We start from the raw sequence: 288,358 nt of genomic DNA, 5'->3' as shown, positions 1-288,358 counted from the left end.
TGCTGAGAACAGACACAAAATGCAAAAATACTCGCAAAACTAAACACATAAAATCTGCAAAACACAGCGCCAGTAGGGTGTTTGCTTGTTCCTGTGAAAATAAATCCCTTTTGTTCGCAACACTTTTCTATAGGACAGCAGGCAGCCCACTTATGTGCAGCAGTTTTAATTTACCCAGAGTGTTGTAAGGCAGAGAGAAAGACAGATTAGAGGAGACACAAAAGGAGTTCTACCTATAGGTAACCACTGCACTCTCATTTCTAGAGATTACAGCCACGGGATAAATTGAGGCTTGGAAAGGTACAGCGGCCATTACTGTACCATCACACTGTGCTTTAAAACAAGAGTGATTCAAGATTGTGGGACAGAAATACATCAGGGGCACCGGGCACAGGCACCCGACACTATCAAGAAACACAGTTTCTCATTACAAAGCCTTAGTAAAAGACCAGATGGGAGGCTAAAAGTGTAATCCTTGGTTAATACTAAACAAAGGCGGGCTGTCTAGGGGACATTTTCACAGCTGAGTGAAAGCTTAGATGTTAATATAATGCTAATTCATTACAAGACCTCATTACAGAATTATTAGTTGTTAAGTTTGGGATATGAAGCAAAAAGACACAAACACAGTCAACGAGAAAAGATCCGTTGACTTGAGGTCGCTTCAGCCCAGCTAACAGCAGCATGTGCCAAACTAAACATGTTCTATTTTACATTCTTATTTAGTTATTACATATAATCAATTGTGAATAAAATATTTACAATATTTAAAGGACTGCTTCAAATTAAGTATTATATTCTTGTATTTTTAAGGAAAAACAGCCAAGAAGTATTATTTTTCGTTGTAAAGTATTTGTTGATTTAGTCGTAGTCCATGTTAGTTTTAATCATACAAATCATCTTCCTTTTCGTTTTTATGGCAGTTCATAGTCGACTCAATCTCTTGACATTTCAATCTTGTTTTAGCCGATGAGCATTTACGTCAAAGTTTGGGAAAATGCTTCTAAATTTCTTCCAATCTGTAAATATGCAACGACATCAATGAATCTGATGCAAACTTAATCCTGCTACATGGGGCAATAAGAAAGTAACCACAAAAAGAAAACCTCCCCATTAAAAAACAACCACGTACAACAGGCCTGCAATAAATCCGTCCACTGTAATGTACGGTTTAATCAAGTCGGTGCCAGGAAGGTGTTGACGTTATTCTCTAATTTCGTGAGACCTAAGTGGAAGTGTTGTAGTGGACTGTGTTACACTTTAAATCTTTGTGACAGGTTGTAAACGACCATTTAAAATATGTTTGTAAGGTAAATATTTTGAACCTCCTTAGCTAGACAGCTACAATACCTTGAATTAGTCCAAAAAAGTCAACTACGTTACATTTAAATAACCCATTTATGTCACTGACACATTCAAAATCATAAAGTAACCTTATTTAAGAACTTAACATCAGTGTACCTCACTTCCTGTTGGTGTGGCTTAAAGTGTCTCTCCAGGTTAGTGGTTTTCCTCCCAGTGATTTTGGAGTCGTGGGGCTTCTCCCTCGACGATACCACACACTCACTTTTTCTCTCGGCTGCTTTATATTTGAATTGGGTCCAGATGTCAACCCGTTTTGTTGCCGTCATGTTCTTTCTCCTTCACTGTACGTTCCTTCGGTCTCATACAGCCCTAGATTTTAAGTGCATGGGTTCCAATTTAGCACTGTTGTCAGTGTGTTCATTGTTGAGCTGCTGGCGTGCAGCATAATCAGGAAGAGCATTCGATGGTGCAAGAATAGAAATGAGCAGCGCAGCCATTAAAAAAAGTACATCTTGATAATGTCAGTGTGGGAAAAAAATGCTTAATTTAATTTCATAAAACAAGAACTCCTTATTTTCTAACTACTCATAACTGTGTTTTTCGTCAACAATACTGGACGTTGATATATACAGCTACTGTCTAATGACTTCAGTGCTGTTATGTCTGTATTTGTTGTATTAACCCAGTGGTGAACACCTTTGCAATGTTACACTCTCATTAAAGGCTGAGTCCCCCTATAGGACTGATCATAGCATCGCCCCTGGCAAGATGACCTCAGAGTAAAACTATAACAAGTTACTGTATAGTTATTTTAGTGACACGCCACTGCAGTGTCTCAATTACACTGGAACGTGCTCACATGTCAATATGTAGGTTTATTCAATATGTAGGTCTATTCACTATATAGGTGGTTCACAGTTCATACTTAATGGGTTGACATGTGCGAAGACATCCCCCGTGTGTGTGTGTGGTGTCTTTACTGTAGCTTTTAAATTGACCTTGTCAAATAGAATAATGTCACATCGCGTTCTGGGATCAATACTTCAGAGGATCAGCGCTCGCACTGCATGAAACCGCACTGTTCTACCAAGTGACCTGAAAAACCCACAAAGGTATTAGAGCTTTATATCAAGTGGCTTATTTTCACCGTCTTCATTCCTGGAGGTGTAACCGACAGACCAACCAACAGTGACATTTAATGGACATGAGATGAAAAGCACAATAGGATAATTAGGAATGTAGTTAATTAATTAATAGCATAGTTAATTCAATATAGAGTTAATTATAATTGCAGCTCTACCTGTAGAGTACTCTTGTTCGTCTTTAATTTTGTTACAAAACTGCGAGAAATCTATGAAGAAACGAAAAACACCTTACACATTGTAAGGTAGACATCTTCTTCTCTGTTTCTGTCTCAGTTGTATTTAGTAAAAGTGAGTAGCTCCTGCTCAGCTCCATACTGTAGACCTGAGGGGGACAAACATTATCTGCTGTACTAAACAGATGCTCAGAGGACATGGATTCTTAATTCACTCCCAGCTGTGAATCAGCAGAGCAGAGGATCAGAACTGCTGGGATGAAATAAAAAAAAACTGGCTTTAGGAATCCTAAATTGGCGATCAAAATAATTAGTCTAACAGTCTTAACAAAATTCATGTCTCTTTGTATTGCAGCCCACTGTGTGACAAGCCCTAACGGCGCCGGTGGGCTGACAATAAAAGGCACGTGTTCATGGTTGGGCTGAACAGGTTACAGTGCCTGTGTTCCCCGGGAGTTTGCAAAGAGCTTTACAGTTATTGACTCTCGTTCACCCATTCATTCATTCATTCATGACCAATGGCGTTTGCCTGCGTCTGTGAGAAACTTCGGGTTTGCCCAACGACACTTGTGTTGGCATGTGACTACTTGCTGTGTCACCTGGGCTGACAAACAAAATGCAAAAAATTACAGTTCACATCGATAATGAATAGACTCACACACACTTGTGTTCGACAAGCCGGTTAGAGAACAGACCCATAGGTGGCTTCACAGATAGCATTCTGATTAGGGCCACTTCAGGCAATGATATGGCCCTTCTGCCCTTCTTGTTGCCTGAACAAAATGGACGTGAGCCTAAAGTGAACCACTTGAAACAGAGCAAATGTTTATCCCAAACAAACTTATTAGGCAAATATGCAGTGCTCCATAGGCAAGGTGTAATCAGGATGTGGACATATAGTGACCCATGTAGTAAATGGTGAATATGGCCCAAATAAGCGGTACTGCTATGGCTTACGTTACGTGTGGTCCATATCCAGCAACCAGGAGCTGACTCCCCAAGTGCCATCATTCCACTTGTTACATGGACACTTTGTGTAAAATAAACAATGTGAGAAGAGTTTCTATGGTCACATTCTGTTATTCCAATGGTTGGAGACTTTGTTTTTCATTCAATTTTGCAGTTGTGCACCGTTGCTGTAATTGCAAAAAAAATTGAAAACAACAACTGTGAAAATTCAGAACGAGTCTGAGCAGACATATTAATTCTTAAGTGGCGATCGCTTATGTACAGAAAAAAAAACAATTCATCAAAAGCCTGTATAGATGGAAACACGTTTTTTGCGCAGTTGCTGGGGGTTAAAACATCACTTGTTGAGCTTTAAAGAAATCGTGAGCTGCTCCTTAATGATTAATCATGAGGCCACATTGTCTTGAAAAAGGCAAATGAAAGTTATCTTTGCTATTGTATGTTTACCTGCTGTTGAATTATTACAAATCCCAGCATGGTTTCCCACTTAGTGTGGGTGGTGGTGCATACTGAGAAGTTAATAGAACTTCCTTATTCCACCCCAGGGAATGCACACCTTCTGATTGCCCTTCCAGTAACGTTGTGAACGCATAAAACAGCTCTTTTTGAAACCTGAAATGAGAGGCAGAGAAAGGGACGTGATACAATGTGATGCTTTCAATGCTCATTCTTAGAGGAAGCCAAGCACAGCTGTGAAAAAGAAAGGTGAATATAGGATGTAAACCCGATTGACCAAAGGATCTCATGGCTCGAATATCCAGAAAATGATGTTATGGAGGCTCCTAAAGCATTGATAAGAGAATTTTATTGAAAAAAACTGTATGTTAACATTGAGATATGATTACTCAAAGCAAAGTCTGTAAAAATACATGTTGTGTATTTGTTGTTTTCTTTGCAAAAACTGTGCTTCTACATATTAAAGCAGATGTTACTCAACAAACATGGCTATCATCTATCCCACAGTTAAAGTCTTTCATGTAACAGATGAATACTGTTGTTGGGTTGACCGTTTTTAAGTGCTAGATTTTAACAAATCAGGCACGTTTGGAAGACTGCTTTATGTGAGTGTGCAATTTGCTGCAGATCCAAATAAAAATCTGGATCTAGTGAATTAAATGTGGTTTTATAAGGGAATTATTGGGCCTTGGAGGTATCTACTCTCCGAGTGCCCTTCAAGTTTGTCATGTGTTGTGTTTCACCTTAAAAAACCTCCTCCTACGTACTCCTGTGTTTTTCATCAGCCTTCAAAATGTACCAAGAAGTTTTGCAGTGATCTGAAAAGCTCTTGAATTGAGGGGATATTTAATCTTGAGGCTGTATATTTTACAGTATATCATCTTCATCATTGATCATTGAAGAAGAGAGACCACAAAGATCCGACTCGATTGAGAATTGTGAGGCCGTTTGAGTAGAATTGGTGATTGACCACAAATCGTCCTGGTAATATGCTTCTTTGATGATTTCCGTCCATCAATCAATCAATCCATCTTCCTCCTCTCACACGGGTGCCAGTGCCAAGTCAGCAGGGATGCAAAGCAAAACCATCACAGTGATGAGAGCACAGCACTTCCACTAACTGGACTTTCAGTGTCACCTAGTGCTTTCATTTTATCGTTATTTGTCCATTTGCCCTTGAATCCAGTCGATCTAATCTGTCAAGAATGGTCCCTTTCCTGATTTGTTGTTTTCCTTTTCCAAAGTAACTAATGTATTGGAAATAAAACCCTCTCTTTTATTACAAAAGTCATTTTAATTGGTAATCTGTATCACAATTGTTCTCATTTCAAAATACAGCAAAAATAACTGAGGGCAATCTTGATTACAGTTTAAATTGTTAACTAAAAATGTTACAAAGGAAGGAAGATGAAATGTAACATTCAGTGAAAGCAGAACAGATGTTAACTTTTACCTCAGTAAAAAGGCAAAGGGAGTTAAATTGACTTCTCTTGTCAATTTCACACAACCAATTTAATAAAAAATAAATAAAAAAAAACACTTGATACATTCCCAAAGAAAATATTTTATGTTACTGCCGCTACGCTGTATAAACCCAGTGTGGAGGAAGATTAATTAAGTTGGTAAGGAAAAACTGTCTAGAAGTTTCAAACTACCTTTTGTTAAATCTTGGAATTTAAAGCACCATAATAACCACTTACTCTTCAGTGATCAGTTTTAGCTTTTTATGTTTACATGCATCTCTTTGCCCTGGTTTAGTCTGACGTGAGTTGAAATATAATTCGATTACCAGTCTAAAAACTGTACTGTCAATGCTGCCATATGTACAGGACATTGCTGAGATTATTTACTTTTTTGTTTTATTGGGCTTAGAAAACGTTTATATCTAGAGACACAGCTTCGGCCTCTTGTCTTGGAATCATTCTCATTAATTATGTATCTGCTTTCCTCTTTATTATTCCATTCATTTGAAATAAACCATCCCCACTCTGCCTGGTTTGATTCAGCTAATCAATTGTGCTTAAATCGTTCACTCCACTCTTACCCACATGAGAGGAAAACCCGTACCTGGCTCTGTAGGGTTCTTGCGATATCATGTTTTCAATAAACATCACAATAAATTATTTTATTTATGGCACATTGATCATTTATTCCTGCACCTTGACGTTTTAAATTCACTATGTTTGATTTAGAGGAACATGTTTACAGACTGTGCAATTACAACACTACACAGACTATATAAAACAAAACAGGCCCGACCAGCAGTGGGAAATTAAGAGGAGGTCCCGTCCAGATAAGACGTGCACGCCGGTGAGTGACCATTGAGAGGGATGGGGGGGCCAACCTGTGAATCCACTCACTCTTCATTTACTTGAGGAAACTTCAGTTGACCTCTCTTTGACCTTTGGGGTTTTCAATTACTCTCGAGCTCATATCCGCCCACGCACTCACCTGGTAATGTCCATGAGATGACCTTGAAACCTCGGGGAGAATGAGTTTTTCTGTACGGCTCTCGGATGAGTCAGCTCCCTGTATGACCATAAAATTGTAATCACTGTTAATGTATTCTTGAAAAGTAAATTATTTCATCGACAAAATATAATAAAGCGAATGTGGCCACCCCTGTATGTAACTTTTTGCGCGCCTCCCTTTTTTTTCTCCCTCCCGACACAGTCTATTATAAAGAATCTAACGTCGGCTGCACTGCTCGAACCGAAGTCACTTGGGGAAACATTAATATCAAAGAGCTTTCCGTTTGCCGTCACAGGACGAGACAGAAGCAGCCGCCGTGGAGAGCCACAAATTAGGGTCTTCTTTTCAATAAATGCTTCCATATCAATATGATCCGTGTCGCCTCAAACAGTGTTCACATTTCGCGGCTCAGACTCGCACATCTCATCCTCAAGTTGACAGCAGCTAATCTCAGAGCTTTGTTTTTCGGTGTGATCCACTGCTTATTTGGGGCGGCTGCGTATTGAATCTATCAACCTTTAAAAGTTAACAAGTTGTCTGGGGAAATGCCATTTGTACCAGTTCAATAGGAAATGTCAGACTCTGATAAAATGGGGGGGAAGTCTCATACACATGTCAGTCGTAGTTGGGGATGTGCACAGAAGTAAGAGAGAGAGGGAGTCGGAAGGCTTTGTGCCTGTTCCGCCACAGATGTTTAGACGTGCGGCTCTGCTTCATTTTCTGGGCTTTCGACAGCAAAAAAGTGAAGAAGGAAAAGAACTATTTGACAAAAGTTAAAAATGACTATCTTGTAGCTCCTAATATATCATCCAAATACTAATTCAAAGCTTTCCTGTTCCTGACTGCACCGACTGACTTCGCCCCAAACATTCTGACTTATTTTGATGCTGCCTTCAACGCTCGGTCTTGTCACTGAATGAATCAAGGCCCAAGATCCCATTCATCATCTGTCGGGGGAGTGACCAGCAAAAACAGCAGCGTCCACCGGACAATGCAGCAACACACACTCGACACACACTCATGCGATGGAGCGGAGTTATGAAGCCCTTATATTTTGCAGTTATGGATCCCATCATTAGTGCACATTATAGAATATTAAGTAAATATGTAAGTACTGTTTGAGGTACTTACAACATTGTAACTGTGCATTTTTGCAGTGTTCAAAGTGAACATTGGTAAAGTAGTGCAACCGTGCAGTGATGCCCTTTGACGAAGGGCGTTTCCAAATGACAAGCTAGCACGAGGTCCTGGTGCTCAGTTTCCCCTGAGTGTGTGATTGTGAGTGTGTGTGTGTGTGTGCGAAAGACATGATACAAGATGTTAGAAAATCCCTCACAGCGTAGTATTTTTTACAGGTCATTGCTTATTACAGTATTGATTTACAATGAAGATACAACAGATACCTAAAGATGGCCATATTTCCTTTTCTGTTTTAGGCTACATATTTACTTTCAGTTGCAAGTTGGGCAATCACTTTGAATCATGTTTGTATACATACAGATTATTGAGCATGTGACATTAAATGTAATTTAGAATTCTATATCTTCATTTTCAACAACTTTTAACATTATTGTTTCAGGTATTTGCAGTCGAATGAAAGTGGTATTCACACAATACTGTTATAACTCAGACTAAACTCAGTCGTCACAGTAATAGTGATTTTTAGTCTGGCAAAATGGGTAAAGAACCAAATAGTCCTGGACCTTTTTATTTTTCACAGCTGTATGTTAGAGGGAAAAACAAGAAAAAAAAAACAAGATGAAAATAAAACCCTGTGAATTAACACTTCCATTGAGCCCTTTGTTTTCATGTTGTTGCCTCGCAACTAATCCTCTTAAAACTGAAAAAGCAGCAGAAAAGGCAGCTTTTACTTTCTCTGTTTTCCCACAGCAAAGAATAAATAAGTGAAATACATTAAAAAAAATAATAATGTTTTTAAAGTTCACAAATATAGTATTTGACAGATAGAACTTCTAGAAGACTAGCTACTATAATGAGTATGCTAATTGGCTGATCTGCTGCAAGATAAGATAAGTTAAAATGAGATAACATAAGATGAGATAATGGAGAAATTTGCAATATCGCAGCCCCAAGAGTCAAAAATAGGCATCAGCAATAAGTATTCAAGTGTAAGAAATAATATATATATATATATCAATATATATACAGTGTAAAAACAAGACACGAATATTCAGCATGAGAATATGTACAGTGAATGGATTGCACATGCACCATTGTATTTGCACAGCTCGGTGGGAAACACAAACTACGCAAATGTTCAACTAAACAAAAGACTTGAAGTGAATAATGCAGACATGAAAAAACAATCATTTGTAATCTGTAATTTTAAGAATGTCATTGGATTTTAATCTCGACCTGTTCAATATGTAATTAAATACAGTTGCTCATATTTTGTTATTGAAATACGCGACTGTCACATGTCTGCCATCATCTTAAATACAGTAGATAATGGTTGGCCAATTCTATGGACAGTAGCTTTCCACAACCCACATGCTCTCTCTCACACAACCACACACACACATTGCAACTTTCCTCCTATTTCCTTTCCTCACACTCCTCATCTTCTCCTTGACCTTGATCCAGGCCCTCTGTGGGTCACCCGGCACACGGGTCACGATGACAGAATCCCTCAAGAGGAGATGTGTTACCATTCTGCGGTCGAATCGCTGCCGTCCAATGGGATCTGGTTTGGAAGTTGATACACAGCTGGGAATATTCAGGATCTCTGGGCCGATGTCCCCAAGTCTCTCCTTCACATATCAGACCTTTGAGTTCCTCAGTTCTCAAGTGTTTTTATTTTTTATTTCACTGTATTGCTCCACCAACATTTTTTATGCCTTACTGTAAGAAATAAATAGTGAATAATAAAAATCTACTGAAAGCTCAATTTTGCTCTTCACCAGTATCCCCTTAATGGAAACTCTGAATTAAAAAAATCACTTTTTTGCAGCTGCTATTCAAGGTTGCAGATAAGCTGTAAAACTTAAAGAGAATATTTGAATTTTCTTAATATTACTTATAAAGGCAGAATCCCTTAGAATATAATACGTCCATAAACCAAGAAAAACGCCGAACACAAATGAAGAATGTCAGTCTTTATCCTCTGCAGGATAGACATGTTCATTTACATAAGTTCATAAGAGGCTTATTCTGTGAGGGTCTGAAAACTTTATTCAATACATTAATTACGTCCCTGTTGTTCTATTTTTCCATTCGGATGTGTCTATCTTGATCATATTCTTTTTTTTTGCTAAAGTTGTGCCACAGCTTTATGATGGCAGCTTCCTGTTTATTTATTCGCTGGGGTAAATATTTTCTTAAGCTAAGACAAACAGCTAATATAAATCACTGTTGGTGCTCCATCTGCCTCTGACATCTGATATCTGCCTCTGACAGTCGGTCACAGCGACTAAGATTCCACTCCGCACATGTCACCGTGAGACACAGCTTTTAAAAAATATTATAAGCCTCATTGGTGTTTATCTCCGATATGAAAGCTCTGCGTTTCCAGAAACGTGAGATCCTTTGTTCGATCGCCAATTCTTAAGTTAAGCACTGGTGTTTTTCCACACACACTGACAGGCCTGCTTCATAAATACATGGCACATTAGTGACTGGCACAGAGAAAGCTGAAGATGGCCGCTCAAACTGTTATTTGGACCAGAAAATTATGTGTTTAAGATTGTGTGCTGTTGGCTCGTTGTGTTAAAAGCACCACTGTAAAAGCAACAGTATCTCCTGCATAAAGAAACGGCGGCTTGGCCAAGTCTCATTAATCACTTACAGCTTAACTTAATAGTGTAACCGTATTTGGTAACCGAGATGAATGTTTAAATGACACTTTTTTTGTCTTTTAAATTTTTTATGAACGCATTATATCTAGTGTTTAACAGCAAAGTACCATTTGATTGAATTTTATCATAAAGAACTATATTTGAATCAGAGGGAGACAGCGGTGCCTTGGAAAATAAATTATCCTTAATTGACGAATTACATTGCCTCAATTAGTCAGCTGTGGAATTTGTCTTTATAATGTGTTTCTTTCTACATATAAATGTTCTCTCCTCTGCTATTTCCAGCGCTACTTCAGCTCCGTCTTCGGGTATGAATATTTTAATATTCATGTGCTAATAGGAAGCATTACAACTCAAATGAATCAGAACAGGTCAAGCGCATTCAGATTAAAGAGGATTAGACTCTGTGCTGCCCAAAAAAAAACCAAGTCAGAGTGCTTTGTACTTGTCAGGTCTGTATATTTAGGTTATTCCCATTCGTCAGTTTGCGATGTTTCATGCCATAAAAATGCTAAATAAAAAATGATTATTGGATGTTCTCTGCTCCTTACTTATTTTATCTTCTTTGTACTGCGCTTTAAGGTCAGGACATTGTTGTGTGTGCAATAAATTTGTGTCTCAGGGCTACACCGCGGGTATCAAGTCTGGGCTGGGTTCAAACAAATACAATTTGAAGTGATGTTTGGGTTCGATCATGTTTTCTACTTGATTTGTGCGCCTGTAATAAGGGATAAGAATGGACGTGGGTTATCATGCTCAGGCTAATTTTCTCTCTGGTTAAGATGGGAACGGACAGGAAATTGCAGCCACTCTGCTCCGACCTCAGTCTGAACTTGCTATTTGCAAATAGCCTCATTCATTTATGACAAATTTATTTTAACAACAGCATGACCGAATTATACCAAAGTCAGAACCTTTGCATTGAGAACTAAAAACCATTCGAGTTCCTTTTTCATAACTGCTCCCACTCTGTCTCATAAACGTACTGGAATAAATAGCAACTGCAAAAAAAAATAGAACCACTTCATTTGAATCAAACGGTATCACAGCTCTTTAATTCAAACACAAATGATCAGTGAGAGATTTGTGTTTAACTTAACGATGATGAGACTACGTTAACTTTCAAGCAGCAACTGTTTCCTTTGCAAACACGCCGCTGAAACATACTTCTGTCTGCGTTCTGTTTTCATTATTTCACCAGCCTCTCACGTCTTTTATCTGCAGATAAAGCCGAGTCCTAATTAATAGATTAAACAGGAAACGTCTGATCCCTCCACATCAGTGATAACTCTGAGTTCAGGTGTACTACAAGGAGTGTAGGTCTGCGCAGGGTCTCTGCACAGGCTTCAAACTTGGCGGGCGTATTTCTAAAAGACCCACGGAAGTGCAGCTTCTACTGTGAAGTTTATTTGATGAGCTGTGTCAAGAAAATCAAAGGCCAGAAAGAAAGACAGAAAGATATTCTTCAATTCATCGTTAAATTATGGAGCCATTGTAGTTCTGAGGAGAGGTGATGAAGTTGTGACCACCATCACTGTGCCTGTCACTCATGGAAAACACCCCCCAGACCTAGCCTGCTCAAAGCCTTAATATCCTCTTAATAGTACTGTTGAAAACTGCCACCCTGGCATACAATAAAAGTGGCTTTTGAGACTTTCTCTTAAAATGATGTATTGACTCTGCAGGTTCAAGCGATACGTCCTGTATATTTACACATAGTCTTTACACACAGTGTTAAAATCATTTATAAAAAATATATATATTTCCAACTGACTGACAAGTCCTGGCATTAAACATGCAGCACATGTCAAATTCTAGTCATAAAAAACATCAATCCATCATTTAAACCGATTATACGAGGGAAGCTGGAGCCAATTTCAGCCGACATTGGTGCGAGAGGCAGCGTGCACCCTGGACGGTTCCTCCCAGGTGCCAGCATGTAGAGACCATTCACACTCCCAGTCACACTCCCAGTCACATGTCGTCACTTTACAGGCTTCAATAAGCTCAACCCCAAAAGTCTCTGAACTATGGGTCCACGGAGAAACCCCACATATGTTTCCAAGGCAGTTGTGAGAGAACATGCAAAATCCACACAGACAGACCTCAGCCACCATGAGGCCCAGTTTGAAAATTGTAAAGCTATCTACCTGCAGCAAGGAGGTTATGTTTCCCCCCATTAGTTTGTTGGTTTGATTATTGTTTGATGACTACAGAATGGATTTCCACAAAACTTGGAGGAAGGATTGGACAAGCACCAAGAAAGAACAAGCCCATTCCTTTTGGCAGGGATATGGACACAGAGTCAGATCCAGGGGTTTTTCTTCAACATTTGGCTGTGTTTAACATTTCAGCATCTATCGTCATGTAAAGACTTATATTTGATGGACTAAAAAACTACGAGTGTGTGTAATTTGGTGAGGCTAGATGTATTTCAATGGGCCTTGATAGAAGATGTGTGCTCTACCGAGTGCTAGTTTAAGTCTGTTATATTCTTGATCAGACTGTAAAGAAGAAAAGCCCTTTATGTATTTGATGGTTTTGTGTTTCCGTTTGCTTTTCTTAATTTCACTTCAGAAAACTAACACATCCAGCGAGTTCCAGCAGGTAGCAGCGATTTCCCTGATCTTGCAAGAGCACTGGAGCTCATAGAACAGCTGCTCATTATGCAAGCAAGAAATCCATGTACACATTTCTGTTATTACCGGTCCCTGCTTCGTGCATTATATTTACAGATGCATATGATTGTAATGAGAAACAGTGTTCAATATCTGAATGAATATTCAATTTAGCAGCTTGCATCCTTTAGAGTGGGAGCAGTGGGTTTTAGTGATGGTTTTGCTCCTCAGATGGAGCTACAGTTGATCTCCATCCCCAACCCATATCTACATGAATTTATACATGCCAATTATGTGTGGGATTTGTTGTTGGTCTGTTTTTTCCATCTGATGATAAATTCTAAGTATCCAGGCTTTGATTAAGTCTCTTTGGGACAGTATAGGACTCTGTGATTCAGGGTTATCACCTTCAGAAACTAAGAGCGCACTGTAAAGCACTACATATGAAATCTTTGTGTTTACAATGTAGCTGTACAGCCGTGGCCCATAAATATAGGTCAGGGATGATGATCAGAAAATACATAGTTGGATAACAATATCCACAACATAAAAGTTATGCAAATGTACTTCAGCAAGTAATGAATAAAACAACATTTTCTAGGCTTAGAGCTCAGAATAAATAAATAATAATAAAAATAAATGCGAGCTGATGAGCTAGTACTGTTTTAACTATATGTTAACGCTCTTGCAGACGATAGGTTGGCGAGAATGAGTCTCAGTTACTTTAACTATTATTCTAATCAACTAGAGACGTTTGAATTATGTTTCCTGTGTTTTTGAAGGTAAAAATTCTTTGGGAAGTACAACTGATGAGATGAGTCAACAAACTCATGTCTGGATGCTAAATGTAGAGTTAGACAAGTCAAGATTAGCTTAGCATAAAACAGGGTGGCAAGTTTTCAATATGATCTGAGCTGCTTATATTACATAAAGACATAGCAGTGTTTTTTTAACCTTCTCATATAACGTGAGACAAGAAAGCAAGTAAGTGTATTTCATTGAAATTTTTCTCTTTGAATAAAGCTTTGTGCTTATTCAATGTTGAAAAATACCAAATCATCTGCATCTCCTATCCTAACCATGAAAATAAAATACAGAACGTCCTGTATTTGCCCTTGGATATACAAATACCATTATGCATAAGTGAAAGTTGTAGTATTGCTCTACTCTGATGCATGCCATGTGTTTAGCACTATACTGCAAATGTGGAGAATATCCTCTTTCCCTGTGGTGACCACTGCCAGCATCACTGTTTCCCATCTCTCACATGAATGCAGCCTTTAAATGCAATTATATTGAAGCAAATTAGCTGTGACCATGTTCAGGGCCAATGTGAACAGTCAATATCCACAAAAAGCCATCTGCATTAGTCACAATAGATTTAAATCTAGAGATGTAGAAATTAAGTTAAGAATAGCACTTGGAAAAAAATCAGCCATTGTTCAAATTGTGGGTATTTCATGAATAAAGCACACAGATCAACCCATTAAATCTCAAAGCTCATTTGTACAAAAAGTCTTTATTCATTTGACAAGCTATTGTTGTTACTGCATATGATGATGAGGTTTAATTTACATTTAAATGGTTATTCTTCCATTCGTTTCAGCAGGCATTTTTTAGAAATGCACACATTTCTTAAAGGAACTAATTGCAGAGAACATTTTGACTTGATTATATAATTGTTAACAACAATGCACAATTAAGGTGTGAACGTAGCTGACGAGAAAATAGCTGATGCAGCTTTTCGTGACTGTGCCGGAGTGTGAGATGCATCGTGTTTTCTCTTCAGAGTTAATAGAATGATCAAGACTGAAGCTAGACAGCTGGTAACCAGAAATTTTCCCAAGCGCACGATTCACACAACCCACGTGTACTGGCTCCAGCAGGGGAGCACGGGCCCTGCGTGGTTTGAATTACAAATACTGTATGTTGTACTTGAAAGAAGAAAGGGTCATCTGTAGAACCGTCCCAAGTAATGCACAGGAATTTAGTAATTTGCAGGGGCACAGAGGGGGCATCAGAAAAGGTGTGAAGTGGTTAATCTCGTCCTAGTTCCAGTGCGTATAAACACATTCCTGCATTGAAACGCTCTCACTTCACAACAGGCTTTAGATCCTATTCACTCTGAAGGTGTGTGTTCCTGTAAAGCTGATTTTCGTGAAGAGTTACAGGTAAAAACTCAAGCCAAAGTGGTAATGATGCCTCTTGACTGGATGGATTGTATTCTTAGCTGAGTGGCAGATCATGGGGAGGGTTTGTTGCAGATCTGTTGCTTTTTGCTCTGAATAAAAAAGGTGTGTTTTTTTATTTCCTGTGCCAAGGCCAAGGCCGGTGTTTATTTGTAGTTTTATGTGACTAGAATTTTCGATTCATATAAATTTGGAAATCTTTAGGCTGAAATAACCTGTAGCCTACAAAGACAGAAACTTCTGTACAAAACTTTCCTCTTACAATGTGATATTTCGGTCAAGATAAAAACCTCAGTCAGGAGTTCTTCAGGTGTTAAACCTCAACAGGAAGAATCGTCCGTTTGGTGAGAAAGTTCCTCGTCCCTCCGGCTGCTGAAACATCTTTCATCTGAAAAGCATCAAAATACACAAGACGCATTATCATAAAATCATTAACATGATGAAGTACATTCTGTAGGCCGTGCGTGGGCTGTCGATATGATGTTGCATTAACAAAGGCTACCGTGAATTTTAAAGTGAATTTACAGCGTTGTTCGAACATGTTTGTAGCTGTTTGCGAAAGAAACGGCCCTCTCGTATCTAAAGGTCGCCACGTGGGATATTGACACCAGGGTTAGGAAAGCGTGAGCGAGGGTAAGGTAGACCAACCAAACCGTCTTCTCACATGTGAGCGCAGACTCTCTCTCCGCCGCATGCGAAAGAGGGGGAGCGCTGCAGCGGAGGTTCCAAGACGGTACAACTGCCCACAGCAAGTAGCGGCATCAACTCTCCCTTCAGAACTTGAAAGGCCTGCTGGTCCTCTCTCATGTCTCCTGTCATCACAGTAGACCACAGTGGCGGGGGGTCCCCTCTATGTCCATGTCATTAGCTCAGCCCTCAGCACGACGCTTTTCTACTCTCAACGCTCGTCTTTTCCTTTTTCTCCAACCAGCGGTACATAGAGAGAGAGGGGAGGGGAGTTGAAAGATAGTGCTCCCATGTCTTTATTATTTTTTTATTCAACTTTGAAAGGCCATAAATTATGTCAAAGTTTAGTTAAGCCACAATGAGGGATCCGTATTTGAAAGAGATCATAACTTTTATTGCACAATCATTAAGCCGATGATTGAAACTGTTCACTTTCAACCTTCTTCTCCATCGTATGGAATGAATGCTCCTGTCTGACTGAGAGCAGACTGTGTGTGAGACAGGTCCCTCCGTGGCATCGCTGAATAATGCAGTTCATTTTAATGATTTGCAGAATTATTGGTGCAACATTAACTTTTCGTAAAACTTATTAACTTATTTTCATGAGTAACTTTTTGTTGGAAAATCAATGTGAAGTTGTACTTTTTCCTCAAAATAAATCTGTGCTGAAAAAGAATGAATTTGACTGAAGGCATTGTCCAGCAACAGAAAACTTTTGTTTCCTTTTAAAATCGTCCACATCCTCTGGCTTATTTGTTTTTTAATTCATTTGACTATGAAACACTTTTTATGTCGACCTTTGGAAATCACATTGTGTTATATTACCACCAACTTGTATAATGATGATTTCCCCAAACCACAAGGCAACCATTGGTTTCACCTTACAGTATAAAAGTTATCTAGTAGAGAGTCGATCTTGGCAGAAACACTGATGATTTATTGTGGTTAAATTCCTATTAATCACATGTAAACACTAAAAATACAGATATGTCTTCTTGTCAAGAAGTCACCCGTCTGTGCAGCTTTTTATTTTGACCCATGGCTGCATTTTATTGGACGGACGGTCGACAAAACAGGATTTTCAAGCAGGAAGCTGATGGTCATTTTCCCAGTAAAACCATTGTCTATTGGTGTTTCTACAAATATTTGTTTTGTTCCTTTTATACTCACAGATTAGAGACTATGCGAGCAGACCCATTTTGCAGGAAATTAAACTCATACTTCCAACTTTACCACTAATGACTTTGTCCTAAATATATATTGAAAAAAAGAATACAATTGATAAATATGATTTACGAACGCTAATGACCTACACTAAAATTAAATTTTTAATTAAACCTGCACTCAAAATAGAGTGCAGTCTAGATTCAGCATTAAGTGTAATGACTTAAATATTTAACCAAGTATGACTACTTGGGAATCATGCCAGAGAAATGTCAGGGGATAATTTAAAGGAAGCTTTGGTTTGAGATGCATGTCGACAGAAATGTCACTAATCAGGCAACAGATCTTCACGGGTGTCAGAATTCATGCTCACTGTGATCCCTTTATGTTTGAGGTGGTTGCATTTCGATGTTTTATTAACCACCGACAATATCTAGTGTGTCAATGATTTAAGGCAAAGTGAAATAAGTATATGTTTGTTTTTATGCATCTCTAGATTTTCCCCACTTTCTCTAGTCAATGCTTTTACAAGACAATCATGGAGAAGCTCAAAAAGTTCAGAATAATTACATAATGTGGTATTTCACATGGATTTGTCTCAGCTGAGTGAAGACTCCATGTTCCTTCTCTCCCCATTAGCATAATCTCCCGGGATCCATCTGACCCCGCGCTGCGCCCTCTCGTCTGCAGAGCGGTTCAGAGAAACCACTGTGTGCTTTGATGGTTCTGATTATTGAGCATGTCAATTGGTATTTTTCCCACTCTGACGTGCGGTAGATGGTGCTGAAAATAAATTCGCTTTTTCTAAACCTGACAATAATGGAGAGATTCACACGAGCCCCATAATCTATCACCCCCCACCCTCCTCCCTCCTGCTCCCTCCCTCCCTCCCTGTGATTCTGAAACAAAAATGTCAGAATTTCGATATTATTTGACCTCATCTACATATGGCGCACCTTGATACTAGACACACGATGTCTTCCAAGCATTTAAATTTCGTAAGTGTACTGGGTGGCACCAGACCTCTGCAAGCTGTTTTGTCTTTCCCACCATATGGCATCTTGACAGTGTTTTCCTCATTAATTAGTCTTTAACACATATGCCAATTCCAAATGACTGTAAAGTCAGAGCTGAACTGAGGAGCCTTGTTGCAACAGAAATAAGTTGCCGTATATTAAAGATTATTTTTTTTGAATTACTTCATTTGCACGGCACTACACAAATATATAGATTTTATTTTAAGATGTAATTTTTTTAGTTTGCATTTAAATCCACATTGTATGGGCAGTAACTCTGAATCCCAGGGAACCGGTGAAGGCTGTTCGTGGACATGAGCCAGCATCTTCAAAGATTTCTGCTGCTGGTGCCAAAGATCCTTTAAGGAAGATGGTCTCTCCTTGGCAGACCGAACAACTCGAGAGTTTCAGCAGAAAAACAGTGGATATTGAGATATCCCTAAGTGAGACATTAGACCTCAAACAGTTCTCCCTCAACAGGAGGTCTTGCTCACTGTGTGAATGGGGGATTGAGGGTTAGTCATTTCCTCACCTACACAGGCAGCGGGATTTACTGAATACGGTCCCTAATAATAGCCACAGATATGTGTTAGCGCGCATCTCACAGGCAATCATGTTACAGTCTTTTGTGTGCAGTAAAAAGCATTTACTGGGAACAGAAGACTGTTGTTCCCTAACTTCCGTCTTCCAGGCTTCATAAGTAGCCTGGAACCTGGGAGGAAATCACTTGCTCACTGATGTTATTTAACCCATGAGCATCAACACGTGTGAATGAACACAACCACTGGAGGAGTGTGTTGATGAGCACTACCGGATGTAGACTGTGAATTCTCTTCAACATTTGGAATTTCAAATGACTCAAGACATAATAACACTACAACATAATCATTGTTATCAAGCAAAGTCTAAAATAGGTACGTTCTCTTGGAAATTATCTGGTGTCTGTGCATCCTTTCAGTTCCTGGCAGCATTCGGTTTGTAATATACAGACGCACACACTTTAAAAGACTTTGAAAAAAGGTTAATGTCACAAATGGGAGTTAAAAATTCATAGCAAAATTATATCTTTTTTTTTCACAAACCAGTGCTAAGATTAGCTCTTGTCTCAATTCCTCTGAACCACATTGTGCAGCTTTGTCTCATTGTTCTCTGTGTTGCACTCGCGTGTAGAAAATTGTCTGAGCACTCACACGCTCAGCATCAAATTGCTGAAATGGAGATCTCTCGCCCTGTCAAAAGCAGTCATTTACACTACAGCCCTTAGAGTAAAAATTAAAATAATGGTCATGTGAGGGAAAACCATGGGCTTTCCATACTCACGACGCCCTCACAGGATATCCAGTGGCGACTGATTGGTTGTTCAGGGTGTCACGGTGTGGTTTTCTTAGCCTCAGTAAGTGGAAAGTTGCTGCATGCTGACTGACCTGGATACGGCAGCTTTCAATACAGATATTTCACTCTTGACACTGGAAAAACACCACGCATCCGCAAAGAAAACTGATTATTAACCCCGAGAAGAAATCACTGAAGCTCATCAGTTTGTTTTTTAGCAGTGCTGTGCTAAAGGAATACACAGAAATTGGGATATTGCTCTTTTTCAGATTAATTAAATTAGGTTAATTAATGAAAAATAAACTTTTAATGATTTAAAATGAATGTTCATGCCACTTTAATGCTGAATTTAGCCGCAAAAATGTATTTGAAATATTATGTTTACACCGAACAACTGATATATCCGGTCTGAATACAAACTTGTTTTAATTTAGTTTAGTTTGTTCACCAGAAAAGACTAATTAAAATGGCTATAAAGTTTTAAAAACAAGAAAATGTCATCATGCCGTGCAGTGTTGATGCAGATCAAAACCATCAGGTGTTTAAAAAGAAAATCATTAACATGCCTTGTGGCTGTTGGATATGTAACCCACGCATGAAGCTAATTTTAACTATGGCACAAATCAATAATCAACAAACTCATTTCAAATAAATAAATAAAAATAAAGTATTATGAGTATTTTAAAGATGTGTGAGTGTTCATGTGAGTTTATTTGACAGCCTCAATTCTATTTCATATGCCTCATCATTCTGTATTTTTTAATGCTCCATTAAAAATTAAATCCTTCAAAGACCTTATGAAGTGATTTATCCAGATATACATTAAACACATTTAGTTATAAATACAGTGGCCGTCATTAGACGCTGCAGCTGCAGTTAAACACAATATTTTAAATGAATCAGTTATAAAGGAGGTTCAATGATTTGAGCCCTGGGATATTTTTAACCTGTCAATGGCTCTCGTCGTTTTTTAGAATTTATTATTTGACTTTTGATCAACTCACTTCAGAGGATGTGGATTTTTTTCTTTTGTTGGTCTGCTGAGAGCCAATAGCTCATAGCACAACACACATTTTAGAAGTCGCAGTCCAACATAAAGTCAATTTCTTACGCGCAAGAACTCATCTTCACCTGAAACTCACCTGAATTTAAAATGTGTTGCATAAATTGCTGAAATCTATCTTGAAAGAGCAGTTGAAAGTAGTGACTCCTTGGTGATAATAGGTGTGATAGAACAGCGTAGTGGCTCACTGAAAAACACTATAATGGGCATTTATAGACTAAAAAGATTCTACAGAGAAGTTATGATATAATTGGGGGAATAAGTATGGTGTGGCTTTCCTATCTACACCTGGACTGCTATAAAGCTTCCTTATTGTCGGCCACTGATCAGAAACATTAGAAAAGGCGCATAGTGAACACATGCAACGGATTTGTACTTCACTAGATTAGTTTTTGCTTTTTAAGACAACACAGTCTCAACAAAGGAATGATGTAACCTTAACATTAATCAATGCTGATGGTATAAAATATACTCAAGGTCTTTATTCAAACATGTATTTGATCAAGCACATTATTACCTCGGGCAGAAGAGGAGGTAAGAAAGCGCACAATTCAACCAGTGGACCACCAAGTTATTTTTTTCTTTTCTTTCTTTGACCATAACACACTCAGGCAGTGAAGCCTGGAAGGGTCCTGCAGGCTTAGAGAAGAGAAAACAGTCTGACGAAAAAAGGAAAAGAAAAATCACAGCAGAAACACATCTGCTCCTGCCATCAGTTCGGCTTTACACATGCTCTATGTGCAACAACACTTGTGTTGCCGTGCAGTAATCAAAATCGCACTTCCAAGAGGGACAGGTGTAGGGCTTGCAAAGGGAGGGAGACATGAGAGTCAAACCCAAAAGGAGTCTGAGCAGAACATTTTTTTGTTGACCATCAAATAGAAAACGAAAATAAGTGATTAAATAAATTACGTTTTGAGAAATGATGCTCGTGAATGCTCATCCATCTTGCATCATCTTTTTACTCTGAAACCTTCAAAACAGCCTTGTATAAAACAGGGAGTATGCATCCACACATAAGACTAATATTTAATGGTGTCTTGCCTTGAAACTCACAATGTTTACAAATGTATTCTGCAGCTAAGTTGTGTGGATTTTCTCTACAGAAATTATAGCTACTGATACACAGCAGGTTGAACTTGAATGACTTATTTCAGCTGTTTATCCTGGTTGCAGGTTTTCATAAAAACCCTTTAATCCATTAAGAAATAATGGAATCATCTTTCAGAAGGATTAGATAACACGGAGCCGACACGGTGTGAGTAAGACCTTTAGCTCCGAGGTCAATGAGACCTCTTCCATTCGGAGAAAAGATAATAATTTTGCATCCTGAGTCGAGCTTCTTCGAACTTTTAGTAAACAGGTGGGCAGCTCTTTGTGCAGCAGCGGCTGTGCAGCCACCGGGTTGTGTGGACTGAATCGGTCTCCATTACTGCAGCTCACTTTTTTTACAGTTTCAGAAAGAAAGATACGACCTGCAGTGACAAACAGCCCATTCCAAACAGCCATGTTCAGAACAGGCCCTGCATTGGTAATTTTAAATCACCGTCTCTCATGCACGGTCAGTGACTGCATCAAAAGCAAACGACTCTCGAGGCAAAGCTTTCAATCCGATAGGTCACCATGTTAAAAAAAGAAAAACGAGAGTGATATAGTGTTACGACACGGGGCGCAATATGGACGAGGCCTTACATATACTTGAGTGTAACCTTTAGGATGTGGCCATCCTGAATCTGTAATTTGTCCCCCAGCACTTCTGGCAAGGTTGCATCCATGTGGTCAGGTGTGCCGGGGCTTGACCGGTCGATGTTGAGCTTCCTTGCACACTAAGGAGTCTGGCACTCAGGTTAGTTGTACCGGCTGCGGCCAGATGGTTCCTATCCACTGGGGACGGAGGACACAGACACGCTGGTCAGAGTTTAACTTTGGAGGTTGCATATTCTAGCATTATTTAATGCCTGATTACATGCATCATTTATCACAATTATGTCTTGATAAAAGTTTGATGCAAAAACACAGCAGAGGCATGCTGAATATTCAAACTTTGCCCTCTCCTGTCTAATCAACCCAGAAGAGGGGAGCGAGGGAGGGGAGAAAAAAAGACAGAGAGGAGGAATAAATAACACTTTGATGAAATCATAACATTCTCCGTTTCAAAAAGTAGAGCTTATTTAGTCATACACGGAAAATGAGACAAGTCGTGAGGTTAAGAGAACAAAGATTTAAAGACGACGAATATTCTCAATGAACCTGGGAGACGAGGCTTCTGCTTCAAATACGTTGTTATTGTTTATTTTGCTCGGCTGCTGAAAAAAGCAGAGGTTGAGGTCTACATCAGAAAAGAAAAAAACTACAACAAATTATATTTTGTTGTAACGTTACAATGTTTTTCATGAGTTAAAGGAAGAAAAAATGCTTTCTCATCAACGAAAAAATAGAATCTCTCTCCAGACGTCAGGCTCGGATTTACATAGAAAAAGCTTTAAGAGATGTGTTTTATCATTCCTGTGCCCCCCCGTGCCTCGAGTGGACAGTTCTGACAGAGTGACGGTAAACACGAGGACTGAGAGAAGATGACATGTGACAAAGGTCTCCGCTTTGCATGGAAACAGGAAATGCAGCTATTTTAATGGTATGTCTCTGACGCCGCTGGTTCACCAGGAATCACGGGGAGAAGGTTCCGGACTGACAGTGAATTAAAGATGTTGACGTAGAAGTGACAAGTTGGGAGGAGTGCCTCATAGAAGGTCGACGTTCAGGGTCAGGGTCGCAAAGCATTTGGAGCCTCATTTCAGCGAGAGATCTGCATTTTATTTATCACTTTTAGGAATGTGTCACGTTAAGGATTAGTTACTAACTCTTCAGATTTTCATGGAAATTACAAATAGTTGTTAAAGAGCATCCGCAGATAAGGTATGACATATTAAAAGCAGGTTGAAAAGGTCTAAAGAGAACAATTATTTATCTTTTCTTCATTCCATGTCTCTGTGACAGCTGGGGAAGGCAGGGCACAGCAGCCAAATGTGCTCTGGGAAGACAACATTAATTAAAGACATGAAAATAAATACAGCTTTTGGAGGTATTTATACCACTGTTTGTGGGAATGTGAAGAGATTCAACAATTTTGGAGTTCGGTGTTACAATATATCTCTCAAATTACCTCTTCTCCAGTACCTCTGAATCCTAAGCTATGTATATTAAGCATCTACCCAGACAATTGTTCTCTGTCTCATAGAGAAAGAAAAATGGTTGACCTTTGTCTTCTACAGGCCAGGCGCTCAATCGCTCTGTCGTGGAAGAATGTTTGTTGCCCCTCTCTAGGCCACTGGTTAAAAAACATAACGTCGAGCTTGGCTCTTGAGAAGTTAAAATATGTAGTTAGAAAGAAAGCTTCTCTGTTATTCTACTGTATCTGGGAGATGTTTTTGGACTTTGTTAAGAATGGTGACATTGAAGAGGCATTGGAAATGTGAAGTGACTAATCTGGTGTGAGGAATGTGTGCTGTTCCATGTTTGTGACTGTATTTAATTTAAAAAATTGAATTGATGTTTTAATCATAACTTAGCCATTTTTGTGATGTTTGTACTATGTACTGAAATGTTATACTGCCATATGTTCAGGTTGGGGAAGGTTCATGTATGTATGTAAATTGATGTTAATGTATAAAACTGTATAAAACCAATAAATATATGTTTAAAAAATAAAAATACAGCTTTTGGTGGAAGAAAAAGGGGGAAGAACCTGAAAGTAACGTAAAAAAAAATAATTCCTGACCATTTACAACTTTACAAAAAGTGGACATTTAATTTAGTGCTAATGGCCAGTCTTTACTGCATTCATCTGGGGAGACATTTACACCTGATCTTTATTCTGTAATTGTCCTGGGATTTAAATCATCTGTACTGACGCCAACTCCATCTCCTCCCTCCCGCCCCCGTCGGTTCCTAATTACCCCATTTGAAATCAGTCCCATGATTCCTCAGAACCTACTTCGTGAGAAACGCCATTTGCTCGTCTCCTTCTCATCGCTGGACTCGCACTGCCTCTCTCCAAACGGCCCATGTGTTCTCGTGCCTCATTAATTGAAACTCCATTTCAGAATCACAATATTTAGTTCCCGCTTTAATTCCCGCGCTCGTCTGTGGCTCCACGTCGCTCAGATCCTGGAGCTGATCTGCATTTACCAAGGCTCCTTTACATAGAGTGATTGCTAAGCTGACAGTTGAATTAGCCTATAGCATTAGGGTCTATGTAAATGTTATGCAGATCCCAATGCAAATTGCAGGGAGCAGGCGGTGAGAGCTGCCTCGTCCCTTTACATGTAACGTAATGTAAATATCGCTTCGAGTTTCAGAGAGCGAAGCCTGAGACGTCATTGCTTATGCTCACTGCACCTTGACCTTTCACCTCTTTAACCAAACCGCGAACAATAAATCTTGCAAAGGTGAGCACCCTTACTCAGAGGTAAATGAAAATCCTGATGATTTATATAATCACCAATTTAAACACCTTCAGATTAAATATGCTCCCAGGGTTTACTTCCCTTCTTATAACATCCAGTGTGAGATGCGACACAATGCAACCCAAAGATGTCAGACTGTAAGAAAACCGGATCCGGCTCCGAACGCACCGGGGGGACTGATGTGTTTGAGGATGCGTCCACGTTTTTTGATTGGATTATGTAAAATAAAAATTGAATTCTAAATCCATTTGACTGAGACTCCGTGAAGGCTGTCCAGGGACGGAGACATCATTATGAATATTAATTGTTAATAATTATCCTTCTCCTCAGGGTAACTCGTATTTCAGCAGAGTGGAAGTTGATTTACAGAGGAGGAGCAGGAAAAAAAAGAAGAGAATGATGGAGCCGGAGAGACAGAGGGAGGGTGCGGGAAAATGAGCGAGAGCATCGTAACTGACGCCCACAGATTTTCTTTAACTCGTCATGAAAACTCTCAGTTGTATACATTTGCTTAGTGACTCGAGGCTTTAACACAAAATCCAGATTAGCGTCAGACCATCTGCTTTTGAATATTCTGTTTCCACTCAGAGGATTTGATCCGATGCCAGCGCTGTAAAGAGAAGTGTCACGAGTTTTCTGAACAGTTCGTAGAACGCCGTTGTCTGTCGGAGCCGCACAGACACTTCACCTCCTCGTACCATTCACTTCACTTCTTCCAAGGTTCACGATCAAATCAGCTTTGAGACAGTCGTATATATTTAGGTTTTGAAATGAAAAAAATTACATTGAGATTAAACAGTGAATGTAACATAAATCTCCACAACATGAAACTTCTCAAATGTCTGTAAGTTTCTCACCTCTGACCTGTAAGAGTTAAATAGACCTTTTTGTGTCTGTCTATTAGTTTTGCAAGAATTACTCTGCAGATTATCGCGGAACTCAGAGGAAGGACGTGGTATATGGGTCAGGGTAGAAACCGTTATAATTTGGTCTGGATCAGGGTGAAGAAACAGGATTATTTTGGTTGTTGTGACATTGTGAAATAGAGCGTTTTTCAACATTGATTTCTCAGAGATTAATCAATGGAACTTGTCAGAAAATACATATTAAGGTGACAGATATTGTGATTTGCCTTGATGAAAGTATACCAAGATTCCCCTTCAAATGGCATTTTATTTTTGATGAATGTAATAATGACGAAAAAAAATCTGTAAAATATAGTGTCGTATTAAAAATTTAATAAAAAACAAGTCAAATCTTTTCTATTGACTGTTTCATAGAGAACATTTCCCGGCAGCCTCCTCAGCCACTGAGATGCAGATGAAGAGTATCATGTAGGAATGAATCACATGAGAAGAACATACAAGAAATTACCTGCAGGCATTTATCAGCACTGAATTGCTGCTCTTCTCTCACAAATCGATCTTCCAGCAGACGCAGGTTCTTTTGCACCGCGGCAAATGCCAGTTAGTGGTATGTGATTGAGCTCGCTTTCACTGAATACAACTCAAATTCCACAACAAGAGTATTTTTGATACACACAAAGGTTTTGCAACAATGCATTTCCAGGTATTTCTACTTCTCACAAAAGATAAACAAGTCTTCAAACCTAAACGGCTGTAAAAGGCTGTTGGTTCCTGCTCTCTTACCAAACCATTGTTGCAATGCATTTGGAAAGGTCGTGGTTTGGTTATGTTCAGGCACCAAAACTACTCGGTTAGGTTTGGGTAACAATTGTAGTTTATATGTAAAGTTTGAGGTCAAAGACTAAGAAACACCATATATTATGTGTGAGTCAATGTATTGTTGAACCTTCGATGAACCTCTTCCTAATGTTGATTCGTCACCAACTTCCTCCTTTGCAAACACCGAGAATAACTTCGGCCACTAGACGCCTACTGGCAGTGAATTTTAACTCTGGGTCATAACAATCTGCTGCACAGAATAACTATGGGGTTGGTTTCTCCTTCTCTTTTAGCTACATGTAAAAAGGTAAAATTTTATGTCTGTCGGTGCTGCGGTAACTTGTGGTCAAGTAAGTTGCTGACCTCAACTGTTTTCCTCCTCTAACTTCTACGAACTGATCAGGGCAATCATTTGATCGGCTGTGCACACGACTGCAGACTCGGTGCTGCAGCTCAGTGAAAGAGTGCTCAAGCCGAGAGAGTCTGTTAAAGGTCAGAGTAAAATGAAACCACAGTTTGACTAATTCAAATTCAGGACACAATCATAGACACTCCAGTCACTCACAGATGGATTTTTTTTTTTTTTACATTCGTGCACAAATATTGTTTATTCTCCAGTTGAACTTCAGAGTTTTGTTAGTTATTCCTTATAATGAATAAACAGGAATAATAAGTATTTTCTAAAATCAGTAGGAGAAAAACTCACCGCAAATTTGCATATGTATGAAAAATAGAAATAAAAACATTGCAGGATAAACAATTAAACTAAAAAAAAATTCCACATTGAGGGGAATTTACCGTCAGTGTAAGAGTGCATTTTAACCTTATGCACAATATTAATTATTCATAAAAGCTTTAGGAACCCTATTACAAACTGTCATGTCAGCCAGGAAAAGCATAATGTGAATATACACCTCTTGGTCAAAATGTCCCCAGACATTAACAGAACAGGACGGTATTAGGGTCTGGCAAACTGTGGTGTGTCATGCATATTGTGTAGCTTGCTCTCCTGCCACTGTCGGTTACTCCACACAGAAACCAGCAGACAGCCGCTCACCGGTAATGCTCTTTTATTAAACACATAAAGAGAAGGGAAACAACTCGTCCCAGTGCTGTCTCGGCTCGGCTTCCCTGGCACACCGGTTCAGATACTCTCCACGGCACAGAACACGGGGGGATGGCGGCGCAGCGTGTCCGTCTGTCGGGGGGCCGCTCCCCCCGGTCCGCCACGGCACCGCGGTAAAGAGAGAGGGGGTGATTAGTTAACCGGTGACAGCTGTGTGCCATCAACGCAGCGGGACGCCGGTCTCCTGAGCCACCTCCTGCACCTCTGGGCTGCAGCTGGATGCCATCACACACCCCCCACCCCACCCCCACATGGTCTCACTTTATTACAGGGCAAAGAATAAGTGTATGGATGGAGTCCAGGTTCGTTAAAGTGTTTGACTCCTACGCCAGGGTGAGTGTTTTCTTTAAAGCACAATCACAACACATGAATTTAGGTTGCCTCCAAAAACTTAAATCCATAAGGACAGAAGAAATCAGTGACAACAATCTATGATAAAGAAAAACCATGCAACCTTAAAGGGATAGTTCCCCCCAAAATGGAAATTCACTGACCACTATGCTGATGGAGGATGGGGAGTGTGCACAAACACGTTTGGAGTTCGAGGGGTTAACAGCATTGCAGCCAAATCCAATACAATTGAAGTAAATGTGGATCACTTCTACAAAAGTATAAAAGACAACAGAAAAAAAAACATTAAATGCCTCCATACGGCTCCTAGAGGAGGATAACAGCTATTCCTTTAATGTAGCAGCTTTAAAATACGTGTGATGTGTTCTTGCTCAAGTTGATGAGCAGGTCAAAAAAAATCAAAGTTTCATAATGGATGCAGCATCCAAGCGTTAAAACTGAAGCAAAAACAAACAAAGCACAAAGAAGTGCAGATTCAGAACAGAGTGTTCACAGATAAAGAACCAACGAACCAACAGTTGCTCACGGAGGAGTCCATGTGGAACATCTCAAATATTCACACCTACAGAAGACCTGCATGAAATGGGCCACTGGTAATTTCACCGTATTCCACACAGCCCCTTTTGCAATGCCTTCCAGAGATTTCAGTCACCACCACAGACGATGAGAAGCTCTCCCCAAGAGCAAATTATTAGACCACAACCTCCATGGTGGTGTTTGAAGTGGCTGAATGGATGGAAGCGACTATTCCTGATCAAAGAGGATGTTCCTGAGACCGGCTCCCGATGCTCCCTCGTCCCCGTCCTCTGCTCCCGGAGCAATTTGTTTGTTTGTTTTTCCTTTTTATAGTTTTGAGCTGATTCTCTGAATCCAGAGTGGCAGGAGAGCCAAGGCTTAAGTTTATGAATAATTCATATTATTACCAACTTACTAATTTCATTATATCTGGGGCCTTCCAAAACACTCGTGGGGGGTGAAAATCCGGTTCTGCCTCCCATATGGTTTACCAAACAGCCAGATGAGCCGGCAGCGAGTTATAGGTGAGGAAAAATGCAGGTTTCATTCAGAGAGCCGTCCCCAGATATTAAGTGTTTTTAGAAAAAAATGGTTTTCCAAAGTGCATTTTAATTCAAATAGAGCAAACACATATAAACTAGTTAGAGACCGTGGGTTCCTCACAGCAACTGCAACCGCAATTAAAATAAATCTCTGAATATATCATGTCTTTAATTGGCTTTCTGTCTTTCACAAGGACCGAGCCGAAGAAAATAACACGAAGAAGCAAACATAAGAACAAAAAAAAACTTCCCCTGCCGCCCGTGTGTCGTTTTGCTGTCGGATAACAATCCCACAGTTCAGAGCTTCATCACCTTACTCACAACCGGTTTCGTGCTTAATTTTCCGAATCTATGTCAAACGAGTGGGGCACGGAAAAAAAGGAAAAACCTTGAGAAAATTACAGACTACAATAATTAGGACATGTTTTATCATTTGGAGGATATCTCACCACCCATGCATCTCACCTCCGCTGTGCTCCAGTTCTGACCTTGAACTAAAAACAGCTTTGAACGAAAACTCTCCCCAGAAATACAAGTTTAAAATCAATATACATATATAAACTTCTAACCTCTTTACCTAATTATCTAGTTTTGCTTAACGCTTTCTTTATCACCTTGAGCTATAAATCTAATCTATAATGAGTGCTCTGCTTTGTTAAATGTTTTTAATTACAAATGTTGTGCATATGAGTTCAAACAAGAGTTTCATTGACACTCTTTGTAGAAGTTTGTTCTTGTTTTCTGTCTTTGATCTTGTAAGGACAAGCCAGGCTACTCTGAAATGTCAACATCTGTCATGTCGCTGATTCTAGAAACGCACATTTCTCCCACATGACACAGAAAAAGGTGCTTTGGCTCGCATGTTGAAATCCTTTTAAACTGTCAGCGCATGGACCATTTATTCAATTATTCATTATAAACCATTTATAGTTTTATTTAGACGTACATTTGTTATAAGGTCAAAATAAAAAGCAAACATCCACAAATAGTGATAAGCTCGACAAATTTATACTCCTGCTGTAGAATATTCTGTCATTATAAAACAAACTGCAAATTTCACATCTATAGCAGTGACACGAGAAGCTCCTTCTCTGTCATGTTACCAAGCTTTACATTTGATTCAGCTGGACGGCTTTTTGCAACTCAAGGCCGGCGCATGCTTCTGCGTTTTCACGGGAACGGAGACGCAGGAGCCCTTCCGGGCCCCTCACGGCCCTTCCTTACGTGCGTCGGCCAATTTTTCTAACTAGACGGCAAAGCCCTGCAAGCGTCACCCGGCCGCGAGGGCTGTGATTGGTCTGCTGACTACATCATTTCCGGAGTCGCATTTCCGGTTCATGCCCGGAAACCACGGAAGATTTAGAAGAATGAAAATGGACCAGATAGAAGAGCACTTGGCAGAAGAGATCCGACGCTATGTCCACTAGTATAACCCGTCACTAACCGGCGGATTTTTCCGCCAGAAAAAGGCTCTGCGGAGCCTCCGTGGCGATGTAAATAAATGGCGGGGAATTGCATGGCAACACGCGCAACGGTTGGAGAACCATGAATGACAACGAGTCCTGCGTTACAGCTGCGTGCCTGCGGGCCCCTGACGACGCAGAAGCATGCGCCGGCCTTCACTCTGCTCTGATCAACCTGATAGAAGTAACATTTTTATTTATTACTGCATATATGTTTGTTAGTTGGCCGGATAACGAAAAAACTACAGAACCGATTTCCATGAAAGCAAAGGGGCATGACCCTAAGAGGAGCCCATTCAGTTTCACAGCAGATCGAGATAGAGTGCACTTCGAGTGTTTTCACTGCAACACTGCTGAGTGCCATTCTAGTTGTACCTTTATCAGTGTTGTCACAGCGAACCATGGCTTTTTATATGGTTTGATCATCTCTTACTAACAGGTCCTGTCCCTCACGTCTGATGGCATCTTGTCTAGAATCGTTGAAAGATTTATAGTAGTACTTTCTCGTGCCCTCACATTCCCTCCTTTCACTATCTCGGGTTTATTTAGCCTCATTTAGGTTCTTGTATTTATTTGTGGCTTATTGTTGTTGATTTTCTTTATTCAATTGGACAATATTTAACCTGCTTTATATATTATTCACTGACATGTTAGCTTTTCATTTTGGGAATATCTATCTACCCAAGATAAACTCAAGCCTCTGCAATTTAACGATATAACTTTGTAAGGTTTGTACTATTTTCTTTAGCTCACATTAAGGAACACTGCTGATCACCAATCACCATCCCTTCACGTTTCTCAAAATTTGAGATGCACTTAAGAATGAATACATTCGTCCAAAAAAGATAATGGTTAAATATAGAGAAGGACTCAGTGAAACACAGCCTTCTGCTGAAAACAGGTTGAAATCTTGAAATGTTCAACAGAGCAAAGGTCAGTTAATCAAGCAGAAGGTACCGGGAGTTTTGGAAGTGGAAAAAAAAAGAAAGCCTTTACATGTTACACGGTTTGCTGAACACAAAATATGCCTAAAATAAAGTGAAATGTAGACTGATGGCAAAGTATTTTCACAAGGCACAAGCTAGCAATTAGTGTCTATTAAGAGCTGGTGGTGTGGAATTGGTCAAACCATCTATTACTGTAGGGGTGGAGACTGTACACAGACTCTTGGATGTCTCGGGGATATAATCTCTCAGTGACACACATTATCTCCCTCTTTATTTTTGGCATAATTACCCATTTAGGGAACTCTGTTAAATGAATGTACCACAGTGTTCGGCCGGGTTTTTATTTCTACCATTTGAAACGCTGAAGAAAACCTGCCAAGGTTGAAACCAGCTATTTTTCCTTAAACTGTCACGAACAAGCCTTCCAACTAATCACAAGGCTTTTTAATCAAAAGTCTATGCATGAGCGCTTGGATTTTTTTTTCTGTTTTTCACACATTTGAATAATTCAAACATTGCCTTTACAACATCACAAACTTCTGCATAGACATCGAGGGATTTAATGCAGAGCCGACACTCTGTACGTCAGCCGATATATCACAAAATTAACATTGTCAAAGAAAGGAATGCAGATGCTGTGTTCTGACAGGGATTTACCCTTGGGTAGTGAGGCTAATAAAAGTGTCTGAACCCACAACTTGTTAACATTCCGAGGAGTAGTGTAAACAGCAGCTTAAATGGTATTTTAAAATGCTAATTGTGGGGATCTATCCAGCAATGAGCTGATACGTTGCTTGATGTTTTACCAGTGTAAATAGCGCCTAAGGCTAGACATTTTGTACATTTTTCATTAGTACTTGTGGTGGAAGGATATAAAAGACTGAATTTAATTATTTCATATTCAATGCCTCTAGTTGCCACACGGTAGTGTAATAAATCAATAGCATTTCCATGAATACTAATTGTGGTTGGACGGATAGTTGTTACGGCCAGTAGGTGGGAATTTGATCAGGTCGGCATAACCAGTGAGCCGAGGCCTCTGCTGCCGCGGCCCCAAGAAGCAGACTGCTTCCTCTTTGAAGTTTAAAGGGGAAAATCAATTCAGCACATCTGGGAGTAAATGCACTTGTTTGGAGCTTAATTTCCAAGGGCTGACGCTTAGGACCAAGTTATTTATGAAAACAGGTGGGCCTCTTCTCTCTTCTCACTTTGAGGATATGTATTTCATGGTTGGTCATTGCATGAATTCCCCGGCTTCTTCCCGAATCTTTAAACAAATAATCAAATCTGTGTCTGTTTGTCTTTTCTTCAGGCCAGATTCTCTGCTGCAAAAATCAAACTCGCAATAAAAATATCTTTCGAGCGAACAGACTAAGCTTCTTAACGCTACACAATGAGCTTGTTGAATTTGTTGCTACTTTAACCCTTTGATTATAAATATAAAGTACTCTGAGGTTCACTGGTTTATCTCTATCCGAAGTGGCCATTAGCACGCTACTTTCTGTTTAAATTGCAGACTGCAACCGACCTAGTTCCCCTTTCTTCACCATACTCCTGTAAATCTGTAGCAAAATCTCCGTTGGCCCCCTTTTTTGTATCAGGTGATTTTGATGTACCCATGATGATCGATATTAAATTGAATTTGTGTCAATAGCCCCCCCTCCTTCTCACTGGGCTGTTAAAGTTACCAGTCAGTTGAGCAAACTGCTTTGGGCTGGTTCTAAAATAATTCATGGATGAAAGTATATACATTTCTCTCCAAGCAATTTTGAAATTGCTTTGAATTGTCTTAGTTTTCGACAGCCTCACTCGTCTGGTTTTTTGAATGCTTGTTTTAGCCTTGATACGGTTTGTGATCAAAGCAAGACGTCCACTGCTCTGCCGTCCTCCAGGCACAGATTGAATTCTGATTTTAAACTTTAGTATTAAAATATTAAACAGCTCAAACCTTTTATTTTATATTTCAGAATATGTCTTTCTTGAAAAGAAGGTCCTTTAAAATACAAGCATCAGCTGCATATATGCACATGTAGTTGTTTGTGCATGTGACTTTTGATAAATCTGGATATGTAAAATCGAATTACACTCAACGCTTGAGATGAATTTAAACTTGATATGATTTTTTATTCAATCAAAGGACACCTTGTAGAAATGTTGAACAAGCACAATGTTAAATTGTCCTAATGTAATATTTTATCCATTTGCAAGAGATGACCAATTATTTAAAATGAAGATATGATTTCACCTCACTTTGAATGTTTACATTTTAAATCACTAGAGGTGTATCACCTCATTTAATTTACCTCAGCGCTTAGTATTGCACTTTCAGGTTTCTTTAAAACGTCAAGAAAAAACTTTATTAGGCCATAATTACTTCCATGCCTCCAGACTTGCTTCTGTGACATGAGACCATCGACACTCTTCTTACACAACCTCAAAAGAATTGATAATGGAGCACTGTTCTTTGACCAGAAAAAGGCAAATGAAACAGCAAGCTGAGAAGAGAGAAATAAAAAAAGTAACTTGATTAGGGAGGAAAGGAATCAGTAAGACGGGAGGAAGTCTAAGCTCTTTAACTTGTACTTCTTTGCATATAAATGAGAGATTAGGCAGAAACTATATCTTACTGCCTGTTAGAATACATATGCCTAATTATAATATATTCATAAAGTGAGAGTGTAATTTCCACAAAGGAGATTACAAACGAAGCACAAGGTCAGGAAAAGCCCTTTCTGTTCTCCGCATACCATTAGGATGATGATGCTGATGCTGCACGGAAAATGACTCATGCTCATTGGTTCTCCTCAGAGATTATATTTTTTGAGACTAAGTATAATGATTAGATAAAAGGAAGAGGAGTAGGCACTACTGAGTTATACCTTAATAATGTTAGTGAGAAGAAGGGACGTTGTTTGGGCAGCGACTGATGAGCAACCTTAATTTATCTGAATCGTGATGATGTCACAGCTTTGGAAAACAGACAGGATAGTCTAATTTTTGATTCTGGCAATCCTGTAAGTCTCAATCCCACATAAAATGTTAAAATCCAAAAATATAGATATACATGTTCCTTATTAAGTGTTGGAAAGTTCCACCTTGTCCTGTACGTGTGTTTGTGTGTGTGTGTGTTTATGAAACCAGGAGATTTACAGGCTAAAGCGCTTGCTTGGAAATGTGGGTTGTCATCCACCTTTGAGTTTTGGGAGACTTTGAACGGGTCACTTAACGGCCACCAATAAAAACACTGTCACCTATAGACCATCCGTCAATAAAATAGCTTCCCTGCAATTCCTCCGTCGCCCTTAAATTTGAAGGTTGTTTGTTAGAAGTAGATTCCTCTTAATACCTCGAGCTGGAGTAATCTTCTCTAAAATGCATTTTGCACTTCCAAAGCATCTGTGAATAACGCGTCCAGGCTGCACCACAAATACAGTTTTCTAAGTGTAAATGTGTAGAAAAGTGTGGGAAGCTTTGGACGGATATTATATGCGTTGGTGGTAAAATTAATTCAATCATTGTTTTAACCTTGGAGCATTATTAAGGTAATTCTACACACAAATCAATAATTTGATGCACAAGGGTCAATGAGATGTATAGAAGAAATGAGATCTTGTTATCTGTTTTTAATTCAGTTCGTTTATAATTCATGTCTTTAACCATGAACTTAGAATTAATATCGTCCCTCACAGGTTTCCACCCCTACATCCACGCACACGTAGGTGGTTGTGGGCATGTGTGAGTGAGAAGGTGTGTGATGGATGGAAATGTGGGCTATAATAACACATCCTGATGGAATCACGGCAAATATTTGAGAAAACTTATAGACCTTAATTCTTCTCCTTATCTTTTTAGGTTGTAATTGCATGTTCTGAATATGATTAACATTCAAACCAGCTTTTCCTGCCTCTATATTCAACAAAAGTTGATCTTAGAGACTTAATGTTGTAGGATTCATTCAAAATCATCATAAAGAAACATAAACACAGTGTGATGTGTAGAGATTTGCGGGTAAATGTCTGCAAAGAAGTAAATATCTTCTCGAGGAAAACAACTCTGAAGTCAAGTATCCGGGATAAACGGTGCCAAATGAAGAAATTCAGTTAATTTCTCCCTCTTATCTGTGGTTCTGTTTCACAAGCAATTTTAATGAGCTGTGAATCAATGTGTCAGAGAAAGCACATCACTCTCTGCCATCTAAAAAAGGGAAGACACATCTTCTCATTCATTTGGCCTGTTAAGACATTAATGGATGTTTTCTTCACCTTTCTCTCCAGTTATATTTCATTATAGTTTAACCGTAAGTAGCACACAAAATACAGGATTAGATTTGTAACGAACAGACACACTTAGACCGTATACACATCAGTGCAACGACACATGCACATACGGGCTGAGCGTGTTAATAAATGAACATTTTACAGTAATCAGGCTTCCACATGTGCTGCATCTTAATTTATCAATCTTCTCCAAATCAAATGTCACAGAGGAAGTCACTGAAAATTCCTTGTCCAATTATTAGCATGTGAATGGCTAAAAGCTCTTATTTCTGGTAATGCTCAACCACAGTCTTTTCATTAGAATTTTAATGGGAACGGCTTATCTCCGTCCTGTCTTTCAGGTGTTCAAAAGACCTTGCGTTAAGTAAAATAATCCCGAAAGCCGGCACAATTACAGCTAATTCCATTTTAATTCCGTCAAAAGGTGACGTGACAGGGAGCATTCCAAATGTCGGCAGGTGGTAAAAAGGAAATTTTTGTTTCAATTATGAGGAGTGAGCCTGAGCTCAAAAGCTTATAAAAGGCTATCTGTGTAAAATCAGAGTAGAGAAATTAAATCTCAATTAGCTCTTTATAGAAATAACTTGTAGTTACATTGAGGAATCTTTTTCATTACCATTTAAGGCACACAGCATATTTTTATTTCCAGACTGTCTTCATTCCACTAACATTACTATTATCTATCTCACTATTCACCTTTGACGTAATCTTGATCCATTTCCCTTTTATGAACCTGTGGCAAATTATAAAAAATCATACTTTGATCATATTATGCTGGAGCTGCTATATGGACAAATTAAATGCAATAAATTAAAAAAACGTGAGTGCAACCAAGGTTAGACGGTGAGACTATAATCTAATATCATGCACTTTGTGCCTGTTACATCAAATGCAATGCAAAAATCACCATTTCCTTTTTACTTCCATACCTCTTTATGATAACAACATGGAGAAATAGTTATATATAGAAAAGTATTCATAGTGCCCGATGACAGTGTTAGATAGATAATATGACACTTTATTTGAACTACTTTATCAAGATGTTAATTGTTATGACTCGGGTATACTAAGAATACTTATGGGTATCATTTATAATTTGTAAACTAAGGTAATTTGTGGTAATAGGTATGTAATTATGCAAAAAAAAATAATCAAATGCTCAATATATATTTGGTTTGGGTTCAACAATAACAATAGTACTAGTAAATTAATTAAAATGACAAGTTTATGGAGCACCTTTAAAAATACATTCATTAAGTATTTTATAGTGGAAACAAGTGTAAAACAAGACAATAGTTATACCAAGCAGGATTGTAAAACTTTATTTACCTGAGAGTAAAAGGAAAACGCACAGTCCTAAAATAGAAACATTATTAGACACCCAGACTATGCGAGAGATCGTAAATGCTGCTAGTGCCGAGGCCAGGTGGTGAAATTATAATTATTTCTGATTCGGAGTCATTCGACTGCAGAAAATTATTGGACATCTGCTACTTCATTTCATTTCAGGACATAATAGATGGCACATCAGTAGGTGCAGGCTTCATCTGAACATACAGTGCATAACATGTGCATAGCAATGGAAATCAATAATGTATCTATGCTTGACTAGCTCCAGGGGTAGCATGTGTATAGTAAATAAAGGTGCTCCTAAAATAGACCCTTGTGGGACCCCACAAAATCAGGGAGGCCACTCGAGCACAACTGAGAGGGCCTCATCAGATGGATATGAAATGAACCGACTCAGAGCCACATCACTGAAGCCAACCCGGTTTCTCAGATGGCTGATTTAGACACTGTGGTGTTCTGTGTCAAAGGCTGAGCTGAGGTCAAGGAGAACTAAAAGGGAGTGCGGCCCTGCATCAGTGGCAGGCAATAAGTCATTGGTGGCCTTGATCAGAGCAGTCTCGTTGCTGTACAGTGAGATTGATTTATGGGGAAAGCTCAGAAATGCATCTAAAATTACTTAAAGGAGACCTATTATGCCCATTTTACCACAAGTTGATATGGTTCCTTGGGGTCTTAATGATATGTCTGTAACATTTTTTGGTCAAAATACCACAAGGATCATTTAAAACAGCAGCCTTTTTAGCCTGTCTAAAACAGCCCTCTTCAGATTGACCTGTTTTGAGTCCCCCCGCCCCCCCCTCCTCGCCCCGCCCCCCTCTCACCACCCCGCCCCCCCCTGTCAATCACACACACACACATCCACTTTCTAGTCTTAAATCTCTCCTTAGCATATTTAAGGTTGTTAAAATAATTTTAAGTCACTATCCTACACATACATTTCTGTATTTTTTTGTTGTGTTTCTTCATTGAAGCTTCAATTTTAAAACTACAACACCTTCTGATAAGGATGTACATTTATTTAAATACATGCATTAGATATGTGTGTATACAGTATTTAATATATGTGTATATTTATTCATACAGGGCATATATACACAGACACACGCACACACACAGAAGCTACGAGTCGAGTTAGCCTCCAAGTGCATTGTTTTTTATGTAAACGTGCTGCATGCCCGGGACGCCACAAACATACACACACACAAGCTAGACTCCGAGAGCATCGTCCTCCACTCCGGACCCTGGGATCTCTCCCCCCACCTCCTAGTCTGATGCTTCCCGGGTGGGGGGCCACATGCAATACTGCTGTAAATACGTTCACAAGCAACCATTCCAGAAAGTGCTGGAGCTCTAAACGCAAACTAGCAGCTAGCTACCGTTAGCTCCCTGCTGATACACGTAAAGCAGGGGTGCCCAATACGTCGATCGCGATCGACCAAGGCAGTGTGGGTCGATCGCACAACTGGACGAGAGGCAGTCACGTGGACGCTCCGGCGCACGTACCCACTTTTTTTTTTTTGCCGCCGCCGCCCCTGCCACGCCCCCCACCCTGGACGATGTTGCGAACGTCAACCGGGGCGGACTGCTCGTCACGCCGGGTTCAAACCGGACGCGGAAGCGCCGCGCAGCGCTAATCCCTAGAGCTGCATAGAGTGGATGACGGCGAAAGAGCGATTTGTTTACTGCTCCGCCGTTAAAGAGATGCGGACGTCAAAACATTAGCTATAATATTAGATCCGCCTCGCATTCTCTCCTCCCGGTCGCGCGCCTGTTATGCCTCCGCGCCGCACCGGTGAGAGAATCACTGCGCTACACAGGGGCGGCCCTAGCACATTTGGTGCTATATGCAAGAGCCCCCCCCTCAACAAAATAAAGTTGAAAAACGGAATTGCAACTTTCAGACGGTATTTTGCCCTGTAAGACTGCATTTCATTTCAAATAAACACAACAACGATCACAACGACATGGTGCAACCATTCGTTTTAGACAGCGTCTCTCCTCAGGAGAAGGAAAACATTACGTAACGTTTCAGCTTGACCTCAGATAATATGAACGTGTTTACCGTTCAAATTCATTATTTGTCATTAAGTTGCGTTTAGTTCAACTTTCTCATAAAAATGAACGCGTTCTTTTTAACTCGTTCATGGACAACACTGCCTGAAACTCAATAGCCGACTGGCCTACCTGCCTCGGCCGCCTGCAGGTGACTCTTCAGCTGTGCTGGATTGCTGTTCACTGCAAAGTGAACCCGAATGAGCTCTACTCAACAAGAAGTTTGTAGACTAGTGCTCTAAAGGTGGACCAAAGTTTAACCAAAAGTTTAAATATACAGTGGGACAGCGGCATTTAAACTTTTTATTTTAGCTGTCATGTGGTTCATGTCTTGACATGTCCTCCCAAAAGTTCTTAAATGTTGTGTTGACATGTTAAATGTTTAATGTTTGACATGTTTAATGTCATTGCACTTAAATTTGTAAAGATCTCCTTTAATTAAAAATAACAGTTTTTGGATTGGATTTATGAGCCGTTGTCCTTTTTTGCACTGCATAGGAGCGGCCCCGGCAAGTGCAATTTCAATTGCACTTGTTTTAATAAATAAATACAGATTTTAAAAGCATACATGATCTCTGTAAATATATCATTACTCTGTGATCAAAAGGACTTGAAAGGACTCGAAACTCAAACTGCAGGACTTGGACTTGACTTGAGACTTGTCAGTCTTGACTTTGGACTTGACTCGGGACTTGCCTGTCTTGACTTGGGACTTGACCTGGGACTTGAGGGCAAAGACTTGAGACTTACTTGGGACTTGCCAGAAAATGACTTGGTCCCACCTCTGGAGGATCATACAGCTCACTGTACTTCTCCACTTAAATTATTAATTTAATGTCATCCATCTTCAAGAACTTCTCCACTGTTTGCTATGTCGGGTGTGGAGGGTAAATTACGTTTTCTCCACTCAAACCTATGTGGAGAATACGTAGCCCCCCCCTCTCTCTCTCTCTTTTTATCTATATGACTGCTTGTGTGCAGAGGGGGACATTTAATAATCTGATTGGTAAAATTAAATCTCCAGGACAACAGAAGGGGAATACAAACTATGGGATGCATATTTAATCATTTATATCATATAAAATATAAAATATGTTATCTATATCGTTAAAAATCATTTTTCAGTGTGTTTCCTGGCGCGAAAAAAGAGGGGGTACGTGCGCGGGGGGGGGGGTGTAGATCTTGTTGAGCTGGTCATTTCGAGAGTAGCTCACAAGCCTATAAAGTAAGGGAACCCCTGACGTAAAGCATCTAAGTGGCCACAGCGGCAGAGACACGGTCCCCAACACCTGGACGTCCCCGGAGGTGCACGGAGGTGCCGGGGCTAACGCTAGAGGCAAGCTAACGTTAGCTCCCGACAAACAGCTGTTTCTATTTATTCATGCTGCTTCTACCGGGGCAAAACACACACACAGAAGCCAGCGTGAGCTGCTGCTGCTACCCGTAAACACACACTGACACCAACAAGTCACAGCCAGCTGAGGTAGCAGAGGCACATAGTCCACAGCATCAACACAGCTCCGAAGCTCCGCAGCTCCTACCTGGAAAAAACACCAACAGCTCGCGGTGTCTCCCGGCTCCGGGTTCGCGCTGCCGGCTTGCGGCTCCCGGGCTCCGGTGGTGGCTGCCGGGCTCCGGTGGTGGCGCCGGGCTCCGGGCTACGCGATGGCTCAGGGCTACGGTGGTGCGAGGCAGCTAGTGGAGGCAGCTAGTGCAAGCCGGAGCGCGGAGCGGAGGTCCGGTCGGAGCTCCGGCCGGCGGAGCTCCCCGGCGTAAACAAACACATCCACCAGAAGCGAGCAGCTGACATGGAGCCAGCAGCCCCTCAGCGAGCCCGAGCTGAGGAGGGAGCTGTGGCACGTAAATCACCCCGACCGCAGGCTCCGTTTCCTCCGCCTCTCACCCAGCTGATCGTGCGATCGCGGCTTCTGCCCCGGCAGCCTCCTCCGTGATCACGGAGCAGGAGCCGCAGAGCAGGAGCCCCGGCTCCGCGTTCACGGAGCCGGGGCTCCGCGATCACGGAGCATCAGCCGGAGCCCGAGCTGAGGAGGGAGCTGTGGCAGGTAACTCACCCCAACCGCAGGCTCTGTTTCCTCCGCCTCTCACCCAGCTCCCTGGCTGGTTAGCTCTGTCTTCCGAAGCTGGAGTCACATGAACAGCTTTGTGAGGATTTGTGCAGCCCAGCACTGAGCATCTCAGTGGTCGAATTCGTTTCATGCTGCTAGTTTGCTTATCCAAGTGTTTCCAAGGCTCGCAAGAATGCAATGGCGGCTGGCCGGACAACATGGACCGTCAATAAAGTGGGTGGTTCTTAAATCTATGGTGGTTCCATCTATTGGTGGGATAGATCTATGGGGGAGTGGGTTTTGGGCGAGTGTGACGTACATCAGACCAATAATCCCATTGGACGCACTCTCGCACATAGTTTCTGACATAGAGGAAACACAACAAATCGCGGGAGTTGTTTTTTTCCAGAGTTTTTGGGACGGTAGACATGCCAGATACCCAAAATAACGTGTAGAAGCACTACAAAAGTGGCATTTTCATAATAGGTGCCCTTTAAGATAGAGTTGTCCTGAGGGTGTTTCTTCAAAGGGATGTTTAAAAGGTAGCTTGTTTAAGATTGTAGAGAAAAAAAATACAGTTGACTGAAGGAATTTAGTGACGGCTAAAATATTTGAATCAACAGTCTAAATTACTTGTTTTGAAAATTGTGGCTTCAGTTTCATCAAGAGCTTGTTCCCCTTTGCAGTAGATTTTGGTGTCAAGAGAAGGGATGACGGTCCAAAAGGAAACTGCAATACCAAGCACTTAACAAGACTTTGTATCAAGAGGTCATCTGAGTAAAATTTATAATTTAAATTATAGAATAGAGTAATTTACCAGTATTATTGTTAATTTGTTTTGTTTTTATTTGCTTTTATTCTGTTTGTGTTGTTCCTCGTATGAAAGAGTCTGAACCAATAAAGTCTGATTGATTGATTTAACATGCTTGAGGCTTTTAATCATTGCAAAAAAACTAAAAAATGGATTAAATAGGTTTTTTGAGGTTTCAACATCACTAGACAAACTGACATACAACAAAAGTAGGTTAGCCTGGAATCAATTGGGTCTGGATCAATACGAGGAACCACAGAGAAGGCAGTAACAGGTAAGAAACAAACTGGTCGACAACCTGTTCCGACACACTGTGTTTAAAGACAGCTGGTGTTGACAAGAATCCTTCTGAGATTGCCTTGGTGGACAGGCATGAGTCCAGTGCCGGCGCCTGGGTTTCTCCTATCTTGTGTACAGATTTACTACCGAGTACAGAGGTTAATCAACAATCCCTCTCTTCCCTCTCTCTTTCATCTCAGCCCTCTGTTCACAGCTCAGGCCTCATCTGGAGGGAATATTGGCAGTGTTTGTTCCCTGATTGGCTTTGGGGGAGCGATCCATACAGATGTGTCTGTTGTGCCCGTGTGGATCAGATTTCTGGAAGGGCCAAGACAGTCTGAAGCCATCAGATCTCTCTTTAAATGGCCTTTGGATCCAGGGAATGGCTTCCTGGTAGTAGAGCGCTCATTGATCCTCACCTTGGTATTGACTCCTGATGGAAAAAGTCAGGGTTCTTATCAACAGTTTCATGAACTCTCCAGTTTTAATATTTGACTTTGTCCAGATGGAGCAGGAAGGGGAACAAATGACATCCTGCATTCTGAGCCTGTCAAAATGAATCAGAAAATGAGCACGGCTGCACAGTTATATCTGTTCTTATCAAAAAGTGCTCATGCTTTAAATGCCCAATTTGCTGAATAACCTTTAGCTTTTCAGAGCTGTGTGTGTAGCAGCAGAAAATATCTTCCCTGTAACAGTTTACTGTGGAACCAGTAGAACATTATCATGCAAATTAGAGCAGTAAAACAATTAAGTCGACAGATTGTTTGACAAAGAATTTTTCTTTTAATTCCCAGACAGTTATAATGAACCTAAAGCAAAGTTACCCTTTAACCTCGGTCTGGTCTGTGTAATGGCCGGGTTTTTTTGATGTTTGTGACCCAAGGTTCCTGACAGTGTTTAATGAGCACAATCATTCAGGGAAGCCGTATAATTGGGATCGTGACCAGCGCAATTAATAAATATTTTAAAGAACTGATTGATGACTTCACTGGCCGTCTGCTTAAAGAGGCCAGTGTCACAGTGGGATCCATATACTGTACTTGGTGTTAAAAGATGAACTGGCAACAGGCCATAAAAACCTTGGCTGAGGGGAGTAAACAAAGCATTGCAGTAGTCCAGGCGTGACAATACAACCACTCTAATAGTTTTCTCTGGGTCTTGAAATGACAGGGCAGGCTTCATTCTGACAATGTTTTTCTACTGAAAAAAAATATGACTGATCCAGCATTCAGCCGATTGTTTTCCAAGCGAGTCCTTGTAGTAGGTAGACTACAGCTATATTTGATTTTTAACTGGAAACCAAAAATCCATCTAGAAGTGTTACTGTCTATAATTAAAGTAAAACCCCCGGATTGATCAATTGTTTTGTTTTTTTGTATTTGTCATGAAAACATTCTTACCTGCCAGCTTTACATTTATCAAAATGTGGCAGGAGAGAGCACAGCCCTTCATTACTGCTTAGCAGTACAAAGTCCACAGGCCTGAGGAGTTATTTCAGCTTTACAACAGGAGCAACAGAGAAAGGAGTGTGAAGCTGTTAAAAAGGCCCAAGACAAAGGTCAGAGATGCAGGATGTGGGTTTACAAACCTTTGGATGGGGGATGTACATGTGTATTCATGCTTTTTCCTACAATCCACACTGGTTTCTTGGTTTCTCCGCCTCCCAACCTCTTGTTTTTGCCCCTGTCTGTTGATTGGTTTGCTTGAATTCCGCAAAAACTAGCCCATACAACAAATTTTCACAAAAGTCCGTGTGAGGATTGGACATGGGCGCCCAAGCAAGAAAGTTTGCAATTGTGGTTCAGCTTGATTGAGTTTAACAAGATTGTTGGGCCTTGTCGGTGGGGGAGTATGAGATCTACTGATTGCTATTCTAGTTGGTTTTAATTATTTGAACCTAAACCCCCTTTCTTTTCCTTAAGCCATCCAATTCACCTATGTGGCAACAACGTATCCAATGTTAACTCTACCAGTAAAAAACAGCTTTGTTACTTAGAACAGTTACTTTTCAATAGAGTCAACATACTGAAATAAAATTGTGAGAAGAGCGAACACCACACCTGCTTCAAATCTGTATTTCAGCTTTGTCATTGGGAGCATGACATGTTCACATAATGACATTAGCATTCAGCTGGAAGCAGCGCGGCCTCAGCGCAGCCCCACAGAGCTGCCGGCTTGGCTTTAGATGCTTAATCTTGTTCACGTTATTTTCTGATACCGACAGATTCAAGCTTTCCTGCGCAGGCCATCGGCATTCACTCGGCTTTTCGCACCTAAAGTATTTCACTGTGACCTCTGGGAATGTAATAACTCATACAAATCAGATTTGTGGTTTAAATACATAGTAAGGTGAGCTGGTAAAAGTACAGTGTCTCCAGACAGACTTCCGAATCTGATTTTCTCATCATCTCCTCCGCTGGTCGTAATGTTTCATTCGGTCAGCCAGCTCTTGCTCGGGGTGTATAATAATATATTGTTCTGCTGTTTATTTAAATGAAGACCATTAGGTTGAGAGTTTAGGACGAGATGCATTGCCCAGGCCTCAGCTTTATCTCTGACTTTGACTTGGAGGCTTTCTTTGTGTGGACTCAGACGTCTGTTAAGATTTCGCTCGCAGCTCTGTAGAGGAGAAGGAAATGTTCCCGTTTCTCAAGAACGTTATAGCAACTCTCATTTTCCATTTGAAAATGATTTCCACGTAACTGCACATTCATCTGGTGTTAAAGGCTGGAACGACCCATTCCAGTGTTTCATGACTTTATGAGACTTTTGAATATACTCATTTGGTTCAGCCAGAGAGGGGACACAGAACTGGAGGATCTATCACACCTGTACATGTTTTACCAAAAAACGATTAATACGTGTTTCATGTGTTCAAAGTTTGTTAACACGCCCTCAATCTTGTAGATGACTACAACTCAAAATCGAAATCTGCTTGACCTGTTCTCAAGCCTATAGATTTTATACATGTGGATGTAGATTAGGTCTGTACAACAAAACAATATCAATAATTAGCACTATATAATTGTCACCAATAGCAATACACATCAATATAATACTTGTTATCTTTTATAACACCTTACTGATCTAAATCAGATTTTTAAAATGTGTTGGTGTTCATCAAGTTACATAAAATAAATAATAACGTGACTTTCACATAATTATCAATATCTACTATCTTGATATATTTTTTCACCATACTGTCCAATCTTTGTTTAGATGTGGAAATAAAGTTTAAATGAATTCTGAGAAAGCATGTTGTTAGATTGCTGTCCAAAGTAATGCATTTCAAAGTATAACATTATAAAGCTAGATAAATCCTCAACTTTGGCTAGAAACCTAACTCAGGTATATCATCGAGCTATTTCAATTTTTATAGTTTGCGCCACAATCTTTTACAAATATTTTGAAACTGCCTTGCATCATTTACCTCCCCTTCAAATTTCTTTGGAACAGTCCTTTACAGATACCTACTGTATGAGTTAAAGCTAGAACCATCTGGTCAAGGGAGACTGCTTGGGTTGCATAGTTTCAGGCTGAAACGCTCTTACCTTCTTTGACTGCGATCTACAGAGAAGCACCGTCCTTTCAAGGCTCCAGTATAACCAGCGTTAGATCTTGGCTTCCCACAGAGCTCCTCTTCCAGGGAGCCAAACTGGAATCCCTCCTGTCTGAAGATATTTAGCGCTCACAAGGCCACAGGGTCCGCTCGGCTGGTCGGGATCCAGACTGAATTCTCACACTTTCATTAGATTAAATGAAACTAAGCGAACTGGTGGAGCATACTAACATTAATTTGTGCTCTTATTATCTTCAAATGTTGCCGTCGAAATATGCAGATGATGCCGTTTCTGCCGACAGTATCTTTGTGGAGTCTCGCCTCTTCCTCCATCTGAAGTGCTTGCCTTCTCTGACTGATTCCCCGCTGAACATTCGCTCTGTCCCACTTTGTGCACGGCCGGCGCTTCCCTGTCAGAGAAATATTCTCAAAGCCGTAGAAAAAGGAAATGTGATTGAGAACCTTTTTTCTTGGTAGTGGCGTGACACTAATTTACTGCCCCCCCCCCCAACACTTCCAAGGCAATTAGCTTTGAAGCTTCTTAGAACTATTTTAGCCCAAAGTCGATAGCTACCATGGCAAATAAAAAAAATGAAGCAGGTCTATTGGGCGACAGCTGATAAATATATCAAATGAGGTTATAGTGAGAAAGAGAAACCTAAACGAATAAAGAACATTTAATTACTGGGCCAGTTATGCCGGGTGCCTGGCCCTTCATCAGTGGCCAGTGGGCAGCAGGCAAATCTCTTTCTGATTGCCTGCGAGTTGACGAGCACAACGCTGCGATTATATCCAAACATCTGTGGAGAACGACACAGACAAGCTCTTCGCAGATAAAATCATGTTATGATTGACATTTCACTGCATATGGGAATGACCTTAGCAGATATTTGTTTACCAGAATTAATAATAAAGTGCATAAACTAAAGGCCATCCAAACACTTTTGGTCAATTAGCTCATTATTATGAGCGATGGGATCTCACATTAACACATCAATCAGGATTTGACTGCGGGACACGTGCCAATCAGATCTCGCCGCAACACTACGACTGTTAAAGAATAATACGTTTAGGAGTGTTGAACTCTTTGTAGATAATATGAGAAAGATATTTCATAGGTGAGGCCAGAGATTCAGGCCATGTGTCTGAAATCAGGCAGTTTACTAAGTGGGCCAATTTATTTATGGTCTACGATTGTATTTGAGTTGTTAGGACACACATGCTTTCTGCTCACAAGGCAAGGAAAGACATTATTAAGATTAGGTCACAAAACTCTCCACCTGTTTCTGACACAAAAGGGTGATGAATTATACTGTGTCTGAAATCTCAATTTGGAGCGAGATGTACACTAAGTGTATATTATGTTGGGAAGAGTGGGCTATGGAGCAATTTTAGACACTAGGGCTTCAATGTGGACTATGTTGGTTGAACTACATTTTCAAGTAAGTTATTTTCTACAGTAGGCTACAATTTAAGAGTTGTATCGAAACGTCCCTCTAGGATAACTTGAGCCTCAGAGCCTCCCCTCAGTCAGCTCGCCTGCTGTGGCTCCACCAGATATCTTTACCTCAGCTGTCTTCTAGACTAGTTCAGAAGAGCAGCAGCAGCAGCAGCGGTTCACCTTCAAGCTGATCCCTGAGCTCTTCACCTTCCATTTCAAATCGTATTTCAGCATTTAACCACAGATCAAGACCATAAAATGCATTCTGAAAGAGTAAATTGAGAGATTTCTTTTCAATGGCTCTACTCTCCGCTTTTCCAAAGAAAACCCCTTCCAGACATTTAACCATCACAACTGCATCAATGAGATTTGTACTTTTATTGAACTGCCCTGTTTTTGACACCGAAAATATTTATTTTATATATTTTATTTTTAATATATCTTTCTTTGTAGGTTTTAGAAGTAACGGCCAGAATAAAATATTCAGGAAGACACACGCTCATGGGTGTTTTTGCAATTCCTTGGTGTACGTATAATACCCTGCAAGTCCTAATTTTAAAGGCAAAACATATTATGAACTGTACTATTGTAGTAGTATTGTATTAAAATGGTACCATGTGCCCAAAATATATCAATGGCACTTTAAATGGCATTTTAGGACAATTATTTAATGCTGACAAAGACAAAAACTTCTGAGACCATCTTGAACACAAATTAAGCGTACACATAATTAAAACATTTATTGCAGTAGCTGTATACCTGTAGAGTAACAAGGATTAACTGTTTCAGTATTTGTGATGTCAAACACCCTCACAACTGACAAACATACTGCGATAAGCAAATCACTCCATCCCACTTAACTTCTTTATATTGTGACATAAATATGAAAAGTGCTCCACAAACTGAATGTCTCCTTAATGCACAAATCAACTATATTCCAACAGAAAAAATCAAATGACACAAAAAATGATCAAGTTAGTTTTAGAAGCTATATCTTTTAGCATGCTTTTTCCATTGTGTGATTTGCCTTCCATGCTGTGGAATAAAAACAAACCTTTTCAGACAGTGGAATGGCTGATGATTTTTCACGGTTGATCAGTTTTCTGCACATGCCTCTCTGCTTTGCCTCAGTGCCGCCGACTTGGTTTTGTACTTTTTAATATCTGTGTGATTACGTCTTTTTAAATTTTTGGCAAACATTCGATGCATAAGGCATTTCATTACACGACTGGAAATTCTCTGAAGCCGACATGTCCTCGTCGTTTAAATATGAGCAATTCAGTGTTTGAAGGAACCTCATGAAGGCACGTTGATTAAAGTGTTATCTTATCCAGGGTTTTCTTATGTATGGAAAATAAGTGTCAGTGTGGAAATAATATATACATATGTCCATTAATTGAGGGATTGCACTCAGTTAAATCACAATTTGAATAAAATCTATACATTAATAAGATCAACATTAGATAAAACATTTAGCCATTTACAAATATATTGCTATTTAATTGTACTGAACACTTTCAAAATCAGTTTATAGAGGAGAGCTTTCAGAGTTTTCATTTTTTATAATGCACATATTGAGCACTGACATCCTTCTTACAAAATCGTATATTTAAAAAAAGGTCTGCCTGTGGTTTTGCAGTACTTAAAGAAAATAGTTATGAAGTATGGGAAACACTCAGTATAATACGGTATGGAAATTTGTTTCAAAATCAACCATAAGGTTTCTAAAAAATTATGTAAATGTTTTTCTCGATACATAATGCCACATTATAAATCTTCCCCAGTTGAAGTCTGAAATCCTGATGACGAGCCTTTGCGGCGACAACAGCCAAGTACTGTCCTATTCACTGTGGTTATTACAGATACATGATAGTGGTTAATAAGTCCTATTTACAAACACACAGACAATGACAGAATAAACAAGTGTCCACTAACAGTGTCATTGGAACGATACTTTCTGAAATGTAATTCCATTTTCTTTGATTGTGTCGATTAATATAGTCCTGAACAACTCAATAACAACCACACCACAAATATTTGTATATATTGGTCAGCCATGGTAGTTTTTTTTTTTTTTTGTGATTTGTTTTCTTATTCTCCATTTGTCGCGTGTCCTCTCCTCCGCTTGTCCACACCACACGTCAAGTGGACGAAAAAATGTTACTGCACGTCGTTGAAGAAAATCCATGGGAGTTCATCAAAAAAAAACAAAAGAGGTTCGAGAGCCATAGTCAAGTTGAATTGTAGAGTACACAGCATAAGCGCTAGAGTTCCGTGGCCTACATAGTACATGTGGCTATCACACTGCAGAAGCATCAACTTAAGTGGGAAGAGATGAAGCAAAGAAAGGAAAGAATAAAACCGGAGAGGTGCTCAGGTGAGTCGCCTCGTCTCTGTGTCCAGATGGTGAGGCGTCTCACAGCAAAGAAGCAAAGTCCGTCTTATAGCTGCTGGTCTTTGGGGCTGTCCGGGCAGGAGGCCGGCTGGCAGGACTTCAGACTCACCAGTGGAATATCAGCCATACCACTGCTGTTGAAGTGTCCCTCTCCGCTCCCAAACTGCTTCCTGTCACCAAAATGATCTGACCGCGCGCTCTCGTTTTTCCAGGCTCTGGTCAGAGTGTGTCCATTGAGAAGTTTGTCCTTGGGACCCCACTCCCTCTGAGACCCAAAGCTGGCCACGGGCGATTTGGGCTTCTGGTACGTTCCCAATGTCGGGGGCATCCAGCAGTTGTCTGAATGTCCCAGGACCAGGCACTCCTGCGTGCACATCTCTGTAGCTTCCACCAGGCCACGAGGTCCCAGGGGGCCGTCTAAAAAAGAAGAGAGAGAGAAAAAGAAAGACAGGCCAATGTTAGTCGTCGATCTTGAGAAGGATGACAGAATTGTCCGTCTGAACCGGAAACATACAAAGAGATTCGGAGCGGCTATTGCACAATTGGGTGTGGGTTCAAGTGAAAACCTGGATTTAATGGCTTTAAATGTGATTTCTTCAGGGCCTGTTGGGCCTCGGAGGAGGTACATTCTCTACTGAGTACTTTTCTAGTCTTTAATGTATATATTATTGTGAATACCACATTGTTTTATACAGTAAATACTGTTTGCGCTTCTTTTCAACTCTTTGGTGCAATTATTTCATAGTGTACCTGTAACCACCCGGTATGGCCTGGCCCTTGTATTGTAACTCTCTCACATTCAACCTTCACCACGCTCCTATGTGACTGCCTGTCATCCTGCTTAGCATGTTCTCCCTCACCCTCTGGTCTGGAGCCTTGAGTTTGCACCTCATCTTATATTGAATACCATTGTCCACAGCGGTTTTCTATTTTAAATTGCTTGGGCACGGTCGGAACTACTCTTTCAATTTGCAAGTACCTTATACATACTTAGCTGGTTCAACAACTCTGATCATTTCAATTCCGAACATCCGACTGAGTTGTCAACCTTCATCTCTCACTGCAGAATATGCCGTCAGACATTTTAGTGTAGCCAGCGGAATTTTCATGGACGTGATGTTGAAGCTTCTTTCGATGATTTCCAGGTAAAGCCCTGGAACTAAACTAGAATAGGCTTTATCTAGTTTTGTATTGCAATGTAGTAGAATATAGATTTTGTGGCCTTACTATCCCACACTTCACAATCGCTATTAGATGTGATTAAACTGCGATTTCTGAATATTTGAATGCATCTACATTCAGCGCGTCTTTTCTATTTATCTTCAATTCAACGGAGTCAATGAGAATAAGAATTATGTTGTTGATCTGCTTTTGAAATTGCCATGAAGGAAAAAGGATGGTGCCCAATGCCAAAGAAAAGAGAGGAAGGATTAAGAAGGCAGAGACGTGTCTGGCCAATGTCCCAATGTCTCTATCACTCTATCAGGTAAATGATGAACAAATTCAGTCAACCTCCAGCTCTGATCCAGGTGCATTAAGACCTGGACAAGGAAAGGCTCCAGTGGAATAAAGAGAAGCCCTGACTCTGAGCCCCTCGGGATTGCCAAGTAGTCTCAGGATGACGAGGAAGAGGAGAGAGCAAAACGTAGGAATGAACTACGTAAGACTGACGACTCTCCAGGTACAGAGAGAAAAACAAAGACAGGATTTAAATGGAGACAATCCCTCAGCTCCGACTAAGAACAAGAGCGACTCAGCTCTGACCTCTGAAAGTGATATCAACCCTAACCCCACTAAACCCTGGGTTCTCTTTCCTCTATCTCTTTTGTCTCTCTCCTTACCTTCATTCCAACACCCAATCTCCTCACCTCACTCTCCACTCCCCCTCCCCTCCCATCCCTCAAGCCTTCATTTAGACTAGAACTCAACATAAAGTGATACTGGTGAATCTTCCCTATAATCTAGTTGCTCTACAGTCCTACAATTTTATGCCGTCTAAATAACAACTAACACTTTGAAAAGCGAAGGTTGAAGCTTTCTCAGGAGCCGCTCATTGGAAAGACTTAAGACGAAACTGCACAGATTCTCAGAAAAACACACCTTGAGTTTTAAGTTAACAAAGTACAAATAGAGCCGTCCCAAATAAGACAATATAAACATTGACACTTGATAGTATTCGCCTAGTAATTAGGATATATATCGCTATACTGTTATATATTATATTATTATTGTTATATACTTTATTTCTGACACATACTTGATCAAAGTCAATACAAATTTGAGTCTTGGTACAAACCACACAAGCTCCTTCTTTCTTGAGTCTGGATTGATGTCATACTCAAACAAATTATTGGAACCCCCTTTCCAACATGTTAAGGGTCAATTTGTGCTACAACAAATTGTCTGCAGGACTTTCTTCTCTAGCTACTGCTATGATGACTGTGCATCATTATTCAGCCCCTCAAAAAATCACACTCCTCAGTGTTACAGTCAGCATTTGTTTAAACCTCATTTGATAGAGCAACCTGAATAATGCATGAAATGTAACGCTGCTCTGCCATTTGAAGATATCTTGTCCTTTGAGTCAGTTTCCCCTTCCCTTTTCAAAGGAGCAGGCACTTCTGTCTGTTTGTATATCAAAATTCAAAAGGTAATGGATTCATCTGTTTTTGTCCTGAGAGAGAAAATGTTAACTATTAATTGTAATTAATCTTAATTTGTCCCTTTGCTTCACAAGCAGCTAATTGCCTTGTAGGTAGGTTGTACAAATTTTCACAGAAAGAAGTTTTTTCTCCTTGTTAATTTGAACTTTTTGACTCAGCTGGAGAAGAACAGATGTGAGAAAACATGCTCGTATCGAGTTATTGTGTTAAACGTAATACAATTGAGTGGTTACAGGTTCAATCTCAAGTATTATTTTTTATTTTATCATGGTGCTATTTAGAAAAATGTCTTAATGGCTACTTAACCTCCACTTAAATCATTTCTGACACTGGATAAATACTTGCTGCAAGGGGAAGGCTGATCAGTGCCAACATTGAGAACAATAAATCGTTTTGGTTTGCCAGGAGTTATGGTTGACTCCCAAAGGTTCAACCTGCTCCCTCATGTCAAACTATGAATAATGAAGATTTGAAGCTCAATTGAAAAATGTTGATGTTATTTCTTCGTTGGGATTTGTGTGTGAATACCAATCCACTACTCATCTATATGCAGTGGCACAATCGCAAGATTATAAATATGTGTCAATCGTTAACACCTTTTCCTATAAAACATCAGTCTCCTCAAATGCAGTTTCAACAAATTAAAACCTATATAATAATCCAACTATTGCATAAACTGCAGGGCTTCTGTATTTGATTGAAATGTTCTTCATCTTATATCCATATAAAATATTTAGGCCACAATGTTCACACAACTCAACATGTAGGACATTCTATCCTTATGTAATTTCAGTCTTCTCCCATGTTAATGGGTTATCGAACAATGTATATTATGATTTGACGCTACACAGATATAATTGAATTGAATGCAATTTAGAAACCAAATAAATACATTGTGTTTTTGGCTTACAAAGCATTAACACAAATAAAAGTGTTTTCACATTGAGAGTATTGGAGAAAATAAAGATGACAAGAATACTGTGTTAGCTCGTTTTCTGTGTTTTTTTAATGACTAGGATTCAGTCATTGATATGTAAGAGAATATGAACTGATTAAATTCTGGTTTAATAAGACCGTGCCTCATGTTCTTCTAAGCCCTGCTGCCCGCGCCTTTGTTCCTGGCTTTGAAAACACATTCTGATGTAAGACGCGGAGAGAACCAGGGCCTGAAGTGAGAGTCAGTCACTCTGCTGCGCGAATGTGGAGTCCATCACAATAACAGGCATCCATAATTGGCATATGAGGAGTCTAACCAAGACACACATTATCATAGTTGCATGAAGAACAACAGAGATGGTACCCGGGAGACAGGCAAGATGAATTCCTTAAATGAGATTGTAGACGAATGAGGAGACATCTGGGGAGCTGTTAGGGGAGCGAGATGGAAGAAAGAGGAAATGACTGCATACATGTGCATGGTGTGCAGAGCGGAGCAGATGAACTATTAACACATCGCGATGTGCATGTGACTTACTCTTCTGTGTAAACGATGATTGGAAAGGCGAACTAATGGTGACGATACTATTGATAATTCATCATTTTGGAGAGGTTGAAAAATAAGATAAAAAAAGGCTGAATGTTACAGAGACAGAGACGAAAGTGTAACATAACATATCATTTCATAACAGTAGGAGGAGCAAATTAAATCTCTTAAATTTTTGGCCTAACCTGTCTCATGATGTTCACCTTTCTGCACTGCCCCATGGCTAGAGAAGTATTAGCTATATTCCTTTGAAGTGACATCAAACTTGCCAATTGTGCAGTGAAGAGGATAAATATGTTCTCGTCTTCTCTATTCTTCACAATGTTTCACCATCAACTTTCAATGACACACTCCAGGGACGATGCAGAATCCGGTATTTTCCTGTTTGCTGTCTCAAACTTCAGTGCAGATTTTGCAGAGACAACCCTCAGCTTGATTAACAGAGAGTAAATGTATGTTGATATGGAAACTGCGAAGCAGATTGGAAATAAAAGACTTCTGTATAATGTTATGTGTTGCTTTGTTAAGGTGACTGGATCTGCCCCTTTAACCACATGTACATTTTTTGGGGGGGCCTTCCCAGACCAAGGCTCCATCCTTCCACCATATTTGTTGTGTAGTTTCTGTGTAATCCTCTTAACAAAAAAACCAACAAGCAGTAAAAAGGTAGAAACCACGCCTCTTTGGCAGGGTAATGAATGGAAACGGACAATGTCAGATCCTTTATGCGACAGAAATCTGACTGTTGTGAGATGTAAGGCGACGTATCGCTCCCGCTTCAGTATCATTCTAACTGATCTCTATTTTTAGATTTTAATGGTTAAGGACTGCTCGGCTCATTTCTACTGTTACCACACCACTGGTGTATCTGTATGGATATTAGCAGTTTGTGTATTGATTATAGAATAATTATAAGACTGTGATGTCTGTATTTAATATTTGAACAAAAGCAGAGCCAGTCATTAATCAAGGACACTTTGTAGTCTACTATTCCCCCGGTGAAATAAATATGACCATTTGCATGGAGATTGGTCCAATCAGTGGCCCCAGTGGGCAGCGGTGGATCATTTGTATCAGTCATTTTCCCTGTTAATCTCTGCATACCTGCTGTTTGAAGCAGTGAAGAGACAAAGACTGATTCAGGGAACAGGCCATACCTTTATAGCGTTACGTATGAAATACTGGCCAGTGATTCTTATATTAGATATAGAATAAGTCCACATATATGTGTTCAAGTGGAACATAAACAAACTTTTCTCTTAATGTAATGAGGAAGTGTTGCTAATTTACATATTTCACAAATTGCAAATCTGTTGGTGCAAAGCGCATCAGTAAAATGGCCAAGGTATGCAGTATATGTATATATATATATGTGTGTGTGTGTGTGTGTGTGTTGGTATAATACTGGTTCTTATGATCTTATATGTTGTAAATATTGTATATATCAGATATCTGGGTTTGCAGTACACCCTTACTGCAACTACTTGTAACTACTGCATTACTTCACTTTTTTTGGTTTTGTTTAGACACTTGATGAAGGACAGGGAAAAGATTGTGAAGTGATTTAATACAGCCAGAAGTTTGTTTAAAAAATCTCTCCCTGACCTTAACTGGAGCCCTTTGTTACCTAGACCCCACCAAGGTCAGAACAGAGGATGTGAAGGTTGCTCTCTGGATTGACAGCTGTGCACGTTGGTTGCCCCAAGCCGACAACACAATGCAAATGCAGGAATGTAGTTGAGTAGTGAAAATGGATAAATAAATAGTTTGAGGGTTCCACTTTCTGCCACCTCAACTGAGAGCAGTACAAATACAAACTCGAGCAAATCACTTGCATATCTCCTCTCTTTTGCCAAGTGAGAATAAAAAAAAGCACAATTCTGTTGTTGCCTTTATAATAATGCTTCTCCCACTCCGGGAGTCCAACTTCACACACAAAAAAACCAACTCTGCTTTGAAAGTAAAGCTCAGCAGACCAAGCGTATTCCAAAGTAAACCAAAACACAACACAATAATGGTGCTGTCTCTCTGTGTGTGTCTTTACTGGCTCCCTGTTGCATATAGATGAAGCCCTACCATTAAAGAGTGCAGGGATATGTTTGGTCTGTTTAATTGGAAGGAGGCTGCAAGAGGTAGAACCTTCTTCCTCAGCCCTCTTATCTGACATTGTTGAAGACTTACAGAGTCAGTATCTGCCTATGAAGCACAGTCAGTAACCAACCTAAACACCAGCCTCCACGAAGCTCCATTCTCACACTTCTCCTGTTATCTCTAAGCTCCACCTGCTCCTTCACGTCTCGTCCAATCACGACCTGACACGCTCACCTGTAGCCAATGACTTGCATTCAGGTGTCATTTCAGCAGCGTGGTGTTTACTGATCCACCTCCAGCTCCTAAAACCTCCTCAGCTGTGGATGCCCGGCCGTCCAATCAAACCCTCTTATCTGAAGCCTCCTCCCTCGTCCACCTCATCTCCACCAGGGTCCGGGCCCCAGTTGAAAGCACCTGATACATAGAACACTTCCCATGGAGATCTATTTCTTTCATAGTCTGTTCCCCCTGCTTACAAAACAATCAATCAATCAATCAATCAATCACTTTATTGATTGGTGTTATTTATATAGCACCTTTCAAAACAAATCAATTCCAGTTCAAAAAGCTTCACAAGCGATTGACAAAATGGGAAAAAAAGGATTAATAAGTTCAGAAACCATTCATGCATTGTAAAAGATTACAATTAATAACTGTAGTTTTTGTTAATAAAGCAAGACAAAACGAATGATTTATGAAGAAAGATATCATAAATATATATTTACATTAGAATTTACTTCAAACATTCGTATTTCTATTTCGGCTCATGCAAATAACGTCATCATGGATCTTTTATCGCCCAGAAATCCACGTGACTTTGAAAAGCCCAGGAGCTGTCAGCTAACATACTGCTCCTCCCGCTGACACCTTGAAGAGCCGTGGACAGATGATAAGCACCAGCGCACCACGACACTACATGTGTAGATAAGAGGCCACTGGGCATGTGCTGCATTGAGCTGGAAAAACAGTTATTAAAAAAAGTTAGAAATCTGAAATAGATCCTGTTGGGCCCAGTGAAATAAAGAAACGTTACTCTTATACAACATCTCTCATCCTGATTATGTTTTTAAAGTAATTAAATTAATAATAATAATTTTACTAACCAGGCAAATATAGACTTTCACAATATGAGCCCAGTAAGTAGCTCTATCGTATATGAATTTAAAGTATCACAACGTGTGATGAAAACATAAGGTTACACTTTAATTGAAATCTTCCGGACGCGATGATAGACAGATGGATAATTTTAGTACTGACAAAAAGAACATTATTTCAGTTCAATTAAAATTCTATTCAAGTTGAGGCTCTGAATCTTTGTATTAATGTTCACCACCAAAATTGTATTTGTCAGAACCTGCATGCAAGACATGTAACACACACCATGTTCCCTTTCTTCACACAAAATGGCCTCCTCGTCGTTAAGTGCTGCTTTGTCTGAGCATAGCCCGTTGCCCATGGTTACTATGGTCAAGAAGGCAAGTTTCTTCCTGCACATGCACACGCACACATACACACACACTCACTCCGACACACCAAACACATACAAGCAAATAGCCGGTGGCTGATGTTTGGTGCAGCGCCCCTCAGTGCTTTAAATAACATTGAGGCACAGGTGTTGAGAAATGCCAGGGATTCAGAGCTGTGTCAGATGCTGCTGACTTTTGCTTACAGCACTGTGCAAATGTTGCAGATGTCCACGAAGACGGATAACTTAGAGACAAAGAAACCATTAGATTGCCTCCTGATACAAAGTCATTAGGATGAGCCAGGAGCTGTTTGAGTCTGCAGAATCGGATGAGTAAATATAAGCCATGAGCAACAATTGTTGTTTATCGACGGACGCTTTGACCGAACTCCGTTCACATTCCTCTCTTTAAATCGTCCTACTCAGCATGAGCAGATCGCAGAGGTCACAGAGGAGGAGAGAATCATCCTCTCTTTTTTCGGGGGCCAGAGGTTGTTTGCAACTATGAGGGAGTTTTCTTGTTCGAGTCGTCGGGCTATTACAAATTAGATAACGATTGGCTAATTAATTGGATGCACACTATCAGCGCTGACGTGCCAGCCCCTCGCCAACAACCTACAGCCCTCCGAATGGCAAGGGGGAGCGGCTGGAGAGGAAGTGAGAGTGATTGAGTGCGGGGGATTTAGTGTCCATGGGGCTTGTTTATTTATCCATGCTGTTAAGCATGCCCAGATGTTATTTGGGGATGAATTAGGCTTTGTTTTGGTCCGACATGGAGGCTCAAAGTACTGCGCCGCTGTCTCCAGCTGCTGCGCGAAAACCCACAAGATACATCTGGCAGATTAATCCTCTGTGCTGTAGGTTTTCGTTGTGACCCTTTCATCCTCCACTACAAAACTCACACATGAGCAATCCATCACCACTAATGCAATGATATTCTGTATTTTAAACAGCCTGTGTTCGTAAGGATCCGCCTGACACCGAGAGAGAATACATTGCACACAGCTCTGGGAAATGTGCTTGCCGTGAGGTGGTTGGTGTCCAACAAGCCACAGAATTACAGCTCCACGCAGCTTTGCAGCAAATTTGAAAACAGGTCCTACACTAAAGGCTATCTGGGGTTGGAGGGATATGATAGTGAGAGGAGCAGAACAGAGCAACACGCTGGATGCATCCTCGAGAGAATACTAGTCTGGCTGATGGATCCTTTCTAGTGCTCCCTTTGAGGCCAGGCAGCAGCTTCTCATGAGAGGGTGATGGGGGAGATGAAGGGCAGGAGGGAGACAAAATAGAAAAGGAAGACAAAGCTCCAGAATGGAAGTGAAGGGTGGTCGGAGGGATGGATAAAAAGGGAGCAAGCAAGATTGGAGAAGAGAAAAGTAAAGTCAACGTGAGGAAGAGTAGGAAAAAACAAAGGCAATAAAGCCTGCAAAAAAAAGAACAACATTTACATAACTTCACAATCTCTGATAGATATTACTGTTTTAAATCTCACTCTGAACTATTCTCAGATCAATTTGTAATTCAAATATCGGACCCAAGGTACTTTTGTGTCAGCTGCAGCTTCTGCTTACAGACTGTTATGCGAGGAAACAGCTGTGCCATTGATGTTGATGTTACTCCTGGTGGAAATATGTAATTGCCAATGAATTTTAATCAATTTCTTTAACGCGCGTACTATTTCTTCTATAGACAGATATGCACATCCACAACCTTTCAAATGCCAAGTCTTGTAAATATACTAATTTTATTAGTTTAATTTCACTCATTTTTTTTATTACCTTCTCCCAAACCCAAATTATACAAGACATATGTCCTCTACTCTCTTTCCTTTCACCTACGATGCTCTCTTCACTCACTCAGTGTTTCTTTCTAAACTCCACTGCTCCACTCTAGAGGTTAGCTTCATCTACTTTAAGTGGAATATTCTATCAAAGTTGTTAAATCTCGGTAAACAACCATAACAAATTAAATTGTTGCAGGAGTCAATATACGTCTTTCTAACCTTATTTCAAATTCAACTCATCCTATACGGCCTTAGTATGATTAGTCATTTACATGTTTACTGTTGATGTTAGGTCAAATGGGCTTGATAGTAACTCTTCTTATACTAACTTTAATAACCATGCATGAAAATGTGGTATGAATCATATTCTTTGATTTCTTCAGTGCTTTCAAAACGATCTGTGCTTTGGAAAGATAAAAGAATGTCCTGAATCAGACGCTGTGGACAGACAAGGGAATCTGCAGAGGACAGCGTCACTGGCAGAGTAACAGCACCAGGGAGCCAACAAATAGTCTGACCTTTCCTGCTCATCACCTACTGTACTTAATTTCCTGCTCTACGTCACAAAGCTCCATCTCCAGTGGGCACCTCGAGTGATATGACGTCTGCTCCTCCACTCCAGCGGTGATGAGTGGAGGGGACTGATAGAGAACCGATCAGCTCAACAGCTGGAGGACAAAGAGCTTTTAACACGAGAGGCACCAGGAAGGGTTTCCAGCACTAATCATACGTAATTTACTTTCCCATATGGAGCCAAAAATAACTTTCATTGTAGTTTATTTCCTTTATTTTTCTACATTTTACATTTGCATTAAGGTTCCCCCACCTTAAAAAAACATGTTTACAGTCTGTACGAAAAACGTTCAGTTAATTTCAAAGACCCAACATGGCATATAGAAATCAGAATTCATTACTAACTAGCAACCGTTACTGAAGCTCAAAGAACATGAGGGAAACTAGAGGGAAGCTTGAATGTGTGATCACGTCTTGTGATGGGAGACATATGCAAATAAATGCATGCATGAATATAAATTGTTTCAATGTGCAAATGTTTATTATTCTTTTTTTCAATTTCCCAGAATGTTCAAGGATATATCCTCAATCATATCTTTACTGTGATGGTCTCAAAGCTGTTTTGGAAAGAAAGGTTGGAGAGATTTTGGACGGACTAAATACTGAATTGAAAATGCAGTTTAATCAACAGCAGCATTTCAGAAGAGTGCTGCTCCTGACTGGCTGCTGTGCATTACGAGATAGTGAAGTGTTGTACCTCTGCTTCAACAGGAGATTTGGAGAGCTGGACCACCTACAGCAAACAAAGACAGGATCCAAAATGGATCTGCTTTTACTTTGCCCGTACCAATCCATGAGGAATGCTTGGATGAGCCCCAGTCCCAATTAAGGGTATCAGCGACTGACAAGCCTTCTTTTCGTTTCTTTTCCAAAAGAGGAACAAGCAACTCACAGTGTCAGTAAACACACTGCAAATGTAGTGATACTGCAGTCCTGTGTGTGCTTGGATTTTCATATGCGCTGATAACATGGGGGAACAGGGCAAAGAAGGGCAGATTGGACTTTTTCTCGAGGGGCTCTTGTGTTTCAGTGCAAGCAACATATTCTATCAATTAGTGAAGTCCACAATATGTGTGCTTTGAGGTGGTGTAGTAGGAAGACACCTGTGAAAAACTGCTGTCTGGGCTGGAGGCACCAGTACAAGGGGGTGATAAGGCCGAAAAGAAACTCACCCTTAGGAAACACCTTCCATCCCCTCTATGGGAAGACGAAGCATCTAAACTGGTGTTTCTAGCCATCAGGCAGTGCAATGCCTTGTGACCAAGCAGCCCAGCAACCTGCTGTACTGCACTGCAGAGACTAAACAAGCCGCCATGGACCGCTCGCTACATTTGCATGCACCACAGTCCAAAAGCTTTTTTTTGGGCCTTTTGCTGTAATGTTTTCTTCCAGACGTGATTCTGCTCATTCCTGCTGCTTCTCTACAAGCGTCCGCGCACACTGTATTACAATTTCACAGCAGCTGTGTCGCTCGGTTAACATTCGGATAATACAGTGGTGCTGTGAACAGAAAATAATGTGGAATGCATTTTTGCACACTGCTGTTCTTCTGATAGCATTGTCCTGGAGCAAGAACAGGAACAGCTAGGAATATGCATTCATGCCCTGAAGAGGTCTGTGCTAACACTGCATCAAACTGCTCCTGCTCTTCTATAGACCGATATGTCAGTGTGGCATTGTATGTAAGAACCTGCAGAAACATTTCAGTTTTAAATATAAACGATGGTTAAGGTTGTTTTGACAGCTCTGTCTATGCTGATCCATCCATCCACCCATCCATCCATCCGTCCAGTTAACCATCCATACATGACGCAAATACATTTTCCGATGACTTTGGCTTTAACTGGTACCATAGCTTGTGTAGGAAGAAATAAAACCAGTGCAGGGCCTTGCTGTTGGAAGCAGATACCAAATAATGTGTGACCATTTCCATGATAGTGGAATATGTGTGAAAGTCCAAATCCACGACATTAACAGATAAATGAAACTACCACTGCTGCAGATTTTATGTCTGGAAACCTACTTTGGCTCATTCCTATTGAGAAATGCATAATTCTCATACTATAACTTATTCAACCTGATGTCTGGAGTTAGATCAGTGGTATACATCTTTGCTTAAATATGATTTTGACAAAATACCAAGGATATAATCATTAAATTAATTAAATGGGTAACAAAAAGTGCATTTTCTTTCTGTTCTTGAATCAGATTTGTCTTTTATGTTCCCCGAATGGCAAAGGAAAGATAGCCACTCAGATTTTCACAACACATTTTAAATTGTTGCTTTACACAGCTCAGTGCAAGTGCTCGGTCCCCATGACAACAATAGCCATGTAAAATGATTTCTTCTCCCTCTCTCTAATCTTCCAGTGCATTAGACTTAGCCACTGACCTTGTAATCTAATTTCTGTTCTTATTCAGTGAGTACGCCTGCTCATCTCGACAGTGGATCGAATACATTTCTGGTCAAAGATCCTTAGTGTAACTGAAACTAACAATGAGACAGATATGTGATAACTGATTCACGCCTCACACTCGCCCCCATTTTTCCCATTTGTAATAATAATGGTATTGTTGGTAGATTATTGTTTTTTTTTCCCCTCATACTCTAAATGGACAAGTGAAGAGTCGGACAGGAGCAAATGTTGATTGGGTGTAATTAATCCTCTTGGGAAGATGAATACATATTTATGCCAAATTTCAAGGCTTGGCCAAAGACAGGCCATGTCCATTTTGTGGTTGAACCCCCCCCCCCAGGCACAAATAAATGAATTATCCACAAACCCTTACCCAGATCACCCACTGCGTTAAACAGCACGTAGATAGGAGAGCATAATCTTTTAATCATTGTGAGCTTGCTGTGGCTGTGATGGTGTGTAAGTAATTTAACAGATACAGATAATGATCACGTCGGCCTCATGAGTCCTGAACAGTGCACCATGACCGAAATTCACTTTACCCCGAGACACCGGGACGCCAAGTGTCTGAATGGGAGAGAAATAACGACAGTGATGCTCACTGGTTTGGTCCAATTGTTTCACGGTGTGTGCTGCATTACACTGCGTCTTCGTGTTTTCATTTGTGATGGGAGCTCTTTGTGGTGTACACCGAGTATTGATTTTAATCTGGAAGGAATGAGAAGATAAGAAATTGCCAGTGGTGCTTTGCTATCAATGTGTCAAGATGAGCATTTACTACATTTTTATTACTGTAAGAAAAAGAATCATTTCAAATGTACGATGTGGTTTGTGTGTTCACCGAAACACTTGTGGGGTCGTCAGTCACCTAGCAGCTGGGAGACGTTGGCCAACGCAATAATTGCTAAAGTTTTCATCAAATTGATCCAACTCTTTATCAAAACTTTCCGTTTTCAGCGTGAAGGTCGTTTAATCGGAGGCCGCTGTGTCCCGCGTGAAAGGATACACAGGGCGAAATAAGAAAGGGAGAAGAATGCTGTGTGGAAGACAATATCAGGTTGAAAGAAGTAACACAGTCGTCATATACAGGCTGTTATTCTACAAGTGAGGGTATTGGCAACTGAAACATTCATTTTAGAGTTTGGGTCACAAAGGGCAGCGTGGTTCAGAAAAGACATCCGCAACCGCAATACTGAAGGTCATTGTCAAATAGTAAATATTACAAATATCAGCACTGGCAACCACTGTCGAGATTTGATATAATTACAAGTCTCCGATGTCCCCGTAAAGCACTTTGCACGCCCACCGACCTCTGAAACCTTCACAGCTTTACCTTGCCCTGTGGTATATGATCGCCCTGCGTTCTGCAATGGTGTGGAATGTTGCCAGTAAAAGTGCCAGTGAAGAAAGAAAAAGAAAAACATGAAATTGCCCGTGCGAGTGAGCTGCATACAAACACGTCGGAGACAGGGTCAACCCTTGTGGTTTACCACGGTGAATGCACTGGGGCATTATTATAGATTCTGTTCCTTTTTAATGGATCCATTCAGAGATTGCATGAAAAAAACACTAATGTTCTGTCATAATATAAAAGGATACATTGTATATTTTGCCATTTAAGCAAACCTTAAAATATTAACTTACACCTTAACTAATAGGCACATACCTCAATATGCAAACTGTATATTTCTTTTTAAGTATTATCACTGAGGATAATAATAGTGGGGACAGGGTGACCAGACCTTTTTCTATCAGGGCGTTCACTCTCTGGATGGATTTCCCTCAGGAGATCTGTCTGCTGAGCTCTTTATCTTCTTATAAATGTTTCTCAAAGACACAATTTGTATCGCTGTGCTTTCTCAGGACTTGGGATCTGAATTATTTCTCTTAGTTTTTATTCTTTGCTCATCTGAAACATTATTATCATCTCCAAACTGCTTTATATTATTTTGCGTTCAATTCTTTATTTTTAACTTTTAAAGCACCTGGTATTATACTATACTATTATTTTACTATTGATTTTTGTTGCTTTTGTTGTAGTTATAGTATTAATTTCACTTTGCTTCCCTCTAAAGTTGTATTTATCTTTTGCTTATTTTAAGCGATGTGCCATTCTGACGTCACACACTTCTCCTGGAGTCACTCGACACAACTCGACAAAGAACTAGAGTCACAACGAGCACCCGGAAGGAGTAAATGGCCTGCAGCCAAAAGCAACAACAGCGTAAGAGATACAGCGCCAGATTTTCATGAAATTATTTTGCAGCACTTTGCAGGCATGTGCTCCTCCAGTAAAGCCCACACACGTAGTCATAAGCATAATGCATTAGCATAAAGAGGAAGGGGACACAGCAGGTACAGTAACTGCTTACGAGCAGAGGTACAGCAAAAGGGTAATGGGGGAAAAAAAATGAAAGAGCGAGAGGTGAGACAGTGGAAAAACAGACAGACCGCTCCTACAGCGAAGTGAGCGAAGCCAGTTCTCTGTGTTGATCATTACCTCGAGCCTGAAGGTGTTTGATAATAAAACAGAATCTTGTTCTTCCCCCGAGAGCTCTGTAATTGCAATGTTGAGGTACATCTCCTTTCTGTTAATAACTGTAATTTTAGAGCACGCTCTGCCCACATATACATTTATTCATAATTACCTGAGGGGAAAGGACAGAGCCGTAGTTTCTATTAAAAGTGCACTGAATTAAATGGATGTAAGGTATGCTTGAAGAATAAGGTCAGCAATGTATTGATTTGATGTAAAAATACTAAAACTAACAGAGCGGGGCTTATTCATTTTCCTTTGTTTTCTCTCTCCATGTTTCAAGGTCATATATATGATTAATTGATAGTTCATACATACATATTTACATGATTGTTAGAACAAGTCATCTCTGATTCAAACGGGCAGCAGGATATTTTCAAGCGTCTCATCAACAGTTTACAGTTCCTTTTTTTTGTCTCTTGCAGCTACATCATGTTGTTTGCAACTTTGTCTGAGCGTTAAATCAGCACATGTGTCAAAATTGACACGTTCACAGGCAATAAATTCACAGTGATGGAAAAAGTTAGCACCTTTGCTAACACTTGGATCTATCCGCCTCAGCTCCAGTGGTGTGATGATGTTAACAAAAGAATCCCAATTAAAAATTCACGATCCCGGAGATGATCGGGAAACAGAAACAGTGTCTTACAGAAGATTTACATTTGAGACATGTAAAAAAGGTTGAATCCCTGTTAAATAAATGACAGTTTAATTTAAAACCTTTCTCTCAAAGTTTAGATGAACCCCCCTCTAATGCATTGTCAGCATCAAGTGCGAGAATGCTGAACATCCACTTGACTAATATGCATTTAAAGAGGGACGTGCGATAGAGAAAATGTCTTCATCACATCACTGGAAAAACGTGTCAACATATATTTAACCTTATGAGCATCTACTGGCTTTTTAAAAAAAAACAGCAAAGCAAAAGCACAAAGGAAATAAAAACCTGATAACGATAACATGATGCATGAGTGATAGCCATATGCATAAATCTGCTTTGTGAGCTGGTGGGTGCACAGGGAGGAAGTGGAGGTCAGGGCCTGGCAGATACCCCTGTCGGGTGCAGGTGGCGAGTATCCTCTGTCAGCCAAGTAATTAAGTGTCCATCACATCCTAGCAGGAGGGCTGTGCAACCCAGAAGTCTGTTCCAATCTCCATCTGTGTGCAGGACTGGAGCTGCAATATGGTCCCACATATGACCAGTGTGATCGCTCTGAAAATGTGTTGGTAAATACACGTGGAAAATATAATAAACTCAGTTGGCCGACTAATTTAAGCAAGCTGATTAGCCTGTAGTGGTAGCTTAAAAAGCAGCACAATCTTCAGTAGGTTTTCTTGTATAATTGTTTTATAATAAAAATGTGTTTGTACACTGCATATAACCCAATGTGGCAATGCTAACTTTCGAATTGACCTCATCATAACGTCATTTAAACCCAATGCTGATGAATTATTATGATTTTCTGACTTGTCTATGACATCATTTCTTAGATGATATCGTATGATTGGTCACAATATTTTGACAAATATAAGCTTTAGATTGTTGACTATTTGTGGAGATATCCCGTTTTTTGGGAACCATAACTTTGTTGAAATTAACCTTTGAATTTTAACCAATCATCTCAAAAAGTTAATCATCTGAAGATAACCTGGCAACTAGTAATGTTGGTAACTTTGGTGAAAATCGGTCCATGCATTCTTGAGGTATGTTGTACATACACACACATACAGATGAAAACAATACCTTACTCATTACACAGTTGTGAGATATGTTATTTATTTGTTTTCTTTTCAGTTATTCTGTAAGACAAAAGTCACTTAATGTCTATACCTTTTACTTTGAAAACACTGCACCATTCTGACAAACTCATTTCACAGAGGACCATTTGAATCTGATCAGGTTTTAGCCTTGAGTCAGAAACTCTCAAGTTCCCAAGCTAAAATTGTCTTAAAAAAGTGACTTGGTGATGACAGACTGATTTATTCCTTTGCAACTGAAATCTAAAAAGTGAAGTGTAACTCAGGGTTCAATGTCAAAATGTGGCTCTTTGTACATTGCAGGTACAGATAGTGTAGTTGAAAGTTTAACTGTAACTACAGAGGTAAACAATTATATTAAAGTTATATTGGTAAAAGGGTGATTGAAACCGTAAAATGTGCCGTCTTGCATAAAAAGTAAATCTCAATCTTGGCTTCAACGGCTTTTATCACAATTATTCTTAAACAGGTGAAAAAGGTGATAAAGTCAAATGACATCGAGCCGCGGTGTTGTACAACAGTTCCCTGACTGGATCGGTGTTGCTTACTCACTATAAATGTCGGAACATGTGTGAAACTAATTTGTTGTTTTTGAAGATGGCAGCAATTAATCTCTCAAATGACCCGGCTAGATTAAACGAGAAGAAAGAGAGGATGCTAGGAAAATAAATGCCAGCATTAGGGAAGAAATTACAAGATGACCTTAGCGAACAATGATTTATGGATTCCCTCGTCAAGCAATTACAGCAGGTGATACCTTTGAAATTTCAAACCATGGAAATTAAATTTGCTCCTTTGCAAACTGTGCACTTGTCAAGGGCATTTAAACTGTTGCCCACAGTGTACATTGGGAGGCTCCCGTGCAATCATCCCTCTTCCCTTGGCAAATCACTCAGCTTTCAGGGTGATGGAGAAAACAGCCAGCAGCAGCTGCGGACAAAATCAGGTCTAAGGGATGGCTCATTCGGGAAGTGGTGAAATTAAAATAGTGGAAACCCTTTAATGTTTTGCGGGTGGTAACTACGCCAACATTCGATTCATTATCTGATCAACTGACAACGATATACTTCCGTAAACAGAACAAGCCCAAAATAGCTGATTGTATTTGTTTGGTGGGGATTGACAAAAATCCATCCAGATAAATTAAAGTAAAATGAAGAATCCGTTCCTCACTCAATTTTGTCTTTCAGTTCTCAGTAGTTAATGTTTCATGCAGCTTTTTCCACATTATATGTTTTCATCTGTTACGCATGAAAACAGGAGATTTGATCATTTCTTCTGGTAACAAACACTTGACTTGGTCGACATACCCAAATGTCTGTGAGTGTCTTCATTGGTCTTTTCTACTTTTTTGTCTGGTTTTTTTTTTGATCGAACCTTGGTCCCTTCCTACAAATGAATCATCAGTTCTGCATTCGACAGCGACGCCCTTCTCTGCGTCTACCGGGACAAGAAGATGAAGCAGTGGTTTGTTTCCCAGACGGAGGCCGTGATGGACAGAAGCGGCCTCCAGACATGCACCGCAGCCCTGAACTTTGGTAGACATCACTTGTGAGAGCCTTGTGTGTGTGTGTGTGTGAACATTTGGATCGGTTGAACCGGACATTAAACACACACCTCACACCGCTGCATCGCTCGCACAGAGTCTGTGTAATGTTCGATTGAGCCGATGTGCAAACAGACAAAGGGCTGAAGGCGGCTGACACTAGACAGAAAAGCAAATATGAGGCCTTGGATATGTTAAATAGCGTAGTGTGGTTCTATTTCCCTCATCGTCTCTACCCATCCAGACAGATAATTTGTCGTAGTCTTATTTAGTTGAGCACAATAGTTCAATTCATCACAATACGACCTTCGCTAAAATTTAAATGGGTGAAGTTTATACTCCCTTGAAAAACAGAACCTTATTTTCTCCATTCTCTCATTAAAGTTGTAAGGGCTGTCGCACAATAACAGCTGAATTCTTTGTGTTGTGTACTTGCTTCCCTTCCATTTCACCGGATTCGATAAAAGAAGACAGATCGTAACAACCTTGCTATTTTTTGTATCGCCCCTCGTTTGGGAGAAACAAATCAATAAGGCTAATCTGGAGGATTATGTTCCCTCATTGGCTCTATGAGGGGCGTGATGATAAGACAATATCTTTTATTATGTTTCCTTGTGTAAATTCTAAGCTCGGAGGTGCTCATAAATTCCTACACCTGCGCGGCCTTGCGTCTCTCCCTCGTCACTGTTGCTTTACCCGCTCGCTCCAGCGTACAACTACAGAATGTGGAGCGTGAGGATGGAAGCACACTTGTACCTCGCTCAGGTGCTTTCGGAGCACATGTCACATCCCACCATATGTCACTGAAACATGAAATTACAAGGCGGATTATAAAGAGCTTTCATCACTAATGAAGACCTCCCTATTATGCTGAGGGGATCTGGTAAAATTGGTAAAACAGGAGCTCAGAGCTTCAGACATTTCTTTGTTTCAACCAAACCGGTGCAGTTTGTGTACAAAGCCGGTCCTTTGCCTCCTCGAATCCAAGACAGCTGGCGGCAGGAAGTGGAGAGCGATAAAATTGCATTTCAGCCGGAGAAATGCATTTAGTTTCAGCTTACTTGGTTTGGTACCTAACACAAACGGAACACAATATGGAGGCAGATGTTTGCACCATCAGGTGGGTTAATTATAACGAGTGTGCTGCATATTGTGTAAATACCCCACATCATACTTCAGGCCAACTTCTCTAACATTTAATGATTACTTGGAATGACTTCAGGAATGAGGTTAGAGAGATGGGGCTGAGGAGCTGTGTATAAACTGATTTTTTGTTTATGTCTTGATATTGACTTTGCTTTCCACTAACAATATTAATGCATTTATTTATTGATTTTGGTTGTATTATTTTAAATTAAAAGTATCCAAAAATGGATAAAAAATGTTTTTGCATCCTCAACATTAAATTACCATTCAGACCTTTCTCATTCAAGGAATATTGACAAACTCTGTTTAAAAATTGAATATCATCTAGTTTTAAGCTTTTTATTCGATAATTTAAAAGTAAATTAGTAAAACATTGTAGTACGTTTGAATTTTGCATTTTATTCTGTACTATTCTTTGAATTTAGCATCTGTGTTGTCGTAGAACAGATTTGTCTTAAAGAGCACTATTTCAAACTGTGTAAAAAAGATATGTTGGCGTCTTGTTATTTTGGTAAAATTAATGACGGCCTTCTGCAGTTGAGGTAGCGAGGGACAGCTAGTAAATTGTAAAATGGCACAATCGAAGCCCGTGGCTCCTCCAGCCCTCCTCGGTCCTCGGACATTTGATGAGTAGCTTTGTCTGTCCCCCCTCAATGTCAAAAAATCAGCAGGCACTCTGACTCTCTGATGGGGTCAAAGACCTCTGCCGCTGAGAGAGGGTGACCATGTTGAGTCGAGGACACGCTCTGTCATCACGCGCGCACGCCCAGACACTCATTTCCTGAGACGCAGCAGAAAACAGCAGGAGCCGGTGACAAGCCCGTTAAACAATAAAATAAATGAAATGTACACAAGATAGTAATATTAAGCTAGCAGCCAGACGTGTGGTGTCATCGCTGTGAATGTCTGCGGTTGTTATTTTTATCCTACATTTGAATCCTGTGACACATTAAATAATGCAAAGCTGAATTCACTGACAAAGGAGTGGATATGAAAGCAAAAGACATGTATGGGGCACGAGCAGAGAGACGGTGCCAGCGGCCTCATCATTTCATTTCCTTTAGCACATCTATAAATGGCATGCATTTTAATCCTTTTAATTATGGATCCTCACTACAATTACCTCAAATTAAATTACTTTGCAAACCTCAGAAGGATACACAGCTAACTGAGAAGAAGAGGATCATTCTGCCAGGGATTTAACCTCGGTTTCTCTGTGACACATTGAGCTATCACCCCCACCTCCTAAATCCAACTCCATATGGAACTGAAATATTGAGAATGCCTAAAAGCCCATACTGTACCATGCTAGAACCCAATCAGCCTTCAAACTCCTCCAAATCCCCTCTTTCCCAGTTCTACTCTATTCATGGGGCTACAGAGATTACAGCGAAGAACCCTGCCTGGCAGGCATGCCACACTTAAATAATCTCTGGGTGAAATCCCAGTGTTAATGTGAGGTTTCTGGATCATGGCCCTGCAGTGTGCCGCGGCGCTCTGTGGCATGCTGGTCGCAGATGACGGGAAGGCACCAGGAGGCAGAGGATGTGCAGACAGAGAGGGGTAGCAGATTAGGATGAAAGGAAGGAGAGGAGGAGGCAGAGGAATGGGATAGGAGGCGACGGGTGGAAATGGAGAATGGGAGGAAAGGAAAGAAAGAGAATACAACCGTGTGGCATGCGGCAATAAAGCAGATTAAATGAAGGAGAGGCAGCGGAGACGGAGGGAGGAGGGAGGATGAGAGCGATGGCACAGCGGAGGAGAGATAGTCCCCCGAGTGGGGCACAAGGAGCTCGCCAAGGTCTAAATGACATTACTCTGCATGTTATATACCTACTTCATGGCCTTGGGTGGGTGTCCCATGTGCCAAGAGATGCATAAAATCCTGACTGCTATTCTTACCCTTCACTGCAGCTGACCCACAAACACTCTCAGCTCGCACTCGGAGCGTGGCGTCGGACCAAGAACGCTCGATGCGTAAAATGAATTAATTACTTGATGTTTCAATTGCAGCGAAATAATTGCTTTAGTCCACAGGATAACCAAGAAAGTGAGAAGATGGCATATGTCAGGGAAGGAGACGGCATAATGACACAGGATTAGCTCGGGGGTCTTAAAGACTTCATCTACCACGGATACACATAAAAAAGAAGTGTGGGGGGGGGGGGGAGAGAGAGAGAGAGTGAACGACAGGGGAAGGTGATAGGGTCTTTAACAGCGGTGCACTTGGGTGGCGCACAGGGACTTGTCTCTGATACACACCTTGCAAAAAATGTCAGTGGCTCTGATTTCTGCACATTAATACAACAATCAGTGAAAGCACACACACACAGACACACAAACAGACACACACAAACCCTTAAGCCCTGCGCTCTGCCTCCACCAACCACTCTCCGTTCTCGGCGGTAACCTTGTCATTACTTCATCACCCGGCCTTGATTCTTCTTCTCTCCTGCCTCTTAAGTGGAGTGAACTTTTTTACTCATCAAGAGTAAAAACTTGTCATGTTCAAAAGCCTGTTTTACCATCGTGAATGACACATGCCTGATATCCTCCTCCTCAACCTGCCTAAAGTTGCTCTCAAAACCTGAAAGCATAAAGGAAATGAAAACATCGACCTTCTTCTTAAACACAGTACCGTACGCAGTGTCGCAGCGACACACGAGCGTTTCAATGCCAAATATTTCCAGGGCATTATCGCTGTGACCTTTGCTCTGCTTGATGGTGCTTGAAAAACCGGCGATCCAGGAGTAAAAAAACTGTTTAAAGTATAATTAAAATGTATTTCTTTTACTTCCGCCAGCCCCTTTCACAGCAGCGCAGGAATAATTTCAGTCTTAAAAGCTTTTTTTTTTTAATCGTATTCACTACGGGTCAGAGGTAGAACAATACGAGTCAGGAGAGAAAAAGTGTCATGGGCAGAATGTCCTGACCGGCTGAGAGCAGGAGTAATTAAGAGTAAATACTTTAACATGAGGTTGTGTCAAGGCCCCTCACAGTTCTAATTGTGCTTATTTAAAGACTTGACCTCTCGGTCCCAGGAAAATTCATTAGAAGGTGAAACGGCCGGAATATCCCACCACGAGTGTGTCAGGGAGTTTGTAAAGAACAGGAGGTTTTGTGTGTTTGTGGTGGGGGGGGCAAGCCGGGTGAGGGGGAACAATCTGTACCGGTTAATTAGCAGCAGACGCACCAGGGCATCAGGAGACTCCCGTCTAAATCCTCCTCCTTCATCTCGTGCCACCGCAACAAGGCCCAGCCAGATTAACCTGAGCGTATCATCACCTCAGCCGAGGGGGGGCGGGGCACACAACAGGGCGGCAGAGGGATACACATTCGAAGCAGGATTATTAGTCTTTTAAACAATGGCGGGGAAGCTTGATGTCCCGCTGTACGCTCCCAGGAGCCGGGCGACATGAGGAGACAGACATGACGTGAATTTGACACAAGTGCAAAGAAGCTTCAGACGTGTTGAGGTGGTTATGTTTTCACCCCTGTCCCGTTTGTTTGGTTTCCAAGAAGAATGATGCAAAAAAGGATGGATTGAATGGATGGAAAAGGCGGCAGCTGATGACGGATCCTAACTGGCGGCAGTGGACAATGACTGTGGACTATAGTGGATCCCATCCTGATGCTGGATCGTGATCTTGCTGGCTGCTGACCAGAGACTATGATTGCAGCAGGACTTCTTGACATATAGTATTGAAGTTATCCTTCAAAAATGTTTACCCTCATCAATGCTGCTAAAAACTTTAATCCTGATGATGTTCTCCTACACTTGACATCTATTGCACTTGTGTCCGTCCTGGGAGAGGGATCCCTCACATGTGACTCTCTGAGGTTTCTACGTATTTTTACCTGTTAAAAGGGTTTTTAGTAGTTTTTCCTGACTCTTGCTGAGGGTTAAGGACAGAGGATGTCACACCATGTTAAAGCCCTATGAGACAAATTGTGATTTGTGAATATGGGCTATACAAATAAAATTTGATTGATTGATTGATTGATTTGCATGAAACCTGGTGGAAGAATTTTGGTATGAATCTAGATTGGGGGGGGGGGGGGATCCAGGAATGGTTTTCTCGCACATTGTGAAATGCAATTTTTTTTGACATTTCCCAGGGAATGATTCATGGATCTTGCTGAAACAAACCAGGCACGTTTAGCGAACAGATTTCTAAGGTGTGTGTGCTCTGCCGAGTGCAGCTCCGGTTTTTACGTAACGCAGTCGACTGAAGGAAAATGTTAAACTATCTCCAACTCTTAAACTCAGTGACGGAAATGTTAAGCAGGATTAAGCAGTGACATCAGATCAAGCCCATCTTGTGTCTGTGCGGATCACGTGAGGAGGGTTTTAAAGACGCCAGCGCAGCATCATTTTGAGTTGGTGCCCAGCTAAATAAAGTCATTTCGCCCAATTATTTTTTCCTGTTTCAACTCGAGTGTGTGATGACCTTTAAAGCTTAGTGGGTCTTCTCCCGAGCCACATGACTCACACTCTCACAGCGGAAGCCGTGTAGTTGCTGTTATGAGCCTGAACGGTTGAGTTTTTGGAAACTTACGTTCTCACACAAGGATTTTGACTAATTACTGTATCAGGCACAGCAGCCATTTTACTGGCCTTTGAATGTTGAAAGTAGCCTTTGTCTGACATTGTTCAAACATTTCTGAGGACGTAAAAGATGTCACAACTTCTAAGACACATGTAGGAGCCCAAAATGCTGTTTTTTCTATCCTTCTTCCTCTTTTTTCTCCTTCACTCTATTTTGACCTACGGCTCTTTCTACTCGTCTCTATATAAATGGCAACGCGTTCAAACCCTGCTGCGATTTCAGCCCTTTAACTCAGCTCCAAGACATTGGACATGGTTTGTTTCCACCATGCAGTAACCTGCTTTCATAGTGCTTTTTCAATTTTCCAAGTCGTACCGTTGTTGTGAGAAAGCGTCTTGAATATATTTCCTCTCAGAATGGGGACACTTAACCATTTTTGGGGGATAAACCTGAAGGCGTGATGTGGCAATGAAAACAGAACAACAGAAACACATTATATAGCTTATTCCCATGATGCACCACATTCATTTTACTCCTTTAAAATCCTTGACACTTTAGACAATGGCAAAAGGACAGAGCAATTTTTTTTTTTTTTTAAAGAAATCTTATTTTCTAAAGATATATTGAGCATACACTGTCTTTGACTTGTGTTTAACTTTCATGACACATTCATTGGATCCTTTGACATGTTTAAACTGTGCGATACATTTAATTAGCTTCTTCCTTCATTTTGGCAGCTTGACAGATCATCTCAATGTGATAATTATCATTCCCTCCAATTAAAACAGGCTGTTTGCCATATTAGCCACAGGGGAGGAATTGTATCTCAGCTATTTTCTTTTCTTTCACTGGCGGCACCGACACGAAAGAGTTCTTGTGACTTCCCGTCTCTCGGCAGGAACATTTGTGAGCTTAGAACTCACTTGTCATTTCTACCTCTTTCTTCATCTTTTGGCCTGAACCTGCATGAAAGAAGACTTCTTAGATAATGTAATATGGTTCTTCTTATTGCCTCTAATGCTCCAACCCTGGAGGTAACCACAGCTTGAAATTTGTCATACATCTTACACTAAACGCATGATCAAAAGTCACTTCCTTTCATGATATTTCTAGCCCTCCTCTCCACTTCCTTTGCTCAGAGTACTTCTCTTGAAAGGCATAAATCATGCTGTGAAACGACTCCTCTTCTTTTCTTTTTTTTTCAAGAAAAGATAAAGACCATCTTATTACCTTCCCATTAAGAACATAACATTCGGTAAAATGGACTCCTATTTAAGACACTCCTTCGAGCTCTGAGCCAGATTCAATGAATCTCCGCCGCAGTTTAATCAACTCTGGCCCTGCTGTTTCCACATCGCCGTTTCATGATTAGGAAGGAGAATAAAAATTCATAGTATTTGACTATTCAGAGTCCTAATTTAAAGGAGAGCAGAAGTCCCCAAAGGGTAATCTTACATATATCTACATTCACACTATGAAATATCAATATAATTTCCATTCTAGGGCAAGTGGAAGTGACACAGGTATCACATTTAAAATAGCTCTCTCTCACACACGCGCACGGGACACACACACACACACACACACACACACACACACACACACACACACTCATAGGGTATAGGGGGGGGGGTTTGAAGACAGTGAATAATTTACAAGCCACTGCAAAAAAAAAAAAAAGCTGCATCAATTTAATACCATCCAGACCCAGTTTGTGTAAACTAATAAACTGATTTGTGAATCATACTCGAGACAAAAAGCACAAATTCCTCATGCGCACAATTTGATTGGGCCGAGCGGAGACGTTGACACTAGAGGTTATTTGGACCTAAACGTCTGCCGTGTTCATCCCATCAGCCCTTATCATGAAGACCGTGAACAACAGAGCTTTTGGCAGAAAAGGTTATGAAAGTTGAAGACGTTGTGCAAATGGCAAAAGTGCTCCAGCGCAAACAGCTGCATCAGCGGTTCTCGCCCAGACAGCTCCCGTACCCAAGGGAAAGGTCACAGCGGCCCATTTTTAAGGGCCTCCGCTCCGAGTGAGTCATATCAGTGCCCATCATCACTGATCATGTGACACCCCCGGCACTAACTGGCAGTTGTCAACATTAGTGAATGCCTGTCATCAATCCCCAGCCTGTCCCTTCTCTGTCCCCTTAGCCCGGATCAACAAAGTGTCCTCGTGTGATGTCTGGGCCGCTGACGCTGAAACGGCTTCAATTAGAAACGCTGGGATCTCAGTAGAGTCTTAAAAGCGCAGTCGCATTAACGAATTAAAGGTGATAAAGAATTCATGTGAAGTGCCGGTGCCGCGTGTTTTGACCTTAAAAGCTACTTACAATTAATACCGTCATCTCCAAACTGATTTGTGGATAAAAATTCACTTCTGCTCCCGTCGTCCCGCAACACACAGACACGTGATGAATACAATATGCAACCTTTGTTTTATAGAACCAGATTTGTCGTGGATTTACGACACAATATGTGGCCCGCTCTGCACCATACCGCGCTACTTCTTCCATTTTATAGTTTCTGTTGTTGTTTTTTTTAAAGTGTAGCAATCTTAAAGCAAACATCTGCCACATTTATGCACCACGAGTCGGGATGCTATCCAAGGCCCATATGGCCCCCCTGATAGGGTACGTTTACTCTTTGTCTCTTCTGTAAACCCATCTGCTGCTGTTGTTGTTACATCATGTCTTTTCACACAGCGTACAACTTCAGAGTTCATTTCACCACGGAGCAGCCATTTTGTTCTGGTAAAGAATCCGTGCGTTGGATAATAAGAAAGGGATATTTAAGGCAAATGCAGCTGGAAAACAGAAATTCTATCGGAATAAAAATGATCTCTGCATTTGCATATTTGAAACTGATTACTTGAAGTGCTTTTTTATTTCAAATTACCAAACTTTCTATTTTCCAAAGTCTAAAAAATCGGAACCATGCATCATTTCGGATGCGTTACACACATCATTCACTGCAGCAGTCAACAAACGAGAGAGCTCATGTGCTTCCATTCATTATGTGACATTTGCATAAACGCTGTGACACTACATTACTTCCAAATTAGTTTCAAAATTAAAATATGCAAATTAGTAACCACATCATGTCTGACGCCATCGCAACCCAGCGACGGTCATTAGTGACTGTATCAGGGTTGTGAGCGTGTGTGTCACTGTTAATGTTGAGGATATTCTGCTCTTAAACCCCAAAATGGTAAATGTGAGGAGACAGATCTGCCATTCAGGACACATGTTGTAAAGAGTTTGTCATTTGCTCATTTGCTAATAACTGTTTTCAGATCAACGCTGCAAATATCCGTCTGAATGGTGAAACCTTGCACACGATTTTAATCACACATGATCGTCCCAGAGTGCAAATTCGACTCTCAATCATTAGTTTTTTATAAATCAAATTTTGTATATTATTTTCACATGTTTTTGTCTCCATCAATGAGTTGAAACTCCCCACTTCGCCTGCACCAGGGTCACTTGAAATGTAGTAAAGAAATTATTTAAAGTTTCATCTGATTAATAATTAATTAAATAGAAATAGAAAATAAAAGGTATATGTATATATATATGCAAATATGGAACCATTCAAAAATGTGATATTATACCACAAGGTTGAATTTCTATTCATATCTGTGGTAAATATATTGTATATGGTGTAAATCAGGGAGGGAGAGTGTCAAAGTGGATCCGTCTGGCAACATTTCGACAGCCTTCCTCCACCATCAGCATGAATAAAATACAAAGGTTTAAAATGCAATTGTCAACCAACAGCAGCACTTTAGAGGCACGGAACCGAGGCAAACTAACCTTGTTTTTCCTCTTCTTTTCCCTTCTGTTGCACCGCTCGCAGACATATCATTAACTGAAACTGTTGGATGCTGTGTGCTCTCGGTTCACTCGCTCTCAGTGCTGTGCGTCATGAGACGCTCCAGTGTTTTAACAGAGCTCAATCGAAGGTTTCTGACAGCTGCAGGACCCCAGAGCAAATAAACAAAGGATCGGAAATGGATCAGGGTTTATGGAGCCAATACAGCCCCTGAAAAATATAAAGTAATACCGATAGGTGGGAAAGGCTTTTTTTGTATAATTCTTTGTCTCAGTACATTTGGTCTGGGTCAGGTGTCTCATCTCTTCACATACATTTAGCTACAATGAGCCAGAATATTTAAGACAGCCTGATTTTCTGTCCCTCATCACTGTGTATGTGACCAAAGCTCAACAAGACCCTGCCCACTGTTTGGACATATTAACAGTAACTCTGAAATCCAGCTTTTATTGATCGTGGCGGATGTGGAAAACCTTACTTTCGAATACGTAGAGCAACACTGATGGTAATGACCAGGTTGGCCTTGATGTCCAGCTCCTGGTCTCTGTGTTTCCCCCCCACAAGTGCCCACATTATGTTTATTTCAATTTTAGTTATGAATATTTCATTTTTAATGTGGTGTTGCATTAATTGCTTTTGTAATGGAGTCACTGTGAAGCAGTTTGAGCCCGGCGTGTTCTTGTTGCCCTCAGCTGTGATTAGGAACTAAATAAATTATTTTTTTGGGCTGCGTGGGCGTGTGCCAGCGAGTGAGTGACACAGGAAGTTGATCTGAGTAAACACTGAGTGTTTGGCTGTTGTTCAGTGGTTTAACTCCTGTTCTACCAAATCTGCATCTGCTGTATCTGTGAACTATTTAGTTGTAAAGTAGAAATTGTACCTGAACTGAGGTTTCAATTGCGTTTCCTCAAACTTTAAACCTGTATGATCACAGCTGCATGTTTTGTTCTGTTGTCTAATTAAATATCTGTACGACTTCAAATGTACTGTGGAGGACTGAGTTAAAAAAGATTTTTTGCCTGGGGGTCAAACCAATTAATTTCAAAGAGATACATTCTCTACTTACTTTGAATTGATCCTAATCAAATTCAATTTGATCGAACTTCGACCTGCGACATCCTGAGCCACATCAATGTCCTGCTAATTGAAGCGAGGTCCAGGTTTGACTCTCGCCAGGCCAGTGCTGAACCGATCCTCTCAGGAAACCAGTTGCACTCATCCGCTCTCCCTCTCCACTTTGCCTTCCAGTGATTGTTTGCTTTGATTACACAAGGTGTCGTTTCCTGTTGCTAGTCTGTGTTTCTCTTAAAGCCCTTTTCGTTGTTCTTTGCAGGTTTTCAGGTTCAAAACTATTGAAATAATTATTCCAGCACAGTCTGACTCTCAGTTTTCAAATATACAAAAACTTCTGGTTGCATGTGATTACTGTTATTTTGTCAGATTCAGATAAAACACTTATTTTGAAATATAAAGCCTAGGGCACAGTGTATATTTGGAGAAACTGAGTGCAAATAAAGTCCTGAATCAAATCAGTATTACTTATTGTCACAAAGACGAGAGTCCAGACCTTTCAAATTAACTGTGGACTGGTCTCTTTATCAAACATATTGCACTGCTTCTTTTTTAGTAGCTAAATTGCTTCTCGTTCTCAATTGTGTTCTCAATTGCTTCGTGTTTGTCACCTCTGCTGTGGAGGTGATGTTTTCATTGGCGATTGTTTTTCCTGTTTTTTAGTTTGTTCGCAGGATTATGCAAAAAAACTATTGAACACCAATTCCATTCAATTTGGTGGAGGGGTGGAGAGTGACCCGAGGAAAAAAACATCGAATTTTGGAGCTGATCCGGATAAACAGGCGGTATAGGATTGTTTTGTGCTCTTTCTTTAACATGGTGAGATATGGAATTAGCCTTGGCAGAGGTATCCACTCTCTGAAGGATCCTTCTACTCTGAACAATGGTATCTTTACAATTTCTACATTACAGCTACAGAGTGACCTCTCTATAATCCTCTTCAGCTCAGACTTGCCTGTAGCTGATATCTACCTCTGTACAATGTGGATACGTCTGATAAACTACACTGTGAGAACTAGTTTGTCTTCATGTTTAATGCATATATTTACACATTTGAACATACAAATCTATTTTATATATACATCATATAAGGCTATAATAACATGACATTTCAAGCAGGAAATGTGGATATTTACTGGAGGTTTGAAGGAAAAGCTGTTCACCATCGGATGTGTAAATTTCCGATATTCTATTTGTTTCAAATTGTTTCTATTTCTATCACACAATATCTTTATTTGTTTTACCTTCTACTCAAAATGTTTCAACGCGAAATCCATTTCATCTGAAGATGGAAACAGATGCAGAGAATCACAGTATGAGTTGAATTGTGTCCTCGACAGGAAACGATGAGTGAGGTATCTTAGAAGTGTCATTGTGTACATATCCATAAAGCAGTTTTTTTTCTGTCAAAGTTGCTCATTGAAATTAAATTATTACAGTGAGGTGCAGAAAACAGGTCGGTTAAATGTGCTTTTTTCTCTTCTCTGTATTTAGCATGCATGACTTTTACCAGTTATTCACTTGAGAGAAACCTGAAGCGCAAAAAACCCCTTGTCCGTAAAAACCATGAAATTTGCATCTCATCACTTTGAGCTTTGTAGCAGTGGGAGAACAAACCCAGTGCAAACAAATATCATTATGCAGCTAAGCACGCATTCAGCACAGCCCTCATCGGGATCCCAAGTCAGGCGCCATGGCTGCTCACTGTTATCCCCTTACTGTTACTTTCCCTGACATACTCCAGTTTTGAAAATCCATACAAATAAGTGCAAACAATGAAAAAGGTTGCGCATTACCCGATGAAAAAGAAGACAAAATACACATGCACAGCTAAAAAATCTAGCTATACAAATAACATTTCTGGGCGATTCAGCAGTGCATTAGCGAGCGCTTGAGGACTCTGCAACATACCAACCAGCAACACTGTCACTTCATCTCTTCTGGATTTGTTCCCTTCCTCCCAGCAGGTTAACTGTCCCCAGACAATGAGCCTCAGCTCTGCTTCAGGGTCTACAGAGAAGGGACAGCAGACCGACAGACAGCCCTCGTATCCAGGCAGCGCCGATAAGCCTGGCAAGTGTGTCCTGTTTGGCATTTAAAACACCTCCGCTCACTCCTATGTTGCGGGAGAAGTGACGGACCTGACAGGCTCGGCCTCATGGGAGCCAGTGGGCCTCTTTTCAATCTCCCTGGGTCAGCGCAGGGGTGAGACGCCAGCGAGGAGCTCCTGGCTAAAAACACTAATTATCATGGCTGCCTTGCATTTAGTAGCACTGTGTTCAGCACTAGGTAGCATGCACCTCCCGGTCACGCTGTCAGATACCTCACAGGACCGGCTCTAATTGTGGAGAGTGTAAAGCTATGGGTGTTTAGGTCCAGGCTGCCAACGGCAACGCTCTGCATCACTGACTTATCTAAATAAATGAGTAAACAAACAAGTGCTCCACGCCCCTCCCCCGGCTTACGGCGCCAGTTGATATTGTTTGCATGGGTTGTCATTAATGGTCGTCTGAGTAATTTATGTTGATCTTTTTGATTGGTAGATCAGGGAACGCTGGTGTCACAGATTGTGCACACACACACACACACACACACACACACACACACACACACACACACACACACAAACACACACACAGATCAGCACACCACTGCTGGGCTCTCACTAACACACACAGTAATGCCTCTGCCCAAACTCATGATAATTTTATAAATGCCTGAAGGCAGAGTTTGAGGCAGTGGACAAATATAAATATTAATTAACACACTGGGGACCAAAGTAATGCACGAAAACTTCTCTGCCTATTGGCTGCTGCCGTATTAAAGGGAAGCATGGTCCGATTTTTAATGCGGTTTGGAATATGCATTAGAAACTTCAAACATTAACTTCTTAAGTGAACATCTTCTTACTGATATTGAGGGTTTAAGTTGGAAATTAATGAACTTGCTGCGGAGTGCACCAAACTAAACATTAGACGGGCGTCTCTGAGAGAGCACTGGGTTTTCTCGCACCGTGCCATATGGTTGGAGTTATTGACAACTTCATAAAAAAAGTGCTTATCTGGTCTGTTTAACTTTATTATCTGAACGCGGATCCTCGTCCGGCTCCAATCGCTCCTGATCGATGCAAACCGGATCGAGCGCTTGTTCAGAGAGCATCGGCTCAAATGTTAAGGACATTATGTAAACTAATCACCGTACACGGCTCCTCTGGCTAAAGGCCCCCCCGGCGCCGAGCCTGCGAGCATCGATAATGTGCCACGGTGTGACAGGTTTGCTCCGCACTCCCACTCTGTCTCGCCTCATCGTAAAAAAGTAGGAGAGTGGGCAGTGTGTGACAGGTGGTGGTGAGAGAGAGGTGGGCTGAGTCTTGACATTGCCCATTTCCTTCTTCGCTGACAGCACTCGCCAACTGAACAACTGTCACTTCCTCAGTGCCATTGCTCACAAAGGTGTCAGGGACGGGGGGGGGAAGTCTTAATACTGCATGTCGCTCGGGAGGTATAGTGTTACATTTTGCAGTTTCCCGCAGCCTGTGATGTGGAGATTGAGATGGAATAATCCAAACTGTGATTTTGCAGATAACTTTCACACATTAAAGTGGACACGTTCTGGTTGACACCACACCGTAATTGTCAACTTTTTATTTCGAGGGACCTTTCAAAGCCTCGCTGTCTATCTGCGTCTCACTTTTCCTATCTCACACACACTGGCACACACACACACGCGCGCGCTAATTTGAATTTACTATATGCAGCAACAAAATACTGTAAGCCCCAACTTAACGACTCAGAGGGATCAAGCTTCGATCCCATATTACAACGTGATGTACTGTTGTCAGTGGAGGGGCTAAGACACTCATTACAGGAGTTTCTGCAGCGATTGAGTCGACTCTGAACAGGTGTAGCAGCGAACATGTTCAGCTTAGCTCCTCCGTGGGAGAATTAGGAAGTCAGACGCACGCGAGGAGCTCTCTGATCTCCGGTAAGGGAAGAGGAAAAAACAGGTGGGTCTGAATTTTTATGCCAGCTGTCTATGTTGCCCCTCTCCATACTTCCACAGTTTGCTGCCGGGTGAGAAGATGGTTGATGGTTTTTTTCTTTGGATACAGTTCATGATGAGGGTTACAGGTCGGCACAGGGCGCTCCGGGTGCAAAGCGTGTGGTCAACACACAAACTCAAAACTGACTGAAAGGTCTGTTATCACAATTATTAATATTTATTTAATTGATGTCATTATTTTAGTTATAATAGTTATAATAATTATTTTTAATAATAATGATGTATTGTGGAGGAGGATGTTTTAAGAAGGTGAGGCCACAATTCTTGACATTGACAGTAAAGGAGAAAATAAGTGAAAACTTGAAGTGGGTTTAAATGAAACACTTTTAATATCAAATATAAATTGCCCACGCTGATTAGTTTACTTCACTGTTTAGTTGCTTGTTTCTGTCTTACGGAAAATGCATTAATGAACAAGAGGGGGAACAGATAACAGATAAATAAATGTGTTCTTTCTTACTGCTCTCATTGCAAACTTATTTCATGGGTAGTTGGAAGCAGGTGATATTATTTTTATGTGGATGACATTAGAATATGTATTAGTAACTAATTCACATCCTGCAAGAAATAATGTTAAACTATGTTAAGTCTACCTAGTTAAAACAAAAAGCATGTAAACTTTGTTAAAAGTACATATAAAATCTTGTTCCTAAAAAAAGATTCCAATGCATTGAACTCATCTTAAACTGTTCAGCATTTTTTACATTTAAAATGGATCTAAAATTTGTTCCACCACTGATTCTCTTTCGAATAACCAAGTGAGAGTTTTTTGGAGTAAAAAAAAGTTTGCACTCCAAAGGATGGTTTTCTTCAAATCATGTCATAACTGCATTAAACTCTCTATCTGGGTAATACTGTCTACCGTGCAAAATGGCAGCTTGTAATGGAGGACAGATTAAATGGAATCACGCTCACCTCGTGGCAAATTCCACACCAGTAAGCAACAAATGGCTTGCCAAGCTCTGGGTGACATTTCTGAGAATTAGCTCATGATGTTAGAGTTCAGGCAGCACCCAGCGGGAGGGACGGAGGCTGAGCATCAAAACGCCCTCCTCCTCACACACATACACACATGCACACACAACGGGTTATTTATTTATATTGCAGCTACGTCTACTACTTTGGTCACAACAAACACAGACCTATAAAGACTGAAATTGAATGAATCCAATTATTCAAACAGAAAAAGCGCAGCAATATAAAATTTAAAGCCTTTTTTGTAAAATGAAAGCAGGTTTTAGGAGGGACAGCAAACTTTAATATAACAAAAAATATATAGAAGCTGGTACAAGTCGATGAGGCTGTCGGTCTCTGCCCCAGATGAAAAAATGGACAGATGTGAATGTCCAGATCTTGCTTTGAAAGATGTGTACACGCTGATTTAATTTCAGTGAGAAATTGATCCCCTATGTGTGTGTACATGTCTTTCAAGGAAATGAATCGCAATTGTGACTTTGCATCTGTTTATTTCTGCTTTTTTAATTTTCATTTCTTGCCCCTTCAGGCAAGATCTGAATTGACTGGAATCTAATTCACCTCATTTTCTGATTTGATATTTTTTAGCTTTTAAGCTCAAGAGTGGGAAATGCGAGGAGAGAGAAAAAAACACATTATGCAAAGCCAAAAGTTACAGGTGCGGCACAAAAATCAAGTGGAAAACATCGAACGGCTGCTCGTGGAGACGTAGTAAGACGCATGGGGCGCAGTGAGAGGTTGCATGAAGCAGGGAAGAGGGCAGGTAAGTGAGAGAGAGCGGTGAGAAGTGACAGGAGAAAATGAAAGGAAGAAGAAATGTGTGGATGGAACAGAGACGATGACCTATGGAAGAATGCTGCAGCTCACCTACAGAATACTCCAGGTCGGAGCGTTGGCGTAGCGGCGCTGACGCCGGCTGAGTCAGAGCTCTGTCAATCTACCGCCGGACCTCGGGAATTGAGTAATGACGAATGACGTATAGATGTTCAGCTTGTGAACAAGCGATTTCTCCTCCACGCGTCTAATGTGCCAGAGTTCTTTGCAACTGTCTCTGTGTTTATAATTAAAAGTTGTCATTTGAAAGTCCATAGTAAAAAATGCCCTTGATCCTGTCAAGGTATTTTTGTTCTGTGATATTAATAACCTAAGTTCTGTTATTCTATTCACTCAAGATCAAACCCGTGAGAGTATCTGCATTATGTGTGTGGCGCATTTATTCAATTACAAAACAACACTTTCCAATCCTCAAGTTATAATCGTCCAATAAATGAATTGACGATGTTACATAAAGCAGAGCAGAGGGATAAGTTTGATTTCAAAGGTTTTATTAAAGTCTGTTTGCATTCATCTAATGTATTATTCCTCCAAATATCAACTTCATGTCTCCGTGACATTTCTGTTCTAATCAGCCACAACATTAGAACCACTATCTGGATTATATGGGGAAATAACCTTATCTCTAATCTGATGACATTTCATTAATTTGACATAAAAGTGAAAGGTTTGAACTCTCAATTTGAAATATTTTTTCTGCATTTTGATAACTCTGAAACAGAAGAAAATGTGATTATAATTGTTAATTGCAAATAAGGGAATGTGCTTTGATTTGCAACAATATAACTGTGATTAAGTGATGAACAAGAATAACTCAGTAGAATGATACCTCCGCCGTGGCCCCACATTTTCTTTATGAGACCACATTTTAATTTGATAAAGCGTCACCAAATTCCAAACGCTCAAAAATATTAGATCATTAGTTTGATTATTTTTAATCAAGAGCCATGACTTTTTATCTGAATATTCTGTGAAAATGAAATGGGTTCCTCCCTGACCAATATCACACCCTCCCACCAAGTTTCATGGAGATCATTTGTTGCTTACAAACAAATTAACAAACCAACAAACCCACAGGGGTGAAAACATAACCTCCTCAGTGGAGATGAATACATTTTATACTGGTCACAATATTAAAACTAATACAATTTTAGCTGATTGGTTTATATTATTTGAACTTATTTTTCATCAGTAATGTCATTTAAAATATTTATTGTAGTGACTTCAGTCAGCCACACTATTAAACCTGATGACTGGTTCTCATGTTTTCATTTAATGACTAGCTTCTGTGCATTCCTTTCTTTTTTGAAAATGTAATGTTTACACATTCACTAGTCAAGGTCACAGATAGAAAGTTCACACAACAACACGTTATCATATTTTGGTGCAGTGACGCAAAAGCCTGTCGAAGCAAATTTCCAATCTCTCTCCTCCACTGGATTTGCCTTCAGTGCAGGTAAAGGTGAATAATTAATCCACGATCCTCGGCAGGTACAGAACAGATACAGTGAAATCAGACCTTCTCTCACACCACTAACAACCCCCATCAAGCTGTCAGCCAGAGGGAAAGTGTGTCCTTATATTCACACTGTACCTCCGTCCTCGCCGAGAAGCAACGAATGTTTTTCACATTTTCTCTTCTCAAACTTGCTTTTATTTTTTTTTCCCTCTGTGACCTTTTCCCTTCTATCCGTTGCAGGATCAGTATGCATTCAACTCGCGGAGTGATTACATCTCACCCTGTCAACTAACCTTGACTTCACCTGTCACCGCTCCGTCTATTTTCAATGTGATATTTTCTTTCTCGCCTCTTATTAGTTGCTCCCATATGAAATCTCTGCCGATGGCCTGTCTTTCTGTTTTGCTTCGTCACGGACCCACACATTCACTCACACAACGCAATTGGTGTTAATTCATTCTTTTATATCAGAAATATATAATATACATGTTTGTTTAACATGAAATCAGGTTATTATAACAAATATATTTATAATCTCAATAGATTTTCCAGTTAGTCCTTTGTTGTATTTATGATAAAATGCCTGCAGATCATTTTGGTTTTAAATATTTTTTAGCCTCATTCAGATTCATACATTTAATTTGAGTCATTAATTAAAAAGGTTTTGATTCTCCAATGTTGTAAAAAACACGTCACTATCCTCAAACTGCTCCATCGCTGCAGCTCCTCTTATCAGCCTCTGTCTGAAACGCTTTGTTTTAGCTCCTGTCGCTCTGTGTTGTGATTGGTCAAACACTCCAAGTGGATGTAGGAAATGTCAGCCACTGCTTTCCCTTTAAGGGGCTTCGGTAAGGGGGGGGGGCACGCTCAACTACAGCAAATGTGGGGTGTTGTGACATTCCACTCGCAGAGTTTCAGGTGCTTCAGGAGCTTTACTGTGGAGGAGGAGAGATTCCTTTGTGGACCCTGGGCATTTTAATTTTTCATTCACACAAAATAATAATAATAAGAATTGTATTATTATCCTTCTTACACTAGGGGAAAGAAAAAGTGAAAAAGCTTCGTATATTCAACTCCTATTTTCCTGCAGCTTCAATACGTTAAAACAACATCCTGGAGTTGCAGTTTGTCTCTTAATATTAACTCTTTAATTTACAACAGTTTTTCGTAAGAACGTCAGACAATCACTTCCTCTGTGGTTGGAACATGAACAAAATCCGTCCCGGCAGCACCGTCCACCGAACGAGAACGGCAAACATGTCGTCCTCTGCGATGACGTCCCTGTCAGCCTGTCACCAACGAACGTGTCACCTTTGTTGACCCTTAATTGTTGATCTCCCTTCAGCGATTCAGTGTCATTTTAAATACTTGAATGCCGCAGTGAGATGCATCATCCCACCAAGCCGTGTCAACATCAGATCCAGCGTCTGACACATGGATGAGCAGACAAATAACGTGGGGCCTCTTGTGTCCTCTCCTTGTGTGAGCGAGTCAAAGTGTGGAGAGGCTCATCGGCAGCAGGGAGCCTGCAGTCTATTTATTGAGCCTTCATATATACCGTAGTGTGTAATTATGGTTTTGTGAGTCATGAGCATGTTTACGAGGATCTATATGTATCCGACTGACGTGTCTATACAGTGGAAATCAAGTGCTTAGTGGAAATTCTGTAAACATGTTATTGTCCCATTATGTTCCTGATTGAGCTTCACGTTAGTTTCACATTTGATCGAAAGAGGTTTTAGTATTTATAGGATAAACAACTTTATCATCTGTCTTGAATCATAAAAGAAATTCGATAAAAAAGGTTTGAACAGATGTCTGACAATGTGAGTTAATTAAGAATTTCAAATAAAATGTTTCAATTATAAATTACAACCTATATTTACTATAAGAAATCAGATTATAAATGGATTGGTTTCTGTCTTCATCTTTTCAGATCTCGGTTTTTTGACAGAGACCTTCCAAACATCTGCTGGATTTCTCAGTGTCACACTCTGACTTCTAAATTGGTAAATTTCTGCAATTAACCAGAAGGCATCAGCTTGGTTCTTGGTGGATTTTTTGCATGAGCTAAACACCATATGCTTCTCACAGAAATTCACTGTACACACACCCACACACACACTCTCCCCTTACACACACTCATACGCGTTAAGATTCCATCCCATTTCGAGACGAGGTCTGAGAGGATTCATCACGGTGACAGCACCACTTCAACACATTTCTCTGTTTGGCAGAAGTCTCTTTCTCGGCGCTCGTTTCTCCTTGGTGTCCTCTGGTGTATTGCTCAAAGCCCACAGCCGGGGATTAGTCCCGATCACAGCGCTCACGACCCCCAGATCAGTTCACCGGGGTTAAGGTGCAGCTTTCTCTGAAGATACCGTTTTTCTTTGTGAGGAGAACTGTCATGGTGACACGTTGAAGGAGCCCAGTGGAACTTAAATACCATGATTACCCTTTTAAGTTGCTGCCTGAGTATAAATACTTCCTCGCTTGCAGACTCCGTGTCCGGTTCTCCGTCTCTCTCTGACAGACCTGCAGGTTTGAATTGATGCTAGACGTTTGGACGGAATACGCCTTTTACAAAACACTCTGAGATGCAGCATTCCAACTAGCAGCTAATAATGATGAGAGAAAAACAGATTAATAAGAGATCAGTTTAATGCTGAGACCCGGATGAAAAAGGTTTATTCCGACCTCATGCCTGCGCATTAGATACAGAGCAGGAGTCAAGACAGGGGTGGCCAAGCTTGACATCAAGTGGAGGCAGGGAGAGACAGCTGGCTCGGCTCTTAAAATACATTTGCTGACACCTCTAAAGCTTTTCTAATTAGCACATCGAATCTTGTTGGTTTTAATCTGCACTCAAACAGAACTGTAAAGATTTGTTGAGGTTTTAACAGGAGTCAGTGAAGTAAAATGTGCATAACATTGTCTATGGAGTTGTGTCTTTTTGTTGCGTTGCCCCAAACAAAACGTACCATGTTTATCTATGTATTTATTTTTGAAAGGAACAATGAATAAACCAAGCATGATGAACGCTTCTCCATCAGAGTACAGAGGTATCCACCAATGATTCACAACATGAGAACCGTGTTCTAGTTTTAAAGTTGTTCTGTGTATCTGTGATTATTCAAAGCATTGAGCCAGTGGAAAAACACCTGAAACAACAAAATAAGGGTTCACATCACATTACTGATGGTTCAGGAGGAGCACAGGCTGCGGCTCAGGGTCGACCACTAACAATTGGGTTGGTGGTTTGATCCCCGACACTGCCGGTCAGCATTCCTTAGTGTCCATGGGCAAGATAGTGAGCCCCAAATTTCCCCTGACAGCTGCGTCGACACTGTAAGAATGAAGTGTGATGGAAAATGTGCTTGGTATAGAATATGTGTAAATTGGTGAACGTGACTATAGACCAATCAGATACAACACTAACTTTGGAAAAGGTCGTTGAACATATTTCTATACTTAATTTATGTTAATGCTTAATCACAATATCACAGGTTCCCTCGTTTGGAATTTCAATTCTTTAATCTTTTCAATTATCTATCTATGATCGTTAAAACTGTTACATTTGATCTCAAACTAACACATTTAATTAAAATACATATGACACATGATATCAGACTCGGTACACGAGATAATAGCGAATGCAAAATGAACGATATGAAGGTAAAAAAAAGAAACTTATACGCTGGAATCTCTCAAATGTATCATGACATGCCCTTTGCAGACCTGCAGCAATGTTCCACAGAGAGACTTACCAGAAAGAGCTCTGCAGGTATAAAGCCCCACAAACACTGGGTTACCTTGTTTTAAAGGTCCAGTGGATAAGATTAGGGGACTATTGGCAGAAGTTGAATATAAAATAATCCTAGTGATGTGTTTACGAGTGTGTTTCATCTAAATTGTAAGAATTGTTGTTTTTCTGACCCCTAGAATGAGTCTTTTATATTTACATCGGGAGCGGATCCTCACCACTTCAATAGACTTACCTTTCTGTTTCTTAATTTCTCTTGTTCACAATTAATTATAAAAAACATGCATGTAATATGTAGGATTTCACATTTTCTGCCATTTCCGTAACCACATATTATTCTTTTTTTAAATACCACCTCGGTATCCTGCCTCTCGGCCAATGCATGCTGTGATAATTACAAGCCAGGCTCCTGTGATCCTTAACAGGAATCAGCAGGTATCGAAAATGAATAAAAACTTCTCATTTACCACCCATTACTTTTTCCCCATCCACTATGCTTGGGAAAAAATGGTAGTGCAGTCGTTGATTGTGGTTTGAAAAAAATGCAAGAAAAAGTCAAAGCACTATCTCATGCCCTCTGACAACATTGGCTTTTTAAATAAATAACCAAGTCTACATAATAAAAGACAACTGGAATTGGAAATTCCAGGAGATTTGTTCCTTCTTGTTGCTACACTCCTCACATGCTGTCATTACAATGAATAAATAACTACCCTCAGTTGTATAAGTTGGAGACACGAGACCACGAGTAAAGAAATAAGAGTTAATGTTTCACACAAAGTGGGTGGGTTATGGCTGTAGGTCTCTGTAATTACCCACTTTCCTTATAGCACAAAGAGTTCACGTTGCCATATAATCCAGCAGTCCTCAGATTCCTCCCTATTGTGACTAATCATCATCAAAGAAGATGCTCTTCATCAGCCCGCCCGTCTGTTCACCCTGGCTGTTGGCAGCGACTGCCACGATAATGACTAAGGCTACTCCGAGGCGATGTTTACTAGCTGACAGCAGCACCCTGCTCTCTCTGTGTGCTCCAGCAAGCGTTTCCATTTAGCTCACTTCTGAAGCTCCTGCCTAATTTCTCTTTGGAGACAGAAATCCTCTAAACCCCATTGTATCCTGGGGCAACATATTTACTGAGGGCTGGCTTTCCAGTACCTGAGAGAGATTAACACTTCCCCCTGATTTATGAATCCATGCCACCCACCCACAGGCTTGGTCAGGGGCCCCAGCCACTCTACCCTGCTACTTCCTCTTCACACAATGGGATTTAGGTATCAGACGGCACACACAAACACAGACGTCTACTTCCTTGTATAGCAGGACTGAGTTTAAGGGGAGTTTAAACTGCAAATATGCATAAATCATCCCTTTATGCAAAGAGAACACAGAGGTGGCAGGGAGGATGATGTCTGTCTCCTACAATAAAACCTCTGTGATCAAAGGTTCTGCTTTCTCCTGGATGGAATAGGATATGATGATGTTGATATGATCAACATTGTTTCCCATCTTTGATATAGAGTTAAAGCATATGCATCCAGGTAGACTCCAGGTCTTTCACTGCACGATGGGGCTCAAGTCAAAGGATCTGTGACATCCATCCACTGTTTTGGCATCCAACCATCTCACTGGCATCATTGGCTGTCTGTGTCTGAGGTGGTCGGATGACTGCCAGGCTGAGTGACAGCCTGGTATTTGTTTACCCTGAATAGTCAATTGCCGGGCATCTGTACTACAGGAGCAACAAAGCTGCTGGCACCGAGTTTCACTGGACGTGTCTGTTACTCGTACTCAGTCGAGATGACGCTTTCAAATTGTCCTAATTTTTGCGATACATGATTCATTAGAGATATCATCTCATATGATTCCTTTGGATGAATATGCAACAGCAGTTGTAGAGCTGGAAATGTCTTTGGAACATATGTTTAAACGGTTGGGATCAGGACACATGCATGGGAGCCGAAGGGGATCTAAATGTGTTTCACCAGTGACAACATACAGTAGAGAAAATAGTTCTATGCATCTTTATTTCTACCTTTTCTTATATTTAATTACCATAGATTAAACGTCCCATTATATTCCCTGAACAGCTATACAGAAGTAGAAGTACATGTAAGATGTAGATGCTTAATTGACTACCCGCCCCCCAATTAGCTGCTTAACAATGGCAGGTTTCACTGCTTGTTATTGTTGCTGGCGTACTCTTCATTTACTCTCTCATCGTCTGTAATTAGTGCAAAGAAAAAAATCTTTTCTTTCCAGTTTGCAAAACACATTTCTCTGCATGTTGGTTTTAAGATCTCAATGTTTGCAAAGGGTTTTCACCGCCACGCGTATTGTTTAAATGTCACACAGTTATATATAAATGTTGTAAGGTCACAGGGTGGATTTAAATCCTGTTCTTTTCTTCCTCCGTGTCTGTTAAAACAACATGTACTACAGTAAATATACATTTTAACTTAGAGATGTACATATGTTGCTGTAAGCTGATGTTTAGTCACCACTCACAAACCCTAAATTGCTATTCAGAGTCCTATCTCCTATCCGCTTCTCATTACGTCCCACTTTAAAGAGGCCCTTGGTTGCTACAGGCATCAAGACTAGTCCTCACAACTTTCTTGCACTGGGATCACATCCTGGCCACAACCTCCTGCGTGGATAACTGGTACACGCTCGTGGCTGTGACACTCAGCCGCTCTCCTCAGGCCCTGCAGCTCCTGCAAAGGGCTGCGTTCTGCTTCTCGTCCAACCAAAGTCAAAAGTGTCTCAAGTCACTGCCTACATTCCAGCCACTGGCCACAGAATACAGGAAGTTTGTTACTGAATTCAAAATTCAAGGGATTGGGCCCGAGAGTGAATGCATGTACCTCCAGAGAATAATCCCAGCCCACTCACCGGCCTGTGCTGAGCGCTCTCTATTCTCTCCTCTATCGTGGCAAAGTAGCCAAAACTCCAAACTGTTTACTGCTCTTTCACCCGGTTGCTTCGAGAACATTTGTCCAACGGCAGTAAAAAACAGAATCCACTGCCTATTTTACCCGACCACTCTTTAGGTGAAATAAAGTTTACGTTAAAAGACTACCAGTACACCGCTGAATTCACTACAGCCACTCACTTTACAAATTATGGAGCGGAGTGGTGTGATTGGAACACACTATGCAGACAGCAGACAAGTGGGGTGAATAGTTTCAATAGGCTTTTGAATCGCTTCTATTCAAAAGCTTGTTGCCGTTGGAGTCCATTGGAAAGTGGATTGAACCTGACCATCTCACCACCAGCACACATCCACATATTCTGATGATGGAAAACTCTCTGGGTTGGTGGTGCAGTATTGATTCGAAGGTGCCTTGTGGAGTTATGTTCTAAACTTACTAAAGTTATGTTTACAAGTGTTATTCAGCTGTTGACCAAAACACTGTGTGTTTTCCATAGAGGTCCAACAGCTTTATTGAATTCCTGCCTTCCCCTCTTCTTTTTTTTAAAAACATTTCAAAAAGCCAGATTTTAAACTACCATCAAGTCTTGTTCTTTGGGCGGTGGAACAGAGTGGCTGGGACATTTTATCATGTCACTCGCATGCAGGTGTGCACATGTGACAGTGTGCACGTGCACATGCATGAGATAAACAAAACAGAAAAACAGCTCCTTACATGGTCAAAAACTTTCACATCTCCATAGACCATCAACCACTAATGACATCAAGGTCACAATCGACGAAATGAATCAGGAGAACAGAGGATTGCAAATCATGAGACTTAAACCAGAACACAATAAGAAACAAAAAGAACTACAATGGTAATCAGTCAAGTGCATTCCTCAAGCCCAAGGCCCAACAGTCCCCTTAAATTCAATCAAGCTGCACCAAATTGAACACACCCACACAGATATCAGTCTCCTTAATATGTCCGATTTTTTCAATCAAGATCCATGAATTTTTACCAGGGACATTAGTAAAACATAATGGATCCTGCAATAAAATTGAATTGGTTCTCTCTTGGTCCATGAAGTTTTGTGGGGATTTGTTCAGTAGTTTTTTTGCCTGCCCCTGCCTACCAGCCGGCCAACGGATGGGGGCAGAAGGGTCGAAGCAATTAAACGAAAACCTTCATCACAACTTAGAATCTGCAACCTCTCTCCTTTCCAGTCGTTCTGATGCAAACTGACTGTGAATCAGAGACGTGTTTGTCAGAGCTGCTCAGACAACAGAGAAACCTTGATCGGCTCGGCCGCTCTCCTGCCGTTCGCTGGAGAGCTCTCAATGAATGAACCGAAAACAACATACAATATACAGCACAATGTGGGGGCAAAGACTTGCAGCCAAATATTTCCCGACAATTCATTCTTTAGTTTGATACATACTGAGTCTGCACTTGTTTGTTTTAGCTCCAGTGAATCAATCCTCCCGCTGTGAGTGTTACAACTTCCCTTTCTAAGCTATTTGCTTTCCAATGCCCATTCATAGTTTCTGTGCATTAACAAGCTATTTTCACACTGCCAAAGATGCATCTGAACGTTTGAAGCTTACTGTATATTTAACATCTGTGTCGTTAAAGAAAAAATAAATAAAAATAACATACTTTCCCTGGGAACAAGTCGTGTACATCTGCCACAGCTTGTTCCCTGACAACTTGACTCACTACTAATTAAGGATAAAACTCTGGTGTGTCCTTCGCTTTCAGCTTGTGAAACCGCAAAATCTGCTGAAAGCGGCAAAGTAAAGTTGCACAGTACACTGATGCAAAATAAAAACAACTCGTGTTTTGTGCAGCTCGGGTAATCCAATATTTCCCATGACAGCAAGCCTGGTGGCACAAAGGTAGAGATGCAGTGAAGAAGCTGCCAATCTGTTCTGCCACGGAGAGACAATTGGGACACTTGGGAAATAAATAACCGGAAATTTGGCTTTAACTATTTAAAAAAACACAGTCAACCATGCCTGCAGCATATTCTCCCAATATTGGGATGAAAAACTGCCAAGCTAACAAGATGATTAAATATGGACTTATGGTTAAGAACAGTACAGACATGTGGTGGAAATTAACACCAATGCAATTGTGATATTTCACTTTTTTTCGGAGTAATTTTCTAATTTGAGAGTATTTTTTGGTGTGTGGATATTTGTCAGAGTTGGAGGCTCGGGAAAGATGTTTTGTGTCAGACAAAGCTTTGCAGAGTACATGCACCTCAACAGGGGACTTATCCATCTTCTCCTGTCCATCAATGATTAATGGCTAAAGTGGTTCCATTTTCATGGTAGAGAACATAACAATCTTGCATTCGAGCATTTTTTCCCCCCCTCTCCACCAAGGCCCTTAACAGCCGCCTCTCTCTCTCCCAGTCACACTGTGCTATTTCAACGAGCACCTCATCCACTCACCCTTTCTCCCCTCTGCCTCCTCCTCTGTTCCTGTCACTTGGTTGTGTTCCTCTGCATGCATAGTGCAACCAACCGTTTTGGTGAACTGTGCTCCTGTTAACATCCCTCATCTTTAAATAGTTCTCCACAGATACGTTTCAACAGGCACTCGAATACCTGCCCACACTCGGAAACAAAGAAACAACCTTGAATTTTCGCGGGAGAAATTATTAATAAATGCAAACGGCCTCACAATTTAGTTTACTAAGTGGCGAGCCAAGTGTTAAAGTATTCACATCTGCAGACTGGCCACAGTGAAAGATGTTGCTTATTGTTCGGGACCATGAACACAGGCTGGAGTCAGTGTCAGTCCCTTTCTAAGCCCTCTGCCCTGAAAGTCGTCTCAGCTGCAGTTTCCCACAATTCCCATTAGCTAATGTGAACGAGCAGTATGTCATTTGAACATGTGACCCATGACTGGAGAGGACGGTCATTATACAGGCGGCTGGATGAGGTTGTTTGGGAGAGGACGGGCACGCTGACATGGCAAGATGATGCACAATGCACCAAGAGAATCAGGGACACAGGCAGACAACACAACAAAAATATGTTTTTCCACTGCACAACTTGAACTTTTGAAAAAAAAAAAAAACAGAAAACAGCAACAACAAGAGATGCACTGTGTCTGTATTCTGAAATACTGGACAAAAAGACAAATAATCCATGTTCTTTATGAACATCAACAGAATGAAGAGTAGAGGTGCAGTGTGCTGACTCACCTCTGATTCACCTCTAATGTGATTTAATAATGAATGAGTAGGAGGATTATTTGCCCCAGTGGGTAAAACAACCAGTCCGTGCAACAGTTGCTGACGTTGGTTCCTCAGCTTCCAAGGACTTATTATGGGAGATATTAAATGTTGTAAACTATTAATTTTTAATGCATTCTGACTAAGGTGTTTAACCACACCACACTACAAGACTTAGTTAGCACATGGAGGACAATAGCCATAACACCAAGTAATAGTAGCATTTCCAACAACTCATCTAACCTTAATAATAATAATAATAATAATAATAATAATAATAATCATAAATAATAATAATCATATAACAACATAGGAACACTTAACAGCAAAAAACAAAAAGTAGTTAATAAGGAAAATATAGAATAAAATGTGGATAAATGGAAAACATACTCCATTATTGAAGGTTACATTTAAGTAATAACTAAGCAGGGTATCACTTCATTTGGATATAAAGTTTTTCCCAAGTGCTCTGAACGGAGCACATTTTAAAAACGGTTTTTAAAAACCATTATGAATATTTCCAATGATTGATGGTGTCATTGTCATGTTTGTATCAATACCTCAGAGCTGCTCTCAGTGTCATTTTACATTTAAGTGACTCTTGTCTGCCACATGCAGAGTTGCATTGAGTGACATGTCGTCCCCCCCGGGGTTTCTCTGGAAATAGGCCTTTTATGACATTTGTCTCTTCTTTTAAACGTCTGATAGTCTGTCTAAATCCACTTACATGAGATTGAAAACAGAGTTATTTATTTTTTACAATACCTCGAGCTTCCTTTAGGAAAACAAAATATGTTCGCCAAGATACAATAGGCCACTTAAATCAAAACTATTTCCTCCCGGCTCCATCCTCATTTCCTACTTGAGACCATTTGCTGGGATTTAAGCAACCAACTCTGATCTTTTTGTTGTCAACCATAAATCAACGTTTCTTTAATTTCTGGTTCGATGTCAAATGTAGCTTCATTGGTTCAATATCACTTTGCCTGGGTATTTTTTATTGTAAAAAAAAAAGAGAGCTCTCCTCCTCTTCATTCATATCATCAGTGATGGTGATAATTGTCCCATCACGGCTCATGACATGTAATAATTTGTCGTTAGAACCATGTGCATGGGTTATGTTTGAAGTATATTAATTATTTATATGTTGTTTTCATGATGCCACCACCACTTTGCTCAAAAGCCAATTTAATTATAGGACATTGATGTTCAGTGTGGCCGGAGTAAAAACAACACCTGGACTCAACCCTATGATTGAAATAAAAAGAACTAGCTCTGAAAGTGTTTCTACTTATCAAAGAACTGACGTAAGTTTAAAGACCGACTCACAGAGCAGAAGACGCTTTTATGTTTAAAAAAGCAACTCTAAAACTCAACTTTCATGCTTTAAAATTCAGTATCCTGATGTCTATATCTCAGTATACATATACATATACATTTCCCCTCTATATGTTGCTGGCGGAAAAAACTGTAAATACAAATATTTTATGTGAAAATGAATACACACCACTTTGCCAAAAGGCACCAGGGGATTTATTACTTCGTTTGACATTAAGTAGTGAACATCATCAGCAATTTCCTTTAGCATTTCCTGCATAGAACTGCTACTTTTCAATTGGTATTGATTAGTTTGTATTATTCAAATTTAATTTATTCTAGTCATTATGAAGCCGCCACCAACACTTATCCGGTCAAACTGACCCAGTGTTCAAATCTATAGTGTTCATACTGTATAAAGTAGAAAGAAAATGGTATAATGTAGATAATCTGATTGCATATTTGAGAATGTGCCTTTAAAATACAGAGGACTGAAAATCCTAAATCAATTTTTTAAGATTATTTTTAAATAATTGTAGGTGTGAATTTGCTCTGAGGTCTGCTTCTGTGCAAAACATATTCATATATGCAGGTTTCTTCAAATGGAAACTCAGGAATCACATGTGGTTCACTCAGAGACTAATTTAGAGTTCAAAATCATCCCAAAAAACATTGTAATGTGAAAACACTCAGAACTGAGTCACATGTAAATGTTGCCCCCCCCAGCACCGCGAAGTAACCGCTGCACTTAAATCGTTGGCCGTCCTCCCGTCTCACAGGACGACTCAGATTGAATTTAAGATTCTGTTGTTTTCAAGACTGATTCTTTAAATTTCTCTTTGCTTTGATTCGATTTGACCCGAAGAACCAAGGAGTCATTCGAAATCGGACTCTTGGTTGTTTTAAAGTTTGGATTTGAACTTTAAACTCGTCAACAAGACAAACAACTTTTCTCATTAAATCAGCTCCAAACGCTCCAAAGACTCATTTAAATTTCATCTCACACTCTATCTCTATCAGCTTTGTCTACGTTTGTTTGTGCATGTATTTGAATATGTGTGATTGTGCAAGTGATCTTTTTGTCGTACTGCTCTGAGCTTCTTGTCTGCAATGTTTTTAAATCATTTATACAGCACTTTAGTCAATAATGGTTGTTTTAAATGTTTTATAAATATCCCCCTATCTCGCTGCACTCTCTTCTCTGTTTATTCCGGGCACTCTCCCGTCATGTATTATTCCTGCTTCTCAGTAGTTTAGGGACTCTCATCGATGTACAACCAAACCAAAAACATTTGTTTATTTTTCAGAAATGTAACTGGATTGACAGAATTATGTTTCCTCCCAAGTTTGTGTTTGTTTTGTGATTCAGTGACTTACGTGTTTATGTGTTTTTTCAGTTCTTTTTATTTCAGACTGCAGTATAATTGCAGCAGGACATGCAGCGGTCCGAGAAAATATTCGGACTATTACTTCTCTATGTTGTTTATTTGATTTGTCCTTTAATAGAGTGACTTAAAGATAGAAAGTGTAATTTCAAGTCACTCAGTAAGCAGTAAAAGCATAAAAGTGAGATGAAGGATGAATATTAGAGACGCTCGTGAGCTCTGTGGCATTAAAAGTATCTCACGGCTAAATTGATTATTTGAAACATTATTATACTGAGTGTTTCAAAAAACACTTTAAGTAGAGACACATTGTAAGAGACCAACAATTGCATTTCAAGTCTAAATATCTATTTTATTTTCCTTCCTTCCTTTACTGAGACAGTTTTTATCTTGTCTATTAGTCCTGCGCCTTCTCCCCCCGATGGCAGATGGTGAGAGGCACAGCAGAGAACCTGGTGATTCAAACCTAGTGGTGTATTACAATCTTCTTGCTGCCTTGAAAGTGTTAGTTCTGTGCACCTGCTCCATAAAAGTCAGTTCACTCTATTGTGTGAAGGCAAATACACACACACGCACTTTTATATCTTATAAGTTTTATTTCAATGAAGCCATTAAATCAGCCAGACTAAATTAAGATTACTGTGTGATATTTTTGTCAGCTCTAAAATATAGTAGCTAAGTATCTGCAGGTTGTTTTGTACCCACCTGGATACTTCGGTGCTGAAATGTTCTTTTTGCAGAATGAACTGGCAAAAACAAAACTGAGTTGTCTCCCACTCAGGAGAGAAAGGATATTCTACATTTGTTTTTTTTGTTTTTCTGTAACAGGTTTAGAAAAATGAGGTACAGGCAACAGAAAATGTTTTTGAATGAAGAGAGCACCAGTGGAACTGTTGTTTTTCAAGTGTTGCATTATGAGTTACGCCACAATACTGTTAGGTTAATGAGTGTTTTCACATCTGTCTGTTGTGAGACTTCCAGATGAGGTTAATCAGCCTCATACAAGTGTTCAGTTTTTTTTACTCCATTTTAACCTGCAGGTGTTTTTTCCAACGGCTGTTGCAACGTTGCTGCCGCCCCCGAGGAAATAAATTCAAAGTGAAGCCGAGCTCTTAGCGTCTCCCGACTTCTTCACTGCAGAATTGAAACAGAGACAAATCGGGCAAACAGCCGAGAATTACATCTGTCACAGATGATGAGCTCAAAGAGACTGAAGTTTGAACCGTGTTAACTGTCGGGGAAAATAATTATGTGCGAGAAATGAGAAGTGAGACGGGAATTGACTGGCAGACAGAGACTCAGTCTGCTGACCAGTGGCCACTGAGAGACTAAGGGGTCCGCAGACATCCGGCTAAACAGACACTTCGGTTTGACAATTGCAGTTTAAACCACTTCAGTTATATTTTCTGAGGTGCACTGGGCAACCACTTGTAAAGAGGCACAGGGATGCTTCAGGACACAGTGGTCACTTCATCAGAGCATATTTGTTCTTCTTGTTTAAGTCTGTTAAAGTAATTGGAGATGATGTGCACTGTCAAGCCACAGTCACACTCACACACACACACACACACACACACACACACACACACACACACACACACACACACACACACAACACATCCACTATTGTAATTCAATAACCAGACTCTGCGAAGCTCTGGGCCTATGTGCACATCAAATATGTCTTCCTAATTAATCATTCTACAGTTTCTCCCGAAGCGTAAATGAAAAGCCTTTTTGGAGACGGATGCATTGAAAAGGGTACAGTTGCATTTCAAAAAACACAGATCAGTCAAATCTTTGTTGTCTGCTAATAACTCCCTGAGGACTGTCCCTGTCCAAATCCAAAAGACGGTCGCCCGGGCAACGGCTGCATTCTTCTTCATCATTTATAAAAGGGTGTGGCCTGGAGCTCAGCATTTTTAATTGCAACTCAGGTGGAAACGTGGCTGTGATGAGCCGCCGGACGTTTTAATATATATTGTTTGGCACAAAGTTTAAAAAACAGGACATGAAAGTTGTGAATGTGTTTGGCTGTGGACACCTGTAAAGTTTGATGAGTGACGCACAGGGAAGAGAACAACTTACCAAAATCTGCTCCGTGTACCGAAGTTGCTCTATTTGGTTTGAATATTCTTCAAACTGGCAAAGTGTTATTTATCAATTTCCCTTGTTCTCTCTCTGGGGCACCATCATCCATCACTCATCGCCGATGCAATAATTGTATCCAACACTTTATAATGATACAACTCTAATGGAGAGAAAGTGTAAGCTCTTGGAAAATAGTATTTCCATCTGGCTGTGATGCCACTTCTCGTAATGATCTGAACTCTATTTGCTGTTGTTTTGTTTTTCTCACCCTCTTATTATTTGTTGTCATCGACGGGGAATCACTTTTGCAGCCAATTGAAGCCCGACGGTGGTTTGATGACAGAATGGCTTAATTTGTGCTTAAGGGGCGACTGTGAGCACCAGCTAAATTCATCAAAGTAGACTTCAGCAAGTTAACTCAGCGAAACTTACTTCCACCCACCAACGTGTGAAATGCCAAAGGCTGGAGGCTGTCACCGCCGACTGTAAATTAGGCCGCTCCCCCCCCCCTCCTCCATGATGTGCTCATGCTGATGATTTCAAGTGCGCTAATTGTATCAACTGTGTCATTTGTTTCATCCCTGCTTTATGGTATTTGGAGAGTTTCATACAGCAAATTACTTTAAATCAATTCATTTCGCGTCTTTTCGGCACCGCAGACATTAAACACAGAGCAGCTCTTAATGATCCCTGCACCTGCACTTGCCTTTAAGTGCTGTGTTGGGAATTGTGTGTTAAAATTTAAGAGCTTTTGTAAAAATGCAGTTAGAAAACACTCTTAACCTTTAAAATCAATCATCACTCGGGGAAGGTCTACCCTTTTCTTAGCAACCTCGCTTTTTTGCATGCGACTTCTTCACATGTACTGTTAAGTTTTCTCACTGACTTTAAATCAACAGAACCTGCCGAGGCTGTGATTATCATCCGTCCACCGGCTTCTTCACTTTAATGTTCAGCTGCCTTTATTTCATCTTTTGTTTGCATAGGTCTCCTTGTCTTTGTCGCGGTGAAGCTTTACGAAGATATCCAAGTCACAAAGAAATATGAAACACCTCTTTATGCTCAATCCCGTGCTCTTTAAAAAAAGACACACTCTCACAACTCCCACACCGTCTGCGTTTCCCTGGCTCTGATGAAAGCCACAACCCCCGCATTAGTCGAACCACTTTTCTGTCAGACAATTAGTAAGTTCACTTTTTATAGACCAAAAGGAAAGGAGGACGAAATCCAAAGGTCAGGCCAGACAACTGGACCTAATGACAGCTCGCAGACGCGCCACCTTGTCTCTGCCAGGCTGGTGATACTGAAATAATTATTCCTCTGTGCTCAGGATATCTGTTAAATTAACTAAGTGGTTGAACTGTGAAGAATCTAACTGATCTCACAGTGTCTAGCAGGTCAACATGGAGAAAAATTAAAACATTTACACGTTTGAGCATTTCCAACTGGGTTTTAAGAGATTCAGGGATTAGAAAGTCCAAATATTTTCTTTTCGTAACCACTATTCCTTGTGATGTTCCTTGAGATGCAAGAAGGAGGTGGTAAAGGAGAACCACTGTGGAGAGAAATAAAACAGCTGTTCTGTTCTTTTCATATTCATGTGGGTGTGTCCAGGTGCAAATACGAGGTTGTGTTGCTTTAAATGTTGCGGCCGCAATGAATTGTGGTACGGCATTTCCTCTTTTCCTTTCATAAAGGATTGTGTAATGTTTCCTCAAAAGGAGATAAGTTAGGAAGCATTGAATCTCCTGTCCTTATCCTTCAGAGAATTCTAACAGCTCTTATTACGGCGGCGTCTGAAACCACGTCACTCAGTTTTGCAAGATTCCTGAAACAAAATGGACTATTTGATTTGGTTTTGAGTTGGAACTTGCCTTGTGTGAGTCGTGCTTTGTTTTTTCTAACAGTTCATCAGGATTTCAAGAAGACACGAGGGGTTAAGATTATGGAAAAGCTGTGGATACGACATGTTCCTGCATCAAACAAACTGTGCTGTAATAGTCGGTCTTGTGTAGGATGTTACCACCCAACCAACAGAAGGGCCCCTGGTAAAGGTTAATGCTGTTCTCATTATCATCATCCTCCTGTTAATATAGTGCTTTATTGTACAGTATTTAAATAGAGGTTGTTGTGAAACAAAATCTAATGCTTATTTTTTATGGAGAATTCACAGGTCTCTAAATACCAATTACATAATTTGCCATATTTTCAGGGGGACTACATGCTGGTTTCTGTTATTTAAAGTCAACTTTAACTTGTTTCAAATCACAATGCTGATCGCAAACATGTATAAATAGATAAATAAAATCAATACCCTGCACAAACGTGAGGAACACAAACCTATAGACCAATAATTAGCTCAGCATTGGTTGTTTAAGTCCTTTCGAACAGTCTTGATGTTTAAGAAAATAGTGAGCCCCCCCACACTCCTCGTGATAAATGTCACACTGAATAACTGAATTAACAACTTAAAATACATCAAACCATGTTGGATATCATCCAGACACAGTTTTCCTTTGTCACCAGAGTCTACGCCACATACAGCTCCTCAGAGAAGAGGTTTTTTTAAGTCTGACGGAGACTCACTAGAAACTAGTTAACCTGGAACCACAGAGTTCACATATTTGAGAGTAACACCAGCAGGTAACACATCCCTCATACACGGGACATAAAATCATTATCGTGCCAAGCAGCAGGTCAGTGATCAAAGACCACCGCTGTCTCTGTTAATCGTGTGCGTTCAGAAACGGCACCGCGGACACCAAAGCAAAATGACGCTGCTTGAGAATTAAAAACGATGCCGTGTGGTGGACGCTTAAGAAAACCCCACGAGGGATTGCGCTGTTTCTTGGATTTAATTCCGATTGTACACGACTTGATGCAGCCTCAGACGACAAAACAAGACTCAAGTCATCATTCCCTCTCTCTCTATGAAACACGCAAAGTTCACAAATTCATGTTTGTTTTAATTGGCGCAGTGTCACGGATATGTGTTTATGATATTTCACTAAAATCTTATGCAGCTTGAATCTGTTTACAGGGACAAGACTCATCGTGTCTCAAATCAAACCGTGACAATTTCTTACGTCAGTATTGCAGATTATATACATTTCACCATGTTATCATATATTTATTCGTGTATGATTGTATTGGCTCATACACTTTGATGAATTTTGTTTCATCAACTTTCAAGTTTCAGGCACCAAACCTTGATTGTAGAAAGATCACGGTCTGATCTGATTAAATATGATTATTTAAAAAGTTGCTGTTTACTTGAGGAGCGGGACAAACCTCAAATGCATCAATTACACTCCTTGAACTTCTTTTTTTCCTGCAATATACCACTGCCTTTGCTTATTTATTCACTTGCTAAGAATCAATTTGAAAATAGATTTTTCCTGCAATCCTGCGGTATCACAAATGCACACGCTTAGCCCATTTGCGGCTTTTCATTTGGGAAGACAGTTAGTCAGCGGGCCTACACGGCGCTCGCTCAGTGCATCTGCCAACCGCGGGCACATCCGCTAAGTTAGAGTCAGTATGAAACCATATGCACGCAGCGTTTACTCACAGCACTTGTATTTACGTGGCGCTGGCTGATCAGCCCTCAGTAGAGAAGCTGGCACCGACCTTGGGGCGACGCGCTTGATCTTACCGCACGCCTCACCTCTTAATGATAAAATGAGAAAACTGGGTCGGAGATGTGCGTTCCCACCAGAAATAGTGGGAAGTTAACATCTTCAGCTGAGCACCAAGACTTCCAACTGGGAAATCAACTCTAAATAAATCAAATGAGTTTCACAAATAGGTGAGGAGCCTATGGGAGGCCCAGGTTTGCTCCTGGGAGGAATGAACAAGTCTGGATGATTAACTGAGAAATGAATGACCCGCTCGTGTATCCACTAGAAACCTACTTGAGCAATCAAACGAGCCTAAATTAAATGGTATTTGGTATGTTGAGTTCTTTATAGAGACTGATGTTGTTTTTCATGACTATTTATTATCTCTTTTCAAGGAGTTTTAGTTATTCCCTCCAGCAATATGTGAAACATTGTCTTTTCCTTGAACCTGCGCTTCGAGACAAAGCATGTTCTGATTTTGCTGTCTCGCACGCCATCATTAGAAAACTGAAGGAGTCGCATTGTGTTCGAAAGAAAACGCACCAATGTGACACTCACAATATCCACTAAATTGGATCTAAATAAACATTTGGCAGCTGTTTAAAAATGTCAGCAATGACAATTGAACCCCACACGGTTTGCAAAAGAAGAGAGTAGAGGGAGAGGAAATAGTCATGAGACGTAATGCGACTCACCGGAGTTGGGGTCGGAGTTGCCGTCGGCTTCGGTCCTCTTGTCGGGGGAGGCCTGCTCGTAGAAGTCGTCCTGCGCCTGCACCAGAGGGAGAGGTTGTGTGAGGAGGGAGCCACTGCCTACAGGCTCGTGGTCCCCCAGACCGCTGTCACTGCAGCTCTCCTGAGAGCCATCCGGCAGGTGAAACGTGACGCGCCGCTGCGACTAGAACCAAGAGCACAAAACAGAGCCTCCGATGTTAGTGCTCTGCTCTGCCCCCTTAAAACCCTTTAGTTCCTATTTCACACCGAGCTCGTGCACGCAACCGAGAACCGATCAGCACTGCAGTGTGAGATGGACAGACTTAAGAGTTTGTGTCTGAAATGTATTAAACATCAAATTACAAAGTAAGGAGGGTATTGATGAATAGAGGGGTTCGTTTTTTGAGTTTTCACAAGACGGGAGAGGATTGTTCGGGTCTATTTTGAGTTGGGCCGCATTATAGTTGGGGAAGGGGAGTCAACACATGGTAAACACAAGTCACGTTTCACTGCACAATGACAACCAACAACAGCATGCAAATTACAACACCATGCACTGTAGCAAAGATCCAGCAAGGTGAAGGGTGTGAGCCTCTCATAAACACATAGTGTAATTAATGTCAAGCATAATTAATGTCAACCAGGAAATGTCCTTATATCTTCGACATCATATCCTCATGTTTGTTAGAACTGCTGCAGAGACGTTTGCAGGCCATTCTCTTTCGAAATACTGTCTTGATGTAATGTCATGTGTGATGTACTGTGTTTGTGGACAATGTTAATGTGTAACTCAATTCTGATGTGCCTGGATCCTGATGGCTTGGACCCAAGACATCCATGGACAGTTAACCCCACTAGCCTAAGACTTGTACCCGTGGCACCAAATTTCATGTTAAAAGTGATTGGATGTGATGTACTGTATGACTGCATTTGATAAAAGGAAATAAAAAGAAGTTAAAAAAAAAAAGAACTGCTGCAGCACGATTGTTGAGTTTGTGCTGTCAGATTGTTTGGGGTGTTGGCAAAGTCAAAGTGGCCTGCAGAGTTAACAGAAGTCCCCCCCGGGGTGTCCTTCCACCAACATCCTGCACTCTCACTCAGGAGTGGAATTTCTAAACCCGCCGGTGATCCTGGGACATGTCTTATAGCCCTTCTGTTGGGAGCTATACACGTGAACACTCTCACACACACGCGCACACACACACACACACACACACACACACACACACACACACACACACACACACACACACGCCGTCCTTAAAGCCATCCTGATTGAATTTCCAATTGTTAATTCCGAGTGTCTTTTCCCCTCGCTCTAATGACATTTTCCTCCGGCTTTTTCATAAGTCCAGAAACGAGCCTGCAGCTAACCTTTCGTGAGCACAGAGAGGTCCCTGCCACATCCTTGGTGATGACAGACAGAGACGGGTTTTACAGTAATTATTGGCAAAAGCAAAGGTCAGCCATTCTGCAGTCTAATGCAAATGACCTCATTATATATTTTAGAACGGCTCATGCAACATTCAATTAAACAAAAAGGGCGAATAATAAATGGAGAGGGAATCAGCTGATTTGGGAGCCGAGGTGCAAACAGATTCAGATTTTAAAAAGCATAGTGTTTATTTCCTTAAGAGAGAGAGAGAGAGAGAGAGAGATGGATGGATGGATAGAGCAGAATCCTGTAAATGTAAAGGTCTTGTCAAGCAGCGGGATTTTGGATAAATGTCACCGTTATTAATTATAAAGAGCAAATAATCAGATAGGGCTTTCCAACTGAATATAGAGGGGGAGAGGGGGGCGTCCAAAAAGTGTCCGCTTCTTTGTTTGCTTGCTTTTCTGACAGCGATGCTTATTATCGCAGCACTATCACTGTCACACCAGGTGAGGCGTACTGAGTGCATGTGCTTTAAAAAACCCTTTATCGGGGAAACGAACCCAATGAGACAGAAGGCTGTTGATGCGAGCCTTAAAGATTTGACACAAGCCATAAAGCGCTGACATGTTTGGTGCGTGTGCACTTAATTATCTGTGGCTTTGCGTGTTTTCTTTCCTGCTGATGCCAAAAGGAGTTGGCCTGAGGCAAGGCAGCCGTGTATTTGTTGGCCGCGCTCGAGGCGTCGAGGTAGTAATACTGATGCTGGCAGCTTTTCTTTCACCACCTTTAGTCGAGAGGACGACTCCTTATCTTACACTTACTTAGCACTATACGTCGTATATGTTGGATCGATTAGAAAAGCCAGAGAATTGACTTTATTCAGATAAAGCTGTTACATATATGGGTTCTAAAAAAATGGTTTTAACCCATTAAACTGGGAGTAGTTTTCAATTTGTAAACAACTTCTCCAAAAAAGGTGTAATGTCACTGCATCAGTATAATATAAACACATTAATGTGAGCACTGCTGATTAAATATAAAGGGAAACGAGTGGCCACTATGTAGATAGAAGAAGCAACTGCTGCTGCAGATCCCAGCGTAAACAGTAAATATATTATACAATGAGACAGAAAAAACTGGAATAAATGTGATATTACCAAAACCCTCTAATTATACACATGACAACTGTGAACAGTAATTAGAAATAATATCGACTTTGTCTATTTAGCTTTGATTTGTACACACAGATGAAATCGTACTCTTTGTCCTTGAAGAGGTTTTATTCTGTGGTATATTTGGACGTAGCAGAAGATACTTAAGGTAAGAATTGGTCAACATGAGTAAATTATTTACTGCACACAAATATCCTGTAATGATATTCATTTATAATCAAATAGAACAGATCCAGTTGTATATTGGATGCACTGTGCATGTCTGCGGGTGCTGTCATTTGCACATGTGTTTATTTGTGGGTTTAAGGGTGTTTGGGAGATATTTGTGTTTCTCCGTTGCTGACAGTCACTCGTAGTAATATTAGCATAAGACCGGCTTAAACTATCCCTGCTGCCAGTTTACAAGATATTACGGCTTATCGCGCCTGCTAACCCTTATTATCCGCTTGTTTTTATAATTTGCCTGACCAAACACACTCACTTTAACAAACACAAAGCAAATAGCAGCACTTTGGGGTTTAAACTCCAGAAAGCCTGCAAATCATCAGGGCGAGGGGAGAGGAAATGCCAACTACTGAAGCCTCACGCACAACTACATGAGAGTCGTGTTCCTGCAAAGTGGGGAAGGGAAGAGTTGTTGGCCTACAACAGATAAAACCTTCAGCTGTGATCAATGTGTTCCTCGGGAGCAAAATGGGTGAACATGTAGAAATACACATTAAAGCGGTTAGTGGCTCTATAAAATGTTGATGCACCATAAGTCCGGGCAACAAGAAATATAGTACCTATGTCAGATGTTTATCTAAAGTGTGATTATTTTATTTTTGACCAAGAAACAACAGATTTTTTTAAGCAAAGTCTGCAGACAACAATAATTGAATCAGTTAGTCATGCATATAACTAGATACGGTGTGTGTGTCTGTTTGTGTGTTGACTGTGCAATCACTGTGTATTTTGAAATGTTTCAGCGCTGTACTGCAACAACTCCCCTAATCACAATCAGCAGAATCACTGCTCAGTAAAGACTCAGACTGATACGAGTCAGATTTTATGCGACAGAAAGCAAAAAGGTGTCGGGCTCACGACTCGGAGCTCAGGCTTCCTCACCGCTTCACCCTCGTTCTCCTCCTGTGACCATATGGAGCACAGTGTGCGAGTCGAAAACAACTTCTGCGTTGCGTTGTGTTCCAAATGAACACAATACAACAATTAATGAGTGGAAGCACACACTGAGCAGACGCATGCACACACACACACAAAATAATGCAACCTTCTCACCCCCGCAAATAATCTTATCTATCAGCAGTCTGACACCTGCGGTGAGAGAACACTTCCCACGAGTCCTTTCTCACAATCAGACCACTGAGGGAGATCAGTCAACCATGGAAAACAAAACTCACAAAAATATCTCTGTCTCTCTCTCTTTCTCTCTCTGCCGTGCTCTCTCGCTCTGTCTCCTTCCCGTGGAGACCAAAGGTGCTGTGCCATCTGCTGGCCACCTCGGTTAAATACATCAATAACAAAAAAGGCCAGGAATGGGATTGTCTTCTTTGTTTCACCGGTCTTGCCGATTGATTTTTTTTCTTTTTTTCGGTATTTGAAGTCTCACACCTTTTTCTGCACTGCGGTTGTTGTATTTCAACTCTTGCTGAAACGACAAATGTTTGTTTTGGAGACAGTGTGTTTGAGTGTCACGCACTATTCCCCGCAGTTTCCAATCCACAGCCCCCGACACGCTGCAACATTCCATAGAACATCAAATCAAGTGAGACATTAGCGGCTGATCGACAGTGCCTCCTGTCGACGCAACATTCGGATTTCCTTTGGGCTCATCCATAAAATTCATCACAATATCAGTCAGCCAGGGTTCTATTTTGATGACATAAACACAGTCAAAAAACAAAACAAGCCTTTTCTTTCCCCCAAACTGCTTAAAAAAGATGAAAGATGTGGAGATATAAAGAGTTCCCAAAGTTGTTTCTGTAAGCAACACACAAATAAAAAGTGACAAATAAATCACAATCTCCCCCCGTCTTTGATTCTGACTCTAATATTGACGTAGACTGCTCCTGCTGCCTCTCCAGAGTCTAAGTCTGCTGCCTTCTGCTTTTCATCATTAAATCATAGCGCGGCAGTTCTGAGAGACATCTGCATTCTGCCACATCCACAATGAAGCTCGATCAGTCACTCCCTCGCTGTTCGGCTCACTACAAATACACACGCACGCACACACACACAAAGACAAACACAAAGATTCATAAATCTAAGTCACATCTGACCCATTTCACAAATTGCAAGCTTGGAGAAGTGGACACAGAGTGCGTGTGTGTGTCTGTGTGTGTGCACTATGTCTAACACTACTGTGCTTTGTGTTAGTCATTTGTCGAGCATTTGCTTAGCATGTGATTATCAGCACAGTCCATCATTTTGACTCTTTCTGGGGTAAATGATCTCCACCAGATTTATGGATGCAATATACATACACGGCACACTTGTTTATTTATTTATTCATTTCTTTTGGTCATGAAAAACACAAATCCATGTGTATTGTCGTACGCTGTGTTCCTCACCAGATACACACGTTTTCACCTGTCATCTCTCATAGATGACAGGTAATTTGACAAGTTTCCTCTTGCTGATGCCAAAGTCTAATTTGTTTTGCGATATGAATGGGTCCAAACTTCACAATCACTTTAGATGGGTTTCAGTCTCTACGTCTAAAACCAAACAAAAATATATTGCCTAGAAAAGATCCTATTCACAAACGAGTCGCAAACTATTTCTGACCATTAGAGGGCAGCAAGACGCTTCAAACTACTGCTATATTATTCTAACAAAGAGGGATAATAATAAAACTTTTCTTTTTAAACATCCATCCAACATGCTGAGATCTTAATTTAATGTTGCATTGATTGTTTCCTTTATGGCCATTCCTGAAAAACACCAGCGATAAACTGGGAAAGATCTAAATCTTACGGGATTACAACTAAAACATAACAATATTGCCAGGCATTGTGTATTAGAAACAAGGTTTCTGAGCTTATGAAGGTCACTGACCCTTTTACTAGACAACAAAACCCCGTCAAATCCACCATATGTTGGATTTAACCCTGAAAACTGGGATGAAAAGGTCTGAAAGCAACTGATACACAGCACTGATTATTTCCATGTTCATTTTTATTTTCTTTCCAACTAAGAACGGAATAAGGTAAGATGCTTTAATCGCAGAGTGTACACCTTGCACTGTTATAGCATAAGCTACTTTAGTGCAAAAATAATACATTCACTACTTTACGGGCCAAAAAGCTTATGAAACAAACCTTCTAGGATTATCTCTGTCAACTCCAGAAAGGCTCTCAGAGTATCTGAAGTTAAAGCTTAAACTGCAGCTAACGGGTGCGGCGGTGGTTGAGCTAACCAAGTCTGACACTGCAGGCTGCCTACAGCTGAAAACATGAAATGACTACATCAGCTGAGCATGCATGTTTAACTTCTATATATACACTAGTTACATCTTGCTTGGCTACAGATGGGTAAACCTTCCCAGCTCCCTTGATGCATCAGTGGCAGGTATATACTTGCGTCGTCAGTGGCGGACATATACATTTGACATTTCAGCATATATATATATATATATATATATATATATATATATATATATAAAAAAAAAAAAAATCACTAAATTAAACAGAATTTACCTGAACAGACCTCTCAGGAGGATGAAATTCCATGTATAATTAATGTCATGTACCAGCCCCTGGGGCTAGATCCGGACATCTTAGGCTCATCTACTCTCTTTCCCTCCTCCACCCTGCTGTGACCTCTTACCTTTCCTGATGGCAGTTTCCCTCCACATCCCCCTCCTGTCCCTCTTTATCCCAACTTTAGTATGCTGTTAAATAACCCTTCTCGGCTGAGTGAGGGCTGTGAGGCGGCAGCGGTTCAGCCAGCTTCCCTCTGTGTCTTAAGCAGAACCAGAGAAACCTGTGCAACTGCCGCACGGCATTAGCCACAAAGTTAACACTACTGACTCACTCATCGCCTCTACCCTCCGCCAACATCCCCGGCCATAAAATGAGAGACACAGCAATTCTTCTCTGTGTGTGTCTCCTGCATCAGGATGAAGGATTTGACACTCAGAGACAGTTAACTACAGAGCAGTGCGGGCTAGGCCCTGAGCACTGAATGGGGGAGCTTGATGTGTTTATGAGTTACAGTCCATGTGATCTGGGTGATGCACACTGGAGTCACTGTTCTGTCGCACTATGAAGGGTGTCAGCCTTTTTTTTGTGTTTCACTCGCCCCAAATGCTTCTGAATCTCACCTTTTTTGTGCAACCGCGCTTAAAACTAAATTAGAGATGTTAAAATGCATTCACAAAATAAATTAAATGCATTTATGTGTGTTCTGGTTTACAAACAAAAGCATAATCACAGAGCGGTGAGATTCATAGCAGCCCTACAACCCTATTAGCTGTCATGAAATCCTATTTGTGATTCCATTACACCAAATAGGTACAGAGGCACACATTTGTTTAGTTGAATCTCTGTTTATCCCGTTGAAATAATGGTTATTTACACAGCCATGATTATCCAGCTTTGAGAGATCAAATGTAAATCGTTGCAGCAGGGAGGTCTGGTTGACTTTGGCAACTGGTGTTCTGGATTTCTAAAATCGTTTTTTTGGCATTTGCACAACAACGTGAGGATTTATAGGATGATTTATAAGATGTTGGTGTTTGGTTCCAGAAACAGCCAGCAGACAGAGATATCTGGATAATTTAACTTTTCTTAATTTAGTTCACTGCTGTAGGTTATCTCAGTATAATATAACTTTATGTACATACTCAGAATGTTATGTTTATTTACTGACTCAAATGTCCATAAAACTACACATCACTACATAGTTTATGTGTAGAATTTGCACTACATATGTTTGTCAATGCCAACTTTCAGCCAAACTTTGGGGCCATGATCTAAAAAAAGTCTTATTGCACTTTGTTATCTCTACACTTCTCCCAGGGAATAAATTGGATTCTATTTATTCTTCTGTTAATAATAATTAGGAATCATGACGGTGTTACTTTAATGAATTTTGTCGAGAAAATGTGCAACTAATCCACACCTGCATTGTCACAATCTCTCATTTAAAAGCTAAATCCAACTCAGTGGAAAATAAGTGAAGTGTGAAAACCTAATGATATGAAAACAACTGATTGGTCTGATACTGCCGCTTCAGGAGAATTGAGATGCATAAGAGCTGCTGTTTAAAAACGATAAAACAATACAAAGGAAACAGCACATTTCTCAGTTATGATCTGAGTTTAACTGAAAAGAATTGTGGACACTAATGAAAGCTTTGTGAGGCAAACATTTATTTGTCTCTACTTGACAAGGCTTGTAACCCCTCCCACAAGTAGCAGATGCTCATGCCATTTTGTAATTGGAAGAAAGAAATAATGGAAGTGACTTCTGATGCCTAAACATCATGGGGAGATGTTGACGGGGCTACCAGTCATTTCCAATTCCCCTCACATATACTGTACCATTTTCGGACCAATATTGCACTTAGTGGATTTCTGTCCTTTGTAACTGACGTGGTGGAAGTGAATCATAGTCAGCACACTGAGACGGGAAAGACACTGCATAAACCGCCAAAGAGGAAGAAAAAAGAGTTCAAGGAATTTCTACCAAACAGCATATGGCCACTGGCCAATTCTGGAGCATCATTAGGCTGCTGGATTTTCAGAAAAATCAATTGTTGCCCTCTGTGCGAGTCTTTCTACAGGTCCTCTCTGTGCGCCTGTCCATGAGCCTATGCTACATTTGTGTTCCAGGACTGGGGTGCTGCTCCCACCAGTAACTGACTGTCCTATTAACTCTGTATATCTGATCAATTCTCATCGATCCGACCCGAGCGTCCCATTGGTTTTTACTAGCAGTGCTTGAAGAAATTTACCTGGCTCAGGCATAGAGAGAAGGCAGAACATGTTATCGTTGCCGTAAGCATTGTGCCCCGCTGCTGCCCACTTTGAAACTACAGGCTATAACTAGCAGGTGCTATTTTTTACTCTAGCTGTACTCGAAGTTAAAAACAAGTAAAGAAAAAATTGCTTTTATGAAAAAGTAATAACCCCCTGCCGTTGCTGCACATGTGGACGAGGACCACAGAGCTCTAAATGGCTGCCTCAAAATCATATTTGATTTGCCTCAAGCGAAAGTGGCCAAACCCGACCAGCTGTGAGCCCATCATTTGCTCGTGCAAGCGATTGGGCTGTACTTAATGGTTTAAATGTAAATTCCACAGCCATTTAATTACATAATTGTAAATTGAACATCTCCACGTGATAACTGTAAAGTAGGCCAACATAATTACTTCTCTGCCCCTTGCTAGGCGCCACACCAAATATACAAGCAGCCATCATTGATGAAATGTTGGAGATGATCGACCATATTTTGGACGACGAGCCCGTGGCAGCGTTGTCAGAATCACCAGCGTGGGTATTATTGGTTTGATGAGACCACTGACAGCTCGGTTGCCAAGCACATCAAATATGCTTTAATGTGATGACATCAAACCAGTTGAAGGCTACACATGCATGTGTCTGCCTCATTTTTAGCAGGAGGTGGCTCACTGACAGCTGATGTGGTTTTAGCGCTGGGCATTTAAACTAGAAATATTGTCTATGCACGCTGAAATGCAAACTGTCTAAAGGAGAAGCCAACAAAATCCCCAAAAAAAATTTGTTTTATATGTTTTCACGTGTTGTATAGGTCCACACTGTAGATTTTAGGCTACTATTCAATATTAGGGCAGAGTTTAAAGTAAAGTTTTAAAGGATCAGTTTGTAGAATTTAGTGACATCTAGTGGCGAAGTTGCATGTTACAGCTGAATACCTCTCACCCCACCCTCGCCTTCCAAACATGAAGGAGAACCTGTGGTAGAATTCAGTTGTCCAAAGGGCTTTAATTTGTCCAGTCTAGGCTACTGTTAAAAAAATGGTGGCCTCCATAGAGCGGACCCGCTCCTGATGTAAAGACTAAATATAACCATTCCAGGGTAAAGAAAACAACAATTCATACAATTTAGATGCACACTAGTGAAAACATCACTAGGATTATTTTATAATCAATTTCTGCCAATAGATCTAAATTGTACACACTGAAACTTTAAAACCCTTCGATGACTAGAAAATAACAGTGTTTAATGAATCATATATAATCAAGATTGATGTTGGTAAGGATCTTTAATAAAAAAACTATGCAACTAGTAGATAAACATGTTCAATGTAATAGTTGTCGAACAATATGAAGCAGCATCCTTCACATGTAAAGACGGTCCACTAGAAGAGTTCATGCTCAGATACACAAGCAAAGCTCGACCATCAAATGTTGATGGATGACGGATATGTACAACAAGTGGCTTCCACACATTTTCTACTTGAAATGCAGGTGAAAAAATGTCCTCCCCAAAACATGCATATATTACCATAGACTGAAATGAATGTGTACATCACTGCATGCATAAGTATTTTCCCAGGACTCAATGTGCATATATAATAGTCGTAGAAGTAAACTACATGGAACCTCACCCTTTCCAACCAGTGCATCGATTAGTGTGAATATTCAATCCTCATTGTGGCACACAACCTTGGATTTGTAAATCGTCAGGTTAACACACCTGTTTTTGCCATTTCACCCATCAGGAAATTAGAAACTGACTTTTTCTGAGAGGACAGTCACAGTGAGGGGAATACAATTAAGCCCAAGCCTTAATAATTAATTTTATGGTCAATGATCTCACCAACAATTATTTCTGTTGCAACAAATCATCTGGAAAATAAGAAACTCCCAGACCCTTTTTCCATTTGTTTTGTTGCCAAGCAGCCAGAAATTTCCCTCCAACAGTTTCTAGGGAAAGCAGGGTGGCGGTGGCGGCTGGTGGATAGTGTGCTGCACTGCATAATTTGTTTTTGTTTGTTTGTGATCACCTGCCTGTTTGAATTTTGGGGGAATGTGAAAGAGACGAGAACACTTTGTGTCTTTCGGAAAACCATTCAGCCAACATGCAGACCGAAGCAACATTCAATGTGCATGTACAGCAGCCAAGACTGCTGAAAAATTGAAATAATAGCTCTTATTTTTTATAGTTATTGTGAACAGGCAGCAGGATGAAGAGTACATTTGCACATGATCAACAGAGGGAGGAAAAGAAACAAGAGAATGAGAGAGAGAGATTAAAAAGGAATGAATATTAATGAAACAAATTATGTTTTCCGCTTTGCAGGGGTCCATACATTATCCGTTTTGTCAGATACATAAAGAAGAATGCAGATCTTGATGGCTACATTACGATCTTTAGGTTTAAAACACTGAATGCAAATCCTAACCAGTGGAGTCCAAAGTGTATGAAAATCCTTTCAATGGTTTTCTGTGCAAACGATGCTGAAATAGCTGAGCCTTGATATGTGGAAGGTTGAAGCTGAATTTCATTCACTATGGCTGAGGTTGCATCATAAGAAGTTAATGAGAAGGCATTAATATCTTATAATGTTCTTAAAAGTATGACAATGATATAGTCGATAGTATGGCAACTAGACGTAGGAAAAACTAAAAGAAACGCAGTGAAAAGAGCGAAATAAATATTTATTAATTTTTGTATTTATTTATTTGTATGTTTTTGCCACCACTTTGGTTTATTATTGGACGCAGCACATTTAAGAGCAGATAAATTGGTCTTCCACCTGAACATTAACCTGGATTCACCTTTTGACTTGTTCCTCGTAACAACAGATTTATTAAAACGCTGTACACTCTTTTGTTTTTTTTATCAATTTTTCTCAGATCTGACCTCACCTGTTGGCAGAGCAAACAAACAAGGAAGACAGACGACGGAAACATGAACAAAAACAAACAACTCCAATGAAATATTAACGGCAATGCAGCAGCCAATGTGTGACCTGATTTAAATATAAACTGTATTTGAAAACATTGTGACAGAGACATGATGGTGTGAAGATCCTTTTTTTTGGTACCTTTGTATAATGTGTTCTTAAAAAAAAGAAAGGTGATGAATATCCAAATGGATAAAGGAAGAGCAGCATAGGCAGCACTGACAGTAAAGTATGTTTCTCTTATCTGAACAACAGTGGATAGAATACGCACTAGTTATGACTGTCGGTGGTCCATTCATATCAGAGAAAGCATTACTAGTACAAAGACTCAAAGCTTGTGCATTATCTCCTGTAATACATGTGCTTCAGTGCATTTCAAGTATTTTGTACCAGTCCCTTTTTCAACACTTTCTTTAGTAAGGAATTTATAAAACTAAAATTCCCAGCTGATGCCCGAGAGCATTGACCTGTGTCTCCGTCTTCCAGCGCTCCATGGTGCCACTGCCGCCTTGTGAAGACTCATCTCCCCGGAGAACACCTGCTCTCCTAACGCCCTAACACGCCTAACTAGCTCTTACTGTGCACTTTACAAATAGTGCACTTCTTTCCTGAGCGCCTACACTATGTGTTATTGATCAGATTTAGCTTAGTACTTCCTTAAAGGTCTTTCTTCTGTCCTGATGCTTTTGTGTTGTCGCCTTTTGGATAAAAGCATCGGCCAAATGAGTAAATGTAAATATCTAAAAGGTTTTAAAAGACTAATCCAGATCATCAGTTTCCTAACGGATGCTGGTTGATTTCCGTGTCATGCAAAGTGAGATGAGACCACAGGTTCCTCCGGCTTGTCCCCGGAGGAACCCATTACTACCTGAATGCACCCATGTCACTTCAACTGACTGTCCTCAATAAGCAGCAACTCCATTACACCGATCCACTTAGATGACTGAAAATAGCAAAATACTGAAACGACGCCGGTCCTATTCTTAAACATTTCTATCCCGTTCCTTCCATCTCTGCAGCTGGTGAGGCTTCCTTGTTAGAATTCACTGGGTCGATCACTTAACTGTGCAGAAGCTTCCTGGTATGACAGTTGGCTTTAACTTTACAAGCACTTTCCATGCTGCGAGGTTTTCCACTGAACAACTGTAAGGTTTTGCTGTAGATCTCCTGTGGAGAACCACTGTCTCTTCTGTCAGTTCAGCTGAAGCCTCCCCACCATTCCTGGCCTAGTTGCACAGGAGGGTCCCCTTCAATAATGTAGAGCGAGAGCAACGTTATATCCCAATAAAATATCGACCTGCTCCAACACTCAAAAGAAGCTTCAACAAAACAGGTCTATAACTCGAGTGTCTCAGTGACATCACTGGTGTCACCTTCTTTGCCCTCAACAACTTCCCTGATTATTGGTGTTATCCAGTACCGCTGGCGCCTTCCTGCACAGGCTTGCCCGGTTTCAAAACCCTCACGTGGCCCCAGGTTGGTTTGAGTACAAATCCAATGTGCTATTCTGGACCTAAACTGGAGGAATTAGCTCTATTGCATGCCTTCAACATCTCTCACAGTGTAAAATACACAGCAAACTATCGAAACAGTAAAACTAAGGACCACCTATAGAGTGACAATTTAACTCTCACTCATGTCCATAAATGCATCGCCTCAGAGCATGCTGGGAAGCTCAGCCCACCCACCTATTCCCCGACACTACCCACCGACTCTGTTCTTCCTGTTCACGTTTCATCTTTTCCTTTTGTTCTCTTATTTGGTCGTTTTTTCTGGCTCTCTCGCCGTGTTTTGTGACCCACTCAGCCACAGCTTCTGATTCTCAATATTTACACCAATAGCCCGAGGCCAGATCCTCTGATTTCCCACAGCGGGAGAGAGGCTTGTGTGTGTGACGGCCATGTCTTTAATACCGGTGGTCAGGTTGAGCAGGTAGACTCGTGTACTCGACTGTAATACCACTAAGCAATTCATGTCACATGTCACACAGAGGCGTGTTTCCATTTCCAATTGTTGGAGTTTAAGGCGGGGCGCTTGCTTGATAATGTCTTTGATGGGTGAAGTAGATCTGATAGGTACATAGCAGGGTAATGTGGAGGCGAGCCAGCAGGGACAAATGAGGAATTACAGTAATACTCAGTGTCAGTGGAGCTTTGTAAATGAGGATGACGGATCATCTGTGCAAAGCAATGCTCAATCTCTGCAGCCATCAACTTAACAGCCAACAAGGCACTTTGCCCAGTGGTCCTCATCTAAGCTGAACAGGCCAAAGATTACTCGTGTGTCTCCATGAAAGATTATTAAAAAATAATAATAAATTAATACACAATGCATGCACTAAACAGCTTTCTATTTATAGCTGAACACCTACAAGGGATTTTGTATAACCTCTGACCATTTGTATGATGATGAGGTTTATAAAGTATTATATGTTCAGCATTCACACTGCATCATATTGCCATGCAACTCTGTGGAAAAGGACTGCACAGCTACTAGCTTTAGCCATATAACTGCTCTGACATATTATATCATCCTTAATAATACACTGTAGCACTACAGTGACAGTAATGTATTAAGTTGTTAGCAGTCAACACAATAATGGTTATTGTTTCCTAGCTCTAAATAAAGTTTAGAGATAAAAACCAATAAAATCACATTCATAATCAAAGCCATGTCAATCAAGTATTAGTTTTTCAAAACACACAATTTCCCATTTTAATTAAAACATTACACCATCACAGCGACGTATGGGACAAACCAGGCGTAGTCTCTGAAGACAGGTGTGAATGTGCAACACAGCGTGAAGCAGGGCAAAATTCCCTCGACACACAGGCAGACACGAGAGGCTTCTTCACTTCTGGTTTATTCAGAGGTTTCTCTTTAAATCCAAATGTAAGACATAAAAAAAACACTTAGAAGTGTACTGCTAATTGTGGAATTCAAAATGATATTATTTGAGAAATCTGGAAACTGCTACTATATCTAAATTGTGGACTTTCCCAGGGCCAAAATCTTAACATAGAAGTGTCTCCCATTGCAAGTAAAAAAAGCTGACGGAGTCAATTTATGCAGCTAGATTTTGTAAGGTATATAATGGAATTTAGTTCAGGAATAATAGCATCTCTAAGGAACGGCAGCTCCCAGCACTTATTCCCTCAGTTAAAATCAGTAATGGAATTGCTAGCATGGCAGAAAATACCTTTTTTCTGTGTGACAATTTGAACAGATGTCAATAGTCATACATTTACCTGTCTCACAACGTTAAGGGACCCATTTAAACTGCGTCCCTGCAATGCTTAGAAATTCTAAAGCCACAGTATGTCAGAAGAACCATTACTGGTTTAGGCTGCAGGCTTGTCACACAAACCCAAATATTACTCAGTAGAATTTTGAGTTCGGCACAGAGATATATGTCTTACAAGCTGCGGATATACACTCAAAATAATGTTTGCTTTTGAAGAATTTCCTGGAGCAATAACTTATTACACATCTAGCAATGAAATCCCCAGAGAGAGCAAAACAAGGACGTCTTCGCGTTACATAAACTGTACGACAAGCTCAGCTGTTTTTTGTAAAGCTGGGTACCTCCATTCCCTATCCATATAAAAGAAAACTAAATGGCACAGTCTGTGCACTACTGGTATATAAGTGTTTGCAAATTTGCATGTGCTCACTGGGGACCAACCTGCCAAATAATATTTCAACTGGGACACAGCACCGCCACTGTCATATAAAAAAAAGCTATGTTTATTGGTTTTCCTCTCACCATCCCTTGTTACCAATTTATGACAGAACAGCAATGGGAGAAAGACAATATTGGTGTGAGAAAAAATGGGGATGGCATAGCGGACGAAGTAAAAATAAACAAACAAAAAAACATCCAAGGCTGAAAGTCAGAAGATTAGTTTAAAGAGACTGCAATATTCAAAGAGCCGGTTCCAGTGGCTCATTGGCAATGTGTAAACAAACTTAATGTATCACCATGAATCTCATAACCCGTCTTGGCCCCGGAGCCTTTTCTCAGCCTCCCGCACAAGTTCAGTGGCTTATCACATAAATGATTATTGACTGCATTGCCAGTCATCAATACCATCAGAGCAGTTTTACATATGGTAAGCCGAGGGAACCTCATCAAAGTAAGCCAGCAGAGGCAGGAGGCTGGGAGGCTTCACAGACGAGTTCCACAAGGGGAATAAAAGGTCTGGAGCGGTATTTTCAGCAGAACTGGGGCCCTAAAATTTAAGGGTTGCTCTGGACTACTGTAAATGTTAATTATTTGACGCAGGGTATTCTGGGGAAAGGTTGAGGATTCAACTCATCACGGATCCCTGGATATGTCTGTGAAGGCACTCTAAGGTAATAGAAAGGGCACGGCGTCCCAGTTTTAACATTGAATTACAACAAAACAAAAAGCTCACGTAACCTTGCTATGTGACGGTGCAACGTATTGGAATATAAACCGGCGCCTCAGGTCTCGCAGTCGAGCCAAAACAACTTAATGGATTAATTGGGAACCAACAGAGATAATTAGGCCTTTGGGGTTGTATGATTCCACCCCTCGTCGGCTGTTGCCTCAGAACTGAGATGTACTGCGTTCCTGCTGTGTAATCGAGATAATTAGCAAGATTGTTGTGTCACTGTCCAAAGATTAGCACAAGGGAAAGGCCAAACAACCAACCTAGATGTGGTTCCAGCCTAGAGAGGCTTCGATAGGTTTATTCACTAGCAAAGACTCTCCCTCGGCCTTATTTGAGTCCTTTGAGCAGTGAAGGTGAAAGATTTTATTGTTTCATCTCATAACGAGCATCCGTTTCTTCAATCATACGACAAAAGGACGCCGCAGTTAGAGGAATTGGTCCAACCTTCATCTTGGCAGCCATTACCCGCCGTCCACACAATCACACTGCAGTGCAACAATTTCTTTATCTCATATAAGGAGGACGTACACCACTACCATATATTTGTTTCCCCTGGGGAGAAATTACTATGGATAGCTAGCTGTTAGCTGAGACTAACTGAGCCAGGACTTCAGTTGTTTACTGTGCTTCTATTATTGGATGCCAAGGTGTCCTTCTGTGAGGCTGACAGGCACTGAGTAGTAGTCCAAATTGATTGGTCTGCTCTTGCCCACCAAAAGGACCTGAACTCAATTTGCTTGTGATGGCTTCAATTTCCTGGCTGGACAAAATCCCCCCCCCCCCCCCCCCTCTCCCCCCTTGCTCTCGCTCCCTCTCTGCATCCCCTCCTCGCTCAAGAGCTGTCATTTAATTCCATTACTCAACAGGGGAGGTTCATGCCCTGTCACATTTGTCTGTCTTTCACCTCACGCTCTGTTCATGTGAACCTTACCGAGAGCGAGAGGGTAAAAGGAAAAAAAGAAAAAAAGTCTTGTCTTAAGACACTGGTTGTTTCAGCGTTTACTGAAATAATCTAATTTGCCGTTCGGTTTTTGCCTGGCAACGCCTCGTGTGCTATGTTTTATTTCACAGGGGTGGGGAGCCTGATCTTCATCTGCCCTCTAGATGAGAGAGATGCAAGTGAATACATTTTGAAGATAAGCTACGTATTTTTAGGGTGCCAAAAGATGAAAGCGAAAGAGAAACTACAGAAACTGAACACACACACACGCTGCTGCGATTGCTGTGGGTTACATTTGCATATGGGAAACAGATATGTTGGACAGATATGTTACAGATTTTATCCGGGTTTGTCATCCCCGTGTCATTATTCATGTCAATATTCGGCTGGTTGCTCAAAAGAAGGTCATCAAAGCGCCGGCTAATTTGCGGCTTGCTTTACAAAGCTTGTTTCCTTGCACGACATTTCTCAGGAGCAAAGACCCAATTTGCTTTTCCCACCATACTGTAGCCACGTCTTGTAAACTCATTTCAGATGCACACAATGCCTGCACGGTCAACGGCTGATTAGAAAGAAAACAGGATCTAACGCCGGAGTCGAGCACAGAGGTCTTTGAAGTGATTACCTTACATGTTTTGGCCCCTGCTTTTGTTGCCTTAAGATAAACACGTGGAGCCACTCAGCATATGCCAGCTTACGTCAAGATGAAAGATTTTGCAAGGCATTATCAGAAACCCGCAGTTTGTACAGAGGGTATTAGCTAGCCTCGGAGATTTGCTACAACTGCAAAGATCTTGCTCTGATTTCAGACACGGTGGGTGGGTTGGATGGGTGGGGGGGGTCAGCCTCTTAGCACTTTTAGATGATCTGGATGACAGGCAGGAGATTAAGGCCTGGCAAAAAAAAGGTGACTTCCTAAAGATAGTTAATCACATCCTGTACTGTATAGCAAGACCATCCACGTTGCCACACTTTATTAAGCTCCTCTAATCTCCCCTTCCTTTCACCCTGTGGTAAATGGAAAATTCGTATGATCATAAAGTTGCGCACAAACACAACAGGATATGTTCTATCGGGAATCAAACAAAAGTAGGGGAACATGCATCATCCTCTTTACCACGACCCCTCTATCGTTCTATCCTGCTTTTACTCCTCTTTGTCTCCGGGGACATGCTCTCTCTCTCTTCTGGGTGTATTTACCAGAAGGTCTTACAAGCTTTTACCTCCAGGAAACAAGCAGCTGATCTGGCTCATACTTTACAATGATTCATCTTGCTCAGTATCAACCACGAGGCATAAATGCAATACAACCAAATTAAGACCGCTCAGCCAGACAAACAAGCTGGGGAATTTCAAACCTATGCCTTTTTTTTCTTTTTTTCATTTAGCTTTGCGAGCCGCTGCAATTTATTGCTATATTAAGACTGATTTCTTGGAGCTGTTTTTTTTTTTTAATGTTGTAGTTGTTCTTTTCCCTCCTTTATTATTTTTTTGTATTATCATTTCAAAGGCAGCGAAGTATAAAACTGTGGGGATTCAGTGCAAATAAGTACATTGACTGCATACTACAGTGAGATGACAATGTTCTCTTGTACAATGCTGCAGCTTTTGAACCTAAGCACAGAGAATTTTGGATAATCAAAACAAAATTACATTGAATGACAACTGATAATATACAGGAAGTACAAGAGTCACATCAATGAAAGGCCTCCACAGTTATCATCATAATCCTCCTCTGAACACGATGACTGATCCATATTGAACTAGTGTTGTATTCATCCTTTGAGCTGCTTGATCAGTTAAAACAAAGATGACTTTCTGCAGAGACTGTGTTTGGTCTGCACAGACACGCCATGCCCTGCCATCGCTGGAGGTGTCCGTTCTGGCGGCTCTCTTCAAGTGAATCAAAAACCCCCAGAGGGACGGAGCCAGAAACGTAGCCATTGTGTACTGGGGAGAGGGAGAAGGCCCTGTGTGAGTGCAATGAAGGGAGAGAGCAAGCTGGACACTGACGGGTCTACTTAGCTCCAGGGAAATTACACAGATACAGGCTAAGAAATTGCAGTGAAACACTTTTAGATTCTTCTACTCTCCGCTTCTCTGTATCCATCTGTTCCAGATGGCGAAATTATCATTTCCATTATCTTATCGATCCAATCATCAGCCGAAGAGAAAGATACAGCAGGATTTTCTCTCCTGCAACTCAGAGCTTATGCAGCAGATAAGGGTGATTTTTGTTTTCATTAATAATGGCTCATTATTACCATTTTATGAAACAATTAGTAAATCCAAGCTTCCAATTGTGCTGCGGTTCAAGAAGATTAAAATAGACGAACAGTACCTGAATAGTGCAGAGCAGACTGCAGAGAGAATTACTCATAATAGCATGGAAAACTGATTCTATCAATAAAATGAGACTCAGTTTCTATTCAAATGTGCACAAAGATTATCTTAACATGTGTGTCCAGTATTTGACTGCGTTGTGCGTTTGCCAGCGTCACTTAGCATTACAGTTGTACATGGTTTGGAATCACTTGTGCTCTGTGCGGTCAAAATCTGTCTTCAATCTGATCACGAATAACACCTTTAAATGGAAGGTTTAAACATATTCACTGATTTGAGTTATGCAAAATGTATTCTCAATATAACAATTACTTACTTTAGAAGAAAGGTGCGACTGATAATGTGTTAAATGTTAAAATTACGAACTATCACCTTTATAAGTTAGTATTAACACCTCAAAGTATTTCTCTACGTATAGATGTCTTTTGAATAACCATTCATATGAAAGCAGGGAGGAATGGTGTTATGGAAGGGAGCTTCAGATTGTGGAACAACCACTTATTGATTAGCTGTACAGGTTGATAATGCTCACACATTACTCTATATGCCACTATATGTTATATATATATATATATATATAATGTATATTATATCTGTATAGGAGAATAGTGCTAACAGATCCACAGATACCACAGATACTACAACAGTAGATTGCAGAGTCTACGCTTAGCGACTTTCATATCTAAAATCTTCTGCATAAGACATCAGCTGCTGCATGATTTCTCCTTTCACCGGCTTCCAGGAAACTTCCATACCAACGATTATAATAAGATGCACAAAGCTAAGGTTGATATATGGCAGTAGACTAATGAAATAGCGATAAACATCTGTTTCTTGTAGAAACAGTGGCCTACTTGTCCATCCCCAACCTTGCTGCACTATACACAATATTTCCTTAATATCATTATAACCATGGACACCAGAGTTTGCTCCTTTTCAAAGGACAATAAACTCCTGTATAATAGTTGTAAAATATCTCCCCCGACGTCATGGTCTCCTTTGGATTTCTCAGGCATCAGTTTCAAAATGCTTTAAGTTAAGTATACATTTTTTTTAAATCCTGTTGGCCCATTTTGTAAAACCATTTTCAGAATTTCAGCACAACTGGGCTATAGGAGTCAAAAGGTCTTAAGAACAGCCATCATGCATCCCAGCAAACTAGCTTTAATTTTTTTCTAAATTTGCGGGGATTAATCATTTATTGTATAAAGGCTGGTCCTAGCCAACACAAAGCTAACAATGACTGGCAGATCTTTTAGCACACTCAGTGTTCCAGCAGGCACCCTGGAAACCAGGTACTCTGGTACAAGCTCCTGTAAGCACAAAAAAAGGAGAGGAATCCTTGTTCAGATGAATTCAGATCACTTTCTCCTGAGACAGAATAGGAAAGTGTGAAGCTCCATCTCCTCTCACCAGCACCGAGCCGGTTTCTTGCTCCTGTCTCTATTTGAGAGGGTAGTGATGTGTATAATACTTCTCACCCTGGCAGGTTCACTGCTAGATGGTAACGACAGAGGTAAAGGAAAACCGCCTGATAGCGGTTGGTGACTAGTTCGCATCAGAAAAATGGCGCGACCTTGACAAGCAATGGGCAAAATATTCAGTAATCTGTGTGAAGGTCAGAGAGTGGAAGGAAAGAACCGAGCCGTCTACACCATTATGTCCATTCAATGAGCCAAGGTAAAGACTTTCCATATATATATATATATATATATATATATATATATATATATATATATATTCAGGTGAATGGGAAAGTCGTCTCAGACTTTTGGACGGTATATATATGCCATGTATTGATTTCCTGTCAAGGAGCTGTTGTGATGCAGCCAGTAAAATTACATTCTAAAACAAGATAGATTGTAGTGTGCACACAGCTGTGCCAAGCAGATAAATCAATTAAAGTGACCTGTTCTGACAAGTAGCCGCGTCCTCAGACAGGCTTAATATGAGAACACACAACCATGAGACTCGTGTCTATCTCACTCCATCTCACCACGGGGCCCTTCTCTCCTCAAACTGATTAAAAGACCGGTTGACAACGGTTCAAGAGGACAAGCCTACATTTCATTTCGCTTGGGCAAAAGGATAATAATAACTTTTTAGTCTTAAGCAGATGAGGGTTTTAATTAATTACGATTTTAATCAAAAGGCAGTTGGATTCCTGACCTGCGACTCATTTTTAATAAGGTTTAACAACTGAATAAAGAGGAATGATCCCATTGAGGGTTTCTTTTCAACCGTTGTCTCAAATCAAATGTTACAGTAAGATCTTCTCTAAATCACATAACTGCGTCCATCCATCCGTCCTCCTATGCAACAGCCTTGGATCTAAAAGCTTCATTCTCATCCCAATTCATTCTCTGATTGTCAGTGTTATCAGTGTCACTGCCTCAATGCTGGCCCTGGTAGGATTGACATCCCACCTCCAAGGTTGCTTCACTACGAGACTCTGTACATTGTTACAGACACACGGAGAACAGTATAGCAGGATCAGGCTCTCCTATTTGTTGGTTGTTACAGTGTTACGTCATGTTAAAGCCATACAGAGTAGCGTTTAGGGATAATCAGTAATGACTAGGACTGTGAATGGATAAAATAATGATCATAGTAGAAACATACTGTGCAGTGAAAGCCTAAAGCACCTTAGAGACACTGGGATATTTTCAATCCAATGACATATAGATGCTGAAAAATCTCAAACCCGTCGCCAAGAAAATACTTTCACTTCCAAATAAGCTGTCTTCCCAATTATGTCGGGGTGGCAACATAACTGCTGGCTATTGTGTTATGAGGCAGTTTTCTTTTAAATGATTGAATGGATGAATACATAAATAGATAAACGAAGGATGACATTAAAATCACCCAGAGGGCGTTTGGGTGGATGGTGGGCGCCAAAGTGTCACAACAGAGGCCACGGTTCACATCCACTGTCCTGTCAGGGGTTTGGGCAACAAGGGCACTTTGTTTAAGTAAGTAAATAATATTGCAGCTTTTGTTCAGTGTGAAATAAACCTTTTGTGTATAAAGTTCACTTTTTCAGCATTTAGGTGGATCCTAATCTTTTCATATCTTTTACTTTTCCTGTAGTGAGTACGAGTAATATCATACTGTTATTTCAGAGGTTGTGGTGGAAAACAGGTCATGGCACCTTTGGTTCAGAGTAACTAAAGAAGCCCATTGGATGAGATGAAACGTCTTCAGGAAACACAAACACCATAAGATAAAAATATAGCATTTTCTCATGCAATTTGGTTAAATATTGAGGGTTGTGGAATATATAATGATATAGAATATAGAACAATAGTTTGATTTGGGCCTCATTGTCTTCTTTCACTGATTGTATCTAAACAATGTGCACAGAACCAGGGGCACTTGTAATATGAAAGTCAAAATGTATGATATCACCAAAATGAAACTAGTCGAGTCCTCACTTTCCAGAAGTTTTTAGAAATTCCACTTGTCCTTTTGCAGAGGGCCCATGTGTCACAAGGCAATTCAGATATTAAAACCAACAATAAAAGATTCAGGATTGACCTCCATCCAAATCTTTTTTGCAGCTGAGGACAAAGTCGTTCCTTTGCAGCGTGGAGGACATTTAGCTCTGAGGATTTCCAGCCCTGACTCATCAGTGGCTTTCATCTTAAGGGTCACTTTCTAAGTATCAATCATCTCCGAGCTCCGGCATCCAATAAAAAAGTCCTGCTAGTCATAAGACCTATAGTGCTAAAACATCAGAGAGACTTCAAGTCTTCAAGGTATGGTTGTCTCAAATTGTATTAGCACTAAAAATATGAATGGATCTGCAGTGCACCTTAACATGGCAGGAGCAGAATGAACACTCACCCAGGGTGACCACAATTCATGGCAAAATTGGTACGGAGACTTAATGCGCATGCAGAGAGGCTTCTGTCTTTAATAATGTCAAGTACACTCTCTTTTATCAAACCACAGAGCGAGTAAAATAGTGAGGCTGTTAAAATGACATTTGTCTCAAGTACATTTAAAAAATATGAAAATTATAATCATTTGTCTTGGAAAATAACACTGTAATTTAGTCCAAATAGTACGTCTGTGAACAATGATCTCTCAAACATTAGTTTGATGGGCTGTTTCCTGACTCAATATCCAGTAGAATACACACTTAGAGAATAAAGCAAACTAATATGTTTTTCAAGGAAAAGAATAAAGAGGAAGAGGAGGGGAGAGAGAGAGAGAGAGAGAGAGAGAGAGAGAGAGAGAGAGAGAGAGAGAGAGAGAGAGAGAGAGAGAGAGAGAGAGAGAGAGAGAGAGGATGAGTACAATCCTGCTGAGTGGCTGGATAACATGATGACCCTTTACTGCAGCTATACTGTCAGCTGATGAAGTTCAGCATGCAGAGAGAAAGAGAGAGAGAGAGAGTGAGACGCAACACACTCCCGCTATCACTCTAACAATATCTGTCTCTGTCCATCTCTGTCTGTCTCAATTCAGTTCGGTGCAGTTCTGCTTCACATGACAGGGAGAGGATCCTAGGCAGATTGATCCAGACCAATAATGGAACAAGACAATCATCAGTGATTAATACTAAATTAATAATTAAACATAGTAGTATATAAATCAGTTCAATGGATTCAGCATAATTTAAGTCAAGAGTGGGGGAGGGTTAAATCTGCATGTGTATATGGTGCCATTGTTTTAGTGACTAACAACAGACCAGTTCACCTGCTGACTAGAAGCTAGTCGTAATGGAACATAGGTTCAAACCTCACAGTGCGACAGGCACAAAACATATTTATAGAAATTCACAGGTATAGTTTTTTCAGATATCAAAATGATTGTGCAGTACATAAAAATCATCTAATATGACACCTAGTCAGCCGCAGGGATTTGTTCAAAATGAAAGATCAAAATAACCAGTGGTGAATCGATTCTGAGCGGCTTTACCTTTTGATGGCAACAAACTAGCTCACTATGTCGTGGCTGAGGAACACACTGACAGTCGCAGGAGCTCAGGTGCTGCGACAATTGACAATTTTCGAAGGACACAACTCGACCCCCATAACCGGAGAAGAAGGACGCTGTAATCCAGTTGATGTTCGAGACTGTCTGTCGAGAGACGTATGTTTACAGGCAGGGTCGGTTGGACTTGGAAAATAATTGTGGGTAGCGGTCAATGGGTTGCAAAATTAGTTTTTGGAGGATTGCAATTGAAATATATTCACTGGCAACATTTATGTACCAAACAAGGTGAAGTGCCAACCTTATACCTCACAGTAGAATCTTGCAGACATCCAAAGCTCAAGACTTTCATAGATGTGGCTCTGTGATTACAAGGGGACAATATGAACGGGTTGTAGTGACCTTCAGAGAATCTGTCTGGTCGACAACTCCTCTGTTTTTGGGTCAACCTCACTGCTCCCATCAAAAGGCTAAACTCCAAAAGCCCACTGTACACGATCTGCTCAGGGCCAGAGAGCGGACGGACACAGTTAGTAAAAAGCTGGTGAGCATAGTGGAGCATGCATCAGTCGGAGAAGCGGATATTTCCCTCCGGAGTTGGCAGAGTCCAGAAAGGGAGTGAATATATGAATATTGAAACTACTGAGTATTCATGAGACAGAACATCAACATGGTGATGGGCATCGTGTCTGGTGTGATCTCATCGCCTGATGGTCTCTTGCTGTTATCCATCCTGCTGTCCTTGCTAAAAGCAGGCAAGATAAATACATAAAAAGGAAGTAATTTTATTCCACAAGTAAAGTTGCTGTAGGAGAAAACATCCAGGCTTTTCTCCGTATTCTCCACAAACCGAGGAGTCATGTCGGCTTTGATGTGCATCTATAGAGGGTTCCTCTCATGTCTCGTAATTCCATTGTTAATTCCGTTTTTACTTTTTTTCAGAAGTTATACTTTTCGGGAAAATATACCTGCGACTAGACAGTTTTCCTTCCTTTTTATAGCTGCTTCGCTCCTCGCTCTCATGTTTCCGTTTGCTCTTTGATCAACAAGCGGAATCTCAATCTCAGCAGAGAATAAATGTCACCAGGAAACTCCACACACTCCTTTTCACTTCATCAGGGCTGGATGAGAATGAAAAGGGAAAATAAAATAAATTCGCACTGTGTTGACTTATATCGGCTTCTTACGTTAAGAAATATATAAATCCCCAGCGCTGTTTAGCGCAGGAGCACAGAACCTGTACCTCCTCTAAGATCAGAGCATTTTTTGGACGCTTCATTTCGACATTTTTCACCTCGCAGAGAGACATCCATCTGTTAGTGAGGGAAACGCTTTGGATACAGACTACCACTGCAATGAGTGGCACCGCAGAGAGATTTCCATCCATCTGTGGGAGATATGAAGGGGTAACCCACATGATGGGCATTTGGCAGGCTGTTAACCTCAGACGCGTCTCGAGAGATCTGTGCGCCCCCCCCTCCTCCATCCCTGCAGCTGTGAAACATTGGTTTCAGTTCATGTTACTGCCTTTGCTCTGACCTCCAGCAACCTTTAGGTCTAACCCTGTGTTTCTGTCTCCATCTCCCTCTGTCTGTCTCTCTATCTGTCTCTGCTCTCGTCCTCTCTGTCCACACACACACACACACACACACACACACACACACACACACACACACACACACACACACACACACACACACACACACACACACACACACACACACACACACACACACACACACTCACACACACAACCATACGCCAACTCCCGAGCACTTACCCTCATGATCCGGTAATGCGAGTCTAGCACTTGTACTCCAATTATTCTCCTGTACTTGGTCTTGAAAGGGTTCTTGCCTCTCTCTTAGCTAAAGAATGTCGTGGCCCTTGTGATTTCTGCAGGACTCTCAGAGGCCGTCCCCTTGTTCATCTCCTCAATCTCATCCGTTTTCCAATGCGCATTTTAACGCTATTTGACCTGAAATTGATTCGACACAAATAGTTCAGCATAGAGTGTGAGTATGCGAGTCCTAACCAGAGTTAAAGACTCTAATGGACAGCCAACGAGCACCATGTATTTCAGTGTAATGTCTCTATTTGAGGTCTGGAATCTTCTAATCCCACTTGTTGTTATTTTTAACCATTATTATCAGTGAGTGTTCTGTTAAATAGATGTAAGTACTGCTCCTGTGGTGTTATCCTAGTGTTTGTAAGCTAGTTAGTTACTGCAGCCGACATTTAGGCTAAAAACATGGTGTAAATGACGCCGTTTCGAGTTGAATTTAAATTTGTCGGGGCTTATGGACACTTGGATGACACCACAGGAGCAGTATGTAGACATTTTATGTTTTTTTGGGTGAACTGTCCCTTTAATGCTTTTCATCTGTGCTGCTGAGGCAAACCCCCCCACTCACTACCTGTCCTATGAAACAAAGACTCACTCACCCGTACAGATACAATCACAGGCCTGTTTCACAGCCCCAGCTCTCTGTCACTGGTCAGCCTCCACACGATCTTACTGCAGTTTCCCCAGGAGGAGTGACACTTTCATGCCATCTATAATAAGCAGATTTTCTCTGACCTAAAATAGAGTTAATCCTCATCGGAGGGCACAGCGGAGCAAATATCCGACCGACGAGTCCCTCTGTATCTTTAATGTCGGGACTGAATATGGCTTGTGTTGATGTTGTCGGCATTAGCACTGCGGTTGTTTTGTTATGTAACTCCTTTTAGAAAGCTTGCAGAAAAGTGCCACGTTCTGATATCATGAATAAACTAAAGCTTTCAGCCACATGCAGCCGAACATTAGGCTGTCAAGAGAAACTGAGAGCATCAGTGCTAAGTTACAGCGGTGTAGAGATATCTGCACATAGATAATCTGCTCCATCTCCCTTGCACATTGGAGGAATAATCTCCGTCTTTCATGGTACACAGTCATCAAGGGCTTAAAAGCGATGGCATAATGGTGGAGACCGGCAGTGGCATCAAGGCCTTGCATGATGACAGTAAAGCTCTCAGGGCTGTGCAGCCTTAATGGCATCTATACAGTCACAGGGTGACCATATGCTCGGACATTTGGTCAAAATACATTCACGGACGTGCATACCAGCAACTGTTGAAAGGCCAAGTGACACATGGTCCGGCTCCAATGTGTCGACCCGTCTGTCTGTTGGTCCGTTTGGATTCACTCCCAACCGGACAGGCTGCTAATGATATGATATTATAGATGCAACTCATCATTATACTCTACATGAGATGTTTCATTCAAAGCTCAACCTGCTCAACCTTTACTGGCACGGCGCTGCATCGACTGCAGAGATGCAATGGCTGGACACACAGTGCTCTACCAGCCTCATCAGATTGCTTTTCTTTTCTCTGTCTGTCTGCCTCCCCACTTTCTCTCGTGCCCTCTGAAATGCAGTGGTCACCATTAGTGGGCTGACCTCCATTGTTCTGCAAAAAGCAGGAAGACGATCCAGAGGATGTAAAAGGGGAATCTGTCAGGATCTGACAGAGATGTGGGCTTTTCACTGGTCACTTAAGCTGAGGAATAATCGCGTTACCCAGCGGAGACATCTTACTGTACCACTAGAAAGCATGGAATAGCAGAGATAGTCACTCAAGTGAAAAATCAAAAAGCCATTTTCTCTTCTGCTGTACAACATCTTCCCAGAGATGACTGATAAGATTTCCCAGTTTGCTCTGCAGGCACACAAAGAACAAATGTAATGTGGGGCACATCCAGTTGCTTTCTGTCTTGTTTGTGACACAAGATAAAACATGTCAAGTCCTTTGAGGTTTAAACTAAACTCATGTTAAAAGTACCAACATTTTTAAATTTTAAACCTAATGTGCTCACCAGGCTTTATGAATATGGTTGAGTTAGGCATGCAGCTGTGAGATGAGGAGATGACGCTCACTCTGACGCCGACGTTCACCAACACATTCACACCTGTAGCACACGGCTGTTTCCCTTCATGCCAATTAAAGGCGGCTTTTTGTGGAAGGAGCAATTACGCAAAGCTGAGAGAGAGTGGGTTAGCTGGTGAGACAGATGCAGAGACAGAGATTTAACACCGGGGCTTAATTTCCATGGCCTTTTTTTATTCCTCAAAGGGAACACAGTCGCTGCACTCAGCAAACTCCTACCCCCACCCCCCCCCACCCCTCCCATTTCCTCAGATGCTCCGCTCTGCTTTTAAAGAAACACAGCAAAAAAAGCCTCCTACCTGCTCCCCTGCACCACAAGGGGGAAACATTGTCCATCAACCCTCCAAACGGAAGCATTCCTCTTTTTTTCTTCCCCCCCCCTCCAGTAATTTGTGTGATTGTATGTTTGTCTTTCAACCCCTGCACCCCCGCCGTCCCCCCCTACTCTCCCTTTCTTTCTCTGTCTCTCAGTAACAATCAATATGTTCCATTCCCTGTCAATCTGAAAACTTAAAACTCACTTACATCAGAGACCCACATCCATCATACATCTCAAGGTCACGGACGGACACGGGGATGAGGGGCCCAGATAAATGTGTGCGTGTGTGTTTTCCTGTGCGTGTGTGCGTGTGCAGAGAGAGAGAGAGAGAGAGAGCGAGAGAGAGAGAGAGAGAGAGAGAGGGGGGGGGGGGGACTGAGGATGGACTGTGTGTGTGTGTGCAGAGAGAGCGAGAGAGAGAGAGAGAGAGAGAGGGGGGGACTGAGGATGGACTGTGTGTGTGTGTGCAGAGAGAGCGAGAGAGAGAGAGAGAGAGAGCGGGACTGAGGATGGACTGTGTGTGTGTGTGTGTGTGTGTTAGAGAGAGAGTGAGAGAGAGAGAGAGACACAGAAACAGCGACAGAGACAGTGTGTGTGTGTGGGGGGGGGGGGCGACTAATGGAGGAGTAGCACATAGCTCAGCACCAGCCTAAGAGCCTCTGTAAGCCAGACTGAGTCGTGGTCTGAAATTAGCTGATTTTTCACTGTGAGCACTGCACATTATCTGGGTGGTGGGGGGGGGGGGGAAGAGGAGCGGAGGAGCACGGAGCGAGCGAGGGGGGGGGGGGGGTGGGGGTCGTCGCTTAACTTAACAAGATTAATATGTTTGCCTCATCTCTCTCTGGGTTTTATTTCCTTCTCCTTGCAGGGCCCTTGTCAAATCTCTTTGGACAGGCTCTCACACACGAGGCTGGAAGGAGACCTGAAGGACACGAGCTGCAGTGTCGAGAAAGAGGAGAAGAGGCTCCATTTTGCGACTTTTGTGATTAACACGGGTGTAAATGAACGTCAAAGCATGACGGACCCTCTTCCCGTCGCCTTCCATTAACTTCTCCACATTCTCCACTGGGCTTGGAAAGTCTAATTCCGACAGAAAGTAAAAACAGCCTTTTTGTGAGAAATGGACAGTCGGCTGCTTATTCCAGGCTTTTGTGGGACATCAGTTGGATGTGTGTGTGTGTTTCTGGTGTGTGTGTGTGTGTGTGTGTGTGTTTATGTGTGTGTGTGTCTACCTGCACAGATGTTTGGTGGTTAGCCAGATTAGCGAGGAATAATGAAATCAAATCTCGGGGGCCCGAAAAGAAAAAAATGAAACATGCACATTTAGACCATATATCCATAATGATTACGCCGGGAATAAGCGTGTATGCAGACAGAGTATCTCTCTGAGGAGATTAAAGAATAGGTATGATGAGATTAAGGAGAGGGATTGAAGCGATTAAGACTGACTACTTTAAAATGATTATGAAAGGCTTAGAAGGGTCGGTCGCATGCGGCATATTAGAGAGACACAGACAGAGGCAGGACACAGAGCAATCTGGAGTTTTTGATCCACGGAAAAACAACAAAGACGAGCCGGCTGCGCTTCCTACAGTCTTGTGTCAATAGCGTTTTTCAGCAGCGTTGAATTGATATCACTGCGAAGAAAGCAGCAACAGAGGAGGGAAAACAAAAAAGACTAAAAAACAAGGCGTACACACTCCCACATGACCTAGGAGAAACAATGACAATCAAATGGCCTGCAGCAGACTCTCCCCTCCCTCGCTCTCCCTCGCTCTCCCTCACTGTCTCCCTGTGTCTCTCGCCCGCTCTCTCTCCGTTTCTGTGTACTTTGATGTACAAAATAGCCCCAATCCATAAACAGCACCATTACTTTCACTGCCTACCTACAGAGCGCCTTCTCCTTCTTCTCTTTCTTCTCCCATCCTCCCATCCTCTCTCACACAAACACACACAAACACAGACAGACAAACGCATGCTCTCACACACATACACACACAGAGACACACAATTCCCATTTTCTGCAAGGCTACTTTGGGGTATTTTTTTGGGCCGGGGGGGCTTTTTTTCCGTGGTCACGGGTAATATCGAAGGGAGCTGAAAATTGCGGGTCGTCCATAGCATCGATGCTCGCAATCACATACCCCAGGTTGAGAAATTACGTATGACTGACAGTGACATGGAGCAATTTTTCACACCTCCTCCATTGTATCAGCCTTCCTCCTCTTTATTGTTCCACAGCGCTGTCAAACCTTTCATGCCTCAGTAAAGAATAGTGGCGATATGAATTTCTGGCCACACTGACACGATACATACAAAACGAAAAACCATACATTCCCTTACCCATAGGACAATGTCTCCTATTTGTATAAGTCTGTAAAAGGGTGTGGGTCCTTTTTTTCTTGACTCAGCAGACAGATGTAAAATAGTCTTTTTACTGATGCAAGGGAAGCAGTGATGCAAAAATCCAAGAAGCCAAACAAAATACAAAAGGTCAGGCTGAGGTAAGATAGAAAAAATTCGAACAAAACAAACAGGCAAGGTCAAAAACACGTTCGGGACCAAAACAGGGAGGGAGAGACCAGAGCGCTGTGGAAGCTCAGGCACTGAAACACTCCGTCTGAGAGCAGGTGGAAACAGACCAGTGTTTATCTACTGATCAGCCATAACTTTGAAACCTGTAGCTATGTTCAATGCTGCGGGAGATTGAAGGCAAAGGAGAGAGGGAGGGGACAGATAACAGGTGAGCAGGTGAGGAGGTGAGGAGGAGGAGCAGGTCATGAGATGCTCCATGAGGATGTGTCAGCAACGTATACATGCAAACTGCAGGATCCTAAATGCAGTTAATATGATGCTTTGATAATTAATGAATAATAGTTTCAGTCCCTTTAATGAGAAGAATCTGGAAGGGCATTTTCTACAGGTTGGGTATTTACAGTTCATGTCCTACTTTCTTCAAGCTTTGAATGTGTCTCTGGATAGATACAGATGCTAAATTAAGTGGAGATTGTTAATTTCAATATAGCATATACAATAGATATAAAATTTACGTATGAGGCAAATTAGCGACATTAGGCATGATGGGGCATACACGTAATTTAATAAATTTTCCAGTCTCTGGTATGTAGATTATTATATTGATGCTGCTTTTGCTTGAAATTGAGTAACAACATATGTTTCTGTACAATCATTGCCGTTCCATCACCACAGTATTTCAAATACAGCCTAATACCTCAAAATAACTTTGCTGCACAGTACCAAGGGGCTAGTATGTATTTTCCACTCCGACCACTAGGCATAGTGCTTCCAATACCTTCATGGTATGTGTTGTATTTGCACCATTAGGCATTAGTGGGGTAAAAGGTCGGAATGGGGTTTGAGGCAAATTCGCGACATTCGTCAACAAGGGGTTAAATGAAAAGATTCTACTCTATATTGTGTCTGTAGAGTTTTTGGGAGGAAATAAGTGTGACTGTGGCTTCCTAGTTAACTGGGCATCTTTTATTGCTTTGCTACTTTAGGGGCTTTAAGCCGATGACGTTTCCTGGTCAATCAAGGGAAACAGGGAATGAAGCCCCACACTTGTATCTCTTTCTTCTTTTCCTCCTTCTCCTTTTCACAACTTTGCAAATGGGTGGTTATTATGTACCAGTTACTTTGTGTGAAGTAAACAGTTAAACTTCACAAAGTGGCACTGTGAATGTTTTGGATGTGGATGAAGACGAGAGGAGTCTGCAGAGCGACAAGCTAGGGCTTCATTCATTGGAAACTTGCACACACAAAGTGGGCCGAATGAATGAAAGGATGGAACGGCCAAACGAAAAATCGAAACCATGACAACAGCGAACAAGAGAGGGGGGAAAAAAGAAAAAACATAAATCCTTTTGCGACATTTAAAAACTTTATATTACTTAAAGAGCTTTGATTATTGTACTTCCCGAAAAAAAGCAACATCAATTAAATTCAACAAGAGTTTAGAAACAGGAACAGAGTTAGACTCTCGAGTTCAGGATCTAAAAATGTGTCTCTTTGAAATGCTTTATAGTAAGAAGCCTTCCTGGCAACAAGCTGTTTTCCTCAGCGCACACAAAGGGGCATCAAACTGAAAAATTCAGGTCAGGCAGTCAGGCAGTCAGGTAGGTAGGAAGCCATCTGACATTTCATCAGTGGTGACTGTCAATGAATAGAGCTTTTTGTGTTGAGTTGAGTGGCTTGTTTGGTGAGATCTGTGTTATATTCGGTCGTAACTGTTGCTCAAGCTTCCTGTGTGCCGCTGCTGATACGCACATGCTCTAGTGTTAGCTCTCTCAGCAGTGGGACATTTATAGAATGAAACGTACACTGAGCTCATGCAAAGGCCACGTGCTGGTGTGGTTATGTTTTGTGGTGCAAACACACGTTACCAATTATATTTTTGGTATTTGTTAAATGTTAAATCTAAAGAACACGTCCCAATTATTCAGATAATAATCGTATTAGTTATCCGGTGGCCTCTACAGTGAAATCCTCTGTGTTATTTACATCATTGTGGCCTTTTCGTCAATAGCTGCTATTCTATTCTTTGTATTAATATAGCTCTTTTCTACTCGAGATGACCACTCAAAGCACTTTACAGTACAGTTTGCCAGTCACCCATTCACACACACATTCCTACAGTGCATCTATTTTTTTGTTTTATGAAGGGCACTTCAGGGTTCAGCATCTTGCACAAGGACACTTGGACGGGGATCAAACTGCCGACCCTCCGGTTGGAGGACGAACGCTGTACCGCTCAGCCACAGCCGCCCCCTCATGCACAGAATGTATACATGCAGCAGACAGCTTTTGTCCTGAGCACTTAACCATGGCAACATGCTGACGGTGATTCTTCAGCAAGTGCATTGTTAAAATAAATAGACATCGATTAAACCTGAAAGAAGACACGACCATGAGCAGCTTTAATGAACTACCTCCCCCAAAACAAAAATCTTAATTCCTAATTCCTATAAATCCTTAGATATTAAAGTGAAATTAAACCGGTTGAATTTTAGAATCATCATCCCAAACATCGACATCCACTGAAGATGGTAAAACCCGACAACAGTTTGCACTTCGGCATCTCAGCGCTTGCAGGCGTCACCTGCCGGTTTCATTAAGCTGAACGGCCTTCATGTCACATATCTAAGGACGTCGGTGCTGGCTTGGCAAAATGATATGTATGAGTAATGGGATGCCGTTCAAACATCCGGACACTCCGGGAAGGTGAGGGGCTGCTGCCAAGCTGCAGTCCCTGTTGACCTCTCCTTCATGTGCACTCAGCAAATTTGCCAATGACACCCAGTGAGCCGCTCTCACCGGCAGTGACACATGTCCGCCATTTTGGTTCTCCTGTAATTCTGGCACGTGGCTGTCCACTATATGAATATCGACCTCAATGCAAGGAATGAACACCTGCACAGATCCCATCAACAGTTTGCCAGAAATTCAGTTGTATCAATGAATGAAGAAAACAAGCATGCTACCCCACTACACCCACATGCCAACTCCTTTAGCTTTTTTCCCCTCTCTCTTTTCTCATGACCCAAATTTGGATCTTAGGCAGCTTGTCGACACAAAAAGGTCCTCGTAGCTCGCTGCTGATTCAAGGTTTCAGCCGAGGGAATCTGAGGCAGCGGGGCTGAGAGCAAAGAGCTGGCCATTTCGCAGTTTGCTCTCATCTGCCAATTTCTTCCCGGGGCTTTCAGAGTCAATCAAAGAGCACCAGAATGCTCACACCAGTCTTTTAATTATTCATGGTAATTCTATGCCACTACACACTCTCTCTGCAGCCCCTGTCGCCTCCCCCAAGCGAGGTGTGCTCTGATGTGTTTATGTGTACAGAATATATAAAAAAAAAAAAATCCTCCAGCCATTACAAAACAGACTCTCTGCTCTGCCCTGTGCTACGCTGGCAGCTTTTTCAGGGTCGCCTGGCTTCCACTTCTGTGGGAAGCTCAGCTTAGAAATATTTGGACCAATGAAACCCATTTTTTTTCCTCTGCCCTTTTAATCTTTTCACCAGACATATTGCACACTTACATCTGGATTTTCCAAGTTCAAGTTTTTGTAATATTATTATTATTATTTATTATTATTATTATATTGGCTTTCCTTTGAATATCAAGCATTCCAGTACGATCTCATACATCTTGTAGTCTGACCTCTTGATACCATCTGTGTTTATTGTGCCCATTCAAACGCCTCAGAATCCTGATAACAGTCCTGCCTAGAAGGCCAGCCTGGTGTAAAAAGGCCTGTCTATCATCATGTCTGCAGGGGGATTGGACTTTTTTGATAAGCGCCAGCCCTGCAGAAATTGCTTTCATTTCCTTCTATGAGCTAATTAGCCAGAGAGGGGGCAACTTTGCCATTCTTGGCTGTCCATCAACCTGCCAACAACCATTGACATCACAAGGTAGATGTCAAGTTCAGCCTTTTGTGTCTGAGACAAGCCTATTACCAGGAAGTGTGAGCGGGAGGTTTTAAGTGGGTAGAAGGCAGCAGCTTGATCTTATCAAAATCTCTTTGTGGAAATAAGCTAAATTGCAAGAGAATTTCACTCAAACTCCCATAATGGCTTATTATATAAAAACTGGAAAAAAAAAGAGAGGAAAACGAGGTATATATTTGAAGATAAGTTGGGGAAAATAAGATGCTGAATGCAAGATGCAGCTCAAGTGTGCAGCACAGAACATTTACTCTTAATGCCTCTTCACAACCTTCATTTCCAGATCCTCAGAAAGGTGCTGATGGTGTTTGGGCCGTTGAGGGAAGGGTGATCTCTCCAGAGCAGAGAGGCTGTTAAATTTTGTTGGTTGGTGGTTGGAAAGAAAAAAAAGGCACACCTCCTCTCTCCGACTTGTCTTCACAAGTCTTGTCAAAGAAAAAAGAAGTAGAAATGAAAAAAATGGGGGAAATGTTTCATGTCTCCTGTCTTTTCCTGCCAAACGCAAAAAAAGGAGGGCAACAGAAAGCTCCGATAGATACAGTGACATACTAAGGGAGGATGTGGCAAGGATAAAAGCATGTCATTTTGTAAGGGATGATCATGAAACCCCCTCCCCCCTCCCTTCTTTTCCCCTCGTTCTTTTTTCTCTTGGAACAGACTTTGTCAGAATTTGACGGATATATTGTTTCTGCTTTGCCCGATCACTCAAACAGGAAGGGGACTTTGAAAACAGGGTATTTACAAGGCAGTCAAATGTGTCCTTTAGATACGAGTGAAGAGGAGAAGAGGAACGACATCGAAAGTTCTGCAGTCAGCTCCGATCAAGAGTTTACTGTTGTTTCAGCTCCCGAAAACGAATCCCTAATTAACTTTCAGAAGTTCACACCACTTGTCTTGATGATGCTCCAACAAGCCAGCAGCCATATATTGATATATTAATACTTCTTTTCAATCATACCAGATCTGCTCTGGGCCCATTTCGTATACATCTGAGGCTTTAAGATGGTTTTCATCAGAGTTCTTGTTATGTCATGTTTGGAGATTGGTAGAAGACTAACAGATAACAGAGCAGGGACTCTATTCTCTAAAGAGATCACATTTGCCATAACAGCTCTCATTCATCGCCGCGGCCCCTTCATCTTCAAAGTGTGGCAACAGATGCTCGTTCACTGCAGTGGTTCACATGTGAACGGTTTGTTCCTCTTTGTTTGGGCCTAATTCTTTTGTCATATTTCCATCTTCTAATGCATTTATTTTTGTCACTGCTAACAGCAGCATGAACGGTTTTATCTCAAAACTATATATATTTTTCAGTGGAATTGCAATAAAGGGGAAGTTCTTTAAAGGTAGAATCCAGCGGTTGGAACGGTATTCATCTTTATTTCTGTAACTGAGAGTTGTGATTTACGAATGAAAATATGAGAGGGGCATAAGACAAAGTGTTCAGTTGTTCAGCTCAGCAATAGCAAGAGGAAAGGAAACAATATTCATAGTGTCCTTTATCTGCTCCATAAAAACCTTAATGCCTATTTGTAAACATCCCATTTGCTGTGTAATCCCGGTCAGCCTACAGGGAAGGAATTCCAATTCCAAGTCCTCTAAATAATGGCGGAAGACACACTTGGCCTCAAGCATAATGTTTATCACTGGCAACATCAAGAGACCAGCATCCCATAATACCACTCTGCATTCACAGCATGTATCCTCCATCAGCACTGCAGTGGTGATAAATGGCTAACACTGGAGCGGTGCTCACCTCTGAGAACCCTGGCCTTACCCTTGTGAGTGTCCTGCAAAGCTTTCTGTCTGATTATACGCTGCCGTGTTGGTTCACACCGGTTCCACGAGACTCACAGCAAATGGGCCTGGAAATGTTTTTCTACCCAGCCATCCTGTGATCTAACGCTGTTTTTGCTATCGACGAAAGTGATCTGGCAGCGGGAAAGAAGTGCGTTTTATGTGGTGATTAAACAAAGGTTGGGGTTTTTCGTTGAGGGTGAGATCTTGGATGAGAATCTGTGTGAAGCTGTAGAATTTGGTGTTGGGAAACTGTACAAAAGCTGCAACTAACAGGTTAAGGCTGTAGGCAAAAATCATCAGAATAGAGCGGGTAGCTGCAGCAACACTTGGTTAACAGGAACCACCGAGTGTTCAGACTGCTAACTGCATTGGCTGAGGTGAGAGTCGATTCGGCTGCCGAGGGACGAGGACACCTTGTGCGACACCTGTAACCACGGGGACTATAACTAAAGTGCAGTGAAGATAACTGGGCAAAATGTCTACGGTTTTATATGAAGTAGCCTAAAACTAACAAAAATCCAATTGGCAACGATGGAAACATATTTTGGTCAATAAACAAAAATCATTACCAGTTGCGCCAATTAATTGTGGATGGATGCAGGTGGGGTTTCCCTGGACCGGCTCCCAGAACGCACATGAGACTAAAGCCTTCGGGGAGAGCGGGTGAGAAATGTGGGAAGACGGTGGGCACGGCCGCAGCTCAGCGGGCGAGTCTGCAGGAGGAGATCAGCCATGCATAACACAACACAGCAGCATGTGGATGCATCTCATGGAGTATCTGGGCAGCCGAGACCATCGCTATTACACCTCCTTCATTTTCAAGTCTCTCCCTCCTGTCCTCCTTTGACACATTTCGTCTTTATACTTTCCTCCCCGACGACTGAATATTGATTCTTGGTTGAGTGGTTAACAGCCGGAACGACAGAAAGCGCTGCCTCTCTTCCCCAAAAATATGCTCTCAACTAATCACAATGGCCGCGCACACAGGCTGTATTAACTTTCAAATGCTGTAGCATGGGGCATGATTCTATCAAATGCTTCCACTGAAGTGCCAGTTCCCGAAAATGCTCAATTTGTCTTGCATTTAGTGAGAACCATGTAGGCGGAGTGGAGAATAAACACTGAGAAGCTTCAAGTAATCCCTGAATGGATATTTTATATTGAAAATAACAACAAAGTGTGTCTGGTGTGTTTGGGGGTCATACTGAGCCTTTAGAGGATAACAACAGAGGGAGCACAGGCAGCAAGGGAAATAAAGTGAATTTCTGTGATGTCTGTAGGATCCCTGATTTCCGCTGCTCAGTGAAAAAAAAAAGAAAAAGTACTGCTCAGCTGCCAAGTATTGGCTTCAAAATTTTGACTCGCTGTGATGTAGCTGTCATCCTTTCAAAGGATGTGGATAGCAAGGGGAATGGGTGCATGTACCATGTCTTTCACTGAGCTTTTTTCTGAAGTCCACAGAAGGATGCAGGACTTCTATTTCAATCTGCATGGAGAGAATGCTGAGCTGGGTGTTAATTCAACATGTCACTCCCGAGGCTTTTCTTTTGAATAGTTTGACCGCTGACGGTAGATATTCACTCGCAGATGGAACCTCTGAAGGAGACGAAACAGACTAATATAATTGGGAAAGAAAAAAGAAAAACCCATCGTGTGTCTGGAGTTCAAAACATTGATTTAGCGGCTGGTGTCAATGCAGGTCACACAGACCAAAACAAAGCCTTGACACTGGGCCACGTCTTTGATGGAAATCCGCCATCTTATGAAATTACAATATATACTAATATTCAGTCAGTATCGGAGGTGTTTGAAATTTCCAATTGCCAGTCCCCTTCTTTCTTCCGTATGCCAATGGAAGTCACCAACTTTCATTCGCCTGAGGACAGCACAACAATTTTCTGAAAACATCTATAGAGTGAGAGCAACTCAGGGACTGTTCAGATCTTTGAATCACCCTGAATGAACCTACTTTACAAACAGCCTCTAATGCTTTAAGGCTTGAAACAGCACGGTGTATGTTCTGTAAGAAAAATGGTTCCTCGCAGTCTTAATCGAACCCTCGGAGTCGGGTCATCCCTGGACCTGTGTTTTCAGCTGCACCCGTCAATGTCGAAGAATCTTCAAGAATCCGGAACGAGCAGAAATTGCACCATCAGTAACCGAGCGCGTGCTGACAACCTGTCCGCCTGAAAGCCTTTTTATTGCCCCACTTTTTGCCTCCGGGCAGAACATCACCCAGATCCAGCCCACTCTGAACAGGCTGAGGGACGGGTGTACTTCCGGGGGCCTCCAGACGGATACATTATCTATTTAGTATTGAAAACACACACACAAAAAAGAGAAGGATGATACTTCCCAAAGCTGCAGTCACTCCACTTTGACAGTCTATGTTGCACATCTGTGCGCCTTCGGCAGGAGAAATCACAGTGCTCTGCCATGACGTGCTTTTATAGTCGTTTTTTCCCTGAGTTTTTATAGAATCTGCTTTTACTCTGCACTGGTATTTTTCCTATTTTTAAACGTCAGTTGTAATTTCCGTTCATCTTTCTTCTTGGCTTTATTCACTAACCCGGAGAGTCTCCTCGTGGAATGTATTGTTGTAAACTCCTGCAAATTGAAGAACTCCTTGGAGTATATGTTTTTCATGGCCTATTATTAATCTCAGTAAATTGAAAAAAATAGAGCGATTAACCATTTTAATGACTTTGAATCCAGGTTTTCTTTGTGTCTGAGATGATTGGAGCCACAGCCCCTTCCCATCATTTAACAGGGACTCAGAGGGTTTAACGCTCATTAAGACGTACTGTTATCCACCGCTAAACACCAACAGTGTATTTCATTTTTATATTATGGCTGTAGCTGTTGTTTACTGTAATGTCACATTAAGAGTTTGCTTTTATTATTATACACTGTTTTTAAAAAATGTATTCCAGCAAAGCAAGATATTATCCCTCTTTTTTTTGTCTCACCCCATTTAACACTTCAACGCTTCGTGTGCACAGAAAAACAACAAATTGAATTAAACTCCACCGATTTCACCATTTGCATCTCGTTAAAGTTGAACATAGGAGCCAAGTCTATAATATTGGACACATGACTCCACCTCTAATACTGTCTGCTTTTTCAAAAGGTTTATCACGACATGACACACACAAACAAAATGAAGAAGAAAATAAGCGATTGAACTCGCTATGTTCTATCATTCTTCTTCTGCCCTTTTCCCCCTGCACTTATGTTTCTCGAGTGTGAAATGCAATAACAGAATTTTGAACTCGGACATCATAAAAGGTACGAAGGAGGTTATGTAGAAGCCATTACAATTGAATGTACTTCTTTTAATACACAATGATGCCTACTCATATTTGATACACTTTCCAGTGCCCACCTGAAAACTTGATTTGGGAAAATCAATAGGATGTTTTTAACACACACACACACACACACACACACACACACACACACACACACACACACACACACACACACACACACACACACACACACACACACACACACACACACACACACACACACACACACACACACACACACACACACACTCACACACAGAACTTCCACCATCTCCCATTCTCTCAGTCTGTCGGAGCCAATATGCTGTGTCTCCAGTCTCGTCTTTATCTATGGATCCAAAGCAGTGATCTCCTCTGTATGACTGAAAGCCTTTTTCGAACTGCTCTCCATACAACTGCATTTTTTTTCACTCCCCTTCTTTTCTCAACTCCCTGCTTATTTATTTCTTTATTTCCCCGGCAGTGAGCAGGATTAGTCAGGAGCAGCGGCCCCACTATCAGCCCGAGATGTGCTCTTCCATCCTGCTGCTCCGCGCTGATAAAGGAACTGCTCAACGAGTGACTCAGGTGCACAGAGAGCGTTGTAGAAAAACAGCATTTCTCTCACTGAAGCACACTCCTGCATGTCAATGACTGCCAATGGCCGACGGGAGAGGCTCATGATATATGCAACGTTCTACCTGGCATACATGAAGATAGACAAAAAAAGAGCCTTTTGTGCGAGCCTGCATAAACTTTGCCCCGGCAGCAAAATACAAGATGTGCTTTCCACAAACTGAAAACTCTGCAGTTGTCAATTCCTTGTATTAGAATAGACACAAGTTCAGAAATAGCTGTGTACAGAAATCCCACATTTACCTGAATGGAAATCGTGTTCGTGCAGAGAACATATCACATGGCTGAGAGACGGGCACATTATTCAAACCTGGCCGGACACAGAGGAACTTTTGATTAATTTACCGTGAAGCACATTTGAAGTGATTCCGATTTGTTACTTCTGAAACCAGTTTCCCTTCACTTTGGTTATTCTGGAGAGGCTGATATGGAGCTTTGCATTATCGTTGTGTGTGTGTGTGTTACAGCACATGACTGTACAAACACCAACGTTTCAACCGTGACGACAGTGCAAACTGCTTACCTGAATTTTCCTCCTGATCTAAACACAACACATGATATGTAAAAGAATAATGCATTTTTTGGCTCAGCTTCACACGTTTTAATTTTGCGGTAGTTACAATTCAAAAGAATAAACACTTCCCTAAGCAAATCATGCGTTCACTGGAATCCCGCTGAAGTTAAAGCATTGTTAACCAGCGCCTGACTGAAGTTTTCAAATTTAACGGTAAGATAAGCACAAAAAGAGACACGACAGTCAAAGCTGATATGTGCAAAAATACATTATTATTTGATTTGATGTCATCTAAGGCACAGAGCTGTCCAAACCTGGAACAAGTCTAGCATCAGACAGACAAGTTTACTCAGCATATCTGTACATGCACATGCTGAGAAGCCTCGGCCAAATGGTGCAGAAATAATATGTGTAAAGTACTCGTGCTTTAAGGCAAGCAGCCCCCCCGCCCCAACTCCCTCACTGAGTCCACGTTCTGATGAGCTGAGATACCGGCTACACAGTCCTGGGCCAATAAAGTGCTCGGAATAAAAAAAAAACGGGGAATGGAGAGGACTTTAATAGTGATCTCTGCTGACTCGTGGACGGGTGGCAGCAGCGCCGAATTACCAGAGCAGCAGAAAAGAAACCTGATGTAGGCATCTTCAACAGAAAAGAGCTGGAAGATGAGTCACGTCATCCGAGATCATACACACGTTGCCTTCCTGGTCCTCCGCCGTCCACGGACCTTTTTGTTATGTGCCTGTTTAAATCAAGCTGCACTAAGGACAACCACCCCCAGCCCAGCCCATCCTCCACCCGTTGTGCTCTCTCTCTTTCTGTCTCTCTCTCTCTCTCTGAGTCTCTCTCTCTCTCTTTCTGTCTCTCTCTGTTTCTCTCAAACTGCTTAACTCCCCCAAAAAGTGGTAGGGATGCAAAAAACGTGTCCACATACAGTAAAGTACACAAAAGGCTCTCCATGCCCTGGGAGATACACAGCCAGATGAGACCAGTAAGACCAAAGGCACAGATGCAAATATCCGACATATGAATATTTTAGTACAAGACCCCCCCCCCATACACACACACACACACACACACACAATTCTTATTTAATCTTGAATCTAAAGAAAATAAGTTCTACTCTATTCTTCACTTTTCTAACACTCGCACCACTTCTCCTAACCTGTAAACACTGCAACCTTGCAGGAGCCATTTAGCAGGGTTGCTAAGACGTTTTCATTTCAAACTAATATAAAAAAAAAACATGACATGTTCAAAAGAAATAAAGGACATAAAGATAAATATGAGATATAAAAAAGGGTTTTCATCTTATGTTATCAGCACCTTAAACAGTTTCCAGGAGGTCTTTTGATCATCAGAACTATAAATACAACCAGCTGCCCACACGCAATGTCAGGTTCTTCAGCTGAATAAAAAGCTCTTAAGAACTGTCAACATTTCATGCGATGCGAGGATGTGTCTCTTAGTCACTGCCCTAGAATGTCACATGCCGTATGTCTGGGGTGAATCATTTTTAAATAATGAAAAAAGGATAAGGGGGAAGAGATGTCCAACTGAGAGGATTCTAAACTAAACATGTGAAATGAGGGAAATAAGAGATGACACGGGGACGGTAAACAGTCCATCTGTGTTGTCCCATGGGGGGGCCTGCCATACTTTGAAATGCACTTAAAAAGAAAGTACAGCAATCCAGTATCAATCTAAAAGCAATCACAAGGCATCGTGGCTCTGTCTTCTTTCTTCTTTTTTTTGGTCTTTTTCTTTACTGGAAACAAGATAAGAGAGTTAATCAGAAATAACACATGCACTAATAAATTGTTTCTGTGATTTTAAATTTTTTCATCGAAAGCACAAAATTTACAGACGTTCAGTGATTTAGCTGCCGTCGCCCTCGAGGTTTTTAAGAACGACTATTTCTTTTACGTTATTTCATTAGAGTACTGTATCATTTCTACAGTTATGGGATTCTGGCTGCCATTCAGCTTAAAATAACAGGCATTTTAACACTGTCAAAATAGACCAGTAATTTAGCCGTTACTCAAACCCAATGGAACCTTGATGTCCTGGAGGCACATTGTGCAGGTTTTACATAACGGGAGATTATCTAGAGAAGACTGAGGCTCGTTTAAGTCATTTTAAATTGTATGCCATAATCCACATCCATTTATAATTTGACATTTCAATATGGACGCTACTGTGATTTCATACTCGTTATGGAGAAATACCTTGTTGGAATCCTCCCACTCCATGTGACATTAGCTAGTAAACAAGCTAATGCTCTCTGTGTCTCTGTTTCTTTCTACTCTGAAAATATATTTACGCCAGTAAACGTGTCACACACAGCTCATGCTGCCGATGGACTAAATAATGATGGACGACATGACAGCTCCCACAGGTGAAGCCAAAACATTTTGTTCTCTCCGTACCTCGGTATTTAAATTGTGTGGCTTTGCCTTTCCTCATAAGGTTTTTCTGTTAATATACAAACATTTATATTCACATTCATAAATGTAAAGGGAAAAAAACAGGGGTTCAACTTAAAGGTCATCCTGTGAATCAACAGTAAATTAAATTGAGAATTATTCATCTGTAGCGAGAATCTTCGGCTGTAACTGTTAACATACAGTAAGTTGGTTATTTTATAAATATATATTTGTTATAAGAAACAGTTTTGAAACTACTGTTTGTTGTTTCTTTCTTTCTGCAATAATATTAATTAATATAAATTAATTCATATTTTTGGATGAACAGTGTTAACAGAGAAACCTTTAAGTATAATTTTGGCTTTTTTATTATTTGACATGATATATTCAAAAGGAAGTTTGGTGACAAAAGTGAAATCTGACTTGATCATCCATCCCCCACCCCCCCCAAAAAAAGGGCGAAAGAATCATGGTGAAGTTGGTCCCATATAAAACGATGCAAGTGATCTCTATGTTATGAGTTTAAATCAAATGATTATATTGCATCAATATAATGGAGAATGTTTGATGTGAAACAATGTGTCTTCATCTGACAAGGAATCATCTGAGTGTGTGTGTTGGGGGGGGGGGGGTGAAGCCTATCAGAGAAGAAACCAATCATTACTTATCGAGAGACACTCAAAGTAATTAATGACTTGTATAAAACTGTTGCAAGTTGAAAACATTAATGAATAATTTTCGATACATAATCAAGTAATTAGGAAATGAACTCAAGAGTAAATCCAGGAACCACGATAATGAATACTGGTGATTATCAATTTGAAGCCATCTCCCTTTTGGCCCCGAGGGACCTGTGCTAGTTTTGGAGGGAGAGAAAAGGGGGGGGGGGAAGATTTCAGTCCTGACACCACAATAATGTGCCAGTGCCACTCAAAGATCCAGAGTGACACACAGCTGTGGAAAGACTGAATTTCTCCTCTATTCTATAATTTTCCGTCTGAAGCACTGTCATGTCTGCTCCAGTTCAGTCCATTATTTCAAGTGGAATCATCTTTATGTCTCCGAATCTGTAGCCTGGCGCGCCACGCTTCCCTCCACTCCTAATGACAAACATGTGGAGAACTCCTCTAATTATTTATGCCGGGTCCTCATTCTGTCAGCGATTCAAGGAGAGTTTTCAAGTGTCTCGTGAAGATGTCTGATTTTTATGACATGCCAGGAATGGGTTGAGCCATGCCTGCCTAAATCACCAATTTATTTCCCTGAATAGCCTCTTGTCTAGTGTGTCAGTGACTTAATAGATCCTTCCTGACTTCAAAAGCTGTCTGTATTACTGCGTTTGTGACGTTTCACTTATTATCCAACGCCACAATTCAGATGTGTGCTTCATCTTCAGAGACATGCAGCCCGGACTCCGGTGTTAAAAACTTCAATTATCCTGCAAGTGCAGTGTATTTTCTTCACGAAAAGGTTTGGCAGGAGTAAACCCCTGAGAGAGACTTGTGTTCTAAGACCTAGAAAATCCCCTCTGATAATCTTTTCTATCGAGATAGCCAGAGGAAAAGGACTCACGGCCTCTGAAGCGTGTTGCAGAGGAGCGGTTTTTATCTGTAGTTCCCTCAAGATGGAGCAGATGTAAATCTTATCTACATCAGAATATTAATTCACAGTCTGATCTCATGGTTATTCATGGAGGTTCGGCGGAAAAACCTGGACAAACTGGTTTTAATTTACAAATTTCTGAAGAAGGAAAGTGAGACAGAGTTCAAAGTGTAGCTTTTTTCAATCTTATTCCCCAAACTGGAAGCAACACAATCTGTGTCTCAGTTCTGCAGCCACATCTGAAGACGAGGTCTGGTAAGCGGATGTTGACTTCATCCTCAAAGGTCTACGTAAACTGCCCCATTTTTTTAAACTTTATTTATATTTTTTTAAATTGATGGTTAAAATAATCTACATTTTTTTAGCTTCTAACATAAAACCTATGACACAAAGTCATAATGTTGTAACTATCCACAGTTTCTATGAGACCGTTTAAGTAAAACTGTAAATTGCTCCTTCGATAATCCTTGATTTTACTCCACATGCTGGTTTTGACATTAACTCCTTTACCTGATCATCAGAAAACACTAATATGAGCTTGTTTCTGAAATACGCATGTGGGCCCTCTTAAAAAATGCAGTAACAAATGACCTATTTTGCTGCTTAGGTGCGAGGACCTGCTGGATAAACTGGACCTCGAGGCAAAATCATTATTTATGGTGGCTACAGCTATTAATAAAGGATCAGTGTTGGTGGAATAAAAAACGGGTACAGGGCACTTTCCCCCTCAAGATGGTTATAACTCAGCAGCCTGTGTAAACTTAAAGTTGCTTCCCTAACCTTAACCCTTAAAGGAGATCTATGAAGCCTTTCAGACTTTCTTCACTCCACTGTTGTTGTATAGGGTTCTGTGCAGCGAGAACAGAATGTCTTGATTTGTACCGTTTGTATAAAAGTTAAACCAACAGGACGATGTGCTGCAAATTATAAAGTTTATTCAGCGTGTCGATCAGGCAGCACACACACACACACACACACACACACACACACACACACACACACACACACACACACACAAACACTGAGAGATGCGCTAGCTACACACTGCACGTCTTCTGGCCCAATAACCACCAAGTATACTTCAGAGTCCCGTAGGAATATTCTGTACCATCCCAGATATGTAGTATTGTCATAAGATTAACCTACATACATTCTGTGCATATTACTCTTAGCTCGACATTTCCTTTAAGTACTAGCAGCATGATATAGAAAAAAGTGAGCAGGTCGGCCAATCAGAGAGGAATGGGCTGTATCGTAAGCAGAGCCTTAAAGAGCTAAAACCAAGTGTTTCTGACAGAGGCTGAAGAGAGGAGCTTCAGCAATGGACAGTGTGACAGTTTGAGAAAATTGCAGATAAACCTTTTCACGTATTATCCCCACTTAAAGTTATGAACCTGGTTATGAGTATAATGTGTCTCCTTAAAACCAGTCAACTTAGGTTTGTCAAATATTAGACAGGTAACAATATATAATAGAAGAATTAACCCCTCATTTAAGATAGAAAAACAGCCACAGATTGGCCCGTCCTCATAGAGCAACCTCCGGTCTTTTGTTCAAAGCCCTCGTCTGAAACTCCCGGGGGAAAAAAAGGAAATGAAACTGACAAAGAGCTGAGCAAGATTGGCCACTATGAAGCGTGTTAGAGAGGCTATTCGGCTTTGAGAGTGACATCCGGCGAGTCAGTAATTATTGCTGCTGTTGGTCTTTGTCACATTGTTACTCTGGCCTGCAAACACCTTTGAGAAATAACAAACGTGCGAGTGGACAGAGCGCGGACCCTGGTTGTTCACACACTGGCCTTTGGTCAGGAACTGAGACCGGACAGAATCCGGTGTGTTTTGCTCTCGTTCTGAGAAGTGAAATAAAAAGACATAACAAAAAGACAACAAAGCAGTGGATTGATATCAAGAAAGCCAAACCAAAATGTTTCATGAACTCCACATGTGTATGTCTCATGCATTTTTCTCCATAACCTGCATCTGCTTTGTTTCCCCGAGCGATCACTGCTCTCACTCCTCAACAATATGCTCACAAATCCGAATTATTTGTGTCTATAATCATTGAGCTGACCTCAGAGTGATTGAGCTAGTTTATATATCGACGGCCATAATGATGTTTGTGCCATCATATGTCCACCCCGCGTATATTTTCCCGAATCAATTTCCTCATTCCGTTGTTTTTGTTTTCCTCAGTTTACATCTCCATGGATTTTCTATTTAATTTGGGTCAGTATTGTGAGGGAAGACAGGGTATTGATTTCTGTCTAAGGGGGCTTATGGGAACCAGGATAAGCTTGTCTTCTTAAGGCTTCGCAGCGGGTTGTGACAACACACAGAGTCTACTCTTGAATCTCATTGCAAAATCGGCTGCCAGAGCAGGCTAAACTCAAAAATCACCCGACGCCTCCTGCCTGAGCTCGGGTGGGCCGGCGCGTACGCACTTCTCTCAGGAGAAAGGACGGCAATTAAAAATATCTTATTGTTAAGCTCAAGTATGATATCTAGGTCTGACCGATCGCGGCAGCCGTAGGAGGAACTCGTCTAGTAACGGTGGGCTGTAGCATCACAGACACACACAGGTCGGGATGCTGACAAGCTGAAGTTGTTTGTTGTTTCAAAAGTGGTGATAATTGTCCGCCGCCGCGCATCTCGAAAGCGGCCTCCGGGGTCAACCTCGCTCTTCAGGCCCTAACTCGGGAATGCATATTCACTTAGACAAGAGAGGAACGAGTGGGGCAGAGCACGAGTGGAGGCAGATGTGTGAGAAACAGAGAACTTGAACATGTTATGCAAAGCGGCTAAACTTTTAACAAGTGTTTCAAGTGGAGACGGCAAAAAAGTGTTGTAGTAGCCGGGGATATGGGGCAAGTGAGCCTGCAGCTATTTGTTTGAAAACTGCAATCAACACAATTATAAAAAATACATATTCATAGTGTAATAGCAACTTGGATTTGATGTAAATATTGTGATGACTGACAGCGTTTATTTTGACCTGACCTAAATTTAGTTGGTACAACTCATCGGGGTTGTTATCCAGATTGGTTTTCAAAATACATTTGTCCATTCTATGATGATGTGGGCGCAGATGACTCGAAATAAATGTAATTTGAGTGTCATACAAATTCATGAGATTTAAATGACACTGGCAGGATGACAGCAAAGCATTTTGGCCATTTGCGAACTGTATTTTAACACCACTGACATTATTAGCTGCTGATCTTTTTATTTATTTGGGATGCAGGGATGCATGTCAGTACTTGTAATTACAACTGACTCAAAATGACTTAAAGTGGCTGTTTCATGTGTTTGATTATAGAGCAAAAGCAAATTGTGAATTTCGTCTCGTGGAGTGATTGTAAATGCACATCGACGTGGAGAGAGTGTCAGTATTTGTTCTGAAAGAAGAAATGTGCACGTTGCAAACAGATATATCACACGGGAAATGGACGATAAATGTATTACCATATAGAAAAAAACAGAGGCACGCGCGATAATATGCTTGCTCGGCTGATTGGGTCAACTAACCCTGCATGAACGAGGATTTAAGAGGGAAGGAGTATATGAAAGAAAGGCACTGGGGGGGGGGCGGCAGGTCATTCGGATGGTTGAAGGGAGGATGAAATGAAAGCAAATCGGGAGACGAGCCCAGCACACGTCAACTAATCCAGAGGCTGTGCAAAAAAACAACAGAAAATACTGGGGAAATGGCTTTGAGGATGGAGGCGTTTTCATCTTTTAGATGCTATAACTGACCAAGGGATAATTGAAATTGGGCACTGCCTGGGCGATTCTGAATCCATTCCCACTGATGAAACCGCTGCCATCCAAACACATTACATGCAAACACAAAAAAAGATGCACTAGGATAATAGAAAAGCACAGACAGAGTCTCTGCCCACAGGCTCTCTGTTTCCCTACTTCTGACTCGCACACACCGTCCCTATACATCATTGTTTGGCTACAAGCGAACATAATATCTGTATTATTTATTTCAGCATAATCAATAAAGCATGGCGTCCTCTGTGGACATATTTTTCTTCTGGAGGAGTGACTGCCAGGATTTATTTTTCTGAAGATATTGTGAAGCAAATTTCCCTCTGTCCAGTGATAAACACCACTGACACATCACTCTGCGAGCTTGGCAGACGAAAATTATTTGTTTGTGAGCATCCCAAGAAATACGGCCCAGAATCAAGCCAACCCACTTTAACTTTGCCAGAAGAAAAGGCACTGAGTGTCACCGAGGCAGCTTTTGTCCCAGTATTTCACTCTGTTGACATCCTCTATCTGAGGTTTCTCCACCAGCTTACAGAGTGCCCTTTTCATTATTCACTTTCCGTCTCATATTTTGTTTTATTTGAAGAGTAATTTACGGCAGGTAGCAAAAAAAATAATCTTCATAACCCTCAAGGTGTCACAGTCGGGCCCTTTGTCATAGTCTGAGATTGATATCGTGCGACGTGTCCAGTGACACGTGCCATTAATTTTTCGAGCAAGGTCAAACTGTGTCAGTTGTTTGTGCGTCCTTCATCAGAAGCAGTTTTCATACAAATTGCAACACTTTGCAGTAGAGCTGTTCAACAGCAGCTGCTTTTTCTGTCTAAAAACCTGAACCACAGTGGTTTATTTTCTCTTTTCTGCCACAATCGGCTTCTCAAATCATTTATATCACACAGCTTTAGCTTTGTTTTTAACTTCCTCCCCTCTGTTGCTCTTCATACACTGCCTTCTGTTTGTGTCTCTTACCCGACACTTGTGCTATTGATCCAGACTGTGGCACCTCTCTCTTAGTGTCAGCACCGAACACAGGAGCAGCCGCCTCTCGGGTTCCCGCCTGGTGTTTACAAACACACCTCTGCTGCTATTGGACACACACACACGCGTGCACGCACAGTGTATACATCTGTGCACGGGAACACACACCAATGTCTATTTCTTACTTCGCCTCCAGCCGCTGCCGCCGCCCCTCACCCCCGAGAGATTTAACTTTTATTGGCTTCTTTGCCTTCTCTACTCTAGGGAACAAGGTCGAGCCTCATCAAATTTGACCTCGACACCGGCTTCAGATTAAAGGTCGAGACGTCATCCTTCACATCTTTCTTGACCTGTGATACCGTGGCATAATACATCAGAATTAATACCTTACCCCTGGACCTTCTTATCTCATACCACACCGGCCCTCTTTCATTTATAGGATCCGCTTTTTACTACGTGTGCGTGGAGTGTCCTGTATTCCTCGAATCACCCTGTGCTTGGCGGGCAGCTCAATCTCAATATCATGTTATCGGACTCAGGGGCCAAGGATATAAATACCACACACCATAACTCTCTCCTGTTCAATAACCATTATATGCTCTACTTTATACATTAGAAGCACCTGATGGGGCAGTAAATTCACGGCTGCAGCTCGACCATCTCAGAGTGCATCCACGGGAAAAATGGATGCTGAAACCACGGAAAGAGCAAAGTGGAAATTGTAATAAAAAAAAGGGATTAAATTGAAGTGAAAAATAAAAAAAAAAAAGAGTAAAGAATTACAGGGGGAAGCATTAGATGACGGAGATGAGTGGCAGTTGCATAACAGGAAATGCAGTAAACAGAGCAGGGGTTAAAATGGGGAGAAGCAGCTAGAAGGAGCAGTGTTTATTGGCTTGGCTTTCTCACTGTTGCAGTTGTCTGTTATATTTCTGTAATAAGCTTTGTACGTCCGGTGAGTCATGCATTCCAAGCCATTCTTCGTCCTGCCCCAGCCCTGAGATCTATCTGCTCGCACACAAAAGCCTCATGTTCCTCATGTTGAGAATATTTCAGCACCACTGCCAACATCTGTTCACTTTCCTTGGACAGCAATCAATAAAAACACATTTCCATCAAACTCCATGGATGAAATAAAGCCCGCTCTGAACAGGGGCACAGAAATGGCAATAAATGTCCATCTTCAAAAAAACTCAAAATACACTGCACGCAAGTACACACACACAGACACACACGCCATTGTTTACCGCATGAGCATGACTGGATGCAGCACAGAGTTTACGCTTGGATGCACTTTTTCATTTGGAAAGCTAGGGTGGTTACCCACAGAGCAAGAGCTGATTAAGAAAACAGTCCCATTTAATTCCTTTCTCCTCAACGGCCAGCAAGAGAAATGTAATTAAAGCCACTCAATCTCCCACGGGCCCTGCTACCTGCTACACGACCAACATGACACGTTGTGTAATTCGCCTAACCTACAAAGGGCGACGGCGGCCGTTATTCGCCATGGTTGCAGGGCAGCCAGAGAGAAAGAGAGAGAGAGAGAGAGAGAGAGAGAGTGGAGCTGTCTCACCCTTTTCTCTCCCTCTCTCCTCCTCCTTTCCCACCCTTTTTTCTCCATCATTTCTCTCCTCCCAACCAGACGGACGCCCAGCCGGGTCTGGCTCAGATGGGTTACGCTGCTGAAAGGGACTTTTTCTGACGCCGGGCGCAAAGCTTTGTCCCTGTCATAATCTGAGGTCTCGACCCTGGAGATAATGTATGTTATGATTGGGTGTTGTACAAATAAAAATGAATTGGATTGAAGAGGCCAGTGATAACTGACCTTGGCTGTAGGTCTAAGGACGGTGAGCAGCCTTCAGAAGAGCAGACACATTGACTATCATATTTCTCAGTCAACGCCACAATGTGTTTGCACGTAATTGTCAGTATCAATAAAAATTCTCAGGAAAACCAAAAAAACAGATGTGGTCAGACGCTATAAAATCGTCCAGCGTGTGATTATCAAGATGGCCATTTTGAAACAGCTTTAATAGAGTAATCAACAGACTTTACGACGTGTCCGACGTCTTCTTACATTATAATTAGGTTGGAGGAATATTGTATAAGACAAAGATTGTCAGCATTTTCTCGCTCTGCCCATTTGTGTGTCTCGGAGGGCATATTAATTGTCTTATTGACTTTGTGGAGACAATGTGAGTTTATGTGTGTGTTTGTGTGTGTGTGTTAGTGACCACTTGACTTTAGAATCCAGCCTCTCACCAATTAGATTCTAGCAACAATTTTCCTAGCATGAGAAATCACTATTGGAAGAAACGTAATGCAGCTCAGATATATTTATATACATCAGATTTGCAGTAGAGCCACAACTTTGCCTGGAAGCTTTATGTGTCAGCGTAATGTTCATTTAATTCTGCTGGACAATGTGCCCGGTAATGGTGCTGAGCCGGGATGGTGAGTGGCATGTGTTTACCTGCACTACACTGGTGCACTGTTATCCTGACCCGTCTCATTAGCAGCAGTCGGTGCTGAAACATTGAGGCTAGAACCACGGCCACAGCCTTCCCCAAATTCAAACAAATGGTTTCTGCAGCCATAATTGAAGCCACACTTCAGCCGCAATGCAACAACTTAGTGGGATATCCACATGCCGCTGCTTTTTTCCCCAAAACATAGTCGCTAATGTGCAACTCTCGCCTGATTTGAACCTAATTCACTGGAGATAATTTTCCAACCGGCAGACACTAAGGTGCTATGCTGGGAAAAAAACCCTCTGCATTCAAAATTACCCCACACACTTCGAATTACAAACCATTCAAATGTATTAATTGCTTACCTATTCGCAGCAACTCAGTTGTTTTGTAAGTCGTTCTTATTTAATTGTTAATGAATGATGGGAGTATTTTAATAATTAATCTCCTCCAGGCACATAAACACACAAATGCTTTTAATGGCGATGTTGTTGCGCTGAACCGAACAACAGGAGACATCATGTAATATGCAAAAACAAAATAAAGGGGAAAACAACGCACAACTAAACCTGAAATTATGCCACGAGGATGTCAACAGAAGATGCTTCCTGGCAGCACTTGACCAAAAACTAATTTCCTCTCCAAAGTTTTGTCCCGACGTGTCCTGCAGGTAGCCGCTGTGCTCCATGGGAGTTTGCGTTCTCTGACTTGTGCAGACGCAGTAGCAATCCAAACTAGTTCATGCTTTATTCCTTTAAGGAACAAGCCACGGCTTCTTTATAAATATAAAATGAACACGACCTCACTGAACTCTCACGCAGTTTAAGTCTATTGTCCATTTGTGAGGGGCACCGGCTACATTTTGCCGAAGCCACAGCTGTTCACAATGCGGAGCTCAGAACCCTGACGAGATACAGAAAAAACATCCGACACTTGAATTGTGTGCGGACCTATTGCTCGACTTGGATGAAAAGGGATTAAAGCTTCTTTACTGTGATTTGTTGACTTTTGCTTCTGTAAAACTCCGCCGGGGTGACACCCGCCGCGACCTTTGCCCTGGGACTCACACGGACGGTGTTTGTTGATGACAAACAGTTTGGATTAATCTACTTAGCGCTATCACGCAGCAAAACAAATACAAAGACGCCGTGTTTGTGCTCCTTCAGCCATTTAGAGAAACAGCAGCACGCAGGCCCACTATGTGACAATCTCTTGCCGCACAGTGGCAAATTTGTGAAGGCAGCATGAAATATCTGTGGCAAGCGCTGCTTTGTTTGTTGGTTTCATTAATTCTTCAGGAGGGGTATATCTCAAAAGTGCCAACAAATACAGTGGAGAAACATGTGCTCTGGCACCAATCCATGCGTCTAATTGGGAACCTTGGGCTTCAGGATGCACCTTCACTCTGAAAGTCTCCTCCATTATTCATAGGAATGTAAGAATTATAGAACAAGACCAAGCAGTCCCTCTGACTAAGCTGGTAGAAAAGGGATGAGGGCTGCACACAGATAAAAAATGCTTAATAATCTATTTTTCTTCAATAGCATGAAGTTAAATTTTTAATAACCCCACCTGCATAGCTATTCTTAAACAATCAGCATACTTTAGAAACAACAGTGTAAAACAATTCTAGAAGCTGTGGGATGGAAAAGAAACATAAATATATATATATAGTGGAGATCCAGCAACTATGGGCAAAACCGGATTTAGTCTCTGGTTGCAAAAGGCAGGAGATATATGAGATGTAGCAAGTGTTTTGTATTACACTAAATATGTTTCTATCAATAACAGTGAGCCAAGGAGACAAAGGGAAGAAGCCTTTAAGACCATCATCGATTTTTGGCAAAGTTTTAAGACCCCGACCCACCTGATGATGGCAACATTTTGCCGGATTTGGCACTTACTTACACAAGGTTGAAAAGTGCTTTACAAAATACATGGCAATACAGACAGATCTGGGGAAGTGGATGTTCGGGACATATTTAATTCAATTCCGTTTTAAGTGTTGAATCATAATATATTAAGGACGAGACCTTATTATAGAGAAAACCAAAGTTCACCCAATGAGCAGCACTTTGGCAGAAAACTTCCTCATTAGCTGGAAGAGACCTCCAGCAGAAGCAGACCAGGCGTGGGCGGCCATCGGCCTCGACCCGACCGGCTGGGTGAGCGGAGGAAAAAGGACAGACGTTCCTCGTCAAGGAAAGGTTTTGCTGTTTATATAGTGGGGCTATGTTTCTAATCTGTGCATAACAAGCGTTTTGTCTGAGTCTCAGAAACACCTAAATCATGCACATGGTGTCATGCATATACATGAGTGACATTTAGTGAACAAGTGACTACATGTTAACAGCTCACGGTGATACAAGTGAAACTTCTACGGCGCTGTCTCCTCCGAGTCTCCCACTCACTGCTATTTTGACGGTTGACCTACAGATGAGCACAAACTGTAAGACACAGATTTGCTACAAATGTTACAGAAAGAAAGTACACAAGCCGACCCGTGTTAAGCTTGTATTGCCACAAGCAGTGTGGCCCCTGTTGATACTGTTGGAAGAAATAAAAGACTTTGTGTGATATTCAGTCATGGGAAAGGGTCTCAGACTTGAAAGTGATCACATGAAACCACACGTCAGAAGAGGGGAGAATCAGCAGGCTGTATTCTCCGATGGCCAGTGTTCAAACAGCAACACAGTGTATACCAGTGCCTTTCAACTAGCTGATACCTCGTCTTAATCTAAACGCTTCTATTAAATTCGTGCACACAGCCTTTTGATGGCAAAAATGCAGAATTACAAAATCAGAAACCAGTAAAGTCTCCCGACATCCTAAAGCATTAAAAGATCACTTCTAAGTGACTTTTTCTTCCCAGCGTACCTGCTCCTCTCCTCCGAGAATGTTGGGAAAGACAAAATCTGAGGATACCTCATTGCATTTGATCTTCCATTCATCACGCACGTTGTAGGGCCTAAGCAGCTCCCACAGGTAAACGTGAGTCAGGAAGAAAAGAGGGAAAAAAAGAAAAATTGTGACCGTCCATCAATAGTTATTAGAGATGCAGCCGTCAGTGTGAATGAGGGAAGGAGACAAAACAAGGCTGATGGAACGGAGGAGAGAGGAACAAAGCAAAGAGACAGAACGGAGGGGAGGTTGGAGGTAGAGAGGGAACATAAGAGAGATAAAGACAATGAAAAGAGAATAAAAGAAAGGATTGAATGTGAATGAGATACAGAGGAAGAGGAGGAGGAAGAAGGAGAGATCAGTTTGAAGGCAAAGCAAGTGCTGGACTTTTGAGTGTGATTTTCAGGTTGGCCTGTGGTAATGAATTAATTATGGGAATCATTGCAGTAGATACAATTTCTTTTTATATGTTTTGCTTCATGTTGATAAAATGATTAAATCCTTGAAGAGAATACAAAACATGAATTCAAACTGTGTAGGCCTCATCACTTTCTCTCAATATCACATTTAAGTAGATTAAATATTGTGAACTGTTGCTTGGATACTACAGCACAACACAACTCTGATCATGGTATTTTTGCCTTAATTAACATTTTCTCATGAAAATTGACAGTCAAAATATATTATAAGGAACAATACATAATGATCAGTTGTCAAGACTCCTCCAGAGACTTTGTTCGTTACCATGGAGCTACATCACTGATGTACATTGAAGGTTAAACCAAATTAAGTAACGTTATTCCATTCAAACTCCTAATTCACTGTCAATAAGGTGTTTGTATATATATTCAGCTAATTTATATGAACAGATTGGGACAGGTAGAACAATACAAATAATAAATATTACCTGTATGAAGAGAGCCATTAACATGAAATCCGTCAATCACTCTCACCAGTTAGATCTAGAACATGGCTACACACTGGATTTCAAAGATTCAGGGAATTATCCTGTGGCCAAAACTTTGTGTTTACTCGCGGTTCTTGTGCAAACAGAGCGAGTCAACACAACCCACCGACTTTTGGAAAGAGAGGAGAGGAGGTTTTTACCAGTGGAAGTGTGTAAAGAAGTTAATTCGACTGTCTCTTCCAGGAGCTGGTTAGCTCCGGATAGCAGCTGTTTCCAGCGCTACCCGAGCCTGACCAGTGCCCAGTCTGATGACCTGCGAGCTCAGAACGCTCCCAGGACACCTTCTCCTGTGAGTTTCATTCTCAGTGCTGATTGGCTTACCAGACATCTATTTCAGCTGGAGCAAGTCGAGAGTCTTTGTGTCTATTTGTGTCTTTCTACTGATTTTGTAATCCAACTTCATGAAACATTTGCATCGTGTGTGGTGTGAATGCACCATGAGGGATTAAAAGCAAAAGGAAAAGAAAAATATCTAAATGCCATTTCTGAGAGTTTCCAAATGTCCTCATGTGTTTGATGCTTCTTACATTTATGTGTTGTGGTTTGCAAGGATATGTTTATTTACTAAGTTCCCTGACCTTTAGTGGACAAGTTTAACTATTTTAATGAGATCCCCACTGAAGCATTGGTTGATGAGGGTAAGGTCTCTCTAACTGTTTGGAAATAAAATATAAATGGCATAAGCATATGTTTTTACAGTTGGCCATGTTGCTATTTCCAATGGACTCCTTTTGTCTCGCAGTGTGGAAGGAGTGAAGGGGTATTGAAAGACAGAGAGAGAGGAATACTTTAAGGAGTTTGAAGGTATTACTTAGAGATGAAATAGAAACAAAGAATAATCGACTGATTTACTGTCCGTATGACATCGCACAGTGATTTAGATTATTTTTTTATAAACCACCATTTGTTTTTTAAGCTTCTCAAATTGATTTCTCACCCCCTGGGTTGTCTGTAATGAAAGCAACCAGGCACTAAAGAAAAGCAATCTTTCAGCACTTAAAAAAGTTACGTACAGGTAAATCGTCTAATTTGTTTGCCTTCTTCAATTTTTTTGTCCAATTTTCTTTTAAGTTGAAAAGATGACAGAGTCAATAGGAGCTGGGATGGTTTCGATTTCAGCATCAAACTACAATCAAGGCGTCATTGACAGAATAAGAAAAGCCTATGGACACTGACAAAACATTCAAGTTATTTTCATTAAGTTATTTTAATGAGTTGGAGCTCCATGTGTAAAACAGTGAATGAAAAGGTTCTCATCAGTCACAAATCCATGCAATCATGAGACATCTAAGCTGATTATTAGTCCTGATTTTTTGCTCTCATCATTGTGCTGTGCTAGCTGCTGTTCAACCTAACATAATGTTAAAACTCTGCTGTTTGAAATAACTGTTTGCAACACTTCCTGTAGCCTACCATTTAAAAATAAAAGCACTTCAGTGTTTCTGTTTACTTAAACCATCCATTTGTTTTAAAAGGTTCTAATTGTGATCCGGAGTGGATAATGCACAGCTTCATACTGTATAGTACTGGTATCCAGGATAACAGGATACTAACTGAAGGTCAGAGAACAGCCATCATCAATAACAAGGCTTTTTCTGAATGTTACATATAGAACCTTTAAAATATGATTACAACACTTATGTTAAGATGATGACTAATTAAAGGTTTAAATTTAATGGGAAAGGGTTCGCTTGTAATGTCAGAACAACAAAACAATTAGTGGATCAAAAAATACATTTGCAGAGAGGTTGTTGTGTATATTGTACGTCATTCTATGAGGAAAAAAACTATCAAATGTGTAGTATGACAGAAAGAATGTGACTTATCCTGAAATCTTGACAATGATATCAGTAATGATCTCATCCAAAGCTACGGGTTATTTTGACTGAATTATTAGATGGTTGCCATCACCCGGTTTGGTTAACTACAAGCATGTTCTGGGAATTCCTCCACTTCTGCACTTAAAATTATAAAACAGACGACTGAGCTTAAAGTGACCTTTTTACTTTTTAATTCGATGGTGCTTAACTGGCATCTGACATTATTCATTTCAACTTTTTAGATGCCCTGTTATAGTCTTTTACAGTTCAGCTTTACACTTCATTAAGCATCACACATCTCGAAAGATTTTTTTTTTATGAATGAATGAAATACAACCTGTGAAAAACGGGAACCACTTTGGCGAGAAACGATATTAGCCAGGGTCAAGAATTAATTTTTCAACAAAATGACAACTAGCTTTAATTGATGACTGGAGAAAAAGATCATTCTCCTTCACCTTTCTGTCGATTAAAAAACAGTTCGGTCTGTAAACTGTGAATATAAGTTATTATTTTTGAAATCATTTTATATCTACTACCCTTCACAATCAAATGAGTAATGTCAGAGAAATATAAATTGGTATGGGTGTCAAAGCCCAGCGTTTGGCACCGATTATTCTACTTGCACAGTTTCTCCTGGCAAGAAACCAAATGCAATGTTGTAAGCAGAAAAACAGAGTAACTTGTCTTGCAGTGTAGATGAGTGGGACTGTAGAGAAAAAACATCCAAGAATGGAAACAGTCGCTCACTACTGGATCCTCGGTTTGTGTTATTTACAGTTTGGGGGACGCACAGATTATAAAAAGGTTCCCTCCCTGTGTGAAGCAGAATATCACTGAATCAAAGAATATCATTGCAGGTGCATAATGTCAGCATTCTACACTAACAAGCAGGAGTGCTGCCAGATGCCGGTCTGATGCCGTTGATTCATTTCTGAGGAAGTTGATAGTAAAACATCTGAAGCTGTTGGGTCCGTGATTAAACTTTGAATATAGAGCTTCTGTTAACCTACATTGTTAAATAATATACTAATAACATTGATTACTGCAAAAATATCAAAGCATTTTTTTCAATACACTTTCGCAGATTATTACTTCCCCATCTGAATTGCACGGCACAGCTTGGCCGTCACGTAGACAGATGCAATTATTGGCTGTGATGCAGAATTGTGTGCATGATTGGACGAGTAGCAACAGACCACTTCTCCCCAGCTCGTTGTTGAAAGCTAGGTCTGCGTCAGATTAAATAACTCCAGACTCTGCCCGGGACTTCGCTCTCATCAAATTTGGAAATAAAGGAGGAATAGCAGCGCTACAGTGTGAGTTACCTGACTGGTGAGGAGACATCCCATAGATAGAAATCCAACAGGGCATAAGCTTGACATATTGAAAATGTCGTGAGTTTGCAGAGTGTTTGCAGTGGATTTTCTTAGTATGGAGAATGTTTTTTTTAGAGAGAGAGGGCCCACATTGCACTTGTCAGGATCGGGTAATTAAACCTGCAGAAACCAAACAAGGTGCAGGACGGATCAAGTTGATTAACATCAGTGTCACCGTGTTCAGTCAATAACAAGGTTACCTCCCTCCTGCCACCAAATGTCACATCACCAAGGGATGTAAAGGAAGCTGCCAAACAGAGGAGAGCATTTTCATTCAGCCGGCCCTTTGCACCTGTCTGCACCCGTCTGCACCCGTCTGCACCCGACTGCACCCGACTGCGTGGGTAATAAAGAAGATTCCTCTCCTTATACAACAAGTTAGATATATATCGATAATATTTTTTTTTTTATATCCAGTCATTCTTTACACATTTCAAACACAGGTCAAACCCCGTTGCTCTGAAGTATCTTGCAGCGTGTTGTTAGTGTGTCAGGAAAGGTTAAAGCGTTACACAACTTTACGCCAGATGAATTCCAAACTGAGTTCATTCTATTCAATAATAGTCACTGTATTCATCACTCTCGCAGCCATCAGGCCCAAGAATTGATTGAATTATGTGAATCAAACAAGAAACTGGTCTTGACACAACGGCAACGTTTCTGTGAATGTCCTCTACTGTGTATACCTCAGTAGAAAGAGTCTTTATACTGAACATATTATGAGACACAACAAATGTGCCTTCTATTTGAACCTGTACTCAACATGAAGCAATTGTGCTTATGCCAAGGGTATTTTTATCACAAAACAAAAGTATTTCTCTCTTTCAAAATAACATAAAAGGCACTGTAAGGTTTGCATCATCTTGTATATGAAACTGAATTAATGTAATGTTGGCCACCTGATTGGAAACACGTCCATAAATTAATGTTTGTTTGCACGAGCACATCGATTAATCTTGTCGCATACAGCATTCAAAGAATGAAAGACGGATTGTTCTAAAGACAACTATGGTGCAACAAATAGGTAAAAAAGCCAAATGTCTTCAGTCTGTCAGAGCGTCCCATAATAATAAACAGTAAACATGTTAATGTGTATGAACAGATGTATTTTAATGCCTTATTTTCTCAAATTAAACTGGGTGGTTAATTAAAAGCCATGTCTCCGAGATAATGACTGGGGGGGGGTGGTCCAGACAAACAAACACGGGCCATAAAACAGGTCGGGGGAAAAACAAGGTAAGACGACCGTCTGGTGCCTGTCACACCTTGTGCATCCAGGATGAGCTGGATGGACCTATCTACCACTTTAATGATTTTAACAATAGAATGTTTGTTGGATCAATGATGGTCGTTAAAGGTTCAAGGTGTAGAATTTAGCGATAGCTAGTGGTGAAGTTGTATGTTGCGGCTGAACACCCCTCACCTCCCCCTCCCCTTCCAAACATGAGAGAAAACCTGTGTCAGCCTTCAGAATCTCAAAAGGTGTTTAGTTTGTTCACTTTGGAAGACTTTAAAAATCATGGTGGCCTCCGTAGAGAGGACCCGCTCCAAATGAGAATATAAAGTAAAAAAAAATAAAGGGCCTATTCCAGGGTAAAGAAAACACCAATCCGTACAATTTAGATGAATCACACTAGTGAAAACATCACTAGGATTATTTTTTGTATTTTATTTCTGTCAATAGATCCCTTTCACCTAAATCTTACACACTGAACCTTTAAGGCATCCGCTATGCTGTGTTAAATCTGCATAAGTTTAATGATGACAATCCTGATGAGGGGTCTCTGTCCACTGAAACACTTGTTACAGGAAGCATTGAGCGTTTTAACAGAGTAAAGTCAAAATATAAAGGGAGACTTCATACTACTTGTGAACGTATGAAAGTCTATGCCAGTGTCAAGAGGCTGTATAAGAGTTAATTGTTATATAAGTTGAGAATCCAGCAGTCACAGCCACTCATGGCATCATCACAGGTTCAGAGATCCCCACCTGAGATGTCGAACAGCTTGTTTACTGCAACGTTAGCGAGACGCATTCTGAGCAGGGGAGCAGCTTTTCAATCGCTGTTTTTTTTCCTTCCTGGTGTTTTGAAGGAGAGTTTGTCTCTTTGAAGCCGGACTGACCTCAGTCGGGAGGACGGCTTTTCCTTAGAACTGGCTTCCTGCGAATGCATTTTATCGCAGACCGCAAACTGCAGTCCACACAAAAGCACTCATGGAATCAGGAGAGGCAAATACAGCTGAAGTTGTTCTTCTCAACCTTGACTTGAATGAAAGAGTGAACGAGCCACAGTTGGACACGGCAAGACATAAAGCAGCCGCCCCCGGGGAAACTGTATCGTCCCAATATTTGTACCAATAAATGTGAGTTCGAGGGTTTTTGCTCCAACAGCAGAAACAGGAATTCATAAACTTTGAGTGGACTTCGATGCTCCAGTTTCCTACCATTGAAGGTTGTAGTGAAGCCAGAAAACACAAGGTAATTGCACCCTGTGCTCCTGTAACAGCGATTCCAACACGGCAATGAGCATGCAGTGTTATGTTCTTTTTCCTTTCTGGCTGCCGAGACGAGATGACAAAATGAAATGGAATTGTAATTGCATTTCAGTTTTTTGAATAAGATTGACTCGACAATCTTTACAGGATTTTGAAGTTATGTTGGCCGAGGAATGGCTTGTTCCCAAATCCACTCACACCGGATTACAGTCAGACTGCCATCTTTAAAATCTACCCATCAATTCATCAAGCATATGTATTAGACCGATCCAATTTTCTGGCTTCAGTGCAGACATTTTACTTCCAAAATATGCCGTTGTTTTTGAACTACTGTTTTTTTTATTACAAAAATAGTGAGAAGGACACATAGGATATATTCCGCTGCATTCAAAAAGACAAAAATACCTAACTATAACAAATAAAACTATTTTCATTATATTTCTTTTCAAATCTATCAAAAGCAAAGCTGTGAATTACTGCCAGAGACGAGGATTTCAAGCTCTAGTACCTGCCACAGCTACGATCAAAACACCTTTTTTAAGTGAACTTTTCAGAGTTGAGTGGTGCATAACAGAGGCAGGTGTCAAAATTACACTGCCGAGAACCTTAATCAAAGGTAAAACACAGAGAGTGTCTGCTGAAGCCTGCAGAACGCTAACGGAATCACATCCATCAGTCACTGACAACGCGCACAAACCCAACACACACACACACACTCTCCCCCTCTCTCTTCTGATATTCAAACTCTCCCATGCCTCAGTTTTACAATAGGGATTGGTCCTGTGAACAGTCATGTCAAGAAGTCTGTGTGATTTTTGGAAATATGTTTTTGTCAGTATATTATGAATGTGTCTAATATACGCTCGCCCTATGGCCCAAAGCAGCAATCACTGCTGCCGTCCAACATTCAACCACAGATTTCTCCTGGGTCTTTGGTTTAAAGTATTTTATCTGACTTTTCAAGAAAACAGAAACAGAAGAACCTCAGGAATTTAGGAAGAAGTTTTATTTGTTTGTGATTTATAATCCGTCGTTTGACTGGAGGACACGGCAGCACAGAGAAATCATGTTGCTCTATGTAAATAAATGACTGCAAGAGAAAAAGGTAATAATAGCAACAAAATATTGACTCTACTCTAACACGTCAACAAGATGAAACAAGTTCAGCGAAGTTCAGTCAGTGGCACGTTTTCATTTATTTGGATTTAAAAGTGCCATTTAAACACCATCAGCATTAAATGTTATTCCGATCCTTTTTCCTAATGTTGATATTAGCAATTAGCAGTGTTGCCTGTAATCGATTAAATGCCGTCTGAGTCAATACTGCAATGTTTATCCAGATTTATTCCATCAAAATTGGAAGAATAAAATATCCTGAGTTGCAAGAAAGTTTTCTTTGGTGTAAGGGGTCATTAGAGAAGTGTTTTCTGAAACAAATGTATTTGAGCTGTTGGATGAGTGCTTCATTAATATTGTTTGCCCCTGGTATCATCACGATCTGCCAGCGAGCATCAGCATCCAGCTATTATTGCATTTCCCTCGCCTTGCAAGTGGCTTTCCCACTGCTTGCAGTTCCAGGCATGTGTTGCAGATTAAGCGGATAATCTAATCAGAATACAATCTGCAGGGATTTATCCGTTTTGACGGCTCAAGGTTAGAACGGCTATCGTGAGACTATTCAAGGGAGGTAAGAGAAAAATTACATTTTAAAAAGTTCAACCCACCTCCCCTGAGAGCGGTACTTGAACCAAACACACTCAAAGAGATTACTTCAAAGAGGGTATTCCTGCAGGAAAAAACAGCATTAACATATTGGAAACAATAACCCCTCAACTACACAAGCAGGCCAAAACAATGCGCAGCCATACAAAGACCCCATTGTCGTAAAAATTATGCAGGGAAATTAACGTGTTGGTATGATAGCATCCTCCTTTTTAGGAAGTCTATCTCCAGAAACTTTCAAATTGCAGTAGATTCTCTTATCAGGGCTCATATTTCCTTTGGTTATGGCCTAAAGCACCGTTACAAACCATTGTTCTTGAAATAGGTCATTCAGGCTGAAAGGGCTTCTTTATTATATTCAAGGATTACCAAGTAAGGGGATTCACTAAATTTCAATACTAAACTAGGTCATGACAACATACACTAGGATTAGGGAAATCCATATGAAATACACATGATTGTCTTATGACATTTTCATCTGTATTGAAATGATCATCTTCATTTGGAGGCTTTCATACTTCCAATTTACTGTACAATCAGAAGTCGGAGACAATTGGTTTGGTTTACTGGCTTCTGAGACAATAATGAAACAATCTATATTTCCCAGCGCTGTAGGGTTAGCGCTATGCGTTATCTTGTTACCTGAAATCTTTGGTTTATTTATGTAATAGAATGTCGGTATTGTGAGAACTCAACCTCAGAAATCCCCTCCCTGTATTGTTGTTTTCGCTGAGCACTCCGAAAAACAGTTGTAATTTAAAAGAATAACAAATTCAAACTCAGTATGAGGCACGTTGTTTCTTTTTTTTTTATCCATTAACTAGGTATTGTTATACTGGAAGAAATAAATACATCAATAATTTTGTGAACGATAACTCTTTCCACCCACACAAGCACATAGCCTGAAGGACAAAAAACGGGCATGAATCAAAATCCCTGATGTATAATCCTTCAAATAGAAATTCCACTTCAAAGTCTTATTTCATCCATCCAAGACTCACATGCTCGTGTCTGCACCACTACAGCCAGGCCCCTCAGGTACTAGTTTTAGGGTCAATGTGCTGATAAAACCAGCTAATGATGCCTTCAAAGACCACTAGGTCTATAGAGGCTGACCACAGGAGATTCAACTTTTTATTTCTATATTTATAAATATATATGAACCCATTTATTTATTAATTTAACCTCCCACACCTTAGTTTAATTCTTCACCCCTTTCATTAAATATTCATCACTGAACTCTGTTCGAATTGTGAGCTGATTTTGTTTGGCAGGTCTCGGGAGCCTCTGATCAGTCAAGAATCATCTGAGTTGTGAGCTTGTTTGCGTATATGGATGCATTTATTAATGTGAATTTGTAAGTGGGAAAGAGCTCTGCGAATAAATAGATGTGATTAGGTGCCACAATGACATTCTGCACAAAATACATAAAACACAAGATTAAATCTAATTCCTTTTTATATCCTGACATATATTCCTGCCCCACAGGTAAAACACTGATCAGAATCACTACTGCTTTGTAACTCCATTTGTTAAGAGCTGCCTCTGTTAAACACGCAGTCTGCTGTAGAATTCCTGGGCTACGAGAATAAACAATAACGTAAACAAGTCCTGGGAATTCCTGACACTTTCTATCAATAATAACCTGATCCTTTCGTGGATGTTGTTCAGGGGCATATTTTCTAAGTTAAACTAACTGCTTTTACTTTCCAGAGACAACTGGGGACAAGTACAATGATTTCAACAAACACTGTTCACGAGATATAAAAGGCAAAGGAAGAAATGCACTGACAGTTGTGTGTAAAGTTGCTATACTAAGATGGAAAAACCTGATGTCATTGTTATAAAACCCTTTTTAATTCTGCAGTTATGTCTTTTGTGTGTGTCTCCATCTTCATGGGATGTGATGAAATGTCATTGGGAAATTCTGTAGAAATAAAATGTAAAAAAATTTAAACCATTATTTTAAGTCCACACCGAAAACAAAAAAATATTGGACCAACTGTAAAAAAGAACAATAATGAAATTGGCAACACACAAATTGATTTTTTTTCCCAATTAAAGTGAACAATTGTGTTACTGTAACTTGCTGACTTCAAAGTTCAATAAACTTAAAGAACTTGTGTGTTACCGACTGCAGTGCTCTTATAAGATGATCCAACACTTTTCTTATTTCCAGTACACACACTGCTGTGTGCAGAACTCAGACGACATTTATTGAACTTTAAGAGGGATTCAGAGAAAAGTAGGTTTGAATATAATTAGTAAAAGGTGTGAAATCTTACCACAGCCAATTTACACATTACTTTTAGAAGGGTATTTAGAGAAGACTCCGACTTGCCTAATTGATGTCATACAACAGGTGATATAAGCTCAGAGATGCATTTAGTAAAGAGTTAATGCACCAGGGTGTTATGTGAAATGTGAAATTGGTGAGTTAATATTGCATCTACAGTATAAGCCCCACAATTCCTCCTCTATCATAAAGGCAGCAGAAGAAGACAACAATTCTGTGGTCAGCTAATAATCAACCATAATTTCTGTGGTCCAGTATTAAAATGAATAAAATATATGCGGTCAAATCTCATATTTCAGCCTGATTGTTCTGCTAAACGGCTGATTGCTTCACTACAAGAATTAATTTCATTCCCCATTATTGTATTTATTAGATGCATTTCAGTACTTGTGATTGTTTCATCTCAAGCTGTGGAATGTACCAGAACAACAGGGCATGGCCGTCACGTGCACACCTCTTACAGTAAAGGGATTGGTAACTCACAGTTTTACAGATAATAAAGTTTACTATTAAGTGCTGGACGAAGCTAATGGGTCTGTCAAAATATAGCATGACTACATTAATAAGAAGTGTTACATATGCAACACTTTAGTCACAATGAGGGACCGTCAACTCTACTTTTGCTTACTGTAATTAGTATATGTACAAATAAATGCCCTTTAAACAGGTAATCTGCACTAGTGTGTTTATATATATATATAATATATATTCTCCATAAACACAAGTATTAATAAACATGAGAACTAGAAAAGAAACCTATATTTATTCATATTCTGATTTAAAGTACAACCATTGTTGCTCCACAGTGTCAGGAGTTAACAAAACCAACAAATGGTCCTGGCTCACTGAGATAGGTCAGACCTCAGAGAATCCTCCAACGCTCTCTGGACGCATTCCAACATGTCCACAGCTCTGCCGGCTTCATGCAGCGATGTAGAACACACCAAGACATGTTGTCGGCATCAACACTTGATCTGCACCAGTTCTCAGGACTGGGCAACACATCAAAAGCTGCAGCAGCATGTGGGGAGCACGAGGCAGAATTTTGTCACTGGGAAGTCTTTGATGATGATGACACTTGGGAAACATTAATGAAGATTACATGACTTGTCACTGACAAAAGGAAAATGTCTAATGATGACGAGTTCAACAACGTCGGATTGTCAAATTCAATTCATGTTTGTGGTCTGTTTTTGCAAATAAGAAGACATTATAATTAGTATTACCATGACAATTTTTCTATTTCTACATTTGAACGTAACAAGAATAACACCTTAATGTGTCTATGGCCAAAACACTAGAACTCTTTCAGAAATGTGTGTGGTGCGGTGTTAGGTGCACAAAGACCTTTCAAATTCAACCTGAGCATCTCAGAAATGACATGTGATCAAAATAAAAATAGATAAGTTGTTTTTCTCCTTAGCTCCTGAGAAGTTGACATGCCAGAGACTGATGTTTTCCACTGAGCAGTGTGAGTTGACAGTGCGGCTCTCTGAACCAATTTACGTCACTTAATAAATAAAAAAATAAAAAAAGATGTTGTCTGGGCGTCAGTGTCACAACTTATTTGGTTAGAGCGTGTAACTCTAACACCAACGAACAACAGAGCTGCCGCAACCGCGTGAGAGGGATGTTCTTCCAATTCTGTTATTTCACGGTTGATGTTTTCTTTTTATGCCTACTCCTTTTCTGATGATGATTTCCCATTATAAATTTCCCAGTACTGTATTTCCCAAGGTGCACAGCATGTGGCTGCTGCTGAGTGACAGGCAGTTTAAAGCTGCTAATGTCGATGACAATGGGAAATCATTTGAGCAGTTGAGGGGATGACTGTTTGGCCCCTAAGAAGAGGTTAACTGATCACAGTTGGAGAAAAACATTCACCAGAGAGATAGTGTGCTTGAGTTTTCCAAACGCATTAAATCATTCTGCTTGTGTGTGTCTCTATCGATCTATCTATCTATCTCTCTATGTCTCTATCTCTATATCTCTCTCTATCTATCTATCTATCTATCTATCTATCTATCTATCTATCTATCTATCTATCTATCTATCTATCTATCTATCTATCTATCTATCTATCTATCTATCTATCTATCTATCTATCTATCTATCTATCTATCTATCTATCTATCTATCTATCTATCTCTCTCTCTCTCTCTCTCTCTCTCTCTCTCTCTATCTATCTATCTATCTATCTATCTATCTATCTATCTATCTATCTATCTATCTATCTATCTATCTATCTATCTATCTATCTATCTATCTATCTATCTATCTATCTATCTATCTATCTATCTATCTATCTATCTATCTATCTATCTATACTTATCTGAATCAGTTCCACAGATTTACATTACATTATTTTTAAATAAATCTCAATATATGGGCTAATGCGCTAACCCTAACCCTAACCCTGACCCTGACCCTGACCCTGGCCTCAACCCAAACCCTAACCTGCCACCAAGTCCTGCATATCTTCCTATGAGTAGTGTCTTTGCTTTTCATACTGTATTTCACTGCTGGGCACTTTGTTGTGATGCCCCCCCCCCCCCCCTTTGCATTTAGATTGTGAAAAAAACAATGCGCAAAGGTGGAAAATTAGGTTGAACACACATATTTCCCAAGAGAGGACCCTCCGATTCTCCATTTCTTGTTTCCACAGCTCCAATTAACAGCTTTGGTACCAATTAGTAAAATCAAACCTTGCCTGACAAAAAGCCCATGGGGTTATGTGTGTCAAGAACCAGGGCTCGAGGTAAAAAAAAAGTTTTGAAAATAAATCAGGATCTCAGTTGGGAATACTTGGAGCAATGAGGTTAAATGTCTCTGGTCTGTGTTTTTAATTCCCCTTTGTCCGTTTGCTTTTCCATATCCGGTTCTATGTTCTTCAATATCCAGTTCCATGTGCCAAAAGTGGATGAACTCAATGATTTCAAGGTGCAGTTCAGTCAATGTTTTCTTCACTTATTTACACCCTACTCTCCTGCCCTTTTTGATGCTTTTAAATGCTTTTCTGACACTTAACTATAAAAGAAACACCAACGTGAGTGGCAGGTTTTTTTCTCACTCACACTACATCTTCCACATTCTCCCTCAGAATCATCTCCTCTTAAGCCTCCTCTTAGGATAATGAGGTGTATAGCTTTGGATATGGCAGGAGTATCAATCTGAACCGCACAGACAACCTGCAGGCCTTGCCCAGAGCCAACATGTTTATTAGAATGCCAGGGATAACAAATGACTGAACATGCTTCCCTCTTTAATAACCCTGTACACCTACAAGATAACAATAACAGAGATGCCACACTGAGTGCTCCTTAATTCAATTAAAAAAGCATGCACAATAAGCGTGCTGTGTAAAAAGAAGTCCTTGAGGCAGAGATAAACTTCACAGCTGAGCGTCTCCGTGAGAGCAGCCAGATGGACATTTTATGGGAATATTTGGCTTAAAGGGGGGGGGGGAGATTCCCTGTTGGTAAATAGTCTAATGCCCACTTCCTAACAAGGGAGGGATAATCATTAATAGAGTTTAGTTTAACACGTACCTTTGCTGTAAATGGATTATGTACCTGGCTCAAATCAAATGTCGTATTCTATTTCTGAATAATTGATGACTGGTTTATTCTTCAGGCTTCTTTTTTTTTTGTCATTCATTCACGTTATGCAGGAGTCTTTTAGAAACATGTGAAACGGTGCATGTTTTTAAGCGGACTAATACATCCATGTTTGAGCTTAAATTTATAAATTAACTTTATGATGCGAATATGATATTTTCACAATCCAAAATAGGAGTAAGGAAGCATTTTCCCATTTGCCTCCCCATTGATGAGGCTTGATTATATGATTTAAGAGGAAAATAATGTCCTCGGGTGGGAAACAGAATTTGACCCATGTCAGCTGCTGCTTGTTATGACCATTCCTTCACTGTCATCTTCCCCTGCCTACAGGCTTAGATCACACTACTGTGTTTGCTGTTGTTTGAACAATTGAACACTTGTGCTTTCCATGTAAAGACTGTCTGTTCTGTAGAGTAACTGCCCATCGAGAGGGACTTTGAGACACTGACCTCTAACATGAAATGACAGGAAAATACTTTTTTAGACATAACTTGATTCATCAACAAAATCCATCCGTGTTATTCTCTGCTCTGAAGCAAAGAATTCACACTGCAGAGAGAATGCGGGGGGGGGCCTCCAGGCGTAGAGCGGCGTGTGGGGCGCGTGATGTGACAAGAAGCATGACTTCCCATTTTCAATAACAACAAAGGTGTTGGTGACGTAAATACAGGTTATTATAGATGAAATATACAACAATCGTTCACAGCATTAAAACCACCTGCCTGATATCGTGTATGTTCCAAAACAGCTCTAATCCATCAGGGTATGGATTTGAGGAGACATCAGAAAGTGTCCTGTGGTGCTAAGAGCAGGAAATCAGCATCATACATGTTAAGTCCTGTTTGTTGTGGGGTGGGGTCCCAATTAATTAAAGATATATTTCAAGCATATCCCACAGATGCTCCATTGGATTTAGAGCCACAGAATTTAAAAGGCCAAGTCAACACCAGGAACTCTCGTAATATATATTGCTACAAGACCCCAGGGAATATCCGTGCCATGAAGGGATGTACTTGTTCTGTAACCATGTTTAGTTAGGTCTCACCCCACAAAGAAAGAAACACAGCAATGCTAGACTATAAGGTTTTCCTAGAAAAAATGTTGCCCAAAGCATCAAACTGCCACAGTCTTCTTCCCACAGTGCATCTCTTCTCCGGGTAAACGACTTGTACAGCCTTTCCACATGATGTTAAAGAAACCGCTGTTCATAAGAACAGATCACCTCCTGACATTGTCCAGCTCTGACCCGACCATTGTATCATCACCAACAAAAAAGCTTTTAAGTAATTTGTGCAGCAGTTGCTTTGTACCATATGGTCTTCAACCCCCCCAAGTGCATTATTGAGTCTCTGGCTCCACCAGCTGCCTTTGGTTGGACCACTTTCGATAGGTACTAACCACCGCATACTGGGAGCACCACGCAAGACCTGCCATTTTGGAGATGCTCTGATCCAGGCATCAAGCCACCACAATCTGGCTCATGTCAAAGTTCCTCGCGGGTGCTTCCACTCGCTGCCTAGCACTGAAACCAAATAATCAACGTTATCCACTTGACCTGTCAGTGGTTTTAATGCTCGGGCTGATAGGTGTAGAAATGCACCATGCCCCTTAATGCTGCCAAAGCATTACGATGAGGAGAAGCAGCAATGTACTAAAACACAAACAGCTGCTGCTCGACTCACTTCAAGATGCATGAACCGCACTACCGCTTGCCAGTTGCAAACCGGCTACATATTCCTAAATGAATTGGCCAAGCCACAGAGAGTAAAACAAGTCTGGAGCTGCTGTGAGGTAAAGGTCACTGATAATTAGGACACTAATTAATATGTGACCCAGCTGTCTGGCTGACCCACTGTCTACCTGCAACATGTTAATCACTCTAAGTATTATCTCTTTGTAATACACACACACACACACACACACACACATATGGAGGAGAGCAGAAAGGGCGGAAGGACACATTTTTCTTCGATGCAATACAGTGCAAACAAAGACATTATGCAATTTCTGGATTTCTTTCCACACATTTGTGTCCGCTGATCTCTCACCCTGTTGTATTCAGAGAAGCGTATCCCTGTCCAAGAACCTGGCCCTCTCACTAATGTACCTCCTTGTCAGAGACAAAGGAGTTTTAAGACTGGAGGATTTGGCAGGCCCTACCACTTTCAGGCAATATTTCAACCCATCCATCTAGCTGGGATAATAGAGTGTCCTTGCCTTTCAACGCCTGGAGGAGTGACCAGTTATCACAAGCCACCAGCTCCAATGTTAATAAAACAGGGGATGGGAGGAATCGTGTCGGGGAGGAGAATAAAAAAGAAAGAAGGATGGAGAGACTGGGTGGAGGAGAAGAGGACGCATGTTATCTGACAGACGCCTCACTAAGGTGAGGTTGATCACGATCGGCGGGCAGTTACAGCGCTGGCAGGAGCTCTCTTTTGACGTCTCAGCTTTGGTTTCTATGAAGATAAATTTAGCCCCATCAGATCTCTCGTCAGGCCGCGGGGAGGGGAGGAGAACGGCGAGAGGGGAGATGAGAGGAAGTGGAGTGGAGAGGTGGGGCATGCAGTGTTAGGCTGATCTAGCTAATGGCCAAACTGACCTTCAGAGAAAGTCGAACAGTAAGAAGAGTAAGTAGTGTGTCATACAAAGTCACTGCAGCTTAATCCAGGTGGCTGCGTTTACTCCTGACTCTACAACCGCCTTATGATGAGGGAGGTAACAAGGGTTCCACTCTAGGTAGAGAAGATGGGTATACCTAAGTAATGGTTACACAATTTAGTTGGGTATTGTTGTATGCTTTTGTTTTAATCACCACATACTTTGCTGTCGAAATGGCCCCAAATTGAAAACAAGAATATATCCCTAAAAAGGTCCAAACAATAAAGCCTAAGAACACAACTATCAATCCAAGATTGGCACAAGCACAATGCAAACATCTATGAATTTAACACCAGGCATCTGTCTCCAGTAGCAGCCACACACGGCATTAATCTGTCACAAGCAAGTGACAGAGTGCGGATGAAAAAGCCCTCATGGGTTCTATTGATTGCTCTGTATGTTTTGAACACAAAGAATCATCCATGTAATATTAGAGGCGTCACAGACTAGAATTAAAATCAATGAAAAGGGAAGAGTTGTTTTACGAGTGATTTGCATTGGAGGAGAAGCTACAGATGCCATCTACTTTGGAGACAGCGCGTATTATTGCTGAATATAAACAAATTTAGCTTTCCCACGGTATTTTATTTAGCATAATTTCAATTCTTTTAGCCAGCTTGCACCTCACCAGAACATTACTGTGGCGTTTTTCATCATGAATAGTGCATCGATTCCTGGAAAAGCTGACTAAAGCACCGAAATGTATGGAGGCAATATCATTTGGAATTTTAGAAAAGAGCAGAACAGATTTCATATAAAGTAATATTGCTCGAGGCCTTTCCTCGTCTCTCTGGTTTTATCACATTTACCACTCAATAGTCCATGGAGCATTTCTCTGCTCGACCTGATTGAGACATAGTCTGAGGCAAACACTCACAATGACAACTGCACCTCTCTCAGGATCGCTGCTGAATAGCTCCTAAAGTTTCCCTGTCAAAAGAGTCTGTAAAACATGCAGCAGTTTCCAAACCCGAACAAAAACGGGCGACTTGTTGTGGAAAATAACCGTTCTGTTCAAAGGCTACCACGGTCTAGAATGGGGATATTTTTTTTCCTACTGGATTTACAGAAGTGTATTCGCGCTGTTTAACAGAGGTTTGTTGCTGTGAGGCGTTATTCAGAGTTATGGCTCGAGGAGAGTTTTTGGGATTAGTAAAGAAATTCAAAGGAAATATTGTGTGACAGAGCCACAGCAGTAAATACATAAGAGGAAGGTGATAATCTGTTTTTCCTAGATTTAGTCATTTTATTGTAGCGTTTCAAAATGATATTGATTAGTTTTCTTTCTAACTTGCTCGTTGCAGGAACTGTCGGGGTTTCTCTCTGCAATATTGTCAGGTCTCGACCTTAAGGCGCCACGGGACTACGTGTGATGTTATCTGGCACTGTACAAATAAATTGAACCAAACCGGATGAAATCAGACAAATAGTATGACCATTGAAAAGACTGATGACAAAACCAAAATGCTGTAAACACTGGTGACCAAGTATGAAAAGCCAAACACATTTAAAGTATATTAAAAAGTACCAGCATGTATTAGCGTTGCAGCAGCAGCAGTTTCTAACATCATGATATTAGTGAACACTTCCCAGTTTTACCCTAATGGCCCCATTGAGCCAAAATGGTCAATTTTATTTGTGTGAGTGGAATAGAGGAAGAAAACGTGATGATCTCTCATTTCCTGGAAATTGACAGGAGCAGAAGAATACACGGAGTGCAAGCTAACACATTGTATCCCAGGAAGCCCATTGCGGTTATTATTGTAGTATTACTGGCTATTGTATTTCCAAACCCCGTAATGCCTCCTCTCTCATCTCAGCCTGCGCCCAAATATGATTTAGCACTCCATCACGGCCTCTCTGAAAAGTCCAAATACTGTCAACATTAATAGCTCCAAGTGTCTGTACCATTTTGCTAATGTGATTTCCAGGCTTGGTCAATAAGTACATTTCAGAGAGTAATACGTTTATCCTGCGTGTAAACCTCGTAACCGTATTTGTCATTGGCTCATTTTCAGCCTCCACGGTGACACCTACAGGGATTGTTTCTGACAACACGCCTAATGTCACCTTGATGCAGTGGAGGCTCACCAAACCGCTGCGTTACCGGCGCACAGGGTGATGTCTCCCATTTAAAGGTCAGATTTTTACACAATCCTCCCAAGTTGTATACATTTAATTGGGTATTGCGAATAGAACAAAAGGGGAAGGACTGCATCACAGGGTTTTTTTGGTAGACTGTATGACTATATTGATCCTGGTGTGTTTGGGGACCACAGTAAAAACTCCCAATAAATCAATGTGAAGTCCACATGGAATCTATTCTGGAGAATGCATTTCTCCTGCTCCTGCAACACTACGACACAGTTTGTTAAACAGGTGTGACCTGTTTACGGACTTAAGATACTTAAGCCTCCCTCCCTCCATTTCTATTTCTAGAGAAAAAAATAAGTTATTCCTCGTTGGAAGTGTGTGTCTGTGTGACCAAGGACGACTCCACACTCAGCCCAGAGATTCACCAACCACTGGATGGAATCATGTCAGCCAGCTGGGCCGTTTCACGTTAGCTGTTGCCATTCTCCCAGCTCCCCCCCGCCCTCACAGAACAACAACTCCCTGATGCACTCCGAATGACAGAGGAAAGGAAATTATCGAACACCAATACAATAAAGCTGTCTGGTAACTTAATAGGGCTGCTGAGTAGGGGCACCGTGGCCATCTTGCTTTGAGGCGATAATGAGAGTCATCATTCCCTCCTGGGCTGGAAGAAAGGGGCCTCCTTTGTGGTGATGGTGTGTGAGTGTGTGTGGGAGAGAGAGAGAGAGAGTGTGAGTGTGTGTGTGTGCATGAGTGTGTGTGTGCATCAGTGTGTGTTTATCTCTGAGCTTCTTTAGCCCAGTGAGGCCCAATAAGCAAACAACGCAGTGCTTTAACGAAGCCAGTGATATCTCCCATTGACTACAGCTTGGGAGAGATCTCGGAGACATCCCGTTCATTAAATCAGACTAAAGCCAAAATATTGACATTGGAAGCTTCGGGGAGGCACAAAACACAGACTGCTCCATATATCATATCACAGCTCCCTCAGCCATTTGTATGTTTGACGAATAAGTCTGAGGTTGATAAAAAGAAAAGAAAAAGGAAGCTGTCTCTCTGCAAACACAACATCGGGAACTTAACATGAATTCTGATCCAATAACAGAGGCTGCAATGATGTGTTTGTACCAGTGACGAGGTGCTGCGTTACCGGCGGACTTGTACTCGAAAGAATCGTTCATCAATCTTCAAACAAAGGGCGATTTTTTCGTGTTTATTTGCTTTACATCAGTGGTGGGTTTTCCATTTGAGGAAATCATACAAATTCAGGAGCGATGCCTACAAGCAGCTTTGTGTTATTTAAAAAGAGATCCTGAGGGAAACCATCAGAGGTATTTACATGTAGAGTTGCTGCATCTTTAGTTCTTTAATAAGCACAATGATGTATTTTGTAGGACGAGAGAGAGAGAGTGAGAAAAAAGGAGTCTGTGGTTCTTACTCTCCAGTGCAGATCAGGAGGACAAGGAAGAGGAACTTCGTGGTGTGTATCACTATAGGGTCTAAATTAAACATATACTTAAGTATGTACGGAGCATCATATATACAAAGGGAGGACAGGTATGCTCCCAAAAAGTGAAACCAAAGCACCTTGATTGCCCTCTGGTGGCTGGCTGCAGAATACATCATAAACTGTGCCTCCTCCTTGTTAGCAAGGGGGACATGGGCCAAACTGAAAAATCTAAACACAAAGATGGTTTCTATCTTTCATTTTAGGTAGTTCATCACAACAAGATATGTTCAAGTGAATTAAAGTTGTTTGGTAGGTTTGATTTCAATGAGTTCTTTGAGGCTATAAAAACCTTCATGATAAACAGCTGACTCGTGATTAGTCAAGCGCATGTGTCTGGGATGTTTTGGCTTCCTTTCTGGCTTCGGGGGAGGAAGTGGACATGAGTCTTTTGTCCATTGTCTGTGGTTTGAAGCTTCATATATTGGTGTGTATGGTGTGGAGGGACAAGCAGAAGTCAAAAAGCATCATGTGCTTGCGAATGGGTTAAGGAGGAGGGGGGGGGGGGGTGATGTAATCAAGCATGACGGACCAATTCAGAGAAAGCTGCTCACACTGCACATCAACAGAAATACATTTCTGATGTCTTTCTGCTCCAATAATACACATACAATGTTTTCTTTGTCTCAAACTGCATCAAGCTCACACAGGAATGACAAGGAAAAAACAGCTTGGTACAGCTATCAGTGAGTTTTACGATGATATAGGGCTCTGGTGTCATGCTCAGGGATTCATTTAATAGTTTACCTGTTGTGATGACTGTAGCCTCTTTAATCTAGTACATAACCCCAGCACAGGGAATCCGATCCCAGCCCACGGGAGTTTGGGTAAGGGGGACTTGGCTTCCCCGTGTTTACGGCGTGTCTATATCCCTGTCTTGTTTGCTTTCCCCATTTGCTGATTGTGAACCCAAGGGTGCACAACAGGTGTTACATTTTTAATGCGATGAAAACTGAGACCACTAATAGGGATGGAGGATGATTTGTAAAACAGAAAGTTCTCTGTTGTCTCTCCTTTAGTGTAAATACTGTGAGCTGTGTTACAGTATATTTACATTTCTATGCTACAATTACTGAGTTTGGTTCAGTGTATTTTTGGTTTATCAGTTCTGCCGCAATGACTCAGCTGTTTATACACTGAAAACAACATATGGGCATTGATATAAATATGCTTGGAATGAGTACAGACAAAAACACACCATGCAAAAAATGCAATTATGAAGAATGGATACACAGATTGAAAATTAAATATCTTCCGACAGAAAGATAGTGTTAGGAGATAGTGTGTTTGTTAGGTGTGGGTTGATTATTGCTGCAAGCTATGTTTGCCTTACTCTAGTTAACGTGCATTAATCAAGTTGCTCGTCAGAGGCCACTGAGCAGCGTCCCAGAATGCACGCAGCACGCTCTGATGCAGTCAGATGCCAGGACAAATCCTACTTAGTTTATAAATGCAGAACCACTGTGTGTAAACACTGTCAGATCATCCACTTTGACCCACGCTTATAGTTCTTATAGCTGGTTCAACATTTCTCAGCTCTGTACTCAGTGATCTCTATTACTCTTGAACAGACATTCAGCACAAATATAAACAATATATACGAGCCGGCCAAGGCGAGACACTGGTCGACATGAGCAGAGAACGAACAGAGCAGAAACCTCACTACAAGCTATAAAAAAGCAATAAAATTGAAACTCTGGATCCCTCACGCTAGGTTAATTACATGAATAACTTCAACTAACCTAATTAGTGGAAACATTCAGTGGTCTTCTGGCTAACTCGCCGATACTAAGGAAAGATCCAGCACACGGATGGCCCCATTACACAGCTGACTTACCGTTACATTTCCTTTTAATTCTCCTCAATTGTTTGCCACCATAAACCAAGTATACAGCTGTAAAGTGATTCTAGGTATGTGTTGTCTGTTGTTTCAGATTGGTTAAGGATTGATACCAACCTTTTATGAGTTGAAAGAAGCAGCGAGTGAACTTACACGTGTAATACATTAATCAGCCATAACATTAAAACTATAGTAACCTGTTTTATTGTTAAGGCTGATCTAGATAGATAGACAGACAGACAGACAGACAGACAGACAGACAGACAGACAGACAGACAGACAGACAGACAGACAGACAGACAGACAGACAGACAGACAGACAGACAGACAGACAGACAGACAGACAGACAGACAGACAGACAGACAGACAGACAGACAGACAGACAGACAGACAGACAGACAGACAGACAGACAGACAGACAGACAGACAGACAGACAGACAGACAGACAGACAGACAGACAGACAGACAGACAGACAGACAGACAGACAGACAGACAGACAGACAGACAGACAGACAGACAGACAGACAGACAGACAGACAGACAGACAGACAGACAGACAGATAGATAGATAGATAGATAGATAGATAGATAGATAGATAGATAGATAGATAGATAGATAGATAGATAGATAGATAGATAGATAGATAGATAGATAGATAGATAGATAGATAGATAGATAGATAGATAGATAATACTCTCCCATCACAACTGCCTTATACACATGACGAATAAGGAGTTTACAGACAACGAATTGTGGTTTACAATGGAGGCAGAATATATCGAGACTCCCAGTTTACAAGAAAGCCTCCCCATGTTGATATAGTGCAGTTTATAACAGAGAGTAAGAAAAACTGACATCATTAACATTCGCCAGTGTGCAAGCGCAGCAACACAAGCAAACCTCCTCCAACCCCCAGATGACTATCAAGCACTGTGTTTCCTAAGCATGGAGGTAATGAGACAAATACTTATTACTCAAGTAAAAATGGCATGAATATTAGCATCGCATTAGGCCTTGAATTTAATGATGTTGTAAGTACAATGTGTCACAGTAACTAAGAGGCAAAAATGCTTAAACATTGTATGGAGAGGGGGAACATGTGAAGGCAGCAGAGTGTGTGTGGGTGCAGCCTCACACGGGAGCATGCATGAGCAGGGATGGAGTCATGAATGAGGAAATCATAATGAATCTAACAGTTCATAACTGAGCTTAACATGCCGTTGCGGGGAATGCGGAACATAATTTGAGGTTATTAAAAAGAATGACTCGTGATAAGTGAATCCATGGTGATTATTTAGTGTGAAACGGGACCGGTAGTACTCACTAAAGGGGTGCAAGGGGTCCAGTACTCAGGGTTCAGCTCAGCTCGTGGACGAAGGTCCAGATACTCAGGGTTCAGTTCAGTTCGGGCACGAGTTAATGTTCCCTTCGGGGAGAAGTTGGGAAAAAGTTCAGTTAGAATCGCTTGCTTAGCTTTGGTTGGTTTGGCATTTATACAAATAGTTATGGACGGAAACTGATTAGTTCACAGAGCCAACAAAACAAAAACAAGTTCACTCCAGTGCAAAGAAAATTAAACACAATGGTAAATCCAATTCATCATTTGTGTCAAAATAATTTTCGATATAGCAGGATTCTAGTATGTTTTTTCTTTTGATAATGTCAAGATAAAACAACTGCAATCCATTTTATTCATATAGCACCAGATCATAGCAGTTATCTCACAGCATTTGTCACATAGAGCAGATCTAGATCATATAGTCTTCACAGTATTATTGGACCCAACCTTCAGTTTGAGCAAGCACACGGTGACAGTAGAGAGGAAAAACCTCTTTCTAACAGGTAGAAACCTGGAGCTGTGCAGAAATGGGCGTCTGTCCGCCTCGATCGGTAATAAAGATATACCATTAGCAAGAAATCATTAACTAAGACTATTCACTGTAGAGCAATTAAAAATGTCAATTAAACATTGAACAATGAATTTTCTACAAGAATGCATATACATTTAAGAGCTAATTATATTCAGAACGATGTTGGAATCCAGTTTTCCACTCCTTATGGCCTAAATGACAGAACAGGGGAATGGGCTGAATATGCCGGGCCCCATGAGGTCTATGATGTATACTGTAATTATCTGCTGATTCTGAAAATGGCTGTGTGTAATGAGGCTACGCTGCATGAAGCCCCAGGCATAAATCACTGTCTTTAACTGACTTCCAGATGACCAACAACAACACAGAGCGGAAACAGGGGGGGGTGGGGGGGTTATCTGGGCTGCAGCGCCATAGAATGCAACTTGTGTTTGTTATCAGCAAAGGCCATATTGATGGCCAGACCTGCTTACTTAAGACATTTCTCTGTCTGTCCAAAAATAGACGACTCACGTGCATTTATTCTTTTTTCCCTCCCCCGTCTGTTTACGATTTGGCCACGAATGTATTAACTGCATTCGGCTTTATTTAGCAATACCAAGGGATTTGAAGATTATCTGCTGTCATTGGCTTGAAACAGTTTCCCTCGTCTCTCACACACATGCAGATAGACAAAAAACAGCAACAACCTCACACAACACACACACACACACACACACACACACACACACATACACACACACACACTTTGAATATAAAGTCAGAAAACTTTTCAATTTACATACATTCTCATTCAACAATGATTTATAGCATATAAACATATATAGGAGAATCGAGGCCCATGCAAAGATTTGTGTTGAAAGTAATATACTGTACAATTCAAGCAGATTGCCCAGAATGGCCTCTTAACAATTAACTCCACAGAATATTAATAGAATTAATAATGTCATTAGCAAATATTAACAACAAAAAGGCACAACTGGAGCCCATCGTTAGATTTCAGTGTGCAGTTAAAGCCTGATCTATTTCTGGGTTACCCAAGGTAACGCATCTGAATTGAGGAGAAAGCTAAGTTGCACTTCAAATGTGAGGATCGTTTCTTAAGTGTACAGTTCTAATGGGACACATCACACCACAAGCTACAGTTTCTTTTGTTGATGAAAGGGCTCGACAGACATAATCACAGCATGTTCAAAATGATCGAAGCCGCTTGAAGATTAACCAGAGAATCAATACAACATTTTGTGAGTGCAAAGTCTAAAGTGTCAAACAAAAACAAACGGAGCCACAGTTATTGACTAATGTGAGTCTTTGCCAGCAACAGATATTTTTCTCATTAAAAATTACCCCCTTTTTCTGACTAGAGCCTTTTAGAATCCAGGTTCCTTGTAAAAAAGTGAAAAGAAAGATGCATTTTAATTAGCAATATTCTTAAATATGAACCTGACGAGCTTGGTAGCAAATACACACGATTACATTACACTGACTAATGTCATTAAAGAACATGGACACAGATATGCCTCAAACCTGCAGTACTTTACTATAGAACTACAGCAGGTAGATATCCTGTAGTGTGACTCTGGTGAAGTTGTACCTTGAAGTCGTTTAGAAGTGAGTGTAGTATACAGATTGTGTATTTGTAATGAAATAACATTATGGCCTCAACATTTAATGTGTAGAGTTTATTCAACATCCTGTCATTATCCTTAAAAATTGCTGAATTAGGAAATTAAGATTGAGAAAAATGTTGATTTGTATATTCTCTGTGTTCATCAGTCTAATGCAATTGACTCATCCATGTATTTATAAACAATGTATAACACTGTTTAAATTGAAAATGTAGCTGTTACAGTGTGTTTTAGAAATGTAAATGAATGTGTTAAAATCAACATTGCACTCCTAACATGAGTGAAAACCATTTTAACGTGAAACTTTTCTCTCGTTTCCCACACAAATTGCAGAAAGATGAGGAAAATATCTCATTACGCCTAATATATTCCACTTGTCTGTCTAATTAATAACAGTCCTTCTCCATACACTGCTCAGAATGTGGGATTATTTATTAGTATCTGGCCATTTATCACCAGTGTGAAAAGTGACGAGGAGCCATGTTCTCTATGATCCAGCACTTGTGGTGCAGTTTGTTAGTGCACACATGTTTCTTCTTCATTTACCTGGAAATATGAACAAATTTAATATTTAGACGTCTTAATTTTTACTCTCAAAGGAGGTTTAATGTTCCATCCGCTGGGTTTACAGTAGGTGATCCGGTCTGTTTTGGAGAAAATTGATTCAACGCAATTGAACCAGTTGAGAGGCTGAAGAGACTGAAGGTGGCATGACTAATGGAGAGTCCCACACTGAAACTCCAGTGATTTGCAGTGTTGTGGGGGCGGTTGCGTTACAAATGGATGCCAAAATGAGACAGAAATTAAACCAGAAGTGCATAATAATGAAGAGCCTATGCTCACTGACTCTTGGCCCTTTTGTGGCTTGAGGCATGTTGCACATCCACTCGGCCGTGGAGAAGAGTTGAGGAATATATTTTATTTGATGTGGGTGGGACTGGCAGCCCCACATTTCCAGTCACATCCCAACAGTCTGGACCTCCCAAGAAGAAACTGATCTCTTTGTGTCAGAGATGCAGCATCGTTGATAGAATGGGTTTTATGTGATTGGCTGAGCAATACAAGCTCAAATCTATCAGAAAACATCTAAAATGTCTGTACCTGTATCTGTGCAGGGTAAGTGGGGGTTTGAAAAATCATTCCAGGATGCACTGGGCAAGATACAGCACACACTGGGAAGGCTGCCATTCCGGGGGAAAGCTCCTACAAACAATGTTTACAGCCAAGATTTTGCAGTTTACTTTAACTGCAGGTGATTAATTTCCGAGGGATGAAGACGGAGCATGTGAAATGTTAAAGATTCAAATGTATTTGAAGCTGTCTCCTGTTCCTAAAGGAAGTTGTACTCGCTGCAGCTGCTGTGGATGGAATATGCACCAAACGCAAGTGTGTAATTTGTAGGTGTATGGTTTTCAATGGTTCAGTAGCTGTTCATATTTAAAGCTTATCTTTACCACGGACCACTTTTATTGTTTTTAATTATACTAATATGGTGCAGAGAAGTCAACGCACTTGAACTTCAACACAACACAACCAAATGGACAAGTGTATCTCTCACAACACACATAAATGCAAAAAGGACGAAAATGCAAGTGTTCCTATTGGACAAAAGACGCTCTAAGAATAAAACTTGGTTAACAGCCGATATCTGTAATAATATCTGACATGTATGATCATTTTCCTGCACCGGTGACCAGAAGACTTAAATACAAGCTCCAAAGCATTGTCAACAAGTCTCAGCTGGGTTCATCATTTTCATTTGCACCTCCAAGCCATATTCCTGCAAGAAACACAACTAAACAAACATGTTTGTCTTAAGGTTATGTGTTACTTACAACATGTCTCTGTATTATCATGAGGATGTCGAAGTAGTTCTCTTAATTATCAAGTTTCATATCGTCTAATTGGATGAGTTTTCTCAAGTTGCCCTGTGTTGAACTGTAGACTCGGTGCAAAATGACCTTTGTGACAAACATGTTAAGGTAAGAACAACAACATTCTGCTGAAAGTCTCTGCAGACTTGTGAAGTTGCCATGCTGAACTCGTCTGTAGGCCGTGGGCTGAGAAGATGAGCTTCATTAGGAGGATAAAACACACTTTAATTAGCTTTACCATTGGTCTAGCCCTGCCAAGCCTTCCCAGTCACAGCAGACCTTTAGTTCTGTTTAATTGCCTCTGAGATACCACTGTGTGCACTCTTCCCTGACATCACAAGACAGCATTCCTTATTCAACAAGTGTGTGTGTGTGTGTGTGTGTGTGTGTGTGTGTGTGTGTGTGTGTGTGTTTGTGAGCAGAAAAACATGTTTACCTTGTGACTATGGTTAAGACTCACGAGGGAAAAAACAATACTTACACTAAATGCACGACTCATTCAGAAGCTCTTTCTGTATCTAAATAAATAATGAGCATTTATTTATTTATTTATTTATTGACTAATTACATTCATGTAACAGCACCATTAGTATTTAAATGTTATCATTTTAACTGTAAAAAGAGATTGATTAAAGGGTAACTATTAAAAAAATGGAAGCTGGAGTCATGTGACCAGATGATCTTCAACATTGAGCATATTTCACTTGTAGTAGTGTTAATAGTTAACACTTACAGCACCATAAAATCAATCACGGCATCATCTGACTTGCCTCTGGAAATTGCCCAGTATGGACTGATATATTATGGCAATAATCGCCCTGTGCTGGCACGGCTGACGGTGCCTTAGCAGCCCGCTGACTTACAGTCGGAGCTGCGTTGATGCAAATGAGCTCATAAAACGGCCCCAGAGTAGGAATCTCCCTGTGGACATCAGATGGAGATCAGCTGAACCGTATTGTCTCTTATTCCCCAATCCAATCCCTCCGTTAAACGCAATAATGTGATTAGCATCCGCGACAGCATTGCCAGTTGTCTGGTCACCTTGTGAGAGTGTATGTGTGTGTGTGTGTGTGGGTGTGTGTGTGTCTTCCTGTACTTATATCTTGGTGAGGACCACTTTAAGCATAGAACCGACAGAGTGAGGACATTTTTGTTTGAGGGTACGACTTGGTTGTAGGGTTAGGGTTAGAATTAGGTTTAGGTTTAGGTTTAGGTTTAGGATTAGGGTCAGGGTAAGGCATTTAGTTAAATGGTGAGGGTTAGGGTAAGGGGCTAGGGAATGCATAATGTCAATGAATGTCCTCACCGAGATAGAAGTAAAAATATGAGTGTGTGTGTGTGCGTCTTGTAGACAGCTACTGTAGCAGAAAGTCGTACAGAGATGCTTGTACATTGGCAGATGTTTATCTGTCTGTGGATGGATATTGTCGCTGTGACTTTGACGGATATAAAGTCCCGGAACCTGACAGGTGCAAAGCAGAGATCAAAATGAATGCTGAGTTGGAAGCTGGTTGTTGTCCTCCTCGTGGGCCAGAACGTCAGGCCTGTCACCATGTTGACGAGTATCGCTGCTCTAGTTTAGTGTTATTTTTTAAGCTGGTTTGATTTGCCGGGACTCCATCGCTGAACAACAAGCTGAGTGCACAGCAGTGGTGGGGCGATGCTGTTTCGATGCAAAGAAAGGCAAATTGTGCAATGCAAAGAAAAATGAACTGAAGGGAAGGAAATTGGTTATGATTAGAAAACGAGAGCACACAAGAGTGTGCTACTAACTTATTTATACTAAGCTGTTGAGATGGCTGGACGAGAAAATCTGTGATTATCATTCTCTGATTTGCAAAGCCGCGCAGTGATTGGCCGTTCCTTTGGTGGCGGCGTTAAACTTTATGTTTATAGGTCCCAGTGTTAAGCCCATTTCCACGCTCCCCATTCTGCACACTAAGTATTGACATTCCATTTAAGTTGACGAGAGTGAGGAGGGTTTTTTATGACAGAAATGTTATGGAAGTGCATGCAGTGGCAATGCAGTAAAAAACATCACACAATTACAAGGACATCTTTTGCATAGTTGCCGAGCAGAGAGGATCGTGGGAGGTACCTCCGCTTTGTTCAGAGAGAAGAGGGAGAGGGATTTCATCTCAGCCCTTTAGCCCTCTGCCGTATTAAAACACACACAAAAACAGACTTTCTGCTCCTAAAGAAAAAGACCCCAGCGTGTACGTGTGTTTGTTTGTTTGTTCTCACAATAATTATTATACTGATTATGTTTGATATGGTAATTAATTACACAATATTAAAAGTGCCCCTGCTACATATAAATGAACACAGACACAATGTCTCACAGAACTAAATGTGATCCTGTGGACTGGTTATTCAATGAAGGTGTTTTGTGAGTGAATTGAAAACAAATTAGGTTAAAGTCTTGTGACAGGATAAATAAAACCTTGATCAATTAAGTGGTGGAAAGAGACAGCGGTCCGACACTCGATGGGGGCCGGCTGGCTGCTGCAGCTTCCTGCTTGAGCCACAGAGAAGCATCGATTCTCCCCCGGCCCCCTGTCCTTGTCATTACAGTCGATGCCGAGGCCGGCCCAAACCATTTCCAACAAACCTCTAATGGCTTCAAGGAATCCAGTCGGACTTGTGGCAGAATCATAATGAGCAGATTGTATGAATTTGCGGTGCGCGGACGAGACGGCAGAAAGCTGCAGGTCACCCCCGGAGAACACGGTGAGAGCATTAACAAAACAATCCACCGCCATTACTGCCCAGTTGGAATCACTTGTGTTCTAAAATGCAGAAATGAGGCCGAGGCGCTGGAAGGGTCAGTTCTTCTGATGGAACCGGTGGCAAAAGTGATAATTGCAACCTGTCTGAACATTTCATCTGTTTAAAAGCCTGTTGTTCTAAAGATTAGCTAAACTAATTTGACATTTATGTTGACTGAAGAAAAGTTTGTTTTCTTCCTCTTGTTTTTCTACCCTGACTTTCATCTGCTCTGTAAGAGCCTCTTTCTGTCACACTTCTCTGAAAAGGGACCCGAGAGCATGATTCAGGAGGCAGATGCAAAGAGTCTTTATACTTATAATAAAATAATAAAAAAACACGGATGCAAAATTCTAAGCAGGCAAACAAAGTACAAAGGGTTGGGCTGAGGCAAAATAAAATAAGTGCAAACACACACACACAAAACAGGCAAGGTCACAATCAGGATTAAAGAACAGAGTTAAAGGCACACGGCACAACCACAATCTGGCAGAGAGCGAGTGGAGTGGCAGGGTCTGAATTCAACATTCACGCACAAACAGGCAAATTCTGAATGAATGAAATAAGAAGAATGAATGAAAGTCAACACCACTACAGAGGGACAATCTAGTGAGGTCACATTACGCTGGTCGGGATAGAGACGAGCTCCAGTTCCAGGATGTACATCATTTCCCTCTATGCCTTGACTTGGGTAGGTGCTTGATAGTACAGTATATGCAGGGCATGGGTGGGTTATATATATATTTGTTTTTAATTCGGGGGGGGGGAGGATTTTAGGCTTTTATTGGACAGAAAGAACGGGGGATGACATGCATCAAAGGGTCTCAGGCTGGAATCGAACCCAGGCCGTTGCAGAGCTAGGAGTCTCATGCGGCTCATCTAATTGGATTCTACCTTTTGAGCAAAAGAAATGTAAACTTTCTTTTTTCTCAAAGAGCTGTTTAAGGTTGACAGACGTTTGTGTGTTCAAACAGAACACACTGGATATACGGTGTTCGGGTTTGCTTCGGTCACGTCTGCCAATTACTCAGCAGCAAACATTTACAGTTTGAAATACTAATTGGCCCGCAGACTTAACATGGTACTTGCAGTGGATGTCAGGTTAACGGCTTTTCTATTCTCTGCTCTTGATTTATGGTTATTTAGGTGAACAATAGCCATCAATACTGTTAATCTTCAGCATTGTGCGACTGTAGCGCTCTGTATAGGGGGAACATGTTGTGTTTGTTAGAACAATCCGCCCCAAAACAATGTCTTTTGATGGTCATCGACAATGTGCTCAGCCTGCTCATGCATGTGTAGCCAGGGTAAGCAGACAAGCTGTCACTATGGTAACAGATCTGCAAGGCACTCAGGGACAGGGAACCTCAGTGCGTCTGGCTCAGGTCGGGTTCGGATAGAAAAAGCTAAAGGTCCGGGTCACTTCAATCAGGTTTGTGTGAGACAGATTAATAAATAATACCTGAGGAACTCCTCGGTCAGGCTCGAGTCACGCCCTAGTGTGTGTGTGTGTGTGTGTGTGTGTGTGTGTGTGTGTGTGTGTGTGTGTGTGTGTGTGTGTGTGTGTGTGTGTGTGTGTGTGTGTGTGTGTGTGTGTGTGTGTATGTGTGTGTTTGAGGCCATCAGGAGGAACTATGCTTCAATTCTCCACAGTTAGATAAAGTAGTAAACCTCCCCCTTTCTGCGGTGGAGAATCCTCGTGACTGCCTCTCCCACTCGGCAGTTCCACATCAACCATGAAGCCGGGACGCAACCAGTCTTATCAGAGCTTCGTTCTTATGGAGACAAATGCTCTGGAAGGAGCAAAAAGCTGTGAAGAAGCAGGCGCCGGAGCAGCTGGTGGAGGTTGAGGTGGAGCGAACAGATGTCGAGCCGACTCGTGACCTCCGCCACGTACAAGTCAGATGGGTTGGGGTTAACTTTCCCGTCAGCAAAATGATGCTGCTCATGGCAATGAAGAGCGTTTGCCTGAGCCAAGAGCTCCTTATGCACTGAGGATGAGTCAGAATTACCATGTTTGCAAAACAAAAATAAAACTGCACAAAATGAAATGAAAACGAGGAGTGAGCAGAATGAAAGTCGAGAAAACTTTCATCCGTCAAGTGTTCATCTCGCCGGGGTTTTTCGCCGTGCCGGTCTCCTGACCTCAGAATAGTGTTACCCTGGGAATCGTCTTGAAGGAGCCATTTACAAAAGGAGAAGGTTGCTGCAGCACTCTTCAGAGATAAAATGGGTTTCCAGTGGTCACCGTTGTGTACTTTTCTGACCTTCATCGTCCTTACTAACGTCTTTCCTCACACCTCTTTAGAGAACAAATATTTGTTTGGATGGATACACTTCTCTGTGCTTTATAACAGCTGTAAGATTTCATAAAAGTCCATTGATCTATATTCCTTTGCTTTAGATTTTGTGTGAGTGTGTGCAAAAATGTAGCATTGACATAAAATATTCAGACCTGTCATGACTTAAAAACAAAACAGAATAGAGACAACTGTGTATTTTGCTATTTAATATGAACATGATCTGTAGGAGTTCTCGGCTGATTTGTATCTGATTTTTAACCAAATTTTTTTTAATAGAGTCTGTTCCTTGAGTACAAAGACATTCATAAAATAATCTGCTCATATATACTAATTCCTTTAAAACTCAACCTCACATTTCCTTCAAAATGAACGGTATGAAATTGTTATAACTCACGACAAGCAACCAGGGAAGACGAAATCCCCTGAGTGAAAAAATGACAGACACATAACCTTCTGCTTCGTGATGTTTCTTACAGTTCCACGACCAATCCTCACAAATCTCACACGTTTTCTGTCTCATGCACGTCTCTGTGCATCTGCCTCCGTCTGCGTCTCGACATCCCGGTGCCGCTGCTCGGTTTCAAAGGAACTCGCAGAATTGAAGAAGGCGATGCAGAGAAAAAGGCGATGCTTTGTTTAAGTCATCTGAGCATTTCCCCCTGGAGTCCATTTTACAAGGCGTATGCCCAACCTCAGATCTGATCCACCCTAAACTATGACTTCTAACGTAAAAATCATTGTAAAAATTAAAAAAAGCCATGTCTTTTAATTTGTGTGTATTACAAAAGAAAATAGTTTAGTCTGCCATAAAGTATAAGCTCCTACCATCCTTCCTCATGGGGATTCTTTCATTCTTTAAAAAAAGCCAAAATGTTCCACAGTGTTCTGCAGGTTGTTCTGTCCAGTCAACAGCTGAAGTCTGAAACAGGAAGTCTGTGAATCCATCAGTGACCAGAGTATTGTGCCTGGGATTGTCCTTGTGCAACACAGAAATGAGTTCAGAACTGAATGTATGAAAGTCCTCTATGGTGCTCGAGCTTTAACAAACAGAAAAATATCCATTATTGCTTTAACGGCTTTGCTGTAACCTCTTTTCTGGATTGCATTCTGTGGATATGTGGGCATTTGAAACAGCTTAAAGTGGAAATCTCTCTTGGTGAATGTAATTTTTAACTTAATTTACAGATAGATAGAGAAAAGGTGAAATCGGACTGCTGAGCCACGTGTGCTCCCACACGACATCCTTCCAAAAGTTCTGACTCCTGTTAGCGTTTGTATCTGGTTCTGTCTCAAAAGAGAAAAGTGTATCCGATCACGCCACGGTTATAACACCACTGTGAAATTTGCTACTGAAAGCAGTTGTTTTGCTCGGCGGTTTTTCTTATCAGACACTAGTAGTCGCAGCCGGGTGCCGAATGTAAGGCGGGTGACCACATGACTCAGACAAGAGCCTGGCTATCAGACATCCGAATTAAAATTTCATCAATCGGTGGAAAAGATTTGTGGATGTGAGTCTGTCAGCACGTCGGATGCTCTTTGAGAGTCTTTAAATGTTCCGGAGCTTAACAACTCAGTGTGAGAGAATACGGATACTTGTCAGCACTTTTTTGAAGTGTGAGACTCGTATGGTGAGCGAAAGAGACGTACGCCTTGGTTTTCTTTTTTACTTATGCAGCTCATTCCTCAGTGGATTTAAGAACAGAGCGACCTCGAAAGTCCTGATGGTCACAAAGATGTTCCCTGTTGTCTCCTAACAAAGAGTTTCCTGATCTGTCTATGTGCTAGTAGTATATGTATGAAGATACTTGGAATATTTAACTTCACATGGTTCTGAACATACATTTTTATATTTGTAGATGTGAGTTGGAGTGGGTATAGATGGGAATTAAATGAAGTTTCAGTTTATACTCAGTGATCAATCACCTTTTCAAGATTCATACACCTCTGCAGTGACCTCCCTATTTGGAATGGGATGTTTGTTTGGTCTGTGGTGAAGCTGGTTCCAGTAATTGAGCCGTGGCGAGTAAAGGCCGACTGATCCTGCGCCACCGCTGCAGCACAAGGAGCTGTTCACCTGTTTATTCAAAGTTCAATGAAGCTCGACTCAGGACGCAGAACCCCCAACTGTAGAATCAGTGGACGTGAACCCGCTTGTGGACGAGATTGCTGTCACTTACTTTGATGAGTCCCAGGAGCCACTAGTACTTAAAACCCAATCTGCACTTCCTATGGCCCTTCACAGTCCTATGCCATGTGTGAAGCCCATAAGATGACAGTTATTGAGATATCTGAGCCAGGTACAGACAGACACAGATTTCTGAAATCATAAACATACTCTTCATTTGTGCCAAAGAACACAAGCTTGAATTAATAACTTAAGTATATTAACTGAAAATTAGATGGCAGGGGAAATGTTTGTTGTTTGTTGTTACCTAACATTCGATATCAGTCTGCCACGTTTTATGCCATCAAGCTCTCAAACCCAATTTCAGTCACGACACCAACTTCCAGAAAATTCCATTTCTTTTCTTGTCTTGTGTCAGATAAAACACATGTTCATCTGTGGAGAGAATCCTATTTTATTTTGTCGAATTTATTCTCTCTTAATATCAAATTGAAATGAAATAGAGGTTTCCTCACCCTGCTCCCCATTCAGATGGGTTAATGTTCTCACTCTGCTCTGCACCGCTTCAGTAAAATCAATGGGCAGTTTACAGTTGTATTTGTATAAATGTTGGTCTGTATATTTTACTCATAATCTACCAGTAAAGCCAAAGTCTTATTATTTTTCCATGTTTGGAGAAAGAAGATTGAGAGCCTGGAGAAAGTTCAGCGATAGCAAAGTATCCCTGACTGAAAACACTTTGGTTTGATATATGATATATATTTCCTCTGTTGTTCAGTGTCAAGGTAAAATTTAAAGGAAGATGAAGGCAATGAGGTGTATCACTCCTCCAAGCTGCAATTTGGAATTGCAGACTGATTTGATTTTTATTGCTCCAAATGCTCCCTCTATCCTGTTGCCGGATGCAGAGAATTAAAAAAAAAACTAAACACCCACACTCACACTCACACACTCTCTCTCACACACACACAAACATTCACACAAAGCAACAAACCATCGTTATAATTCGAGGTTGACTGTTTGCTCACTGTGCATTCAAATGAGACTCTGGGGTTTATTATCCGTGCTGATGTAACTGTCTCTCTGAAGACTCCACCTGTATCTGAACAGAAGGTTTTTTACAGTTACAGTGCGAAACAAAAATATTTCTTTGGCTGTGTCAGCATCCACTGCATCTTAAGTTGGTGGGTGAATATCTGTGAATGTTGATGTTGTTGCAGCTTCGACAATGCAGCATTGTGAAGGACCCTCAGCTTCAAAGTTCTTTGTGCACGTACACAGTGGAAAAGTCTCTGAAAGCAAACTGTATCTTAAGGTAACAGGTGGATTTTTCTTTGCACAACACTTTCTTCTCCATCTCTGTGTATAAATTAGTCCTCACTTGTGTCTTCTTGTTCAAAGCCATTTATGCACAATACATCTTTATCATCTTTATGAAATCCCTGTCTTTCTGTCTCGGGAATATGATCCTGGTCAAATACAATGGAGGAGAAAGTACCTGCACAGGAATCAGGTAAACGCCAGAAGGGCAGTGGACACATTTGCATACAAACAATACTTATTAGTCACACTGAATTGATGTGATTTCACCCAATAACCCAGTTTGCATGCATTATTTGATTGCCGTATTACTTTGTTTAGTGGGCTGTGATTCAATTACATCCAACCTGCATTGGATTAATATCGGTTTGGAGAAATGATGGGAGTATTCTGTAATAAAACCTTGATGTGTTCGTAGGAGAGTGTGGTGGGAAATAGTAAAATCAGACTTTGGAGTAAACTTAAATAGCAGAAATTATGACTCATTAATTACATTGCTGCACCAAACAATGTTTATCTAATTAAGAAAATCAGAGCAAGATGATGCATAATAATGAGTGTCTGTGTTCTGAGTGATGGGGTTCAGTCAGATTATTTTCTGCATGAAAATATATTAAATATGAACTGGAGATGCACAGTTGCACGGAATAATTGTTGATAAACTTAAATTAAAATTCATATATTTAAATAATTAAAATTATGGGTGACGTGATGTTGCAAGTCGGTTGTGAGTTTAAGCTATTAACTGTATATTAAGATGGACAATGAATCTGAAATTCCTCCTGTTGGACAAATATGAAGGTGAAATATTCCAGATATGGGTGCGGCCATCTTGCTCTTTTGAAGTGATTTAGAGCCAGAGAAGTGGAGAAAGATCGTGGAGTGGAGTCACAGTATTAAGGTCCCACCGATACACACTTTTGACCAATTGCAAGTCGGTCTCTGTTGTCAATCACAATTTTTCACCCCATTTTTATAGCATAGAGTTACTAATAAAATCAAGTTTGAAGGAAAAATCTGCACTTGAACATTCATCAGTGGGATAAGACCTGTCTGAAATAACAGAAACAATCTTCGAGAAAAATATAGTTCAGTTACTTTGACTCCTTAGTTTGGTCCATATCACATACACTAACATGGAGGAAGCTGGGATCATGGCCTATACCGCAGCCGGTCACCAGGGGGTGATCCAGATGTTTTGGCTTCCATCTTTATATTCTAGTCTATGGATCGAACCTGTCAGGCAGCCGTGGCCTTATCATGAATGATCACCTAACGTCTTTGTGTTTTTTTTCGAGTTACTCCTCTTTACTTTCAGAATCCACAGACACGCAGGTTTGATTAAATGGCAATTTTTAACTGATCAATGTCATCCAGGATCAGCCTCAGCTTCCTCATGGCTCTGAAGAATAAGTGGCATATATTGAATGGATGGATTTATTAATCATTCAGGTGTACGACCCTATCAGACAACAGCCCTGTGTACATGTACTTAATTCTGTCCTCATTAACTCACACGATGCAAAGTCCTTCTCTAACCTGTGACACTACTTTAAGATATTGAGGGTTTAAATTAACTGCGTGTTACTTAATATATCACAGATAAGTATCTTGTTAACCATCCTCCGAGGTTTAAATGTCAAAAACAGCTAATTTACTCTAATTAAAACACTTTCTTGTATCAAAGGAGCATCTGCTAGCTTCATCTGTGGGTTGCAGTGAACCTTCTTCTCATGAATATGCAAATCAATAGTGAACCTGAAAGAATCAACCTAAAGCCGAGGGCCAGAGCCAGCCAGTGATAAATCACAAGGCGATAAGAAATGATATTGGAGTGGATTCAAATGAGTCAACAGTAGGGCCGCGTAAGGTAATCCGCAATTAATAACACAAAGACATCAGATGTTATCTGTTCTGGTCAATCTCTAATGTCAGGGAATTAGATGAAGTCAAGTGTGTCAGCAGAGCTAATGGTGCAGAAAGATCATTTCCAGGCTGATGCAGCTCGAGACAAGCCGACCTCGTCTAACTCAATGGTTTCCTGTCAGCGGCGCGAAGGTTGACAGCGAGTGTAAACCTGCAGGGTTTCAGGATGTGGGGTCACACGGGCACATGTGGAAGTGGGAGGACATATGCAGTATAGGGCAGAGGTGGAGGAGAGGACTTCACTGAGCTCAGTGCAGATACTGTTCCTAAAATAGGTTTGAATCTTAACGTCATGAAAGATGCAGAGGATTTTAGATTTTTGCTAGGTGTTGCTAAAGCACGTTTTGGGAGGTGGGTTTAGTGGTATAATCACATCTTAAGATACAAAGTACAAAATTCGACTCTATAAAATAAATATAATACATAGTAAATGGTCATATTTAAACTCTAAACACTCGGATTCGGCCATTCAACACACATATATTCAGCCCTTCCATATGCAGCTCTTCTTCTCTCACCCACAATTCAGCAGGCGCAATTCAGGGTGGAGTTCAAGGACACTTCGGCATGCGGACTGGAGGAGCAGAGGATCGAACCACCAACCTTCTGGTCCACAGACAACTCACTACACTTGAGCCTCGGACGCGTAAAGCTGCAACGAGCTCGTTCAAAAGCTCTTTTCACCACCACACACGTTCAACAGCCCAAATTGTTGGTCGGGGATACAGTTGGATGTTTAACAGAGGTTCTCTTGATATTGCAGTATTGATTCCGCCTCACGCTTTAGACAAATTTGCCCTAAAGGTAACAGCAGAATATAAAAGTGAAAGGAATCTCAGATCCAAGTTTTTCAAGGCCTTTGGGAAGAAATTAAGTTCAGCTGGACTTTAAAGGGGCTGTTAGATGGAAAATTGGATGTCATTTTAACATCAACCTTTCAATTGTTTCACAATCTGCTTTTACAATAAATGCTGGGAGCTGCGGGTCTCCGGCTCTCTCTCTGTTCGGAGCGATAAAGCGGTTTTCTCTGTGCGATTCGTCATATTATCCATGAAATCCAACCCCGGAGTGCACTGATGTGAGACGCAAGTGAGAGCTGCTAATTGGTCCATCTCTAGAGTCATGGTATAACAACGTGTTGCATGCAGCACCTTCGAACAATCAGAAGTGATATTTTCAAATTGTTTTGCGGGATCCTGCGGAGGGGAAATACTCTCCGGGGATTCACAAGGTCTTAAAAAGTGTAACCAACCCTTTAAAATGACTTTATTGCCTAACCTGACATGTATGCATCCATCCAAGGAATAAATAAATACATTTAAAACATCCAGTGTGACCTTCACTTCAGAAGAAAATAAAGTTTGTCCTGTGTATCGGTTTGTTATTGTGCATTGAAGCAGTGCACACAAAGAGAGCCCCAAGTTTTCATAAAAGAGCGGAAAGTGAAATTCCCCATGGGCAGGTACTTGACTTTAAAGGGATGATAATTCAACGATGGAGCATAGCACCTAGATTAGGTTAGAGAAAGCACAAGACTGATTTCTATGAAACTTGACTTTTAACCCCTTAAAAGGGTAAAACCTCAAAAACATGCTACAGTTCCCATAATGCAATTAGACCCGTGCCTCAGAACTCAATGTCAAAACAGACATTCTACACGTGTTCTCTGATCTTTATGCGCAAATTCACTTTGGTTACATTTTACAGACACAACACGTGTCTCCGGTGTTATATTGTGTTCTTAGAACCCACCTATGACCTGAAACCTCCAACAATTTTCAAACTGGAACTCGGCACCCACACAATTTCTTGCTTGTATTGGCTCCTTGTTTTGTTGGACTGGGTTTGATCTGCCCACAGGCCTCTAATTCCGTTTGTCTTATCATATGGAAGAATCAAACGGCACAACAAAGCCAACACCAAGCGTTTTCCACCGGGATATTACTTTTTAGCCGCAACACAAACAGAAACCACTCGCAGCCTCAAACTACAAATTAAAGGAAAAAACCTGAAACATGAATGAGAGAAGGGGCCTGACCACGCCCTCTGTCCAGGGGGCACGAGGGGTCGCTGGGTGTTTTGATAAGTACGAAGATGACGTGAATCATATGCCATGGCCTTCACAGTCACCACATATCAACCCATATGAACACATACAGGAGAATCTGTGGCCAGCATGTTAGACAGCTCTCTTCAGCATCATCATCAAAACACTGAGGGACTATCTGTTTGATGGATGATGTTCAATCCTTCCGTAGTTCTGTAGAATTAGTGTCAAGGTGCATTGGAGATGTTCTGGTTGCACGTGGTGGTCGGCACCTAAAGCTGCTGTCAGACATCCACTGAATTGTTAGCATTTGCCTGAAATGATCCAGAGGGGCTGCATGTGAGAATGTAAATGTCTCAGTCAGTTGCTCTGGGCATTCTCTGACTTGTCCTGCCAGTCACCTAATAAAATGTCAGAGTGAGAACACAGCTGGAACGGGAGGAAGCGAATGGACATGTCAGAAAGAAATACCCAAAATGCTGTTTCATACGTGTAGACGTTGCAAATAAAGTCTGATACCATTGTCAATTATCAGACGCAGTTTTGCAGACGTTATCCAGAATTCATGCCTGTAAATGGCTTCTGAGAAATCATGTTATCTGCATTTCATCACCTTCAGCTTTGAGTTTAAATCACTGTTTGTACTGCATACCTCTTCTTATTACCATAAAAACGCTGTATTAGCTTTCTGTTAACTTTGTGTTCACGTGTGCTTGAAGCGTGGAGCCGAAGATTTGATCGGTTGTTCCTTCTGACGAGGATTACAGTGATTTCTCAGACCCGTTTTCGTTGACAGGTTTCATCACTCCCTCCCCGAGTGTGCGCGAGCGATAGACAGCCGACCTTCATCATAGCCGACGCATTACCCACACTCGCATGCAGAGGACACACACACTCTCGCTCATACTCCCAAACCCTATAATAATGTGCAGATCTATCTGCAGTGATCACTGTCTCCCTCCTCAGAGATACTTAATGCCTAAATCTCTTTCTAACTGGCAATCACATAATTGGCTGTGGTCCATTTGCCCGCCCGCGTGTGTGTCCTCTCACTAACAGCAGATTTTAATGAATCGGTTTTACAGTTATTAGAGCTCCTGGCTGTGCGGAGGTCAGGGAGGGAGTGAGCGAGTCTGACCACTGAGAGGCCGGCCGAGCATGGGTGTCTGCAGTCTGCTTGGCACTGTGTGATGAGCTCCATCCCAACGCTGCAGCTTTCTCTCTCCCTTGATAACTCTTTGTCTGCTCCGTCGCTGCAACCTGGCTATCTCTCTTTCCAAGAATGTCTGTCGCTATCTTCCTCCCTGTCTGCTCATGCACACGTACACACACAAGCGGGCGTTATATCTCTATTTCCTCCAGCTTGCCACGCCGCTATTTGTCTCCGCCCGTGGTATCCATGGTGCCCGAAAAGAACCTGGAGGGGAGCTACAGGTGACTGAAGCAATTTAACATTGGGCTCAGTCGGGTCTGTCTCCTGTGATAACTTATCATAGGCAACAGCTGATGGAAACTTAACAAAAAACGAAAAAGAGAGAAAACCCATTGTGTTATTTTAGCAATTTGTTCTTTTGAGTTAACAAAATCTTTCTCAAATTCAATAACTTAGGCAAATTTGACTGGGGCAGAATTTTATCCAATTTTCTTTCATCTTCTTGATGATGTGCGTTAAATAACTTGGTCTATTACAGTCATCACATCAGTGCGTCGGCTAAATGAATCCTCAATTTTAACGATAATTGTTGCCAGAACAATTTCCCGAAAATCTTCTTAGAGCCACAAAGTGTCCAATTGGTGTGCTGGTACTTCCCCATGCTATTTTCCAATATAAAACTTTTTTGCTACTAAATTTCAATATTGAGTCTTTTACCCAACCTTATTTATTTAACTAGTTTATGATTTATGGAACCATCTAGCCCCATATATAATAAAAACCTTTGAATCAACCAGCTATACCAAACATTTTTGCTTGAGCTTGACTCACATGTATGCCAATGTTTACGTGCTGGGTGCCAGTGCAACTGTTATATATATTCATATTGATTAATATATTATCACTGTTTCATGCTTGGGACACACATATGATGTTGACGCTATCAATTCACTGCTGAAGAGAAAAACACTTGAAATAACATCAACAACCCGATGAACACATGTCAAGTTATCACGCTGCCTCCGCCTCCTCTTTCACATTAGCGTGATTTGATTGGCTCGTGCCTCCATTGACGCATGAAACATTAAACTTAACTTCAAGATGATTCATGATGCAATGGCACCGCCATGTAGTTCGGCAGCATGTGACGTCAACCCATTCAAAGTGAATGAGCAGGGTTTCAGTTGAAGCCTCCAACGCATAAATGAGACTCCTGCTTTACAGAGTGTTGCATCTGTAATAGTAATAATCCAGTATTATAATCTCACACTGACATTCTACTGCCTATAATGGGACATTTAATTCTGATGCTTTACACTTTGATGCTCGTACTTGACCTGTAGTTTTGCAGTGAAACAATACAAACAGGAAAAAATTACTATGTTTGATTGATGTCATTAATCTGGGTCAGGATACAATAATCTAAATGTGAAATTTGACAAAATATTTAACAGCTTAATTTATATATTATACCTAAAAAAACAAATCAAATGCCTTTCCTAATAATTTTTTGAATGACAGCAGAAGAACATTGATTTGTTTCGGCCTTTGGTTCATGATCTCTGGACCAGCACTTGCTTTTCATCTTTTCTGACAGTAAACGGGAAAACACTGCTGTGAAAATGCTAAAAACACAAATGTGCTCACATGGAAATACCTCCACTGGCATCTGCTGGTTGATAAGCATGACTCATAGCCTGAAACCCAGCCTCAGTGTTGATACAAAGCATGGCTCACAGCAGCGCAGCACACAGCCAACTCCACTGATTTACCATGTCAACTTCTCTAATTCACCATGTTCTCCATGTTGGCCAGACAATCCGTGTAGACAGCTTCAAACCAGCCCCACTGACAGGAATGGCACTGGCAGTTGGGGGTCTGCCCAATGCGTCTCTGGCTATGACACACCTGTCAATCAGATGCAAATGCCACGGTATGCAAGCCAGGGAGCTGTTGTGCTGCTGCTCCTGCCAAAAGGAGCAGTAGATGTAATTTCTTTGTCTGCACTGCTACATACATCCTGAATTACGGATACTACCAGTTTCTATTATTGTCTCTTATTATGGAATGTCTCTTTTCATACAGGCCATTTGGAATTTCCCAGGATTTTAATATTTTCCTCACATCCATAGATTCCCAGGAATCTTTTTAAGCTTTTAAAAGATTATTGTAGTTACACAAATGTGTCATGTTTAGAATCTGGTCTCATGTGTTGTCGAATGCACTCTCATGCACATGGAGCAAAGATGTGTGACGGTCATGGTAGGGAAATACAAATTAATCCATTAATGTTTTATAATTTGAAAAATAAATGACAACATTAAAAGCATTTCAGAGGAAAGTTTAGTGTGTGTGGTTTGTTTCTGTGTCTCACTGCAGTCCAACACAGTGTCTTTGTGCCTGTGAAACGTCGGCCTCCTTACATACCCACTCAGGCACAATATTGTTTTCCAGTTGCTTAATCTCGTTTGGCTTTTTTCTCCATCTTTATTTGTTTTGGACACTATTATAATGCCTCCATGCTCCACCCTCGAAGAAATTGCTTCAGTTGAAAACCCAAAGGTGCCACGATTGGGGGGGGGGGGGGGGGTGAAAAGCAAATAGCTTCACTTTGCTCCACACGATTGTCTGGTTCCTCTGTGCATTACTGTTTTTGACCACTTTAGTTGAATCCCTACTCTCCCAGTATACAGTAGGTGCAGAAATACAAATTCACAATATTGGGGGGAAAAAATCGATCTCCTTTGGTAGGAGGATGAAATGATAGACACCGGTTTGGATATAAACGATAGAGTCTCATTAAGATGTTGGAGATTATTTTAATTTGCTGGGGTTATCCTCTCCTCATACGTAGCTCTGCAGAGACACAGTGCAGCAGCGTCAGCTCGATCTCAGGCAACTGATGTCAGAAATTATGCCAAGTACTCATCCAGAGGTGGGTTTAGAGTCATTTGCGTGAAAAACTATTCACTGTCACATGGGAATAGAGTGAGAGCACAATATTGAAAAATAATATGGGTAAAATAATCAATGATCAGCGTATTCGGTTCAGTGTTTTTTTCTGCAGGTTGTCTTTTGTCTTGAAATACATTCAAGTACTGCTCTATTGTTTGTGATCACCACCCAGTAGTAAAACCACTGAATGAGTCTCGATCAAAGCTTATAAACAAGAAACTACCTTGAGTTGTTAAATTAGATCAGTTTGTCTTCATATTACAGTCACACCTTTTTTTTAGAACTGTCTTAAAAGACAAAGAAAAGGAAAATTGATGAGTTGGAAACTTGTAAAAAAAAAGTGTTTTTAATCTCAGTCATGCAGGCTGGGTTTCCTGTGTTATATTGGTTTCCCTCTGACATAACTTTTTATGAACAGTTGGCAAACAGTTTGAATTTAACACTGAGGATATATTGGACGCAAATCCATTAAATACAGAATGGGTGGCTGTGGCACTGGAGATAGAGCGGGTGGTTCACTCACGAGAGGGTCAGCGGTTTGATCCTCAGCTCCTCCAGTTCACATGCTCATGTGTCCTCAGGAAAGACGCTGACCCTGAACCCTAAATTATGGCGTTGTGACTTTTATGAACTTTGAGTGGCTAATGAGACTAAGTAAGTGCTACTTCAATACAGTCATTTTACCAAATCTCTGTTGTAGGCTTGTCTATCTATATTTGTTTTATACATGTTCTAACATTATATTTGCAGCGTATTGTACATGGAGCACCACCAATAAATTCAATAGGAACTTGATGTGACAGTGACGGTTTGAAAAGGGATGTGAATGGACGTGAATATCGTACATGGCATGAAAGATATTTCAGCTACTGTAATATTTATTCTCTTTTAAGTCACTGAACAAATACAAGTCAATCTGTGCAGGTCATGCATTTCGTGGATAAAAGGCTTTGCCTGATGGACGACACTGACTTTTTAGGAGGTTAGCTTGTTGGCCAATCGACCGTTACATGATGACAAAACAAAAATTATCCCTGTGTCCCTGGCAGGTTGTATGCTCCGGTGCTCATGGCTGCACACAGCCAGCTCTAGCAGTGACTGACCGTAAAGCTGAGTGAGGGGCTGAATGGACTATGACTTTATTTACACCTTCTATAAAAGTGTAATGTGCATCTGGCTATGCTATGCGGACAATGAACAATCTGATCATGCCCTTGCATTTACACATATTATTTGATGTCTGCATCTGTTGGCTTCATAATTGGATCTTGTTTTTACGAGTGCTTTGTAAAATAAGGACAGTGCAGGGGAGGTGAAGTGGTGCCAAGTCGGCGTTTTGTCACATAAACGGGCAGATGCAGAGTCACAAAGGCTGCTGCCGCTCCAGAGCCAAGACTTCTTTGTTATTCCTCCCCTTCGAGACACTTCAGTTTGAGACACGGTCACAATGTTTCTGTCCTGCCAGTGGAGACTTTCTCACTAATGCAGATTGCGTTTCCACCTGAATGACTCCCTGGCGATGATCCGGCGATAATGTGAGCCAAACCACCTCCAAGTCCCAGGCCCTCATGTGGGTCATTCTGTCTCTCATAGCAGAACATAGCCACTCTGTCACATAGTTTTGTAACACAACTCTTTTTTTATATATATATTTAAATCATAGTTCAAATAATATTGGAAGCATTGCGTTGAAATATAAAATGTATTATTGCGCTGGAATCCTGTGCATTTCTAAAGTGTAAGGATCTGCTGGTCGTCACCCATCATCCTCAGAGCAGCTCTTATTTCAAGAAGATTAAAAGTTGAGGGGCAGCTGTGCTCCCTTTTCCTTCCTCCTCCTCAACCACAATGCAGTGTAAGTGCAGATAGTGAGAAGCTCATATCAGTTTTAACGGCTGACATTTTCCTGAAATAGAAGCTGCTTGTTAAATCACAGGAGCAGTCAGTTTCATGGTATTTAAAAGAGTCTTGAATTTTCTTAGTAAGAAGTCTTTCACTTTAAAAATGTGTCTTACAATAGATATAAATATACTTTTGAGCATGTATTAGGTGTTGAACAAGAGATATTGCTTTAGAAATGTTATTAAATAAAGACAATTATAGTTCATACTTTAGGTAAAATACAAAATTATGTAATAAGAAGTTATCAATGAATCACAGCCTGATCACTTAGTTAAGTGAGGATTAAAGGAGATAAAGCAAAAGGTTCCTCTGACAATGTGACAGTTTAGCAGAAAAGGTGGAAATGACCACAACTTTTTACTCTCACATATTAAGTGTTTGGAAAGTTACTGCCATTGTTTCAGAACAAAGTCTGGATAAATGTGAACTATACTTGTATTAATGACAGAGTTTAAATATCACAGGCTCTCTGCAGTGTCAACCTTCCATCGACTAACTTTCAAACTATGGACAAACTTGTGGAAACGTGGCAGTGGAGACCTTTATTGGACAGGACTGATTAAAGTCAGTAAAGTTCACTAAAACTTTAACAGCAATATATTGTAGAAAACTCTTTATAAGGAGTCTGTGTGACGCTGCACTTCAATCGCCATCAACTAGAGCATGACCTGTATGGATCCCTTGGTGGGGGGGGGAGCGATGCCAATACCGACATTAGGGAGTGAGAAATATCTGATACCAATATACCAGCTGATAATTTGTTTTTGTATAATAAAATAACGTTGGCAATTACTTCTAAGGTGTCTTCATCAAACTCTTATGACAGATTTGGTTTTCAGCTTGATAAATTAGAGTTAAACCATAAACCTTGATACAAAATAACTATGAATAAACCGATAAAGTGATCTACAAGGGTCTACAATTAACATGATTTATTATTATCTATGGTTTTTCTTGACAAAAAAGCTCCTTTACGATTATTTAGAACATGAATGTTTACATCAGCGGAAGAAGCTGCGACACATCGTAGTGACTTAGATCTATTTTCATATAAAATAACAAGTTGTAACCGAGCTGGAGCGATGAACATATGTTTCACGTCTCAAACTTGATCCAGACACAGACGCTGACAAATCAAAAGCACTTAAGTGCTCTTGCACATTTCACGCCACTCTCTCTTTTCTCTTAATCGACATCAACTTTAATGTTTTCGCGGAGATACCGAGAAGAAAATCTCGCGGCTCTGCAACAAATCTGTAGCATCTGTTGTATCACAAACCAGATAACTGATTTCTGTGGTTTTTCCTTTTCTCTCCCCTTCTCTCTTTTTTCCCTGTGAACACACTCAATCCTCTGTGTTGACTGGCCAAGATAAGACATCAGCTGCGAGTCATCAGGCACAAAAGGGGCCCGCGGCACGCTGCTCCGCCTCGTCTTGACTCGCCTCACAGCGAGGGACACATCCTTCCATCCCTGTAGCAATCGATGACACCCTGGTCACCTCTTGTCCCGGCTCCCTCTCCTTCTCACCGATCTCTCCCACTAACGTCTTCTCTTTGCATGAGTGATCCATCTCATGACTCACTCGTGCGTGTTTGTGTGTGCGTTTGTGTGTGTGTGTGCGTGCGTGTGTGTGTTTGTGTGTGTTTGTGCTCGGCCATGCGTGTGAGGCGACAAAATGAATTTAACAAAAGTGCAAACATGGGAGTCACACAGACGAGACACACTCATACGCACAAACCAGAGAAAGTCAATTAAATGCCTGCTTGGGAATCGAATACATTTTTAAAGCTTCCCGAGTTCCCATGTTAACATGTTGTGCTGTATGTTGCCGTGTAAACGGAAATCACACGTGTTCCTGCAGCATTCAAGCATTTGTGAGGATGTTCACGTCTCTTCTTCTTACAAGAAAACATTTCCACTAGAGATGCTTTGGAAAGACATTGTCGTGTTGAGCATTACAGTGTGAATCTCAGATGTGAGAAGGGATGTGATGTTTGAGGGACTACATCACATGACTCGTCCCTGACATGAGCGGAACAAAGTGGTGAAATCTGGATTAGTCATCTTTGTCCTATGTCTGTGTGTGTGTGCTGTCTGTTCACCTTCAACAGTGGGAATCGTATTGAGACGCTATACGCAAGAGATGTATTATTCAATAAAATATGTGCTTATTAGCAGCTATTTCCACGACAGGAATCTGAACAATGAAGAAATCAAGAATGGAAAAGTCTTGTTTCTTTCTATGACATATTAGAGCTGAAGGTTTTTACAGGGAGGACGTTAGATATCTCTGTCTCTCGCTCCATGAATCAGAAAATGCTGTCAACAGCCTTAAAAAAATCAATTTTCTCTATGTTTTGAGGAATAAACTGTTACATAAATCAGGATGTGGCTGATATATGAACCAGACCTCTGTAAAAGTACAGAGATATAGGAGTGAAGCTGGGAAGTTCGTAGCTTGTAACTGCTACTGATGTGGAGACTATTGTCTCAGTGTATTAAAAACAAAAAAAACGTCCCATCTATCTATGCCACTCAAGATGAGTGTAGTCGTTGAATTCTAACATCTAAGTGTGTATTTTGGACATTTTCTTTCCTCTGCTCCGAGAGAAAACATGTTATGGAAGCAAAAAAGCCTCAAATACCATAATTGGACAATGTGCCTGTGGCGTCTCACCTCGATACTCTCACAGAATAACAAGCTGTAACAATTATACGCTGGTCATAATATTTATATAGATAGAAATATTAATGCAGCATTATAGCAGCAATGTATTGTACACAGACTCTGAGATCCCCTTCCCCCCCAACACCTACAGCCTCTTAGCTTAGCTTAGCACAAACATTTCAAACGAGGGAAAGAGGCTAGCCCGACTCTGTTCAAAGGTAAAACAAAAACCCACTCACCAGCAACTCTAAAGCTCACTAATTAACACGCTTTGTCTCGTTTGTTTACTCCGGAGAAAAACCGAAGCTTAAAAATGCCAAGTTGTGGTTTTTATGGGGGGCTTGTGTGAAGGACTATTTCCAGGCTAGAAAATCCATTGTGTCTGCAGTGGTTTTATATTTAAAGTTCCTGAAAATAAGTGTATTTCCAGAATGTTGCATCGTGCTTATCTAAAAGTTGTGATGGAAAAGTAATATGAAATAAAATGTGAGGAGAAGTCTTTGGATTTATCCTATCGCTCCTGCACAAGCTCTTTTGTACATTGTTGAAAAGTACATAAATCGATAAAATAATCTTAAAACAACACAAAGAGTAAAATTGAAGAAAACCGTCTGTTTCAGTTATCAAGTTGCCATTCGATGCAAACTCAAAACCCAAATTTGCTGTTTTGCATTCAGTTACAGTCCGGTTTTCCCCAATGGTAGATTAAAGAGAACATTAAAAAATATATACCGCTTTAAAATCGACTCGAATTTAAATATATTCTTAAGGGTAAGTTCAACCTCCATAAGATCACGGAAGAAGGGCTTCTTAACTACTACACCTTTTTATATGCAGCTTGTAAAATATGTGCCATGAGTAGCGGGAAAGGTTGCTTTATAAAGCACAAGCCCAGAGGATGAGCGGCTGTGTGAATAATAGGACTTGTCAAACTCTTACAATGCACCAGACGGATCACAAGCACTGGGAGCTAAAAATAACCGCGGCAGTGGTAATGAAATTAAAACGACACTGCCTCTACCCTCTGATTAGAACCAAACAGACTGTTACAAATACATATTTAAAAACTTCCCACGTGAGAAACCATTTCAGTTCAAGTAGCGTCTGGGGTGGGGGTGTCGTGTGCGATCGCTTATTTGTGTGTGCGTGTGTGTTTGCCTGAATGAGGAATATGCATAACAAAGGAAAGACTTGCTTATTATTCTTTCTTTTATTAAGGAAAACTCAAAAAAGATTCCTGAGAGCGGAAACTGGAGTTCACATCCTGAGTCGCGCATGAGGTTTATCTCAGGAGCACCTTCATTGAGGTCTGTTATTTGTGTTGTTTTTTTAATAAGTTTACTCAAGTTGTTTCATGATTCAAGTCGGTGTTGACTCTTCCAATATTTCGCAAAGGCCACAAATCCCCGAACCACAGCAAAGTTCTGTGAGTGCCTAAATATAATCATTAAAATGTTTCATCGTGGTTCCAGCAGATATTCCGTCAAAACAAATTAAAAATCAGTAAAAGTTTTCACTCTGGAACTTTGCTGACACATTTATTAAAAATTAAAATACATGAAATTATCTTGCAATGCACATGCTTGATGTTTTGCTGAATATATGTCTCTACCAGGGCTTGCGGTGAGATTACAAATGCACATAAATATAAACCTCAGTGTTATATATCGAGCCACAGTCGACGTTTTGTCAGTTAGAATGGTCTTAATAGACGTAAACATAGATTTCCTGCAGTTAAATTAATTCCGCGCAGTGAGTGCATCATTATGTTTGTGAAGCTAAGTCACACACGGTGCGTCGCGCTGTAAACATTGCACGCAGGTATCGACCTATGCATAACCGGGCGATGTAGATAGAGGCAGAGTAAAGGTCAGAACTGGTTCCAATTCAAAACTGGTCCCTTCCCACTGCCGCTGCTCTGACAGCTTTTGTGACAGGACGCAGGCGGATCAGTCTGATCCAACAGAAGTGGTTGTGGACAGGGTATGAGTGAGTGTTGGGGCTTGAACAAAGGAGAATAACAAATTCAGAGTGTCAGCCTGACTGCCGGCGCTGTGATTGGACTAATACTGTGTGGTTTCTTCCAAAGCAGCCTCTGTCTGCGCACGTCGGCTGCGGCACGTCAAACCCTATCACTGCATGCAGCACATAGAGCACGGCTCAGCACAATACGACACCGCGGCACAAACAACGGCGATCAAGAGCCACGCTATCTCGCCGTGACACTCCTGAGGACTCCAACACACACATCCGACTCACGCTATGGGAGGATGAACGCTCATAAACACCCACTCGCGTGCGCGTGCATGGGCTGCATTCAGGTCTTGTTATAATCACGAGCTCTGAGGAATCGACTTAAGGCCAATTTATGCCTCTCCGTTTCTTCTATTACGGACAGATAAGACCGCCCTATCCGTCGTGAAACGCCCTCTCCGAATGCTTCGTACAGCTTTTCGTACACGTCTGATTTTTCTAACTATCCGTCTTCATGTTTGAGACCCGACGGATCGCTCTTGGCTGTGATTGGTCCGCGAACGACATCATTTCCGTATGACGTCATTTCCGTATTTCCGGACCTCAAATTTCCTGTTTACTTCCTGTTTACTTCCATGTAGCATCAAACCCAATCACAACTATGATTCTACGATTAATGTGACGTGTGTGTTAAGCCAGCGGAGTTGTCCGGCTGACGGTGGCTCGTTCGAGCACTGAGGGCATGTGTGCACTGTCACAGACGGTTATAACGAGCTTTCAAAACGGCGCTAGCAGGCTAGGCTAGCGGGCTAGGCTAGCCACCATGCTAACTGCGGTGGTAACAGTGCAAGAACCCGCCGTCACGACTTTAATTCCACTTCTATCATGACACTGTTTCTATAATACCGTCAGGTTAGAAGCAAACACTGGGTAGTAGTAGTTAGTGTCGGGAGTCCCTGCTGACTGTGTGTGGAAGCTGGGGGGAGCTAGGTCCGGGTAGCTTCTAGCTACATGTAGCCTCAAGCAGATTCAAGCTGTGGAATCAGCAACACAGTTCGGAAACAAGACCAGGGAACCGCTGCGCTAAGAAACGATTACATCAGCATCTTGACCCGCTGGGTGTCACTTTATTTAGTTCTGTTAGTTGCCATGGTTCAGTGTGTGGGACGCAAGCTAACATGTCAACAGAGACACGTGGACTTCTTCTTCCCAAATGGGGTAGGCTTCTCTGAGCTCGTCTTCCGTTGCGCCACCTATGGGTTTGGCGGTGAATTTTTTCCGGACGTAGACTGACGGAGAAGTAAAAATCAAAAAGAGTCTTTGCCCCCTGCTGAGAACTCTCCGAGAAACGGACACGTAGTAGTATATAAGAGCCTTTACAGACAAACTAAGTCTTTGATTTCTCCTCCATCAGCTCCAAGTTAAGGTGTCATCGTATTTCTGAGGGTGGTGCCTCTACGCCACGATAAGAAGGCGCTCCCTATTGTTAGCACAGCTGCACACACCTGCCTGTTGTTTGCAGTAACCGGGTAGTCAGATCATTTCCTTTTGTTTTTATCATCTAATGGCACAATTGCGTGCCACGGTACACAGCTCCCCAGAGCCGAGGTAATGGTGGAGGGATGCCACCTTCTCTCCAAAGCGAGCCGTGTTTACTCTCATGCAGAATGACAAGCACATGCAGGGAAACTGACAATGTGCAAGTGTAAATTAGGTCCCCAGTCTGCTCCGCATTAATTATGAATTAAGCATAATTGCGATGGGATTTTCTGAGGTCTATTCATTTGGACAGACAGTTATATGAATATATTCCTAGGAAACAAGCTGTAAGTTTTAAAAGGGCTGCTTAGAAAAGAGGAGCTCAAGCCGAGCTGTGGTTCTGTCACAGCTGGTCAGAAACACAGAAACAAAAGGTGCAGCAAGAGGAAGGAAAGTCTCCAAGGAGCTGAATGTGTTTAGTTCTTTACCGACAGTAGAGAGCAGAGCGGTGATTGATGGATATAACCTGGTTTTGAGACGTTTCTGGATTGTTGGAGCTCTATTTTGAGGTCAATCAATCTACTTGTTTATGTGTTTATACAATAACAAAACATCTATTGATCATCTGCTGACTAACAGCACAAACACACGTCCTCTGTCTCAGCTGGTGTTTTGACTATTTCTCTAATCAAACCAGTAGGTTGCTCTGGTCGCCCGTTGGCCTTACATGTTCACTACATGGTCCCGAAGGACACGTGGTCTGGTAAAGAGACAGAGAGGGACAGGAAAACCTCTGTGCACGGCCCACTGGGATCTGTCCTGGTATTCCTGAAGGCCACTAAGAGACATGGGAGGACATCATCACAGGATGCAGTCTTGTAGAGGCCATCAGGAATACCAGGACAAATCCCTGTGGGCTGCCACATCTGTAGAAAGTCAAAACAAATCCACAAACATTGAACAGATGACCACAACAACGCTATAGGTATCATGTGATTATTTCCTGGAGGATTCATGTGGGAGTGATATGCTGTGATACTACTCACTCAAACACACACAGACTCTTCCCATGGGAAACCACCCGACTAGCCTTGGTAACACAAAGAACATGCAGGGGGAGTTTTACAAATGCAGGTGAATGAAGGTTGTGCATTTCCCCAGTAAAAAATATTTTACAGCAGTTTTATGAAGACCCACTGCAGCAAAACTCACTATCACAAATAAATCACAAAATTATATTGTTATGTATCCTTGCACCTTTTTAAGTGGGTATATAAAGTCTTGGAGCTTTCTTAGTGGGTAGACAGCGTACATACAGTAACTGTGTGTCACATAGACTACACACTGCTGCACTGACACACACACAAGCTCAGGCACAGGAACTGCAAACCAACATGGACAAAGTCACACAAAGTGAGAGGCTCTGTGTTCTTGGCAGCACGGGTGGAGGCTATAGTTCCTATTTTTTTTGTGGCAGCACAGAGACGAGTGAAAGCTGCATCAGGTTGATACAGGTCGGTCTCCCTGACCTTTCACGCACTGTCTGACTATTTGTTTTTATTTTTTGGCAACCCAGGAAAGATGTTGGTGCTTCGGTGGAAAGCTGCTCTTTGACTAAAAGCGCTGCTGTCACGCATCTCTACAAACCGCAACAACACCGCAACCACTTATGCAAAATGGGTGAGGACACAATGATTAATCACCACACCCCATCACCTTACACTCCGCAGCCCCACGGTGCAGCGCTGTGCCGGTTTGATGGGAAATAGGAATCCTCATTGACCTTGTGCTCACGACACTGTGCACTGATCTTTGTGTTGCTCCATTTAAACAGAAGCGAAACCGTATTTGGACCAAATTAGTCAGACGCAAGATGGTGTTAATATTGCATGTGCATATACGGGGAAAGTTACTCGGAAAACCAGAAGCTCTTGCACATTTGTTTATTTAATGAGCGATACAATTTTAATTGTTTTTGCCCCAATTATATTTTTCCAAATGAGAATTTGACATTAATGCAATTAAGACTCTTGAGAGAAAAACTTCATCATTTGACTGAAATCTCAAATTGATGGGTTTGGGATTTTTCTGTGGTCCTTATGTGCAGTTTTTTAAAAAATCTGTTTCCTGAAATAATTGATACTCAGTCAACTGTGAATTCCCCAGACTCTGTGTTATAGATAATTGACGAGAATATTTCTGTTCCTGTTATTTGGAGACTTTATTCCACGTACTACTAACACACTTATGTCCACTGGGTTAAACTACCTTGACAGGTGAGGTGCTATTTCAAAAAGGTCATAGATGAGGAGCCAGTAGAAAAACAACTTCACAAGTCCTATGTTCTAAGTGGATAATTCACCGTTGTTTGGTGAAATATGGAGCATATAATACAGGTGCTCTTGTATTACAGGTATTATTGTATTTTTTAATAACATGTAGAGTGACCAATTTTCTTTACTTTGAGTGCCAAATTTAACAGAATATCTCAAATATAAAGAATGTGTTGTAGACAGCATTAGCTAAACTAAACTGCCAGGACTTTTACAGGAGTTTCTCTCTCTCTCTCTTTCTGCAGGATTAGGACATTTATCTTAACTCAAATGAATCTGGAAGTTAACATTTTCAGGCAGGGACCAATGAATGACTGACTACTGAGTGGCCCTAAATTATTAGTTTGAGGTATTATTGTGCAGGGGCTTATTTTGGGATTTGCATTGCATTATTTTTACAGGATTGTAGCATTCTAATGATGAAAATAATTAAACACGCAGTAATGAGCAGTAGCCTGCTCTTAAGTGGGATTTTTGTGGCAGAAAATGATTCACTGTTCACACAGTAATTATGATCCAGTAATGACAGTGATTTACAGTATATGTGTGACTGGGTGGTTATTGAACATGATGATTTTCACCCCTGTCCATAAATTGATGACACGATCAACATGATGCAATGGATTTGGACCAATAAGTTTTGATAGAAAGATTAGACAGGGCTTTGAGCTATAGTGTGTAATACATATACACATCATAGAAAATAATTAGAAAATCGTGCAGCACAAATTGTGTACAAGTTGTCATATTTATTGTTAGCATTGTTAGTTAGTGTTTTGTTATTGTTAAAGACTACTGACAGGATAGGGACATTTCAGGGGCCAATCAGATTTCAGTTGGGGGTCCGAGCCCACCCGGCCCCACCCCAGGATCCGCCCCTGCTGCAGCCTCAACTTACAAAATCCGAAGATTGTAAAAGATCCAAGATGAAGGTACAATCAGCACCCAGCTGATTTTTTAAATATACCAACAGGAGGGGTGAGGAATCATCATGTTCCCCCCGTCACACTCGACTTTGCATCTTAATTATAGGCGCGTGCACGTCGCAATAATGATTCATACTTTATCATTAGGGGGAGCAGTTAGTCGGCCGGACACGTACACATGCACATGCAAAGAAATGAATAGACAAACACACATTCTCGCACATTGACCGATCTCAGCCAGAGAAGTACCTATACAGAGCCTCCCCTCTCCACCTCCACTTCCCCCCCCTACTCACAGAGAAGAGGCCCATTATCATGACAACAGATATGTAGGACTGTCCAGATAAGAGGAGCCTAGTGCACTTTTGAGCGAGAGAGGGGCTAATTTTCACTCAGTGGGGTTATAATGAGGCTTTTTCTGCCTAGTTACCACTGGAAACCGTACAAGCTCTGACACGAGCAGCAGAGCAGAGCAGCAAGCACCGCCACATTTATAATAAGGCAGAGTAAATAAGAACAGGCCCAGATATTTTACTGTGTTATTACCAGGAGGGTGATAATGCATCTCATCCTAACATGAGGATCAGTTTGACAAATCGCTCCTGGACCTTTAAATATAGCACTATTTCTCATTTGATGGAAAAGGAAAAAAAAATATTATTTATGAATTAGTCACCTTGTGCTCGAGAGTGTGGAATAAACAGGTACAAATGTGTTTTGAATGATGCAGCTTTTGAAAAGAGAAAAATGTGCCACTGTCATGAGGCTACATTAAGAATAATCAGGACCTAAGTGCAAAGATATTAGTTCTTTGTGATAAACTGTAGATGAATGTATTTCTTCAGGGCCATTTTCATATCGTCTATATCTTTTATATTGCACTGGACTTTTACATATATTAGTTTAAAATGCCTGCTGATGTCAGAGGGAGATACGATCACTTTGCTGATGCTAATTAGAAACAGTAAGATGTGGCTAAGAGGGACTAGATTATAGAGTATGTCTAAGTGTGCTTGGTGCACAATTAAGAGGTTTACTGCTGGGTCACACGCAATAAAAATAGCAGATATAAATCATTTCTTTAATCAGTGCAAAGGTAACGGTGAACTTACTGCCGCTAAATCTCTCCACGAGGCGAGAGTACAGGTTATCTGTGCCGAATTGGATACTTCGGCCCACCGAAGCAAAGCAAAGAAAGCAATTGTGCAATTGTGAGACCTCATGGAAGGTTTTTATTGTCGTGGTCGTTAACTGTTGTGTCGCCGCACACACACACACACCTCCAGGAGCCAAGAGAGCCTTGAGCATGTAAAGAAGTCCTGCGGCAGATCACCAGGGCGATGCGGATGGTACAAACGATAGCATGGAACACACTTGGCGGCACGTGGACACGGAGAAGCTCAGCGCAGACGGTGTGAATACCGGGAGGTTAGGCAAACAAAACAGATTGCACATGAATGACAATGAGGCAGAAAATTGGCGAGAGCGGCAGCAGACAACAGCGGAAGACTGCGAAGCAATATTGCATGAGGGGATTTAAAACATGCAGGTAGGCTGTGAAGTGGGTCTGTGAGTGCACATGCTGCCACTGCCACCCTGCAAACACACCCACGTACCCTCCGTTCTACTCCCTCTCTCTCTCTCTTTCTCTCCGTGTCTTACTCTATGCCTCTCGAACTCATTCACTCATAGAACCACAGAAAAAAAGAGAGTGGATGGTCAGTACGGCAAAGGCATTAGAGGTTAAGGGATGAATTTCCCAGCATCTTTTGCCTTCGCCTGTGACCATCTGCCTCTTTGGCAATAGTCTTCCTCTCCTGAGGTTAAACTCCAAATTGGCAGCCAGCTAAGCAGCCGCTTAAGAGAGCAGGGTTCAGGTGGGTGAAATCAAATAGTTATATACTGTGTTATACACTTTGGTTAAGTGCATATTGAAAACAAGAAGAGAAGAAAAATGGGGCCTTCTGCTAAATTGGGCTGCTGAAACGTCGCCTTCCAACAAACAAGGGATGGAGAGAGAGAGAGGTGAGGTAAGGGGAAATTGACAGGCAGATGGCGAATGATGAAAATAGAGAAATAAATTAGGGAGCAAATACATAGGACTGAATGAAATGACAAGAAGACAGACAGAGAACAGGAGCGAAATGAAATACAGGTGTGAAAAATACAAATCAAGAAAGAGGAAGATAGAAGGGTAAGGAGAAAAATCAAAGGTGAAATAATTGCAGACTGGCTTATTTCTCATCACTGGTTGGCAAAAAAAAACCCAGATATACAATATGTAAAGAGGAGCTTGTCCCTGACTTAGCCTGAGATTCCGTCCCTGCACTCAAGCTGAGACAGACAATGAATACTGACAGAGAGAGAAGAACAGGAGCAAAAGGAAGATGAAAAAAAACAAATGTCAGGTTAGTATTAAGTCAGAATCTTAAGCCAGCCCTCTCATCTCATACCACACAGGCGAGCGCTCTCCAGAAAACCTAATAACTAGAATCAGAGGTTCACAATAGCCCATTTTAATTAGATTTCCCAGCGCTGATTTTTCTTATGCAAAATAGCGAGGTAAAGCTAAGAGGCGGTGACACTTCTAGGCTGGGTTTTTAGTTTTATTAGCAATGTGTGGCAACAAAAGGCAGATTTACTACTGGACCACCACCACCCATCGGGCACCGCTCCCACACTTTCATGGTTACCCCACATTCAGCCTGGCATCCCAAAACACCACCCTCTCTTTTCCCTCGCTTTCAAACACACAAAAGGACCAGCAACCAGGGACATAAAAATAAATTAGGATTATGGACTATTGTATGATTGACACTGTCACCAAAGCACAAAAGAATTAAATAATTGCTGTCAATGTGAAATGTAAGCCATTGACAAAAAAAAAAAAAAAACAGCTTGATCTAACGCAGAATGGAGCCTGTGTTGTCTTTCTCTGTAAATGTGGGAGCACATATTTGCATGTGTGTGTGTGTGTGTGTGTGTGTGTGTGTGTGTGCGAGCTCGTTGGCCTGGCAGCAGCTACTCAGAAAGTAGGACTGAGAGCCTGTTACAGCAGTCCCAGTGTGTGGCCTCCCTTGGCACACAAACACAAATTAGCTGAGGGACGACTGCTGTGGCAGAAAGCTTCACTGCAGACAAAACCTCTTAATATTCTTTCCAAGTCCATTAAGGCCTCAAGAGATTGGCCGGGATTGATTGTTTGTGCTTGATATTACCGCGGCCTTCAAGACCAGATCCTCATCGAAAATTAGAGATGGCATTTGCTAAAGCCTGAGGAATTGAAAAACTAAATACAAACCTGTGCGTTGTTATTATCCCCGAAATGAGGACTGATGGAGGAAGCCTTCATCTAATTAACAAATACCTGTTGCCATTTCTTTTGAGCCTCAGGGTTCATTGACAATTTGACTGGTTTTCCAAATCAGTGATTTACACTTATTTTTATATGTCACTGTGTCTTCTGGAAAGATCGACTTTTTTCCAGTCAATTATTCAATTAAGGCGGTGACCTCTCCACACCCCCTCAACAAACACACACACACAAACACACACACATACACACACACAAACACACGTATACACACCCACACGAGGAGAAGAAAGGATTCATTCTTGTGAAGCCCTTATGCAGGCACCCAGGTGCTGAACAGCATCACATACTGCTTTAGGTTTTTCCTTTCAAGATTATGCATATGTCAAATATTAGGAAAAGCTAAACAATATTTCATGACTAAGTGGATAATGTGGCAGTTTTAGGAATATTTTTAGTTTTGATCATTTTATCTCAACCCTGAAAGCAACCTGGTAAAGTTGAAGTCCAGGATTAATGACGGGATTATTGCTCGCCTACTCTCTGACTCTCCGGATGTGGGCTGCGTAAGGCTGCCATGGGGCGTCAGTTTCTCCTCCCTCCTCCCTCCTCCCTCCTCCCTCCTCCCCTCCTCCCTCTTTCCTCTCCACGGGCCTGTTACCATTTCAAAAAACCTCCTTTGCTCCAGGAAACAACAACAACCTCTAAGCCAGTATCCTACACGCTGAGAGGTTTTCACAAAGATTGGGATCATGCAATCACACAGTCAAATGTTTTGTTGTTTCTTTGAAGCATTTTCTTTGCAGGGCCGTGACCACCTCAAGGACCTCCCTGGCTGAGTGCTACCCGAGAAGATTTCAAATGGTTAAAGAAATACAAACAAGCTACAGAGTTTTTTCCTGGTGCAGCTACACCATTCTCCAGCACTGACACAGGACTGTGGAGATCGATCTTAGTTTATAAGGTTACCTCTATAAACACAGCAGAGGCTGTCTGGAGCTATAATCTGCTGATGATGGTGCAATGAAACATCGGCGGATCACCAAAGTGACAATAATTCAACCTGAGTGAAACGAGAAGATATTATTTTGAACCCCAAACGTTAGCCTCATGTTGAAACTAGTGGAAGAGTCAGGGATCGCCAAAGTCATCAGGAAAAATCATGTGAAAACCTTGGATATCTGCACCAAATTTCATGCCTATCCATTGAATACTTGATGAGAAGTTTATGTAAAAGCCAAAAATGCCAACCTGTTGCTAGTGTCAATGGAAAGTTTAGATTAAAAGGCAGTTGGGTTCATCCTCAGGGGACTTTGAATAGCTCTTTAAATTTAATGGCTCTTTTATTTTGTCGAGTCTTCTCTTCATCTATTTCAGTTAGTTGTACTCCTGCTATTGTAAATTTGCCGACCAGATTTTCCTGTTCACCTGTTTTCAATAATCCAATCTGATGTTCTTGTATTTATACCACCTGTGGTTCACTTCCCGTTTGCCAGATTGTCCTTGGTATCCTGGCAGACTAGCTGTCTGGATATTAAAAGTTCCTTTTGACCTCTGATTCTTTATCGACCTTGATTATTGTAAGTTTGGGCGCTTTGGGAATCTTTGGACTTTTTAATTGTGTTTTAAGCCTGTTGCTCATCTGCCTTGTTAGAGTGTTTGTATTGTATATGTACTATAGACAGCAAACTTACAAACAAAGGTAAAGCGCAACGTCAAGTATTCATCGTCATCTGACGTGGGGAAACGTAATGTAATCAAATTTGTTCAAACTTGATTTGGGGTAAAAGTGACAGCCCTGCTATCTCTATAGTCCCAATTTCTTTTATCACCATAATATAAATAGACACAACGTTTGACATGTAGCATATCCATGTGCCTGTGCAGTGTGATTGAATCCATGTGATGTGCTTCTTCCCATATGGCACAGAACACGTGTTATATTTCTAAGACAGCTAGACATCAGTGTGGAAAGATGTGATTTAAAATGCCTGCATGAGGTTCTATTGAATTTTAGGCCCAGTAACACGAACGGCGGCCTATAGAGAATAGACATTGACTGTGTGGGTTAGCATGAACTTCACAGCCCATCTGTAGCCTGAAACTAACAACTCATTTGGTTTCACGCTGAGCCGTCAACACTTCCACAGGCCTTCATGGAACAAGAAAAACTGTTTTGCCAATATGGTGAGTTCATGTCTGGTACAGATCCCTTTTGTGTGATTTTTGATGTTTGTATCTGTTTGCTGGAGCAAGACACAATGAGGAAGATCAGTGCAGCAGCATGAGAATTGTTCTCTACAGAAATACTGGAACGTTCTATTTTCTTTGCAGAGCGCACACCACGAGTTTTATCCTAAACTTGCATCATGACATAAAAACAGATGCTCTAAAGACCATATGCTCATTATGAATCAATAAAACCATTCTTTGATCAAAACAACATAATCAAAGATCAAAACTCCTACATATTAATCTGTCTAATCTGTGCAGCGTGTTACATTACACTCCCTCCCTCCTGCTCTGGTAATGAATATCCTGCCAGAGGCCGGGACTATTAATAAGTGGACACACACACGCACACACACAGACACACACACACACAGACACACACACACACACACACACACACACACACACACACACACACACACACACACACACACACACACACACACACACACACACACACACACACACACACACATATGCTTCCTGCTGTGAACTTATGGACCAGAGCAAAGCGGCCACTGATCTCTATGGGTGAACTTCTTAGAGCTTTGTGGAACACTGTATGTGCTGAAGCAATACACTCACTCACACACACACACACACACACACACACACACACACACACGCTCGCACACACATGCGCCATTCATGGGGGATTCCATGTGATGTATGGCCTGGGGCATCCACAGTCCAGAGTCTGTGGTGGTGAAGGAACCTGATTGTTCCCGGGACAGAGGCTGAGCTGCTTTCTGGGACACTGAAGCACCCGACCAGGCCTGTAGCGGGTCACATGTCACATGACGGGACGGGGCCACAGCTTCTTTTTTTTTTTTTTTTTTTTTTACAGATTTAGAGGGACGGGGGTAAAAAGGGGCAAACAAGGGGCGGCCGTGTTACATCCAGTCGTGTCAGAGTCAATCGTTGTAATGTCTCGAAATGCTTTGGCAAACTTTGATTTCAACTTGTGATGTGATGAATAATCACTCGTTTTGAGTCTGCAACAACCTCAACAACCACAAGATCCACTGCTGACTATTATTAGATTCATGCATGTTCTTGTTGATAAGCGTGATAAAAGCTCTGTGGACCGACAGCCAAGCAAACAAACCAACAGGACGGATCACGTCCCCCTTCCTTCACATCTCAAGCCTCTCTGCAGCCCTGGAAAGAGCGTCCTCCTGCTTTTTATCTCTTTTGCATGGCAAATGTTCCCCTGCTTGCTCTGCTACTGGCGCTCTGCCTTCTGAATATCACAACTGAAAGCCGCCATAACTAACTCACACATTTTTAAAAAAAATGGAAAAGCAGTTGTGGCAGGAAATAGAAAATAAATCTGGGTGCATATAGCCATTATCAGGCCCCGTTATCGTCAGAGGGGAGTCTGTGGAGAGAGAGAGGGAACCATGCTGGGTCTCTATGTGCGCTGAGAGATAGGGGAAACCAATTTTCACCTCCTGCCTCCTCGTCCCCATCACACTGCTTGATTCAGCTCCTGCTAACTCTGCACCACCAGGACTAAATCATTTCATCGGAATAAGCTAGCCAAATGTTTTACACCTCTGCGTATTACCGAGTGGTGCTAGGGCGCCGGTTCTCCCTTCTGTGCCGAGCATCTCTTCTTGTCCCGTTTTTTGCTGTAACAAAGAATTGCAGGACTGTGCAGCATCTGTGCTTTTGAGGGTTGCAGAGACGGAAAGTGCACAAAATAAGGAGGGGAGGGTATTTTAAAACCCTGCCATTTCTTACACCCCCGACGATAAAACAACATACAAGCCATATTTTATGTTTGCGTTAAATATTCCCATGTGAGGCACCTCTATGACAGCTTATTCTCGGGCAGATTTATCACAGCCCTTATCTACTCAACTCACTAGACAAAGGCGAGGCACGCAGCCTACACTGTAGCATGCTGATGCCCGAGGCACAAGACAAAGCATACAATCAATACAAATCTGCAGTCTATACATTGAGTAGGAGTGGGTTGACACACATCCTTCCAGCAGCCATACATCACAACTTCTTATCTAATTAGCTCCCTGAAGAGCACTATACATCCGCTAATTCACTTCATATCTCTCATTGTAGTCGGAGGAAAAGCACACACCATCCAGAGCTGTTGCTCTTTGTTGTTGATGAAGGGAATCGATTAATGATGTAGGACGGCTTTAAGGAAATATATAATCAGTCTTAACACCAATGAATCAATTGGCCTCGTTCAATCTACCAAGGGGAATAATTTATACTTGATTCTATGATGTGCTGCGGTTCAATCGGAAGGATCAAGCCTCCCAGTGCTAATACCAAGTCAGCTGCAGCTCTCATCTGGAGCAAGAGATACACACTATACAGTTACTTTGTTCACAAATTGTGTTCCTTTTATTTAAGGGAACACATTAAGTCACTAATTAACTGCCAACAGAGCAAATCAAAGCAAAATAAAACGGTGTCACGGACCTCAGGTTTAGATTGTATTTCTGGAAACAAGCTGTTCACGGTCATAAAGTTATTAATAACGTCAGCATTAATATTGAGTATGAAATGTCCCTTGTATTTCTTAAGCTTCAATGGGAAATCCCCATACAACAATCATATATCTCGCTTTAAATCAGAGTGTTTTTTCCCCCTGTGAGAATCCACGTGGAACCGGCTACAGATCCCTTAGAGAACTGTGTGTAAATATCATATTTAACAGCACCAACAGCCCAGAAGTAGCGGTTTAGTTTCAATCCTGTTGAAGTATCGTATATCGGAGGAGAGTACAGCTCGGTGCCTGTCTCTTCCTCTTGCTATGAGTGTTTTTTGTTATTTATCCGGGGTAGATTTACCAAGTACAAATGCTCTCTTCCAGGAATATCCTGCTCCACGCTCATACAAGTTCACAGCAAGCTGCCCGGTTCAACAACCGCCGTCTCCACTGAAAAACCCCACTGGTGCAGGAAGGGGTTAAGTGCCTTGCTTAAGGGCACCTCAGTGGTGGTTTGTCTTCCCCCGGTCTAATATATCTTGCATGTCCAAGGATGGACCCGGGAACCTTTCGGTCAAAGGTTCACTTTTGTAACCTAAAGGCCTTTCCTCTCTCTTAGGGTTGAGGTTTTAAGCATTTTTCAGTCTGTCCCTGGAGGCAGAAGGAAAAAGCAAAGTAAAATTTGCCTCAGGCTCCCTGCAGTGTGACCACTGCAACTTCCCTTCAATAAAGAAATATTATCCATACATTAGAGTGGATGGGCTAACCCTCCCTCTCCCTGCAACAGCGCTCTGTATTTCACTGCCGTCCTGGAGGATTCTGGGCTGTTACGGGAGGAAATGAAAATAGTCTCTTCTCTTTGACTTGACTCAAACCCATTTGGGGATTAAATCTGAGGAATGCACTCACCTTTCTTTATTTCCACCCCCAAAAGGGAAGAAATATGAGTGACTAGATAATGGTTGGGGAGAGATTACACTAGAGGAAAATGTCAGTGGAACTAGACCACGCTGTCATTAGAGGGAAATGTGACAGCGGGTGCATCAGCAGAAGAAATGAAGAAATATATAAATAAAACAAAGCTGAAACTCCTGGGCTCCTCTTCGAGTGTGTGGCTGATGCTGCTTTTAATTTAGTGCAGTGGTGTCGGGAAGATGACTAATTTACAGAAGCTCCCAGGAAGCACTCAAAAAGCACATGGAAAGATATGGGAATAAACGCTCACGTCAACATGCTTGGTAAAAAACAAATTGAGTCAATTATTTGGCGTAACAGAAACATCACATTAGAGATTCAGTATCTCCTGTTGTTTCCTGGATTTATCTCTAAAATGTTCATCATAACTCACCTGGAACCAAAGATATGAAATCACCAAGAAGAATTTAATGTGTTTTTATCCTGACTCTTTCTCGTCATTCTCCCACTTTGTGTTTTATAACAGAGGTCTGATCTGAATCTATATTTTCCTGTAAATTATATATCTGTCACACAGCCAATACATGGTATTTAAGAAATCTTCATACAGTGCATTGCCTCCATTCAGTAATGGTAGTGCTGCGTTAAACACGATGCAAGAACATTATAACTTTAATGACAGTGTCTTAAAAACCATTACAGATGATTATAAGGCTGCTCCCAATCTCGGCTTTAACCTCTTAACTCTGTGCACATCATCAGGAAAGCTGCACACACCACTTGGTAAACACCCCCACTGATATTTATAGAAATGTTTCTTCCTACTGTGCACTTTACAGGGACCTTTGTTTCTGACAGCGTGACCAATCAACTGGACTTTTTCTTTTCAATTTGGGGCCTTAATCTTTTCAACACATTAAAGGTCTCCGCTGTGGCTGAGCAGCAATTCCATTTCATCTGTAAATGTATGCAGCTACACAGATTTTTATTTCCAGCACAGATAAATATAGCTGCATCCTACATACTGTCTCCAAAACTGCACAGTAGTTCATTCACTCGACTACTTTTTAACATACTTTATTCTTAAACTTTGACTGATTTAATAATGCCTGACTGGAATGGGCTTTTTGCTCGGCCAGTGGAAATGCTGGTTGCAGCTCTCCGTCTGGAACTGGAAGAGTGACCTGGAATAAATGAGCTGGGGCAAGTAAAGACCAGCTGCAGGAATCAGTCCACAGAATCCTGAAGCTGCTGCACAAAGACTTGTTCACCTGTTTATCAGAAGTCGGACGAAGCTCAGCTCGATACGCGGAACCGCAAACCGGAGCCGCCACCGCCGTCGTGAACGCTGCCGGGTCGCCTGTTTATTAATATTGAATGTATCGACACTGCACCTGATTGGACGTCTACCGATACACACGCCTAGTCCGAAGCCGATAAGATGAACGGTTCTCAAGATGTATGAGATTGGCCGAATTATTAGATTGATGATGCATCGCTGAAGATTAAACGGGCCGACAGTCTATTATGTAGTTAAATTCTGCTTCGGCTCAACCAGGTACAACAGTAAAAAGTCACACATCAGTGCATCCATAATAATGATCAAATATAAATCATATTCCTCCAACAGCCTTTCCTGCATACTAATGCTGTTTTTAATAATGTGCTTTTACTTAAGTAACGTTTTGAATGATGGTCTTCATTTACCGAGGAGTGTTTTTACCTTGTTGCGTTGCTACTTTTACTTCAGTTAAAGATCCGAATGCTTAAAGTGAATCATGTGTTTGACCACCTATGAGTCATCAATCAATCACGCTTATTGGCTTATTATACAGACCAGTGGGTAATGGCCATGCATAATGAAACAAGGGCTGCTCTGAGCCGGGGGGGGGGGAAGACCAAGGACAGGATCGGGCTGGTTTCTCTCCACACAAGGTAAAAAGGACATGTGACACAACATCATCCCCTGTGTGGATAATCGTGGGAGCGGATGTCATGTTCTGTCATGTGCTCTAAATTTTCCTCGATGACAAAGTTGTACAACAGAACAATGTGAACACGGGGGGGGGCGGGTTATCAACGTGCTACAAAGGCGGTGTGCGTGCCCATCGCTGTGCCTACACGGGCGTTCTGTGAAACATCTACACATGGAATTCAATTCATCTGGTCGCTTGTGGGGTTTCAGTTTCAATCTCTTTGTGAGAAAAGACTTTTGTCTCGTCTGCTATCTGCTAATTGCTCTCTCATTGGCAAAACGTGTGAGTTACATTTGTGCCACCGGCGTGTTAATTGAAAAAATGCTTTGCAGTAGAGAAAAAAAGGGAACATTCATATTCACTAACCACACTGTGCGTGCGGAGGTCACATCTGAGACCATTTCTAACATTGTCTGCAAATACACTCAAGAGCGAATAGAGGGAATAGTAAAGCTGCCGCAGTAAAAGCACCAAACTCAGTGAGAGCTCAGCATTTCCACAGATCCACGGAATCTTACAGTCTGACACTAAATTTGTAAATCTGGCCTCATGAGGTGGGGAGACGCTGACGGCACAACCTGATAAAATATTCACGGATGCAATACTAGCAACGGCTTTCCCATCGTTTTTTGGGGAAAAGAGGAAATATGATTATACTTTGGGTCAGAAGTCAGGTTTCAAATTCCAGTCAGTAAGTGCACACAGCTTTTTGAAAGTGACCGTATAGATGAGGTCAAACTCTAAAGCCTGGATTTATTTATTTATTTATTTATCCTCCCTTCTTTTTTTTTTTTCTCGCCCCCTCCTCGTCCTCACTCAAATGCAGACTAAGCTCCGCTTCGGGCTTTCAAACGGAGTGGACAGATTAAGCTGAGTTAGGTCTACTTTCCATAGATGTGTTGGCGTGGCACTTTGAAATCCACACTCTTCCCCTCCGCTCTTTCTGCAAGAAAAACCAGTTAAGAGGTGACACATCTTTGCTTCTTAAAAAATGGAAGGTGGCTGGAGATTAACACGACTGAGAGTGCCACTACAAAAAAAAGTCAGCTCTTGCAAAAGGGGAAAAGAAACAGTGTTAACAACGGTGTTTTGTTCTCTCACTATCTTCACAGATACCCGCCATGTACAGTACACTTCGACAGTGTTATTGTTTGTTATGATGGTGAATATGATAACGATGAAGATGATGACGAAGGCGATGATTTCACTTTGGCTATTTCTGTGCAAACAAGATTAGCATTGGGATTTTAAGATGCAGGTTTTTGCAGTTTGGCTCTGATGGATTCTTGCAGATGTGTAAATTAAGAGTTGCTGAGTAATGCAAGCCTCAACCAATCAAAATTAAACCTCAATCTGGCAAAAGTGAACATACACAAGGACATGTCCAGTTTAGGATGCAGTTTTAAGATTCTACCATCAAGTGAAGTCTGGGTGTAGTAGACATTTTGTTGAAATAAATGTTTTTGACATTATGTCTGACAATTAACCACATGTTGTAAGAATAAACCAGTTTCTTGGGGTAATTGTAAAAACTAGTCTTAAAACTAAGCAGATATTTGTGTTGAAAGAACTATTATCTCCACTGAGGAGGTTACATTTTCACCTCTGTCCATTGTTTGCTGGCTGGTTGTTTGTCTGTTTAAGCAAAATCACAGAAAACGTGGAATGATGCTGTTATAAACCCATCAAATTCTGGTGTGGATCCGGGAATTATTTCACTTTCTTCCACATTGCACTTTTCAATATTTTCAGTGTTGAATTCATCGATCTTGATGAGGAAAATCAGAAGGAGGGTTCGAAGGGCTGACATCTGTGAGTGTGTGAAATCTGGTGCAGCTCAGTTGTATTTAAGGGGACTTTTGGCAGAGGAATGCAAACTATTGAGTGCTTCTAGTTTGTGGCTGTAACGATTCTTCCTCTTTTTACAGCTTGTGAAGATATCACATCTTACTCCAAAGTACGAGACGGTGGCGCTTCCTATTTAAAAGACTTTGGAAGAAACCAACACTAATGGCTCCCTCAGACAGCTGAATTGAAGAATCCAGTTTTTAATGAAACTAAAACTATGGCTCTTTTGTTTTCCTATATCTTACTATACATATTGAAGATGTGCAGAAAACTGTCCCTTCACCACCAGCACAGAGAAAAACAAACATCACAGACAGTAAATCTGTCAATGACAACATGTGGATGTGAGTTGTGTTTTGAAAGAGTCAATGTCCACAACAGATGTTTGCGAGCAGCTGCTGACTTGATCCCATTGACTCGCATGTGTTTAGGCCAGTTCGGTTATAAACTCAGCATTCTGCCTCCGAGCTGCACGTGCAGACACGAGGACGACATGTGTGAGTCTTTTAAGAGGGAAGGTTGAAGAAAAATCTCCCCCTAACAAACGCTGTCCCTCTTTAAATTAACTTTAAAATGAAATTGCACTGTCTCTGTGAGTGCATTATTACACCGGCCGTGCCTCAGTGACTCTGTGTGCCTCATTCCGAATAATGGATTGAGTCAAACCAGACATTCTTTTTGATTCTTAAAAAACACACAACCTGGCGTTATAGTACGCCGAGAGACTTGTTTACGGGCAAATTCAGATTAGAGCTGGTTTCACACATAGCGGCACATTGCAGTTCATACATTAAGTCTTGTCACAACATCACAACGAGAGAACAAACAGACAAATTAAAAACAGGAAAGAAACCGTCTCTTTGAAACATTTATTATGAAATTATAAAGGTAGAATAGCACTGTTCAAATAAAGCTTTCAAAGACAGAATAGGAGTTGCATTGTACGGAATAATTGGCAGAGTTTATTTCAAATGTAATTTATGTATACCCAGCAATGAAAAAAAAAAAAAAAAAAAGAGAAGGAGAAGGAAGAAAGGCAGGGGGGGCAAATAAATAAAAAAAGAATGAAAAACAAGTTCATTATTGTTTAACACAGCACATTAGGCAAGATTACCAGGAGTTCAATTTACATGAAACATCGCATATATACAAGAAAGATTTACATGGATGAGGGTTACACAGTCTCTGTGAGCTATGGCGCCCGGTGGCAGAGCAGTCAATGGCAGTCACATTTCAAGTCAAGTGCGGCTCTTTGCTGGAGGGCGGTTTTGGCTGGCAATGCCATTATCACAACTATTAGTTTAGACACTGGCTTACGCTAGTGACAGAGCGGCAGCCCGTGTGTCACTTGACACAACAACCCGACGACAAGGACCCGTCTCCCTCTGGGGTTGTCATGTCAGGACACACAGCGCCACTTTGCCCGTCTTTCACACACACACACACACACATTTCTCTCTAATGATAAAGGGGGGGAGTGGACGGTTAGCAGGAAAGAAAGTGGGACTACGTGCTGAACACAAAGCACCCTCATCCGTCACAAATGATCAGAACACAAAGCAGATCACACCCTCGGTGATTTAACATAGCATGTAGCAGCACTGACCCCAATAAAACATGGGTGAGAGGTGCGGACTGGAGACGGGACCGGGGCATGGGCGGGGGGGTAGGGGGGGTTGGGGGGGGACAAGGGGAGAGGGTGGAAGGGGCCGAGTGAGGAGTGGAGAGGGGGAGATGGGTTGTTGGGAGTGGGGGTGAGGAAGGGGCATTCAAACAATGAAGTAGCATCATAACTTCATCTTTTTTCTTTTTTTGTTGTATATATCATATTTGTTTTTTTGTAGACAAGCAAGCAGTCAAGAAACATTTTCTTCCACCCTCTACTCTTTGTATCTGAGGTCAATTTGAGAGAATCCAGAAGCGATGTTGTCACCTCGAGTGTTTTTAAGCTGCGTTTTGTCCTCAGTTCTTTTTTCCATCGTCGTGCCGTGTTGGAATAAATATGGAGCCAGTATGTCAACTTGATTGATTGCCTTCGAAAAATGGGAAATGTGTTTTGTGGATTAGTGAAAACATGGAGATGAATTAAGTAATGACAGTTCCACAAAAGCCACAAAGACTTTGGTGGGGTTTTTTTGTGCATGCAAAACATTAATTTCACAAAGCAAACCCCCTGAAGATTGTTCATCAATCAATTTGCTTTGAGAAATTGCAAAAATGGATGATAAATTTGAAATGAATTGGTTGCCAGCCAAAAGTGACGGACAAACAACAAACCAAGAAAGCAAAGAAGAAATCACTAACGTGCGCACACACACACGCACACAAACACACACACATAAGGCCTTTTGATAAATGACAGTTGTCATTATCAAAATTGCACATGTAAAAACAGTACAATGACGAGTCATCTCAACACAAAAATGGTTAAGACGGACATGGAAATGATTTAAAATGCTCACAAAAAATCGAATGTTATTCCTGGTAATTTGCCTTCGTCTGTGTGTTTGCAGACAACAACGTAGAAAAGAAAAAGGTTATAGATAAATAAATAAATATAAAGATATTAAAAATCAGTAGCACTTCATTTTTTTTCTCGACAGAGGAAAACATATAAATGAACTCCACAGTTCAGCCAGTGTACCACCATGGGGCTTTGATTTATTTTGTTGTTTTGTGCAGACAAAACTGGATCCCCCTTGGGGCAATAATCTACTCTGGTAGTACTCACAACCACTACCTTAGTATAGCCCGCAGTCCATTTCATTTCCTTTTACCCGCCTAGACATAGAGGACATGACAAGTTTTTTAAAGAAATACAATGTTCTCTGCAGTAAGGAGCCAGCAAATCCTCCACTGATGATTTAGAGCTTTGATAGAAACTTCACTCACAGACTTATTGGCTTACTATCTCCCCATGGCTACGTTTGTTTTGAGGATCTGTTACATTTCACTCGCTAAGAGTATGCAGGAGTCAGGTTTCTTCTCCATTCATCTACCTGCATTTGCTATATTATTAAACCGGTGTGGGCAGCAGACCCAATTGTAGACAACACAGAATTTGCTCAAAGACTTGGTTAATTAGTGTCTTTACGGTTATTTATCCACTTCCTCTCACGTGGAGGAGATACAGCGAGATTTTTTACACCGAGGTGTGTCCGCATTTTTCGAGAGAAATTTAAATCCGCTGGAACGTCTTCAGAGGAGAGCATCACCGACGTGTACAGTGTAAGAGATCACAGGCGCCGTCTCGCTAAGAAGTGACAGGACAGCTGAGGAGAAGGATGTATGATCACAGTCGGCAACAATCACTGGCCTCTCTCCATCTTCCTCCTTCAGAGCGCCAAACTCTGTGTCAGCACAACCCAGAAGATATTGCAACCGACTTTTCCCCTCAGGTGCAACATTGTCATAGTTCATTAATCTTCTCAAACTTCTCCCGCTGCCATCAGCCCCCGTACGTACTACTAATCCCCTTATTAATGTGGCAAATGAACCTGCACAAGAAGGACGACTCCCCCACGGCTCCGTAATTACAATGGTCTGTACAAACTCCTGTTTGCATAGAACGTCCATTCATTAAAAATACTGACAAGACATCTCCTGGAGAACGTTCCTCCTCAAAGGTCTCTCTCCCGTATCGCTCACTTTAAACAGCAATACTACATCTGCTGCATTTTGTGAAAGCAACTTTACTGCAGCGGTCACAACAAGATAAAGAGGGGGAGGGGGGATAATATGCGAGTCTGATGCAGGGAGACCGAACGTAATTTAAAGCAGAACATCTCCAGAATTATTTTGATTAAGTCAACCTGTTGTCAGTTGTTCTATACGTGCTGCATCTACAGTGAAGCTGCACAAAAGGGAGCTGTTATACTCTGTCCCTGGAGCTAATGCATGATTTGTGCTGTGGAGGAGCACATCAGAGCCGTGTGGGAGAAATGAGCTGCACGTCCACGGCTCCGTTCTTTCCTGCCAGGCAAGAAAATAACTAATAACCCACAGCAATTACGCCTTTTTTTTTTTTTTTTTCCACACATGAGGTGCTCAGACCACACAACTGAAAGCCCAGAATTGTGCTCCATGACATATAACGTCGATTACCATAACAAAGCGAGAGGTAAAAGAAGTCGCATCTTGTGCATCTGCAAGAACATACATATTAATCTCTACACATTGTGTGCAACAGAAAATGAGCAGCCTCATCTCCACGTTCGGAAAAGAGACAGAACCTAAAGTGTGGACAGTAATTGCACGATGTTTTCACGACTGCCCTCGGTAAGAGAATGTTAACGTGTCCATAGTATGAGCCCTGGGACGCCGTGCACAGGATACGTATGAATGCACAGCTGCTCATGGGCTCATGTTGTGTGAGTCAACAACATCTATGTCAAAGACGACCGAGAGGAAGAAGGAAGAGTGAGGGTGAAACGGCGAGAGGATTAGACTCGGTTTCTTAGATGCTTGTGTTGCATTGTGAAACTAGGACAGTGTTTTCATGCTTTTTTTTCTCCCTCAGTGTTGTTTACACTAATGTAGGTCCCTGGAGGGTAAATCATAAGTGGAGGGAGAAAAAAACGAAAAAGCAAAGGGAAGGATTGCTCCTATTGCTATCAGCAAAGTTTGGGGTCTCTATACAAGCTGTCATGATTCCAGTGTGTGTTTGTTTGTGATGACACTGTTATGTCTACTGCTGCGTCCTCTGAGAAGAAGACGACAACACTGACAACCTTCATCCATCGCTGTTGCTCTTCACCTCCGTCCGTTCTGCTCCCTTGTTTATCAATTTCCTTTCAGTTTTCTTATTCATCGATCGCTGCTGATGCTGCAGAGATGTGACTCTTGAGAAAATGGTTTTTCGATTTGTACGGACCGGGTCAATTTTGAACGGTTTCGACTGAGCTCTGCACACCATTGTATTTTTTTAATGTCTTCCCTCATTTGCTTATTTCATGTCAACTTCTGGGCAACACTGTGTGATTGATTTTGGTTTGTTGCTCGTGAGGCAACAATGCAATGTGGTAAATTTCCTGATGGTATCAGAGTCTGTTGTTGACGCTTTAAAAAACGATTCAGCGTCTCACTGGCCGCAATTTCAATATAGTCCATAAGAGCACATTTTAGAAATGAAGAATAATCTAAATGATATTGACTTTTCGATCTAGGTGTATATAAGGAGCCTGTTAATATTGGAGTTCTTATCTTTTTTGCCAAAGAGCTTCTTCTCTGCAGGGAATATGATATGATAATCCGATGATATTACCTTTTGGATATACTGTCTGTATAAAGATTCGCTCAAAGGTAATTGGTATTTTCGGCTTTTTTTCTTTTTAGATTTGTTATCATCCTCTCTGTTTTTTTTAACTCAATATGCCAGGAGAATATAAAAAAAAAACAAGAATGGGATACACTGGATGGGCATCTACTCGTCAATGCTCATGAAATGGAGACGACATGCGCATGTCAACACAAACAGTCGCACTGTACAAGAAAAATCTAAATATGGAAGTCCAAATGACAATGATAGCATACCCTGCGTTAGCCAGTTAATCATGTCCACGGAGTTATTGATTTCCCCACAATCCATAACTGCCACTTAGCCTCCAACATGAGCTGTAATTTCTATGTAAGTTGTTTTTTCGGAATGAGTTATTACTAATAACCAAAACCAAATATGCCTGGAGAGTCTTCATTAAAAATGTCCAAAGACAATTAGCTAAGAGTGGTTAGATAAATTACTTTTTTGAAAAGCGAGATAAGGAAGTATACCCTTGTGTGCAGACACGATAAATTAGTGCATATTTAAAGGTATTGCTACTGTGAAGGATATAGTTTCATTAATATACAAATATCATATAATTTGATAATGACCTTCATCGTTACATGGCACGATTGCAAGATATGGAATTCACGTCGCGATGACGGTATCGAATGAAGATGGCAAGATTGGCAAATCTCAGCTGAAGAGATTTGTGGGGTAGAATTAGACTGAGGCACAACTCTTATACAGTAAGATTTACATTTATGCTATAGACAAGTACACAGAAAGACATTTCAGACGACCACGTGTTGAGCGAGAGTATCTGCAGCAGTGCATCATTTCTGTCATCAATGGCAATGTATGGGACAAGCCGCCTCTGTTTGTGTGCTTCTTTGAATCATTCGTCAGAATTATTGATTCCAATAAATCTCGTGCTGGAATTGTGGGATGACTGAGCAAATCAATGAAGTTGTGCTTACAGTACGGTGTCATATCTCACGCGTCCTCCTCCGGGGTTGAATCCCCCTCGGGCGCCACCATCACCCATTTGAACGCCTCACCCCCCCCCCCCCCCCACCCACCCTCTCTCTCTCTCTCACACACACGCGCACACACATATAGTGGCAGAGTGAATGCCTCTTTTGACTTCTGCCTCTCACACAGAAACGCATTAAATCCAACCCCCGGTGCAGTGACCCGGAGGTATGCATCGATAGGAGCTGCACGGTGTGTCATCCCCCCGTGATTCCACTCTCTCTTTCCGGAGAGATCTTATCACTCAAATCTCCAACTGCCATTATCAATCTTCCCTGCGCAGCCGCCGCATCGTTAGGCGAGAGCGTTTTCCCTAAGAAGACCAACAAAAGGTTTTCACTCCTTTCTTCTCGTCCCTTGCATTTCTAAGTCCACTGCAGGTTGGCGTGGTGCCAGGCGGCGCCATGCAGCGCAACACTGCCACCTACAGGTTCAGTACCACCACCCATCGAGCCTGACCCACTGACGACGCTCTCACTCTGCCCCCCTTTTCTCCCTCAGCCCTCTCTCTCTCTCTCTCTCTCTCTCTCCCCCATCTTCTCTGCCGCTCCCTGGAATCTGTCCACATGTGTCCCATTAGATGGGAGCTGTGTGTTGTGTAGCGGTGCTTTATTAGCAGCAAAATTAATAAGGCTTTGATAGAAAAAATAAAAAAATCAGCATGGATTATGTTGAAATTTGAGGCTCATTATTGGCTAATCCTTTTTGAATTGGATGTGTATCAAGTTGCAGACGAGCTTCACTCAGTTCGCTGGTGTGCTTTGAGAGGAGGCATTTCATTCCAGCCCAGACGATGTAGCAAAGCCGACTGTGACATTCACAACACCACCACCGAGGACTAATTATCGAATGTAATTATTGCTGCAGGAGATGAAAAGGTTACAAGGTCTTTTTTTTCTTTTTTGTGATCGTTACAAGTCACACCAAAAAAACGAGGAAACGTAAAAATTTAAAATAAAACATGAATACACTCAGGAGATTTATGAGGAGAGAGGTGAAAGGTCAGCTATTCTGTTTGTTTTTTGATTTTTTTTGATTTTTTTCTGGGAGAATGTGTGCGGCGTTAACCACGATGAAAACAGTGATCTGAGTAGATAGGCAAGAAAAAAATGTTTCTTTCACAGAGAACATTGAGTCACACTTAATGTTATGGTGGTACACTTTAACCAGTGCTCTAACCTGGTTGCTGAATAGACAAAGTAAGGCAAGGCAATCACTCACCAACTTGCATTTTTGTTAAATATGAATTAAATATATAAATGAATGACAAGACATCAGTCTATAATTACCCCCACCCCCCCTCCCCAAATTATGCATGTGATTGTTGAGTCCATAATCATCTCCTTTACTTAGCAGTGGTTCAAGTAACTCTTCCTCTTTTTTTTTACTTAGAATTTGAGAAACAGTGGAACTTGCTGAAGCAGTTTGTCTCCTGTACTTTTTTTTTCTCAGCTGCTTCACAGTAACTTAGAGCGAGTCTCTAATCTAGACTGGCACTTTAGCACTGTGGAACAGGGCAGTTATAGGCAGTACTTATAGACCAGTAAAAGTGCTCTTTTACCTGCTGTCTGGTGTGCATGGGGCCCTTCGTCTTGAACCCTCCTTGGGAGCTGCACTCTGAGGCACTGAAGTGGTCGGAGCTGGTGGAGGACCTCTTGGAAAGGGTGTCACAGCCCCCGACAAATGTGTTATCCAATGGGAGCTCCTGAATCACGTGGTGCTTCTTCACCGACACCGGCGTGTCAGCCTTGAGGTGGAAGGCCGATTGTGGCGAGGCGGACTTGTAGTGCCGGGCCAGGTCGGGGCTGCTGGGTTTGAAGGTGGTGGTGGGCGTGGCATTCCAATCAAAGCGTCCAATCCCCTGCTCCTCCAGCTCGGTGGGCAGGCTGATGGTTCCGTTGATTGGCTCGTGGGCGGGGTCGTCGGGTTTGTTCCCCTCGATGGTGACAAAGTTGAGCAGGGAACTTTTGGGGGATTTCCTTTTCTTGCGCTTCTTCTTCTTGTTCTGCTTGTTCTCCGTGTTGGGCGACATCCACTCGGCGCCCTGCTTTTTCCTCTGTGCCGCTTTGAACCTGGACGCGTGGCGACAGCGCAGCAGCACGGTGACAAAGATGACAATGATCACCACAAAGGCGCCGGTGACAAAGGCTATCATGATGGTTAAATAGTCACCGCTTTGATACGTTTCACTGCTCTCCCCGATGTTTCGGTCTATGGGGGTCTCCATGGTGCGTCGGATGAGGTCATATATGAGAGTTGAGTTGCCCACAGTGTCATTGACGTACAGAAACACCAGCACCAGAGTGTGGAGAGATTTAGGATATCCCAGGTCACTGATATTGACGACTAATCTGTGTAAGCCTATGTCAGTCACGGCTGGTTTCTCCTCCAGAGTAATATTCCCTGTGACGGGGTCAATTCGGAACAGACCCTTGTTGTTTCCACTCACGATCGTGTATTTGAGTTCTGCGTTCATCCCGGTATCGCCATCGACAGCGAACACTTCCGCGACCACAGATCCCGGGATGGAGGAGAGCGGAACGAGCTTGAAGGACGTGTTGGAGGGGGGGTAGATGACGATGGGGGTGTTGTCGTTCACGTCGATGACATTGATGGTCACCTTGGCAGCTGAGGAGCAAGGGGGCCTGCCGCTGTCCACAGCCCTGACATCGAAAGTGTAGGAGCTCTGTTGCTCCCTGTCGAATGACACGTTGGATTTGATCACCCCGGAGTAAGGATCCAGTATAAAGTTCTCATTGTCATTCAGGATGGAGAGAGACACGGCAGCGTTTTCTCCGGCGTCTGAATCCGTCACAGTTATCACCCCCACAGTGCTGTACTTAGGGAGATTCTCCGACACAAAAAACTGAAAGTGGTTATGTGTGAACTTGGGGTTGTTGTCGTTTTCATCCAGCACAGTCACAATGACGGCTGCCTGCGTTTGCAGAGGGGGGGTCCCGTTGTCTCTGGCCGTGATGGTGAAGAGAAACCTGTCCTGGTCCTCCCGGTCGAAAACCCTGGACGCGGTCAGCACCCCTGTTTTGCGGTCCAGGTCGAAGAAGGATGCGTTCGGTCCCAGCTGATAAACGATCTCCGCGTTCTTCCCGCTGTCCTCGTCCGTGGCGGTGAGCGTGGTGAGGAACAGGTCGCGTTTGTTGTTTTCCATAACAGCCAGCTCGATGACTGGCTGAGTAAAAATAGGCGGATTGTCATTCTCATCCTCCAGCCTCACTCTCACCAAGGCGGTCTGATTCAGGCTCGGCTTCCCAGAGTCTGACGCCACGATCTTAAAGTTGTATTCCTTGGTCCCTTCGTAGTCCAGCAGCGCTGACGTCTCCAGCAGATACTGGTTGTCGTACACGGCTTTGAGGTGGAAGGGCACGTCCTTCTCGATGAAACAAATGACCTTGCCGTTGATGTCGGTGTCTTTGTCGGACACCGTGATGAGTGCAATCTTAGTATTGATGGGATCCTTCTCCGACAGGAAAACAGTGCCGTTAATGGGACTGATTATGTACCTCAGGTCTATATTAGGCGGATTGTCATTCACATCAGTCACATTTATGGTGACGCCGGCTCTGGCAGGACTGGAGCTGCCGTCACTGGCTAAAACAGAGAGCTTGTGAATCGCTGTTTCTTCTCTGTCCAGGGGTCTCTGCACCGTAATGAGGCCAGATGTTGTATTCAGTGCAAAGAGTCTTTTCGTGGCAGGAGACACCTGAGTCCCGAACACGTAACGTATCTCCGCATTCGCTCCCACGTCTGCATCCGTGGCCAGGAGCTGCACCACAGACGTGCCGATGGCAGAGTTCTCCGGTATGTGCACGTCTATCTGGTTCTCTTTAAACACCGGTCGGTTATCGTTGACATCCGTGACTGTCACTTGCAGAATGGCAGTGCTGGATTTCTGCGGACTGCCACCGTCCTCCACCTTGATCTTCATCACGTATGTGTCCTTCTGCTCTCTGTCCAGATTCTGCTGCACAATCAGCTGGGGCCACTTCTCCCCCTCAGGCGTTTCCACTATGTCTAAGCCGAAAGCACTCTGCCCGTTGATCAGCTCATACTTGTGCACGCTGTTGGGGCCAGTGTCTGGGTCAGTGGCAGAGGGAATAGCAAAGCGGCTGTTAATGAGCGTGTTCTCGGGGATAGAGATGTTGATCACAGGGGACGGGAACATGGGGGCGTTATCATTCGTGTCTTTGACGACTATTTTGATCTTAATCAGCCGGAAATAATCATTAGGCAGGATGACCACTTCAATTTCAAAGGAGCACTCGCTGTCCTCAAACGAGGGGCCGGGGCACAACTTCTCCCGGTCGATTCGGTTGGATGTGGTGAAAATCTCGCCGGTGCTGCTCAGAACGCGGACCAGGGGGTTGTCTCCCGCTTTGGAGACGAGCCGGTAGACCAGATTAGCACTTGTTCCAGTGGCAGCGTTTGTGTGGGATATGTTTAGGTCCTTTGGTATGTTTCCAATCAGGACATTTTCCTGCAACTCCTCTCTGATGGGGTAGATCAACTCTTGGGCTATCGAAGGATCGAGCCATATGCAGGCGAGCAGGGTGCCCAACAGGTAATAGTCTTTTAGATCCATGACGGTGTGAAATGTGCTTCCAGGCTGCACAGCTCGGGAGTTTCTTTTCTATGCAGCCGACGTTACAGGCAGCGACTCCTTGGATGTGACGACAGGAATCCTCCACAGACAAACCTACGAATACACCACAGGAGTTGCTCTTCAGTGAAATAGCCACACTATGCACAGTAATTCAATTTGACTAACAAAAAAACCAACTGCTCATAATTAGGTGTAAGGTCAACACTGATATATATATATTTTTTATTATAATCTGGACATAGGCCTTAATCAACAATCCATTAAAGAGAAATTCAACAAAAAACATTGCAGCAGCCCTTCATGTCTTTTCGCCCCATTTCTAATGCCTCCACATATTATGGTCACTAATTATTTCCAGCGCTTCCAAAAGCCCGTGGCCACAAAACTTCACAGCACATTGCACAGTCTTATTAATTTTAACACTTAAAATTGCCAAATTTAAAGATGCCGGGGTCTGTGCGTGTCGGCTCCTAAACGGATGAACACACGAATGAGTGAATGAATGAATCCTACAAAATGAGCTCAGTCAGATTTGTACATTTTTTGTCTGCTGTGATTTGAGAAACCTATTCTTATCTTACATACCCAAATCCGTTCCAGCTCAGGCGAAGAAGAAGAAAAAAAAACTGGAGTGAGTCAGCTCATAGTCTTCTCATCCTGTGCGGCTGCGAGCTTATTCTGGTAAAAAGATATCCTCTCTCTCCTCAGTCAGATCTGGGTCCAGGGAAAAGAGAGAGACGAGTGATTTCAAGGTTTCAGGTGAAAACCGGCTGGTCGCACAAACTGGGGTAAATCAGAGGCTTCATATGTCGCAGTTCCTCTCCCCCCATCGAACTTCAGGAATGGCCGGGATCTAATTGTGCGACCTGCGGTGGTTTTGCGATGGTCGAGCTCTTTCCAAGCAGACAGCAGCAGCCAGGTGGTCAGTGGTTTGCGGTGTCTTCCATTAGGAGCGAGTCCCGAAAATCAATGCCCATCTCCCGTTACACGTCCCGGTTTGTTTTTATCTGTCTTCTGTCCTGTCTCTGTCCCTGTCCTCTGTCCTCTGTCCTCTGGGTCCCGGGCTACCTGTTTAAGGTGAGGACACGGACGAGCTGAAGGCAAAGCGGAGACACTCGCGTCCCGGCTCCATGTCTCAAGTTCACACAGCTCCCGTCGGCCGAGGCAGGCACAAGGTTAAAGAAAAGACCAGGAGGGCATTTAAACTGCAAAATGACAACCCCTTCAAAAAAAAGAAGAGGAAAAAAAAGAAGAAGAAGAAGGGGTGAAATCTCTTTGGATGGAATCAGAAGGATGCGCTGCGTCCTGTGCCTCCTCTCGCTCTGACTCCCGGAGCAGAATGTCTTTTGCACTAACTCTCCGCTCACCCATAGGAGGGATGGAGAAGTGCACCCCCCCTCTCCCTCCTCTCCTCCTCCTCTCCTCCTCCTCCTCCTCCTCCTGCTCCTCCTGCTGCCCGGCCGACCCTCGTCATCGGACGCCGCCCCCCTCGCTCCCAGTGGCGTCCAATGACGAGCCGAGCAGGCAACCCGCGATTGGGCCGCAGTCACGTCACTTAATGCCGCACCGATGGGGGAGGGAGGGAGGTGTGGGGGGGGTGCAGCAGTCCGCGGTGAGATGCTCTGCGAAGATGCTGCAGGCTGCAGAGAGACACACACAGAAAAACCCGAGGCTGGGTGGAGGGTATGAGGGGGGTAGGGGTGATGATGATGATGATGATGATGATGATGATGATGATGATGATGATGATGATGATGATGATGATGATGATGAGGGTGATAATGAAAACACAAAAAATTTAAAAAAAGAGGAGTCGCTGTCCTCTAGCTTTTTTTTTGGACAGTGCGAGTGATCCGGCTCTGACGCAAAGAGCCAACCTGTTAGTCTCTGGTCAGGTGGCTGCGCTAATTGGGGGGGTGAGGGGGGTGGGGGGGCACCAAGAAGCCCTCAGGCTCATCCGAGATGGAAGAGACTCACAGCAAACTCATTTTAGCCAAGAGTAAATATACATATACATAGGCTTGTTTGCGAGTGCTTAAAAATTGCGCACAGAGAACCCGGTGTTGGCACAGGGGAGAAAGGGGGGAGAGAGGGGGAGGGAAAGAGGGGGGGGTCACATTCTCTCTCCGTCCTCCCCTACGTGGAAACCTGTATTTGTCCCTATGAGAAATAACCTTGACAGTTACCCCCAGCCTTCAGAGCCGTGCAGCAGCATCCAGAAGCGTGTGGTGCGTAATGGGTGAAAACTGCCTCTCTCTCTCTCTCTCTCTCTTTCTTTCTTTTCTTTCTGGTGTTAAAGTTTCCAGATCTGTGATGATCTGAAGAGGCTGTGATGAGACTTTGGGAAAAGAACCCTGCACACGAGCCTGATTTGACAAGTTTCAGATCAGCAGCTGGAGGAGGAGGAGGCTGATCCCTGCAACCCGGAGTTCGACCTCCCACCGATAGAACGGCAAGTCGGGAGTGACAAGAGGTGACGAGAAAAACAGCAGCTCTAATAAAACGTAGGGAATCAGAGCCACGGATCCAGCCGTCATTTACACTGCCATCCAATCATTACTTAATTTCCATGCTGTAGATAACCCTCAATTTCATCCCCATGCTCTGTCTGTGCTGCAGCTGCTGAGGGAGAGAGAGAGAGAGAGAGAGAGGAGCTGCTGAGTATCCCCGGGCAGGTCGTGGTGAACACTGCCATCTAGAGGTGGACCTTCACAAATGCCTGGATCTCTTCTGCTGTGGCCCCTCATCTTCCTCACCTCCAGCTCCCACATGTCTCAGTCGGAAGGTTCACGCTTGTACGACAACTAATCCAGAGAAGAGAGATCACAGAATAAACGGCACAATGAGAAGGAGAGTGACTCGGCGGCGAGAGCGATTGCAAATGGCGAGGACGGCGATGCTGCAGAGGACATGTGGGCGACACCGTTGGGGTGAGAAGTAGGCGGCAGATGTCTCCTGAGAGCCTGGGCTTTGTGCCTGGTCAGCAGTCCATTAGCACAGGCCAACCTGGTGGCGACCCCTGTGCCCCATGGATCCAGCCGTCACTGTCCTCTGCTGAGAGAGAGAGAGAGAGAGAGCAGCGATGTGTCACTTCAGTTTAAAGTCTGACACGTTGATGTGGAGGATAAAGTGACAACATAACTCTGTACAGTGGCAGCGGAGGAACATTTTCCTCCTCCGCTGGTTCGGCTGCAGTTATTAGGAGCTCATGACTTGCTTTTACTCGCTCACTGCGAGGACGCCGGTGTGTAAGTGTGTGTCAGGGCTTTTTTTTTTTCCCGCAGAGCAAGAATTATGGTTTGATTTGGTCGTGGCCAGGTCTCGGAGGCCTTCGTGCGGGTCAGTACAGGGACAACTGGGCTGGGATTGGAAGTGCTGGACAGAAAGTGCACTTTAAATAAAAGTTTCACCATATCTGTCAAACCTCTGAAGATAGAAACGGTTGTGTAAAGTAACTGCACTTATGTGTAAAATCACATTCATTGCGCCATTGTGGAGGCAGATACTGATATTAGGGAGTAAAAGTTTCAGATACAGAAATATCGGCCTGTAGTGAATGGGACTCACATAATTCTATCCCGTTCTTAGTATAGTTCTGCACACTGTTTTTTCACACAGTTATTTAATTAATGGGTTAGGCATAAGTACGACTGTGCCGGGAACGACGTCCCGTTAAGTATCCTACGTGGGTGATGACGTCGATCCCAATGCATGCTGGGTAACGTGATGACGTCGGATCCCAATGCATGCTGGGTTACTTAACGCCATTTTGTATTCATTGATGTGATGTTAATAAACGGGACACACACTTGTGTTCCAAACATGAGGAAATTGCCTTCTGTGTTTAATCGCAATTTCCACAGGCCAATATATATTTGAATTTATATTTTATATTATATATATCATTTATATTTTATATTTTTTTAAATTTAAGAATTGATTTCAAACATGTTATCAAACCCTCACAACGAAGAAATTCCGTCTTGATATCCCAGAGTTTAACCATAAGCCTTAAATAACGGAAGTTTTTTTTGTTATCGCACAACCGATGTATAGCTTAGGCTCGAATTATCATTATTTTTGTTATTATTGGTATTTGCTGTGATTAAATGTCGTGTGACCTTGTCTCAAACGTCCCAAGGGTCTAAAACCACCAACGCACCAACCGCTACTCTCCTAATTCCAAATCCAGCCGTCTCTCAGGTTTGTTAGCTCCTTATTTAGTCTGTTTTGACCTGGATGCAGCTAATGTTTCTGCCAGTCAAATTACTGACAAGCGATGAATTATGTAGTATGCTAATATATGCTCTACGTCTCGTGGTGCACTTCCGACTATATCTCCCGTCGAAGAGAGAGAGAGAGAGCCTCGGGGAAGTGTCCAAACCTAAGGCTTTATGATTCCCCATATACCAGCCGCAGTCAATCACGCTCCTCACCTTGGTTTGATTCTCACGCTGACTTATTGACTTGTTCGTGCGGTTGAATTGGCCTCATGAATAATACAAGGAACAAATATATTTATCTTTCATGTCCATTAAAGTACAAGGTCAAACAGGTAATTTATGTATTTTCTAACTTGAGCAAGGTCCGAGGAGCCGGCGCCAGAAAATTTAAACAGTCTGTGTCACAACTTTTAGTGCAGTTACTCAGCCGGGGGGGAGAGGTGGGGGAGCAAACATGGATGAAGGCTGGAGCCAATGGCACAGCGTTAAGGTGGAGTTGGTTATTATTCCCTTTTATGGTAATCAACACATGACATTTTTATTGTGTATGTTTTTACGTCTGAATAAAGAATATGATTTGCTGTGTTGTCGCTTGGATTTGTGGAAACGCTGTCACCTTTTCAAAAGCCTCTCCGAGAGAATATTGAAGTTTCTGGAACGTGATGTTTGAACAGCAGATTCCTGCTGAGAAACGATTCTCTTCACTCTGAGGATATTGTCATCACAGATAGTGTTTACAGCTGTGATGGAGTTCTTTGAAAAAACGGCATATTTTGTTCAGGAAGAAAAAAAAACGAGTTTCCGAAATTCAATCTTTAAAAAAAGTTGGCGTCTGTTGATGCACGAGTTAGGCTTCCGAAATAATTGGGGTTATTCTATGTGAGAGGCCTCAGTAGTGCAGGTGAGAAATAATTCTTTAGTGAGAGAAACGTGCAGCGGAGGCCACATTCGAGCCAGAGAGCTGTTTAGATGTCTGCAAATCACATTTAAATTCACTATAGATCTGGATTTTTATTAGGATCTGCACGGCACACTCATAAATATCAATCCCCTGAACATCCCTGATATTTTTTCATCAAGATCCATGAATTATTCTCTCAGAAATCAGCGAAAATGTAGCAAAACGCCCTTTCTCGCAATGTGCAAGGGGGAAAAAAATGGATTCCTGGATCCTCACCAAAATTAAATGGGTTCTCTCCTGACCCACAATGCATCCTTTCACCAAGTGTTGCACAAACCTACTAACGGACAAGCAAACTTAACCTCCTCCTTTAAAATGTCCTTATATATTATGATTAAATAACTTTGCTGTACTTCCTCTTGTTAGATGTACAAACTGAATGAAAACTTATTCTTAACACTGCTTCCCTCCCTCCTGCCATCAGCTGACCACCACCTGCCGGCCCAGCGAGTGTTAGCACTCGATAGAAATGGCAAAAACTAAATCTTTTCAACAGCTGCACTCATGTCCAAAACTTTCCCTGTGGTTTCCAGCGTTTTCTTTCATCACCCTCATACAACGCCTCAGCGATGCGCCATCTTCTCCTCCTGTGACGTCACGCTAAGAGCACTGGTTTCATCTGCTCCCTGTCAACACCAACAAAGAGCCGCCGCAACCGCTGATGAAAATTTGGCCTTTTCCCTTACAACCGTGCGACTTCTCTGGAGAGTGGTAATGACCCTCTGGGTAATTGGCCTAGCACATGCTGTGGAGCCTGAATACTAATCAGAGCTTCTAATCAGGCATCTCCAACTCAAAAGTTTAGAAACACAGGAGTGAAGATTTGGATCAGAAATGTGTTTCCCCAGTTTGTTTGAAAGGGATTTCAATGGAATCTGACTTTGAATTCCCTCAAGGAACTGATGTCACATCTCTTACCAAGGGAGTAACAAGGTACTTTGATTTGTTTGGGGACAGAAACGTTACAGCTGTGGGTTTATTAAAGTAAAATGTAAACGCTTGCTCGAGGTAATTTTTGGGATTCTCCATATGGAATCCAAAAAGACAACTGGTGGTTGGTGCTGAGCTTTTCAAATCATCGTTACCCCGTTCGATGCCCCCAGCTCCCTTTACTGCCTGAAAGTTGACATCTGTGAAGTGTAATGGCATTCATACTAATCCTTTGTCCACTGATTAACATGCTGTTTGATCAAAGAAGATATCCTGGGTTTTAAGATTTCAAAAGCGCAGGATATATCCCTCATAAGAGAAGTCTGCTGTCTCCATATTTTCCATCAGACTGTAATTTGCTCTCTGCCTTCGCTTCCTGTCTCTCCTCAGTTATTCTTCTCCCTGACACATTTGAATCACATATCACTTTCCAGACTGTACACTGGAAAAGGTCAAACATTCGCTCCCATTCACTTTTCTCAGCGGTGTGAAAGAACAGAGGAAGACGATCTATTTCAGCCACTGTACTGACAGGCCGCGAAGTGGCTGCAATGGATCCTGGTCCGAACTGCTGCCAATCAGGGGGAGAAAGTGGAGCCAAATCCTTCTCAAGTGTGAAATGTATAGGAGGTCTATAGCTCTGCATGTACTCATCCACACCTATATGTTCATATCTTTAAAAACATACCCGTGACTTCACTGAACATTTAACTCATTTGTTTCGAGCGGTAATTATGACTCTGACAGTGAACTCAGCTTTTGACAAGAGGGAAGATGGCAAGAAAGTGCCTACATGTATACTGAGACTCCAATGTGTCATTCTAAAGGTCAAACTTCTACACGGCAATTTTTGTCATGCATTAGCCAAGCAGCTCCGCATTTACTGAGATGATGTGGCTAATTAGTCACTTGCACAGTTGCTGGGCTTCTCTCCCGACTCTGTTCTGCACAGAAACGTAACGTAGATTTAGATATGAGACATCGGAGCCTGCGACTGAGCCTGGTGTTAAACAGCTTTCTGATCATTTTCACACAACAATGGATTGAGTCAGCGCGAGCGGGCTTCAGAGCACAAAATCAGGAAGGAAAAGAATTCTGCAAAAAAAAAAATGTACTTGGGCAAAGATAATACTATTTACTGAGCCGGCAAATCAAAGTAAAAAAAAAACTAAATTACATTTTTCAGGGTTTTCTGCTTTACAATCAGAATATGAGAGGTTTTTCTTTATGGGGTTCCATTAATGCATGTGCATAGTGTATATTTATTCATACTGCTCATAATCACTGGATATAACATTGTATTATTCTGGATCTTAAGGTATTAAAACATCTTGTACTTTATAAAGCCATAACTGATATGCTAGACACTGTATATGCGTAATACTAGTCTGGTTTTCTTACCTTTTATTAAGCTGCGAACTTGTGAAACCTGTGTATTTAGGCAAAGTGTAAGTAGCATCTAACATGTAATTGTCTATTGTATACATCAAATCATATTCTTTTAAAAGAGGGAAAATCTGTTGTTAGAAGTGTGAACCAAGTCGTCTACCACATTTTATGAAGCGCATTCAACCATATACAGAGAGACATAGAATTACAGTAAACAAAGGACTGAGCTCGGCTGCGAAACAATAAATTACACAATCAAATGCTTAAGTCATCCTGTAGGTGTAAAGTCACCGCTGCAGCGACACTTTTATGTCAAATACACCCACTTATCAGTTTTAATCATCAGTAAACAACAGAGAGGGACTCATTACCTCACAATTAGGTGTCACAGATTTGTCCTGTAATTGATGTTGATGATGCTGCTTATGGAGAACTGGTGGAAAGACGCAGAGAAAGAAAAAAAATAAGCTGAAAATGAAAAAGTGTCTCTTCGACGTAGGGTAATTGAATGAGGCTCCTCAACATTGACCCTGACTCCGAGTCTCTCCATGTTTATAACGCTGCACTCACATCATATGTACCGATTTCTACCTGTTAAATACCCCTCGAGTTGTTATTAAAACTGGGGATTTTAATATTCATCTGAAAGACCTCATACATCCAGGATGGCAGGAAATACTAAAGCTGCTTTCAGATACGCAATTAAGTCGAGACATTTCCCTGTAAACTTTCCAGAGAGGCTGTAAGTGAGAACACAAATGTCTGAGTCAGCTGCCCCCCTCCCCCCCAAAAGGTGCTATTCCATTCCATCCTATTTCTTGAATAGTAGTGGCAGCGTTATTTAGCCTTGAGTTAGATGAGACATTTGATATTGTGGTAAATTAATTACAACGTTACGAATGACTAAATTAATCAACGGGAATCCTAAACGATCCGAGATTAATTCACCTTGCTGCATAATTTGTTTTTGATTTGCAGGATTTTTTTTTTTTCCATTTTTTCAGTGTCTTGCCGCTTGCAGCCACACACCAGTAATTTACCTTTGTTTGAGGAAATGCCAGTGTGACTCTACACATCATTTTACAGGCAACGCAGGCTTCTAGCATTCTAATCACCGCCCGGAGTGGTAAGGTATTATCAGATGACAACATACAATTTATGTTTAGCAGATCAAGACGCAGAATGTGGAGAAAGACACTCTCCCCTCTCATTACTACACTTAGGAGAATCGCAGATTCAGCTGAGAAAATAGTGTGATGTGTTGTCATTCGCTCAGTGTTGTGTGATGTGTTTGCATAGTGAATGGAGCAAACAGCGGCACATGGCCGACCACTTTAAAGGCTGATTCTTATTATTTTCGTACATTGCTGCAGCTCTCTGAGGTGTCATTCTCTCACAAACACACACACACATACAGTATTTACACTGTGGTTGTCATATCTTGCAAATCTCAGAGAGACTTGTATGTTATTATGCTCAACCCTTAAATTACATTTTGTACCATCGATTTTTATCAACAAAAACAAAGAACAGTCTTCTAGGATCATCTTGATGTCGGCTTTATCTACTAATTTACTTCTCTCACATACCGTGAACTTTAAACACTTACGTCCGTTGTGTATAAACATCTCAAGCAGCTTAGATGGAAAATCACATGTTTGCAGGAAAGAGGACACATGAAAGCTATTTTCAGTTACCACATCAGGTCTGAAAATGTGAACGGTGCTTTATAAATAAAATGGCCTAGCCTTGAATATCACAACCATCCACCCGTCCATCCTCATCCTCTCATGCATGTCTGGGTCGCGGTGGCAACGGGCTAGACGAGGTACCTCTCCCTGAAAACCATTTGCTGATTTAACCATTATAAATACTTAAATGTCACTGTTACCTGCAGCCTTTTTTACAGGGCTGCAGCTGGTGGAGACGTCTGGAGGAGGAATCACAGGTGCAGAGCGATGCATTTCACTTTCTGCCTTACCAGGTTTTGATTCTGCAACCTGGGACAACCAGTGAGACGACTCTGTGGGGATTCAGAGGAGTAAGTGACTGTAATCGTTTCCTAATGAGTTCCCTCCCCCCCACTAACAGAGGATCACATTGTCTGTTGCGATCTATGGTTTACACACACCAACGTTGTGGAAATGGCAACCACAACTGTTGACTAATGACGTGTGTTCTCCCCTTAAAACCCCCATGATGAAGCCGTTCAGCGGTGAATTAAACAGCACTTTCCCTCAGCCACATGGCAGTCAGTTGGTTTCCTTCCAGTCCGCAGCAATATTTCAACAACTTGCATTTCTTTATGAGTTTCCAGGCATAAACAACCATGGTTAAAAAATTTAGCAGAGGGACCAAATCCAAACAGAGCATTATCTGGCAACACATTAACTTCTTTAATCACAGTTAACTCTGTTGTAACCCTACAGGATTTAAAATAATCTGAATTATTAATTTGTTTTATTTTGGACATCAAAGCTTAGAATTTAAGTATTTAGGAGGTTAACTTAAAAAACATCATAGGAAATCAACTGAACTTATCAGAAAACATAGACTGGAAACGTTTTTGGCCCAGGATGTGAACTTTGTGGATTTTATTTTCCGTCATGTGTTTTTAACATTGGTGTAAATGTGGATGTCAGATCAACAAATCCCTTCTGCCTGTATCTTTTAGTTTTGCTCAGACGTTGTGTGCTCAGACGACTGCTACACACTATTTTCCCTTTTCTTAATGTTGACCCCTCGTTTTTTAGTTTTTTTTGCAACCTCACGAATTTTAATATATTTATATATTACATTATAACACACAGCTGTTCAGCTTTTGGTTTTAATTCAATGAAACATTATACAGAGAGTGTTTTTTTTGTCTCATTTACATACATGAGGGAGGCAAAATATCAGAAACTCTTCTGAATACTACAGTAGCACTCAGGAGAGCACATACCCCCAAACGTAAATTGTACGTACTCAGAGATATCAGTACTCTACATATGCTATTTTTTTTCTAGATATATTCATTATTGGTGCTATAGAAAGGGAAAATTCGCCTCCTTTGGCCCGATCTGTTCTAAAATTTTGTAGTAATCAGTTTACCAGTTTTTGTGTGATGCTGCTAACTAACAGACAAACAAATGCAGATTAAAACATACATTTTAACAATGCAGCCCAATACAACGCCATCACTAGCTATGCCCTCCATGCTGGAACACCAACTTAAAATAAATAACCTCTATGACACTATCAACAAAAGCTGAGCCATGGCGTCATAAAAGTCTGATTTATGGGGGAGCAGCTGTATGAAAAACTCCAGTGATATTATTGTTTTACGACTCTGAAATAGGATGAACACGTGTGATGTGTAACGATCACTACGCCTCCCGTCCCTCTGACCCCAACGCAATTGATATGTAGCAGTTATTGCTATATGAACCACTTCCTTATCCCCTTATCCCCCTTTTTTTGTTTCAATTTGTACAGAGAAGGAATAACTTGTGAACTACTAACCACAAAATGTTCCATTCCAAAAAATATGGACCTCACATCATAGTGGAAATTAAAATATATAGAGCAATGGTTTGGCTCGAAATTACAACTCTGGAGCGAGGCACCATTTTATATAACACGTAATGACATCCTCCATTGCATGGTTCATACAGCCAAGTCCCCCGACCACTGTAACCACGACCACTTTACATGCACTTAGATTGAAGAAGTGTGCATCATAAGCCTGTCAGCCTGCCAGCCCTTTAGAAAGCTGAACCTTGTTGTCTCATAATCGAAAAGCTCAGCTTTACAATTTCCAAGGTTAGTAGAGATGCACGTATTCCTCGTGTACAGGCGTCTGCTGCTTTGTGGCAGGGGGAATCAATATGTTTATATTTCAGTTTGGCCCGAATATCAAGCAGCGACTGCAGGGGAACAGGTGAGAAACCCATCAAGCCGAGTGCAAACAGGTACAATGAAGACCTGTCTGCTGAGCCATCCTGATCATGATTGGAGCTTCGCAGCATGGACGCAGTTCACTTCCTGTTTGTGTCTCTGCTGCCAGCTCTTTCGCGGCTAAATGATCCACAATATGTGACACAAGCATTCCTGACAGAACCGTTAAAACTATTCACTGTGGACCCCACTAAAAGTAGCTCTGTCTTAGGGTAGAGCTAATGGGGATCCTTCTAAATAAACAAATAAACAAATTCACTCACCTTGAAAGAGAGCTGATTATTGAGCTCTGTTGGGCTGTCTGGCACTCCCACTCGTCCGAGAGTCAATTATTGTAAATAATGCTTGCTTCCTTGATTCACAGAAACTCTTCATAGGTAGCTGATGTTTCTCTTGAAAAAGTTCCTGACATGGTGATAATGCAACTTAAGCCCTGTCCTCGACATCTCAAGCTGCAGTATATTTGGGTTTTTAATGTGGTAACGTACTTGGTAACAAAAAAAGAGTGGATAATTGGATAATTGGTAGATATAATTGACATATTTGTTGTCCAGTCCCATTTACCCCAAGTTTATTCAGCAATTTCCTACTCGAGATCAGCATTTCTTTATGAGTTTCCAGGCATAAACAACCATGGTTAAAAAATTTAGCAGAGGGACCAAATCCAAACAGAGCATTATCTGGCAACACATTAACTTCTTTAATCACAGTTAACTCTGTTGTAACCCTACAGGATTTAAAATAATCTGAATTATTCATTTGTTTTATTTTGGCCGTCAAAGCTTAGAATTTAAGTATTTAGGAGGTTAACTTAAAAAACATCATCGGAAATCAACTGAATTTATTAGAAAACATAGACTGGAAACATTTTTGGCCCAGGATGTGAACTTTGTGGATTTTATTTTCCGTCATGTGTTTTTAACATTGGTGTAAATGTGGATGTCAGATCAACAAATCCCTTCTGCCTGTATCTTTTAGTTTTGCTCAGACGTTGTGTGCTCAGACGACTGCTACACACTATTTTCCCTTTTCTTAATGTTGACCCCTTGTTTTTTAGTTTTTTTTGCAACCTCACAAATTTTAATATATTTATATATTACATTATAACACATAGCTGTTCAGCTTTTGGTTTTAATTCAATGAAACATTATACAGAGAGTGTTTTTTTTTGTCTCATTTACATACATGAGGGAGGCAAAATATCAGAAACTCTTCTGAATACTACAGTAGCACTCAGGAGAGCACATACCCCCAAACGTAAATTGTACGTACTCAGAGATATCAGTACTCTACATATGCTATTTTTTTTTCTAGATATATTCATTATTGGTGCTATAGAAAGTGAAATTCACCTCCTTTGGCACGATCTGTTCTAAAATTTTGTAGTAATCCGTTTACCAGTTTTTGTGTAATGCTGCTAACTAACAGACAAACAAATGCAGATTAAAACATACATTTTTACAATGCAGTCCAATACAACGCCATCACTAGCTATGACCTCAATGCTGGAACACCAACTTATAAAAAATAACTTCTATGACACTATCAACAAAAGCTGAGCCATGGCGTCATGAAAGTCTGACTTATGGGGGAGCAGCTGTATGAAAAACTCCAGTGATATTATTGTTTTACGACTCTGAAATAGGATGAACACGTGTGATGTTTAACGATCACTGAGCCTCCCGTCCCTCTGACCCCAACGCAATTGATATGTAGCAGTTATTGTTATATGAACCACTTCCTTATCCCCTTATCCCCCTTTTTTTGTTTCAATTTGTCAGAGAAGGAATAACTTGTGAACTACTAACCACAAAATGTCCCATTCCAAAAAATATGGACCCCACATCATAGTGGAAATTAAAATATAAGGAGCAATGGTTTGGCTCGAAATTACAACTCTGGAGCGAAGCACCATTTTATATAACACGTAATGACATCCTCCATTGCATGGTTCATACAGCCAAGTCCCCCGACCACTGTAACCACGACCACTTTACATGCACTTAGATTGAAGAAGTGTGCGTCATAAGCCTGTCAGCCTGCCAGCCCTTTAGAAAGCTGTACCTTGTTGTCTCATAATCGAAAAGCTCAGCTTTACAATTTCCAAGGTTAGTAGAGATGCACGTATTCTTCGTGTACAGGCGTCTGCTGCTTTGTGGCAGCGGGAATCAATATGTTTATATTTCAGTTTGGCCCGAATAGACAAACGGGAGCGTTTCACGCTTGTGATGTAATAATGCCACGACAGTGACTCTTTAATGAAGTCGTGTAGCAGAATAAATGTGCACTGTCAATTAACAGTGAAGAAGCAAAGCAGAGTTTGGAGCAAAGATGTTGGTGGATGTGCACTTTTTCTCTTCGCTGTTGTATCGAGTCGTGCTCAGAGTGAATGAATAGTTTCCATCCCACTCATTTAAAAGACGCTTCACATAATGGTATCGCTGATGACTGTGCACAGTAGGTTTAATTGGTAGAAACCTCAGCTTGCTCCACTTTCTACAGTGTGTGGCTAATTCTATGAATAAGCCTAAGGGCACAGCCAGGCTAGCCAGTCTGTCAAGCTTAAGTTAGGCATGAGCTACATGCTAATGTAGAAATGCTAAGATGCTCTCGGTGACCATTACAACATCATGCTTGTTAGCATGTGAACTGTTTACCCCATTTACCATATCAGAGTGTTAGCATGCTACTATTTGCCAAATAGCATCCTGCACAAGTAAATCTTTGCTAAACCGTAACCACCCACACACGCAAAGCTCCGACCCATTACCCACAATCATCTCCCAGACCCAATCGGACCCGTTGATATACGACACGCAACCCCCGACCGGTCGCACATGATTATGCACAGATGCTACATTCACAGTGTGTCACATCAAATGGGTAATGACCTCCTTGCCCTCCAGGTTTGCTGGTCGAGTTGTGTTCTTGGTAAAGTATCTGTCAACAATCCTGCGCTTCTGCAGCTGCCAATGATTTTCCTACGACAGGCTATGCTGCGATGTGCTAGCTTGTGGCTATCAGATGAAAACAGACATTGCAGCGCTTTTTACGAGCAGCAAAGCCACCACATTCACCACTGGTTGATTTTGTCTTAATGTGATTCATTTTGATGTAGTATAGCTACTTAGCTGACAGTAGTGACAGTTATTTGAGCAGCTGTGAAGGGGTCAATGATTGTGTCATAGACTCTCACAATAAAACACATCCTTAATTGCTTCATACAAGTTGATTTGTGTTTAAAAAACACTGCACAATCCTCTTGCTTTCTGATTTATCCACGACGAAACATACTTTAGTTCTCACCCTTGCTCTGCCTGCGTTAAGTGCATTTTCAACACTGCCTCTAACTGAGAATTTGTAAACATGTATTTTACACAACTTTTCTGTGGGTCAACGGCTCTAATTAACACTAAATGTAAAGTGTAGTGTGACAATAACTCACAGCAGTGCTAGATGAAAAATCAATGAATACAATATCATCTGCGAAACATGAATGTCAAAACAGTACCACACTATAATGTCAGAAGTGTCAAACATGTATAGGCCGAGTGAAATGTCTGTCATATGGGAGATGCTGCATGAAAACTAAGGGACTGGCAACATCATTAGGATTCATTCTCTTGGAACCAGGAATCCATCCAACAGCTGTTAACATGTGGATCAACCAACCAGCTGACAGACGGAACCTTACTTAGAATTGCCCTCTGGGGACGAATAAAGTTGTTTGGAATTTAATTGAATTACTAGTGGTGTGGCTAAAAAAGAAGTCTAATTATGCGCTGGTATATTCAACACATCTCACTACAGAATAGCCTTGGACCACTTGGCTCTCTCCATTTCAGCTTGTACAGCACTAAAAGTGCAATAGTCTCAAATTTCGCAAAATGCACAAACATTTACAAATATGTGTTCTCGTTGGACAAGGGGAATTCAAAATGTGTAGTTGACATTTGTACCTGCGGCACAACCTTGTTTTTTCTCTGCAGAAACCGCATCAAAACATCAAGGCTGCTGCCAGCTTCAGGAATTTAAAGTCTCCTTTAACTGTTTATCCCCCATCTGTTACACGCACTGAGCAGGAAATATTGAGGCAAGCAGCGACTGCAGGGGAACAGGTGAGAAACCCATCAAGCCGAGTGCAAACAGGTGCAATGAAGACCTGTCTGCTGAGCCATCCTGATCATGATTGGAGCATCCCAGCATGGACGCAGTTCACTTCCTGTTTGTTTCTCTGCTGCCAGCTCTGTCGCGGCTAAATGATCCACAATATGTGACACAAGCATTCCTGACAGAAGCGTTAAAACTATTCACCCACCTTGATAGAGAGCTGATTACTGAGCTCTGTTGGGCTGTCTGGCACTCCCACTCGTCGGAGAGTCACTTATTGTAAATAATGCTTGCTTCCTTGATTCACAGAACCTCTTTATAGGTAGCTGATGTTTCTCTTGAAAAAGTTCCTGACATGGCGATAATGCAACTTAAGCCCTGTCCTCGACAGCTCAAGCTGCAGTATATTTGGGTTTTTAATGTGGTAACGTACTTGGTAACAAAAAAAAGAGTGGACAATTGGATAATTGGTAGATATAATTTACATATTTGTTGCCCAGTCCCATTTACCCCAAGTTTATTCAGCAATTTCCTACTCGAGATCAGAAGGCAGATAGGACAGCTGAAGATTTTCTCAAAGATCAATATGTTGTTCCACGGAAGCTTTATTTTTTGTGAGACCCATATTAGTGTGACAGTGTAACGAGAATACAGGCCATCTTCTTCTGGATGAAGCGGAATGAGAGTTCAGTAGATGAGTTTAATTGTGCTGAAATGTAGGGCCTCTGCCAGAGGTGGGAACTACAGGATGGTGTGAACGTGACACATGACACTGCTCTCAGCCTAGGTGTTTTTTCTCCTCGCAGTTTGCCGAGAGTTCATCCCACTTATTACCAACGCACATGAAACAGAGGCAGGAGTCACAGAACCTGGAAAAAGCCACCTCGGTCGGGCAGCAACTGAAAATAATTCTCATTATCATCTAATCTGGCTTCTTTCTCACTTCATTGTTTTGTTTGTAAAATGTCAGGAAACTGTGGGGAAAGAAATCCTACTATAATAGAGTAAAATCCCTTGTTTTGTTGCATTTCCAAATTCCACGATGATACTAATTTGAAAAATCTCTGTCTGTCTATGACTCGCATGTCTTGAGAACTGGTCATCTTACTTGGCATGTGAATTGTTAAGGGCCCGGGGAAGTGCAGTGTCAAATTTAGTGCGATTTGGACATTAAATATGTTCAATGTTAATAAACTTTGAATAAACACGCCACCAGGGCTCATCAAGTGATGTTGTCGATCACAGAAACAACACATTGACGACAATAGAGGCTCAATTACTGCAACCCTGTTTTACAGTTTCAGAATAAAAGTAACCAGCATCAACAGCCAATTCCAAACAAGACAAGAACGGGCACTGTACTAGTGTGTAGTCTACAAAGCAAAGAAAGGCAACAAATCTCCACAGCTGAGATCAGATTTGTTTTTTTCCTCTCTATTAATCAAATATTGAAATAGCCTCAGATTAATTTCATGATGATGTTAATTATTAATTTGTGGAGTAGCTTGCAAAAAATCTTGCAAGAGAATCTGATAAGATTAAGCCTTGGCATATGCAGGAGTGTCCTCCTTAACAGGACCCATTGCTAAATTTATACGACGAACAAAGCCTCTCATCAGGTTGCTTTCTGTCTCCCTGGGTCAAGTGTGGATTCAACCCTATGGTCATCTTTAAGGCCGTTTCCTGTCTAAGATCGTATCATAATGGATTTCCAGAATTTGCAGAGGTAATCAGCTTTCTAATGCCCCCTGGAAGTATTTCAATCTGGATTTTATGTGTTTTTGCAGTGTCCAATCACAATGTAATCACCTGGTATGTGTTAATAACAGCTGCTATACAGCATGAAGAGGTCAGATAACCCTGATTGCCAGGAATATTAAGATGCTCTCCCCCCCCCAGGGCCCCTCTCTTCTCTCTGAACAAAAGGTTTAAGTCACAACACAGATGCTGCATCAACACTCTGAGATTTAAGTTTATTTGCAGTGGTCCAATCCTTTCCTGTTGACTGTAGGTTTATTTTATTTCATTGTACACTGTGTTGGTTTTTAACAAAATCTAAAGCAGAGTAACCCAGCACAATGGGTCCCGGTATTATTGTGAGTAAGAAGCCCATGGGTCAGTGCATTGTTTGTTGTTCTGTGCTCCATGTGGAGTTTTGTGTCTCACATATCACTCATTATAAAACTTTGAGAAAACAACTGCCACTGCCGCCCACCATGGTTTCTGAACTATCGGTTTTGTTTCTTTAAGCTGGAGTTCACGTCTCATTCTGGTACAATGACAGCACAAGATATGTTCTTCTCTCGTAAAGCCATGTTGTTCATATGAATTTCCATTAAATGGTGTACGAACCCAGAGGACAAAATAATGTAATTAAAAACGTATTATTGTACCAAGGTTTGTGATGGGATAATAGCCGTTCTATTGTTTGTGTTTATGTGGGCATCAGCACAAATCCTCTTATAAATAAACTGCTTTTCCAACAAATCACACCCTGTGCCCCCACAGTGATTTTCCATGTATGGAAGGCTTAACTCAGCGACTCCACGTCTGTTGTGCTTTGGATCTTTCTCCCGCAAATTAAATTTGAATTGTTCCATGAGGGGGTCAAACATCTTGAGAGAATAAACACGACACACCATGAAATTACACTGTAGTCGGAAGAGGGAGAGGTATACTTAGATACAAATTTCTTATTACAGCAGTGTTTGCACAGCGAGCTGGGTTGTGGCTGACTGGTCTGCTGCAATATTGAGCAGACAAACATCCCCTCTTCTCATCTCCCTGGTACACAACAGGTTTAAGGCTGCAGAGATATCCAGCCGTACACGCGCAGAGGTGGATTTATTTGTGCTGACGGGATGTAGGAGAGGATTTTTTCAATTTGATATTGTTCTTTTAAAAAATGTGTTGCAATAAATAATCATCAAAATCATACCAATAACCAGGATTTTAGAGTCAGATTTCTCTCCCAGAGAAACAAAATAAACCAATCCTGTCTCCTAAAGTTGTTAAATACGTCTTAATAGTTTAGAGTAAAGTCGCTGGAGGAAAATAATTGCTGCATGGATGATTCCCATTGGTAATATTACAGTCCATAAAACACTATATTCTCAGACCCACAGGTTGCATGGAGGTGGTTGGGGTGAAAGACTCAGATGAGAATCTATCTATTAAATGTACTGTCTGATAATTGCTCAATTTAATTAGAAGAAACCATATTTTTCCACACACCTATTCTGGGGGTTAATTATCGTGCTCATAGCTTCATCCATAGTATCAAACCTCGGCAACAGCAAATGTTGCCTACTATAGAATAGACCTGTAATTCTACTACCACAGCTAAACAATGTCTCCAGCGTTGTCATGTAATCATGGATATTACCTTTCACAGCGGGGTTTGAGCTGCCTATTTGTAACCATGAAAAAAGCCTTTCAATCATTCTTTAGTTGCTAAGAGACGATCTAATGGAAAACAAATGAATTATTCTATATTACATTACATTACATGTCATGTAGCTGATGCTTTTATCCAAAGCCACTTACAATACATTCAACATCTATGAGTTCAGTGAACCTATAGCAGAAAGGATGTCACAAAACCCTTCTCTATTATTGTGGCTGTTGTACAGTATTGACCAGTAATGTGACATTATAGATAAGTATATAAAACTATATGATCCTTTTTTATATTGTTGATCATATGTTGTAAATTTTTAGTTGGAATGGGAATCAGCAGTTATTGACACGTCTCTTGGCTCTAATTGGTGGTTTAGAGAGAGGGGCGTTGCATTGCAAGTTGTCAGTGGAGCCAGATCATCCTCCACATGTATAACCGTGTTACTGCTTTATCAAATGATAAAAAAAGTCATGTTTAAAATGTTCCCTGTTTCAACTTTTATAAGAAGTACTATAGAGGTGTGTTAACTTACGTACTCTCCAGGTAAGGACAGTTTTGGTGGAACGAGCAATAAAGAAACCGTGCTTCGGTTGTTTTACACCATTACAGCCCCAGCTCTCTCTAGATGTGTTTGTACAGGACTTGGATGGAACCCTTGCAGCAGCTGAGGGAAGGCGTGAAAAGCAGGTTTGCGAGGTGCCTTGGAAACTGCCCAAACAGCTCGCGGATGCCAGATCCGTGTTTCCAATACATAGGCCTTACCTGGGCAACCTGCCCAGGCAAACTTACTCCCTCCCAGGAGCATTCTTTTTTCATTCAAATTCAAATTTACATCACATAATACCAACCTGGCTGTGCAGTGATGACAAACTTCCCGTGCAACATGATAATAATGCTGAGAGTGTGCATTGTCCCGGTTCACCACTGAACTCCGATCACTTAGCCTGGGGCGAGTAATTACTTCATATTTCAAGAGAGGCCGTGAGATATTCAAGCCTCCTCTATTAGATCATTACTACACATTTAGAGTCTCTATCGTTTCAGGGGGTGAAGATTCTCTTATAACACACTTTGGTTTTGAAGATGATTTTTGAGCCACAGTTAGGTTCATACCTCTTTTTTAACCACAATGTTCCCTGCCTAGTGGGCAGCAATATCATGGCTATTATCCAAGTTGAGCTTATAATGGGTTGATTAATTTAGATGATGATGATAGTATAACAGGCACCTGAAGCTGTGGCTTTGGGTTAGTTTATCATGGTTGTGTGTTGTAATGAGGTGTACAGAGTTTGTGGAAGTTTGCGTTGTGTCTCCAGTCTTGAATTCAGAATCATTACACTCTCGATAAATTAGTCGTTTAATTCTGATCTCAAATAATGTCGTAAAATGGCATCGTTACCATAAAACTGTGAGCAATCAATCACTAGTGGTGCATCCAATTATATAATTATCACATGGAATATATTGTTTATACTTGCTTACTGCGCCAAGGAGGTTATGTTTTATTTTGTTAGTCTGTCTGGCTGTTAGCAGGATTTTGCAAAAACGACCCAACGTATTACCATGAACATTGGTGGAAGATTGCATCATGGGTCAGGAGAGAACCCATACAAGTTTGGTGTGGATCCAAATAAATAGGAACATCCAGGAATTACAGTTTCACTTTCTCTGCCGGATCTCCAACTGTATTTTATGCAATTTATAGCTGAAGCGGGGGTGTACATGCAGGCACCACAGATGCTGAGTGACAGGTACACAGACTAAAGAGTGGAAGACAAGCTGTAGCATGAGAGAGAGAGAGTGATGCATTGAATGGCACGACTGGAACTGTAGGTCTCACTGTCTGTGTGGACGGCGAGTATGTGACAAAGTTTATTATTATTGGTGGATTGTGGGTCGTGGTGGCGGCTGCTTGATATACAATATGCCCACTCACCTACTCTATCATTACTGGCAATAACTCCTGCATTTCAATTGTCATTGCTGCTCCCTTTATCTCCATCAGACATTTGCTTGTATAAATACTTTAACACACTTCTCCATTATATCTTAAAAACTGTTTCTTCTAATCATTGTCGTATATAGTGTTATTTTGTGGATGTGTTCAGCTACATGAGGCATCTATTGCACTTCTGTCCGTCCAGGGAGAGGAATTCATCACACGTGGCTCTCTCTGAGGAAAAGCTACCAAAAAAAACCTTTTTACAGGGGAAAAACATAGAAACTCCAGTTGAGGGTTAAGAGCACAGCATGGTGCACCTTGTTAAGCCCTAAGAGAGAAATTGTGATTTGTGAATGTGGGCCTTACAAATCGAATTTGATTAATTGATTTGATTATTACCCCAAACATTTTCATTATTTAATCCTTCACAGCACATTAACTACTGTCATTATTTCTAGTATATGTTTCTAAAGGTAAATGTTCTGGAAAATGATTCATTACCCTTAAAAATAAACTGACTTTAGAACACGGCTCCTATCAAGAAATCAGTTTTACAATATATTGTGTCAATCCTAGTTTGCCGTTGTTATCTAGGTTTTGTGTTTTTCTTTTGTCCGATGATGCCGAGCCATAAAACCCACGTGTGATTGTTCCTGCAGATTTTTGTTCCCTCAGTCATAAACGGGCTCACGGCCCAATCCTCGGGGGGGAAGGTGTTGTTTTCTAACACATAATGGTTATGGGTGAGGGCCACGGGAAATTCAACCGTATAAACCTCTAATGTGCAGCATTTCTCTGTCCACTTTTATCGTCTGCAGTCAGCCGTGCCTGCAGATTTAGAGCAAAGACAATTAACACTGTTTGTTGGATCACAGGATCCGGCCACAGAAAAAAAAAAGTCAGCAACTATAAAAGGTAGTTATTGTATATTGCAGCTCATTTATTGGCAGAGGGAAATGAGCAAAAGAACGGTGTTCACATCTCTGGTGGCTGGCGACGTGAAGAGTGGGCCGGCCCAATTCTGGCGTCCCTCCAGTCAGCGCTCAGACAACAAAAGTCCCTTGTACTTAAAACACACACATTAGAATGTTTCCAACCTTATTCTGTGGGAGGACACTGCCAAAATAACAGGATGCCTTTTTTCAGTAATTTACAAAGAATCAACAACTGTTTCTCCATTCTTTAAATCCATGTGGCGCACGAATATTTTCACACATTTGCAAATTATTTTTCTCTGCAGCAGAACACGACTAAAAGTTTGCAGAGTGAGTGTGAGACCTTGATGGAGACATTCACTGCATCAAATGGGAGCGGTCCAGACACAGGGTGCAGCCTCTTTATTCTGCCTTTGGTTTGTATCCAGCTCTATGTGTGTGTGATTCATGGGCTGTTAACAAGCTCCTCCCCTCCTGCTGCTGCCCCGCCCACAAGGGACACAGGTGCATGACATTTGCTGCAAAACAGCCGAGCAAAAAGTAAATAATCTCTATTTGACTATTGTCATTAGATGCTGGTCCCTCCGTGGGTGAGAGGAGGTGATGGCGGTTATGGGTTCACTTCACGTAGCATATCCGGGACATCCTGTAAATACATAAACGCCTCTTTAAACTGTGTGTAACTCCAACCATGCATACAAACAAGCTCTCTGCCAGAAGTCTAACTTCAGTCATCGTTGTCTAACACTTATTGTGTTGATTCCGAATCATGAAGAAATGCATTTATTTGATTTGAATAAAACAAAGGTTACGAATCGCTTTAGTCGTTTTCAAATGTTTGAGATAAGTCCTGATAAATACAAAATTGGATAAAGTGAAATGAAGCCTTGTTTACTGCTGTTACTGTGGGATTCTTATAACCTTTCCTTCTGCAATTTGCAGGTATTTACTTAACAGACTTGCAAAGCAACAGGTATTTTGAAAGGCGTGATCAGATCCAGAATCTTTGACCGAGCACATGTGAGCTCACAGCGGAGAGCAGCATCGCTATAGAAACTAACTGCCTCTTGGTGCAAATGAAGTGAAAAGGATCTTTAATTTCAAGCATGCCCCGGTGTTTATAATGCAGCACTGTATGTCAGACACTCTCCAAAAGTGTGCAGACACGTTTCTATGTAAACATGATGGTCCACTTACTGCTGAGGACGGTTTCACTGTGCAAACGAGAAGCAGAAACACACTCGACAACCACAGGCCCTTGTTTTCTTCACCTCAGACACTTTTGGACTTGTCACAGTGGGAAAAGCACAAGTGTTATTAACATTAATGGCGGCTCAAATGTCCCAGAAATTCCCCACAGTGTGACAGAGACACGAGGACTCAAGGCAGCCAAATACAATTTCGGCCCATATTAATTGTATCTGTGCTTTTTCCTGCGAGAGAACTGCCACGATTTCTTAATTTGATAAAGGGCAGAAGCACCACAGTGTAAGTAATTAACTCATTTATGTTGATCTGCGACTAAAAGCTTTGTGAAAAACGAATATGAACAAAACCCTGAATGACATTTCAAACTATTTTTGCATTTTACTTTAATAATCAGACCTCAAATATTTACTTTTTCTGGTATTTCCTGTTTTGTTTTCTCAATGTGGCTCCTGTTTACTCAGTTTGCAGAACAATACACTTTTGGATCTACGCAGATTAAACAGCTTCTTTTTTTTTGACAAAGCAAGTGATGCGCTCCTGTTTTTTTTCTCTTCCCCTGTGGAATAATAAATTGTTACTTAGCTTTCAAGAGCAAAGAAATAACCACTCTCTGTCTTCGTATGCATATTTAAAATCACAATGATGGCTATATGATGAAAGTCAGCTGCGATCTATTAATAGCGAGAGCGCACAAATGGTCATGCTGTTCGAGCATGTTGGAATAAACATGTTTTATTTGTTCTTACTTATGATTCCCTTCTTGCTGGATAATATGGTTGTTCACTAAAAATAAATTAATTTACATTTGTTTAAAAAGGTTCCCTGGGACATCATTTGCATCTGTTTCCATCTTGTTTTTTATAATAGCATTTTGTAATTTAATTAATCCACTGTTGGCTTTAAAAGAACTACATTATAGGATTTTTTTATTAGAGAAAATACAGACTGTGGTCAGCTTTGCGTTCACAGTTTAAACTGAGCCCGCCATGACCTCCCCTGAATGCTAATGTAATTGTGACTAACAGAAGGAGCAATTCAACGGCGGCAGCACGAGGTGCAAAATGGAAACGCTGGCTCTCTCGCAGCACCCAAGTTTGTTTGTGAAACCAAGACATGACCTCTACATCTGTGGGCGTGTGGAGCTCTTAAAGCTGATATCACCTGTCGCTCGACTGTTTGCCTAAGCGCTGTGTACATAAACACACCTGGCTCAAGATCCCAATGAATTCTGATCACAGCCCTCTGTCATTTCACGGGAACTTATTTACCGTCCCCCCCCCCCCCCCTGACATTGTGTTAACAGGCTGCGGAGAGGAATAAAACCGCCCTTCCTGCTCGTACTTTTTAATAGCCCTCGATGTCCTCTGTCTCCCGGCTGTCGTCACATTCTGTGTTGACCAATTTAGATAGCCCTCTTTTCTCATTCTCTTTTTTTCCTCCTTTATTTCCTGCGCTCATTCTCTTTTGTCTCTCTCAGAGCTGGCAGAAGGATGCCATCGATCTTCATGAGGTTTTGATACACATCGTTTCACCTCCTGCAGTACCTGCTTTATCAGGAGATTGGAGGAGGACGGATGACTGATCAGACTGATATTGCTTCTCTCGCATTTCGGTGACAGCCCCCACCTTCCTTCTCTTTTTCTCATTCTACTTACATCCCTCTTTCCTCTCCTCCTCTCCCCTCCTACTGGGTAATTGAAATTTGAACAGCTTTAGCCCCATATTTGACTCATTTTTGACACAACCCCACTGTCATTTTTTTTAAATATATATATTTCCACTCTCGCTTTGTAAAGCCACTCGCCGCAAACTATTTGAAATGTATCTCATAAAGTTGTGCCACTACTTTTCTGGGTTTTACATCTTCCCCATTTGAATGCGCGTTTAAGCTGTTCTCGAAGATCCGACATCTCCAGCGAAATTAGATTCAGCTCATCATGTGAATGCTGAGCAAACTAACCAACCAAATAAGCAAATTTGCTCAACCTTCAAAAGGAGGGGGGGGGGGGAGTGTAGCTAAGCCCTTGAGCAGGGAATCAAAAGTTCCATCACCTCCCTATAATATTTCATCTGGAAACAAGTCAACATGATAAAGGAATTTATATGAGGATGATTGATTTCCTGAAATGATGAATTTCCATTGTGCAGCTGGTATCAGTGAGTTGATATTACATCGGGGGGGGGATTGAGTACTCGAGGAGAATAAGATGCAGGGAAAGGTCACATGTCAGGTGATCCAACAGGGGGGGTGGGGGGGGTTCGACCTTGACTGACTGATCATAACAAACAGGGATGGACGTTGACAAACAGGCAGTATCTCATGCAAAAGCCTGCCAGACCAAGGCAGGGGGGGGGGCTGATACAATAGTGGAATAGCCATTACCTCGCTGATCGCACAGAGATGAAATGACTAATTTCTATGACTGATAAAGCTTCACCATGGCAATAAAAGCCTAAATTACTACAGGACGTCTCTCTCTCTCTCTCTCTCTGTCTCTCTCTCTCTCTCTCTCTCTCTCTCGGTGTGTAATGTCTGTCGCTGCACCCTATTTGCATCAATGCAAATTGCTCCCGCATCTTCGTGGCAAAGGACCGTAATAGGTTTTCTGGTAATTTCAGAATAATGTGGCCGCAATAACAGCATAATGAAGACAACAGACGGCAGCTTGATAGACACACAGACCAAAGGAAGGCAGAGGAAGTTGCATGAGATGTTTTTGAAAGACAGAGAAGATCAATGCTGTCATTTTTTTAAAGGAGTCAGTTTTTCCACGGATTAAATAAACAATGTATGAACCTGTTAATTAGTGAGCTTGTGAGGTGCCGCTTGACTGATTTGTTACTTCTGGACAGAACCACTTCGGTTGTTGCTCGTTTCCAGTTTGTTGTGTTAAGCTAAGCTAACGGGAACCCGCCGTATCCATCGTTTTAATTCCCAGCGAGAAAGTAAACAAACATCTTTCCCAAATGCCAGACTGTCCCGTCAAAATAGCTTTCGTTTGTTGATGTTCATTTAATGACACTTCAAGACTTTTTCTCGTTTAAAACTGTGAGTGGCTGTGTAATGAAACTCCCACTGCTTCTACAGATCAGATTCCATGTGACAAAACTCAAAAGTCCCGAAGACGAGTACAGACAAACCTTAAACGGCGTCATTGAATTGGCCATTAATTCTTACAAGGTTATTGCAGCATGAGTATTGAAGCATAGCAGCCTCTCAGACAGGATGTGCTGCAACACACGCTTTTGCATTTTTTAAGATAAATCTGCATTCATTTCCTTTATTCTTTTTAACCCTTCTTTTTATTTTTTTTTTGCACTTGATGCCATTTTTGGCAGCACGGTGGCTCAGTGTTTCCACCTCCAGCTCGCGGTCGCCTCGCAGCACAGGTTTAGCCCTTGTTCTTCTTGTGCAACATTTGCATCTTTAAAAAAATTGGGGGTGAAGAGCCTTCTGACTTTCCGTGACTCCTTGTGAGGGATTAAAAATAACCCTCTCATAAATCACGAGAAATGCCATTTTGTGACAATGACCTCGAATGTATAACTCCAAACTCATCCAATCTCACCCCCTGATAGGAAATGAGAATATCACCTTATCTCAGAATTAGATTCACTTGCACCATCATCCTCCTAACCCACAACTGTGCAGTGCCTGAAGATGTTTTAATATTACATGCCATCCTTTTGGTTTTAATAATTTAAGACCGAACCAGTGATGTTGATTAGAAGCCTGCAGTTGGTTAGGAGGGAAAACAGTTGCAATGCGAAAAAGCATCATCCATTCATCGCTTTATTCATGAGTTTGTATGTCATTTTCACCTGAGCTATTTTCTCAGGGCGACCTCGGCACTGGGCATCGTTTCGAGAGGCTGCAGCGAACTGAAGCAAGCTATTCATGTTCACCATCAAAGGGGGAGCAAACTTGTCTCGGTCTTAAGGCTGCAGACTGACGGCTCAGAACCCTGTGACTACTAATAATGCGCGGTAGCCGTGGTAACTCTGTAAAGCATGTGGCTTTTGCCCAATGAGAGAGGCCACTTTTGTTCAGTAAGCCTATGTTATATAGATAGATAGAGTACTTTATTCATCCCCGAAGGGAAATTAAGTATGATTTTTTATATAAATGTCACTGGATGAAATTACCAACCATGATAATGTGTTTGTCTGTGGTTCCCTGCCGAGATGAAGTGATGGTGGACTGAGTTTAGAAGTTCTATCAAACCTACAAAAAAAAACAAAAAAAAACAGAAATGCTCTTTGTATTTTGACACTTCAGCATTAAACTGTGACACAGATTGACCAGGACGTGTGACCACCTAGGTGGGATGTGCATTAACACAACATGAACATTTTCCCCTGCATTGGATTAGGCACCGAATGTACGTGACACTCACTGCCAACACAAATAAAAGAGGGAAACGGGGGATTTTCTGTGGTTAAATTACCTGAAATTAATTTTAGGCACTTAGAGCTGCAGGGTCTCGTAAATCTGCACGAGGACAATGAGAGGAGAGGCTGTGCTAAATTAGGAGGATGCTAAATGAAGGATAAGGTCAGGAATGGAAACCAAAGTGTTGGAAGCAGATAAAGGGCTCGGGGTTTAAAAGAGTGCACGGAGAGGTGGGGAAGCCAAGCCTTTGCAGGTGGCCCCATCACCACCCAAACGTGCTGGTAATAGCTGCCATTCATTATCGAATGTGCGACTGCCTGGTGCAGGACCAAGTACCCCATCCATCCCTGTCAGCGAGTGGCACGTCAATGACAAAACCTTAATTACACCATTAATTAATAGAACGATTTTTTCCAGCGTGCGCTCTGTGCCTGATGTTCGTTAAGCTTCCCTGTGAGCGATTGCTCATGCCACAATACCATTTAGCTAACAGACGTACATACAGAGAAAAAAACAAGTCAGTGAAATGGCATCCTGAGGAAGGGAGGCCCCTTAAAAGCACCACAGCGTTTCTATTGATTGACAAGATAAGAAGAGAAAGTGGTTGATCCCCTTGGAAACATCATCAACTGAAGTAATTCACATCCTTTCAAAAATCCCACATTGTTTATTTGACATTCACCGTGGGCGTCAAGCAAACCTGGAGGACGAAGTGTTTCTGAAAGAGAGGAGATGGCCCAGGCAGGATGAAAGAGAAAGCACTAAAAGAGATATAGCTAATGAATGTGGAGCCAATAAGGAAGGGATGAGCGAGAGGGCCAAAGGGCAATAAAAGGTTGTATGTGAAGGAGAAAATCAAGGGCCACTAGTACAGCGAGCGTTCCTGCCCAGGAAATGACTGATTTCTAAATTATTTCTCATGAGAGGCACAAAGTGTTCAGCCTCACTTCTCATCTGAACCGGAGCCCTATTACAACTGTGTCCATCTACAGTGTCTATTCATGGCCTCTGCTCTGGCTCTTCAGTCCGCTGAGTAGCTGCGTTGGAAGTGGAGAGTTGGGACATCTGTTAAACCCACTAGGTAAGGATGTTTCAAAACAGGTTTCCATGTTGTTGTTTCTTTTTAAAGAAAAACCGCAGTTTCTCTGTGAATTTCGAAAATTTGCACGAGACACATCTCAGCTGCTGCATTGAGAAATCTTTTCTGCGGCGTGACGTAAACGGCTGAACAGATAATCACATACTCTTAAACGCTGCACACATTACACACCACGCCGCCAAAGAGATATTATTAAGGTCACTGTGACAATGATGATAAATGTGAGGCAACCCGGTGTGACTGCATAGCACTTAGTCTGTCTCACACAATCATGGGAAAAACAATGAAAAGCATTGTTAATGGTGAATCTTTTTGAAAGCGTTCATGAAGACGTCTCATTATTAGTGAAAGAAAAATTACGCAGAAAAACAAGACGTTACATTAAATTAGTTCTGTCACAGACGTTGGGAGAAGAAGCCGAACAGTACAAAATTATAAGAATGAAAAGGTTGAAACGCTTGAAGTTGACAGAGGAGAGCCGGCCGGGCACGGAGCTGTGACCGGTGTCGAGGCCTCATCAGTCGTGAAGGAATGAGAGGGTAACGCTGAATAAAGCATCAAACCCCTTGACTGTGGCCGACAGGAGGAGAAAATGGCCACGGCTGCAGAGAAACACAGAGTCGGCCTGGGCACAAAGCAGTTTAAACATAATCGGTTTCACCACCAGGGAAAACCTTGGTAAATTATGGGGAAATTACACAATGGCCCAAAAGAGAACCACAGGCACTTTTAATAAAATACATCTTTGATTCATTTTTAGGCCGTAATACTCCCCCAGTCGTTGTTTTTGTTTAATATATCACCAGTATCATGCTGTAGTTTTTATTACCACTTTCACACACACTCTGTATGCATTATGCAGGAGAACAGTTCACGTTTAGGCAACTGGAACTGCTTCATTATGGGTGGGCAAGTGTTCACTCGGCTGTGGGAGGTCAGGGCAAGATGGTAGTCAGGGTTAAAGCCTGGCACCATCGACTGCTGGCAGGGATTCAAATCTTTGGCCTCTCATGTTAACTTTATGAAACTGTTCATCCACAGTCGACCCTGACCTCCTGGGCTATAAGAAAATACAAGAAAATACCTCCACCATCGTGCACAACAACATGTAGATGCTTTTCAGGCAGCTAAATTAATTTTTATTAAAAAAAACTGGTTGCCTATGTTTAAAGAAAAATACCTCAGTTCACAGATGCACTGCAGATCCATCCATCTCTGCAAGAAGAGAAAAAAATGATTTATATCGCTGTGTGTGCATTGGAGCAAACTGCAGTTAATAATATTTCTGAACAGTTATTGCATAAACTTGTGTTTCCGTCTCTGTGACTTGGAATTAATGTAGAAGTGAGGGAAATGTCATCTGCAACATCTGTAACCGAGAACTACATTGTGCTTGTACAGTTCAGAAACAGCCCTGGTAAAAATCACCAACGACCTCCTCCGTGCAGCTGACTCCGGACTCCTTACAATTCTCATCCTCCTCGACCTCAGCGCAGCATTTGACACCATCTCGCACCCTCTGCTCCTGGACCGCCTGGCTGGCATTGGGATCACTGGTGCTGCACTCTCCTGGTTCACATCCTACCTCACTGACCGGCAACAATTTGTGCAACTTGGGAACCACAAATCTGGGTGTTCGGGTGTTTCACTGGGAGTGCCCCAGGGGTCAGTCTTGGGTCCCCTGCTTTTCATCATTTACCTCCTCCCCCTGGGCACACTCCTCCGTCACCATGGGGTCCATTTCCACTGCTACGCCGATGACACACAGATCTACATCTCCTCCAAACCGACCGCTGCCATCCCTCCTACCTCCCTCATCACCTGCCTTGACGACATCCGGAGCTGGTTGAGCAGGAACTTCCTAAAACTAAACGGCAACAAAACTGAGGCCCTGCTCATCGGCTCCAAATCAACCATTACCAATTCCCAACACACCCCTGCTCCACCCATCATCATCGACGGATTCCCTGTACCCTTCTCCCCTCAAATCAAGAGCCTCGGCGTCATTCTGGACAGCACCCTTTCATTTGCACCCCATATTCAAAACATCACCCGGACTGCATTCTTCCACCTCCGCAACATCTCCAGACTCCGCCCATCACTGACCCAGTCCAGCACCGAAATCCTGGTTCACTCATTTGTCACATCCCGCATCGATTACTGCAATGCCCTCCTCACTGGACTCCCCACCAAACTCATCAGCAGACTCCAAATCATTCAGAACTCGGCCGCCCGGATCATCACCTGCACCAAATCATCGGATCACATCACACCTGTACTCATCCAACTTCACTGGCTCCCTGTAAATCACCGCATCAACTACAAAAACCTTCTCCTCACCTACAAAGCTCTCCACAACCTAGCCCCCACTTACCTTTACGACCTTCTTCAGGACTACACACCCTCCCGCACCCTCCGCTCATCCTCTTCTGGACTCCTAACCATCCCTACGTCACGCCTCAGTAGCATGGGTGCCAGAGCCTTCAGCTGCTCAGCACCCAGGCTCTGGAACTCCCTCCCCCCACACATAAGACAATCAGACTCCATCACATCATTCAAGTCCCAACTCAAAACTCACCTGTTCAAACTGGCATACTCTCTATAACTGGACCCTGTGCACTTCACTTGTTTTTATTTTTGAAGTTCTGTTTTAATGTTGTTTCTATCTTTTATGCTTTTATCTTTTTATCATGTATTATTTTAATGTAAGGTGACCTTGGGTGTTCTGAAAGGTGCCTCCAAATAAAATGTATTATTATTATTATTATTAGAAAGGGAATATTTCCCTTAGCCTATTTGCAGCCGGTGTTCTTATTTCAGATGTCTGTGAACGATCTATGAGCAAAGAGTCGGAAACCTCTCAGGTCGTTTCATTTGATCACCTGAGGCACCAAAGTCAAAGAAAATCTAATATTTCCCTAAAAAGAAAAGATAAAGTCCAAAAAGGAATCCTTGTTCAATCAGACCCACATTAAACCGGGAGCACTGCTGGGTCAAATAACTCATGATGAACCTTCCACACTAAATGTGGGCTCTGGCTAAGGAGAAATAATCTATCCGCAAATATATAGTGACACAGTCAGAGATAGAAAAAGAAAACCTGTGTGTGTATTAAGTCCCTGGACACGTGGAGGTGCCGTCTAAGTGATCAGGCATTAATTATACATTACACGTGCATTTTTTACTGCACGATGCTCACGGCTGATAATGGATTATTGTGTCATGTGTATGTTGGGTGCATAGGTAAGTCCCGTCATTATCATAAAGCATCGCCAAATCTACATTGGACTTCCTCCGTTGGGAGCTATTTTATCGTTGGATGTTCCTCTGTGCTACAGTTGATTTAGTGCTGCGTGCGTGGAGGTAACGAATGCTCACAGATATTAAAATAGACTTGAGCTGAGAAGGCCACCATTTGCAGAAAAGCAAGCCAGAGAGAGCCGGCTCTTTATTATCGTGTGGTACACATCATTATCACAATAAGCACACAGGATAATCACACCTCATTAGTTATGTTTTATATTAATGGGGGCAATATAAATACATTCCCCCCTGTGCTTCAAATGGCTAAACAAGAAAAACGCATCGCCCCTTATCTCAGTGCTAATGCAGTCTGGGTAAATGATGGGGCTATGTGCTGGTGGAGCCTGGGAGAGTGAATATGTAAACATTCCTTATTGATCCTGTGAGTGGCTCCGAGCCGAGCATCTGCATACGTGACCGCGTGATGGAAGAAGACCACCCCGGTCTCACCCTGAAAGACCCCACGGATGATCCGCCTCTTCGCAGGAGCCCATTCTCAAATATTACAGAAAATGTTTTATTGATAAAAAACACAGTCACGTGTGTGTTTGTCTGCTCACGTATAGTGGGACATCACGGAATGTGGGTGAGGCGAGCAGGAGAGCGCGGCTGGGGAAAAGAAGGTCACGGTATTATTACATCTCCACATTCAGTAACAGAATAGGGCAGACTGTGTGTGATGCTGGAATCTGTCAGATCTCCCTACCCGGCCTCACTCTCTGTGTGTCCTGCTTGAAATTTCTGTTTGATTCTTCGCTGGGGAGAAGAGGCAGTCATTAATCCACCGCAATATCTTCCATGTCCTTTGGTGCTGAGGGAATCCTTTACCGCAATCCTCCTCCGAAGTTATGTAAATCAAAATGTGCATCAAAAGCCATTTGCCACATTAAGCACAGCCTGCGAATATATGTGTACATGCAAGCAACCTTGACAAGCCTGAGACTCCCTGTTGTATTTCAAATTCCCTCACCTCATTTAAAAATCAACCATGCTTAAAAAACTGAAGACATAATCAAGCAGTTTGCTTTGAAAATCAATGGATTCGAGTTGTTTACTTATGAATAAGAGAAATGTGCTATTTGCGTCCATCAGAAATTCTCTGTTTGAAATTTTCCCGTCTTGAGTTATAAAGAGAAAACAATCATACATTATTTAAACGACATCACTTTAAACCGTGTTGCTGTACTGTACATTTGGCTCATCTGATGATTGTGTCAAATAAGTGCGAAGAGAGCAGCAAGGTGCTTTTTGATTCCATCAGATCGGAGTGGCTTCTTGGAGAGATCTGCGCGTGGGGAGAGAAATCGTTCCCGACATTGACCTTCTGAGACCTTCTGTAAAGTGTCAGAACGTCTCTGAGGCTCCAGCTGACAAACACCTCCCAACAAACAAAACAACACATGTGTAGATTCTATAGCAACTCGAGTTGTGTTTTCTCATCTTTATGTTGCTGCTCACGACATGTTGATAATGATGTTTTTCTTTCCAGTAATAGCAGAGAACATGTGTTAGGTCATCAAACATAAACGTGTCTTAGTCTAAAGAAGTTGTTTCTATATGCCATATAAATTCACTAAGAGTAAGCGTTGCTATGAGTACTTTTAAGAATTAATTAATGTTTTTATTCATATTGTATCACTTGTTTTTTAATTCAACTTGTCAGTAAGTTAAGTTTGTTTATTTAGTTCAGAAAGTTCTTTATAGCTAAGTTAAAGTTAAGTTAAAACCAGACATGTACAGCCTCATACCAAACTAACTAAAAGTTTTAAAATACATTTAAAGAACCTGAGAAGTGTAGGTCAATAATTCCATAATCTAGGTGCTGCGGCCTGGATGATGAGTAGGGTGTAGTAGATAGGTTAGATATGCAGGCGCTTGATGGTGCACTGCATGTTAGAGTGAGAACTGTAACATTAAACTAAATAATTAGTAGTCATTGGCACACTCACAATAATTTCTTATTTCTGAGCCATTTGTTTCATGACCGTCCAAATGTGATAATCTGATCCGCAGTCTTGAACGTGAAGAGTTAATTTGCCGTGAGCTGTTTTATAACATAATTCCTCCACCTTTCTCTGACCTTTGCCCTTCAGGTCAAAGAGACTTCAAGTGAAGTCACTAATAATTCATGTTATAGTTGTTTTGAGGAATTGTCAAGTAAAGACAACAACCAGGCGACAGCTGTAATGTTTCCACGAGTAACATCCAAGAGGGACAAGAGACCGTTCTGTATGTGGCCATCGAGGTCACCGGCTGAATTATTTACTGAGGCCATGTTTATTTTTTAATGGATGAAGGCTACATTTGTCAAAGGAGGAGGAGTCACGAGGACATGATGATGTTGGAGGCAGGAAAACAAAGCACACGCCTCTCACACCCAAGACTGGGGTTCACATCCATAGATGGTTTGGATATATATTATCATAACTTCATCCCTGTTGTTATTGTCACTACAACAACCAGTCTGGCAGTGCTTAATACAGGAGTTACAGTAAAAATTAAAACTTGTCTATGAAAACTTTACTGATTTGTTCAGAATCAACGAAATTGTGAGTTGTCAAATGTCAATCAACAGCATATCCTCATTACACCGTTTTAAAGTATAATAAAGTTGCAATTTACTTCCTTTCAATACCTTTTACCTGAAGCTTATTAGCCACTGAAATTAGTTTTGTGTCTGTGACAATTTGATGGATTGGTTGATTAAGAAAGCCTCTTCGTGTTAGCGTCTTGTTTCCTACCACCTCTGTTGTCTTTTAACAAGAAAACTGTCTCGCTAAACTTAACCAAGCTGTTTTATGAGCCTAAATCTGAACAAATGTTTTGAAAATGAACTGTGTCACAAAAAGCATGTAAGGATTGTTGTGGAAAGATAATGACAAACAAGGAGTTGGAGGACTTGTTAGACAATGTCTTTAGATTATTGATTCCGCAAGGCGTGCAGCGATGACAGCTTGTCAGTCTCCTCCATGTGAAGATAAGATATAGACAGAGGGCATTCAAAAGGCATTTCCGTAAAAGGATATCTGCTAATGCTCAAATGGATTCCTGCGCGGGAGCAGATTAAAGTGGAGGTGGTTCGCCTGCAAGAAGTGATATATACAAAGGAGACAAAACAGGAGAATAGATTGCTGTCACAGTTGGTAATTTCACGGCTTGATTGATTGCTGGCATATTGTATTGTTCACACTGAGGTGATTAATCTGTCTTTGTGTAGTTCAAAACCTCTCCGGGTCCGACCTGTTTGCGGTGGCAGCGACGCAATTGTGTGTCACTTTACCTTCGATTCCATTATTCTTTTCCTAATTTCTCTTTAAATACCCCTGTCTTTGCTAATTTTTATGAATGTGCACACACCTCTGTGAGCGAGCATGGGAGGGAGGGAGAGAGGGAGTGAGACATCTGTCCTTGCATTGTTTACTCAGCTTTACATATAAGCACGGGCTGGCAGTCCTTCCTTCCACTCTGATAAAAACCATTTCAAACTTCACAGTCAGAAAATGAAACCTGTCAAAAATGTACACAATTGAAATTTGTTAAATTAATGAGATGAAAAGAATATGAAAGGGCAGCAGCAGGTAGACCAGATGACGGGGTCAATGGGAGACACCATAAAACTGATTATGATTGATGATGACAGATCGGAACATTTGTGCAGGCAGGGGACACCTAATTGGAAAATTAGTCACCACGGTTAAATCATTTGTAGCCCACAAACAATATGCGTACATCTATATTTCTAGAGTTTTAATACTTTCTTTACATATTTAATTCTTATGGTATCTTATTTAATTCTTATGGTATCGCCCTACGTTTTTCTATAAAAGTGATAATAGTATTATATAGGGATGTGAGAGCAGTCTAGTCAGACTGGAAAGCGTGCACTTTACAATCAGTAATTACACCCACTCGTATCCTGGGAGAAATGTTTTAAGATGTAGATCGAGTGTTCACCACACGACTTCCACGGCTGTTCACTTTATTTTTTCTTGCAGAATTTCTGTGCAATAATGTGCAGGTCAGAGCACATTTTCATATACAACTCAGTTCAAGATATTCCAACAGCAAGGCATGATATTGAGAATTCACTCCCTAGGATTGTAAAGTTCAAAAAATAATTGGACACTCAGGCGAGTCATTTAGCTTAATCGGTTTCCTGTGGAAATTACGACACGCCGCATGTAGCTGTGTCTTTCCACTGCTGGAGCTACTGGGAACAGAGGAGCGGAGGAACGTTTCTTCTTTCCATTACACTCACACATTTGTTCTAATAACAATAATCACTATTATAACTATAATTATAACATGTTCTTTATATTTGTAAAAACACAAGCTAACAGATTTAAAGAAAAAAAGGTATATGGTTAAAAAAGACTGTAGATCAAACTAATGAGAAGCACATTTCTCAGAATTAGGGATCAAACTCTGGTCATTTCAAATGTATTACAATATGTAAAAAAAAAGTGCGCTATGGACAAGGGACCTGGAGACATGGATGTAAAAATAGACTTGAATGAAATAATTTCTCTCACGCAGCCGTGCAGCCACGGGGCCATTAAGATAGACTTGGCTTAATTTCAAGATCATTTGTAATTCCCAAACTGCAACACATGGTTAAGTGTCTTGGTGGGACTTGGATGCCCCCAGCATGTCCTCGCCATGTCTGGCAGAATGTCAGGATCAGAGCCATAGACAGCAGTATGCAAATATGAATTCAAAAGGGCTTGTAATCCCCTGAAGAGACCAGCCCATCCAGAAATGAGCGAACACATCAGCCACTCCTCAAGTCCACGGCAAAACATACGGCTGCATACAGAAGGGTGCAAAATCTGTAGATTAAATTATATTAATTTAAACTTGGAAACCCCTTATATAGGATTTCCAATTTGCAATTATGTGAAAGTAGCCTATACTACTGTAGGATATAGAGCAGCCACTCAGTGTGCACAGTGATGCACTGTAGAAAAATAATAAGGACAAGGAGGCCTGATTGTGGTTTGTACATGTTGCAGAACACGTAGAAGCAACATGCAGTTTACAAGCCAGACAGGTTGTGAGCAATATGAACAAATAGACTGGGAACATATAATGTGGAATGTAGCCAATGTTTATTATAATTAAACTATAAGTAAATCCTTCAAAGTCAATTGAATTGTACAGACACACATATTCATTTTTGGCAAAGAGTTTAGGCTTTCATTGGCTATTGAGGTTGTTTGTCAGTTTTAATCTGTGACTTCAACACGCTACAGGAGAACTGTTACGAGAATCACCGGCAGTTGGCTCTTTATTAGAGCCGAGGCTATGATCCCTCAAACGTGAAGTGTGTGCGTGCACGTGTGTGTGTGTGTGTGTGTGTGTGTGTGTGTGTGTGTGTGTGTGTGTGTGTGTGTGTGTGTGTCTGCGTGTGCTTGACAGGATGAAATAGAGAAAGAAATAGAACGGCTTGTTGTGGCCAACCTGGAGTCGGCATCAGCAGCTTGCTGAAGAAGAGGCCCGTTGTGCGGCCGACCCAACGGACATACATCAAAGGCGCCCGTGTTGGTGTTTTGTTGGTGTGTTCGGTCCGGATGAAAAACAATCTGGAGGTTATCAGCTCAGCACTTCTCAGCAACAAAGAAGAAGGCGAAAGATGCAGGCTCTCTCTATCTCTCTCGCTCTCTAAGTCCAACAGCAGCTGAACAAATGTTATCTCAGCGAGCTGCGATCCTTAATTCCCCCTAAACCTAACCAAGTAAGAGCCGCCGAAATGATGGAGGGAAAGCGATGATAATGATATGATAATATGAGTAATATATGACCCAAGTACAGGAGCAGAGTGTATTAAACCTGTTTTAATGGAGTACCGACCATCTGCTGGGTGAAAAAACAGGAGAGTTGATTTTTTTCTTGCCTGGAAAAGAGCCTCTGAACGTCTGCAGAGGCCAAATCAGCAGCACCTCTCTCTTCAGGAGTGGTCAGATTAAGCAACTGGAGCATTAGCTGGAATTTAATGGAATTTGCTGCAACATTAATCAACCTTATCCCAACTGACTCTCCAAACAGTTTGAAACAAATGTACCAAGCACACACACACACACAAGAACACACCCAATAAACTATTTTACTGTGGTTAATCTGGAGGAAATAGGATTATGTTTGATTATTACGAATAACATCTAATGATTCATGTTGAATATATCAGCAAAATGCTCTTCTTCTGGACATTTTCACACCTTCAACCAAAATGACAGGTATGAACGGTTCCCCGGACCCTGTTCTGTACCGATGGACCCAAATTTAGACCAACCAATAGAGGTGGTCACAGTCAGGATCAAACTGAACCATGGTCTATCTGTATGCGATGTGAAAAGAGTTTTTTTGGGGGTGCTAGTTCTGAATTTCAGGCCAATTGAAGGAATTCAAGATTTTTATTGAAATGTATCAATAGAAAATGAGAAAGAAACAGAAGCCATCCTGGTTGGAAAACATGTGAACTAGTGTTGCGTATTGCGCCTGACGTTGGTGATGCTGGCTTTGCCATTGATTTTCTGCCCTCTGGATTTCACGGAGGATGTGGGTGAGAGGAGGATGTTCGGCAAAGCTAATTTCTATCATGGACAACCCCCCCCACCCCCAACACGACACTGTGGAGGCCCTGAGCAGCTCTTTCAGCAGCACACTCCTGCAGCAACAGTGTAAAAAGAAACACTTCCGCAGGTCCTTTATTCTCACGGCTGACTCCACAACAGGTTCCATGATATTAAAGAAACACTGGCTGTTTTTTTCTCTCACCCCAATCGACTAATGACTTGCATTTATAACTGTTTATCACATCAGTATCTTCGTCACATTATCTGCATGTCATATATCATTCAGGTTTTTTTCGCCTATCCCAGTATCTACTTATGCTTTTACATTCTTGTGCAAACATCCTTTACCACTGCACTTTACTGAAATACCAATTTTCTATACAAAAAATATTTTTCTGTAGTGAAAGGTGTATATTATGTACATATTCTGTGTTTTTTATAATAACTCGTGGACATCAGACGCACACCCGTCCAATCAATGTGAAGTATAGGTAAAGGTAAATGCAGTCATGTAGCTGATGAGGACGAGTGTATTTCATACAAAAGTCTACTAGTCTGTTCCTGAATGCAATGTTGACAATAACTAACCAGATCAAATGTAAACAATGTATCAAAGACATGGACCTTGGTGCCGACTTTCAAGTGTGAGTGTGCAGTTTCAGCTCCTGAAAACAGAAGCAAGATTTAGCCTGAAGCCACTCAGAATACTTGTTCAGAGTTCGGAAACTATTGTGGTTAAACTTTGCAGCCAAACCATTTGTTTACTGTTTAAAACTGAAAAGTAAAAAGAAATGTAAGGTGAGAGAGGACACAAAGGCTCATCTCTAGATTCATCCATCCATCCACGCAGCCATCCATCCATTATCTATACCACTTGTCCTTTGAGGGTCGGTGGGGCTGCTTCCAATCCCAACTTGAAGCAACGATCCACAAACAACTCAAATGCATTTATTATACATCAGAGCTTCATATGGGTGTCGTCCTGCTGTTTGCCCCTAGAACTCAGAACTCAAACTCAGAATGTCTTTCATGTCATTAGCAGTGTCAATATGGAAATGACCTAACTGTGAGTAAGAGGGCGACTAACCTCCCAGTCCAACCAGTCACGGCTGAGGCTCATGCTGGTTTCCTAATATGTTCTTAAAAAATAACACTGAAAATCTCCAGGGAACCCAATGCACTGTGTTATAGCTGAAGGCAAACCCCCCCCCACCCACCGACCCCCCGTGTGCCTAACCTTTCTTGTAGTGTTCTATTTTTTTCTTTTGGTACATGCTAAGCAGGATGCGGTCCCCTATGTGGGATTCGGCTCCAGCTGCTGGAGGCATTGCCCACCCTTGTTCCCTCCTCCTGTCTGAGCCGTGGATCCTGAGCGGAGCGGAACCCGGTCCAGCTCTCCAAACCAGCAGATGCTAGCTGGGGGCTGAGATGTGAAAAAGCTTGGCCAGCGTGTCTTTTGAGAGGGGCTGCTATCCTCAGTTCACAAGTAGGCCTCTTGTTTGTCTGATAGATGTAAATTGTTGAATTAACTCCAACTCTTTGTTGTCAGAGAAGTTTTCGCTCTTAAAGTACTTCTATAATATTGTAGGACTAAAGGTTTCTGTAGTGTTCAGCCAGTCCTAACTTCACCTGATACATTGAGCATCATCAAACTCCTTCTGCAAAACACATCTGGATCTGTCAAACCTTCTTCCAGCAGCTAACCCTAGCTGCAAGTGACATTTGTTTTACAAAATATTTTTGTTTCTATTATAGCTCTTATTGTTATGTTTACTTTATATTTTTAACATCTGTTAAAGGGAGAGGCGGTGGACTAGTGGCAGGAACTTGGACTACTGGCAGAAAAAGGTCTCTGGTTCGATGCTGGTTCGACTCCACAGAGTTTCAACAAAAACTTGGCATGGCTGCACACTGCTCTGTGTGTCCTGCACCAGATGGGATAAAAGCAGAGGACAAATTTCCCTCAATTGCATGTTTGTGCATGTGTGTGGGATAAATAAAAATGTATCTTAAATCTTAATTTTATTGCTTCCTTTTCCCCCAATGAGCTGGGTGGTAACAAATTACCAAATTAAACTAATTACCTAAATGAGGTGAAAACAAAAACAAATATCCCACTAGAGACCATCTTGTGACGGGATCACACCAACTGGAACGCCAGTAAACACGTTGAGGACCTGACCCACGAGTATTAAGTCATAACTACAACATTGCATGACTACGCAGTACTTACGTGTTGGATTGAACCTTGTTCTTCTTTCTTATCTCAGACAGACACCTTCAAGGATTTGTGACTGGGAGGTTGTGACGCTACAAATATCACTTCATATCGTAGTGAGAAATCCGTCCACAGACAGAGGATAACCTCTTCTCACATCTGCCTCTGTACTCGCTCCTTCTGCAGCAGTTGCAGTGGTGTTTTTTGGAATCTTCCAAATCTTCTGAAGTCATAAAACTGCTTTGAAGGTATTTTTGTGATGAAGTAGAAAAAATGCAGCAGCGTCAAAGTGGGCATGATGTGATGCTGCAGGACTTGACCACATGCATCGGAAGAAATCTGCCAATCCCGCACTTTTCTCCTTGTTACTTACCCCTGACCTGCTCTTAAAAAAAATACAGTCAGCAGCATTGCACCCCCTCTAATGATGTGAAATCACAGGGCTTTTCTGCATAATGCCTTCAGTGTTGGGAGAGACCATCAAGCACCACGGATATCCAGGGACATTTTAGGCAGATGGTGATATTCTACTTCACTTAGCAGAGAAAGCAGAAGGCACATTTTTCACTCTTCAGAAAACAGACCATTGAATGTGTTCATATTTGAAATAGAAGCTCATGAATTTGCCAAATTTCTTGATGATTTTATGTCGTGCTGTATGTGGAAGGTTGTGAATGAGTTTGATAGATATTTGTCTGGGCTCTATGCATTCCATAATTTTCCAGAGAGCAGGGATCTTTAAGCTCTTTAGAAAGAAATGGTGACCGAGGCTGTTTGAAAACTCATATCCATATTTGCTTCTGCTCATTTCATTCAGCCGTTTACCTCATTCTCTCCAAAATTTAAAATTTAAATTGAGGCGCAATAAAATGCAAAAAGACTTAGGCAATTGGGATTTTTATGCATTACAGACTTTACTATGTCATTGTAAAGACTTCTGACACTACAGAAGTGAATGTGACATCAAATGTGATGAGGAACTTCAAAGTTTTAATGCTCCTAATCTAATATTTGACCTGATTTTACTTTCAAAGTAAACTAACTTTTCTGTACAAGAAATTACCATGAACAAAGGATTTCTTCTGTTTATTTGCGATGGTAATTCATGTTAATGACTTTGGTGATGCTCAAACTTTTTTGTCAATGTTTTAAGGTTCTTTTTCCTGTGAAATCTTGAACAGACATTTGTCTCAAGTCGATTTATCCCAATGACTTCAATGATCCTCTAAGATTTTGTCATCAGGTCAATATTTTAATATATAAATTAACTATAATTTCAATTTATTTAGCTACTGCTTACATACTAAATACAGATGGTGAACAAGGAAAACATTAAACCAACTGGATATCAGCATGTAAGGTATGGATATGGATTTTTCAGGGGTTAATACCAATACTGATATTGAGGTTTAAAAAGTTTCTGATTCTGATATATTGGCCAATATTTAAAATGATCAAACCCTTATGAATAAGGCATTTCGTCTTAACAAGGCTTAATATCCTACAGTTTATCCAAACACTTTACTATAAATGACTATTAATACTAAGACAACCCAAAAATATCGATTATATTTTAATTAGGACAACAAAATATTAAGTTTTTATGTAAGATGTAAACCTACACTTACTAACTTTTCTCCATTTTTTTATGTTTAGTTTTAAATAAGAGTTTCATATCGATGCATACTGGCAACCTACTGATATGTCTGTTGGACAATTTTTATCAGCCAACTGAGGTTTCTCACATTATGTCCACACAGGAGGAATCTCAGTCGTAGTCGTCCTTCTCAGGTACATCTGATTTAACAGGTACAGTTCTATTTTAAACAATCCAGCTTCAGCTCCGATTTAACTTGCGCTGGATGTGCAGAAACCTTCACAAAGCATATTTTTACACCCGTGCTGCTATTCCTATGCATGTGTGTTTGGCGGTGACCTCCACTCGATACTGTGCCTGAATGCATCCTGTGCAGACAGCTGCTCTGCTAACCTGCTGCTCACACTGCAACTCCTGTAGACAAAGCAATACTGTTGTTAACGGCAACAGAAGAGCTTCGACTCACAAGATCACCATTTGACTAGTGAAAGCACGATTCATAAAAACAAGATATTTGCATAAAAAATGTCAAGGGTTATGATTTAATGAAGCGTCCGGAATGCCTGTTAATTCACTAGGTCTACAAACGATACACAACATTTATCTCATCATTTGCTTGGCTGCAGGGATGAGCAGTGTAAAGTCTGGATCCAGATTTCAAGTTTGCGGTGCATTAATATGAATCAAGCAGTCAGTTGGTGTTGGCCAGCAGCTGCTTGGGGCCCAAGAAGCATCTCGGCCCCCAACAAGTGCAAAGCTGCAGTGAGATGCATCATAGTGGCTTTTAATTTCCCTCTTAGCCACACCATATTTTCAGCATGCAGGCCAGGGAGGGAGGAAATAGATCCCCCAGATTATTTCCATCTATAATTTCTTATCTGGTGGTGTTCGTTCCTTCTGCCGCTCCCCCCCGCAGGCGAAAGCCTTTTACTCCCTGGGTTTGCCACCGATCTAGAAATTGAATTAGACGGGAGGAAATTAGAAATGAGGGCATTTTCATTTCAATTCATCCCGCCGATGAGACAATTTGGATGTGAGGTCCTGCAATGCTAAAGTATGCAATTCCCACGCATTTGATACCCTTCACCCGGCGACCTTGTCACACATAACCCACTGCCTCCCTTTAAACTCATGTACCAGCAGCTCCCCCCCCCCCCGTCTGCTTCCCCCGCCCCTTTAAAGAGCTCTACATCTTGAAAACAGTCAATTTCCAAGCCAAAGTGTGCCACCTGCTTTTGGCAGCTGGAAGCCCTGGCAAATGTAGATAAATGAGCAGAACCACCTGAGGGATTTTATGAATCTGCTGCTGCTTGGCAGATTTATTTGCTCGCCGCCACAGAGAGCTGCACTGGTAAGCACTGATTACGGTCTACAGCACAACGGCCCCTGCCCGCTCTCCTGTCCCGGCCTCCGTGTGTGCGCCCGGAGAAGCTCCGAGAGGTCGTTGACCTGTAATTCATCAGTATTTTTAAATTGTAAACAGCCGCCTTGTGTTGCTATGTGTCTTCCTCCGCCTCATCATTACAGCTCTGGAACAGATCGGCTGGTGCCCTTGGGAAGCTGTGAATATATTTGTTTAGTGCCTGATCTAATCTTACACCATTATGCAGAAGGGTATTTTATCTTATAGAAATGTAATTAGATCTTAATCAAATGCATCGCAGTTTTTGTATTATACAGTATGTAGCTGTGCAGTCTATTGATTCAGGCAGCAGCGTTTTAGCTGCTCTGTTCTGCGTTTAGCTTTCTCTTTAATATTAACTCGAATTTGAATGTGGACTAAGGATCTACACGTCTCACCTTCCTTTTCTTTTTAAGTATTGAAAATTTGAAAGATGGACATGTTCAGTACGTAAATTAGTAGCTCGCGTGTTTCTTGGTTTAGTTAAAAACCAGATGACAGCTTGTTGTGTAACTGCACCATCTGTGTCTGTGGCAACCCGCAGCCCTGTCTTCTTGAACATCTTTTAATATAACATTTTCTTCCACTCACATTTTGTTACGTTTCTCTCTATTTAACGAGACAGGTGCATGTGGTAAACTAAATCCTAGAACTTATTTAAATGTGATTCCTGGGTTTTATGTTTTGAAGGAGGACCCAACAGTGGCCTTAGAATTGCACACACTCTTTAATATCAGTATTAATAATTCTGATTTGTTCTTATCACAAGCTTTGAGAAATCACAAATGCAAATTTAAAAGATAGGAAGACTGGATTCGCAAATAAAACTGAAAGTGTTCATCCCTGACTCACACACATCCGTCCATAAGGTGTCATGTTTGTCCCTCCATTAGTTTTTGCGTAACCCTGCTAACTAACAGATGAACGCAGATGAAAACACAACTTCTGAGCGGAGGTAATTAGTTTGTTAAAATGACAGTGCTCACTATGTATGTGTGTTTGCTCTCGAAACAAACCCCAATAGCAACAATTCCACAGTAATTAAATCCCACTCTAATGACCTGCATTATTCCTGTTGTTTAGTGGAAACCTCTCTTTGTCTGTGATTTCTTTTGCACTTGAATGCATCTTCATGTATTCTCTGTAGAGACTTTTCCCTTCAGCAGAGCAACTTTTAAAGAAAGTTCGCTCGCTGACACACACTCATGGCTCTGACTCCACTTGTGAGAAATATTACATTGAACTTGGAACAAAGGCTTTAGAGAAACTGAGCCGAAAAGTCGTCTCAGGGAGTCTCTGTGCACCCAAAAGTGAATCAGGTCATTTTAGGCTTTGCTGCTGATCTTCATATTTTTCCCTGTGATGCGGATCATAATGTCTGATGCTGTGGATGCAGGAAAGAAACAAGCAGGTGTTTTTGAAGTTAGGCTTTTAGAGTCAATTCAAGCAGCTCGGAAGGGATTCATACTTTCACATTGAGCCTTCAAGTACCTGTAATTTTGTACATTGCTCACATCATTCATCGTCATTAAGTCCAATTTTATTTTGAGAGGGCTTTTAATAAACAAGCTCAACCTTGTTTTCATGGAAAAATACATAGAAAAAGAAAAAAATAAGATATCCTATGAACATGTCATGTTTGCCTCTGTTTGTCTCTGCACTCATCTATCAGATGCACGATGCATATCCACGTTCTCACACAAAACACAATTTGACAAATTGTTTGAAGTATCTTCAAGTTGTTTGCAGATCGATATTGTGTAGATACGATCGGTTACTAGACTGGGACCATGTGCATATGTGTCCAGTTTCTCCTTTAAATGAACTTCATCTGAATACAGTGGTTTACAACAATAGTGGACACACTTAGATGGGAAGGGGTCTAATTTAATAATCAGGGGTCAAGACTGGAAAACGACAGTTTAAATACAGACCATTTACCATCTTGCATTACTTCCCGTGCCTTTCCGTCCTGTCCTCACTGTTTTACTATCCAACTATGGATGTTTGCTTTTTTTAGGTCACACTCTCCACGTCTATCCTGTTGTTGGGAAAATATTGTACTTGTGTGTAAAACCCTAATTGCTGTCCCAGACTTCATGCTAAACCCACAAGCCTTGAGGGCTGGTTTTACAATTAGTAGCCAACCCAGCAGTGGATAGATAGATGCTTTTTTTCATTGCATGCATTATTGAAAAGTCCCTTGGCAATTCCATGACATTTGTATTTAGTGTACATTTTTTTATATAATTTACTTCACTAGTGTGTGTGTGTTGGTTTTTTCGCAGCACACCTTAATTCTGTGCAAATGCATTGCACCACAGTTATACCCATATGGAAATAACAGAATTAAACTCAACAGGGGTGTGTGCATTTTTCAATATGCAAGAAATGAACCAACATCATTTCTTCTCTTTTCCTAAATCTGCAGAGTTTAAGCAAGTTGAGCTCCATTCCCATATTGGCAGAGCTCACCCGTGGGATGACATTTATTACTATCATTAATTAATGGTATATTGAAGCAGCTAAACTAGACACTAGATGAAGGAACTCCAGACACAAGGTGGCTGTAGAAAACCTTCTGTTTCACAGTTAGCGACCACTTGTTCCTACATTCATACAGGGCGAGATTTGACCGAGTCATTATGCTCGAAAACATAATTGTACCTGTTAACCTGCAGAGTGTATTAACATTTTAGTGCTGACTGAGTTTCCATATTTTGTTTTCCAGACGACTGAAGCTGAACGGCACTCTAATCCATGCCGGTAACTACGGGATCACAACATAGTCATTAATAATTCACTTCAGATTCTCTACCATAATTGATTGAGACAAGTCTTCTTACAACACCTTTTTGCTGCAAACACAAATGTGCTTCTTCAAAACGGTCTGACTGAGATATATTCATTGCAATTGTAGCATAAATTTGAATTCATCTTCTTTTTTTTGCTTCTGTTTCAGTAAAAACGTGACAAAATCAGTTGTGAATGTTTGTCAAGTCAAGCTGTAAGGGGGGGGATGAATCTACTTGGGCAGTATAAAAAAAGAAAAGCTAGACTGAGTGCTTTTGCAAAAATATGCATTGCTCACACAACAACGCTCACATAAATAAAAGAATTCGATAGCTCTCTGTCTGAAATGGTAATAAATGGCACATGGTATTTCCTGATGTGAGAGTCCTGCTGCCGCTGGAACGCCACAACCTTCAGCGGAGCCATTAACTCTGTGGCAGGCAGGGCGAAGCAGAGGGACACAAGTCTTCTCACCATTTCTGTAATTTCCCATTCTTTGGTGCACATTTTTCCATTATTTTATAATGGTAATTAGTTGTTAATCAGCAGCATATATTTGGAGTGGAGCACAGACGTCTCCTCTTCAAAGTGTCACCAGTGCAAACACTGAGGCTGTAACTTCTGTTCCTCTCTGCGGTAACACGACCGCTCCCATTAGATTACAACAGGATTTCTTACTTTAAAGTAAAAAACAATTTTGTTTTGTTTATTGTATCTTGACATGGATGTTTGGCCTTAAGCGTGCAGAGCTTGATACTAAGAGGCTGCTTTCACATTCATCAGCTGCGTCGGGGTGTGGGGGGGGGCGTTCTCTGTGCTCACTCAAAGGAAAGCTCCGCATGTTTTTCACACTGACTACTACAGGATGTTTCTGCCGCTTGTTCAGTGTAGACGATAGGTCAAGTATAGAAACACGGTTGAAGTGGCTCTTGAAGTGAACGTCCTTTCTGCTATTGTGCTTCAGAATTGTAATAGAATAGAAGACGTGTACATGTTATACGCATATTTCTCAGTTTCCATATGTTAACCTTTCGTTGCTCTAACTGTGAATATAGGATTTGCTAAATAGAAAAGGAAATACCTCGCTGCTCCATAGTAGCTACAGAAGCCGCCCAGTTACCATGGAGATACATGTACAAATTTAGTTTACCATGACATTTATCAAGACACAGGATATAATGTGACTTTCCCCTTGTGCCATAATCAAAGCCAAGTTTGTACAGACTTAGTAATGGTTGCCGCGGGTGACATCAGGCAGGGCCCTGTCAGGAAATCTCTGACACCGAAAATCCATCGATATGACCAACAACTCCATCAGGGAGGCCAACACTGAGTTCCTCCGGTGAAACCTGTCCATCAGCAGTCTGATGTGCTCCTACAGGAGAGAGTGCAGCTCAGAGGGAACAGCGAACAAAGTTAGATGAAGAGTGGAAGTTGAAGAAAGAGCTCTTTAGGACACAATGCACAGTGCAATGCAACTTTCTGTATCACAACTTCAAGAACACGGAGAAGAAAAACACTGTGGAGCTTCAGCACGGGTCTCATAAGTAGATCGCTCACTGTCCGATCCTACTGAGGCTCTGAGGTTTTGAAATATGGGAAGCGGTGCCCAAATATCCTGAAAAATTAAAGACATGCTACTGAATAGTTAAGGCCACTGCAGATAGGTCTACACCGATATCTATAAGAAAGTACTCAGGATGCTCTGACTCCAAGCTGACTTTACACACTCAGGGACACACTGCAGGGCGCAAAGCAGAACCTATGGAACTACAATCAGAAGTATTTTTAAACAGGATTTGAAGTATCGCTGCTATTGTCAGATCAATGCAGTTCTCATTTTCCCTACTGTCACCCACGCTGTTTGACTAAAAAACACTTGAGCATCCATGGGAGCATTGGTCTTAAAAATGAGGTGTGGGCGGGAACATTGTACAATTGTACGAAGCCTGGTCTTAAGTTGCTGTAATACTTAAATATTTTATTTTCAAATTTAGGGCCACTTTATAGACATAGTAGTATGTGGCCACACAGACACCAAGTGACTAAACACTTTGATTCATGCGTTTGTTGTGTTTTTTCCTTGAGACACTATCATCTTGTGCCGAACATGTCAGGTGGAGGCCTTGCACAGTAGGGATAGGGGGGTGGAGCAATCGTTAGTCAGTCTCAGCTGGCAATCAGGACATTTTCATAGCATCAAATGACTGGAAAAATGAACTTGCAATACACTTTTTTTTAGAAAAATCATTTTGACAGCAGCTTGCCAACAGGGGGCGATAGAAAGGCAATGGCTTCACTTTTAGGGAGCACTCATGTCCTCCATCTTTGTATAAAGTCTGTACTTTAGACCGTGTGCTTAGATTGTTAATAAAGAGTCCACACAC

General features: G+C 41.4%; 1 protein-coding gene across 1 annotated transcript; it reads right to left on the bottom strand.

The window, feature by feature from the left end:
• Nucleotides 1–49,776: 49,776 nt before the first annotated feature.
• LOC132998931 (protocadherin-9) lies at nucleotides 49,777–239,535 on the bottom strand. Its single transcript, XM_061068683.1, has 4 exons — nucleotides 236,500–239,535; nucleotides 183,967–184,068; nucleotides 105,022–105,223; nucleotides 49,777–50,147 (listed from the first exon to the last, which is right to left on the bottom strand). The coding sequence occupies exons 1-4, from the start codon at nucleotides 239,533–239,535 to the stop codon at nucleotides 49,777–49,779; spliced, it is 3,711 nt and encodes a 1,236-aa protein (XP_060924666.1).
• Nucleotides 239,536–288,358: the final 48,823 nt, after the last annotated feature.

Source organism: Limanda limanda, chromosome 3, assembly GCF_963576545.1.
Source record: "Limanda limanda chromosome 3, fLimLim1.1, whole genome shotgun sequence".
Taxonomy (NCBI): domain Eukaryota; kingdom Metazoa; phylum Chordata; class Actinopteri; order Pleuronectiformes; family Pleuronectidae; genus Limanda; species Limanda limanda.
Note: the sequence above shows the minus strand (reverse complement) of the source record. Positions and strands in the feature narration are given on the sequence as shown.

Coding starts and splice junctions, on each gene's coding strand:
- LOC132998931 (XM_061068683.1), bottom strand. CDS start 239,535: ATGGATCTAAAAGACTATTACCTGTTGGGCACCCTGCTCGCCTGCATA. Junction 105,224..183,966: donor GGACCCCTTGCACCCCTTTA/GTGAGTACTACC, acceptor TCTTGGTTCTAG/TCGCAGCGGCGCGTCACGTT. Junction 50,148..105,021: donor CAACTCCGACCCCAACTCCG/GTGAGTCGCATT, acceptor CTTCTTTTTTAG/ACGGCCCCCTGGGACCTCGT.